Below are 288,358 nucleotides of genomic sequence, written 5' to 3' on the forward strand. Positions count from 1 at the left end.
GCTTAGTGGGTGTTTAGATGTATCTCCCTAATGTTTAGTTATTGTCTCAAACAGTGCTAGGCACCGGAATCACCCAGTTATCTTCTTAAATGCCAATTCCAGTTTAGTAGGTCTGGATGGGGCTTGAGAGTGTTCACTTCTAAGAAGTTTCCGGCGGGGGGAAGCACACTCTAAGTAGCAAAGGTCTAGGCTGAACCCCAGTAGGTTATTTGAAAAAACACATTTTTAAAGTCACATAGGAGGCATGCAAAATAATTCTTCCTTCCACAGAAATCAAAGGCGGCTTTTCTGCTGTAAAACATCCAACGGTTCACCAGAGTGCACCGGCCCTTGCTGGTGGTCACTGGCAATTCTGTCAGGATATGGAATGAAGGGGAGAAAAGGAAGGTAATGAATATGGTGGGTGGAGAAGACATGACAGATCCTCCCACAGTGACCAGAAGTAGTCTAGCCTCATGGTTTGGGGACTCACATTCTCTTAGACTTCAAATCCAGGCTCCCCCACTGATCAGCTGTGTGACCTTACACAAATTAATTCACCCTCTGCCATGACTCCTCATCCATAGATGGAGATAAAATTCCTCAGAGAGTACTCATAGGGAGTAAGAGGCAATATCAGAAAATACTGTTAATGCCATAGTGAGACCGTACTAAACTATAAGGAACACTAAGTAATGGTATCTTTAATTATTGGAGATAAAAAATATATCAGCCTGAGATGCAAAGGAAGCTCTCTAAACACCACAAATCTTAAGCAAACAACCTAAACATTTATTAATGTTACTAAAGGACAAATGGCCCCAAATAGAGCTTTAAATATACCTATTGGTTCATAAGGATTTGTATCTTAAATATTTGGGATTCCTTCCAAAGAAATCACATGTGTGTAATGGGGGACATTAGTAGGTGTTTGTTTTTTGACTCTAAAATACATATTGTCTTTGTTGTTTAAGGGTTGTATTAGATGGTGGATAGGCTTTGTAATATTTAGAAAAGCAATTAGAAGGCAGAAGGCTTATAGCTTCCAAAGGAAATATGTATTTTATGTCTAATTGTATTTCAGAATTAAAATATGGCCTTTGAAATCTTTTTGCTATTAAGTGGAAATTTATCATAGAATCACACTCGAAGTAAAAAGTTCAGTTAAATGTCATGTATCTGATGAGTACATACATTTTTATATTTTAACGGAGTGCTTTGGCACCGCGGAAGCAGTCTGAGAGGTGTCACGTACCGTGCCAATTATTCTTAATTGAAACTCTCTAGGTCTTCACCTTGATTTGATGCCCTTTGCTTCTTTATTATTCTCAGCTGTTACCTTATTCACCTTGTTCTTCACAAAGCTTTCCTTTCCACGGTGCTTCTGCTCCATGCTACGTGGATGTAGTAGAAAGAAGAAGGGGTCTTTGGTGCCAGAGAGACCTAGAAGCAAATCCAGGCTGGAGTTTGCCACCTGAGACCTGACCTTATGCGCTTTCTCCGAGATTTGGTTTCTTTGCTCATATTGATAACCCACTTTGCTGGATTATTGAGGATTAGAGATAATATGTGTTAAGTGTTTTCACAGAGGCTGTCCATAGAAAATAGGCAACGAGTATGAGCTTCATTATGATTTGTAAAGGAGGTATCAACTCATGTGCAATCCACTCTAAGAAGTCTTCCTAGAAGCCTGGAAGATGGAAGCGATTTTTACCTTTCTTAATACCCAGAGCTGCATTTTACTCGCACCGGGTTACTTTTATATGTGGCATTTTGGTTATTTATGTGTATGAATATCTGCACTATAAGAGATGAAATTTATAGAGCTAAGATTCGGGTTTCCACATTCCTCTCTGCAACATGCATTTAGCCAGGAGCTTGCGAATAACAGCCGCAATAATAAATGTTCAATGAATAGTTTTTTAATAGAGCAAAAACCATTTTCTGACAGAACTCATATCAAAACTGATATCTACCTGATTTTCCCTGATTCCCCCAACTCTTCAATGCCCCACAAAATTGAATTATATCAGACACCAAATGTTTCACAATATTTTCCCTCAAGTATGATTTATTGAACAATCATATGTAATAGGAAATACAGAGAATTACAGCAGAGTAAAAACACAAGAATTGTAGCTTGTCATGTTAAAAATGAAATAAAAGAGCTACTGGTTAAATAAAAAGGCATATGAGATTGTTAGATATATGTTGTGTAGCTGAGAATAAAAATGCAAAGCCGGACATGGGAGACAGAACTGCCGACTCACCCACCCTGGCTTCAGGGCGGACTCGGGCTACACTGGTGTGTGTGGAAGGGATGGGCACTGGGGACCTCCGCGCTGACTCCCGCCAGTTGGCACTAATTCGTCGCTGTCTTAGGGAGAGAGAAGGCAAGAAAGAAGGGAGATGAGAAGGAGAGAAGTAGAGAGGGGAGGGGGAGGAGGGAAAGGAAGGGAGATGAGGAAGAGAAAAAGCGCATCAACAGCGTGACAATTCTTCGGAAGAAGTGGTGCGTGTTTTCTCCACTCCCTCCAGAAATTCAGTCACGGTGCTTTATAAGTTAAATAACCTGGAAAATTAGGGGAGAGGCCATATACAGAAACTGATGAATCCATTATATTTCTCTCTCTCTCTCTTTTATTTTTTTTAGTAACAAAGTCTATAGGTCCTAAAGTATCAATAGGAACAAAGCGGACAAGTTTCCTATGACCCTTGAGAAGCAGTCTCAATTTACTTCCTTCTCCCTGGAGAGATTCTCTAGCTCTACTGAAAGACAACTGGCTCAAATAAGAACAAAAGTAATTACACTTCCCAGATAGTCAGATTCTATTTTAAATGCAGAATATTTAGCTGGTAAATAGCTATTTTTAAAAAGACATTGAAAGCAGTAGTTATAATTTCTTCATAAATAGAAATAAAAAGTCCATTGTTAAAAGACAAAAAGTCACCATGATGTACATATCTATAAATCTCCCCCAACACGCCATCATAGATCAATTTGTACTGCTTACGTTTAAAATACCAATTGCATTATAATGTCTATGATACAAATCAATTCTTTAGCTGAGTTCTACACAAGATTCAGGTGAACCAAAAACTAAGGACCTTATTCACAGAACATTTAAAAGCATTTTATACACAGTCTATGCACAAATATATCTTAAATTAGAACAATGCATACCTAATATGCATATAGAATATGGCTTACACATTAAAGGAGATCTAAGTTGTGGGTTCTAAAATCCCACCACTCAGACTTAAAAGCTTCTGATTTCATCAATTTTTAAAATATTGCTTAGCATTGTGGAACCCAAGAAAAAAGCAGGTGCAACAGAAAACTGATAGTATGGATGGATCCTCCTTCACTTTGTTCTTTAATTGATGGCTACTTTTGATTTTTTCCATCCCGTTTCTACCTTTCACAAAGATAGATTCATCTCAGAATCACTGAAGTGTTTGCACAGTGAAAAGTTACAGCCCCTAATTGTGCTTGACCTTTCTTGTCAGCTAATAACTAACAAAAGCTGTTCTTCAGTTTGGAGCAAAGGAAAGGCTCTGCACATGCTCAGGCAAAACATGACAAGCAAGCTGAGTTTCCAAGAGTTGCAGTCTGTTTCTGTGTAGTAAAATTAAAAAGTCAAGCCAAATAATATTATCTGTACAGAAAAGTGTGGGTTTCCATTTTCATAGATATTTTTCAATACACACACACACACACACACACTTCTTGTCACTGATCCTGGGCCTGTAATATATTTTGTTATGTCCTAGTGGGATCAACACCCCAGAAGGCAAATTCCATTCTCAGTTCTAACACCTGTCTCCAACAATGGCTGAAGGTTCTTGTCATCCTGGAGTGTAGGTGATATGTGATTTGCATTGTGATGATCCCCATATGGGTGACGTTTCGCGCTTTGGAACCACAGGGTGGTCCGCTGGTTTCAGGGATGGGTTTCACTGTGGTTTCCCAGCTTGAGAGTTACAATGGTCATCAGGTCGCAGAGCCAGGCTAAAGCTCCACTGTTGTCACAGGACTTCAACGACAGCTTCTGAACAGCCTGACCTCTCATGTTGCTTCCGTGTATTTAAAATAAGGACAATCTAAACAGCCTGTTCTTCAGAGCTGCAAAAAAATTGTTTTCCATATTTTTGCTTTGCTTTCCTTTTACTTAAAACCTTGCAATATTGGTAACTATAGAAGTCCGCATAAAACAATACAAGAAAGAAAATTTTTTAAATGCCTCATCTTTTGCCCATGTGTCGCAAGGTCACCCATGCTATAACTGGGTTCAGAGTGTTGAAAATTTTAAACTATCCACCTTTTGTCTTAAAAATTTCTCAGACTTGCTTGAAAAAGCTGGATCAAAACAATCAAAACATTTCCTCCAAGACTGTTTTTTGGAGGAAAGACAATGGCAGAAATACTGGCCAAAAACTCTGATGGCAATTTTGAATGTATTTGTTTGGCCGGAGGTACTAGCTCAGAATTTATGTTCTTCTCAGTATAAGTTCCTTCTAGGAGTCCATTAAAATGGCCTGATCCAGGTGTGTGCTGAAAAAGGAGAACATAACGTTGTGGAAAGTTGAGGATTTAGGATGTTTTAGTCCTGTTGTCATTATCCTGAAATAAAATCCAAATGAAAATGAAGGTCAAGTTTTAGTCATATACATGCATCAATTACTGTGTGGTAATGTCACATGGACTTTATACACCTTGTCAGAAATAAGGGATTTATCAGTGTATAATAGATAATTGGTTTTCTATCTTCTTAGAATTCCTCTTCTTCTTTCTTCTCTTTGTGTATATGTGTATGTGTGTGTATGTTTGTATATTTCAATTGCAGTAAAAATTTGGATCGTTTGGATCAGAGGTCACAAACTCAAGGAGCTATACAAGCCTAGAAGACCATATAAATGAGGTAAGTGGGCCTGTGTGAGTCACAAGGACTGTAGTGAACTCAAGAGCATTAAGTCCTGTTTAAAGATATTTAAAGCGATATTTTAAATCAATGTGGGCGTCAACCAAGCAAGTGCACAGACTAAATCCAGCCCACAAGCCATCACGCTTTGACGTCTTCTTGGACGGTACACTCAACACTAAAGAGCAGGCATTGGTAGGCATGGGGAACACTTCCCCCACCAGGGAGTACCAGGTCTGATCATCGTTTGCTCTTGGAGCACCGGAAATCTCTGGCATGTCCTTCAAGGAAGACAGTATAATAAATTATATTCCAGCCTCTTTTGAAATAATAAAGCAGCATGGCATTTTGTATCCAGTTCCAATCGCATTCACTCTAATTAGCAAAAACATTTTGAAAAAGTAATCAAAACAAAATAGTTCTGTGGACAGAAATGTCTTAGAAATAATAGTGAAGTTATACAGCAATGTGAAAAGTAGATTCAAAGGTTGATTTCTTGCCCTAAGTACAGTGTTGCACATTGATTGATGAGGTTTCATCACGGTGCATGTTGAATTAGACTTCAATGTTTCCTGAGAAAATATCCCATACTGGGGCCCACACACTGAGAATGAAGTAGGTAATGGCTCTCAGAGATATGGCCAGGCTGTCATAAAATCTATACTTGCCATGATGGAGGCCAGTGAAAGAATTAGCTAGAGGTCATAAAGGTGTGGTTAATACCTGGGAGCCTGTAGGCAAAATCTGACCTTCACATATATTTTGTTTGGTCCAAACAGGGTTTCAAAAAACTTTAAGCCAACATTAAAAATGGAAAGATTTTACATAAAAAAAATCTCTTAGCCAATGGAAACACCTGGAAACACTGGTCCCTAATTTGTACATGGTGAAAATTTGTTGGAGGCAAAGAGTGGCTGGCTGCCACCTTCAGCTCAGGTGTACTGTGTCCTTTCTGTTTCCGAGGCTGACCACTGCTCTCATCTCCCAGATACTGGGCCTGATTCACAGTTACCAATTGTCCCCACTCCTGTTGGTTTTCTACTTCCCCTATTTAAGAGATCTGCCTATCTCTTTTTTTTTTTTTAAAGATTTTATTTATTTATTTGACAGACAGAGAGAGAGCACAAGTAGGCAGAGAGGCAGGCAGAGGGAGAGGGAGAAGCAGGCTCTCCAAGGAGCAGGGAGCCCTGACGTGGGGCTCGATCCCAGGACTCTGGGATCATGACCTGAGCCGAAGGCAGCCGCTTAACCGACTGAGCCACCCAGGCGCCCCTGCCTATCTCTTGAAGGCACATAAATTTCACCTACTAAAGGCCATGATTTCTGGAAGACTGAGTGTGCACTGAAGGCAGAGCTTTCTCAAACTGAGAAGTAAACTACAGGATTTGGTTAGTGCTGATGGAAAGAAAAATTGTCTAACAGCCTGCTTGAGTTTGAACACCGCTATTTGAGTGGGTCTCAAATCCTTCCAGCTTCGGGGTCTTTTTAGTTGCAAAAAAGAAATAAGAGGCTTCATTAACTGCCAGTTGAATCCCACTGAAACCTTTTACTGATGAGATGCCAGAATTTTACAGATATATATGTTTTTTGCCTTAGACATCTTCATAGATTGGACAGTCATTTTTACCAATGTACTGGTGACCTGTGTTCCCTGCACACAGTTTTTGGAAAATGTTCCTAAGTATTCCAGTCTCATGTTGCAAATGCATAAGAAATGCTTCTTGTAGACTTTTTTCTTTTGAAGCTACATAATGTGCACTGGATTGATGGCATCCAGTAGGAAAGACTCTTGCTTAATTTTGATTAACTCTGTGTCCTAATGGTATTTATTTGACCAAAAAACAAAACAAAACAAGAAAAACCCCACACAACAAAACAAAAAAACAAAAACTTTTTGTACTGAAAACATTTATAAATACTCCACTGAATTTAGTTTTCCCTAAAATATATACCTGGAGGGTCCATCATATATCATCAGAACCTAAGAATTCCTCTGAAACAGCCGTGAGTTCCAAAGGTAATAAATTTATAGTCTGGGTGGAGGGTATGAAGGGAAATTGCTATAGCTAATATGGGACAATATATTAAAATTGTTAAATATAGACATACATGGGTTTTAATTGCTGCACAGCCACTCTGTTGGCTTGATTTCTACCCAAGCTTCATATGTAAAATAGGAATCACAATCACCAATTCTGAAATTGTTGAGAGGACTAAGTGAGATTAATACATGTAAGATGCTCACCACAGGGCCTGACACTTGAGAGTAGCCATTAATGAAACTACTGTTATCAATAAAAGACAGTCTTACAACCAACTCAAGAATACCGCGAGATATATCATCTTAAAAGCCAAACACAGTTTAACTCTTTTGTATCTAAAGCAACATGTGAGGAGCTACCAGTAACATTTAAAAGACTTTGTATATGGTCCCTTCAGCATTTTCTCTTGTCCCCACCATCACCCCAAAAGCAGGACTCATTATAACATGTGAGTTTTCTTTCTTACTTTTTAAGGAGACACCAAGACATCTCCACTATAAATATACATCCTTCCCTTCCAGTAGCTTGCCCTTCCCCTGTAGGCCCAAGACAACGGTTCTCAACTGTAGGGTACAGAAATACCACAGACAGGATTATTAAAAATTCCGATTTCCAAGGCTTCATTCCCAGAGTTAGTAATTTGGTGGATCGAGGGCAAGCCCTAGAAGCTGAATTTTTAAAAAGAGAACAACTGATGCAAACAAATGTCTATAGATTTTAGCAAACATTGATGTTTGTTTCATAATATGTACTTGCTTTGCTATTATCATCCAGTGTAAACATTTGTATTTCCTACATGAAGTAGAAAGAGAGATCAGGATTAAACCTCTCCACAGCCTACAGATTATTATTTTTAAAGGACTAAAATGTCTCACTAAGTATATTTTTTATTGATGAGCAAATTAAGCTCTTTGAAAAAGTAAATATGTAAGATTTTGCTTCAGAAAATAGGAGAGATTTTTTTTTAAAAGATTCCAGGAGGACAATGAAATGAGATAACTTTGTCTCTAATGATATTCTACAAACCATTCATTTCAGAAATTAGGTTTCTTGTCTAAAAAATAAAATTACCTCTCATGTTTAAACTCACAGAAGCCTTTAAGGTATTTCAAACCTATGAATGTGTATCCGCATGTTTTTCTTCAGTGTTTACTACATCTTCTGAGTTCTTATGAAGATCGGATTCACCTACAACACAAACAAACAAAAACAAAATAAGCCTGTGGAAAAAAACTAATAAGGTCAGGAACCTAAAGCAATTTAGTCACATGTTAAAGATTCAGTTTTACAATGGATTTTGTGGTACATTTCTCCAAAGGTACTAAATACTTTCTTTCCAGACTATGGATTTATAGAGTACAACAAGGCATCTTCTGGTGGTTGTATAACGTTGTGAAGTTGCAATTTATTCTGGTAATACAGAACTGAAATAGATGGGACATGTTTAAACATTTATTAAATCAAACATAAAAATTATGCATGCTTTTCTTGAATTTTGGGGGGGAGGACCAGAGGGAGAGGGAGAGAGAGAGGATCTTAAGCAGGCTCCAGGCCTAGCACAAGCCCGAGGTGGGGCTTGATTCTCACAAGCCTGAGATCACGACCTGAGCTGAAATCAAGAGTGGATGCTTACCCGACTGAGTCATTCAGGCACCCCTTTCTTGAATTTTCTAAAACAAGTTGTTTTAAACAAATGCTCTAATGATCAGTGTCTTTTACCACACACCCCTTAGTTGCTATGAATTTAAACAAAGGACTATTAAGAGAATAGTAATTTTTAAGATAAGACATAATCTGCCAAAACACACTAATGGAATTTATAATCCAAGAATCACTCATCTTGTATATGAACCTTGAAAAAAAAACATTAACGTGGAAAATGTGCCAACATTTCTAGAGAGGTTACTGAGAATCTATCAAAAATAAAAATATAAAGCAAAGTGTATAGATAAGAGAGTCTTATGTGAAAAAGAAAGTAAACAAAATTAGCAGAAATTGATTTTTGAGTCAGTTACTCAAAATACTTTGATATTTCAGGAATTAGTCATATATGATGGCATGCTCTTTCTGTTTGAAATTTGATCAAAAATATACTAAGAATTAAGGGCGTCTGGGTGGCACAGTCGGTAAACTGTCTTGCTCTTGGTTTCTGCTCAGGTCGTGATCTCAGGGTCGTGAGATCCAGCCCCAAGGGGCCTTCTGCACTCAGCAAGGAGTCTGCCTAAGATTCTCTCTCCCTCTCCCTCTCCCTCTGCCCCTCTCTGCTCCACTCACGCACTCTTTCTCCCTCTCTCTGTCGCTCAAAATATATATATATACGTGTGTGTGTGTGTGTGTAAATTAACAGTTAAGCTTTACACCAGTTATCTTTGAGATAATTTCTTTAACATATATTGTAAGCCTGTTGTCTCAGTTGCAACAGATTTTTTTATTGAGGTTATAAAATTAATATATAAATTTTATAGGGTGTTAGTACAAAGCAAAATTATTTTGTTTCCCGCTTTCTCTTTAAAATACATTCAAAGGGGAAAGTTATCTTCTATCCAGGATGAAATTTTCAGGTAGTATCATCACTTTTGCAATCATCTTTAGACAATAAAAATATTGTGTGATCCCATTAAGTTGCCAAAGTCTCAATTCTGATATTAGATACTCTGGTCACATATATTACACATCAATCTTAAAACAAAGATCATAGAAGATTCCTTTCCAACTTTGAGTTTGTGGCAGAGCCCAGAAATGGTGTATGGCTGGGGGATGGTTGATGTTTCTGTTTCACTCTCCTGCAACGGGCTGCCTTGACTCCTGAGCCGGAGCAAGGGAGAAAAAGGGCTGAGAGGAGAAGCCAAGCTCCTACCTGACCAGCACCGTGGTAAGACGGCTTCGTACTCGCTAGACCTGGCAGGTGTTTGGAGCTAATTCTCCTGTGAACACATTCACAGGCTCTTCAGGGACTTCTTGCCAGAGGCCATGGCTAAAGATGTCTCACCACCTTGCTATGTGCACGTGAAACTCGGGTTCCTGTACAGTGTTCACAGCCCCCGGGAATTCTATTATTGTATCTTTAGCTTCTGTCTGCTGAGGTCCCTTCATCCTTCCAAATATGGGTGGGCCACATTTGGTTCACACAAAACACTCATGAGGCAGTTGTTCCCATAAATTACGTGAGGGAAGACTGAAACTTACATAGCAGCCTCTCATATGGCTCATCTGTCACCAGCTACTCTTTTACATTTCACTTAAGAATTAGACTCCATTCCTAATATCCCTGAGGGTCCTGGTGCAGTTCTCTTCTCTTGATTTGAGCTAAAGAGGGAAGCATTTCTACACCTTTCCCAACAGCAGATAGCTCCTTAAAGAAAATCTTCTCACAAATCCTTTCAACCATTAACAACCTGCCCCTTTCATTTGTTTGAGTTGGGTAAGGATCATAAGCATCCCATAATTGGCTTTGAATCTTCTTTGAAATTCCTGTCTCACAGGATTTATTTCTGACATCTTAGACTTTTGGCTTAAACTTCTGATTTAATATTCTGTTACTTAGGACTAGATTAGAACAGAACAGAGTGAAAAGAATAGGCTGAACTAAAAGAGGAATATAACTAATTCACTGGTTCTTAAAATTTTTGAGAGAACCTTTTACAATGGGAAGAACACTAAGGATAAAGAACTCACCAGTAACAAAAGTGGATGAGAAACAAAATCATCAAGTGGGAATAATACAGCAATTACAATTTACAATCCTTGTTAAAATTAGTTCATATGTATTCTAACATGAACATATTGTTATATATTGGTTTATTACATCAGTAATGAGTGATCTGAGTAAGAAAGAATATAAATTAATGCATAAGAATGACAAATTTTATTATTATTAATAATATTAGCAGCAACAGCAAAAACAGTAAACATTTAGAGAATATTTACACTATGCTAAGTGCTTCATATATTTTATCATTTAATTCCCCCCCCCAACAATTTTTATTGCCCAAGGTCACATATCATCTAAGGAGAAGAGCTGGACCTTCAACCCCCGAGCCATGTACTTCACTACTAAACCAAAGAGTTTGGTCGCACAGTGCTAACACCCTGACCCAAAGGGACAAGTTTCCATTGGATTTGAAAGAGTAAAAGCATTCCTTGTTGCTTGGAGAGATACAATTGCAAAGTTTCAAGTTGAGAAGTGTAGAGTAAACATGTCATTTTTCTGACAAGCTACTAGGATTCAAAATTCAGTTCTTCAGAGAAGAATGAGTAGTTTGATAGTAAGAACTGTGAGAAGCATTTTCTAAGAAATAAAACTCTTTTTACTGCCACTCTGTGTAGTAAAACCTGCAGTAGGAGACGGCTAAGGACTCAGATACCAGGGTCACACAATCCTACACTCAGGAGGATTTCAAAGCAAAAGGCTACAAGAAGGAATCAAATGTTTTCTTGTTAATACCATGGAGGAGATATAATGATTTGTGACTCCAGGAGTAAACTGTTGAATTTAAAATTCAACATAAATATGTGACTGGGGTGAGTATCTATGCTTAAAAAAATCAAAAGCTGTGCATTAGTAAAAACCCTGTTATCATTTTTGTGTCAATGATTTCTGACTCTCCACCCTGCAATATCACAACCAATCATCCACTGTAGACATAAGGGATTTCAAACTGCACTGTTTTCCTTGCATATTCATCCACAACAAGAGCAATAAATTGTCTCTAACCTAGAGACGGCAAACATCACAAGTTTCCTAATTTTTAGTGTTTATGATCAAATTCTTCAGTAGAGAGAAGACTTTTTTTGTATGAGTTTCCATCTACAGAAGAAAGAGTCAGGAGAGTATGTCCCCTTTGATTTTGTTCTTCATTTTCCCCATGGAGACGAAAACTACTTACAATCTTCATGAAGCTGAATATATAATTGTTAGCAAGTAGTTACCTGCTGCAGAAAGCAGATTTGGTAAATACTGGTGGTATGCAGAGTCTAAAATTCTAGGAGTCTTTAGATGTTCCTAATAATAGAATGTAAATGTTGTTTGACAAATTTGTAGACTGGTTGAATTGGGGAAAACTAAACCCCAAACAAATAATTATTTCTTCCATCTTATTTAGCTTTAAGTCACAAATCTCAGAGGGCTTAGTTGGTAGTTATCTTGACTAAGGTTCAAAAATCAGCCAAAATAGAAGCTAGTTTCACATATCTAGCTATCCTTTAACCTGGATGAGAAGGGTTAGTGCTCTTTAAAAATGCCTTCCATGATATTTTTTTCCTCTCCTATGTACATCCTCCCATCTAACTTAGGCTGGCTGTGAGGAGAGGCTATTTGAAGGGATGTGTGGAGAGTGTCTCATCTACTTAGAGTTTTTAAAAGTTGTAGTGGAATAAATTGCTTCTCTTGGTCGTAATGCAAGTTGTTCCTATTACAGTATGCTTATAAATTGTAAATCCATGCTTTAAAATAAAAGCACTTTAAGCAATTAGTCACACAGCACTTTATTGATCTACAACATTTAGCCAGGATTGTGGGGAGTGATGCAATCTTTAATCTATCAAGACTCATATAACAGGATTACTCTCATGATGGAGGAGAATTTATTTAAAATAAATCATGGGTGCTCTATTATTTCTACATTACTAACATCAAAACTATTATCTCATTCTTGTTGAACTTCTTATTTGATGAGATTTCTATTTCTTACCAGTCTCTGGATTTTCTTTAATCAGCAGACTTGCTCAGCATGTTTTAAAGAAGCCTAGCCCAAGATGGAAGGGTGATTTGGGAACATAGGACCCTTCTGAATGAGTCCCATGAGTTAATATTATTGAATGGGTCTTTGTCCTGAATACCTCTTTATTTCCACGACAGTGTCCTGATACAAATCAAAATTAGTCAAGACTTCCAACATCACTCACTACCAGTTGTCTTGCTAAAGAATGAGCCTATGTTGGGCTTCAAAGAGGTTACGGAAATGAAGTTTCGACATTAGATTCTTGAAGATTTTCACCATTTCTTCTTGAAGGCTTATGTATTAAATCCTACCTGAAGAGATCCCTTGGATCATTTTTATTTACCTTCATTTTTTCATAATTTCTTCATAGAAATTAAATATATGAAAGAAAGGTCAAAGATTTCAGCTATGTCTTTTTTTCATGATTTCTGAGAATTCCCTACATTCCTATAGTTAACAAGGGAACATTATATTAGCCAAAGTATGAACAGAAGTCCCAGAAGGAGTAAAGTCAGAACTAAAGAGTTTGGACTGTATTTGGTCTAAATTTAGGCATACTTTAAGGGATAAAAGCTAAGACGGTAAAATATTCTTTTGGAAAGTAAGTGAATTGCTATAAACTAAGTTTGCTGGATTAGCTAAAATCTTTTCCTTTTGAGGGCACTTAGGTGTACAGAATACCCTTTTTAAAATTTGTTGTTGTTGTTGTTTTCCTAAAGGATTCTATGCCAAGAAAAAATAAAGGCAAGTATCTTAAGTGGCAGAATCCTTGACAGAAAGCATTTAGATAAAGGTTGTTCATTTTCAGCTCTACAAATTGGGCGGCTATATCCGTCATTCGGAATAAGCCACTTCCATTCCTTCACTCACTCCTGCAGAAAACTGGATGAACTTGAGAGATACTTTGAAGAGATACTTTCCAGGTAATTTTGATGGACTAATTAAGAATGGAAAGGTGATAGAAGAGTCAAGATCAATTTACAATACATCCACTCAATTGATGGAATTGATCCATTGCATATTTTCTCATGAAATATTCCATTGCTTTATCTCATATCAAAATTATTGTGATCAAGTAGTGTTCTTCTATAATATACTTCCTTAAGGAAGCCTTCTATGAGATCTCCATGTAGTTTGAAGGCACATATGTGAGCCCAGGAGAGAATAAGAATTACTGCAGAAAGCACTAAATTCTAAATTCTTCACATGTATTGACTCATCTAATCTTCACAACAGCTCTTGAGATAGACACAATTTTTACAATCCTCACTTTAAAAATCAGCAAACTGAAACAGAGAGATAAAATAACTTGCTCAATGTTACACAGCAAGTAAGTGATGGGACCAGGATTGAACAGATAGTCTAAGTCCAGAGTTCTAGGTCCTAACTCTACACTATGCAGCCTTCCTGGGTAAAGTTTATTTAATAGCTATGTTTTTTTCTTTCCTTAGTATGAGTTTATGCCTTATCTTTGAAATTAAATCTGACGGTAAATGATAGTTTTTTTTTTTTCCCTAAGGCAGAGACAGAGAATAAGAATAAATAAACTTCTTTGTGAAAATATGTTCTTTGGTATTAGACACAAAGCCAGTCTCAGCTAATTAATTATTGGGGTGTTTCTACTAGTCTACTACAATTAACCATTAAGTCAACTGTTAGGGAATCACAGTAAAGAAGGTATATAAGAGCAGCTCTTAAAAAGACAGGTTTTTCAGGGGGAAAATAACTTGGCTAAACTTATAAACTGAATTATATATTGGACAAGTCATTCTCAAATCCCACAAAAGAACAGTATATGGAGCCATTTTACTCCTGATGTTCACTTCTACTATAATAGAAATACCTTTTCAAGGATATCTGTCCCTTAAATTTTTATCAATCTTTTTTTTTTTTAGTGGCAGAGAACTATTACAGAATTTGTTCAGAAAAATGGTAGAATTGATGTAAAAGATAAAGTTTATGAAAGTCACATTACCTTTTTGATGTTTTAGAAAAGGGACCTCCAAAGTGAAAATATAAGCTTTATTGCAGAAATGACACAATAAGTGATTAGATGCTCAAAGAAAATTAATTGACACAACATATTATCCTAGTAAAGAGAAATGCTACAAAATGCCGTTTAGATATTTGAAAGCATAAAGATGCTGGCGTAGCCATAGCAGTTCAACCAGGTCAATTAAGGAATTTGTAGCTTTTGTGGTCAGTGATACCAATTGTGCAATCTGCAAAAATGGATTCCTTTTCTCTCATGGGGCCAGGCAGATTTCCAGCAAGTAGATTGAAATCTCCAAGTTTTTTGGTCAAACTAGAGCTGCCACCACGCATGAGGTTTTACTTAAGGAGGTTTACTGATCAGGAAAACTGAACACTTATATGAACTGGTTTTTGCTTTTGAAAAAAAGGGTACTTATTTAAAAAACCTTGAGACCATATTATTAAAAAGTTGTGAAAAACTAAATTATACTTGGCATTTGTAATTATCCATGTTTGTAGGAATTATGGTGGAAAAATTATGAAGGTAAATATAATTGATTTCTTTTTTTTTAAAGGTTTTATTTATTTGTCAGAGAGAGAGAGAGCACAAGCAGGGGGAGTGGCAGGCAGAGGGAAAGGGAGAGGCAGGCTCCCCTCTGAGCAAGAAGCTCAATGCGGGCTCGATCCCAGGACCCATCCCAGGCAGATGCTTAACCAACTGAGCCACCCAGATGTCCCAATTGATTTTTTTCTTAATTTTCAATATATTTTACTTTTGCTCCTAAAACCTTTTGTGATTTTTGTATTCATCAATAGTGGTCTTGAAATGATTTTTTTTTTCCTAATTCTACTTATTTTTTTCACCATTTGATTTGTTGCCTAAAAAGCCTGGATTCTCAGGAGCTCAATTCTAGTTGATTTCAAATAGAGTAGACACCCTCAGAATCAAATAAGAGGCTATCTTGCAGGATATTAATATTGTCTACTAGCAAATAGTATACAAGTATTAGGATGTAGGACCATATTCTATAAAGAAATAATATGGGATCTGTGACTTATTTTAAAAATAAAAATATAATCGTACTTCCTGTCCTTTTGCCTTTTTTCTAGTAATATATTTTGATAATCCTAACAAAATATCGAATTCTTTGTAGAGATACAGAGTTAGAGGACCAATGCTCTTAAATAGGTTATGACTTGACTTTTAGGTATGATTACATTCTATCATTCCTTAATCTACTGAGAAAGCATCAAGAAAATCATTAAACTTTTCTTTTGCGTGTCTCTCATAAGTTATAGTCATGCACAATATAATCCTACTTTTTATAATTCAATATAAATACCATAAGTAATTTCTTTAGGGGCACCTGTGTGGCTCAGTCAGTTAAGCGTCTGCCTTTGGCTCAGGTCATGCTCCCAGGGTCCTGGGATCGAGTCCCGCTTCGGGCTCCCTGCTCCACGGGAAGCCTGCTTCTCCCTCTCCCACTCCCCCTGCTTGTGCCCTCTCTCTCTGACAAATAAATAAATAAAACCTTTAAAAAAATAAGTAATTTCTTTAACTCATAAGCATTTGGTAAACTCATAAACATTATGGTAAAGTATAGGAGGACATTTTTGGCTGAATACGGGTTTCAGAGCAATTTTTAAATCATTGGAAGTTAAGTTTCTTCCCTTTACTATTCACAAGCCTTTACATTTAAATCTTTAGGAGAGTTATAGAAATATATTTTTAAGGAAAAGAATATTGGACACTGAAAAAATACACTGAAACACAGATACTGAAAATTTTACCATAGGAATTACTTACATTTATTCAATTGTATATAAATGTAGGATACACTGTGTATGAATCAATATATGTCTTAAGTTCTGAGTGACCCAACTAAAATGATGGTAAAGACAGAATGAGTTAAAATTGTTAAGTGTAACAATGAACTAGTGCTTGAGAAAGAAAAAAAAATGATTTGTAATACTCAATAAGGACCATCTGTTAGAGTGCCCTTGACCAAATAGAAAGAACAAGAGGCATGCCTAGGATGGAGAGGATCAGTGGAACCTTCTGGGAATAATTTCATATATCTGACTACATCCAACTATGGATACAATCTCAAAAGATAAATCAGCTTTACTTCCAAATTGAGTAAGGAGCACATCTTTCTACTTGTGTTGCTACCAGCACAGATCTCTGCTTGTCCTCATCCCAGCACCCGTGGAGAAACCATTTCTTCATCACTGAGCCAGCCCATAATCACTAGGGAATGCAAGCCTGCTCCTTCTGCCTTCTTTCCAACTTCTATTGTCCGTGTAAATACAACTGGGGAGTTCACACACTCGAACAGTATCACTTAAAATGCCCCCAAATTCTTTTTTTTAAGACTTTATTTATTTAGAGAGAGAGAAAGAGAGCGAGCGAGCAGTGGGGAGGAGCAGAAGGGTAGGGAGAGGGACAAGCAGACTCTGCGCTGAGCACGGAGCCCTACACAGGCTCAATCTCACGACCCCGAGATCACACCCGAGCCAAAACCAAGAGTCAGACGCTTAACCAACTGAGCCACCCGGTGCCCCAAAATGCCCCTAAATTCTGCTGCTGTTACAGTTCCTCCATCAGCAAACAGTTTGGGCAAGACTTCTGTAAGAAAATTTAGAAAATGTAAATAAACTAACCTGTCATAACTAACTTCTAGAAGATGATCCAGAAACTATCCAGAAGGTTACTGGCTTTGAATTTAGACAAACTAGGCACAAATCCCAGCCTTTTCAAAGACTAACTGTATGGATTTCAACAACTTAAATTCTCTGAGCTACAGTTTTATCAGACTGTAATTCTGACCTTGTGAGGTTTCTGTAATAAATGTTTGTGTAAATGATCCATGGGAAGATATATAAACGATGTAAAATTCCCTCCCAAATTCATAATTTTCAACTTTTTAAAATAATATCTATGGGATATAACACACCACTTGAAAGCTTATGGGATCAGTTGTGTTGAGACTAAACAGAAGTAGATTTGATGAAGCAATTATGCTGCTCTCTGAGGTAAGTTTTCAGAAGAAGTTGTTTTCTCTTTCTGGATTTACTACTACCATGATGCTGTTTTTTGTGTACTATATTAAACTGTTAAAAGGAATGAGCAAGATTCATTTGTAATATGTGTGCAAACCTGTGATTTGGGTAACTAACTCGCCCCCGCAGACCTCAGTTTTCACGTTGGTAAAATGGTGATAGTACCTAAATCATAGGGCTGTTTGGCTGATTAAATAGGAGAGAGACCATGACAGAACTCGGTATAGCCTGACAAGTAAATGTGTACTTAGTAGAAAAGGATTCTGCATTCTATTTAGCATTAAGACCAATAAGATTACAAACATCCACTTTCATACATACTGTAATACACAATACTGCATTTTAAGATATTTCAAATACGAATAACAATACATAAGGTTTAATTAGTGAACCTATCACAGTCTATTAAAATGTCGTGTTAATCATAATGTAAATTTGATCTTTTAAAAATATTTTAATACTTTCCCATCAGTTTTAATTATCTCCTTTATTTCTGGCGGGAAAATCTTTTAGTTTTGTGTTTTAATTTTTCAAGCAATGATACAAAACCTATTTTTTTAAATTTTCTTTTTCCTGTTGAGAAAATCTTTGAAGTTTTCTAGCAAGATATGATTTTAAATAATTCTGTTTGACTAAAATATTATTACATATTCAGTACATTTCAAATAAATTATAAAATGTGAAAAAATAAGCAAATATCTAACTTAGTAACTCTTATGATGATTTTCTGATTACAAAGATAGGTCATAGGTACAGTGATTAAGTTTTTTAAAAATGTCCTGATGATGATAGGAGATAAAGCTTTTTAGAGGGATTCTAACGAAGTTGAAAATAACTAACCAAATCATGAGCATTCCAGACACGCCTAAGCATGCGTGAAGAACTAGAGATGTCATTTTAGACCATTAATCAGGCTTTTGTTTTGTTCAATGGGTTAGATTTGAGGCCAGAGCTAAATTGTTCTGTACAACGGAGGGGATTTTAGTGGCCAAGAGGGGGAAGAGAGGAGTTGAGATTGTGAATCAAGAGGAATATGAGACTAAAAGGTTTTGGAGAAAGAATAGAGGTGAGTGATGACAAACAGATTTACATTTTGCTCGGAGGTTTATTGTTAAGACGACAAAGCTTCCAATGTCCTTGGAACTTGGAATTATTGGGGGACTATGACAAAGTCTTGAACCTAGGCCAATGTTTTAGCAGTGTGACACCCCGAAGTTCTAGTTAGAAATTCTGGTAACAATTGCCAGAAAAGAGTAGCACCAGAAGGAGAGAACAGTCTCAGAGAGCTGGTCCCTACTTCCTGCCCATGGCTTTGATCTTATTCTGCCCCCATCACCTCTGCTCAACAGTGCAACATCCAATCCACTACTTTCGTCCCCACCATTATTTTCCCTACCCCCCAGATTTCCACTGTCACACACTTCACCCCAGAGTTTTCAGAGGCTACAAAACTCCTGTGAACTCTTGCAGTGATTGCTCAAATTGCTCATCTAAGTAAAATTAGAGCAAGTGAGTAGGTTTTGGGTGTCTGAAAACAGAGCAAGTATAGATACTGTGCAAGAGAAGAGGCTTTTGGGGACCATCCCCCCATTTAGTTTTCCCTTTTTCCATTTATCAGCTTTTTATTTTCTCTTTTTAGATCTTTTTTTTTAAAGATTTTATTTATTTATTTGACAGAGAGACACAGCAAGAGAGGGAACACAAGCAGGGGGACTGGGAGAGGGAGAAGCAGGCTTCCCATGGAGCAGGGAGCCCGAAGCGGGGCTCGATCCCAGGACTCTGGGATCATGACCTGAGCTGAAGGCAGACGCTTAACGACTGAGCCACCAGGTGCCACTCTTTTTAGATCTTTTAGCTAACAAAAAATATATGGTACAACATAGTGGGTAATATTTCATTTATAGGGTCTCATCACTAAATTCAGACCTTCATAAAATGGAGTCAATTCTCCTCTACCCGATACTGACCAAGTTCTTATCTGGCCTTGAGCAGGAACCACTGGAGATCTAAAGTGGAATATTCCATTAGTTCTCTTCTTCAAAAATCCTATCGGCTTTTGTTTTGCACATAGTAGGCCTCTGTAAATATTTTTGTGGTGACCTCATTAGTAGTTCTCAACTTTTTGTCAGGTTCCACAGCTTTAATATCTGCGACACACTCAAATCACAATATCTCATAATATACAGTGGCTCTCGCTAGGTGAGAGATGGTACACACCTCCAAAGGGGAATGTTGGAATCTCCAGGAGACATGTGCAATTGGAAACATATCCTGAAAGTCCTCTCCATTCCCACTCGTACTCCAAACACTGCTTTTGGTAGGCCCCTTTTGAATGCACTTTTCTCTTCCCATTTTGAGAATGCAAGTCAGAATGTGATAAATACCCCAACTGGAGTCTGAATAAGACAGCTATGCTTACATAACTAAGGGATAGCTTCTTGGAAAAGGCAGTTTAGCAGAGTTTTGGAAGATAGGTAGGATTTTAAGCAGCAAAGTGGAGGAGGGGGCCCAAGAAGTGAATTCCATGAGGAAGAAAGAACAAGGATGAAAGTAGAGGGGCAGAAGGCAAATGTTCCAGAGAAGATATGTGACCTAAGACACAGATATTTTAAGGGATATAGTTACCAAGGTACATGCTGTTGTTTCCTGAGTACAGCTTGCCAGGGTGAAGCTGGCTCTGATTCTAATCTGTACTTGGCTTGTCTTGACCATAACTGATTAATTTCCTGTTCTCCCCCCTCCATGTCCTCTGCATTCATTTAAATGCACAAAAGTGTTCTATTTTGACCTACCTCTGTAAACTAGAGATAAGCCATATTGAACTTTTAAAAAATAAGATAGCCCAGAGGATGCTAATAGGCTGCCAGGGTTGAAAACTACTGAGTTCTGCCTTTATAATAAATGAACGAGTGAATGAATAAGCACATATTCACTGTTCCAACTGTATGCAAGCTCTCCTGGGGGTAAGTGACCTTGGTGAATACCACCTCTTAAAACTTCATAATTCTGTTCCATTATATCTGTTGTACTTCTGCTCTATTGTACTGATAATATAACATAGAATGTCAGCTAAAGAGATTAAATTGGAAATAAGAATAAACTAAATGCATAATATATAATTTAATTTACTAATAATTTGAAATATACAATTTAAAAATTACTAGTAAGATCTCATTTAAACTGTTGTGTTTTTGAACCATGATTAGAGAGAAAATGAGAGTGAGCTCTAGTTGTTTTGTTTTTCCTTTGTAAGATTTTATTTATTTGGGAGAGAGAGAGAGCATGAGCAGTGTAAGGGGCAGAGGGAGAGGGAGAGGGACAAGCAGACTCCCCACAGCACATGGAGCCGAAGCAGGGCTCATCCCAGGACCCCGGGATCATGACCTGAGCTTAAGTCAGCCGCTTAACTGACTGAGCCACCCAGATGCCCCCAGAATGAGCTCTAGTTTTTTATCTGAAAGACTTTGCTTCCCTCCATTTGATTAATTGTCCCTTCTGAAATCTAAACAGTATGCATCTATTTTCTCAAAAAGATGCTTAGAATTGAGTCCTGGGAGTTTAAAAGTTATAATTTTGTCTACATGATGAGTTTTGATTCATTAAAAAGATAACGGGAAGGAATAACAAACATTTTACAAATAAATATTGAAAAAACATAACCTTTTAAAGTAATTCAATACAAAGTAATATGGACAAGTTGTTGTTGAAAAACAATCTATTTTTATTGTCTCTAAGCAGCAGATGTAGAATTGTTAGGAGCACTGTTAGGGACTGATAGGGATTGCTGGCAAATAAGAAAAAAACAATGGGTCCAGAACCCTAATAGAGATCTACGGGATAAAAGCACAGAAATATACCACAGAGTGATGTAGGCATGTGGCAGGGAAAGTCCTGCTGTGTAGCTGGTTTGGGTGTAATGCTTAACGATCAGGTCTCAGAAGCATTAGGAGAAAAGGAGAATGAGAGATCAAGCAAAGGGGATGGTGAAGGTTTGGTGGCCTACAGTGGCTGAAACAGGGGGTCAAGTGTCAGAGGCAGGAGGTGGTAATAGCAAGAAGCAGATGGGGCAGGGTATGTCTAAAGAGATGAAAGGGAAAGAACAGAAGTCAAGCAAGGTGGTTATCCCAAGGTTAACATCACATTAGGAACTTCGATGGCATCTAAAAAAGAAGAAGAAAAGGAGGTTAAGAACCCTAAGTGGAATAGGCTTACTCTGCTTCAGTTAAAACACTTGAATGACAAGCTTCTGTTTGCTTCAAGCATGTAGCGTGGGGCCTTCAGCTAGACACTATGTTTTGTCACAGAGGAATAACAGAAGTTATATTATTTGTGCACCTGATTTATGGGCTAAGAAATGGATATATTATAAATATATTATTTAAAAAACCTAACTACTTAATATCCTTTTTAAATTTTTTTTTAGAAATCTGTTTTCTATCAAGATCCAAAAATTCCCTGATGAGACAGATAATAGCGACTTGCCTCATCATGGATAAAGCTCAGAAAACATGGCACTGAGTAGAAAGATATTCCTTAAAGAATGTATCCCACATGATACCATTTACACCAAAACATGCAAAACTAAACTATGTATTGTTTACAGTTACACAAATAGGAGTAACAGCTAAGAAACAAAAAAGAGAGAGAAATAATTATCATGAAATTGTTAAATCTAGTCATTCTTAAAAATAAAATTATAGAAAATTACAATTAAATATATTGTATTTAAAACAAAGGTGATAAATATCTAAAAATCTTTTCCTAATTATTTTGACCCATTTTTTCATTATCTAGGTCTTGAGGTTAATTATATCCACCAAATCTGTATGATGCAAATATCTTATGTGCGTATCTTTTCCCAGCTCCCATGGTCAGAGACTTCATACTGATAGCTTGAAACTGGACATGGTGGGAATATTTGCACCATGGATACATCAAACTTTGTGAATCAGGGCTTCATTTATTGTTTCACTGTTGTCTACAGTGGTGGAGATAATGATTTAAAAAACAGATTAAATTTAAAAGTGTTTCATGTCTATAACGGCTACATTGTAAATAGCACAGAAATTTGAAGAAATTTTTTTTCCAGTATTCAAAAACCATTATCCAATCAAATGACCAAGAAGTCATTTGCATTTTCAATGAACAAGTGAAGGTGACATACGCCTTCTATGTTTTCTAAGTTCTGACGTGTGTTTTTTATATTTCATCTTACTCCTTGATATAAATGAAAATATCGATCATATGTGAACAACTTACATTTGTCAGTTGCAACCATAAGTGGACCAAAGACACAGAGTCTGGCAAAAATCAGTGAAAGTATTCTGTGAAAACCAATTATCTACACAGAATTCACAACAAAGGCTACTGTATATTTTATTGTTACTTTTAAATTACGTGCTACACATCCTTTCTATCAGTAATAGTCACGATAAACCTGTATATATGTGTGTGTGTACACTTTTTTTGAGCCGGTTGTTAAACTTGTCAGCATGCTATTGTTTGTAGGCTGTGTTATTTACATATAGTACAAATATTTACAAATAGTACATATATGTTTTTATATGTTCTTTTGTGGTATATTTCACAATATATTTTTTAAAAAAACTAAAAAGTAAACAACTTAATTAGTCCTCTATAACTATTAAGAAAATTGAATCAGCAGATGAAAATTATCCCACAAAGAAAACAGTAGGCTTGCCTGGTTTTTGAAAGTAAATTCTGCCAAACATTCAATGCCAATTTAAGGCTCACAAACTCTCAAGAATTTAAAAACTCCGGACGCCTGGGTGGCTCAGTCGGTTAAGCATCTGCCTTTGGCTCAGGTCATGATCCCAGGGTCCTGGGAATGAACCCCAGATCAGGCTCCCGTCTCAGCAGGGAGTCTGCTTCTCTTTCTCCCTCTGCTGCTCCCTCTGCTTATGCTCTCTCTGTCTCTCTGTCTCTCTCAAATGAATAAATAAATTAAAAAATCTTAAAAAAAAAGAATTTAAAAACTCCAACTCATTTTCTGAGGCTAGTGTATCCTTAATACCAGAACTACAAGTATGAGAAAGGAAAATTGCAGGCTAATCTCATCATAAATATAGATTTTTTTTTTAAATCAGCAAAAGTAATACATAAATTTAAAGAAGTTAATACATCACAATTAGTTGGGCCTAATCAAGGAATATAAGGTGGTTCAACATTAGAAAACCTATTAATATAAATCATTATATGAACCAATCAAAAAAAATTATTGAACTATTTTAAGAGCCACAGAAAAGACAGTTGAGAAAACTAAATGTTCCCTGTAAAATGCATTTTCTCTGAAACCAATACTACACTATATGTTAACTAACTTGTATTTAAATTAAAAAAATAAAAAAATACATTTTCTTAACAAATTATTGATGGAAACATAACCTCATAAAGAGCAGATCAAACAAAATTAGGAAATACCACACTTAATGATGAAACATGAAACACCTTCCTTCTAAATTTAGAGACAAGCCAAATGCTATCACCGCTTCCATTTCAGATGATTCTGGATAAACTTGCTAATGGAGTTGATTCAAGAAAAACAATCATTAAAGGTATACATTTGGGAAATAAAAAAAACTGTCATTATTTGCAGAAGATCAGTATTCAAAAGCAAATTGTACTTCTATACACCAATGAGAAACAACCATTTGCAAAAATAACAAAAAATATAAAATACTGATGGGAAATCCAACAAGATATATTCAACATTTTGAAATAAATTATTATTAAGGATAAACAGTGATTACATGGTATATAATATGCTTAATGTGGTGCCAGCCATCTAACAAGTATATTTCCATCACCATTATTATTACTATGAAGTAAAAGTAAACTTTCTGAGAAACATGGAAGAAGACATATAAGATATATATGAATAGGAAGACTCGCCATCATAAAGATAATTCTCTCCAAATTGATATCAAAGTAATTCTAACCAAAATCTTAATTTGTTTTCCATTTTGGTGGATCTTACGAGCTACTAAAGAAAAAGTGGGTCTTAAAAATTTCAAATGAATGATACCATACTGAACACTCCGGAGCATTTATGTAGGAAATAAGCTCCCAAAAGAGACTAGAAAACACTTGTGTGTTTGACAATTTTAATGCATATTTTAAAATGTCAAGCTCGCCTTCACCTAGCACTAGGTTTCCTTCTGGTTCTAAACAGCTGTTACTGGTGCGCAATGGGCAAATCTTATGGCGCCTTGGTTCCCACGCTGCCTCCTTTCCTCACTTGTTACTTGCCTTTGAGCCCTAGTATTTTGGGGTTTGAATCAACATCAAATAAATCAGAAAGTTTAAGTACAATAAGAAACATACTGCTTTCCATTTCAGTCTGACACCCCCCCACCCCCAACACCCTGATTCCATTTTGGGACATAACTTGTTTTTTTCTCAAATACACATCTTCTTTGAGAAGACGGGAAAGAAAACAGCTCTGGGATTGATTTGTGGTTTTGTTCTGATCAAGGTGGACTTGGTGGATCTGGTTCAATTTGTAATTTTTGTGTCTAAACACAAACCAAACCATCAAGTGGCTTACGAAAGTAACTCCTTTGCCTCAGGGGAGAACCAATACTTATGTTTGTCATTTGGGGGCTAGCTCTAAAGAGACATGCTTCTTTAACAGTTCTAGGTATGAAGCTAAGTGTCTTCTAAAATCTACTGGTTAGTTTATAGGTTTAAAAAATTTCTCTATAAATGGCATCTTGCTATACTGAAGCTGCTTGTGTATTTTGCTCAATAGTATTTGTGTCTTCCATCCCTGTTGGGACTCACACCTAAAGTTCATTTATCTTTTTTTTTTTAAAGATTTTATTTATTTATTTGACAGAGAGAGAGAGCGAGAGCAGGAACACAAGCAGGGGGAGTGGGAGAGGAAGAAGCAGGCTTCCCGCCGAGCAGGGAGCCTGATGCGGGGCTCAATCCCAGGACTCCAGGATCATGACCTGAGCTGAAGGCAGACACTTAATGACTGAACCACCCGGGTGCCCCTAAAGTTCATTTATCTTAACAGTTGTGTGCTTTTCCATAATATGAATATACCACAGATTGTGAATCTATCTTGCTGTTGTTTTCAGTTTTTTTGCTCTCAAGAATAGTGCTAGAGTGAATGTTTTGTTCATGTCTTCTGATGCACATGAGCAAAAGGTAAGAACAGAAGGAATCTGTGATCCGTTTTTTGTTCTTTAAGATGTATGTATTTTAAAGAGAGAGAGAGAGTGTACAAGCAGAGAGAGGGCTGAGGAGAGGGAGATAGAGACTCCTCAAGCAGACTCCCCACTGAACTGAGCACGGAGCCTGACGTGGGGTTCAATCCCAGGGCCCTGAGATCATGATCTGAGCAGAAACCAAGAGTCAGCCACTCAACCAACTGAGCCACCCAGGTGTCCCAGGAATCTGTGAACTTTTTGCCCAGAGCTACTCCCAACCTCCCTGCCAACCCTGACTTGAGAATGGCAGCAGAAACCAGTTTTCCTGCTAGAGGTGGTAGGCTCAATTTGGAATAGGAGCAGAGGGCTAAAGACCCTGGTTTCTACAATGTAAAGCATGGGTTTAGTTTAGAAAAAATGGGGGGAAACTCACAGCTTTGCAAGCCTGAGGCTGCAGTCCAAGTTTGGGTAACTGGTAGATGAGCAGCATTTCACAGAAAAATCCTAGCAATTAGAGAGCCGTGGAAGGTCTGAGATAGCTCTCCACATATCTCCAGCTTGCTGAGGAGCTATGCATGCATGGAGGAGACCTTGAGAAAGTCTTCCTACACTAGCTTGATTTTTGAAAACGATGTTAAAAAGCAATACTCCTCATATTATCGGATTTCAAGGACATGTTTTAAATTTTAATTATTAAATATAAAGTCTGCATTTTAGAAGCTTTTAAAAATATCAGAGACAAAGTTTTATAAGGTTTTGTATTATTTTGTGGAAGGGTGAAGTTACTAACTTCATTGTTATCTACTATTGATTATGCATTTAAAATTTTCTAATTAATCATGAAAATGAAAGGAATAAAGAGTAAATATTTCAAACCATCAAGGAAATGAATTGCAATGGAAAAAAGAAACAACTCAAGCAGTAAAAATGAAGGCAAGAAAAGTGGGAAAATGGAAATAGTAGATTAAGCTTTAATTTTAATAATTTTTATCATGAATAGATACTGAATTTTCTGGAATGTTCTTTCTGTATCTCTTGAGATCTTAGATTTTTATCTTTTGATCCTTAATAAGGTAAGTTGCATTAACAGAATTTTTAAATGTAGAATCAAGGGGCGCCTGGGTGGCTCAGTTGTTAAGCGTCTGCCTTTGGCTCAGGTCATGATCTCAGGGTCCTGGGATTGAGCCCCGCATCAGGCTCCCTGCTCAGCAGGAGTCTGCTTCTCCCTCTCCCACTCCCCCTGCTTGTGTTCCCTCTCTCGCTGTGTCTCTCTCTGTCAAATAAATAAAAATCTTAAAAATAAATAAATAAATGTAGAATCAAATTTGCATTTCTAGTGTAAACCCAGTGTGGTAGTCAATTCAGTCTGCAAACCCAGAACTCCAGCAAAGGTAAGCAGATGCCCTCCAGAGAGATTCTATCTCCAAAGTTTCCTTATCTCTCTCAATTTCTGTTTGATCTTTATTTGGATAAGTTCTGAGGGTATCAGCTTTTCTCTCTCTTTCTGTCTTTCTTTCTTTCTTTTTCTTTCTTCCTTCTTTTTTTGTTGAAAGCAACATGCTTTTTAATATTTGTTATAAGCGAGGAGACAGGGAGATAGTTCTAGAAGCACTGTCTCTGTCAATTTCTTGTTAGCAATATTCCACCCCACATTTTTAGTTGTTTTTACCATGAGATATTTCTTTAAGTTTATCTAGTTCACCACTGCATTGGAAATAGAAACCAAACATGCAATGTTATAAATAAAATAAATCTGGCAGTAGTTGCTTTACTTAAAATGTGTGTACTCTACACAACTACCCCTTGGAAATGATATTATCAAAATGATCTATGGTTTTAATTTGCTAAAACCAGGCTGTCTGTATTCAAATCTTGGTTCTATCTTTTCCAATGATAGGACTCAGATATTATTCCTCAATTCCAGAAATGTACATTGAGAATTTTATATGCACCTAAAGTTTACTGTCCCTGTGCAACAAAATCTTCAAAAGAGCACAGTGCCAGAAAGTTTATTAGGAAGGGAGCACTTTTAGTCCCTAAGCCAATTCTGACAGAGTTTTCTTTCACCAGTTTATGACAAATAGGTTCCAGGTGATAGGTTGATGTTTGCGGTTTATCGTTGTTTCTTTTAGTTAAAACTTTCTTGGAAGAGAGAGTGTTTTGGTCAATTGGATTTTTGGGTTCATTGAAGATGAATACTTTTTTTCAAAAATTTTTGAAAGAGTATAATAGGAGGTGCTAGTGTGCAGTGGGAAAAACGTTGGGTAAAGAATCAGAATAGTTTTGACTCTAGTGCTTAGAAGCTGTGTGATCCTTTATACATGTGTATAAAGCAAGGGTAATCATTTCTAGTCAGGAAGGTTGTTGCAGGAGGAAATTGGATAATCCATGTAAAATGCCTGGCACACAGGAGGGATCTCAGGTCTTGCTTGCCTCTTCTCTGCCTTCCATCGCTGAAAATATATATATTTATTTGTTTTCCTTTCTGAATAAATACATTCAAAGTGGAGTTTAAGTATTCATTCATTCATTCATTCATTTATTCAAAACTATACTCATTAAATAATTTTAAAGCACCTACACTCTGCCAGGGACATGTTAGCTCTGAGAAAATGATGACAATAAGATACATATTGTTCCTGTTTTCAAAGAGCTTATGGGTTAGGGATTTATGTCTTATAGTGCTTCAGGGTCAATATCTTGAGTATAATTTGTCCCTAGAGAAGGGTAATTCCAGGCATCTGAAGTCTCCAGTTAGATGGGTTTGACAATATTTCAGTATTGCCACCTGGGTCTTGTGTTGTGTTATGTTCTTTATCGAGTGACAACAATGTATTACAAAGGCCCTCTGTAATGGCCAGGACTAGCTACATAATTGCAGGGCCCCATGCAAAATAAAAATGAGGCCCCTGGCTCAAAAATTTTTAAGAATTTCGAGATGATGATAGTAGAGGATTTAATTAAGCACAGGGCCATTCTGAGTAGGGGGGAGGGGGGCGTGTGACTATAGGACGTGGCCCTCGTCATGGCTGTATGGAGCTACCAAAGCCTGGGAAAAGATTTCTTTTCAACTAAGATCAGACTTATGGGAAAATGTGAGTTGCAGAGTCAGATGAAGACATGAGAATGGTATTTCTTTTATTTCTAATAGCAGAGGTGGAGGAAATAATGTGACTCACTAAGTAGTTATTTCATTAAATAAATATTTACTGAGTGCCTCTTATATGCTCAACACTGTGGTAGGAGCTGAGGATATACTGGAAAACACAACAGACCATGTCCTAACTTTTATGGACCATAGGCTACCCATGTGGAAAACAGAAAAAAGGAATAAGTAAATATCACTGATTATGGACTAGTGACACCACATCGAAGGCACTAGACTGGGCCCTCATCGGGAAAGACAGGTTGGAGGACGATACTTGTAGTGGTCAAGGAGGGCCTCCTTGTGCGGCTACCTACCATAAGGCTTTCAAGCACTGCATTTGGAGAGAAAGAGTCAATTCTAGCTCCTTCACTTACTAGTTATGGGATTTGGGGCAAAGTCACATAAGTGTCTTCTGCCTCGGTTTTCTTACGTAAATGAGAATAACAATAGTATATACCTTATAAGGTCCATGTGAAAATTAAATTAAGTGAGTTAATTAAGTGCTGTTTTTCAAGTTAAAGTTAAGCAACAGACTTCCCAGGCAAGGAGGAATCAGCCTTGCAGAGAGCTGTGGGGAGAATCTCTGGCTGAAGAAACAGTCATTGCAAAGGCTCTGGGGTATTTCAAGAACTTGCCAGAGACCTCTGTGCAGGGAGTAGAGCACGGGAGAGACACAGGGCTATGGACGGGAGCGTGATGGGGGGCAGGGGCCAGATTTGGAATTAGGAAGCTAATTTCCTGCACAAAAGATAATGACTGATACTAATTCACATACCTTGTAAACCAAATCGACTCATTTATTTGAATCAGAAAACATATCAGAAATAGCTGAAGCTAGCTTCCCAATTGTTTCCTTTAATGGCTGATTACGAATTATTTTTTTCCAACGCATGAGTAGACTGGTCACCAAAAGAAATAACTTAGGAACATTGAAAAAAACACACCCAAATCTCTGACACAGGGTGTTACATTCCTAATGCAACACAAAAGCCACTTGCAAAGCCTAAAACACAGGCTCCAAAGCACTTCTAGAAATGAACAGGAGGTCACTCTGCCACGTAAAGTTTTGTCACCATTTTATCGTCCCCTCCTTCATGTTCAGGTCACTGCCACCCACGGACACAGACTTTTGCAGCCCATGTGACATAAGCAGAGCAGAATTTCTACCAGATAAACCAACTTTGTTAGCGATAATCAAAAGTTGGCCAAATTTCAGATACCACCAAAGGCTTGTGTATTTCATCAAAGAAGAAATCTAGGGGGTGTGGGGAAAGAAAGCCAAAACCCTAGAGGAGGAGTTAAGAAAGAAGGAGGTGGCAGTTAGGCTTCATAAACAACTCTACCTTGTGCAGCTAACTCTTTCCACCTCTCTTTGTTCTGCTGGATGATGTCCACCAGGTTGTTTTTGAAGCTCTGTAGGTCTACGCTTGTCAGGGAGTAGTCTGGGGAATAGGTTCCGTCGTTCACGGTGCCTTTCATATTTGATCGTCTAAACAAATCAACGCTGCGAACACAAGAAAGGTGCTGAAGCTAATAGTCACAATGAAAAAAAAAAAAAAAGCCCCCAAAACACAAAGGTCAAGATATGAAATGAGGGAGCAAAGCCTGAAACACTTTACAAAACCAAACGCTGACCCAGAAAGGCAAGTGCTCAGGCCCGGTTTGGAGGGTGCGTCCGGGCTGCTCACGTCCCTCCTTTTCTCCTCTCAGGGAGAGGGCAGGGACTCTGGCTGGAAGTCCCTGGGTCGGTCAAGGACTCCCAGAGCAGCAGGTTGGAGCACTCTTGCATCTTGGGGTGGCTAGGCCTGATTAGAACAGTGGAAACTTGAGGTGAGCTGACTTAGCAGTGAATCCATTGGTGGACATAGCTGACTTAGCAGTGAATCCACTGGTGGACATCAATAAAGGGGCATCACGATTCTGGAGCTCTAAGTGGGGGCTCCCCCGAATCTTCCTCGGGTAGAACATTTCCTCAGTGTCCTCACTGGGGCCCCATGTAGAGAGTCTGTTGGTGTGCCACTAGCAAAAGTTGTGTGTTCGGACGGACAAGAATTTAAGCATGACTGGTTTCAACTGGAAGCTTTAAATAATATGCCTTAACAAATTTATTGATGAAAAGTGTTCAGCTTGAAATACTGTAAGTGATTGTATATATAATGGATGTTACTGTTACATGTTATACACACCTGTTGTACCCACATCAGCTACAAGCCTTCTTTTGGTATAGGATTCTCCCCAGATGTACAAGTGGGTTGTAATTGGTTTGTTTGTAAGCAAACTGACACAACTAGATATGTTAATATCCAAGGCATAACACATGCATTTGCATGAAAATTCAGATATTTTCAGTCTCCTGAGTATTGAATACTCTTGTGTTATACTCATTAGACACACTTTGCAGTGGGCATCAAGTGAATTTCAAAGGCAGATGCAATATCACACCTAGCCACTAGGTGGAAATACTACCTAATAATTCTTTTAAGAACGTCCTGTCCTGCTGTAAGAGATAATAAGATAATCTTAAGTAAAAGGTTATTAAACAACACAAAGATAAAAAAGGATGCAAAAAGGGAGAAAATATCAAACCTGCTCGCCCCATAGGAAGAAGTGTCTGTCTTTGAGGCTTCCTCTATAAGAGGAGTAATAATTTTCTCTGTTGAGTCTGTCAGAAGAGAAAATGTTGGCTCTACTATGAAATCAATGAAACCTACAAAAGCAAAAAAATATATATATTTATAAATTGAAACATTACAATTTCTTGAATTCTAAAATCTGTAATAATGAAGAGTTTGATGCACCTGATAGTAACTATCAGCTACAACACTGGTTCAGCTTACCCTGTGCAATTATTTTCAATCTAATAACAATCTTTTTTTTAAATTCTAATAACATAATCTTTAGAGATAGTTTAATAGCTCTATAAAATAATCTCCCAAGTAGTGGAAGTGATCCAATTTTAAGCCTGATAACTCGTGTATATTGGCTTTCCTATTTAATATTCAGTTTTATACTCTTGTTAACAATAAATTCAAATCTAACCAGAGTGAATATAATTTCCTCTCTCAGTAAGAGGGATCATTACTTTTCTGAAAGGTCTCCACTTGCTTTTCGAATTTATTACTAATCAACAAAAAATAATATCTAAGCTTCAAAGAAACGAAATAATTGAAGTTTTTTCTCAGGCCACAGGAAGGCAACCGCTTTTTCCCCCTTACTGTATCAGTCAGAGCTTTCTGCCAGTGTGTTAATATTTCAAATTGCTGTTTATTATTCTCTGGATGTAAAGTGTTAGTTCACAGCCTGTGGGTGTGTTCTGTCAAATCAGTGAAGAGAACAGTAACATCTCTGGGAGACAGCATTATTCCCACCACCTTGAGATGTCAGGATGAATAACAACTTTAAATGTAAAGTACTCATCAAGATAGAAAATGACACATAGAGAGGAGGGGGCACTGTCCTCTAGGGAGCCCTTCCCCCGTGGTGTTTAGGTGGAGGAGACAACCTATTGCGCACTCTGTACACACTTCAACACTAAAAGTCCCTGGAGAGATGTGCCCCTGGAAATCAAGTGCTTGTGGCCTCACACCTGGGAGCTATGAACGACCGTCCAAATATAAGAGGAAACTGGAGGGAGGCTTTTTAAGTGCTACTGTGCCCAGAAATATCCACATTTGAAGAATATCCCATCCATCAGATACAAATAATTCACATTTCAAGTAACTGGATTAGTAATAGTATACATTAGGGTGCCTTTTTTTTTAAGGGAGGGCGAGAGGGTGGGGGAGGGGCAGAGGGAGAGACAGAATCCCAAGCAGGCTCCACACCTGGTTGGAGCCCACAGGGGGCTCAGGGCTCAATCTCACAACCCTGAAATCACGCCCCCCCCCCCCCCCCCCCGGAAATCAGAGCCGGACATGTAAATGCGGCCCCTAAGGTGCAATTTTAATTCAAGAAAACTTCAATAGTTCTGTGTTTTAATTGATGCCTTCGACTCAAAGCAATGTTAATTGCCTACCGGTGTGCTACTTCCGTTCTGTCTGTGGTTTTAAATGCCTGGGATACGGAGCCTCGCAAATGATGTGTCACCTCCACTAACAGGATAGCAATTTATATTATTAGGGCAACAAGCCTCAGAAACTTCCCTTCTTTCCAGCTTGCCTGAGGAGGTTCTTACCCTGTCACATTCACACCTGCTAAACAATGGTAGGCACCTGTGTTATGGTAGCTAGAAAAATAGCTTTTGGAACTTGGATGGGAAGGGGCAAATGTCAGAGCAAGAAGCTTTCTGACAGTTGACTGCTGCTTTGTAGGACTTGGTACGGAAGCAGCTAGAGAGGTTAGGCGGGCATCCTTATGTTTATTAATCTTAACAGCGCAGTCATAAAGATGCTGGCTCTGGGAATAACCATTACAAATATTTGGACCATGCAGCATAGCAACAATATGTTTTAATAATGGGCTGAACTTGCTGGCTTATCTACTTATATCAAAAGAATTTTTTTCTGAAGGAATATAAGCTACTGTATTAAATATATATTGCAAACTTAGTGATAACACAGATATATTAATATTTTCATTACATTGTCCTACATACAAAGGATTGAATTACAGATTACAATCGTCAGCAACAAAACACAAAAAATGCTGTCTCTTACACAAGAAGAAAGTCCATTATTTGAAAAGGGGTTACAAGTCAAATAACAATTACATTTACTAATATGCTGATTGAACTACATTTTGTGAGAATTTTTCCAAAATTCTTATCATTCAGCACCATATACATCAGTCTGAAGATCAAATTTATTATGAATATGAAGTGAGGTTTTCATGGATGTTGCCCCTTTGAACAACATGGTTTATCCATTTGAAAACTGGCTCACACACACCCACCCTCCATAACCACCATTCCTGAGTAGTACCTATTTGTGACTGGGCCACCATCGTTGACTTCCGATCACAAAGTGGGGAAAATGGAAGTCCTAATTCAGCTTCTTTATCTCCCTGTGAAAGGAAAGCTCATTAGTACAGACTTGGGTTGGAGACGCTTAGATAATGAGCAGTCTAGATACAAAGTCTAAAAAAAGCCACATCTTTATTTTAATTGGCACTGTGTTTTTATTTATTTAATTTTTATAAAACCAAAGGTATAGTCCAAGTTGATGTAACTTTACTCAGTCTCCCTTTTGAGGACATATATGTTACTGAAGAAAAAAAAAATGAGCATTTTCAGCAAGTGGAGACTCTGCTTTGGCATTACAACCCCTTTACTATAAAGAGACAAATCTTTGCTCTTTGGAATTTTCAGCAGCTACCATAAAATAGTCATCTCTGTGTGTTATTTCACATTTAATTAACACTCAAGCTCGTGGATTTTTATGCTCTTTTTTCCCCCATGCCAAGTACATCACACAGATCTTCAAGTATCAAGACTTCATGATTGTACTGCTTTTTGAAATTAAAAGTATATTAACATTTTGAAACATCTTTCCATTTATTAATTGAATCTCCCACAGCAAATATTGAATTTTAATTGAATTCAATTTTAATTGAATCTCCCACAGCAAATATTGAAGAATATCTTCAACACTTTTACTTTCTGTGTGCATTATTTTATTTTAATATAGTCTCAGAAAATTGAAATGTCAATGATTTTTATTATTTGATCTTATCTATGGTAGGTTAATTGAGCACATATGTTAAAGAATTCCATTTATGTTTGGGTTCAACACCACAAGAACTAATTCAATTTTCATCTCCTAAAATGAAGGCTGCTCTGGGCAAAACGTTCTCTTCACAAGGTTTATCAAACATCAAACACAGGTTCTTTCCTTTGCATTCAAGGGGATATGCTTACAAAAGAAAGAGAAGCTACTTTACTTTCTTCTCTTCGCTTCAATTTTCTGGCTATTTGAAAGAATGCCTCGGACTCTATTTTTTCCTACGCTATAGTATCTTCATGGACTATACCGGCCTTGTGTAAGGCCACAATTTAGGACACACGGTCAGTTTCTGAAGTCAGAAGACAAAAGGGAAGGGCCTTCACTTTTGCATTGATGTGGAGCCCATGTAACAATGGTAACAACGGACCGCCTACTGGAGGAATTCTGAGTTCCCACTCACTCGGCGACCTTGAACACCTTTTCTCATGATCTTTACAAAATCATGTCAATATGTTTTATGGGCTTTACAATTTTTCATTGACAATGTTGCCTGGTGCACTTCCTCTAAACCATGCCTCTGATTATAAGGAGGAGAAAGTTTGAAATCAGAATTGTTTGACGAAAATCTAGATATGGTCACCAGAGAAGTAGGCAAAGTAGCTGCAAATGGGTATATTTTACTGTCATGACTTAGAGAAAATGGGGCGTAGAATTTCCATGACCTCCTTCAGCAGCCATGCTCCTTCCTTAGAGGATAATGACACCCATTCCATTTGGAATTAATATTTACATCCAGGGCAAGGAATTATTAGTGCCATCAGCCTTGGAGCTATAAAATACACACTTGGATCCCTGCTGTCCAATTGGTTCTCTCTGTTACTTTAGACATATCACAACCTTTGCTGAAATGAATTCTCATATGTTACCTCACTTGGTAATTGAGGTTAACTCATATTAGGAATAAAGATATCATAGTATCTACCTAGTAGGATTATCCTGAGGCTATCTAAGGTAATTTACATGAAGACTAGTATTCGGTAAACAGTCATTAATATTAGCAAATAAGAACCACACTTCTTCCAGGTAAAGAGGATTGAGAGTACACTATCCATGATGAGCACAAAGTATGGTACAGAAGTGTCGCATCACTTTATGGTACACCTGAAGCTAATATAACATTATATGTTCTAGAGGGGAGGGAGGTTGGGGGATGGGTTAGCCTGGTGATGCGTATTAAAGAGGGCATGTCCTGCATGGAGCACTGGGTGTTATACGCAAACAATGAATCATGGAACACTACATCGAAAACTAATGATGTGATGTATGGTGATTAACATAACATAATAAAAAAAAGACAAATAAATAAGAATCATACTTAATAATAGCAAAGATACAGAACTGTGAGATATTTATGATGTCTAATGCATATTTTGGATGGTGTTAAACCACAGGAAAAAAGATTGGTACTTAATTGAGCATGTGGCAGAGAAGCATTGGCTTCCCCCACACACACACCCTGTTTTCTAGCAGGGGATTGACCGACAGGAGTTCTACTTTTGAAAGATTGATTTGTCAGCAGTGTGGGGGATGACAAGAAGTGAACTGAAGATGACTCTTGGGCTTCACACCTGAATGAAGAGGAGTCTTTGGTACCACTAATAGAAGTAAGACAATATGAATGAGGGCTGGATTTGAAGACTATCATGGATTTGATTTTTAGCATATTGAGAATAAGGTACAAGAATAATATCATTGTTTATGTTAAACTATAAATAATAATATTGTTATTGTTAAAATAGAAATAAAGCTCCTCATGGACTTCATGGGAAATGCGATATTGGAGACACTTATCTGACCTATGAGGATATGACTGATTGGTTTTATTGATCGGGAGCTGCTGTCTGGTATTTTAATAGCTATATTTTTATACTATATAACAGAAGTTCTTTGATCTAAAAATGATAATTTGGGCCTGAAGAAGACACTGTGATGATTTATCTTCCATGAGCTAAATTTTATAGAATGCTAGATGGCAACATTTTCATATAGGACTTAGGCATTTGACAGATTTATGTAGGGTCCACCTTCCTATATTTGGAGTGAGAAATTTTATATTCTGTTTGCTTCTTGTATTCCACAATGGAATTGGGATATTAAATTTCCACTGCTAAAGCACATTGAAAGCTAAAGCACATTAATTATTTAATTTATTTATAAATATTTAAAGTGTTATCCTTTAGGGTGAATTAAGGCCATGAGTGCAAGATTAGTAGGGGGCCCTATAGCCAGACTCTGAGGGCACTATAAACAAAATAGGACAAGGCGGGGGTTACTACTAAATGAGAGGGAAAGATACGTAAAGAGAAAGTTGGATTCCCTGAGGATAAATTTGACAAACTTTGTAATTTTCCTTATAATATCCCTGAATAGGGAACATTTACTTTCCATCAAGATGAGATCAGGGGTCAAGGCAACAGACATTGTAAAAGTCAACTAGTTTTTCTTGGCGGATGTACTTTCATTTGAGGGCACTGCCTTCAGGAGGCCAAAAATGTACTTTCAAAAAAATCGGTAAAATACCGAATATACATATATTCTGGTACATTGATTTGTACAGTGGTTGGAGCCAAAAATATAGGGCCCTAAGGCACCAAACTCAATTAATTAATCAATGCCACTCAATTCTGTTTGTGGATCCCCGCATCCTTTCTTGGGGATGAGCCTGCAGGTGGGGAAGGGGAGAAAGTGACCCCAGCAACATGGAAACACCAGGCAGCCTGTGGTGCTCAAGCTCCTGCCTGTCTTCAGTTCCCCCGGAGGTTGCTGAGGTTTCTTCTCTGAAAGGCCACAACAAAGACCAATCATTATTTTTATATTTTCTTAACAGTGTGAGATGCTCTGATCACTGTCAACAGGATGTCAAATCCCATGACTTACTGGCACATTTCTTGTTTTTTGCATTTTATCCGAAGCCAAAGCAATTTCTATAGCTTTCGAGAACTGAAGAAGATAGAAAAGGGTGAAGTATAGAAATCCTGAGAAACCTTTTGCATTGAAACCTAAGTTTTAATCACAGAAGCCCTACCACCGATAAACATACAGGAAGCTCCTGACCACAGACCTGGAGGCCACTATAAGGCCAAGGATGAATTGGAGGGGCCACTAGTTCTATCTGGGAATTTAACTGAGGAGAAGGGGAAGAAGCAATAGTTTAGCCCTCCTGGCACAACCTACTTAAGGGATTTAGGCCACCTAATTATCTTCCTTCCTTCTAAAAACGGTCCTTCTAAATTCTAGAAAGCCACCAAAACTGTCTAAAAGTTTAATGATTATTATAGCTAACATATTCACTTTAAGCAAAATTTATGATGTGGTATAATTGTATTTTGTGAGTTATATTTTGTAGAACATTAGTACCCCTTGTATAATACTTGCATGCCTCTTAAAACTATGAGCTTTGGTTTTTACATTTTAAGTTATTATCCTGGCTCATAGCTAGGGTTCTTTATAGTGATGAATATTTCTTTGGTTGTGTCTGAATTTGTGATGCCAGATCCTTGGCTGGGAATGCACTAAGTACACTTTTATTAATGTGGGAAATAAAATCTATTTTGAGATAACACATTTTATACTACTTCTAGCAATGCTGAAGAACATAAGGGGCTTGATGGTATACAATTTAGAATAAATAATTACTTTGTCCTTCCCTCTCCAAAAAATTGCATTCCCAATTATTTGTTTGACAAGGTAATATGTATTGGTAAATGGAGATTTTACATAAATGTCCTTTTTTTTTAGTGTGTCACAAAACAACTAGTTGAAAAAGGGAAAAATTCACTTAGTTATTGGGTTCATATAGTATGAAGCATGAACAAATCTTTATTGGTAGTAACTTCTTATTATCTTGCCAACCTAATATGTCTGTTCAAAGAGAGAATAAAAAGCAAAAACCTGTCTTCCTGTACTAATGCCTTTTCCTTGGCCAGTCCCTGCATCTCTGATGTCTGTCTCATCACTCATAGTTGTAAAGAAGGGAGCATCTTCTGAATCCACACATTATAGTCAGAGGGCTAAGGCAACTGTGTTGAGCTGTGGGAACACTCGAGGAGAGGACATTAACTCTATTGATGAATATCACAATAGTGCTGTGAAACATGCTTTGGAGATGAGGACCTGCTTCATCATCTGTTGCTTATTAGAGACAGAAATAAGTTTCTCAAGGCTGCAAAATCTGGATACAATTCTGATCTTCTCAGGCTACAGTTTCTCATGGCTTTAGAAGGTACGCTTAAAGTAGCTACACCAACAGTTGGGGATGTTTAAAGGATGGTACAGATATCTTGGTCAACCTTGGTTTGTCTTCCAGAAATACATTGTGTTTTAAAAATTCTTAATATCTATTTAAGCCCTTTGTTAGATAAAATAAACTTAGTAGACAAATTAATAAGAAAGTGACTTAGAAGTCAACACATCCCAAAATTCCTCAGGATTTTCCTGAAACATTAAATCACACGTATGTATATATATGTATGTACATATATGTATATATGTACACATATATGTATATGTGTGTATTTATATGTGCACACACACACCTCCAAAGGGCTAAAATATGGGATATGACAAAGAACAAGAGTACTGCGGGATTCATTTAGTTACTTGAATGCATGGAAACATTTTAGCTGTTGGCATCAATGTCATATGTTAGCATAAGTCTCATAAAGATAAACTTGTTTTGCTTGTGAACATGTTTGTTGGTAGTACAAACTCGCTTGTTTTGACCTTCACCTGTTTTGCAATATATCTTTCTGAAGGGGATTTGAAAGTCACTTACTTTTAAAAGTCCAGAGACTAAGAAATATAAGATTCCATTATTAAAAGCTCAATTCCTAAATCAACTTATTATGATCTGAAAGGAATTTCATAGTTGAAGAGAAGAGGGAATGCTAGCAGAGACAATTTGATTTTATAATAGTCCATATTAACATGTATGCTTTACTCTCCTTTGAGCTGTAAGTATCTCATCTTAAGGTAATTCAAGAAAAGACTGTCATTTCTGAACATTCTGGGGTGATACAAATGCTTATCATTGCCCATCAAGAATCTTGTCAAACAAAACAAAACAAAACAAAAACCTGACACTTTCTTACTCTAACACAATCTGAAAAATGCAGATCATAAAAACATTCCAAATATTGATGCTATACCTATTCCAAGACTTGACCTTTTGTGTTGCATGCATATTAATCTCAATTTAGATATCTGAGTCACTGTTTATCAGGCACTGAGAATGACAGAATTGCTAAATAGCTTTACGGAACAGTTTCCCTCTACCCTGGATTTCAGATGTCAAAAATCACTGCGTGCTGGAAGCTTCATTATTACTATCAGTCACTTTTCTAGAAAACTCAAGAAGATAGTGAATTTCAAAAACATCTGGACTCAATTTCATTAAATTCATTATTCTCATGGTTCTGTAAGGCATTCTTTGGTTTGAAATCAATACAAGACAGGGATAATACAAGTCATGATACTGTTTAGATATCTAACAGTAATTTTCAAGAGTCTCTGGAATTTGAGGTGCCTGGGTGGCTCAGTTGTTAAGCGTCTGCCTTCGGCTCAGGTCATGATCCCAGGGTCCTGGGATCGAGCCCCACATCGGGCTCCCTGCTCAGCGAGAAGCCTGCTTCTCCCTCTCCCACTCCCCCTGCTTGTGTTCCCTCTCTTGCTGTGTCTCTCTCTGTCAAATAAATAAATAAAATCTATAAAATAAAAAGTCTCTGGAATTTATTAGAGACTTTTCTTAACACTGTTTTTTTTTTTTTTTAGAGTTCAAGTCATTGATGAAGCACCTTTATTCTGATATATTCTTTTTTAAGTCAAGGAAAAACTTACGTACAAATCTTAAAAACATAAATTATGAACACATTTATGTAATTAACAGTCAATTAATATATGAAACGTTTCCACTACCTCCAGAGATTCCCTTAACTTTTTCCAGTGAATCTCACCTCCTATAGGCACCCATCGTTCAGATTTCAATCACCAGAGATTAATTTTGCCAGTTTGGAGCTTCATATAAATGGAATCATACAGTATGTATTTTTTTGAGATTCATCCTTGTTTGTGTTATTAGTCCATTTTTTTAATTTTTGCGTGGTATTCCATTGTATGACTATACCATTTCTAGTATTGATGTAAATTGGACTATCATAAGTAATACTGTTATGACTACTCCACTTTTGGTGGGCATAAGCACCAGTTTTTCTGAGTTATACACCTGTGGGTGGACATGCTGGGTCATAGGGAATAGTAAGTTTCTCTTTAGTGATTGCTTACCAGTAGTTTTCAGATGGGTTGTAATGACCTATACTTCTACCTGTAATGCCTGGACTTGCAACTGGAGTCCAGTTGCTCCACAGCCTCAATAACACTTAATATTTTCAGTCCTTTTAATTTTAGCTCTTATGGTGAGGATGTAGAGGTATCGTGTCTGATCAAATTAGTCTGATTTTTTTTTTTTAATTACTGATTTGTAGGAGTTCCTTACGCAATCTGTGAACAAGCCCTTGGACAGATATTTGTAGTACAAATATTTTCTCTCACTCTATGGCTTGCCTTCATGGTATTTTTGGAAGAGAAGAAGCTTTAAAATTTGCTCTTGTCCACTTTGCCTATTTTTTTTCTTTTTTTAGGCAGTGCTTTTTGTGTCTTTTCTAAGAAATATTTGGCTACCCCCCAAATTAGAGACATATTCTCCTAAGTTTTCCTCTAGAACCTTTAGAGTCGTGTTTTATATTAAGGCTGGGGTCAATCCTGAGTTAATATTTATATAAGGGACAAGATTCCTTTTCTCTCCTATATTTAATAAGTATCATTCCCTTGCTATTTACAAACTTTCCTTTCTCCATTGAAATGTTTTGTTGCTTTTGTAGAAAATCAAATGACAAGATAAGTATGGGTTCACTGTTCTATTTTATTGGTCTACTTGCCTGTCTCCATGTTAATAACACACTGTCTTGATGACTCTAGCTTTCTACTAAGTCATGTGATAAGGAGGTATAAATTCTCCAACTTTCTCAGTCTTTTTCAAAATTGTTTTGGCCATTTTCAGATTCTTACATTTCCATGTTGATTTTAGGATCAGCTCTCTTTCAACTGCTACAAAGAAGTCTGTTACAATTTCTGATAAAGATTATGTTAAGTGTATTAATCAATTTTGGAAGAATTGACATCTTAACATGTTAATCCATTAATGTGGTATACCTTTCAATCTACATAGATAGGTCTTTAAAAATCTTCTCTCAACAATACCCTGTGGTTTTCAGTGCTTAGGTTTTATATGCATTTAATTAAATATATTCTCACTTTTTATTTTTATGCTATTATAAATCATATTGTATTGAAATTTTTATTTCCAAGTTGTTTGTTGCCAGCATACAGAACTACAATTGATCCTACAACTCTGTTAAACTTATTCATCAGTTCTAGTAGCTTTTTAGAGATTCCTTAAAATTTTCTTTGTAGAAGCTCATGTTTCTGCAAATAAAGACAGTTCTTTTTATTTCTATCCAATCTATACTTTATTTTCTTCTATTTATTTTAATGGCTAGAGCTTCAAATGCCATGTTGAAAAGAAGTGGTAAGAGCAGATATCTTGAACTTAGCATGAAAGTGTTCAATATTTCACCAGGAAGTATTATGAAAGCTATTGACACTTTTTACCATGTTGAGAGAGGTCCCCTATTTCTAGTTTGCAGAAGGTTTTTGTAATTAGTTTCTTTTGAATTTTGTCAAATGCCTTTTCTGCATCTATTGACATGATAGTAGGATTCTTTTTTCTCTTAGTATAGTAAATTACTTTAAATGATTTTTTAATATTAAATCAACTCAGGTCATAAAATATACTCTTTTACTATATTGCTGGATTGGATTTGCTAACATTTAAAGGAATTTTCCAACTAGGTTCATGACAGATATGGGTATGTAATTTTCTTTACTTGCAAAATCTTCATCAGGTTTTGTCAGGGTTATACTGATAATTTTCCCTCTCACTCTGTGTTAAAACTGGCATTATTTCGTTTTGAAAAGCTTGAGAGAACTCACCATCTCTCATCTGAATTGAGAACTGAAATGAGAATTGAGAACTGAAATGAGAATTAAGAATTGAAACCATCTAAGCCTGAATATTTCTTCATGGAAAGAGTTTAAATTATAAATTCAATGTTTAAAAATAAATACATGGATATACAAATTACAATTTTTTCTTGTGTTTGTTTTGGTAATTTATATCTTTCAAAGAATTTGACATTTCTTCTAAATTGTCAAATGTATTGGCATAAATTGTGCATAATATTCCTTATCCTTTTACTATGTGTAGGGTCCATAATGATAACTTCTTTTTTATTTATAATTTGTGGGGTTTTTCTCTTTTTAAACTTGCTAATAATTTTATTTTTTTTTCAAAGAACCAACTGCTTTCTTTGTTAATTTTTGCTATTGTTTGTCTTTGTCCTATTTCATTGATTTCTGCTTTTATATTTGTTACTTCCTTCATTCAGCTTTATATTTGTTACTTCCTTCAATCAACTTTATATTTGTTACTTTATTCAATCAACTAGGTTTAATTTTCCTAACTCTGGCTTATTTAGGTGGAAACACAGATGATTGATACATACTTTTGTTCTTTTCTAATATAAGCATTTAAAGCTAATAAAATTTCTTCTAAGCATTGCTTTAACTGCATCTGACAAAATTTCAAAAGTTGTGCTTTCAGGATCATTTAAAATATTTAAAAAATTTTTCTTAACCTGAACAAAGTCAGGTTGTTTTCTTATTTCTGTTGTTTTCATCTCTACTATGAGAAAGGTGTTCTTAAAGATCTCTAAGTTCTCTTTAGATTTACCATTTTCTAGTTAATATTTGGCTGAGTACATGAAATTATAATTTTTATTTGGCCATAGCACACAGTTGCCCTGTAGAACTGGATAGGTTTTAATATTTGTGGTGTTTTTTTGTTTTTTACCACACAATGTATTAAAATATGTTTAAACTATTTTTAGTATGAAAATACTTAAATTTGGAAGATGCTACTCAGTAAGTTTCTCTAGGACTATGCAATGCTATTTTTAAAGTGAAACCATAATCATTGACAATGGGAGACAGAAACCAGAGTCTTCCAAATATAGTAATATATTCAGCCTTCATGTCTTCAGAATAGGTAAAATGTCAATTGGCTATTCCTTATTGTATTCTTTATAATTAAACCATAACCATAAGTATAGTGCTTTCTTGAGTTCTTTGAGTCACTGCAACAAATTGTCAAACCTGAGGAGGGTCATGGGAACCCCTGAATTTATAACAAGTGGTCAGATGGGCTGGTGTCCTAGGGCCCCACTTGAGGTTGGCATCTTGAAGTAAAGCCATTCTTATGGAAAACTGAGCCTTTAACTTTGGGAACTGATGCTAACTCTGGGTGGTTAGCATCATATTTGTATTGTGGTACCTCAGGTGGAAGTAGAAATAGAACAGGGATACTATTTAAAAAAAAAAAAAGTATACTTGTGGTAGAGAGCACTGGCCATTCCCCATGTCCAAGCTTGCTTTTTCATATAACAATCTAGTTTTTACTTAGGCACATGTCCGCCCAGCAAAAAACTACATTTCTCAGCCTCCCTTGCCCAACAAGATGTATACAGCAGTGCTGTATATCCTCCCCTTTTGTATTTTATGATGAAAGATATTTGCTCTCTCTACTCTAGCATTTTACCTCTTAATAGCAGACAACAATGCTGATTTGTTTGTTTCTTTCTTTCCTAAGAGTAGCATCTGCGATCCAAGACTTGACTCTCTTTAAAACATATATTATACTGCATAGGATTATGAAATACATTTATCTGAAAGACTGATAAATTCTGCTTAAAGTCCCAAGGATGTGTTGTGGCCAGTTGATAATAGTAAGTCACAAGTCCTGGATTCTGCATTTAAAAAGGTGCACGTCAATACGCATAGTCACTATTTCCAAAAACATTTGCACATTTGTGAAGGAGGCACCTGCAGGAAAAACTCCTCCATCAAGGCCATGGTCCAGCGGTGGTGCAGTTGCCAGGATTTGGCTGGGTGGCTGATGTCTGCTGCATGGAGGATCAGGGACATAGTTTTGGCTTTGTCAATCCTGTCAAACCAAGGACATGTTCAAATTATCAGACCAAAGTAACCAATTACAGTCTTTTCTGAGTCTAAGCCCACGGACCTTCAACATGATGGAAGAAAATAACCTACCCTTCAGGCTGCTGCAAACTGCTTCTTATATTTTTAATTTGCTGGAAGTGACCTGACATGTCTGTAGACAAAACCATTTCAATCACTAGGTTCCGAAGATCCCTGTGGAGTCATCAAAAGAAAGGTTCATTTGGCCCTTGATGATTCTCAAGTAAAACATTTTCTTAAATATTACTAACTAAATTTTATTTTTCTTTATGGATATGAGCACGGAAGATGCTATTTTTTAAACATAAAAGCGCTCACAAACATTGACATTATTTCACCCTTTAACTCTTACGGCTTTAGGAAGTTGCCAGAAGAGTGATCTGTGAATGATGTTGTTTAACGTCACCCCTTAAAGAACTGGATGCTTCCCCCACGCACACCCACAACCCTCCCCTACTCATAATTCCTAAATACTGTTTTTCTATCTGAAAGGATCCTGACCAACTTAAAAACATAATTTTAAATGCAGTATTTGCTATTATTAAAACCACCACTATGTATTCAGGATCTATTTAGTCCAAACAGTGTGCTAGGTGCTTTTATATGAGGAGCTATTATCATTTCACACCAGAGGAAATTGAGTTTTGCCCAGTCACACAGGTAGCTGGTAGATGGCAGAGGCAAGATTCAACCCCAAGAGTTCCCACTCCTAAAGCTGACAGTTGGACCACTTCTTTCTATTCTAAGAACCTAGAGAAGCAAGATGCTAAAGTGAGTGGGGATTCTTCTTTTTGGCTTTTGGGACCCTGACTCTACAATATTGTAGACAGAGCTATTGGTATTATTGAAATTTTAATCAAATTTTAATTTGAGCTAAACACTGACCATATCACAAAACCTTTGCACGAATAACGCATTTTCACACTAAGTAGGAAATTGGTTATTTCAGCAAAGCCTTGCATGTTCTACAAGTCATTGCTTGCTCAGTACAGATACATAAAAAGGTCACTCACACTGGAAATCGTATTTTATTTTCATTCTGTGGCATGGCCAAGAGAGGCTAAATAAAAGGTGTGTGTTTACCTTTATAAGGTGAATTATAATCTCGTGTCAAAGGTTTTTAACCTAAAGTTTGTAGGATTGAATGATTTGTTTTTAAAACAACCACATATTAGAGATGCTTGCTGAAAATTATGGGTGCTCAATTCAACTGGATTTTTAGATGAGCATTGTGAGAAATCAATATTCTGATTACTATTGATGATATTGGATAGCTTGCTTAGAACACTTTTACCCAAGTATTAAAGGAATGGAAACTAAAAATAGTTAATAATTTTTTTAAAGATTTTATTTATTTATTTGAAAGAGAGAACACATGTGAGAGAACATTAGGGGTGAGAGGCAGAGGGAGGAGCAGATTCCCTGATGAGCAGGGAGCCTGATGAGGGGCTCCACAGATCCCCAGGACTCCGGGATCATGACCTGAGTGGAAGGTAGACACTTAACTGAATTAGCCACCCAGGCGCCCTTAAACTTATTCTTAATTACATTTTTTTCTCTGGAATTAGGAAGAGACCCATATTACAATAGCAACTGAACCAAAATACTTATTTTAACTAAGGAAAAATGAGACAAAAGTTTTATGAAATCTGTAAAATTTAGTACATTGTACTTCGTAAATAAGTGATTAGTAATGCTAGATATTATCAATAATCAACAAATAGTGTATCAATAAGCTAGGCAAAATAGTGCACAAGGGAAATGTTACTTTATTTATGAATCTTCCTTACCAAAATTTTTAAATTATTGCATTTATGGTTACTAAAGTTACTTTAAGAAATAAATAGATATGCAAACAGAAAACCTACAAATCTCTAAAAAGCTATTATATTTTAATTTGTGGTAACATGTTATCAACTTTATACTAGCAAATGTATCTTTTGTAGCTTTTTAGAAACAATGTTGGAGGGGCGCCTGGGTGGCTCAGTTGGTTAAGCGACTGCCTTCGGCTCAGGTCATGATCCTGGAGTCCCGGGATCGAGTCCCGGGATCGAGTCCCGCATCGGGCTCCCCGCTCGGCAGGGAGTCTGCTTCTCCCTCTGACCCTCCTCCCTCTCATGCTCTCTGTCTCTCATTCTCTCTCTCGCAAATAAATAAAATCTTAAAAAAAAAAAAAATTAAAAAAAAGAAACAATGTTGGATCTATTAAATTCTACAATCTATATGATATTATAGTATTTGTTAAAATAATTCTATAAAAATATTCAATTAGGATGATTCTGAGAAGTTACTGTACAGAAATTTATAAAATATTACAGGAATAAATTATTAGAATAATAAAGATGTTAAAGAACAAAAATGTAGTAGTAAAAAAATCACACTGAAATAGCAACAGAATCAACTTTGAGAAGGAAAATGTTAATTCACAGGAATAACTGTAAAAATTAATAATATAAATGTTACCTCTGGGAATAATAATCACTGATGAAAAATTAAATTAATACTCTAAATGTAAATAATCATCTTTATGATTACAAGAAATACCTCCAAACTTATCTCCCTACACCTACTTTTGCTCTTCTATTCTCCACACAGCCCAGCCGTCGTAGCTTTAAGATCCTTTTACAATTAGATGCTGGCCTTCTTAGCTGGAAACCCAACTGGGCTATTGTTTCTTGCAGAATAAAATGAAAGACCCGAACCAGTTTCCCAAAACAAAGTGCCTCCTTCCACGCACATTAGATTTGCTTCTATAGTTGCAAAAGTGAGCTGGTATTTTTTACACACCTTCAAAAATGGCCTTGAAAAACCAGAAAGCTTGAATATTTGGAAAAGTAACCATCAAAAATTAGGGCTTGTTTTAAATCTTGAATTAACCAATTATTCATTTACTCATTCATTTATTTTGAGGCAGTTCTTAATCCCAAGGCACTTCTTTTCTTTTACCTCAATTTAAAGAAAAATGGAAAAACCTTTGATATTTAAATGGAAAATTTTCAGCCCATTAACTAACTTTTAACAAAATCTTTGTTAAAGATAAGGCTTTTCTTTTTTTAAGTATAAGTAAGTCTCATTGACTAGTAGGGATCAGCAGACATATTTGCACTAAAAATTTCTATGTTTATCGGAAATTCATACTTAACTGGACATCCCTTATTTTTATTTGCTATATCTGGCAGCCCTATAGTTAAATGAAAGGCCTGATGATGACCAAAGGATCAAGAAGAATGAAAAGTTATGCTGAGTTGTAGGGGTACATCTTGTTATTTCTCTCTATGTGGCAACAAGTATCACTGATCTATGATTTTTTTCTTTTTAAGCAGATGGATGCCTTGGAGAAACAGGTAAGATTTCCCTCTGCATCTGCGTCATTTTAGTATATTGTATTTGTAATTTTTTTCCTCAAACAGTGAATTTTTTTTTATTTTTTAAAAAAGCTAAACTCCACATATAGAAAAGTAATATATGAAGGAATCCATATTACACTAAGATTCTGAATTTATTTAGGACCACAATTAAGCAGAGCTCCATTCCAGAGAGTACATCATTATGTATCCTGAAGTATGTGTTGTGTGGTGTGCAGTCTTGTGGACTGGCTATGATGTATACAGATGTGAAATTAGCCTGGAAAATAGCTCAACTCCAACCAGCAGAGCCTGGCTCCTGAACAACATCTTCTAGGTACTAATCCTTCTCAGAGTCATCCAGTCAAGGGGAATTTTTATAATATGAGTGAGGGATTGACTTTCTTCACTTTAAATCACATAATTTAACTTTTTCCTGAAATTAAATTTCCTCTGGGCTTCCTTTGAAACTCACCTCCAGTCATCTTTGGATAAATTTATCAAAACATTCATTTCTTCTTCTTGCATAAGTCGATAAGCTGCACTCACATGGTGATTCTCAAGGACAGAGCGATCATTATACAAAAGGGCAACATCTGACCTAAGAATTAAAAACAAAATGTCCAGGAGAGGATTTCTTTTAGACTTCATGGGTGTTTGCTAAATATACTCAAGTCACAAGATATCTCATCAATAAGAATTCTATAATCGAACATTTATGGAAGTACTTAGTTCCTTTTTTTTTTTAACCATATGATAGCTTTAAAAAAAATAGAGCAGTTGTAGGTTCACAGCAAAATTGAGCAGAAGGTACAGAGATTTGCCATATACCTCCTCACCCCAGACATGTAAAACCACCCCCTCATTATCAATATCGCCCACCAGAGTGGTACATTGGTTATAATTTATAGGTCTACATTGAACGTTATTATCACTCAAAATCCATAGTTTACATTAAGTTCACTCTTGGTGTTGCATATCCTACGCCTTTGGACAAATGTACAATGACATGGATCCACCATTATGGCATTACACTAGTCTTTTCACTGCCATAGAAATCCTCTGTGTTCGGTCTGTTCATCCCTCCCATGCCCATAACCCCTGGCAACCACTGATCTTTTTTATTTTCTCCATAGTTTTGGCTTTTGCAGAATATCATATACTTAAAATCATATAGTATGTAACCCTTTCAGACTGGCTTCTTGCACTTAGTAATATGCATGTAAGTTTCCTCCATGTCTTTTCATGGCTTGATAGCTCAATTCTTTTGAACACCAAGTAATATTTCATTGTCTGGATCTATCACAATTTATCCTTTCACCTACTGAAGGATTTCTCAGTTGCTTCCAAGTTTTGGCCATTATGAATAAAGCTGCTATAAATATCCATGTTCAGGTTTTTGTGTGGACATAATTTTTCAGCTCCTTTGGGTAAATACCAAGGAGTGTGATTGCTGGATTGTATTGGAAGACTATGTTCCATTTTTTGAGAAACTATCAACCTGTCTTCCTAAATGGCTGTACCATTTCGCATTCCCACTACAATGCATGAGAGGTCCAGTGGCTACGCATCCTCACCAACAAGTGGTGTCATCAGTGTTCCAGATTTTAGCCATTTTAATAGATGTGTAGTGGTATCTCATTGTTTTAATTTGCATTTTCCTGATGACATATGATGTGGAACACCTTTTCATATGCTAATTTTCCATCTGTGTATCTTCTTTGGTGAGGTGTCACATTTTTAAGTCAGGTCATTTATTATTGTGGAGTTTCAAGAATTTTTGTATATTTTGCCTAACAGTCCCTTATCAGATATATCCTTTGCAAATATTTTCCCCCACTTTGTGGATGGTCTAATTATCTTGATATTGTCTTTTACAGAGCATAAGTTTTTAATTTTAATTAAGTCCAGCTTATCAATTATTTTTTGTCAATTTTTCCTTTAGTGTTGTATCTAAAAAGTCATCACCACATTCAGGATCATTTGGTTTTCTCTTATGTTAACTTCTAGGAGTTTTACAGTTTTGCATTTTACATTTAGGTCTATCCATTTTGAGTTAGTTTTTGTGATGAGAATAAGGTCTGTGTCTAGATTTTTATTTTGCATGTTCAGTAGTTTCAGATCCATTTATTGAAGAGACTAGACTATCTTTGGCTTATTGCAGTGCCTTTGCTCCTTTATCAAATATCAGTTGACTATATTTTATGTGTGTCTATTTCTGGGATCTTTCTTCTGTTCCATTGATCTATTTGTCTATTCTTTTACCAACATCACACTATCTTTACTACTGTATCTTTATAGTGAGTCTTGAAGTTAGATAGTATCAATCCTCCAATTCTGTTCTTCTCTTTCAGTAATGTGTTGGCTGGCTATTCTGGGTCTTTTGCCTTCCCATATAAACTTTAAATCTGCTTGTCAACATCCACAAAATAATTTGCTGGAAGTTTGGGATTGCATTGAATCTACAGATCAAGTTGAGAAGAACTGACGTCTTGATAATACTGAGTCTTCCTACCATGAACATGGAATATCCCTACATTGAGTTAGTTCTTTGAATTCTGCATCAGATTTTTGTAGTTTTCCTGATATATATCTTATACATATTGTTAGGTTTATACCTAAATATTTCAATGTTTGATGCTAATGTAAATGATATTGTGATTTTAATTTCAAATTCCACTTGTTCATTACTGGCATATAGGAAAGTGAATTTTGTCTGCTAACCTTATGTTCTGCAAACTTACTATAATTGCTTATTGGTTCTAGGAATTTTTTTGTCAGTTCTTTTGGACTTTCTATATAGATTATCATGTAACTTGCTAACAAAGTTTTATGCTTTCCTTCCCAATCTCTATACATTTTGTTTCCTTTCATTGCCTTATTGCATTAACTAGTACTTCCACTATGATGTTAAAAAAAAAGGTGGTGAGAGAGAATATCCTTGCCTTGTTCCTGACCTTAGTGGGAAAGTTTCAAGGTTTTCACTGTTAAGTGTGAGGTTAGTTGTCAGTTTGTTGTAGATCTTCTTTATCAAGTAGAGAAAGGTCTCCTTTATTCCTAGTTTGTGGAGCATTTTTATCATGAATGTGCTGGATTTTGTCAAACACCTTTTCTGCATTTTGATATGATCATGTATTTTTCTTCTTTAACATGTTGATATGATGATTTCCTTAACTGATTTTTGAATGTTGAGCTTGGGAATAAATCCCATTTGGTCATAGTGCTTAGTTTCTTTTTAATTATCATAGTTTGAATATACTTATGCCTTTTCCTTACAATTTGTAATCCAGATACCTGTGAGATAATCTACATATGCCAAACAGAGAAAAAAAATTACCTGATATCCTCATTCAATCATTGAATGAATCAATCCCTCTGTTGATGAATCAACCCGTTCCAGATAGTTGATTGCCAACTATTTCTTATTCCCTTGGACTAAAATTACTTTGGATGGAGGGCAGAGGGGATGATGAAAATCACTTGCTCTATTTATGATTTTAGTTTTTTTCTCCCTTATAATGTTGTGATTCAATTTGAATGTTTAGATCCTGCAGCATTAAATTAAAAAACCCAAAATTTAAAAAGTGTGCTTTACCACCAATTTATAATGAACATTATATTTTAAAATGATGAATTCATCAAGGGAAGTTTTTGCTTTTCACCTGTCCATATTTTCACATCATTTGAGCAAATAAACTACTTCATACTGTAGCATTGTTTAACTTAGTATTCTAGAATAAAGTATGAGATATTCCAAGCATTCTCAGATCTGTATAATGGAGCCCTGGCTTCTTCCTCTGTCCTCTTAGGTTGCCAGATCATTTTGCAAATGTGGAATGGAAGCAGGACCACTATGTATAATGTATTAAAATGGTAAATCAACCCATATAAGTTGCCAAACTGGAGGCAACAAAAATAGCAAAAGTAAAGTCAAGTTAAAACCTGCGCAACTTTGCTTCCACTTGCTGCAATGCCCGGACTCTTCATTTTTCCTTCCTTGTGGTAGATATATACTCTGTCAGCACGAAAACTGCCTCACTAAGACTCACTGTTTTAGGCTTCTCAGTCAGTAGTACTGGTTATAGAACTGACTTTACCACTGAATGTTTACCAAAGAATAGGCAAGGATAAATGAAAGAACGAAAGAAACCTGGTTTTGGTTTTATCTTTTTGTAACCTATTTGAGTAACCTATTTGAGATCTGTATCTAATAATCTACTAAATAAACCAAGTTTTATTATTAATCCAACATAGGGGAAATGACCTATGAGGCAGCACAATTATCTTTTGTTTCTAGAATTGTCATAAAGGTGGAAAAACATATGTAGTTAGCTAATGGTACATAATTCCAAAATAGATTTCTTTGAATCTCAACCATGGCCTAAAAATTCTTTAGCCAATAATCATAACTCCGCATACAGAAAAGTACACCTGCAAACCTTGTTTAAGAAAGAACTGAATATATCTTGCCCAAGTATCTCCAAAAATTCACTCAGATCATGGGAAAAACTGACATGTAAATCACATATCATTTGTATCATATGGCCTCAAATCTAGCCATGGCAGTGTAATTACATGACATAACTCCAAGTATCACTGTCTTTTACTTTCAGCAGCAAGCAAAGATGTATCTTTGAACCAGATTTAATTGTAGCAATCTATTATGATTTTTCTCATAAATCCAATAAGATTCTGAGAATACAGCACCATCTTAATGTTTGAGATGGTCTTTGACTGCTAAGAAAAGAACAAAACTCTAAGCAACATTCAGTATCCATGGTAACATGTAGTTCGGTATTTTCACAAAAAAGAAATTATTTCCATTTATTTACACTTTCAAGGATTTCATGAATTATAATGTCTGTACTAAACTCAAATCTAGCATTGTACTACATTCTAAATTATTTTTTATTTTGCATTATCCAGTATATAGTTTTCCACATTAGAAAAGCATTCTAAATCCAAGTAACAATGAGTAATATAAAATACAGTAGAATTACTGAGACTTGTAACATAAGACATTATTTTTTCTTGGACAAAATGTAAAGGTGATAGGGTTTTAAAAGCACATTATATTGTTGCATTTGTGGTCATTACAACATTTTTGTTCATAGAATTTTCAAATTCTTGTATAATTAATCCTTTAAATTGATGCTGGTAGGCAATTTATAAGAAAATAAAAAAACTACTAGACCTTTTCTCCCCTTTATATGCAGTTTCTTAATGTAAAATTGGGGGGAAAAAATAGATTCTTCTTCCTCCCTGTCCTCTTTCTTTATTCCACCCTCTCCTCTTCCACCTCTTCTTTTTCTCCATTTCCTTCCCCTTCTCTGCAGTCCAAAGAATAAGGAAGTTAGGACTCTTCATCAGATGCAAATGGATGGTAAGGAGAAAGCTAGAAGTGATGGTCCGACACGGCTGCTGGAGAAGGTTGGTCCATTGCCTTTACTTTTCAAAGTAGAAACAAGAAGTGTTCATGGGTAACCAATCACTTGTTCCCTTCTCCAACTGCTAAAACTGTTGTCCTATACAGGGCACAGCTCAGTAACGAGCCGTCTTTTTTTTTTTTTTCTTTTTTTTTTAATTTTTTATTCTTATGTTAATCCCCATACATTACATCATTAGTTTTAGATGAAGTGTTCCATGATTCATTGTTTGTGCATAACACCCAGTGCTCCATGCAGAATGTGCCCTCCTCAATACCCACCACCAGGCTAACCCATTCTCCCACCCCCCTCCCCTCTAGAACCCTCAGTTTGTTTTTCAGAGTCCATCATCTCTCATGGTTCGTCTACCCCTCCGATTTCCCCCACTTCATTCTTCCCCTCCCGCTACCTTCTTCTTCTTCTTCTTTTTTTTTTCTTAACATATATTGCATTATTTGTTTCAGAGGTACAGATCTGAGATTCAACAGTCTTGCACAATTCACAGCACTTACCAGAACACATACCCTCCCCAGTGTCTATCACCCAGTCACCCCATCCCTCCCACCCCACCCCCCATTCCAGCAACCCTCAGTTTGTTTCCTGCAATTAAGAATTCCTCATATCAGTGAGATCATATGATACATGTCTTTCTCTGTTTGACTTATTTCACTCAACATAATACCCTCCAGTTCCATCCACGTCGTTGCAAATGGCAAGATCTCATTCCTTTTGATGGCTGCATAATATTCCATTGTATATATATACCACATCTTCTTTATCCATTCATCTGTCGACAGACATCTTGGCTCTTTCCACAGTTTGGTTATTGTGGACATTGCTGCTATAAACATTGGGGTGCACGTACCCCTTCGGATCCCTACTTTTGTATCTTTGGGGTAAATACCCAGTAGTGCAATTGCTGGATCATATGGTAACGAGCTGTCTTTAATTAAAATCTCACTCATTATGGATTCAGTGGATGTAGAAGAGTCTTTGACAAACAAAAATGATCTGCACGGTCTACATTTGCTTTGATGTTTGACACAACAATGGAACAGCTCCCTCTACTCTGCAAATGTGTAGGTTAATAACATCCTCTTGCACATGACCAGACCTCCAGGTCTGCCTTTTCCCTTCACAGTCTGTCAATCTCAGGGACTCTGGGGATAGACAGAATACTTTCCTCAATATTTCACTGTTGGAATTTCAACTCTTCCTCTGTCTCCATCAAGGGGGCACGTTATCTAAGCTCATCCTATTTCAGGCTATAGAAGACTGGAACTCACGTGCATCTGCCTTGGACATGGGGTCAGAGTTATATGAGTAGACTGGATTGGGATTGTCCCTCTTCTTGGCTTCTCAATTCTGCCACTGCCATCAGCCAGCCATGTGCACACAGATTGGTCATTTCACCTCTTGAGGTCTTTGTTTTCACTCCTTAGATTGAGTCCTTGACTAGATGATCCATAATGTGGCTCTCTGTCACTTTAGTCACTGAAAGCTCTAAAATGTCTAACCTTTTAATAAAATATTCCTATGATCTCCACATTAAAAAAATAATTTCCTATAGCTGCAAAATCAGTTGTTAGAAATATTGCCATTAAAAAGCAAATGAACAGACCACACAAAAATCTGCACATGAATGTTGATAGCCCTTTTATTCATAACCTTTATTCCAAAATTTGGAAGTAATCAAGATATCCTTCATAGGCAAATAAGGAAACAAACTCTGTCACATCCATAAAATGGAATATTGTTCACCAATGAAAATGAATGAGCTATCAAGCCATGAAAAGACATTGAGAAACCTTAAATGCATATTAAGTGAAAGAAACCAGTCTGAGAAGGCTTCATATCATACGATTTCAACTATATGACATTTTAGAAAAGGCAAAACTATAAGATATTAACAAGACCAGTGGTTGTCAGGTGTAAAGTAGGGAGGGAGGGAGGAATGAATAGGTGAAGCACAGGGGTTTTAGGGCAGTGAAACTATTGTGTAGGATACTATAATGGTGGATACATAGCATTATACACATTATACATTTGTAAAACCCATACAATGTGTAACACAAAGACTAAACTCTAATGTGTACTATGGGCTTTAGTTAATAATAATATATCAATAGTGGTTCATTATAACAAATATACCATACTGATGCAAGATTTAACAATGGGGAAACTGTGGGGGTGGGGAAATAGAATATATGGGAACTATGTACTTTCTGTCCAGTTTTTCTATAAATCTAAAACTGCTCTAAGAAATAAAGCCTATTAATTAAAAAAAGAAAAAAAAAACAAAAAATAGATTTAGATTTCCCTTAATAAGACTGGAGGGTTCTACAGTAGTTCCAGAGAAACATCAGTCTCTCAACTTCCACCTCTATCTCAAGCATCTCTGACAGGTGAAAGACTTAGAGAAATGTCAGGATCTTATGTATAGAAAGTTGGATCATGGTGGGTCCTAGATACATTCTGCCTCCCAGGCACTGAGATCTCTGTGCAACCGAAAAGAACACAGAGCACCTTTCTGTTATGAAATGAATGTCTCCCCAAAATTCATCTGTTGAAGTCCTTACCCCTTGTACCTTAGAATGTGACTGTATTTGGAGATAAGGCTTTTAAAGCAGTAATTAAAGTTAAATAAGGTTATAAGGGTGTGGCCTAATCCAATATGGCTAACGTTCTTATAAGAAGAAGAGATACAAGGAATGTGTACCCACAGTGAGAAGGTGGGCATCTGCAAATCAAGCAGAGAGGTTTCTGCAGAAACTAAACCTGCTGACACTTCTTGGGCTTCTAGACTTCAAAACTGTGAGAAAATTTCTGTTCTTTAAACCACCCAATCTGTGATTTTGTGATAACAGCCCTAGCAGGCAGATATATCTCCACTCTGGTATTTTGATTCTAATAACTGCCATTATTACCATCATTAAAAAATCTCATTTTCTAATTATTTTAAATATAGCACTTCACACTAAACAGGAAATAAGGTTTCTTTGATTTTTTTTCAAAAGCACAATTTTATTACTTTCAAATACATAATGATACTAAACTGTTGCCTTAAATAATATGTTGTGAGATTCATCTAAGGCAGTAGATGTCTGACGTGTGTGATAGTTCAAAGTATAAGTTCTGGGCAGAGAGAAATTATCTGACACATTTTTACATTCTTTAAATTGCTAAATACGTCACTAAATATTTATACAGTTTTCTTGATCAATAATTGATTGTAGCTTAAGGAATTTTGCTAAAGTCCATTAAAACGACTTACTAGACATCTTCACTGTTACTTTTAAATTTTCTTAAAAATAATATGTAGAAAAATAAATTTCAAGTTTTAAGTTAGAAAAGTTAGTACTTCTTTGTAACTTACCTTGTCTGAATATGAAAGTTGTTTGTGGTTCCTGTATGCTCGTAATCATGAATGGCAGCGGCAAAGACCATTGCTAAAATTTCCAGTTCAGTGAGCCAGTGCTAGTAAATTAAAGAAAGATACTATCATATTTAGAAAGCAGAGGCCATGTTGTATTTCTACAAAAGAGATTTTCATTGCACCCAGTATAAGTAATCATATAAATATATTAAATTATTTTTATTGATTTTAAGTACATTTTTCCTTCCTGTTTCACATTCGTTGATTGTGCATAATGGATGCTTCATGTGGTCAGTGATTGTTTCATGGCTTGTAAATTCAAAATACAGACATTATAATGTTCCTTGCCAATCAGAAAAGGAGTAATTTTCTATCATTTAAAAGATAAACCCTGTGTGGATTTTTGAATTCACAGACTTATGAATTTGGGCTTTCATGAAATCAATTACAGTTTAGTAATTTTTTTTAGTTTAGTAGTTTTTAACATAAGGACCTATACACCATTAAAACATCTTTAGCTCAACTTTTGTAGAAGACCCTACTATGAGGAAATTTTTCACCCAAGAGTTGAAAATATTCACTTTGCTCATTAGAGAACTGAACTTCACTTATATATTTTATATTAAGATTTGTAAGAGTTTCTAAGAATTTACCAAATTTGTTCTTCATAACACACATATCCTGACTGTGCAATTAAACTTAATAATAAAAGATAGAACAAGTGTTTTCATATAAAATCCAGAACACCTGCTTCATATACATTGATCTTTCTGTTATCAATTGGATGGTTTAACAAAATTTCTCTGCTATTGTAAGTCTACTCAGGTAATGTGGTAGTTTATTCATCACTGAAATTTTACATAACAGTTTTACTACACTATCCATTATGGTAACCACAGGGAACCACTTAAGTTGAAAAAAAATAAAATTAAGTAAAATTAAGTGACTTTTCCAGGCACAGAAGCCACATTAAAACTGCTCAGAAGTCACATGTGGCAAGTAGTTACGATATGGAACAGTGCAGATGCAAAGTGTTTCCATCATCACAGAAAGTTCTATTAGATAGAGGTGCAAGTAGGTGGTACTTGATGGTAGGAATGGAGGATCCCAATGATATGGAGCTTGCTCTTAGTAGTCTCATTCCACATACTTGAAACAATTAAATTGTACAAAGCAACAGAAAAATATAATGTAAACTACAGGCATACTTGATAAAAGGTCACAAAAAAAGATACAATTGAAGGGCAGATAGAATGTCTATTTGGTGGCAGTAATCTTGGAAGAAGGATGGACAAAAATAGTACCTAAATGCAATGTGAGGAACAGAGATATTCTAAGTAGAAAGAGCAAATGCAGAATGTTACTGTAGAAGGCCATATGGAAGTTAAATTGCCAATAGTACAACTGTGTTGGAGAGTCAAGTGGAATGAGAATGGGAAGAGAGTGCAGATTATGGGAAGAGTTGATAGACTACTTTGATTAGAGCTGATGAATCTGGATTTTGTATAAAATGCAAGAGGGAGCCATTGTAGGTCCATGAGTCAAAAACGAGAGGTGACAACTGTTGAATTTCATAATTGACAGAGGCATGATTGTATTAATCTTTGCTCCTCTTCACATAACCTATCATAGTAATTGGCACATAGTAGGAACTTAATATTTGTCTGCTGACTTGAATCCTACCAGGTTTGCATTAGGAGGAGGTAGTAAGGAGTAGTGGAAAGAGGCTATGGATAATCAGACAATTCTGGTTTCAAATCTTTGTTGACCCGGAGGCAAATAAGTTATTTACCCTCTCAGCCACAGTTCCCATGAAAATAGAATTAGTGGTCATTCCCTGTGGAATTTTAAGAGAAGGTTTTAAGTTAATGTATTCACTGTGCCTTTCACAAATCTTGTCATATAGTAAAATACAGGAAAAAATGTCATTTTACTGAACATATTACCTTAAATGAACTGTAGAAGGCATTGAGTCTAGAAAATAATAGTGAGCTAACATATCTTTAGTGATTGCAATTCAAGAATAAATGTCTCACAGCTGGATGACTGAAGCAGAAATGATTTTCAGAACCAATGGGAGTTAATATAACTAGCTATTTTGTGTTTATGGGTGCATTTAATTGTGAGTCATTAAAAGGAAGAATGGCTTCTATTATAGACTGAAGTGGGACTGAACCTTCAATGTCCCCAGTGAACTGTGGAATTAAACACCATGAGGGGCACCTGGGTGGCTCAGCTGGTTAAGCGACTGCCTTCGGCTCAGGCCATGATCCTGGAGTCCCGGGATTGAGTCCCGCATCGGGCTCCCGGCTCGGTGGGGAGCCTCCTTCTCCCTCTGACCCTCTCCCCTCTCATGCTGTTTCTCTCTCTCTCTCTCTCAAATAAATAAATAAATAAAATCTTAAAAAAAAAATAAATAAACACCATGAAATGAATAGCAATTGAAGTTAAACCAGGTTTTGTACCCCCAGAAACTCGTTGTTTTATTAAAAAAAAATGATCCTAGGAACAAGTCACCAATTTTCTTAAGTATATCCTATTTTTTCTAAAGATTTTATTTATTTATTTATTAGAGAGAGAGAGAGAGAGAGAGAGGGCACACATTGGGTGGAGGGGCAGAAGGAGAAGAGAATCTTAAGCAGACTCCTCGCTGAGTGTGGAGCCCAATGCAGGGCTTGATCTCCGGACACTGAGATCATGACCTGAGCCAAAACCAAGAGTTGGACACAGGTGCCCCTTATGTATTTCTTATTGATATATTTAAGATTAACAGATTTAACTCTGATTTTAAAAAAAGCAATATTTAATATCTACAATAATATAGAATATGAAACTGCAATTACAAAAAACACTAAATTAGGGCAGCAGAGATGGATTTTAATTATAGATGATCTCATAAGTATTTAAAATTATTTTCTTCCTAGTTGTCAAAATTAATTATACTTATTTCCTGTTTTTAGTCTCATTATTCTCCGCTTCCCATAAATAGTACTTCCTCCATGAATCCCTCTGATTTATTGCCACACTATGGCCCTAATAATTTAGTTTAAATTATAAAATAATTTAGGGGCACCTGGTGGCTCAGTCGTTAAGCTTCTGCCTTCGGCTCAGGTCACGATCCCAGGGTCCTGGGATCGAGCCCCGCATTGGGCTCCCTGCTCCGCGGGAAGCCTGCTTCTCCCTCTCCCACTCCCCCTGCTTATGCTCCATCTCTCACTGTGTCTCTCTCTGTCAAATAAATAAATAAAATCTTTTAAAAAATTATAAAATAGTTTGAAGAGAGTGAAATGTTGAACCCTCTCACCTAATTTAAAAGCACACCTATTTTGTATTAGTGAAAGTAGAATTTTGGGCTGAATTTTAGTTCCTTGGCTGTTCATTCATTTTACTACACTGGTGCCAAATGAGAATTCCAACTCAGAAAATGAATGATTGAATTCATGGATTTTGTAATTGTTTCATGGGAACATGCTAGAGAGAATGAGGCTGAGTCCTATCATTCCTCCCAACTAGCACAGTGGCCAGTACATAACCTACATGCTTCTGGTTGCTCAAGGGCAGACGTAAAGAGTTACAATGAGGAGTCATGAGCAGTGCAGACATTGTGCTTCCTCTAAACTGCAGTTTGCATTTTGCCCAGAGAAATGCTCAGGTAGACCAACTCTAAAATGAGCAGTCTCAAATCATCCTAGGGAGATGCTGACTGCCATCAATAGTTTTTATAATGATGTCAGAAAGAAAGGAGAAGGAACTAACATTTTAGCTAGACGGTCTCTTTTGATTTGTAGAATCATGCTGTTTTCCATTTATGAGGTAAATGTCTTTATCTTTACTTGGCAGACAACAAAGCTGACTCCTACAGAATTGGGTCAACCTACCAAAGGTTACATAGCTATCAAGTGGCAGAGCAGGAATTCAACCCAAAACCTGATTCCAAGGTTTCTGTTCCTTCCAGAGATCACAATATTCCTTCTATGGATGATGACAGCATTCGTTAACTTGAGGGAGGCAATATGCAGAATACATTTTTCCAAGGTTTCAGAAGCAGAATTTCTAGGTAGTTTAACTGGGTATATTGATGGGTAGAAGCTCTAAATAGAGCTTTAAGACTTGTGATGTAAATTTTCATATCTGAATTATTCAGTGTGTGTGTGTGAGAGAGAAAGTGTATATGTGTATATTAAGGTTGGGAGAATTTCAGGTCAGAAAATCACATTGACCTATTAGTTCCTGGTGTGTCTAAAACAGCATAATTAACAACTCTTTTAGCTAAATGATAGGGTTGGACACTTTTTTCTCCAGTCCTTTGAATAGGATAACACAGTTTGCTATAACTTATCCAGTATAGAAAGTGAGTGTTATAATAATGTTAATACATAATACACATAATATATAACAAAAATAAATTGACAATTATTATTGATATTAGGATGTGTGTTAATACCTATTATGTTTCAGGAACTAGGCTAGATGCTTTACATATATGATATCATTGACTCTTCACTGTCATCCTACATGGTGGTCAGTATTATTAACCACATATTAATGACAAGAAAACCAAGGTAGAGAGTGAGTGATCTAGGTCATGGTAGAGCAGGGTTTCAAACCCATGTCTTTTTTTTTTTTTTAAAGATTTTATTTATTTATTTGAGACAGAGAGAATGAGAGACAGAGAGCATGAGAGGGAGGAGGGTCAGAGGGAGAAGCAGACTCCCTGCCGAGCGGGGAGCCTGATGCGGGACTCGATTCCGGGACTCCAGGATCATGACCTGAGCCGAAGGCAGTCGCTTAACCAACTGAGCCACCCAGGTGCCCATCAAACCTATGTCTTGATTGCCTTGAAATCCTGCACTCTTTCTACTCTTCCAAACATTGTTGTCTGGGATGCCATTTGCAAGAACAGAATTTCCACATAGTTGGTAGAATAGAGACATAGTGGCATATTTTTTGTACATTGATTGGAGAAAAACTGAGTCATTCTGGAGTGTGGGAAGCTATTTCTGGGTGTGGTTAGGGGATTACAACTTCCAAAGGAAATAGACCTCACGTCATCTTTCTTTCTTCTACTCTTACTATTAGAACACATGGGCAGGAGCCCTTAAATGCAAGTGTTCTCTTACCAAGGCCCTTGGAAGATTTCAAATTCAGAGAGACACTTGGAGGTGGCATGGCAGCATTTGGTGAAGCAATTTGCTCTTTAGCAAATGGACTGAGCTACCACACACCCCTGTCACCTTGGCACAAGGCTACAAGTTAATTAAGCGTCAAAGGACAGAGACAGACAGAGGATGTACTAGCATCAGCTGTCCTCTGCAGTGTCTACTCCCAGGCTGAGGGTATTCCGCGTGACAGTAACAAACTGAAGGACAGTAGCTTCATCACAATCCCCTTCAGGCACTGGTCCTCAGAACATTTTGCAGGGGGCAGGCTGCATTAGTCACCTGACAGTTTGGGGCTACCACTGGAGTGCTCCAGAAATGTCTCACGGATAAGACCGTCCTGAAATGGCAGAGGATCAACGAAAGCACTAAAGCCAGTGACCTAGTCTTCCCCATATTAAATCCAAGGAATTTCACCTACATGAATATTTCTATAATACATTTTTGTTCTTTCAAAGAACCAACACATTCATCGGTGTGAAAATTAATACTCCCCTACCACTACTTTCGTCACCTAAAGAAAAGCTTGTTAAAACAACTTCCCTAAAGCCATCAAGCTGGCTGTGAAAGCTAGTTTTGGCAACATAGGCAATTAAGTCGTAATTCATTTTGCCTTTCCTCTTACCATCTATCATAAAATTTCTTATTACTTCCTGTAGTTTAAATGTATTTTCCTGATCTCAGACAACAATGACAGTCTTCCACTGGACTATTTTTGTAACGGCCAAACTAATCGATGAGTAAAGAGCCCACTGACACATTGTTGCTGAAGGATGAATAAATCAGAAATGAGTTCCCCAATGAAATCTGCTAAAGTAGAGTGAAGTTCTGTTTATGATTGGTAAGTTACAGACTATGTAATCTTTATTAATGTCAACTTTTTAGGAGTTGTGCCAGGCTGGGCCAGATTTCCCGTCTTCTGGAGAAGTTGGAATGGCTTGTTATATCCGGATACAAGTCCTCCTCACAAGCCTGAGGGAAAAGTCACACCGTGGATTTGAATTTCTCTATTTACCAATAACACGGCATCCTTCACCCCTTCCATGTCACCTTCAGAAGAGAGGTTCTGAAGCTGAAAAAGGAGACTTTTCTTTGGCTCCCTTTATACTGATAGCAAAAAAAATAAAAAATGTACTTAAGCAGAAACATATTTTTAAACGATGAAATTTTGGTTACCTCCCAGCATAAAATGGTATATATCTTCTCACTGCATTTCATAATTAAAGTAGATATTTGATTATACTGAAGTAGGCATTACTTTTCTGTTCCATTTTGTTCTGAAGAAACTTAATCACCTCAGTTTCCATTTCAGAGTATCACTTAAATATTTCATTTTTCGGTTAATTTTTTCAAAGCCACAGAATTCAGGAAAGAGGACATGTCACGCTTAAAATGAAAACCATCTCACTGTCAGATTCAAGACGAAGGCCTTAGAAAGGAAACAGCAAGCAGCTCTAACCAGGAAGATGTTGAAGTGACTTTTTCAAGGGTAACAGCATTTGCGGCTGTCAGGAGGCAAAGAGCTCAAGAAACAGCATGACCGTGAAGTCTTATTAAAGCAAAGGAACATTAAAAGAATTTCTGTGTGTGTGTGTGCACACATGCTAGAAACAATTATAAAAAAGGTTACGTATACTACTTTCTAAAAGCTTATAATATTTTAAAGCTATGTCTTTGCATGCTTGATTTTCTACTTATTATTGCTAACTTCTACTTCCTCCTTTTACATGTCAAATCAGACTCCTGGAAAGAAGAAAAAGTTTCAATCAAGGACCAAGGAAATCTAGCCATGACTGCATTTGATCTCAGCCAATGGGCACATTTATACCATAAGTCTGTGATGCCCATATATATACCTTACAATAGGAAAACACAAGCTATGAAGTTGACAACACATACAGTTCAGCCTTCTACAAGGTCACAAAGGGGTCATGCTACTGCCTCAGTTAAGGTTTTTGAGATTTCTGCCTCTCCCAAATAGGACTTAACTCCAAAGCAGGTTTTTTGTTTTTTTGTTTTTGTAATTTTTTGTAATTTCCTGGTAGAGTGCAGATTTCTATTGAATTGGTGGTGAGATTCCAAGAAAATCCTTTATTAAAAGCCTCTCTTTAAAGTAGAGCTCTCAGACATTAGCCATCATCAACTGTCAGCTTTGTGAGTGAACCACCATGGATATCTTGCCCAGTGATGTCCTCAGATGTCTTCAGCTATGGTTGTTAGCTAACTGTAAGCCCATCAGCGACCTCAAGTGAGAACCTGCTAGTTGGGATCCTTCTAACTACAGACCTTTGAGAGATATTGATAAGTTGTTGTTTTAAGCCACTAAGTTTTGGAACAGTTTTTTTGGAGCAAGAGATAATTGAAACATGGGTTGAGAGTGGGATCTGAGTCCAAGGCACTGATGGATGTGCAAACATTTTGGAGGCAAAGAAAGATGAAGAAGAAGAGTAAACAATTTATTCAATCATCATATGAGACACTATTGGACGAACCATAGAAAATGGATTGTATGTGTAGTAAACAGCACACTATAGTTTCTTGGGTGAAAAATAAAATTAATATGAACATTTTCTGTATATAATAAAGTTGAAGAATCATGTAACTGTTGTAAATTTTCAAGATCTTCAGGCCAACATACTGTGGCCCTAGGGACTTTGCATGGGACCAGTTTAGGAATAGTCTCTGGTGTGGACAGATGAGGTATTGAGGATCTCTGGGCCCCAAAGAGTATTAGTTACATAGATCTGAGTGCTAATGACCCAACAGAATAGGTGTGTGACTTCTGAAGTCAAAATAGGTAGGCAATGCATATTATGGGATTTGATGGAACATTCTACTTAAATGCAATTTATGGCACAGCTTCAGCAGAGGCTGACACATAAGGAATCAAGAAGGTACTAAGATTTGGGCATCTCATATGGCCTATACCCCTTTGAACCCACCTCAGTGTGGAATTTTTAGAAGAAAGAGTTGCTCCTTCTTTTCACTTTCCTAAACTCTGAGACATTACAGAAATTCCAGGCAGTGTCAGAATTCCTAACATCTACTTGTTGTTGTCCTGGGATTGCATTGCTGAATCATTTATTTACTTATTCATGGATTCATTTAGATGCAAAGAAGAGGAAAGAGAATTTGGAAAAATTCACATAAATAACTTCCAAAATCCCTATTAGGATTTAATTGTGATTATCAATGCAAGGAAAAGAGAAAAATCCACAGAAGTCAGCTTGGGAGAACATGATAATATGAGGGAAGAGCACTGTAACTAACTTTTATCCCAAGACTTTATCTAGGTCACTTTTTGTTTTTTTGGTGATTCCTAGGGGGAAAAATTATAAACAAAAATGTTCTGGAGTCCAAATTTTGGAAAATTTGCAGTGTATTTACATTTGCCTCTGGGTATTTTTTTTTCATGGAGTTAAAATATTTTTTGGAAAATGTATATTATGAATAACTCATTAACACTCAGAAATCCAAAAGATCATCACTTATAATACTCCTGTGGGCATTGAAGGGACAACAGCAATATGGGACAATGTCAGTGTAGGAGAAAGGAATTTAATGTTCCAAACTAACAAACTTAAGTTAGAAAAACTTTCTTACCATGATACCTGTATGAAGCATTATGTAATGCACAGTTTGAGTGACATCAGCTGCATGAATCAAATTGTGATAAGGATTTTTGTACTTGCTGTAACCAACTTCTAAACCTTCTGCAAAGGAAATTAGGCAAGAAACAGGAATCTGCAAAAAGTAATAATCATGATTATATTTTGACCAAAATAGTAGCACTAAATCAACATGAGCACAACAATGTTTGGGATAGGACACAATTGTGAGTCAGATGTGGGCAGTAGTTTTTTGAGGTTAAATGTAGACTGCTCTGAAAAACTATTTCATTAACCTGTTAGCTTTCAATCCTAAAACAGATTGTAATCCCCAGGTGTTTAACTAAGATGAAATAACAATCTTACCCATATTGTTGTCTTTAAATGTTTATATCTTCCAGAGTCAAGACAGAAGGCTAGTTCTTAAAAGGGTAAAATTCCAAATTACAATTGGTGATGTCTAGTTTTTCTATCTGTAATACAAGGGATTAAAATAAATGACCTTCCAGCACCTTCTAGCTCTAAAATTTCCATGATTCCATTGGTAATGATGAAAGGTACAGGTTGCAGAGTGCTTAGAAATCTAGGTCAAATCTGCTGCTTAAATGGCTCTAAAATGAAATTAATTAGAAGCCCTTTCATCTCAATTTAAGAAAAGCTGCCAAGAAAGGTTCATTCTGTGTTTTAGGAACACAGAAGATCATATTTTTAAAAAACATAGCTCCCAATCTCTACATGACTGGTCTGTGGGTAATTCAGGTGGATGCTCGTATCTTGTTGGAATGAGGCAACAATGGCCTCACGATGTCCATGTGGATATATGTCAGTGAGTTGTGGAAAATGGCTATATCATGTGGTGAACTCATCCGCCTAGTTCTGTGACCTGCCAACTAGAAACATTATAAAATGCATTGATTAATGACTCGATGTTCTGCATTTTCTTTCTTATTCAGATAACTAATTCTAAGAGCATTTCATTTTTGTTCCATGTTTCTGACCTTGAAACGATTGATAAGATCATATCTGGTAAACAGTTCATAAATCATAAACTTCAGACTGTGTTCTCCACTTGCTTCATTTAAGGCAAATACATCAAAAGACCATTTATCAACGTCCTGTAAAAAAAAAGGAGTAAATGCTTTAGATGGCAATATTATATAGTTGTTTCTTTCTATGAAAAATTCTTGGAGAGATCAGGCGTTGTAGATTTAGCAGGTCACATTTCAATTTAGAACATCAGACTATATTTTTTCCAGTGTCCTATATGACAGAGCCACTTAGTATCCATGGGTTCACAAAAGTGAAGCCATAATGCGTAATGTAAGTGCTAAAATCTTCCCCTTAATCCCAAAGTTATCAAACCTGATGTAATAAACCTGATAACACTATAATACTGATCTTATTCTCAATCTCTCTTCAAATTCATGCCATAAATCACTTGCCCAGAGTGGGCTTCAGTTTAAGGTAGAATTACAGGTTATGTGGGTGATGTCAATGGAGGGATAGGGGAAAGTAGCCCCAACTTCTCTTTCTACTTTCTACATGGCTTGAAATTCCACCATAAGAGTAATCCTTTGATTTAAAGCTTTGATATTTTATGTCTTCTTTTAAGTTGCAAACACCCTAGAAAGATAGAGTATATACCACCTTATTACTCACTCTAACCTTGGCTGATTCATTTATACTTTCCTCCAGGGACAGATGGAAAGGAAAAGGAAGTGAGTCTTTTGATTGAGGAGGAGGAGGAGGAAAGTAATTATAGCATTTCAGGCGATTCCTGAGGGAAGTGGCCAAGCCTATAGGGAAACACATACATACCCTTGGAAAAAATCCACTGACGGTGGGAGAGAAAGCAATGAGAGCTATGCCAAACCATTCCAGCTACCTCATGATTTTTGCTTTAGGTAATTCCAAGTTGAAAACTTGTCGAGGGGTTCACAAAATGGACTTATAACAAGTGATACCAGTCCTATACACTAAGGAGGTTTTCATGTAAAGTGGGAGCTCCAATACTAAATAAATCACTGAAATTTTAAAAATTTGAAGAAATACAACAGTCAGTTCTAATGATTATTAGAAACTCTTAGCAAATTGTGTGTTTACATACACACAGCAGGTTTAGTATTAAATAGGGCAACCTTAAAACTGTGTGTTAATTTTGAATTTGAGCTGGGATTATTTAGAACTTTATTCATTTAATACATTTTTACAGAGGCCAACAATCTGTACTATAACATGCTGAAACTAAACTGAGAATCTGATAAATAGTATTCAGTCTCCTTTAAAAATACTGCTTTTGAAAATAGTAATAGCAGCTTCAAATGCTATTTTTAAATACTTGAAAACACCACTAAGATATTTTTTGATTTGCTTGTATGCCTTTATTAAATTCCTTCCATTTGGCCATGATTTGATTCCCAAACACTTGCCTTATCTGTTTGTAAATTTAAAATCTCTGAAGGTTGTGTTAGAAGGCATTTTGCCATCAGTAAAGCTCGAATGAGGCCAAAATATCTTTTATCAAATTCCAAAGAATTAGTTCAGATTGTTAGAAGGCTGCTATTTATAGTTCCTTCTAGGGGTTTCCCGCTGAATAAAAGGTTAGTTTTCCACTTTGGGGGATTTTTATCAACAATGATGATTTACATTTATAAACTACTGCAGATGCTTCATTGAGAACAAACAAGACAAGAAGGTATCTCAGGAAGTACGAACTATTTAACTAAAAGTATTCTTTTTTTTTAAGATTTTTATTTATTTATTTGACAGAGAGAGAGAGAGACAGCAAGAGAGGGAACACAAGCAGGGGGAGTGGGAGAGGGAGAAGCAAGCTTCCCACGTAGCAGGGAGCCCGATGTGGGGCTCGATCCCAGGACCCTGGGATCATGACCTGAGCCGAAGGTAGACACCTAATGACTGAGCCACCCAGGCGCCCCTATTTAACTAAAAATATTCTTTACTGGTGATATTTCCTCCCTCAACCTGTTAGTTTATACATTTTTTTATACCATATTTTAGAAAAAGTGTTTACTTTCTCTCATACTAAAATATTGTGTTCGTTTCTAAGTAAAGGTTATTAAAAAAATAAAAATAAGTAATATCTTTGCTTACAGCTGATGAAATCAAAATCTCACAAGATCCAAGGAGTAATTAATATCTTATAATGTGACATTTCACTTATATACTTGTCTTTTTTTATAGCTTTAGAAACATAAATATAAAAAACTGTCCAAGAAAAACTACCTTTTTAAATTAATAAGATTAAAGTCTAATATGCAGCAGAGGAGAAAAAAAAAAACAAATGCAAAGGGGATGCGTAAAAGGAAATTAACAAAATAATATAATATAAATAGCAATATAAATTAAAACTAGAAAAGGAATTTAATAAACCCAAAATAAAGCAACTCAGGATATTCTGTTGCCAGTATCCTTTAAATTCTTGGGTGATACAGGAAAACCACCATGAAATTGTTAGAGGAGACAAACTTGAATTTCTCTACTCAAATTAAATGATAGAAAGAAATCAGGGATGTTGAATGATGAGCTTAGAATAGGAACAGTGCTCATGCATACACAGGCAGTGGAGACAAGTGAACCAAAAACTTTCACCACTTTAGAGTTTTGACTCGAGTTATTTCTAACATTTAATACTGCATTTGGGCCTCAGCCACAGAAAAAGCAGAGATAAGGGAGATGAATATCTTTTCTGCTTTCTTTCTTAATTTTATCTTTTTTTTTAAAAAAAGATTTTATTTATTTATTTGTAAGAGACAGAGAGAGAGAGAGGCAGAGGGAGAAGCAGGCTCCCTGCTGAGCAGGGAGCCTGATGTGGGACTCGATCCCAGGACCCTGGGATCATGACCTGAGCTGAAGGCAGACGCTTAACCATCTAAGCCACCCAGGCGCACTTAATTTTATCTTTTTATATGTTCTCAGACCTAAAATTCTAAAGAAATTTCTTTCATATAAGTTTTGTCCTGGAACATCTTTTTTTTTAGTGCATGCAACTTTCCCACAATATATACATAAGAAAATATGTATATTCTGACAAGTCCTGGTGCCATCTCAAAATTGAATTCAAGATCCACCTAAATAAAGCATGAAGAAGAAAAAAAAATCACATATGTGTGTGCACACACTTGCATATGCATTGACATAGTTTGTTAGTATAAATCAATCCTCATTTAAGTCTACAACGAGTCATGATTTGGAACACATGACATGTTGTAAATGGCTACAGTATTTTTTACGTACCAATACATAAGCTGCAGCAAAGACCTATTCTCATTTTCTCCCAGCCATTTTAAGAAGATTTTAAAAAAATGACTATATGAAAAATTTAAATAATTGAAATTATTTCACCTTTAATGTGACTATGACAGCTTCTGGATATACCAAACCAACCATGTGATAGGACTTTCTGTACATCCTGAAAAAGAAAAATAAGTATATATATAAGACTCATTTACTCAAAGTTTTCAACTATTTTTTAAATATAAGGGAAAAGATTACTTTTGGCATGTTCACCTTTTATCATTAATTACAGGCTTTCTTTGTGGCAACAATAATAAATATGGTCACCATTTATTGAGAATCTACAATGTGACAAATGTTAATGTGAATATGTCTACACACAAGCACCCTATTAAGTCAATATGATTGACATCTTTTTCTTTGCTTCATCCTATTAAAAGAGACTGTCCTTTGTATATGCAACAAAGCTTTCTGGCATGCCACCATATCAATGACAGAAGAATATTCTTGTTTTGCATCCATTAATATGCCAAAATTTTTGGTCTGGAAGCTGAATGCCATTAAAATATTTCCTTTATGGATTTCTTTCTTCTTCTTTTTTTTTATAAAATGGAAATTATAAGAGAGAATACGTAGTATCATCGGAATTTATACAGCTTCCTTTTTTTTAAAGTTAAAAATACTAGGGCAGACCATATTGACAAAAATTGCTGAAGTTTGTTCAAACTATCACTTAATAAAAATTAAGAAATCTTATGCAGAACAAAGTTATTTCAATTTTTATAATAGCACAAATAAAAGTATTTTTATTAATCAGTAATTTGCTGGATCTTCTGATGGGCAACCAAAATGACATACACCGGGGCACCTGGATGGCTCAGTCATTAAGCGTCTGCCTTCGGCTCAGGTCATGATCCCAGGGTCCTGGGGTCGAGCCCCGCATTGGGCTCCCTGCTTGGCGGGAAGCCTGCTTCTCCCTCTCCCAGTCCCCCTGCTTGTGTTCCCTCTCTCGCTGTCTCTCTGTCAAATAAATAAATAAAATCTTTAAAAAAAAAATGACATACACCAAAAAAATGAAACTCTTCCATTAGTTCATGTGACAAGAAAACCAATGTGATACCCCAATGTGTAAGAATAGCATAGACCTCTGTTCAGAACTGGAAGATACATGGTTCATTCCCCAACGTCCTGGGAAGAAAGAATTAACTATCAATCATGTCCCTTCATTTTCATATTGTTAGTCCATTGGCAAGTTACATTCCTAGACTATACTGTTGTAACTTCTCCCAAGATGCCTGAACAAAGTTATAATTTAATGATTATATCATTAATTTATATGAGGGAGGTCAATATAAGAAACAGTCATTTGGAAAATATTTTGCAATTTCATAAAGCCACTACAGAAGACACTAACTTTTTTTTAAGATTTTTAGAATTTATTTTAGAGAGAGAGAGAACACAAGCGGTAGAGGCAGAGGGAGAGGGAGAGAGAATCTCAAGCAGACGCCACATTGAGTGCTGAGCTTGATACAGGACTCGCTCTCACGACCCCGAGATCATGACCTGAGCCAAAACCAAGAGTCATACACTTAACTGACTGAGCCCCCCAGGCACCCCTGGACACTAACCTTTTTGATTCAATGTACCTTATGGATTAAAAATCCATAAGACCCATTACTTAGTGTCTATGTAAAATAATTCATGTTTCTCTCTCTCTTTCTTTTTAAAAATATTTATTTATTTATTTGAGAGAGAGAGGGTAGTGGGTAGAGGGAGAAGGAGGCAAGCAGCAATCCTCGCTGAGAAGGGAGCCTGATGCAGGGCTCCATCCCAGGACCCTGAGATCATGACCTGAGCTGAAGCCAAGAGATGGTCACTTAACCAACTGAGCCACCCTGGCGCCTCTCATGTTTCTCTTTTTAATCTTGACTTCTTGAAAGCTCAGAATTTAAAAATTTCATTTACGTATATCTTTAGCCTAGGCTTCATTGATAAAGTATCTCCTCATTTTATCACAGAGATCTTATTGCTTTATTTCACTATTTCCATTTAATGTTTATTTTAAATGACTCTAAATAATTTTTGACTGTGGGTAATTGGTTTTAATAAAAAATTATCCTTATTCTCTATCTCTCTTGGAAGATTTCAGAGCATTTTATAAATAAAAATACTTAATTACTCCATTGAGATAGGCATAATTATTGTGCTCTTGCAGGCAAGGAAATTAGTAATTGCACTATAACAGACCCAGAAAATAATTATTGTCAATAATGATATTTAGTGGGGCACCTGGGTGGCTCAGTTGGTTAAGCAACTGCCTTCGGCTCAGGTCATGATCCCAGGGTGCTAGGATCGAGCCCCACATCGGGCTCCCTGCTCGGCAGGAAGCTTGCTTCTCCCTCTCCCACTCCCCCTGCTTGTGTTCCCTCTCTCGCTGTCTCTGTCAAATAAATAAAATCTTAAAAAAAAAATAATAATGATATTTAGTTATTTTGTGGGGTTTTTGGAGACAACAGTCTTTTATATCTATTTTTCTAGTCATCATTACTAAAAAATGGAGGGACAGGGGAAATAAAAGGATAATGGTCTAGGAAAATAAGGTCAATAATCAGTAGTAAGAAATTAAAAAATTAAGTAACTTTCAATCCCTGTGACTTCATGGCACAGAAAAGCAGTAGGATGAAGCAAAGAGAAGACATGCTTTAAATCACAGACTAGCCACTCACTAACTATGTGACTTTTGGAAAGCTATTTAATGTCACTAATCTGTAAAATGAGGATAATTATAAGCTTTTTGTGAAGAGTAAATGATATAAATGTCTACCATAATATAATAAATGCTCAATACAAGAAAGCCATTATTATTATTAAGGTTACTCTTCTCACTACTCTGCAGCCAGCGCTGTTGCCTGCAATTCTTGGTTCTTTGGGGCTGCCAGGGCTCTGTGGGAACTCTGGTGCTGATCTCTTAGACCTGGAATACATTTGAGGAATGAACGTCAGTGTGCATTCTCATTACATGGAATGTAAAGCAAGACCAAGAAGATTATCCTTCTGAGGAAATGAAGGAACTTCCCCATTATCATCTTCTCATCCTATAATAAGGAATAGAATATTAGGACAAAAAAAAATGAAGATGACGGTTCAGAATCCGTGTGGGGGAGACCTTAACACATCTGCCTCACACTTGAGTAAATCGCTGATATATTACAAGCTGCTGAAAAAGAACAATGCATTTCCTGGGCTCCTGCAAGTGGTGAAAGTCCAACTGGAAATAGAGGGGATTCTTTTTGGAAGTTTTTACTAGAGTTGCAATGTATAATTCAAAAACTCAAAAAAACTCCACAAAAATGAAAAACTATCTTATTTCAGATACTGTGTTAGGTAAGAGACCAGTGGCGAACAAGAAAAAGACAGTTGTTGCTTTCGTGAGGCTTACTGAACAGTGAAGAGGGGCAATAAATTAAAAAGTACATGATTACAAGCAGCACTCAGTGCTGTGAGGTAAACGACTGGTCAGGGTAGACAAAGTGATGTACACTTACACAGTGCTAAGGGAAGGCATCTGGAAAGACAGGAAGGGCCAGCCAGGGGCAGGGCAGGGCAGGGCAGGGAAAATAATTTTTGGTAGAGGAAGTAATAGGATTATGGTCCCAAGGGGAGAAAGAGTTAGGAATGTGGGTTGAAATCAGAGCAATATAGATATTCACTCAAAAATGAAGGTAGCATTTGATGAGGCAAGAAGGTAAAAAGGTGCCGAATCCCGCAAAACCATGATACAGAAGTCGCCCTTAATACCAAGTGAAATGGAAAACCATCAGATGGTTTTAAGCTTAGGAGTGACAGGGCCTAATTTATATTTTAAAACGTCACTGTAAAATGACTTGTTTGGAGACGGCAGTTGAGGAAGTGGGGGGCCCAACTGGAAAGCTACTGTCGTATTTCTGATGGCAGGTGACAGAGCTGGGGGCTGGGGTTGCGGGAGGAGAGATGGGAAAGTGAGCAGATTCAAGGTATCTCTAGGTAATGAATTGCCAGGACCTGCAGAGGCACGGAGTCTTGGGGAGGGGAGACTTGAGAGAACACTCAGGAAAGCTTTCTAATTTTCAAAATTGAAGATGATCATCTTTGAAAATTCAAGATAAACATGTGCCCCTATTTTTATGCACCTCCTAATGGGGATACAAGAGTAATCAAAGAGATTTCATTTCCATATATTTGTAACTTACTGATTTCTTCAAGACTGCTTGCTAGTTTAGTTACCTTAAGTATATTTGCTATTTCTACAGGTCATTAAATAAAATATTTTATGTAGCATATGAAAAAATGAAAACTTAGCATATCAATATATTTTACAGAAATCTTAATCTTTTACTGGATGGAAATAGAAATTGACTCCCACAGTTTGCATCCTTTTTAGTTTGCCAAGTTCTACAATATTTTCCTGAAAAAGACAAAATACACATTCTTTCAGCAAATCACACATATTCTCTTTTATTGGTGATTCTCTCACTGACTTTCTGAACTACTATTGAGATATTTTCAATTTGGTGTTAATGAAAATCAATAACTGTCATACACTTTCCTAAGTTGTTTTTTTTAAAAATGGCAACATGGTTATGGATATTCTTTCTCTCCAGCCCTGCTTCCCTGTTGCAGACTTCTGGTCCCACCTGGCAGAGTTGAGACCAGTTTATGCACCTTATAAGGGGGTGTGGGTATCACCTCACCACACTAATCAAATTGCTTATTATGAGGATTCTTTTATCAAAGCCAATTAAATATAGTTAATAAATACTCGAAATAATTTAAATAATCACTGAGTGGTTATTATCGTGGATAGTAGAAGCACAAAACAAGAAACTTCAAGTTTTATGTGCTGTAGTTATATTTTTAAATGGCATCAAATATTTCTTGCAATGCATTCTCATTTACATTTTTAGAAATCCAAATGTGTTTCCTATTGTTCCTTTATCAGAGGAAAATTAAAGTATATAATGTTCATTAGAAATAATAGAGATCTCAGAAGATGAAAAATGATGTGGTCTCTCTTAAATTTAAGCACACTGACAAAAAAAACTCTCTTCCTCAATTTTATTAGTTTAGAAAATATTTCATCTTTTTATATATAATTTAATATAACGCAATTTTTTTTAATCTAAGCGATTTCTAGTAACTAGTTTTCAAAAATTGTCAGATGTAACGTGTTTATTTCAAGTATTTTCTTTAGTTTTAATTCTGGAACATCTTGTTTCCTAGACAGAAAAATAGGCTGTATTCTTAAAGGGCTAAACAAATAAAAAATTAGGCCACATTAACATGTATTTCACACGAGAAACTATGGTGATTCGATTTGGAGCATCTAGGGGTCATCAAGTATTCCTTGCTTCAGTGACAGAAATGTAAAAAGCTCTTCAAAAGCAGACATAAGGAGCTTTTCTCCCATGATGGAAAGAGGATGGTCTTTTTGCTTTAATGCAGAGAAAGGCCCGTTTGATTTTAGTATGTAGTACAGAACTTGTTTTATGAAATGTTACATTTTATGCAAATAAAATTAGTTGTGTAACACATGAACATGCTATAATTTTTTTAACAGTTACTCACAAAGGTACATTTGAGGGCATTGGCCATTCAAAATCTTTGCTTTTAGTCTTTCCTTTTTTAAAAAATATTTTATTTGCACATGTACGTGCATGAGAGAGAGAGAGAGAGAGAAAGAGAGAGAAAGGGAGAGAGAGAGCGTGCATAAGCAGGGGGGAAGGGCAGAGGGAGAAGGAGAAGCAGGCTCCCAACTGAGCAGGGAGCCTGACGTGGGGCTCTATCCCAGGACCCTGGAATCATGACCTGAGCCAAAGGCAGACGCTTAACCGCCTGAGTCACCCAGGCACCCTTGCTTTTAGTCTTTAGGTCAATTTATTATTTATTTATTTATTTAATTTTATTTATTTCTTTGACAGAGAGAGAGAGACCACAAGTAGGTAGAGCGGTAGACAGAGGGAAAAGCAGGCTCTCCGCTGAGCAGGGAGCCAGACAAGGGGCTCTATCCCAGGACCCTGAGATCATAACCTGAGCCGAAGGCAGACGCTTAACCAACTAAGCCACCCAGGCGCCCCAGTCTTTATGTCAATTTAAAAGAAATAAAAGTACTAAACCCAGGACAAAACATTTTTGTTAAGGCAAATTCACAACCAAGTTCTAAATTTGCTCATTCTGGGTATACTTATAATTGAAGTGTTCCTCAATAAGTAAAATGTTTGACTCATATAACTTTGATATGGTAAGTATATCTCCTGCCTTCCAAATTTTATCATCTTGAGATACTAACAATTTCACTTACCTTTCCACAAAAATTCCAGCTTGAACAGCATGCACAATGCTTCGAAATTTTGGTTTTTCCTCAGATTTCTTTTTCATCATCCCCATTTTCCTTGTGAAGGTGGACGCCAACCAGTCCCGTACTTCTGATGGGACCGAATCTGTCTGAATGTCACTGAGCTCATCTTCGGTATCCAGCAGTCTTCTACAAAAATTTATACAGATTAAACTTTAGGAAAAAGTGAAGAAAATCTGATAACAAAACAAACATTGCAATAGGATTGAAAATATAGCAAATCACTCTCTGATCATCCCTTAATACTAGCTACTTAAAAAAAAAAGAAAGGAAAAATGATTGGATTAACATTTGAAAAGCTCTGAATTTCTCAAATTGGTCGTCTTCTGAAGGCAAGCACTAACGGACTTGAGCTTTTGCAGCTTCCCAAACGTGATACCGTGATACCGGTCTGGAGATATCAGTTCATATACTATTCTGGTAATGAACAGAACTAAAATGGAGAAGAGAGTTCATACGCAGATGTCTGTTATTAAAGGAGGCAACTGGAGTGGAAAGAAAACGGAATAGAAGCTATCAAAGTCGTCTTACATTTACTAACCTTGCTTATACATAATACAGCTAGCACAGCCTGCTTGCATAAGGCCTCGAGTCCACAAAAGTCATTCACATGTGTTACCTGAGTGCTATCTCTAAATTTTAGAAAATAATTCATCAAGTACTCTAAAAGATATTCATTCTGAGATCAACATCACAGATTTAAAAAGTGAAGAAAAAAGATAAATATATTATTTTGGAAGCTCATTTTAGGTGACAGAGCCAGCGGAAGTGGGAGAGAGACACCCCGAGTTAAGTGCAGATGCTGTCTTGAGGGTGGAGACCAGGCGTGTCTAGAAGCGCGGGCGAGGAAATCAACTGCATGAGGGGGAGTGAACGGAAGTGAAACCACCGCAATGTCTTGTCCTCTAGAAGCTCCAGGTAGACAACACTGACTGAACTGAGGGGTGTAGAACCTGCCCTTAAGGCTGGTCAGCTCCAGTGATCCAGAACTTCCTAAAGGTGTGAGCAGGGAAGACAGTGTGAAAGGCTCCCCACAAATGACAAAACACTCTACAGAGCGATTGAGCTTTGCCTCCGGGAAGAACACGGGCCACCTTTGTCTGTCGCTTGACTTTGTTGTATCCGTGTCGGTGCACTGATAACTCAGAGCTATTTTTAGCGCACTTTAGTTTTGGCTTTGGGGTTCCATTCGCTTAGGTAAATCTCTTTGTACAGAGTGAAGCCCAGGGATCATAAGCTGATGGAAGGAAGACAGAATGATAGTGTGTGCTAAGGCCTCCAGGACAAGTCACACCATCTTGAGAGGGCAGGGACCAAGGAAAGGGCAAAAAAAGGTAGAAAGCCCACCCACAGCACCCAATGATGCCAGAAAGAGTCTCAAAAGGTAATGGGTATTAAAGAGGGCATGTATTGAATAGAGCATTGGGTGTTATATGCAAACAATGAATCATGGAACACTACATCAAAAAAATTAATTAATTAAAAAAAAACTAAAAAAAAAAAGGTTATATGATGACCTCTATGTGCTGCTCTTTTCTAGAAACATTCAGAGCACAGTCACTTGCCAATATTTACTTTTCATGGTATAACCACACAAATGAATTTATGAAATGACTTATGAGAAAATATATACATCTTAAGTGCTGGAGTTACAAAACTACAGGTATACGTATGAAGATAAAAGAGCCTTAAGTAACTGGAAGTTAATACTGATTAATACTTACTTTGTATCTTTTTTAATTTTCTTTTGGAACTTATGTTTGGGTGGTTTTGATTTATCCTTAATACACTGACATTGTAACCCCTGGCAAAATATTTTTTTTAGCATTTTGTCCATTTTAGCCTGTTTAGCCCATTTAGACCATGTAGTGTCTGAAAATTCAGGGCTTATACTATTTCCATTATTTCTTATCTAGTGATCAGATAAAACCACAGAACAGGACAGGTGGAATGGGAGTCATTGTGGTGTAATCCTGTGATGTCACCAAGCTCCAAGAATTCTCCTGCTGCCCTGTTTTATCAGCTACTCAAAGTAGAATGACAGACACATTGTAATGCAGGTCAATTGATTCTTTGAAAATTTGATGTTGATGACTTTAAGACTGTATGTCCTAAGCTCATAAATTATCCAAGACAGATCATCAACAAAATCAGCATACGGAAATGAGATATCAAATAGGGATATGAGACTTAAGAGTCTGGTAATATGGTTATTCTTCATCATGATGCATGATGTCATTCATTAAGAAGGAATGAACATATAATCTTGGAGAAAGAGTAATGTGAATTCATTTGTGGGTATAGGAATAAAGGAGTGTGTAAAGGGGAAAGCATGAGATATGTTATTCTATAACTAAAAGCAAATTTTGAAAAAGCAACAAATACCTCTTCAATGGTTAATTTTATATGTTAACCATGGCTAGGGTATAGTGCCCGTTATTTGGTCAAACATCAGTCTAAGTGTTGCTGTCAAGGTGTTTTTTTACATGTGATTGACATTTAAATCAGTAGACTTTGAGTAAAGCAGATTACCTTCCATAATGTGAGTGGGCTCATCCAATTAATTAAAGACCTTAAGAGGTAAAACAGAGATTCCCTTAAGAGGAAGTAATTCTGCCTTCAGACTGCTTTCAGACTAAAGATTGTTAACATTTACTCCTGGCAGAATTTCCAGCCAGTGTCAGCCTGTTCTGAAGATTTCCGTCTCACCAGCCCCCACAATCATGTGAACCAATTCCTTAAAATTAATTTCAATCTCTCTCTCTCTCTCTTTCTCTCATTCTCTCTTTCTAATAATATAAAGGCTAAGGAGATAGAATATTTCTATCATTCATGAACACTATGTGGTAACTACCTGCATGGATTATAAATCCGATAGATGACAAAGGCACAACTCTGCATTATATTAATATTCACTTAATAGAGAACATCACTTGTACTTCTGGTTTTGAAATATAAAAATCATTTGCAAGGGGGGCGCCTGGGTGGCTCAGTCGTTAAGCGTCTGCCTTCGGCTCAGGTCATGGTCCCAGGGTCCTGGGATCGAGTCCCGCATTGGGCTCCCTGCTCGGCAGGAAGCCTGCTTCTCGCTCTCCCACTCCCCCTGCTTGTGTTCCCTCTCTCGCTGTGTCTCTCTCTGTCAAGTAAATAAATAAAATCTTTTAAAAAAAAAATCATTTGCAAGGAACTAAAATGCCTTTTTAGCTATTATGGATCTAAACACCAAACTGTCTTTTCATGTATTAATAGCTCTTTTTTTATTGCTGAATCAGAATCCATTGTATGGATATACTAGTTTGTTTATACATTCAACCATGGTCATCTTGGTCGCTTCCAAGTTCTGACAACTACAAAAAAACTGTTATAAATAGTTGTATGCAGACTTTTCCAGTTCATTTGAGTAAATACCAAGGACCACAATGGTTGAATTGTATGGTAAGAGTATGTTTCGTTTTTTAAAGAAACTTCCAAACTGTCTCCCAAGGTGGCTTACTGTTCTGCATTCCTACCAGCAATGAATGAGACAAAGCCATCATCACCTCTCTCCTGGCCAACTGCAGTAGCTGCCCACTGGTCTCCCAGTTCTTGTCCTGACCCACTTTAGTCTCTCTTCTGCAGCCAGAATGCCTCTTTTAGAGTCAGACCTTGTCAATGCCTAATTCATAAAGTCCTACATAGCTCATCACAAGCGCTGTCTTTACCTTCATCTCTTAACTAGTTTCCCCTTATGCATTTTGTTCCAGCAACACTGACCTTACTGTGCTCAACCCTGCCAGGCTTGCTTCTGCTCTAGGGTCTTTGCACTTGCTATTTGCTTTGCTTAGACTCTCTTACCATATTTGAGAGGATCATTTTCTCACTGTATTCAGGTAAAGAGGGCTTCCCTGACCCCCCCCAACTCAACTAGTAAACACCTCTATTCTGTGTTTTTGTCCTACTATCGACTTCTTAGCACTTACCATTACTTGATATCATGTTGTATGTTTACTGGTTTGTTTATTCACTTTATGTTTCATACACTAAACTGTAAAGACCTTGAAAGCAAAGAGTTGGTCTGTTTTTTTTTTTTTTTTTTGAGCATTATTGTATCACCAGCACCTACAACAGTGCATGGCACAGAGTAGGAGATGAGCATGTATCTATTGAATGTTTAGAAAACATCTAGAGAGATTTCCACTAAACTATTATAAGTGATTACTTTTGAGGAGTAAAGTGAGGATGGGGATGGTAGAAGAAACTTTAATCTTTAGAGTCCTATATTATTTGATTGATAATCAGCAGCAGCATCCTGGGAGTGAATTCACTATTGTCAATCATCTCTTTTAGGATAATTTGCATTTGAATAACCCCTTTAAAATTTTTGAAGCAAATTATGGGGCAACATGTATATTTGGTGTGGGAAAGACATTAAACATTTGTTATGGCATTTTGAATTATAGGCACAGTAAAAAGAAATTTTAAAAATTGTATACACTGTGTGCATGCCTTTAGCCCAGGAAGTCAGTATTTCTGTTAAATACTCTTTTAGACTCATTTCTCAAGTAGAGTATAGTAAGACATTCCTAAGGAAGTTATAAATAAATTGTAGCAGATTCATTAAGATAATTATTTTTCAGTTTGGAGAAAAGAAACTTGAAAGACATGTGAATAAAACCTAAATATAAACAATTTTTTTAAAAAAACAACAGACCTAATGACATGTTATTTCTCCCCACTCCTCTCCGTCTCTCTCTTCTCCATTTTGTCCTCCCTTTCCCTGGCACCCGCCTTGTACTCTCTGTCTTCCTGCCTCTGAGCATCACAAGGACTCTTTGGGTTTCATTGGATCATGCTATCTAGCAAAACTATAGTATAATATGGAATAGTAATCCTGGGCTTTTGCTAGAGAATAATCATAAACAGTTTTCCTATATATCTATTTGAGACATGTGAAGATATCTGAATATTTAAGTAAGATTATGTCACAGAGAAAACATGTAAGACTACATTGTGCCCTCATTTCATTTTTGAAATAAATTTGTGCAAGTAGGTTGATCAAATGGGATCTCGAATACTATAATTAATTTTGCTTTCAGAATATCCAAGAGCTCAATTACTCTTCATCCTAATGTTATATGGTAGAGTAAGCATAATTGTTTACATCATGAGTGCTCTTAAAAAATAAAGACTTTGTGTTTAAGAATCTTACAACATGAAAACATAGTCATTGGTGCATTTTTCCTTAGGAATTCTTAAAATGCACTCTATAGAAAATAAATGATAAGGAGTATATGTGTAAAATGTTATCACTGTTGACCTCTTAGAAATGCTTCCTCTGTCTGATGTAACTTTTTCTTTCTTTCTTTCTTTCTTTCTTTCTTTCTTTCTTTCTTTCTTTCTTTCTTTCTTTCTTTCTTTCTTTCTTTCTTTCTTTCTTTCCTTTCTTTCTTTTTTTTTGAGTCCTAAGAGCGTCAATAAAGCAGAAAGTTAAGGATCCTTAAACATGAACTAAGGGTAGATGGGGGGCCAGGGAGCTGTGAAAACTGACCCTCCATCCAATCAGTGTCCAACTGACCCTTGGAAGTTATTTATATCCCAAATTTTCTCTTGAAATCAGATGACACAACTCCCAAAGGGCTTATTTTTTGAACTAGAAAATTTTCAGGGGAAGGGAATAAAGAAGGAGGTGGCCATGGAAGGAGAGGTCATGAGATTTTGACTTTTACAATTACATCAGTGAAAATATTTCTGTCCACAGTGGACTCTTGGAAAATGGTTACACCAGTGTACCCACACAGTTATTTCCAGGCAATTGGTGCCCACATTTGTACCTACTGAATGTTAAGATTCGAGTGCTAGACACAGTTAGAAACTGGCTGCTTAGGTTTGAAATTTTCTTTTCCCTGCTTTACTCTTCTTATAAAGGATACATTTCAATAAGCCACCAAGTCTTTCAGTTCTGCCCCTAATATTTGCTGGGCCCAGGGCAGGAGCACATTTTTCCCAAATACCATATAATTAAATAGTTTAAAGTTTTATATCAAATGAATGAATTATTAAATGTGCTCTATCCTCCTACCTTTTAAGAAGTTTCATAAAAGCCTGGCCTTACTGTGTAAGCAGGTGGACACTGCAGCCTCCCTCAATATTCTCATCAACCTGCCCAGCTTTGAAAGCAGCTGCTTCTTGGCTACTCTTTAGAGGTGGAGGGGTACCCATATCAACAGTGTTCTGGCCCACTCAGGAGGAAAGACCTAAGAAAGGAGCCCACTAAGACTTCGGAGCAGACTAGGAGACTTTTGGGCAGAGAATTCTGGGATCTCAGTGTCCAGAATATGGGACAGGAGCACAATGGGCAGGATAGGGAATTCTATAGTCCAAGTACCTAGATGAGGGAGAGGGGCATGTGTTTCAAGTTGTCCTTGGCTTGAAGACTTACCACCTCATGGGGAGGGTCACACCAGACATGAGCCATCGTTGAGCACTCTAAAATGAGGGGCAGTGTTCAGGGAAGCAGTTATACTGGCCCTGGGCTAAGGATAGTACTGAACTCATACATGGTAAATATCTTCCAAGTGAGCCCTCCAGGGATGGCTGGGGGATTAAGAGAAGTGGATCGTTTTGCAGTATGGATATTTGGGGGGGGGGGTAAGTGGTTCCCACATAGGTAAATCCATTAGTGTTATTTCTTTGATGAGCACATATCTATGATCTGAGCTGACTGCAGTCCCCCACCAAAAAGAAAACCAAAACCAAAACCAAACCAAACCAAACCAAAACCCTAAGAGCAATACTAAAGCTTCACTCAGACCTCAGTTATCTGAGGATAGATAGAGATGCTAATGCTAACTTTTTTACTTACTATGAATCAGGCTAGGAGCCACGCTTTACCTCATTTAATGCTCATAATACCATCATGAGGAAAATACAATTATTATCAGTACCCTTATTCTACTGATACAGACACCTTCAGTGATTTGCTCAGTCACACAACCGGGAGTGACCATGCCACTTTTGAACTCAAGTCTGATCTCAGAGTTTTAAGTTTTTAACTGCTCACTTACCCTTTACCTCAAATGCATGTTTTCTTACTAAGTACCCAGACTACCTTCACATTCAGGAGATACTAACATTATTTTCTATCCCATTTCTACCTCGAAATTTAGGGTTAAAAATAATTGATCTGAAAAAAAATCTTAAGAATTTGGCCCACCAGGGAATTTTTGGTTGGAGGAAGCTCAAATTTATTTTTCAAGACCGGTACATCAAATCATTCTCTCATAGAGAAATATATCTGGAATTTCAGGGTACTTTGAAGTACAATGAATTAAATGTCAGGATGAGAAAAGGTGATACATTCAAAATGCCATATTGACTTGTCAGTAACCTGCTTCCTGAGTGTGAGATACACTTGAATTAATTCTTCCAGGCTACCACCCAAGCTATTTATTTATTTGTTTATTTATTATTTATTTGTTTATTCCTTGTCTTGTTCCAAAAAGGACTTAAGATGGCAGGCTCATAAATTTATTTCAACAGTTTTTGTTGTTAATGTTGTTTTTGGCAGTTTTCTTTCCTTTTTCTGTCTATGCAATAACTTTGTTCTTTTGTTTTTATTAGTCCTTTTTTTTTTTTTTTTTTTTTTGTGAACTGTGAAAAGATGACCATTGCATCTGAGGGACTATTAAGACTGCACATTTGCCGGGGACAAGTTTGGGGAGACAAGTTAGTTATGCTGACCTTAGCTTAATTCTCAAGAGGCAAATCTTGGCTAAAACAAGACCAGCTAAGGAGAATGTTAAAGTTAGATGCCGTTTTCTTCAAGTTGAGGTCTAAGGACGGCTCTATGCCTCCTCCGTACCCACCCAAGGAAACAAAGAGTCCTAGGCACAGGAGGTTCCATCCCCTAGGACAGATGGAAGGGGCAAGGGGAATGCTGCAGGAGGAGTCTGAGAAGGAGTCAAGTTCCTCAGACAGTTGGGATTCAGCTTGTATTTTTGGAGTTAGTTGGGAGATGGAAATGGAGGGAACGGGTGAAGCAGAAAACTGCCTTAAGCCTGCCTGATGACTCTTGGCTTCCCACCAGAAAGTGCTCTTAGCTCAAAAATATCTTTGAAAACATGCCATTAGGCACAAAGCTTCACATTCCATTAATTACTAAATTTTTTGATTAATAACCATCCTCTGTGGTTAGGAGAACTGCCTCTGGAGTCAAACTCCTGGCTTCATTGCCTATTTGCTGTTGGTCTTGGGAAATGTGCTTCATCCTACCTGAGTCTCAGTTTCTTTTTCAGTAAAAGAGAAATGATAATAATTGTATCCCTAGTGGTGGGGTTGTGAGGACGGAATGGCTAAATGCACGGAAAGCACTTAGAAAAGTATCTGTCACAAAGAAAGTCCTCAAAGAACCCCAGTTATTTACACATCTACATGAGTTAGTCTCAGCAGATTTCTATTTCTGACATGAAGGGAAAGGAGGGTGTCCTCTCATGGGGATGGAAGTGTTTGAGACATTTTATGGGAAGAAGTTGGTTAAAGTGACTTTGGAGAGCCAAAGAACAATGTAAAGATTCTATGGATCATAAAGAAGTAGTGGGAGGAATCTCCAAAAATAACTTTTACCTACTTTAAAAATTTACCTAGTAAAATAGGCAAATTCATAGAGACAAAAAAATAGAACAGAGGTTTCCAGGGGTTGAGAGGAGGAGGAGAATGGGAGTTATTGTTTAATGGGTACAGAGTTTATTTTGGGATGATGAAAAAGTTCTGGAAGTAGAGAGCGGAGAGCACAACATTGCAAATGTACTTAATTCCACTGAATTGCACCTTTAAAACGGTTAAAATGGTAGCTTTTTTTTTTTTTTTAAGATTTTATTTATTTATTTGAGACAGAGAGAATGAGAGAGACAGAGAGCACATGAGAGAGGGGAGGGTCAGAGGGAGAAGCAGGCTCCCTGCCGAGCAGGGAGCCCGATGCGGGACTCGATCCAGGGACTCCAGGATCATGACCTGAGCCGAAGGCAGTCGCTTAACCAACTGAGCCACCCAGGCGCCCTAAAATGGTAGCTTTTATGTTATGTACATTTTATCACAACACCACAGTATCTACCTATATTGTCTTCCTGCCCTGTTTTCCAGGGAATAGATATGTTACCTTTTCTAATCAGAGAAGTGAGACATAAGAGAAGGGCATTCTGTTCTTCATCTAACTGTGCGTCTGTCTGAGGATTACTAAGAGTGTTAGGGTAGAGAAAAGGGTGGCCTGCAGGCCAGAAATGAAGCCTAGGGGCATATAGTTTCACAGATCTGGGAGAATTGACCACACCGCAAATCAAAGGACGGGCCTGCTTCCCCTGTGCCCTAGACTTGCTGCCCTGAGGCACCGCTCCTCTCCAGCACCTCTTATTGTGCTGGAATTTCCTGGTTGAAGGAGGCATTTCAGCACAAGACCATCTCACATACCACATGGGATAATATTTGGGCTACACTCTTAATAAGACCTTAGGATTCTAACCATTACATTTCTAACATTCATCTCTCTTTTCTGTAGCCTTATTTTGACATCCTCTAGCACAGTTCTCAAAGTGTGGTTCCTAGACCAGCAGGATCAGCAGCACCTGGGAACTTCAAGGCTCTGCTCCAACCAACTAAATGAGAAACTTTGGGGGTGGAGCCCAGCACTCTGTTTTAACAAGCACTCCAGGTGACTCTCAGGAATGCTGAAGGTTTGAGAACTGCTCTCATCCATTCACGGCTTGCCAATTAACTGAATATCTCTGTCAGAAAAACAAGATTCAGTTGTATTCTGTTACATGGACTTAGCACTGCTTATTTCCATAGGCCCATTATTTCACTGTCAGAGATGAAGAGTGTTGGGGAACTATCAGGAAAGCACTGGTGGGAGAATCTCCATAAAGGTATCTTAATGAATATTTTATATTGATGTTACAAATGAGAATTATCTGTATGTTACTTAATTGCAAAATAGAAAAGTCGGTTTCTCAACTGAGTTGGGGTGGAACATGGATACTTAGAAGAGCTGCAATATATCTGGAGGACAGGAGTGTGAAGGAAGACAAAAAATGTATTTCTTTCTAAACTTATGAGGCCAAAACACAACAAGAATGACAAGAGGGAGTGAACAAGAGCCAAACAGAATAGCAAAATAATTATCATCGTATATAGATTGTCCTTCATAAATATTTGTTGAATAAATGAATGGATGTATAAAAACATAGGCAGAGAATCTCTAGTCCTAGTGGTTGTTCAACAAAGTCATTTTTTTGTTTGTTTTGATGCATATGTTATATGTGTTAACATTTTCAGTCAGGCCCTGCTTCATGTGTGAAAAGATGATATCTGAAAATGTTTTTTAAAATATTTGCTGTTACCCTGTGGCCCTTTGTCCATATAGTCAGCCATGATTTCATTCACTGACTCAAGTTATATGTGAAACACAATTACTTAAAGGGAGAAAACTTCTGTTCCTGAACTTGACTTTTCAAAATCCAGATCCCATGGAAGGTGGGAAAGACCCAGGCAAAGACAACAGAAGAGTACACGAGTCAGAGCAGAGTTTCCATTCCTAGGACTGTGCACAGACGCCCTCGGTTAAACAAGAGGAGTCGAAAAGGAAGACAGAAGGGATCTTGAGAAGGGACCCTGAATCCTGCCTGACTTCTCCAAACTAAGAAAAACCCTGAGGGGAGTGACAACACACCCCAAATAAATTCCCAGGATCCTGGAATAGAAGATAGCTGGATACCCCACCCTACCTTCAGCCCCCACTTCCAAGTGGAATGGGAGGATAACAAGATCCCAGTGCAGAACTGGATGGTGTGTGTCAGGACAGACAGCCTCAAAAATGATGGTGACACAGAGCAGACTGACGGAGATGGAGATGAGAGAAAAGTGAGGAACAGTAGACAGAACCAAAATATACTTCGGAAGTAGGCTTGCTGATAAAATATGGCAAAGAATGAGGAAATAACTTGTATTTAATGAGGAAAGTCTTAAGTATCTGACTTTCTAGTACTTGACACTTGCCCAAGGACCACATATTGTTGTTTAGCTGTATCATGGAATCAATAGGTTTTATGGGCTACCTTGGAAACTGAATCAACCTATTACCTTGTTTTAAGGGAAAATAGAATGTGAATTCTAAGTAGCTAACTTAGAAATCAAACTTTTGTTTTAGGACTTCTTATTAGGGTAAAACGACTTCCCGGATGGATTAGAGATTAAGAATTTGAGCTTTGAAATAAGGCAGACCTATGTGGCTGTTAGGATGCTCTCAACAGCACGTGACATCAACCCTAACCTCAAGCAGCTTAAATAGGAGGGAGATTTACTATTTTCCTTAAGAAGAAAACTAAAGGTAGATTGACTCCATGAAGGGATTTTTAAAGTCAGCAGGTGAATAACATCAAGGACTCAGGTTTCTTCCATCTTTCTATACTATCACCTTTAATGTTATATTTAGCTTTATGCTTATGGCAAGATGGTTGTACCAATTTCAAACATCACACCCAGATACAGCAAAACCCAGATGCACAGGATTCCCATTTTATGGAGAGGAAAGCATTTGCGCACACCCCCATCAGTCTTCCTTTTATATTCCATTAGCCAGAATTGCATCGTGCATCCATATATAAACTCTTTGGTTAGGGAATCGGAGGCTAATTACTGGTTTAAATCAATTAGAATTTCACTCATTGTGACCCTGGGCCTGGGGTTGATCTTCCCTGAATCACTTGTCTTTGCAGAGGAGAGTGAATAATTGGAAAAAAAAAAATGGGTTCTGTTGACGAGGAAGAAGAGTTAATGTTGGATTTAAGTTTAAACTTGTCTCTGACAATAATTATATGATCCTGAGCAAGTCCATTTGCTTTCTTCATGCCTCAAGTTTCTTAACTTTATAGTGGAAATAATATAAATATCTAATTCATAGGATTTTTTGAGAATTATATACAATCATATATGCAAGATGCATAATATGTTGCCTTGGGTATAGTTAATTGTCAAACAATCTTAATTGTTATTAATATCTTTGTTAGGAAAGAACAATATTTAAATTTATATCTTTCTCCTTTTTTAATAATTTTATTTGTTTGAGACAGAGCACAAGTTGGGGTGGAAGGGCAGAGAGAGAGGGAGAAGCAAACTCGCCACTGAGCAGGGAGCCAGATGCGGGGCTCGATCCCAGGACCCTCAGATCATAACCTGAGCCGAAGGCAGACACTTAACCAACTGAGCCACCCAGGTGCTCCTAAATTTATATCTCTTTCAAATCTAGTAAATATTCATTTATATTTTTCTGACCCCAAATTTCACAAACAGTAAGATCTTATATAATACATGGAGCTTTTTCTTGTTAGTCATCTCTCAAAAGATCTGGTCAAATTTTTTTTTCCCTTTTCACTAGTCTGGCTGTTTTTGAAAGTTTATAGAAAGTAATATACCACAGATGGACAGAAAATATGAAAATCAAGCGAAATGTACTGCCACTTTTTCTAAGCCTGGTTTTCACACTCCATCCACAGGGTGAGAACAGCCTACAAACACAGCACTCCAAACAACCACCCCTCCCTACAACTCGCACCATAAAAATGGAGTTCATAAAAATCAGAATTTGCTTTTTAGTGATTCACCAAGCTCCAACAGTGTCTTAGCACATACCCTTCAAATTGATTTCCTCCGAGACTCCTCCAAATAAAAGCAATCTAAAATATACAAGAGCCGGTATCTATAAATGCTCCCTCACTAAGCCAATGATAAGCAGCTCCCTCCTGTCACCCTGATGGTGACCAGAGTAGGTTAGGCATGAGTAGGTCTTTACATGGGACTTTGCAACCATGGATAAAAACACAGGATTCCAGAACAGAAATGGACTGGAGACTTCATCTTCCATGTTAAAAAACCAATGACTAGGGAAAAAGGAAATCAAAAACTCTTGCCCAGAGGCTCATCCTTAGTAGGAGCAAAGCCTGGATAGGAGTTGTTCAACATCTCACACAAATCTTGATCCAGGTCCCTCGCATGTGGTACTAACATAAACATGTTAATTTTTACTCCAGAGAAGACAAAGTTGTTGTTGTTTAGCAAAGTACTCTCCTCCATTCTCAATTCTTTGGCATGTGATTTAAATAAAATTGATCTCTTACCTGCCTCATGAGATGTTTGACCGCCGCACTTAAATATCCAACTCCCCTGGACCCACTGTTTGAGGGATACACATACTACGTGACTAGAATCCATGAAACATAAAGGTTGTGTTTGTTGGAGCCTCTGGGTAAGAAACCCTTTCTCATTCCTGCTGGATTTGAAGGTGTGAGGCTATAAAGCTTGAGAATACTATTGCTGTCTTGCTACCACTCAAAGGATCAAAAGGAGGCCATTACAGGACGAGTGAAACACAGAAGTGGCTCCCTTGACATCATTTTTGCCCAGAGTTACCTATGCTTTTGTCAGCAATAGCCATCAATGTTTTGGCAGTGAGACTTTCTTGAAGGTGGTTTGGTTGGGCTTCCTGTCACTTATAATGAAAATAGTCATGAAAGGTGTTCATTAGTCCTACTCTTTTTTTTCCCTTCTTGCCTGCGCTGGCTCTAAATGTCCATGGAGTACACATGAGTCAGTGCCATCATGATGTGCAGGTTGTAGCGACTAATCACAAAGGGGTTGCTCTCCAATGTCACATTGAACCCTTAGTTTTATAGTCCATGGTCTATATTTTGGCCATAAGTATCGTAGTGCTTCATGCTGAACAAGTGAGTTTAAAATAAATAGTAACTGGGCGCCTCGGTGCCTCAGTCAGTTAAGTGTCTGCCTTCAGCTGGGGTTGTGATCCCAGGGTCCTGGAATTGAGTCCTGCATCGGGCTCCCTGCTCAGCGGGGAATCTGCTTCTCCCTTTTCCTCTGCCACTTCCCCTGCTGTGCACTCTCTCTCTCTCTCAAATAAAAAAATAAAATCTTTAAAAACATAAATAGTAGCTAAACTTTCTGATTTTGCAATGCTACTTACATTTTGCTCATTTGAAGGGCTTAGCTGTGCACTGTTAGCTCCATCTTTATCTATATATTCCAGTTGTGCTTGGCTATTTATCTCTTTTCCTAGGTAACTTCCTAAGGATAACTTCTCACCTAATCTTTCTATAAATATTATTTCTCTTTAACCCAAATATCATTTTCACTCTTTGTCTCCAGGCTAACGGAAGCCTTCCATTCTATAAAAAGTATAAAACAAACAAGTAAATGTCCCTACTAATAGATTGTTCTATTTTGGATTTTTCCTACACTAACAAATTCTTGAAAAATAATCTAATTTCTTCTTGAGTTGTTCCACATTAATTCTTCATACTACCATAATCTGGCCAGCTTTTCTACTGAAACTCCACTCAAAGGCAACAGGGATCTCCTAACTGCATTCAGTGGTTCTCCCTGTGGTATTTGATTTACCCTTTTCAGTAACCCAGCTCTCCACTGGCTTTTGGTGCTTCCTATCTTCAGATATGCCTCTTGCTTCTGGATCTAGTCTTCCTCTGTCTCCTTTCTGGTAGCTCCATGCCTAACTTTCAATGCCTGCCTTTCCCATATCTGTCCTTGACTACCCTCCCACTCCACACCTCTATCTGACATTTCATCCTGTCCCCTGACTTCGGTTAGTAAGGTTGCATGGTGACCCATATTGAGATGGAACTCCAAGAGCATTTGAAAGCTTAATGGTTAGAGGTGAGAAAAATGCACATTTGAAAAGTCAAAAAATAATTTGCTTTTTTTTTCTTCAGAGGCTTTATTTTACCTTCAGAGAAAGACTGCTCTTTTGTTATATGAAAAATCTTTTCAATTGGTCCATTAGCTACACAAAAGTAAGGTGAAGGCCCTACACTGACATATAGAAGATTGAGACAATGTGCCTGCAAGAGATGAACCACTCTGAACAGTAATGTACATAATTGTCCTCATTAGGAACACAGTTGCATTGCTGCAAATTTAGTGTCTAAATGTAGATTTAGACTGCATAGTCTTTGAACATAGTTGTTGATCCTTGAGATGAACGCACAATTTGACGTTAATTTTGATAGCCCCCTTCCTTTCTCTCAGCCTTGGAGCTTAAGGTCCTGAACTCAGAGTGGGAAAATATGCTGAAAGGCACTCCCATAGGTGATGATAAGCTGGCGTCTGGAAGATGGGCTTAGACTTTAGAGGATGCAGATAAATGCCTGGGAGGGGACCTCTACAGAAGGGGTTGCATTGTAGGTTTTGAGAGCATCCATCAGGAAGGGCTTAGAGCAGTTACAGCTGAGTCTAGCATCGGTCTGGGGAGCTGGAGGAAAGCATTGAGCTCACGCTGGGGAGTAGTACCCACCTTTGGATTGCTGGATTTGAGAGGAAAATAGGGGACCTGCAGAGGAACAATTCAGCAGTTTGAAGCCAGAGAGCTGGCTGCAGAGGAAAGTGACAACCAGGAAAGATGGGTAAAATAAGTAAACACTCACTGAGCATTCCCAAAAACTTTAGGATAGGGAACACTTTGAAATAGCAAAGGAATTCCAATTATAAAAATAAAGCATAAAAAAATCTGAGACCGCTGTGTTGCAATCCCCAAATTCACATTTCTGACACTATATTTCTGAACTCCAATGCTCATATATCTAGCATGTTCTAGACGTTTTTATTTTTTTTAAGATTTTATTTATTTATTTGCCAGAGAGAGAGAGCGAGAGAGGGCATGAGCAGGGAGAGCAGCAGGCAGAGGGAGAAGCAGGCTCCCTGCCCGATGCAAGACTCCATCTCAGGACCCTGGGATCATGACCTGAGCCAAAAGCAGCCGCTTAAACAACTGAGCCACCCAGGCGCCCCTCCAGACATTTTTAAAAAATTAAGTCCTTTTGTTAGAAGCCATGCATTTAAGAATGAGCACGGGGAGCTTTGCCAGAGAACAAAACTCATTAACTTTAAGGAATACCTGCAAGTCCAATCCTATCTAGTTTGGAATCTTAACTCTGTACAACTCTTACTCCCTGTTACTCCTTCTGATTATGACTGAGTGCAGCTCTTTAGTGTTTCCTCCTATAATCTGTCAGTGTGCTTGGGTTTCTCTCCCTAACTCAGAACCTATCTGTTTCTTACTTGCAACATTTGTCCTTATGCCTAGGTTTGTCTTCATAGCTCTTGAGCCAGTTCTAGACACCAGCTGTGTGCACAACTGTCCTCTTGATTCTGCTGACCATGTGTCTGTATTCACTTCAGGTGCTCAGTAACGATTTGTTTCATGAGTGAATATTTGTTGGTAAATCCCTGTACTCGATGATTTCAAGGGGCTTAGACTCTAAAGTGCTCCAAACTTCACTCACTTTCTACTAGAATAACTTCTGAAAATCCTGATTGACATAACTGCATTCTTGCTCAAATTAATCTCTCACAAAATGAAGGACCCTTAGACTTAGTAAGACACAGAAGTTAACTGAGAATGTTGTTATCAAGATGTGTATCCTATTAAGATTCCTTTCCATCAGTTTGGACTTTGCTTTCACTTCCAGGTAACTATAGCCCACCTGTCTTCATTTTTTTTTTTTTTTTCAGGATCAAAAACTACTTTCAGGAAATTATTTGATTCACTTGGAAGTATAAATTCTATATTTTAATATGATATATATCCTAGAGGTATCTGCATTTTTATTAGTAAGACAAAAGTAGTGGTTATTATTTAACTTTTACTCTGTCATTTAATCCTCAGATCAACCCTATGAGGCCAGCATTGTCATTATTCTTATTTTACAGATGATAAAGATAGGAAATAGAGAAGTTAAGTAATTTGTTTAAAGAAAGGAAGTATCAGAGGATCCAGGCTTTGAACAACCCATTCTTTCTGAATCAAGAGTCTGTGCTCTAACTATGGTAATCCTAAAACTTGGATTGGTTCACATTAACAAGATGAAGATATAAATTGTGTTATTAGGTGGTATTAGTAAACATAATATCCATCTCTGAAAGTATACCTCCCAGTCAGCTGCCTCCCCTCATGAATAGCAATTTATGAGGCTGAGGATGCAAGTTTGCCTGGCAATATCCCAATCTAAATAAGGACAATCGAACAGGTTTGTTTTTTTGTTTTTTGTTTTTTTTTTCCCTTAAGGCCACATGCTTCTGACTTACAACTCTGCAGCTTTGAAAAACAGTAGCCTCTAGGGACACTTTCAAAAGCAGAACTCATAAAATATTGGCATTTACATTTGAAAATGTCTTGTTAAAAAACCAACAAACAGTTGTATTCATAAGGAAATTATGTTATAATCCTTCAAAGAAGGTCAGAATTCAAATTCCGTCAGAAACTCCGTTTTTATTTTTCTCGCTTAAATCATCCTTCAAAAGAGATTTTTTTTGTTTTGATTTGTTTTCTTAACTGAAACCTGGCAGTCACTAAAGCTTAACAGGAAAAGGTGTGTGTGTGTGGGGGGGGGGTTTAAACCAATTAATAATTTGTTTTATCCTGCTTTATTATGTGTTGACCTTTTTCTGCAGTCCAGCCCAAGTTAAAAAAAAACAATGCCTCGCTGGAATACTCACTGAACCATTTTTTCCTTTTTTTTTTTTAAAGATTTTATTTATTTATTTGACAGAGAGAGCAGAAGCAGTGGGAGCAGCAGAGGGAGAGGGAGAGGGAGAAGCAGGTTCCCCGCTGAGCAGGGAGCCCAATGTGGGGCTCAATCCCAGGACCCTGGGATCATGACCTGAGCTGAAGGCAGACACTTAACCGACTGAGGGACCCAGGGGCCCCTAAACCATTTTTTTCTAGAAAGAGAATTTTCCATTAAAAACATCTCAGAATTCAGCAGGTTTTTTATATAAAGTTTAAAAGCACCTAAATGCTTCTTCATCTCTCTTCCTAAATCATCTGTTTTACTAATATTCCAAAGTCAAACTCTAATAATTGTATATGCATCTCAACAAAAACATTCTCAGTTTACTGCTGTGTCTTACTAAGTTCATTGGAAATCAAATCACATCAAGGATTATTGCTCTAAAATTTCTAGTTGATATTTTGATCATAAATCATGGCCTTAGTAGATTCATAAGAGATAATCTTAGGTCTAACCAGTGGCATTATGGTAAATGTTTAACCACAGGCTCTCCAGAAAAAACAAATCCTGATTTGTTGCATTTCCCAGTTTCCATGGTGTAAATAAATACTCCCACTGTAGCCAATTTCAAGCTACCAATGTGGCATCACTGAAGGCAGAGTTGGAAGTGATACAAACACAAGCCACACAACACTGGGTCTGACAACTCTGACAGCATGTGAGCTTTCATCAAAATTTCCAGGAAGTCTCCAAAGTTGCCAAAGTCAGATGTTACTGAAGAGATGCAGATGAGATGCTGGGGTAAGCTATGTAACCTTTCTGTCAGTGTATTTCCTCATATGTATGAGGTATGTAAAATGGTAATAATAAAGTTTCTAGGTCATGGGATTACTGTGATGGTTAAATGAAATAGTGCATTAAAATGCTTAAAAGAGTTCTTGGCACATAGCAGGCTATAATAAGAGGTTTTTAGTAATAAATGTTAGGTATTGTTTTTCTAGGATCTATAATTCCAACTGTCAGAATGTTTTACACATTGTCATCTTAATCTTTCAGAGGTCATTAAAAACCATCCTGAGACGATGCCAATTATAGAGAGAAGAATACTAAGAGAGAGAAGAGAAGCCATACCTTAGTTTCTGTCCCTAGTTTTGACAAAGCCTACATCTGTGACCATTGGCAAACCTGTTTACTTCTAAGAGCTTTGGTTCTCTTATTAGTAAAGTGCAGAAAGTAACACATAGGGTTGTGGGGAGACTAATATGAGCCCTTGGAAGATGATCCAAATGTGGGGCAGTATTATTAATCCAGTTTAAAAATCAAGATGCCATGGAGGCATGGAAGCCTTGAAATAAAATAGTGAAAAGGTTTGTGTCATTTGAGTAAACACTGGGAATGATGTAGTGTTAAGAGCTGGGATTTTTTTTTTTTTTTAAGAGAACACACACACACACATACACACACACACACCAGTTCTACTATGAAGCAGTTAAGCATTTTTTTCTTCCCACAAAAAAGCAATTTTCTAAAAGAGCAATTTTCAAATGAAAAGTAACCATACTTAGAAATGTAACATATGTGTAGACGAGTTAGGGATCATGGAGAACTAAGTTAACAACATATCCATAGAATCATAATTTTCTGGGAAACTTAATAAATATAGCATATAATAATCTATCAAATGAAAGACAAGATGTATTTAGAGAAACCAGATAGTTAACATTATGCCATTATGAACAAATTTTGTAAATCTCCAAGTAATTCCTTAAGATAAAATTTCTTTAGTTTTATAAATGAATACAAAAAATAAAATGTCAAGGACAGATTGAAGAAATCTTAAACACTCAATTTGTGAACATTCACTCAATTTGTGAACAATGAAGAGCATACGTGAAAATGAAGGAGCAAGGAAATTACAGAAACATCAGATTTTTTAAATTTACACTTTGGATCTCTGTTCACTTAGGAGAATTATATACATTATATATATTCAGTGAAAGTTAACCAGGAAAGCAATTCTGCATAAAGTTTATAATCTAAAAGTGTGCCTATGATTACCCCCCGCACACACACACACAATTTATGACTCTAAATCATGTTTTAACAGAAGAGTTCTGTTCTGGGGACAAAGAAAAAAATCACCATGCCTTTTTCTGTCTGTTATTAGTGAAAATTCTCATGGTCTGATATGAAAAAGGTCAGTACCTGATATAGGAAGATCTCCAAGTTTCCTTAGGGGAAGGAAAGCAACATGAAACACTATATATATATATAGTGTTCTAACTTCCATAAAAGGAGAAGAGAAAAATATGAAATAAAAATTTGTAATAAATCATTGGAAATAAACATAAGAAATTTATGAATTGGAAATATGAGTAGATTGGGATGGGATAAGGGTGGAGGCAAGACTTTCATAAGGCACCTTTTTACATTATCTTTATTTTTAAATCATGTGAATTTTAACCTGTGAAACAACAAGTGGGGTGTGTGTGTGTGTGTGTGTGTTTAAGCCCAGTACACATGGATATGTAAGAACTTCAGTCTCACATCTGGTTTAACAGTTCTCGCCTTTGCCAAGCTCAGGCCTGACTCATGCATGGATACCTGCAGAAGTGAAGGGGAATGATGGATGTCCGCACTCTCCATGTCCCATCATCTGTCCCACTCACTCTGCTGTTTCTCATCGTTCAACAATGTGGTGGGGGGGGTGGCAGAAATTACAGGAGTCAGAGGGTGTTACAAGACTGATGTGTTTGTTGTCATCTATGGGACAAATGCCCAAATGCTGGTTATCTTTCTCTTCTGGGGAGCTTTTGTGTATCCTTCAGAGAACTTGCTACAACCCTCTTGGATGTTATGTGTTCTCTGATATTTGGGCTGCATATTTATGATTTCTCCCTGGTTTGTTCAACAATCACCCCATGCAGCCAGACTCTTTTTCGTCTTCTGAAGTCAGTTTTCTTCCACTACTGGTCAATCCCTTCAAAAGACTTCTACTTCACTTGCCTCATGACTTTGAAAAGCTTAGTGCCTTTTCTGTGCTAAACTCTGGAGGGACATGTCTCTTCCTCCACAGTGTCCCTTTTACCTGTGAATTCAAGGTAGTCTGAATCAGCCTGCCACCTTTATCTCTGTTGAGATGACAATCAGGAACCAGTCTTAGTACACTCTAAACTCCAAGAGATAGTGGTCAAATCTCTTACAAACTCTCATATACTCCACTGAGCCTTCTAGTAGCATTAGGATTCTCAGGATGCCCTCTTGAGGTTCTGAGGTAAGTACCCTCTTAGAGGAAAAAAAGGGAAAATGAACAGTTCTCTCTTAAGGCCAAGGTTTCTTAACCTCCATTCTATTGACACTTGGGGCTGGATAACTCTTTGTTGTGGGGGATTTTCCTGTGCATTGTAGGATTTGTAGCAGTATCTCCAGCCTCTACCCATCACATTACAGTAGCACACTCCCACCAACCAAACCAAAATGTATCCAAATATTGCCAAATGACCTGGTCAACAGCCACAGCACCAGGCTTAGAACCCTCTTCAAATAAATCCGCATTTTGTTATCTCCTTACCACTCTGCTAAGTATGAGGCTAGGTGATAAGGTCTAGGTGATGACTGAATACACTTTTGGGACCGTCTCTTAGCAAGCCCTGCACAGAGATTCTGACAGGACATCTTATGAGAATGTGTGGACATGCGACATCCATTTTCTCAGCAGGAACTCTGGAATCTTGAGATAATAGGAAAATCCTTATATCAGTGAAAATCTATATAAGCCTACATCTGTCTCTGAGTTTACAAATCTGCACCTAAAGACAATGAGAGTAGGGAGAGAGGAGACTTTAGTTTGTTCATTTAGGACTTAATTGTTTAACTATTTTTTTTATGTTCACCTATTTGGATTAAAATGTGTATTTTTAAAGAAAGGATCACAGTCCAGTTAAATAGCTACATGAAGAAAAACTCTTTAAATTTTAATAAGATCTTTATTCCGGTTTCATGACTAAGATATGCTCAATTCATATTTGAGATAAGTGAAGGCCAAGAAAGAGGAAAAGATAAGAGAGGCAAAGAAGATAGAAGGGAAGGGAGGCGAAGAAGATAGAAGGGTAGGGAGGCTAAAACGCACCTTGTTTCATCAATGTAAACAGCTTCCAACACAGATGCTGCATATTCAATATTCTTCTTTAAGTCTACGATGTTAACATCACCTTTTTCCAGCTGCTTCACTAAGCATCTTAGTCTGTTTCAAAAAAGTAGTCAAAAAAGAGAAATAAGAGATTTATTATAACTATGTGGAAAATAGTCCAGTATTAAATACACAAATCAAGTTAAACCAGTAATATATCTTTCTAGCCCATCAAATAGAAATATTTTCAGGAATTTTTTTGATATAATTTAAGTTCAGTTTTTGTCACTTGAACAACTCTTGAAAATTATATTCACCTCTCAATAATATTAGGGTGGTAGATTGCTATTTTAGGTACTATATTTCAAGGATAGTCTTTCTGAAAATTCAAAACAATAGAAATATTTCCATAAAAGTATATTCCTGACACTAGAATTTATTCTATGGCTGTTCTCCTTCTTCAGATTTGGCACTAAAAATTATTTAAAGGGTACTATTTATATCACTACTGTAGCAATTATTCAGTATATAGCAATAAAGACAAAAAGAAAGGCAAAAGATCTGAGAAAATACAATTATGATGAGAAAAAAAATATATGTATGTATGCTTCTTGTTTTTACTGAAATGATTTTTCACCTGAGGCGAATTTGTACAATATTTTCTCTTCTTTTGCACATACAATGTTCCAACTTCCTGAGGAATTTTAAAGCATAGGGATCAATTAAGCCATGTCTGGATTCCTGACTCACAGAAACTGTGAGATAATTAATATTGTTGTTTCAAGACATTAAATTTGAGGATTAATTTTTTATGTAGCAATAGATATGGAGTGAGATAATATGAATACCAATACTTCTGTAAGTTCCTAACATTTTCAGAAACTTCTGTGCATTAATTATAAACCAAGTGTTTCTGAAGATATTACCCTATATGAGGCAGAAAAGGAAAACATATTCTTTACTCTCTACATATTATAGATAAACAATGTGAGGACTATTTATCCATTTTCCTATTAGGAGACGAAATTTAATTCCATTCCTGAACAAAGGTATTTTAGAGAGAATGGAGTGTATCTACTTTTAGGCACTGTCTTAGAGATAGCGTAGCAGATTTTCTGAAAATTTATTTTGGATGATTTCTAATACCAAGGCTAAGGGTTTAAAGATGAGTTAAAAATTTCAGCAAGAGTTTTGACAAATACTTTATTTCTCCATGGGAAAAAAGCCACACCTAGACTAAAACTTCTTCAGGAATCTACAATTATTTTTTGTGCCATACATTTTTGTAAGATAAAATATTAGCAGATAACAACAATGCAAAATAAAATCTATGTGTTAATTTAAAAAAGTCTATTCATACAGTCAGCAAAGTAAAACAAAACAAAGATAACAACTAAAACAGGTTACTGAGAAAGGAAAAATTAAGCCTGTCTGAATATGATGATAATGGAGTAACACATAGAGTGTTCTGAGATTTTTGTAATGCTTATTGACCCAAGCACATTATACTTAGTGAAATTGCCTTTTATGTGTGAGAGCAAAAGAAAGAGTCACAGCTCTGCAATGACTTAAACATATACCACTCATGTATCCTTCTTGTGAAAATTACTTGCTACAATGTGGTTGTATTTGGTGGTTGTATGAGGTACTTTTAAAAGCACTAAGTACTTCAGATGATTGGCTTCTCTTCTTCGGAATAAATAAACTCTTTTTTATTTGAATTCGCAATTTTCTCCACTAAAAAACTACATTTTTCAGGCTCTCTTGAAGCTAGTATAGTCATTCAACTGCTTTCCGGCCAAGGAGAGTAATAGGAGGTTGTTGAGCAAGAGTTTCAGAACAATGATTTTGAAGAGGGCTAACTCAGCTGGAAGGCATTCTCTTTTATCCTTGCCAGTTCCTTGCTGCCCAAATGTAGTGGAACTGTCTCAAGGTCCAGCAGCCATTTAGGATCATGAGGCCACCTGGCAATAGGAAGTTACCCACTAAGAATGGCAGAGAAAGAAGATGCCAGTGGCCTGAGTCCCATGCTGTCAATCTACCTGAATGAAGTCACCTACCTCTGAAATTATTTCATGAGAAGAAAAAAATGTTGTATTTAAGCTACTATTATTTTGAGACTTTTATGTGCAGCTGAACCCAATCCTAACTGATAAGTCAAATAAGAAATGACTCAAAATAAAGAACTCGAGAATGGCAAAATCATAGAAAATGAAAAGGGGATGTCCCTGGGAAGCTACCCATAGGTGCACTTCCTAAATCATGACAGCCTGCAGTTGTTCTCAGGGGTATCATCCCATCAGCAGATAAGACCCGATGAAACCAGTGACAAGGAACATGCTGTTTCACAGAGACATCTTGATGTGGTTTAAAAACAACAAAGGTTATGAATTTTTATATTTTATTATGGGTATAAACCTATAATCTAACACAAGAAATTGCTCTGAAAAAATACTCCAAAAATACTCCAAAAAGGTTTTACCACCTAATCAGAAAATCAAGTTAGATAAGGTTAAGTTAGATAAGGTTATAACTATAAAATCATAACCACCTCTACATCCCATATACACACACACACACACTCCAAAACTCACTATGTCAATCCAAAAAGACTGGAAGGAAATATAGATTTGGAGGTTACTGGGACTTCTTTCTCTTTTATCTCCTTTGCCTGTATGCACCAAATTTTCTCTACCGAGTGCAAAATTCTATTTACGGAAAATGAAAACTGTTGTATTGTAAACAGATTATTTATAATCAGAACAGCAGGTTAATGGAATAATTAATATAATTATTATTCCAATTGTGAACTTGCTTTTGTAGTCAACTTATGCATACAATAATCCCCAACAATCTTATTTAGGCTATTATTTCACTCTCTTTATAGATGATACAAGGTCAAACATCTTCGTGAATCATTTTCAAATGATCATAATTTCTAAATTAGTGGGTTCTAAGGTATTAAGGCTTTACTACATATATCTATACAAATTTTAATTTTTTTAAAAAAGGTAACTATATTTACCTAATACCTCAGCCATCCTGTGGGTTAATTCTCAGAACTAAAAAAGAAATCACAGTCATGTGCATAAAAAACAAGTTCTCTTAATTTAGTAAAATGTCTTTTTAATATTTATTTATTTATGTTTCTATTTATTTATTTATTTTGAGGAAGGGAGGGACAGGGGGAGGAGAGAGAATCTTAAGCAGGATCATGCCCAGCATGGAGCCCGACGTGGGGTTCACTCTCACGACTCTGAGATCATGACCTGAGCCGAAATCAAGAGTTGGTTCCTCAGCTGACTGAGCCACCGAGGCACCCCATGATTTGGTTTCTTTCATCAGAGTAGGGAAGCATAGTGAAAAACTGTGTTCTTAATGCAAGGTCTAGGTATGTTCTTCTTGTTCCCGAAGCTTAGGTTAAATAGATATATTAGATGTTCTAATCTGTGCAGCTTCCACTGATTGCTGGGTTGGAGACTCCACTGGCTACCCTGTTGGGTAGTAAAACAAGTTAACAGCTATTGTATCAAACATCATAGACCAGCTATTTATAAGCAGATGATATTGCCAAAAAAGTGTTAAAAATCCAAGTCAGTTAAATAAATATTTAGCATTTAGTACTATACCTGGGGCTATGAGATATATATATGAATACATGTAAGAATATATATGAATGCATATGTAAGGATACACACACACACACACACACATAATGCATGGGCACCTGGGTATACACCACAGTACCTGTCTTCAAGGTATTTGCAATCTCTGGGGATGGCATATATGCACTTAATATGGTCAAATGTTGAAATGCATACATTCCTCATTACTTTTTTTATACAACCCTAATTTCCAAGAAAACTGATTTAGTCATTGTTCCTCAAACATTCTCTCATCATCCTAAATTGAAGCTCTTCTCTCTTACTGAAACACCTCCATATCCCATCTTTAACTGTCTGAATCATGTTTAGTAACTAAGCATATCTGGGGTGCTGCCTATATCATGAGCCCTTTGAAGATTACCATCCATTGTGTTCTCTCACAACTTAGAAACAAAACCACACTTCATTTACTCCTCACTAACAAAACTGAAATTTCTCTGGCTTCCTTATAATTTCAATTTTGGGTACATGATGTTTTCCCAATTGGTTTTTCACCCAGTAAAAAAAATTATGAGGGACGCAAAGAAGCAGGAAAAATGGTCCATAATGAGGACAAAAATCAACCAGCCAAACTTGACCCAAATATGGCAAAGATGATAGAATTAGAAGGCAAGGATGTTAAAAGTCATTATTAAAACACAATAATATATACAGCATTATGCCAATAAATTCAACAATTCATAGAATGAACAATTTCCTTAAAAGACACATGCTACCAAATCTCAGAAAGAAATGGGTAAACTAAATTTGCAAAGATGTTAACATAAAGAAAACTTCAGGCCCAGATGGTTTTATTGGTGAATTATGTCAAAAATTTCGGGAAGTAAAAACACATATGCTCTGCAAACTTTTCCAGAAAAATCCTATGTCCTAATCCTATGTCATTCTGAGAGGTCAAAATTACCCTTATAACAAAACCAGATGAAAACATTAGAAGAAGAAGAAGGAAGAAGAGGAGGAGGAGGTGGAGGAAGAGGAGCAACATATCAATAAATATTCCTCATGAACATAAATGTAAAAATCCTTAATATTTTAGGAAATCAAACCCACAAATGTATAAAAGAATAGTATATCATAAAAAAGATTTATCCCAGGAATGCAGGGTTGTTATAAGATTGAAAAATTAATCAATGTAACATTATATTAAGAAACTAAATAAGAAAAGCCATATGATCATCTCAATAAATACTCAAAAAGCACTTGACAAAATCCAACATCAATTGCTCACTGAAACTCTTAGTATATTAGGAACAGAGAAGAGCTTCCTCACTTGATGGAGGTTATATAAAAATCTACAGCTAATGTCATTAGTAAAGTTAAATAACTGAATACTTTCCTCCAAACATCAGGAATAAGGAAGGGTCTACTCTTACCCCAGCTATTCATCACTGTACTGGATCTTATAGCCAATTCAATAAGGTAAGAATAAAAGGCATCCAAATTGGAAAAGAAGCAATAATACTATCTTTGTTCACAGGCAATATGATTCTCTAAGTAGAAAACCTGATAGAATATACCAAAAGGTTACTAAAAGTAATAAATGATTTTAACTAGTTTGCAATATAGAGAAACAGATAAAAAAGTCAGTATCTTTTCTATATGATAGTAATGGACAATTTGAAATTAAAATGAAAGGCAGTATCATTTAAAACATTACCAAAAAGGACTTAAGTCTGACAAAATAATATGGAAGCCCTATACACGAAAACTACAGAACATTGCTGAGAGGAATTAAAGTAGACCTAAATAAATGAGATGTATTGTGTTCATGGATTGAAAGACTCAATATTGTTAACACATAATTCCCCCCCAATTTAACTATAGATTCAATGCCATCTTAATAAATGTCCTAGCAGACTTTTTTTTTGTTGTGTATATTGACATGCTCATTCAAAACAAATGTACTGAAAAGAACAAGTTGGAGGACTTACACTATTTCAATACTTATAAGACTTTAAGACTTATTTTAATTTTTTTAAGATTTTATTTATTTGAGAGTGAGAGAACACAAGCAAGGAGGAGGGGCAGAGGGAGAGGGAGAAGCAGACTCCCCACTGAGCAGGGATCCTGACAAGGGGTTTGATCCCAGGACCTCAGAACCCGAGATTATGACCTGAGCTGAAGGCAGCCACTTAACTGAGTGAGCCACCCAGGTGCCCCTTCAAGACTTACTTTAAAGCTACAGTAATTAGCATTGTTAAAAATAACACAATATGGTACATTAGTAGCACCAGGATAGGTTGATAGATCAATGGAACAGAATATAGTCTAGAAAGATATCTACCAATATAGAGAATTGATTTTAGAAAAAGGAGCAAAGATAATTTAGTGGAAAAAGGATAGCCTTCACAATAAATGGTGCTGGATAAATAGAAATATCTATGTGTAAAAGGAAATTTGATCCATACATGTATTCACAGATCTAAATGTATATCCTAGAACTATAAACCTAGAAGAAAACATAGGAGAAAATTTTGTCATTTTGACTCAGCCAAAGGTGTCTTGTATACAGCACCTAAAGCACTACCTATGAAAAAATAGTAAGTTGAACTTCATCAATCTTAAGAACTTCTGTTCTTCAGAAACACTGTTAAAAAAAAAAAAAACGAAAAGAAAAGCCGTAGACTGGGAGAAAATATTTGCAAATCATGTATCTGATAAAGGATTCATATCCAAAACATAAAGATCTTGCAAAACTTAATAATAACAAGACAAACAATCCAATACAAAATTTGCAAATGATTTGAACAAACTCTTCACTAAAAAAATATATATTCATGGCAAATATGAAAATATGCTCAAAATTATTAATCATTAGGAAAAAATTCAAATTAAAACAAAAAATAATGAGATATAATTAAACACCTACTAGAATGGCCAAAAGTAAAATAACTGGTCATACCAAATATTGGCAAAGATATTAAGCAACTAAAACTACCATAAACTATTGTTGGGAATGTAAATAGGTACAATCATTCTGAAAACAGTTTCTTAAAAAGTTAAACATGTATCTACTTTATGAATCAGCCATTCTATTCTTTGGTGGAGAGAACAAGAAATATATGTCCTTTCAAAGACTTGTACACAAATGTTCATAGAAACTTTATTTGTAATAGCCCCAAACTGTAAACAACCCAAATGTTCATCAACAGTAAAGAGACAAACAAACTAGGCATATCCATCCAAAGAAGTTCTACTCAGCAATAAAAGAAATGAACTACTGACATGATAAATGCCAAATAATTATGCTGAGTGAAATGAGATATGTGCATACTGTATGATTCCATTTATACAAAATTGTAGAAAATGCAAATGAATATTATAGTGACAGGAAGCAGATCAGTGGTTGCCTGGGAATGGAGGAGGTGGGGATCGGGAAGGAAAGGGAGGGAAGGATTACAAAGGAGCTCAAGAAAGTTTTGAAATTAACAGAAATGTTAATTTTCTTAATTGTAGTCATGGTTTCATAGATGTCTACATATGTCAATATTTACCAAATTATAACTTAAAACTGAAATATGTAATCAGTAATTTGAGATAGAAAAAGGGCATATGCAAAATAGGTGCTTCTTACATATCTTCACTTTTCATCAATTTTATTAAAATACACTCCTAATGATCTTTTCCCAAAGAGAATGACATTAATCTTTGATAATTCATAAGACTTTTAATATCAGCCTGAATATTATGAACAGATTCTGATCTTCTTAGCTTTTTGGAGGAACTTCCTTACCTTCTAATGATCAGAACACTTAAAAGAAGACAGAAATGAAAATAAAAACACTATCTTTGAAAATGACTGATTGGCTTTGTGATTCAATAAGTAGTTACAGACTAGAAAAAATTCCTACCTTTGAACAAAGAATACTTAGCTATAGAAAATGATTATTTTTTTATTCAAATATAGAGCTGTAACTTTCTAAATGAAAAAATACTTAATATAGACTGGTGTAGTTTTCAGAATCAAGTACTTTAAATACTGTTAAGTTACCTTCTAAAATACTGCTACATGACCCAATCTTGCAGAAGGACCACCCACATAAATAAGAATATTACTCAATATATAAACAAATAATGCAATATATGTTAAGAAAAAAAAAAAAAAGAAGAAGATAGCAGGAGGGGAAGAATGAAGGGGGGAAATCGGAGGGGTAGACGAACCATGAGAGACCATGGACTCTGAAAAACAAACTGAGGGTTTTAGAGGGGAGGGGGGTGGGAGGATGGGTTAGCCTGGTGATGGGTATTAAAGAGGGCATGTTCTGCATGGAGCACTGGGTGTTATGCACAAACAATGAATCATGGAACACTACATCTAAAACTAATGATGTAATGTATGGGGATTAACATAACAATAAAAAATTTTTTTTAAAAAAGAATATTACTCAATATAAACTGGTGTAGTTTTCATAATCAACTACTTCAAATACTGTTAAGTTACCTTCTATGATACTGCTACATGACCCAATCTTGCAGAAGGACCACCCGCAGAACTAAGAATGTTCTCATATTGAAAAATCTTCCAGGGTGCCTGAGTGGCTCAGTCAGTTAAGCATCTGCCTTTGGCTCAGATCATGACCCGGGGTCCTGGGATCGAGTCCCGCATCAGGCTCCTTGCTCTGTGGGGATCCTGCTTCTCCCTCTCCTCCCCACTTGTGCTCTCTCTCACTATCTCTGTCTCTCTCTCTCAAATAAATAAATAAAATTTTTAAAAATCTTCTGTATCTATGCAAGTCTTTATTAATTCTAGGATATAAACTGTCTAGGACATCCCTAATGCTATAGAGCCTGAATAATAAATAAATTAATGCAATTTAAAAGAGATTGATAATTGTTAAATCCCTATCAACATCCCCATTTGTGACCTTATTGAAATACAAAAGTGAGAAAAATATGGTTCTAATAACACCATACTGAGAAGCATAAAAGGTAAAGCTAAAAGAATACCTATAGCAGATACTAACATTAACACTAAAAGATGGCCTTACACAGGAGTGCACAAAAACCCACAAAAAGGGACTGTCAATAAAGAAGCTACTATGTAGTTTTCAGTAAGTTCTGTTGCATCTGATTCCAACCTGATAAAAAATGATAATAAGAAGCCATTAAATAGTGAAATTCTCTTGTCTACTCCACAGGTCAGTGCTTAGGAAACTAAATCATAACCTCAGTCTAAGAAGCAAGGCTTATAAAGTATTTTTAAGACTTTTTCTTTCACCTAGGAAAATATTATAATTGTAAAGCTCCTGTTACCTTTATTTTATAAGATAAATGATTCCTAAAACAATTGGTATCATTAAAAACAATGGGAACAATTGTATGACAAATATTATTAACCTTTAAAATAAGTTTACATTCTACATTTAAAGGAGCAAAATAATCCAACTGAGGTGGAGAATATATGATGGAAAAGTATTCTTTTTTGGAAAAGTATTTTTTTTTAAGTACAAAGGAATATGTAATCTCTCTTCTCCCAAAATCACAATTTAGGTAAACTGTTTACCACTTTACCTCAAGTAAACTTTTTTTTAAGCATTTTATTCATTTATTTGAGAGAGAGAGGAGAGAGAGAGAGAGCATGAGCAGGGGGAGGAGCAGCCTTCCTGCTCAGCAGGGAGCCTGACATGGGGATCCATCCCAGGACCCCGAGATCACAACCGAGCCAAAGTCAGACGCTCAACCAACTGAGCCACCCAGGTACCCCTCAAGTAAACTTTTTATTACAGAAATGGGCATGCATAATTCCCCGCATGTGGAAGAATTCCTTATAAGTACAGAGACACAAACACTCAAATAATTAGAAATGCTTTCAAGATCAATTTTTTCCTACTTGAAGGCAAAAGAACAATAAGATCATATTGGCTCTATAGAGGGAACCAATCATTTGTGCCTTGCTACTTTACTTCTTGAAAATACTATGGACTGTGTGGATTTTTCAGGATTTTCTTTAAAGATCATATATTTAAGTAAATATGTATATTAAATATATATGTAAAACACATACATTTAAACACATATTTAAATCTATAAATATATTACACATTTGGTCTCATGGCTCTCCTGCACAGCTTGCTCACCCTTCAGTGAAGCTCAGCAGGTGAAAAGCACTACCTATGCAAGAGAGAGTCTAATCACTTCATAGAGCCACACTCTTTAATATTAGTGGCCTGTCAACAGTGAGCAAGCACGGAGGGAAAACCTCCAACATGAAAGACATAGACAAATATAAATAAAATTTTAAAAACTTGGGGAAAACAGAAAAAATACAAAGACCAAAGAAAAACATTTAAAAAAGAGAAAATAAGAGATTCCTCTGGGAAAAATAAGAGATTCATCCATGAAACAAGAATATAATGCTACTTTTAAAAAATGGAATAAATGGTATTGAAGAACCTCTTAGAAATGAATCCTAATGATTTACATAAAAGTGTCAAAGAAAGAGTAGAGAAAAAAGTCTAATATCCTATAGAGGAGAAAAGACAGCAAGAAGGATAATAGAATAATAAAGATAAGAAAATCAGAGGCCAGTTCAGGAGATCTGACATCCAGTGAACTAAAGTTCTAGACATCAAGGATATAGGAAATGATCAAAGAAAAAGTCAATTACCCAGAACTAAGAATCACCATTTTCAAAGGGCCCACCAGGGTCAGTTTCATGGGCGTGTGACCTGATAGTTACAAAGGACCTTGTGTTTAGAAGCACTCTTCATATAGTGCTCTGTTGTCATCCTCTTGAAATTCTTAATAATTTTTGAACAAGAAGCCCCACATTTTCATTTTGCACCAAGCCCTGTATGTTATGTAGCTGGTATGGGGTCAACCTAGAATTCTATACACAGCCAAACTTTCAATCAAATTTGAAGAAAGAATAAAGGCTTTTCAGATATTCAGTGACTCCCAAAATTTGACTTTCCATGTACTCTTTTTCAGGAAGCCACTGAGAAATGCATTTGACCAAAACAAAGACATAACATGAGTCTAATGCAGAGAGGTGAAGGGAAGTCTCTGAATAAGAGACATGCGACCATCCTAGAAATTAACTAGTCTAGATGAAGTAGGAAAGGATGTAGGAGGAAGTCTCTAGGGGAAGAAATGGAACTGATGAACAGTGGAACCGACAGGATGTTTGGAACTTTGTTTTGACAGATCAGTTGAGCATTCATAAAATTACAAAATACATATGAAAAATACAATAATTATGAAATCAAGGAGAAAGAAGTTATATAAGATAGGAAAGCCATTTGATTGACATTTTGATCGGCAAGTGAATAATATTTAGAAATCACACTGCTTACAAACACAAGTGACTTAAAAATGAAATAAGGTACAATATAACTTTTGAAAAGATGAGGGTAAGGAGCTAGTTAAATGAATGTATAAGAGCTATTTCCTCTATTACTAATATGGATGTCCACTGATAAATCTGAAATTGATATGATTTGGAAATATGCTGAAGGAAGAACTAAAAAGAGCTAAACCATTGAAATTATTTACTTTGGGAAAACTGGGGCTGCTGATTTTGATAATAATAAAAATAATTTTAGTGACATAAGCCCTATTAAAGTAGAATATTCAATATATTGCCAACAACACAAGTAACTTAACTTAGAAGTCAGGTCCTTTACTTGGTAGTTTTGGAATCACTGACCATGAAAAATTTAAATGACTGAAAAGTAGTAAGATGTCAAAATTCATCTTGAATTAAAAGCGAAGAAAGACTGAAAGGGTACAAAGCATTCCAATCATGAGTTGATGGTTAATGTTGAATTCCAGTTGTTCTAGGCTTTAAGACACATAGTGAAGCCAAGGGAAATAGAATTACACATGATAGACACCTGTTCCCATGTTCCATGCTCATGAACTAAACTAACAGAAAAAAGGCACTAATGTTTCAGATGTGAGGTAGACACACAAAGGGAAATACACATATATATGTGAAAAAGAGAAAGAGGGATATGGGGAAGTAGAATAAAGTATGAGAGCAGACTGAACTACAATGGATGAATTTATTACATATTGCATAGTTTTTGAAAAATCAGAGAAAGGTACATTGAGTAGTGCTACAAAAGTCAAATTAGAATGTGGTTGAGAGAGAATGAAGAGGTTGCACATGCCATGAGCACCATGAAACTGGGGTGCTCCTGAGACAATAAGCGACTGAAAACCAGCAAAGTCAGGTCTCTATCAGCTGAGCAAAGCAACCTCAACACCAATTCCACCAAAAATAACAAAGACATGTTTAAAAGTGGGCTTAGGACATTTACTCTTTTTTTTTTTTTTAAGATTATTTATTTATTTATTTGACAGAGACACAGCGAGAGAGGGAACACAAGCAGGGGGAGTGGGAGAGGGAGAAGCAGGCTTCCCGCGGAGCAGGGAGCCCGATGCGGGGCTCGATCCCAGGACCCTGGGATCATGACCTGAGCCGAAGGCAGACGCTTAACGACTGAGCCACCCAGGCGTCCCAAGGACATTTACTCTTAATTAATAGAGTACCACATAACAACAGGCAATCTCCTGACAGTATCTGTCATTGGCCAAATCTAGCCAGGTGCCCGTTTGCACAGGAACCCGGGCAATTCAGCTGTGATGATACAGAGCAGAGCAGGAACAAGGCAAGGAATAGACCTAAGGGCAAACAGGTCCTGAAACATAAGACATAGTCCCAGAAAGTATCAGAAATTTTTTCTGAGATTTGGAAATAAAACAGAAAGGTGGGTGGCCTGTCTTCTCTGTCATGTTAGGGCAAAGCTAACCAAGAATTATCTAGAGGAATGTATTTAGTTCTCCTCAGTTTTTGCTATTGATTAAAGAATTCAGATGTGGTGAAGCTACTTGTTCAGTGTACTTGCAGATTTTTGTCTGGTGGAAATGAAAAAAAAAATTTTTTTTTATCTGGTAGAATAGACAACCTGACAAGTTTAAGACCTCATTAGACGTTGGCTAGTTGTGCATCTGACTGAACAATCTTATTGTACATTGCCTATGTACACCTACCTTCTTAAATGCATTTTTAACCAGTTACAACTTCTTACTAATTCCTTCATGATTAGCGATTTAAACAAAAACTTGGTACGTATTCAATTTGTATTTGCATGTCATGATTTTACCTTTTTTAAAGTGTATTTTAAGAAAAGTACAACAAATATCTGTACAATTTATCCCAACTCGGCAAGCATAATAATAAGTAATGCCATTAACTTCAGAGAAGAATATAATAGATACACAAATAACAACCAGAAAATACTTCCTCCCTTCCTTTCTCCCTTCCCTTCCTTTCTAGTTCTTTTTTCCTTTCTTTCGGAAGTAATAAAGACATGCTCTCATGAGTTCCTAGAATGTAGATTTAAAAATCAACAAAAATTGGCCCTAAAAAAAGCAACTTGTTTGGGAAAGAGCACTTTCCTAGCAGATCCACACAGCAGTAGTGCCTTGCTCACTCCCTTGATTTATTTTTATTTTTATTTTTTTTCAATATAAGTGTTATATTAGCTTTAGTGCACAGTATAGTGATTCTACTTTTTTTGATGATTGAAAATACAGATCAAGCACTGAGTCTGTCCCAGGAGCCCATCTCAGTCTCACTGCACAATCACAGAAGAGTTTTTGACATATCTTTGCTTCTCTTATAAGTCCTTAGCTGCTCCTAATTGAGGCAAACAAGGCAAGTAATTCAGCAAGATGGATTTCTGATTTTTAAACATGGAATGGCATGCTAAACAATAAGAAAACTTCTTTTGGCCAATTTTTCTCCAGACTTATTTTCAGGGAATCCTCAGTGGTCTGGGTTTTCTTCCTACAGAATTGTTGGATGCTAGAGGGAAACCTCATATTACGTGCTTTTCTGCAAATTCCTCCAATTTGAGATAAATGCAATCCCATCTGTATTGAGATGCACTGCTACAGGGTTTCTGCAGGAATTCAACTGCCGCATAAGACAATAATGCAGAATGAAACACTATCAGGAGGCTCTTCACCTAGAATGGTTCACAAAATTAATTAGGGTCCTTATCCAACTTTCTTGAGTCCCAGCCATGACTTGGTTACAGTAAGTGCCTGGCAAGTACCAGCCTCAGTCACACTCTATTCAAAGTCAGTCAGTCCATAGCACTAGACAGACATCAGGCCCATCACATATTAACCATAACCATATGTGATCTGGCCAGGAGAACATGATGACTTTTTTTCTGGAAGATCAAGATTTCTTTATAAAGTATCTTTAATACAATGATTAAACAGGACAGTTTCTTGGGAGAATCTTCAATTGTTATCCCTTTCCTTTATCCCTACAAAGATTCCAACTCATATCAAAACAAGGGCTAATCTGGAAGTGGGCACAGTTGAAAATGTGTTTTAACATGCTTAAACAATTGAGTCAGATCAAGCCTAATTTCAAAGTTTCTAGTGGTTATGGCACAAACAACAATTTTCTGGGGCAGATGACCCAGGACATCAACTTGTGACAATGTTTTTCTAGATCTTTAAGCATAAATGCTAAACTCTCTTAAAGATTTCGAGTCCGTGTTTTGGTAGCCTTAGATAGAGAGAAGATTTACTATTAGAACTAAGTTTTCAAAGAAACAGTGATCAGGGGTGCCTGGGTGGCTCAGCTAGTTGTCTGACTCTTGATTTCTGCTCAGGTCCTGATCTCAGGGTCATGGCATCAGACTAGCATTGAGCTGTGTGCTCAGCTTGGAGTCTGCTTGGCCCTTTCCATCTGCTACTCCCCGCCCCCACTCACCACACTCTCTTTCTCCCCCTGCCTCTCAAATAAATAAATACAATATTTTTTTTAAAAAAAGAAGTGATCAGTAAAATTGACATTTTAGAACAGGCTCAGAAGTCAACACCTGCTTGACATTACAGAAAGAGTAGTCCCCACTTTGGTAAATTCAATCCTGTTCTCTATAGCAGTTCAGCAATGCTTAATTTTGGGGGTGGGGGAAGAGAAATCTGGTAGAATTGAAGAACCCAAGAAGGTTTGAAGTACTTTTTTTTAATTTTTAAAAGTGAGGCAAACAAGTTTAAATAGATTTGTACAGAGTGGTAAAAACTTGAGAATTAATGTAAAAGCTTAAAGTTGAAATTCCAAGGTTCAACATCATTTTTTTTTTACTTTTTCCAGCCCAAGCCCCTTATACTGGCAAATAATAGAGGCTTTTACAGTTTCTTAGAGACTCTCCATAAGTAATCTTCTATTAAACAATTATTAGGGTATAATGAAAATAGGGTAGGTAGGCAGAATCCTTAAAAAGTAGATTTTCATTTTTTAGCGTGGTTTTATTATATAAATTATATTTATTATTTATATTATCATAAAGGCAATGAATGTTCACTATAAATAGGCAGAGGATAAGCAGATTTTCAATAGTCTGTAGCAGGAGAAAAAAATACCATCCTATAATTCTTAGCCAGTACAACCTTAATCATTGTGATAGATGGAACTCACAAAGCATGCTACCACCATAGAACCAGAGGGCTCTCTAACATATATAATAAGGTAGAAAGGTTATTCTCTCTTTGCTTCCTTATTTATTTAAGGTCCATGCCCCTTTGGGCTTAACAGCTATGCCTGTTTTTCAGAATAATCTCACAGTACAGAAATTTCATCTGCCTTTTATGTTCCCAGAATTAGAAAGCAATAGCTAGATATCAAAGATCAAAGACCCATTTTTGCCCCGTCTTCTTTAGGGTTGGTTCCCTGGGGAGCCAATGATCAATCAAAACAGTGAAATTCTGGTTACTGGGAAGAGAAACCTTCTGGGTAGACTATATATTTATGAACCTGACTTTTTAAAAAACTTGCTTTTCTCTTCCTTCCATAGTGAATGCATTTTTAAAAATGATTCATTTATTTATTTGAGAGAGAGTGAGCATGAGCACACAGGTGGGGAGGGGCTGAGAAAGAGAGAAAGTGAATCTCAAGCAGACACCCCGCTGAGCGCAAAGCCCAATGCAAGGCTCTCGTCTCCCCACCCTAAGTTCATGACCTAAGCTTCAAGAGTCCAATGCTCAACGGACTGAGCCTCCCAGTTGCTCCCATAATGAATGCACTTGTAAGAGTATCAATCCTGGTTTCCTACCTCTATCTTTTTGGGCTTCAAATTTATAGCATCTATTTTATTTTTTATTATTTTTTAAAGATTTTATTTATTTATTTGACAGAGAGAGAGAGCACAGAAGCACAAGCAGGGGGAGCAGCAGGCAGAGGGAGAAGCAGGCTCCCTGCTGAGTAAGGAGCCCAATGGTGGGACTCAATCCCACGACTCTGGGATCATGACCCGAGCCAAAGGCAGATGCTTAACTGGCTGAGCTGCCCAGGCATCCAGCATCTAACTATTTTAAGAAGATTTTTGTAAGATCTAAAATGTAAAGTTTTTATTTTTTTCTTTCTTATTCTTTGGCCTTTACTTTTAAAACATTTTTGTCAGAGTAAATCATGCACAGATATATATAATCCTTTCATAAAAATTAGCAGTTTTTTTCACCCTCTCAGTCCCACTCTGTGTTCTGTTCACCAGGGACTATTTTGGTTGTTTCTTCTGGGATTTTTCTCCATATTTTTATTTATTTATTTATTTTTTAAAGATTTTATTTATTTATTTGAGAGAGAGAGAATGAGAGACAGAGAGCATGAGGGGGAGGAGGGTCAGAAGGCGAAGCAGACTCCCTGCCGAGCAGGGAGCCCGATGCGGGACTCGATCCTGGGACTCCAGGATCATGACCTGAGCCGAAGGCAGTCACTTAACCAACTGAGCCACCCAGGCGCCCTTTCTCCATATTTTTAAACAGGATATTTATTCTTTTATTTCTTGACTTATCAATATTGGATATTGCTTATTGGCTTCCTGTTACGGTAGATGAATACTTAGGTGTTTCATATTTCTGACTGACTGTTTTACATTACCCTAAGTTCCCAACACTATTCTATGCAACTCTTAACTTAATCAATAATCGATATTTACATTTTTATGATCATGTACACAATGCTCTGGAGACTTGTGTCTTATAGCTCTTAATCTTCTGCCTCAAATCTGGATGAGCTGCTCTCCAAATCTGAAACATAGCTATCATCCTAAGACTTGCCTTGGCTGCACTCATGGTATGGATTCCCTTTTCTGGATTCAGTGACTTCTTCTCTTCTGAATTCTCCTGTTTTACTGGAAAGAGCCCATTCTCCAGGAGTTTCTAAGAAAGTGTGCATGTGACATAAATCTTTGAATCTCTGAATGCTAAAAGTCTTTGTTCTTTCTTCCCATTTGATTGATAGTTTGACAGCATATTCCAGATTGAGAAGCACTTTCTCTCAAAATTTGAAAACTTGGTCTTTACTTCTTCTGCCAAGGAAAGACACATGCTTGGTCACTCTGTTCTCTTCTGACAGTTACTACTTCTTCTCCTATTTATATATTTCAAAATTTCATTAAAATATTCTATTCTCTAATACCTTCTCTTTTTTTCTCTTTAATGTTGTAGGTTTATACATTTTTACTCTGCTACTGTCATTTTAGGGAAGGTCTCAAGTTGGAAGGAAAGTAAATACATGTGACAATCCACCATCTTAATTAATCCAAAAGTAAGAATATTCTTTTCTTGCTGCCTAACTAAATTAGCAAAAAGAAGATAATAAAGTGTAGCTAAGATGAAAACTTCTTTTTGATGAAGTTCCTAAATAACTGAACAAAATAACAATAATGGAGCAGAAAATTTACAGGGATAGTACTAGAAACTCAGTCTCTTAATTTCTATGCAGTTCTATATGTTTTCCACTTCATTTCTCCCTCTAAAACCGTAAAGGCTCAAGGAGACATACTCTAAGGGAATCTGTGTACTCCAAAATGCGTGAGTCATTTTCATTTGCTAATTTTACCATCAATTTTCGGTCTTCATCAGTTACTATAGCATTTTTATTTTAAGATGTGATAGTCTCTCACCTCTGTGATGCTGGTTTTCCTACTGCAATTTGCTTCTCAAAGAAACTACTTAAAACAAGCCTGTGGAACAAATGGGCATGCAATCTTAAAATGATACCAATGAAGTAGGTAAGTAATGTCAAGAAACCCATCTGAATGCTAACCACATGGACTAGAAGACACAATCTGAGTTCTAGTAATCAAGTGTCCCATGAAAGAGCCAGATGCTGAGCAGATATTGCCGCTGCTGCTAAGAAAGGGAAAATGACCATGCGCCCTCAATACACATTATAGTCACCTTGTGTTTTACAGCCAGAGAACTGAAGAAATCAGTGGAGTGCGACCAATGTCAGTACATCCAAAAGATGAAGTTGTGAAAATGTTATTTTTTTGAGCTACCTCTCTCAGTGACTCCCTTAGACTGTTGTGCACTCAATCTGATTCAGCAAGTGAATACTGACTGAAAAGGCAAAATGGTTTTTTCATGCAGTGAATAAGCAAATGGTCAATTCAGCTTCTAATACTACAGCCAAATGATTTTGAGTTTAACATTAAATGTAGTTGGTAGAATTTAGAAAAATAAACCTTATACTAAAACGTAGAAGAAAAGAAATCAATGCATTATTGATATAATTTTGTATGTTTATTATTGACCACCTAAATTATTCCCCTAGTGCCTGTGACTTTCTGTCATCTGAACAGTGTCACGTTCAGTGCAGTGATGCTGTTACTGCAGACGGATGTTAGTGCCACTTAGTTCAATATTAAAATGAGAGTAGGCCATGGGCGCCTGGGTGGCTCAGTTGGTTAAGTGACTGCCTTCGGCTCAGGTCATGATCCTGGAGTCCCGGGATCAAGTCCCGCATCGGGCTCCCTGCTCAGCAGGGAGTCTGCTTCTCCCTCTGACCCTCCCCCCTCTCATGCTCTCTGTCTCTCATTCTCTCTGTCTCAAATAAATAAATAAAATCTTAAAAAAAAAAAAATGAGAGTAGGCCTGTCCAGTCAATTCTGGTGACTCAACTCATGCACCTCCATCACCAAAGATTATAGCCGTAATCTTAACCTCTCTGCCACCACTCCCATCATGGGTCGTCATCCCCTTCTTGTTCCTGAGTCCTCTGCTCTGATCACTCCCTGCTTGGTATCTAAGCCTTCCTCCATTACCTAACTCAACTCAGTCTTGGCTGTTCCTCTGCTCCTGGAGGAGACGGTCACTGTCGGGAGAAGTCACTGCACTCTTTTTTTTTTTTTTCTTAATTTTATTTTGTTATGTTAATCACCATACATTACATCATTAGTTTTTGATGTAGTGTTCCATGAATCATTCTTTGCGTATAACACCCAGTGTTCCATTCAATACGTGCCCTCCTTAATACCCATCACCAGGCTAACCCATCCCCCCACCCCCCTCCCCTCTAGAACCCTCAGTTTGGTTCTCAAAGAGTCCATAGTCTCTCATGGTTCATCTCCCCTTCCAATTCCCCCCGCCTTCATTTTTAAACAACTTTATTGAGACATTTTTGACATCTTTAAAGACTGTATAAAAATTGTATATATCTAAGGTGTACAGCTTAATGTTTTGATATATATATGCATTGTGAAAAGATCACCATAATTGAGCCAAATAACTTATCCATCACCTTTACATAGTTACCATGTGTATGGGGGGTTATTTTAAGATCTAATCTCTTAGCAAATTTTAGGTACATAATATGCCCTGACTTTAGCTATCAATCTTCTTTCCTAAGAAAAACTTTCTATGTGGATGTAATTCACTGCTTTGAACTAATTAAGTTCATAGGTGTCCTTGTTACTTTATAATCAGCTTGCAGCAATCTTAACTCAAGATTACAAAGCCTCAGCACAAAGGGTCCATTCCCACCAAATTTCAACTCTCAGTTCCACTGTACACAACACATTCAAGGATCCTAACACTGATGTCTTCTTACATTCATATCATATCTCACATCCTAACATTTCCTAATATTGAAGTTTGTATAATGTGTTGTGTATGTAGGTGTGTGTGTGTGTGTGTACATATATTTGTGGACACACAGTTCCAAAAATCAACATTAGTTTCCCACATATACCAAGAACTTAATTGGATTTATTGTACTTTATAAATAATTAATTTAATATATGAATATATGGTTTACATATGTATCTTTTGGCATAATAAATATCTTAGTCCTAAATTTACACTGACAGTTCCATTCATTTGATAAACTACTTAAGATCTATCTGAAGATCATAAATCTTATATAATCCACACAAAACCCCTTAAAAAATATTCTCAACTTAAAAATGAGTACACTGTGGCTTAGAGTTTTAACTAACCTGTCCACATCTATACAGTGGCAGAGTAGAAAAGGCATATCTAAACCATCTATATTTCTCAGAAATCCATTCTTTTCCCTTCTATAGCAAGCTGGTAATAAGACTGAAGTTATACTTAAATATTGATCAATGTCAATATATAATAGGAAGAAAATATTTTCTTCTTAAATCCTTGCAGTTTAAACTGTCAACTTGTGATGTAATCATTCCTAAGGATTAGCAAACCTAATAGAGAAGTAGAAAATACCAGACATCTGTTCTGTGTCCACATATGTACAGCCACGTAAGTCCTATCTTTAGTAGTAAATGGTCCCCTATATGGTATGATTACAGTGATTCTGATGGAATTAGTCAATCAGCAAATATTTCCAAGATAATACAACACACTGCTTAAACTGTTATCCTTTGAGGAGTCTACTTTATCAATATGAGAACATCATTTTAGTATGAAGTTTTATAAACACACACACACACACACACACACACACTCTTTATAAATCAGTGACAGCCTTCATTAAATGATAGATAATTCAAACTCTTAGATTTAAAAAAATGATAAAACAATATAAGGCTCTGTTTGGGCTTTTGATGTTACTTATTTCTGAACTTAAAAAAAAAAATCTTTTCAACTGTTAACTCAGAACAAATCATGAGTGATCATAAGTTTAACAAGGGAAGACACAGATTGAAGTTTTTCTGGAAGGAAACAAAAGACACATCCATCCAGGAGAAAAGAAATCATTTTTGGGAACTGAAGTCTTGACCCCAAAACAAAATGTACAATGGAGCATTACTATTACTTGGTTTTTTTTTTCTTTGACAAAAATCTAAAGATTATAAAGTGAAAGTCAGACAAGGGAGAAATTAGTGGTTAGCTAGAATTCCATGGCAACACACCCACACTTGTGAAAGCATCATCGTTCTTTAAAGATTGTACATTATCAAACCCCATCTTAACATCTTGTTTTAAGAATGATGCAAAATGTCAATGATACCTGAGACCTAATGTCACTTAGGATTACTGGGGCATTAGAAGCTCAAGGAGGTGGTTCTGTAATAGTAAAAATTCCTATGATCAAGTACCTGTCCTCCTTTTCACCCTCGTGCAGCTGAATTAGGTCCCAGCTTTCAAGCAGCTAGTGACCTGAGAGCCCTAATCTGTCCTATTGCAGGAAAGCATACAAGCCTGGGATTTCAAGGGACCGTAAGGTAAAGCGATGACTTGTGGAAGAACACAGGGATGTAACTACTGGCAAGAGGGGTTGAAGCCCCATGGAAGCCCATTGTCTATGATTTTAAATTCTAGTTTGAGGAGTCTGGGTCTTATACTACATGAGGGATTTTAGGAAATGGTCGTGACGAAAGCAGTTTTTGGCAGGTTTATTTGGCTTAATTCTTAGCTAGAGAGAATCTTAAATCCAAAATATTTATACTTATAAGTAAATAGCTGTATTAGAGGATTTTACTGACCAAGAGTTTAACTGACCAAGAGACTGAGAATTATAACACAAAATTAGAACATAAAATCAAATTGAACAAAGTCACAAACTTTAAGAATCATTGGCTAATTTGTCCTTTTTACTATCTTTGGTACAATGTATATAAAATATATTTTTAAGGGATATGAATATAAATGGAATTTCATTATAATGTTATTAGTGATCAGATATACAACAAATTGATGTTACTTTAAGGGGACATGTTGGCTAAAATTAATTAGAAGAAAAGAAAGAATTGGATTTCTCTCATCTACCTGGTCAACAGGAAATACAGATGAGCGGTGATTTTTTTAATAAAGACATAAAATTTGCTCTTCCTAGCTTTTTAATCATTCCTTTGTAGAAATCTCTCATCATCAATATATAAACATGTTGAATATTTTCCCATCCTGGACACAAAATAATTACTAACACTTATTAAGCATTTACATTGTGTCAGAAATTGTTTTAAGTGCTTTACATATATTAACTCATTTAATCTTAAATCAATTCTACAAAGTAATTTATATTTGTCTTGATTTTATAATGAGGAATCTGAGATACCAGGAGGTTAAGTAGCTTGCCCAAGGTCACACAACTACTAGTTAGTTTCTCAGGTAGCCATACAGTCTTAACTGTTATATTAATTACCATCCTATTCTCACTCCCTCCTAGCTACCATTGCCTTCCCTTTATTACCAAACTGTCTCCCAGAATAGTCACATTCTTGCCTCTGATTCAATCCTCAAGATCTGCCTTCTACCCCTCTACTATGGCACCTCTACCATACTTGTCTACACCATCATGACTTCTTTATGGCTACACCTAAGAATACTCTTTGGCCCTTATGCTTCTCAAACTTTCTGCAGCATGTTTCACTTCTGAACATCCTGGAATGTTCTCTTTCTTGTCTCCTCTAGCACCATCTCATCTTTGGTGTGCCAAAGTTGTTGTTATTTCTGAATTCTCCCTCTTTCTAAGTGTCCTTGTAGTACAATAGAGTATAACTCTCCCCTTCTAAAATTTCCCACATTAATGTTGACCTTGACCACGTGAGTTGCTTTGGCCAGTGGAATGTGGGTCTTGAAACAAGCAGTGGTCTTGAATGTATTTGTATATTTTGGTTTGGTCTCTTGGGTTCCTGTGATCCACAAAGAAAAGAACATACCCCAAGAAGTAGCTTACTAAGGAAAATGAGGAAATACAGGGGGCAGACCTGAATTTAACCTATAATTTATAGTCCTGCTGGGCTGATCCCAGATGAGTTCAGCATTAAACAACACACTTGCAAAACTATGAATGTGAAATCAAATATTTAAAAGCAAATGCTATAAACCACTGGGAAGTTAAAAGTTCAGCTCCACTACTTACGGGACTTTTTTAGTTAAGGCACTGCTAACCACTATAAGAGATGAAACTCTAAACCCAATAGTTTAACACAATCAAAGTTTATTTTCAACTCATAAAAAGGCCAAGTGGTGACTTCCCGGTTATTAAATGATTTAGGATTTAAATTCCTTCCTTCATATGATACCATTTTCAGTACATGGCTTCCATGATCACTGGACTCACTCTTATCAGTGGAGTAAGCCAGTGAAGTAGAAAAGAACACAGATTGTTGCATGTAGAAGGCTTTTTAGTTGAGAGATGGAAGTGGCTCATAACTTCCACTCATCTTACATTGAGAAGAAATCAGTGATACGGTCATATCTTACGTTAAGGAAGGCTGGGAGAGGCAATTCAACTGTGTGCCAAGAAGGAGAGGTAATGGGTATACCGAGCAGCTAGCCATGCGATCTTCCAGTTCCCTTACCGTTTTCTATGTTTCCAGTATTGGTTCTCCTACAATCCAATTCCTGGCAGCATCCAGAGGGGTATTTTTCTTAATCATAAATTGAATCACCTCACTCCTATGTTTAAATTCTCCAATGTCTTCCAGTAGTACTTTGACTAAAACCCAAACTCCTACCTTGGTTTACAGAGTTGTTTGTAATCTTGACCTTTCTTTACCTTTCTGAACTTGTCTCATGCCAATTTCTTTATCAGGTACTATGGTCTACTCAAATTAATTTACTTTCTGTTCCCAGACCATTTAAACACATTTCTTCCTAGTGTTAGTACCAGCTCTTCTCTTTTCCTAGAATATGCCTCTATAATCTTTACATGCTGGTAACTTCCTCCCACTAAGACCAGCTTAAATGACACCTTTTCAGAGAAGCCATCCCTGACAATTAAATCTAAAATAGTTACCGGTCACTTTCTAGCACATCAATGTATTTTAACGTTCTTCATAGAACTTATAATAATTTGATATGTTTCTTTCTGTCAAGTATCTACTTATTATGTCTGGATATCTATCTAACTCTTCACCTCTCTGTTCTGACAGTAATGTAAATAAGCAGAAATCCTTAGATGTTTTATTCACTACTGACCCCAATAATCTAGGACGCTAGCACTATTTGACACACTGTTAGTGTTCAGTAAATTTGACTCATTAATGAAGTGTGTTAAACTTTCTATGCACTGAACTAGGACTCCAATCAACTCTACTGAGCTGAAAAAGACAAAACAAGTTTGTTTCTTACATTAACATTACAAAAGGTACATGTGGATGCAAACCAGATTTACTAAGAAACCAACTGGTCGAATTATGCCTAAAGAACCACTTAGCTGACCAGCTTAATTGTGTCCTTTTCTCTTTCCAATGAGCCTAAAATCTAGAAGGAATGTCTAGGGGTAGAAAACTATGTTTTTCTCTACTTAGGACTTTTTTTTCCAAACACTTTTTTTTTTTTTACATGCAGTGAAACCACTAAATTTTTAAGTCTGGAACAAGATATCTTCTTCAATTTAATAAATTAAATTACTCTGCCTGTTTGTATCGGGAAATCTTAGTGCAAAGGTAGAACAAACTTATAATGTGATATTTAAAAGTTAAAAAACACAGTAGTACAGAGAAAGCCAAATTCTTGATACTTAAAACAATATGGGACATTTTTTATATTTTAAAAATTGTAATAATATAATTTAGTTTGGTTAACTGAATGTAAAATGGAGACTTCTAATTTTGTTTCCTCCCCAATTGGATGCTTGTAGCGATATAGATAAATAAAATCATAGCAATCAATAGTTGCTGAGAACTTTTGATGTGCCAGTCAGTGCATATGCATACTTTATAAGAATGAGCTTAAGAAATTGAGGTCTAATGAGGTTAAGTTACTTTCTTGAAATCAGAAAGCTATCACACTACACAGTACAAATATAATTTACAAATCACAATGTAATGGCTATGTCCTGGGCTACTGAAAGATTGCAGCCAATGTGCTTTGTCTGCTGACAATCATGCTATCTTAATTTTGAATACTAACATTTTACTAAGGCATTCTTTTATGTTTGCTGTACAACTATCATGCAGTACATCCTGCATGGATAGCATAGTAGATTCTGACACATCGACCCAGAATTACTTTCCTGGCCAGCAAGTCAACACATGTCCCAAGAGCTACCTATTGTGTTAGTCTCTGCATGAAACTACCCTGAGAGGGTAAATACACTTGGCTTTCAAGAAACTTGAAGTTTGAAACAGACAGCACTGATGTGGTATCAGTGCCAGACCTGTGATCTATATGGAAACTGTTAAATATTGCTTCTAGCATTTCTATGCTTCGACCACTGTGGTTGTTTCCCTTTCTTACTTTGCTACTTCATCACCCACCCACCCTCCAACACTATTCCTGCTTAAATACGGTAGACTATTAGAACTGGATGCTACATTGGAAGTTAGAAAATCATCAAGTTTCATAATTTCATGTATCATATGATCTCACTGATATGAGGAATTCTTAATCTCAGGAAACAAACTGAGGGTTGCTGGAGTGGTGGGGGTTGGGAGGGATGGGGTGGCTGGGTGATGGACATTGGGGAGGGTATGTGCTATGGTGAGTGCTGTGAATTGTGTAAGACTGTTGACTCACAGACCTGTACCTCTGAAACAAATAATACATTATATGTTAAAAAAAAGAAGAAGATAGTAGGAAGGGAAAAATGAAGGGGGGGAATCAGAGGGGGAGGTGAACCATGAGAGACTATGGACTCTGAGAAACAAACTAAGGGTTCTAGAGGGGAGGGGGTGGGGGATGGGTTAGCCCGGTGATGGGTATTAAGGAGGGTATGTACTGCATTGAGCACTGGGTGTTACACGCAATGAATCACGGAACACTACATCAAAAACTAATGATGTAATGGATGGTGATTAACATAACATAATAAAATAAAATAAATAATTTCAGGATTTTGAAGGATTTTTTTTTTTACAGTAATCTGGCTTAAGATATTTCTTCTGTCAATGAATCAAATTAGTTCAGAGAAGTTTGCCATGAGGGGCTGTGAAGGCTAGAATTCCAGCCACTGCTCCTAGATTCATGGTCTTTCTGTCATATCACACTTCGTCATCTTACTACTTTTAGTTACCTGTAATGGCTGGGGATTCCTTGAACAACGGTAACTCCAAAAGACTACTACGCTTGCTTCGTTCTCTGATTTTGCTCCTTTATTATTTTCCTCTCACCCTTTACAACACTAGTATTTACCTGACCTATTATCCTTATTCTTAATGCTCTTTGCTTAGATATTATAAAAGTAGAAAAATAAATCCTAATGCATTTATTAATGGTGGCCAAAGCCTGAAATACTTCTCTTTCTTAGCAAAAAATTGGTTTGTTTAAAAACATACCTTTTTTTAAATTTTATTATGTTATGTTAGTCACCATACATTACATCATTAGTTTTTGATGTAGTGTTCCATGATTCATTGTTTGCATATAACACCCAGTGCTCCATGCAGAACGTGCCCTCTTTAATACCCATCAGCAGGCTAACCCATCCCCCCACCCCCTCCCCTCTAGAACCCTCAGTTTGTTTCTCAGAGTCCATAGTCTCTCATGGTTTGTCTCCCCCTCCGATTTCCCCCCCTTCATTTCTCCCTTCCTACTATCTTCTTCTTTAAAAACATACCTTTTGAACTCTCCAATAATTGGGATTTGGGGGAATACAGCAGAACAAAAGGAAAGTTATTTTTCAGAGCCCTTTGAATCACTTGGGGCACTGAGCTAGCTTCACAAAGAAGGACACAGAGGCAAAGAAGCAGTGATAGTGTAACAGCCAGAACAAGCTAAATAAACATGTGAATAAATATTTAAACCAGGGGTAGACATCACTCCCTGTGTTTTAGTATTTATGTCTCTTCTCGAATCACAAACTACTCTTTGTTTAGTTTTCTCTTCTGGTTTCAAGAGAAAGCATATTTCAAGAGGAGACATTTTAACATTTAACAATAAAGACATTTTCTACAGTTACTTTTTCAATTTTAACAGTTCAACCTTCTTTTTTTACTTGATTTCCAGATCTGAAGTTTATTGTTGCCTTATGCCTAAGAAAGGCAAATGTACTTAATTCTAAAATTCTCATCTTCACTTCTGATTCTCTTATTATTTTTAATGTACATTAATGCCAAAATTTGAGGAAAAAAGGTATATAGAATATATATGTACTAGTATATGGATATGCAATCTGTGGATAATCATTTTTTTAATAAGTTGAGTAACCAGCATATTCAACATTAAAAACAAAATAAAATGTTTAATAATTTCTAAGTCTCTTGGTGGAAAGACTAGTTTAACTTATAGTCCAAAATTTAAAAAAAAAAAGTGTTCAGATAGATGTTTACTAATTTCCCCAAAGCTTAAGACTATTATCTAGCAACAGGAACTAGGGATAAAATTAGAAGAAAAGGGTAAACTCAGTAGTAACTTTAATTTAATCTTAAAACATGAAAAAAAAAAAAAAAACTATTCCAGATGAGTCTCTACCCTATATATAAAAAGTAAAGAGTCCAGACTCCCTGCATTCCTTGAGGATCCTTACCATGTCCTCCTCTTTGAGATTCTGTATTCCTATTGCTTCTATGACACTCACTGACTTCTCATTTTGCTCCAGTCTGGTCCCTCCTTACAGCCTTTTACTATTTCCTTTCTCATCTTGCTGCTTAAATGTTAGCATTGCCCATAGTTCTTTCCTTCCTTCTCTTCTCATTACAGTCTACATGCCCCCAAATTTTACTGCCACCTATATGCTGACAGCATAAATCTACATTTCCTGCCCCTCCTTAAGATTCCAACCAATATACAGCACTTCCTACTGTGTTCTCTATTTAGAGGTGCCCAGAAACTTCAACCTTCAAAACACTAATTTAGAGCTCACTAACCTTGCCCAAACCTGCTCTTTCCTCTGTACACTGTATTTTGATAATGCCACCACCACTCACTCAGTCCTGCAAACAAGAAATGTGGTTATTAAAGTCTAATCTTAGATTTCATGCTTAACACTAACCCATCAGACTCAGTCATTAAATGCCCCTGATTCTCCATCAAATCTCATATATTTAACCTTTATTCTTTTCTACAGCCATGACTTTAGTTCAGACACTGATCTTCTCTTGCTTGGACTGTCAGTTCAGTCTATCTACTGCTATGCCTATGTCTAGATCCTCCCGTCCTCCTGTCCTGCCTAGGCAATCCTTCATATACACTCCTATTAAGGTGATCTCAATAAGCCACACACTTAAACAAGGTAAAACTCTTCAGGATCCCTATTGCTTTCAGAAATTCAGAAAGGAAATTCCTCAGCATATCTATGCCTGGAAGACTCTGACAAATTACTAATCAACCTTCAAGAGTTAGATCAAATGTTTTCTCCTTTGTGAGATTCTTGACATAATGAAGCAGAATGAACCACCTCCTTCTGGTAGCATTCTTGCTTGAATGACGCATCTCTGTTTTTATATTTACCACACTGTAGTATGATTGTATGTTTAAATAAATGCACTGCCTCTGGATTTTAAGCTCTTTGAGGCCTTGGATTGTGGCTTTTTATCTTTGAGGAGACTGAGCATAACTGTTCAGCACAAAAATATACTAATTCATCAGGGAATACTGAGGAATAATAGAATTTGTTTAATTTGGAGCATGACCCAACACTGATGTAGAACATAAATTGGAAGGGGTAGAAAATGGTGACAGGGAAACAAGTAGGAAACTGGTTGTGATGTGCAAGCACAGAAGAAGTGAGAGTCCTAAATAAAGACAGTGCTGGGGGTCTGCAGAAAGGGCACTGCTAAATTTTGAAGGAAATGATTATTTGTCTAGTCATAGAATTTAAATTCTGACATTCAGAAGATTTTTTTTAAATCTCTTTAATCACACTTTTGTGTTCAGTTTGAAGGGCAAATATATGCATTGTGTTCTCCCTTCCCCAAATATTCTTTTGAATCACTGCTGTGCAAAGCAGATGCTCAGGAAGACGGACTGTGTTACTTGTAGTTTCAAAAAGGACATATTTCTTGGATTTCTAAAAATAAGACTAATAGTACATTATGATCTATGAAAAAGTATCAGTAATTTGGAAATAAGTATCTGTACAATAAAAGGGGGAGGTATTCGCTCTCTTTTAACATTCTCAAGTTATCGGATGCGCTTTGTGTATATACGTAGCTTTATAAACGTTATCTGTATAAACTTCTAAACTACCAGAAGCGCTTTCTCTACAAATGTTATTATCAAATAAGATTGCAGATATTTTGGAGAGCTTTTTCCTTGGTTACTTGTATTGGTCTGATTTTTATGCCTAAATTTTCAACAGTTGAACATCTGAAAACCTAGTGTCTGCAGATCTAATAGTTTTCTATGACATTTACAAACAAAGAATTATTTTCCTAGCTTTTTACTTTTTCTCTAAGTTTTCATATTTTTATTAATTTTTCATTAAGATTTTAACATTTTTAGTTCTAATTTCTGTTTAGGTTATCTGTGCCATAAAATTTTATAGTGATTTCTTTTTAAAATACATATTTCACAACAGTAAGAATACTCAATATTCATAGTATATTCTTATCTGAGTATAGAGTATATTCTCATCTACAGCTCTGTATTATTGAATAATAATTAAAAATGTGGCAGTTTTTTAAAAGATTTTATTTTATTTATTTGTCAGAGAGAGACTGAGCAAGCAGGGGCAGTGGCAGGCAGAGGGAGAAGCAGGCTCCCTGCTGGGCAAGGAGCCCGATACGGGGATGGGGGACTTGATCCCAGGACCCTGGGATTATGACCTGAGCTGAAAGCAGACGCTTAACTGACTGAGCTACCCAAGCATCCTTTTTTTTTTTTTAATGTGGCATTTTAAAAAAATTTTTTACAATGCAAGAAACACAAAAAAAGTAAGTAGAAACCACGTATACTCTCATTACATATATTAGAAGAACATAAAGAGGTAAAACTCTGTGTCTCTTCCAATTAGAAGCTTGATGTTTCTCATTCCAAATTTTTCCCCACAGTTATAACAATGTTCATACATACAAATATCCATGTATATAGCACAACTTTTTATTATAAAAGTGTTTATTGGAATTAAAGGAGACCAATCAAAATAATAGGTAAATTTATCCCCACTTTATATTTGAAGTCACGTATCTACTATCATGTGGTCATTAAGTGTTTCAGGGGTAGTGGAGCCCAAACCTTTTAAAGCTACATAAAGTGTTTTCTTCACCATTGTTTCTTAAATCTAGAGGGTCAGCAAAATCATCCGGAGAGTTTTTTCAATACGCAGATTTCCAGGTCCTGCCATGAACTACTGAATGTACGACTATGGCTTAGTTTCAGAGTTTTCAGTAAGTTCCCCAGTAGTTTCAATAGTTTTGTTACAGTCATCCAGATTGAGGATCAAAATGTCTACTTTTAAGGGAACTTAGCTTTTCAAATGTACCTCCTTTTAAAACTAGCTAAAAGCTATTTCTGAATGACATCTGTATGGAAAGAGAGAAGAAATGTGTGATTTAGTATTACTGAACAAGTATTATAAAAATGCCGAATCCTGGATGCTGCTAATGATTCCTTATAAGGAAAAGAAATTATAATTCTTCTGGTCACATTTATGCAATGTACTGGGCATTAGCAAGAAACCCACCAGGTCTAGTCATACAAATTTGTCTCACTAGTTAATTAACTTGGGAGATCAGATGAGACTTAAAACTCTCAGTTCACAACTAGTTGAATATTTCAAGCAGGGTAATGTTTTCAAGGTTTCCACTTCAGTACCAGTCAGAACACAGAAACTAAAAATATGTCCATGGTGAGCTGAAATAAAAGTATATGTGATGCATTAGAGTCCATGGAATTAGGCCAAAAACCACTAACTACAAGTAAACTGCCTTCACTTGAGCTTTGGGTTTGTTTTGAAATGCACACCCAAGCTCTCTGGGCTGCTGTGCCCAATCCCACCATGTAAATTTTCGCTGTCTTTCTCTTAGACTTACTACTCTCCCCTCCCTACTGTCATACCCATAGGGAGCTGGGGGTGAGGTCAAAGCACACATGTGCTTGCTTATCAATGAAGGTACACTGCAGAAAGGAAGCACCTTTGGTGTTGCAAGCATGTTGATATGTCAGCGTGTAGCATGGTTGCTCCTGAGGAAACCATCCTATAGTTCTCTGTCCTTTCCCTAAGGGCATAATAGTGTGTGGCCCACGACCTCTTGCCCAAAAGAAATGAGGCCAAATAGTCAAGAGGACACTCATCTTCAAGGAATACCTGGAATAATTGCGTTGGGAGGTTCTAAACTGTAACCTGCAAACCAGTGGGTGTGCTAAGATTTATATTCTGCCACAGCCTTAGTTAACTGTAAAGTAACTTTTGGCTGTCCTGGGGGTTACAAAAACTATTACTTATTGCACAAAGCTTCCACTGTCCTCTTTTGTTTATTTTATCTTTTCCATCAGGGGGAAAAAATCCTACTTATCCTCTTTCCTCTCTCTTTCGCCCACTCACATAAGAGCATTGTCTTTGCTCAGTAAACTCGATTTCTTGAGCTCAAGGAGAAAAGACGAGAGCTATTTTTCTTTTATCCTTGGGCTGAAAACAAAGAGATTTGCTCATTAAATTGGATTGGGAGTCATTTCTATATATGCCACCTTTATTTTTTTATATATGCCACCTTTAAGTATAAACTAGACAACATTCTTGGAGGATAAATGTGACACAGCTGAGTACAGGGTCCCAAACGGGAGTCAGAAAGCCCATGGTCTTGCTTCCATTCTACCGTGTATAGACTTGGATGTTAGGCCAATCACTTATAGCAGATGCTATCAGTGCCATCAGTGGCTTTACCACTTTAGTCCATGCCTCTCCCACTTCCAATACCCAGCACCTACATCTCTTTACCCGAGACTTTCTCTGGATGCCAGTGCCCACTCTGTGTCACACCTGGCACTGAAAGCCACCTCAATCAATACCTGACAACAGTAGTGGTCACTAGGATAATATCTTCTCTTTCTTCACCCCTTGCATGGCACACTCTGAATCATGTGTTCCACACTGTTTCCTGGAGTTCCCCACTAAGGTCCAGTTTCCCACACTGGTAATTTGCTTGATAACACATTCTTCCATATATTACTTCCCTATTTCCTTATTAATGTTTCCAGAGATCAGCTGGCCTGCTTTTGGGAGAGCATAAACAAAGATAATCTTTTGCTACATTAAAGAGCAAATATATAAGCCAGTGGAATTATACAAAAATCCAACCAGATGGCAAGAAGAATCCCAGATGTAACTGCAATGGTGATAATCCTTGATGTGCCCCAGCACAATTGCTAACTTACTTGTGAAGATCTGAGATAAAATATAGATAGAAGAATGTATTTATGCATACTGTTTGACAGCTATGGGGCCAATGGTAATTACAAGAGCTATGGAGCTGAATGGTTATTGTTAGTCCATTGTAGTGCCTAAAGAAAGAATGACAGTGTCACTTGAGCTTACTCTCACCTCAGGAGAAGGTATGAAGCCCCGAAATTCTTCATGGAGCATTTAAGTAGACATGTATCTCCTATAACTAGAAGAGTATGTTGTAAATTAAGCCTTATTGTTAAAAAGACTAAAACACAGAACTGGAAAGTCATTTATGCTAAAGTAAGGCCCTGTTAAGAAAAAAATGTGGGGGCACCTGGGTGACTCAGTTGGTTAAGCGACTGCCTTCGGCTCAGGTCATGATCCTGGAGTCCCGGGATCGAGTCCCGCATCGGGCTCCCTGCTCGGCAGAGAGTCTGCTTCTCCCTCTGACCCTCCTCCCTCTCATGCTCTCTGTCTCTCATTCTCTCTCTCTCAAATAAATAAATAAAGTCTTTAAAAAAAAAAAAGAAAAAATGTGATCATGGGATATGTGGTGGGGACATGTGGATGGAATGCACTGGTAACGCTGAACTCCCAAATTCATTTGAATCCTAACAGAGGTGTCTACTACCTCTAGTAGTAGGGCCAAGTCTCAGTATGTCTTGGTTAGAGAAGTATTGTCCCTTTTATAAAAGAGATTATTCACCAAAAGATCTGCAGGAGCTTGATATTATATACTAGCAAAAACTGGGACAACATGCCTAAGAATCAGTCTTGAGGATACTGAAATATAAGGAGTAGAAAATAAGGTTGGATACACATACACACACATCCCACACTCATAAAAAGATCAAGATCAGGTGAGCAGGAGGCTGATATTTACTGCTATATGGAAATTTAAAAGCTCTCAGCCAGTTTTCGGAGCAGAACCGGTTCAAGACCCAAAACCATCAATTAGGAAAGTTTGAGTCCACTTGTAGAAGGACCCTGCCACCCATAGCAAATACCATAAGTAGAAATTCCCCAATATTTCCCTCAAAATACTGGGGTATCTGTACAATGGGAAAAATCTTTTGAGGTGTGTTGGATACCAGGGGACCTAAAATACCATCATACACTGACTTTCTTAGGGTATACAGATGCCGGTTAATAAGCAGAATCCTTGCCCAAGCCTATCTCATACTGAATCCATTATGTTCATGGATCCATCCTATGATTATTTCCCAAGTCTTTGAATGTAGAATCTGGATAGATATACTTAGCAATAAGCAGAACACTGAACTGATTTCCAAATCTTTATAATAAGAACCATTATGGTAGAGAAGACCAAGTACAAGTCCTTAAAACTGCTTCATTCTTCTTGGCCAAGAATGCAAATCACATGTAATATGGCATCCTGAGTGGAATGGCAGAGATTAGTGCCACTGTCAAAAACTTAATGGTTCAGAGATGATCATCTCTAGCATATCCTCAACTAACTCATCATTCTTGTTTTGCAAAAATAGGCTAGATCATGGCAGATGACAGCCAACTGACCACAAACTTTTTAAAGTAATGTCTCCATTTTCATCTGCTGTGCTAAATGTGGCATTTTTTTCTGTAGCAGATTAACAAATCCTCTAATACATGGTATAAAACTACTGAACTGGCAAATGTTGTCATTTCAACACCCATCAGAAAGGAGGATCAGCAGTTCAGATTCATGTGGTTGGACATGGACATCTGTTCATGATCATGCTCTAGGACTGTTAGTTCTCCTGCTTTCTAATACAATATAATGTGGAGGGACCTGGATCATTTGGATATTCTGCAGAGCATTACACTGATTCACTATATTGATGACAGCATGCTACTCAAGCTTGAACGTAGCAAGTGATAAGGAAACCTATACTGTGACATGTCTGACAGGGAGTGGGAGACAAATTCTATAATGATTCAAGGATGTACCACATTGGTGAAGTTTGTAGGAGTCCAGTTGCCTGGCACATGCCAGAATATATGTTCCAAGGTAAAGAACAAGTCATTGTATTTTGCACCTCAAACACTAAGAAAAAACACAGAATTTAATAGCCTCTTTTGATTTTGAAGACATTTTGTTCATATCACATTTAGAAATGTTATATTTGGAATTAAGTCTAGTTTCAGGAAAGGTAGACTAGACTTCCATGTTGCACTGACACCTCTCTCCCAGCTCACACCTTTGGCCTCACAGGGGTTTCTGTATGGTGGAGCTGAAGAAATATCTGGGCATGGTTCATTGATAGGCCATTTCAATAAACTGTTGGGAGCTGAAAATGTCACACTAAATTCTCACTCAGTGATTGCCCTGAAAGTCAATAGTATGGGGAAATCCTTCCAGTGGGCAGGGCTTTGAGCATTGCATCTGACCATCAACCCTGTGAAGAGAGAGTTGGCCCAAGGTAAGGATATATATGGACTTCTAAGCGGTGCCAAATGACTTGACTCTATGGTTAGGGGTTTTAGAAAAAACACGATTAGAAGACTGGAAATAACAGTATTTAGAGAAGAACTAGTGGTGAGAATTATAGCAGTAGACACAAAGTATGTAGATCTTTGTTTCTTATATAAATGCCCTCTGTAGTAAAGACACTGAACTACCAAATGGGTAAAATTTCCTGGCTAGTGGATAAAGTTTATTTTTTCCACCAGCCCATGAGAGTAGAAGTTATTGTAGTACAGATGTAGGCTATGCATGTGCCTCTGTTGACTGACTGATTTGTCATAATAAAGACCAACCGTGATCACTTGATATGATACAATCCTTTAAGTAAACCAACCAGCCATTTGGCTGCAAGTTGGTAATATCTGACCCTTTCCTCCCCAGAAAGCGCAGTAATTTGTCATTACTAGGATTGATAATCATTGTGGGGATGGGTTTGCTTTTTCTGCCTTAGTATCTTATCCAGCGATACTATCCAGGCCTTATAGAATGGGAGATTTATCATTATGGAATCTTGTATAACATATTCTTAAATGAAAGGACCTATATTACAGCAAAGGAAAGGTGACTAAAATTACAACTATGAGATATCACTTATTTTGTAATATATTGCATGATCCCAAAACTGATGGCCTGATGAATGTTGGATTCATCTCATAAAGGCACAAATAAAACACAGGTTTGTGGATGATACTCTGTGAGATTGGGATCCTATCCATTAAATACCAGTGGCTATTATATGATGCTGTTTTTCTAATAGCTAGAATATATGACTCTGTAGATCTAGAAATAGTCCCTTTTATTATCTCTCCTAGTGGCCCTCTTGGGTTATTTGTGCTTTCCAAACTCAACTTTCAACTTTGCTGTATAAAAGCTACTGATTCCCAGAATGCAGGATGAAGGGGTGCTTTTACAAGACAGTGACTGTGTTATAATAAATTTATTTATTATAACTGCTGGCCAGATTTAGTCCATGGGCTGTAGTTTTCCAATCCCTGTGTGAAATTATTCCTATGTTTCCTTAATGGTCTAAAATTCTGTACTGTATGCCTCTATATTCAGGAAACATTTTGAAAAGTCATTCAAGTCACAAGAGATTAGCAATATTTTTATAAGGAGATTAGAAAGTTTATAAAGAGCATATAGCAATAAAAATTATTGCTAAGACTTTTATTTCAAACTTAGGTCTCTAATGGTGGAAACAATGTATTTAAAATAATTTAGACTATCTTTAGTAGTGAATTTAATTATTTTTGAACGTGTAGTATTAAGGCATTGACAATTATGTTGAAAACACAATTTGAAAAATAATATCCACTGGGGTAATTATTCTTTTTTTCAAATGGCAGGACTTGTTGACAATATTAGTCTGCACAAGCTTAATAATTCCCCCCTAAATCAAAATGAAATTACTTCCAGCTTAGAGTGTTCGGAAGAAATACTACATGTAACACATATAATAACTTAGAAGCACGAAAAGGTTGTTATAGCCTGGTGCTATAATTAAATCAGTTATGTAAGTAATGTAAGAGACAATGCTTGATTCCAATAAAGATAGATGTGGTTTATGCAAATCATTACTTTCAAATTGCTAAAAATAAATTAAATATTGAAGTGCCAAATAAAATACATTGCCACAAATCTTTAATAAAGAAGATGAAATGTATGTTCAAGGTACTGAGAATTTTAAAAAGCAAATCTCTGCATAATAAGCAACTGTAAATTAACAAAATCCCTATGTGTATCATTTTCCCTCCCCTTTAATTTTTATCCAGGCAGAATACTTAAAAGGATGAAATACAATGGAGCAATCTAGAAATTAACAGATATAGCTATGGAACAAATAAATAATTATAATAAAAAGTGAAATTTGCTCAAGTGCAGTTTTTAAAACCTTAAACCATACTGATAATGTAAATATGATTAATTGGTGGGGGAAGGAAACACATGGTCTTTGGAATGGCTGCCTCCTCCCTTCTTATATCCATAAGTTGTTCAACAGAAAATTTTCACTTTCATCCAATTATGTGTTTATGCATCATTTTTTTCCAGATATAGGATGGGTTACATTATAAAGAGTTAAAAGTATATGAATTCTTAATCTCAGGAAACAAACTGAGAGTTGCTGGAGTGGTGGGGGTGGGAGGGATGGGGTGGCTGGCTGATAGACATTGGGGAGGGTATGTGCTATGGTGAGCGCTGTGAATTGTGTAAGACTGATGAATCACAGACCTGTACCTCTGAAACAAATAATACATTATATGTTAAAAAAAAAAAAAAGAAGATAGTAGGAAGGGAGAAATGAAGGGGGGAAATCGGAGGGGGAGGCGAACCATGAGGGACTATGGACTCTGAGAAACAAACTGAGGGTTCTAGAGGGGAGGGGGGTGGGGGATGGGTTAGCCTGGTGATGGGTATTAAAGAGGGCACGTACTGAATGGAGCACTGGGTGTTATACGCAAACAATGAATCATGGAACGCTACATCAAAAACTAATGATGTAATGTATGGTGATTAACATAATAAAATTAAAAAATGTAAAATTAAAAAGTATATGAAACATCCCAAGTAATTTCCTATATTCATTTGGAGGCACAGTGTATGTTTTCTTTTTTTGTCTGTAGTTATAAGTAGTGTGTGTCCCACAAAACTCTACCGAATTTATTAAAATTCAACTTAGTGCTACAATTTATCCACAAAACCTACATACATGCTGTGGAAGTTGCCATTTTTGTTTTTCCTTTTTAAATTGAAAGTGTTCCCTTTATCCTCACTTCTTATTTCTACAATTTATCATATATGTCAGATAAACATCTCCTAGTAAGTTTATTAAGTAGGCATTAATTTTGTTTTTTTAAAAAAAAGTGATCACGAGGTTCACATGGGGAGAAAACAGAGGGTTTGCAAATTAATCAATAAGAGCTTCAAGTTTTCCTTCAATGTAAGAGTTGGATATGTTTTTATGTTTATTTAAAAGAATCATTTGCTATTAATTCTGAAAAAAGACAAGACTTCCTTTTATTTTCTATGACCATGTTTTCACTTCACATACTGTAAAATTAGGTAGAGAAAAATCAGTATTTTATGTTTATATTGAGATTTGTTGTGTACAGAATAACATTGGACATAATACCATTATTATAATTCCATAATTATGGGTAATCACAATGAAAAACAATTTATTGCTCTTCCACCAAGTGAAAACTGAAAACATTTCCATTTCTAGTAATGAAATGTGGGGTCTAAAAAGTAAAAAAAACCAAATATGTACCCAAAGTGATAGGAGAAAGATAGAGGGCCAGCTGTCTGATGATGAAATCACAATTATTCTCAAAGATTATGAAGCATCTCATTGGAAAAATGAGCAGTTGTTTGAAAGCTGAGAATTTATGAAGAAAAACTTATTTTGCCGACACATGCAATCAGGTAAAAATATGCAAGGAAATACAGTTGGGAAAAATAACAAAAGGTCAATTTTAAGAGTGCTGCTCACATAAAGATATGAAGAGGTGAAATATCTATATGTGATGGATGTGACTAGCTCAAGAATGGTGGGAAAATTTTTCTGTAACTCAATAAAATAGTTAAAATTGGATTCAAAGGCACTGAGGAGGTAATTTAAAAAGAAAAGAGGGAGAGAATGCCAATGCAATGAAGGAAATTGGTTTTAGAAGTGATCAGTTAACAGACAGCCCTTAGGAGGGAAGCAAGTTATCAGAGTAATTGAGGCAAGACACAGTGAACATACTAATGATAAAAGAAAAATATGGATAAGGCAAAATCAAAATCTGCAGAAAGAAACAAAACAAGAGTTAATTTCATTTTCTGAAATAATACTTTATCATTCTACCCTTCAACATTATTTGTGCACATTATTGTTAGTTTTATTAGCACAGATGGTAATACTATATCCTTCACCATGACACAGCAGGATTGCAAAGAAGAGAAGTGTTCTAGGAAGTCCTGTGGTTTCTGTTTTTTATAGTTAATAACTTATTAATATCTTCTCCTCAGAGAGGAACAAGACAGGCAAAGGAAATAACTATTCCTTCTGGGGGTATGGAGGCAATAATTAACAAATTTCAAAAGTCGTGGACAGACTTTGAATTTCCGGGAAAACTCATTGAGCAGGAAAACAAATTGCTTTGCAATTGCAAAAACTTCGAATTAATACAGAATATATCACATACTCAGTTAGTGCTTTGTAAACCTTGAAAGACCACTTCAGTGTATTATTTCTTTCCATCCTCAACATACCTTTGCGTGGTTGGCAAGTATCATCCTATTTTACAAAGACATCTTTGGCCAGTTGTTGCCCCAAAGACAACATAAATTCCTTAATCTTGGTACTCAATGTCCTTTTCTAGTTCCTCCCATATTCCCTTACAGCATTTACCAGCTTCCGACATCCAAACAGACTCCTCCACACTCTATGACTGCATATCTCACTTTTCCATGTCCATACCTGTGGCAAAGACACTACTATGTCCTTGCCAAACTCATTTCCTTTTCCTCCTGAGAACCCAGAGTTTTTGCTGATAAATGAGGCCATGTGACCATGTTCTGGCTAATAAAGTACTGGAAGAAATCATATATACAACTTCCATGCCTGTTTTCTAAAATCTCCCACTCAATCTGCCATGCAAGTGCTCTGTTTCCTTATCTTCCTTTTCCTGATACAGAGAATGTCGTGGAGGATTCCAAGGACATAGACTTCCTGGCACCTGGGTTTCTGCGTCACCCCTTGGAACACCTCCTGAATATTTAAGTATACTACCATATGAACAGGAAATACACCATCACTATGTTAAGCCACTAATATTTGGGGTTACTGTTATAGCAGTAAGTCTGCTTTATATTAAATTTTACTTGTCTTTTTACCTATTCAGATAGAAACTGTATTTTCCAACCAAGTTCAAGTTAACCTGCTCCAGGAAAACTTTTCTGACCACTTCAGTACTTCCTGATTTTCCCTATAATCCATCAGTTCTATTTATTGTTTAGTGTGTGTAACTTCATTTTTAAAAAGTCAGGTTTATTGATATATAACTTACATAATTTAAAAAATCTTCTTAGAAGTTCAGATCACTGAGTTTTAATAAATGCATATGGTCTTCTAACAACCACTACAATAAAGATCGAGATTATTTTCATTATCCCTAAGAGTTACATCATTGCCCTTTTCCATCAGTTTCCTCCCTACAAGTAGTCCTACAACCACTGATGTGTTTTTGGTCCCTATGGTTTTGCTTTCCTAAAATGTCATATAAACGGGTGCCTGGCTGGCTCAGTCAGTGGAGCATGCAACTCTTGATCTCAGGGTTGTGAGTTCAAGACCCACATTAGATAATATTCCCTTGTATGGTTGAACCACAATTTGTTTATTCATTCCTCAGCCAAGGAACATTCACCTACAAGTCTATGTATGGTTGTATGATTTCATTTTTCTCATATAAATGCCTAGCGATGGAATGGCTGGATTATTTATAGGTGTAAGTTTAAATTTTTAAGAAACTGCTAAACTTTTTTTTTTTCAAAGTGGTTGTACCATTTTGTATTCCAAACATTAGTGTATGAGTTCTGGCCTCAATAACATCACCAACACTTAAAATAGTCATTTCTTTTAATTTTAGCCATTTTAATAGTTGTATAGTGATATTGTGGTTTTAATTTGCATTTTGCTAATGATTAATGTTTCTACTGACATGAGTAATTTTTCATGTGCCTATTTTGCCATTCATAGATCTTCTTTGATGAAAATCAGTCTTCTTTGATTTTAATTGAGTTATTTTTTTCTTTTTTTAAATAGAGGATTGAGAGTTCTTTACATATATTCCAGATATGTCACTTTTCACACATATAATTTGCAACTATTTTCTCTCTGTTCATGGCATCTCTTCATTTTCTAATATTTTTCAAAAAGCAATTTTTTTTAGTGTTTTTTCATATTTTAAGATTTGATGATGTCCAATTTATCAATTTTTTTGTTTTGTGGATTGTACATTTTCTATCATATCTAAAAACTATTTGCCTAATTCAAGATCACGAAGCTTTTCTGCTATGATTTCTTCTAAGACATTTTATAGTTTTAGGTTTTGCATTTAGATCTATGGTTCATTTTGAATTACTTTTCCACATATGATGTGAGTTATTGGTAAGAGTTTATTTTCATATATAAATATCCAATCTTGGGGAACATCACTTGTTGAAAAGGCTATTATTTCTCCACTGAATTTGTACCTTTGTGATAAAAGTCAATTTTCCATAATGTATGTGTGGTCAATTTATGGACTCTATTCTAATCCATTTTTCTATTTTTCTACTTAATACCAATACCACATTGTTTTGATTACTGTAGCTTTTAATAATAAGTCCTATTATCAGGTAGTATTAATTTTCCAAATCTATTCTTTTGAAAAGTATTTTTGGCTATCAGTCCTTCACATTTCTGTATGAATTTTAGAATGAACTTTTTATGTTCTACAGAACAAGGCCTGCTAGAATTATTATGGAGGTTGTGCTGTATATATAGGACAATTTTGAGAGCACATGTAGGACGCTTTAGGGCCAGACAATTAACTATGGCACACAGTAGGGGGAGGAGTATTCATCCCACAGTTTCAAGGGCACTATCATGTAGTTTCAGCAGAGAGGGGTCTGGGAAATACAGTGTTGGTAGTACTAAGAGAGCAACTCCCAGCAAACATGGCACCATTTCTACTGGGGACACTGGCAATAGGGCCCTGGCAACGCTCTGCCTCGAAGCGACTTCATAAGCAGTAAAAATTGACCCAGCATTTAGGGACGAAAAATAGAAAGTTGTTTGTAAGCTCAGAGGAGACGTCCTGGTGTTTCCCAGCAGTGACTGAGTGGGTCTCTGAATGTAAGCTGGAGGACCTGTACTAAGGAGGTGCATCTAAGAGTCCATGACATAATGCCCAGATTATCAAGAAATAAAAATGCAATGTGAGATTATCCTAATTCATCCTCATGAAAAATAGGGTAACAGAAGACCCTCATATAAAAATGAAGTAATGTATGTGGTCAAACTTTGCAGAAAATGTAATGTTTTATAAAGTTGTAATTCATTATTTATATTGATGTATTAGTTTACATATATTTAAAATTATGCAAAGAGAGATCATATATTTTTGTCATTTGATTACATAAATGACAAGTAAGCAAACAGGAATTCTTATTTCTATTTTACAAAGGCGTGAGCTGAGATTCAAAGGGGATGAGTGATTTGCTGAAGACCACACATTTGATAAGTGGCCCAGACAAAATTTGGACTTTTGAAGTCTAATCTAAAATTCTTTCCATTCTACTAAGCTCATCTCATTAAGAATGGATTTGCAATGCCAATTTTATTAACAGCTAACAATATTTGTGACAAGATTTCTGGAGTCTTCACTTTTGGTTGGGAATTGAAAAGAACATATATGGAGAATCAGGAATACAGAGTTTCTTTTTAATTTTTATTTACTTTATTTTATTTTATTTTTTTATTATGTTCAATTAGCCAACATATAGGACATCATTAGTTTTTGGTGTAGTGTTCAATGATTCATTAGTTGTGTATATTTTTTAAAACTGTATTACAATAGGGCGCCTGGGTGGCTCAGTTGGTTAGGCGACTGCCTTCGGCTCAGGTCATGATCCTGGAGTCCCTGGATCGAGTCCCGCATCGGGCTCCCTGCTCGGCAGGGAGTCTGCTTCTCCCTCTGACCCTCCCCCCTCTCGTGTGCTCTCTCTCTCTCATTCTCTCTCTCAAATAAAAAAAAAACTGTATTACAATAAATTATTATATATTGTATATTTACTTTCAATAGGTATTATGTAAACTTCATACTCCAAATACATTAGGGCATTTCAAAGTTATGAGTTGGGTATTACTGTTTAAGATCAGAGGTAAAAACATGGTCATTTCCCTCATTTCTGATACATTTTGGCTTAATATTAAGTGAGGAAAATCTGCCAAATTGCTGTTGGATTGCAGCACTCGTTTTAAAAAGTGAAAAATTACTTATATCCTTTTGCAAGACATTAAGGATGGACATGTTTTCATTGTTCTTCCTCTGACCAGCCTGTGTTTAGGTTTAAAAGGCTTATGTTTTGGTTTTATCTTGCTTCCAAATAATAAATTTCTGGTTTGGAGTTTAGACAAGTTTGGTTATGCAATGCATCTTAATACCCACACTTAAACGTATTTCCAGGCTAACCAGATGTTAACACTCTCATGCATTTAAGCCTTATGACAATGATAGTGATATGTGGCTCCAGAGTTAAGTTTTAAATATTTATGCTTAATTTTTTAAGAAAACAGATCCTTTTTGAACATTTCTCACAAGCTTTTTTAAAAATAAGAGTATTATGTGTTAAAACAATAATTCATTGAGCTAAGACATTCTGAATAGTATCTTTCTCTCCACTCACAAGGCCAACATCATCCACAGAAAAGGACCATTAGTTCACAAGCCAATACATTAACAAATGTATATTGAATATCTACTATGTACTCAGTACTGTGCATGGTGTTGTAGATTGTAAAATGAAAGTTGCAGTTCTCATTCTCATAGACTAGAAGTGCAGACAGACAAGTGCTCTGATGATCACCATATGGGATGATTAATGCTGTGATAAAGCAAAGCGCAGAATGCTTTAAGAAAAAAAAAAAAAGTAGATCTTTCAATCCAAATGAGGTAGAGAGTTTCCTAAGGGGATCTTCAGGGGTTATCCTTGAAATAACTGAGGCTACAGTAGGAGTTAAGTGATGAATGGAATCCCAGGCATAAAGAACATCATGTGCAAAGGCTTGGAGGCAGGCAAGTCAGGAAGCCTGCAGTAAACTGCAAACCATTAGAGAGAAGGGATCTTGGGGCTTCTGCTGATGGTCCTGGAAAGGAGGCAGGGGCCATCTGCACACTGAGAAGTTTGGTATATCTTCAGAGGCTTGTGCAGGAGTCAGCAACCAACTTAAAGTAGGGAATACCACTCCTGCAGTATGGCAGTAGGATGGAGGATAAACCTAAGATGGGTGAGACTATGGCAGGGAAACTGACATTATTTTGTTACCCAGAAGACTTTATAAAGAGAGAAGGAAAGGATATTAAAGATGGAACCATGAAAATGACAATAGTTAAAGAACGGGCAAGAGAAAATGAACATTGTAAGGGGAGAGTGAAAAGAACCAGCAGCAAGGAAGCTCAGGGAGAAAACATCAAGAAAGGATGCATTAGAATAATTATAGCAGCAGTGTTTCTGAAGATTAGGTCTGGAAAGAAAATCCTGAAAATTACTGATTAAATTTGGTGACTGAGGAAATTGAGATCCTTAGTGAGACCACGTATAGTGAACAGATGGAAATCAAAAGCAGTTGCAAAGGGTGGAGGACAAGACTGGACAAAGGGAAGGTCAGGGCAGTGAATGTAGACCAAGAATTTTTATTGTGAAGGGAAGAGAGCCAGTGTGGTAACAAGGTGGAGACCTAAGAACAATTGAGGTTCTCTTGTAAGTTTTTAATCAATTATTGAGTATGCTTAAATGCTGGATGGGGGAAAAAGAAAGAGATTGGGGAAGCTAAAAAGAATAAGAGCAAGAGGGACAGGGATTAAAAAAAAACAGGTGGAGAGGTGGATATATTGAATTAACATTGTGCCAGGCACCTTAAATACTAAAACTTAAAAAAAAAAAACCTTAATGAATAGATATAATTGTCTAACTCTGTGTGTGGATATGATTATCCCCAGTTTATGGATCTATGAAGTAAGACTGAAAGAGTATAAATCAGATGCCCCAGGCTACACTACAAGCAGGGCTGGAATACAAATACAAGATTTCCCAACCACAATTCACATTTTCTTTTAATTACACCAAGTTTCCCCAAATTTGAAAACCTCCTCCTACCTTTTGACAAACACGAAAATCTCACCCCCACACTCTCGCTGATCTAATATGTCCCCTCAGTATAAATCATTATAATCTGGATACTTTCACTAGCCAAAAATTTTAATTCCTGTGCTTGTAATGTAGATCAAATTATATTTTTTTATTTCCAAATATAAAATTACAATGCCAACTGTGTTTTTCCAACCTACACACACACACACCCTACCTCAAGAGTCCCTTCCTGAAAACCACTACACTGCACCAAGCTCTCTCCTGGCCTTACCTGTCCTAATGTTGCTTCCTACAGAGAAATGATCCCTGCCATTTGCCACGTTTAGTATCCTCCACTTTGAAAGACTGACAATATTCTCTACATAAGTCTACATAATCAAGAAACAATTTTTTTTTTACAGAAAGCTTTGATCAGAGGTAAGAAGTTTCTTTCCCAGAAAATCAAATGCTACAGTAGTAGCGTGCTTATTTCACACTCTGCCTGGTGCTCTCATCTTGATGCCCTTATGGAAATTATGTGAATGAAAAGAACTTCACTCATAGGACCCAGGCTACCATCAGATACTCACTTCAATGTCATAGAGATTCCAGGGGGAAAGTAATATCTCTGTAGCAACATGATGATTCTCTGTGGTTTCTAAAATTTTGTAGAACACTAACAGTCCTAATTTTGTCTGAAGCCAATTCCTTCTATATGATATGGGCTTTTCTGTAGTCTCTTAATTTTTTTTTTAGTTTTTAAAAAAATTTTTTATTAACATATAATATATTATTTGTTTCAGGGGTACAGGTCTGTGATTCATCAGTCTTACATAATTCACAGTGCTCACCATAGCACATACCCTCCCCAATGTCCATCACCCATCTACCCCATCCCTCCCACCCCCCTTCACTCCAGCAACCCTCAGTTTGTTTCCTGAGATTAAGGGTCTCTTATGGTTTGTCTCCCTCTTTGTAGTCCCTTAATTTTTATAACCTTTAAGAAGGCTCTCCTCAGCCCACATTTACTTCAGTATGTCTTAGCACTGTCAGCATGAATTACTCATTACCCTATTTTCTTAGTCATTCCTCCCATGTATATACAAGTGTGTTAAGAACTGCCTTTAAGAATGAATATTTTCTTTTCACTCTATTACCCCCTCTTCATTTTGCCCTTCATGACTTTATTACCTGAAAGATCAAGGTTATTCTTCATCATGTATTGATTTTCTTGCTTTGGTAATTTTTGGTTTTGCCAAAAATAATAATAAAAAAATCCTTGAAATATGTCTCTTACTCCAGGACAAAATGATTCTTTTTTTGTTTCTGTAAGGGGATTTGCTGGCTCAAAATCTCAATAGAATTATATGGATTTAGGAGAAAAACTGGTAACAATCTTTATATAACTTAAACATATTCTATGAGATCATTATTGATATTATTAAACAAACACTATTATCTATGACATTGATGATAAAAGTCTTACTTGTCAAAGGAAATTATTTAAAAAGGTCCTACAATAAATTAATCCTAAATCCTAGTTTAACCCTTCTTTTCTGACCTTAAATTAATCAACAAATTTAAAAACGTTCACTATGGTCCTGCCCTTAATTTTGCATCTTAAGTCTACTCATATTTTGTGGTACTTGTATCTTTATTTACTCTTATACTTCTAAATCAAAGCTACTTTGCTTAAACAATTACCTTAAAATGCATTAAAAGGGTGATATTATATAGACTTCATTTACTCCCATGGTAACCAAGCTAAGGGATAATTTTTCCCAAGGAGATTTTCTGATGGCTCAAAGGGAAAATATGGAAGGTACACGTAAGTCCTCTTCTTTCTTCTCTTAGCTGAACCATCCATTCTGTACAGCTGTTCTTTAGAATCCACAGAATGACTTCAGCTTCTGCTGACAAGCACAGCAACCCACCAAGGAACGCAAAATGACACAGTTCCTCCAAAAATTGTCATGACAAAGTAGATAAATATGATGCACATTGTTTAATTGGCATGCAATGGGATTATTTTCTTCAGTGTTAGGCCTTAGGATTATGAACATATATTTAGTCTCTACTGGATTCTGAGGCTATGTCAAATCAAAAACCAGCTTTCAACTTTCAATTTTTTTTTCTACTATAGAAGAATATATGTGATGCTAGTGGTCTGCATTCTCTTGGTAGACCAAACAACTTTTAGGCTCAGCATTGCCTACACAGTGTCTTTTATTCACCAAGACCTGTAAAATAAGGGCCAGCTGGAAGAGACACAAGTTTTCTTGGATCATGGTGAGGACTGGACAAACATAGTAAATTGTTTAATTAACAAATATTCAAAGTCACAAATAAGGCTTTGTATAACACTAATGTTAGTGACCACGTAAGTTCAATATGGAAGCCTCCTGTCCATTTTCTTTGTTGTTGTATCCTGAGAGCCAGGCACATGCCAGGTTGGTTTAGTTGGCTGTCTGTGTCGGTATGGGTGTGGAGACCACAGCACATATGTACTCATGCAGGGAGTACCTACTGTAATATGCCAGACCCTTTGTGCCGGGACACAAGGTTTCTGCCTTCACACATGTCACATTGACCAGGAGGAATGTGGGAGAAAGAAACTTGAGAGAAACATACAACCTTGCATGGGTTTAATAAATATTTTAAATAACAATTATATTTTAAAACTGTTATTATAAATCCAACAAGAATACTATTTTCTGGAATTGAAGAAAAAGTTTTTAAAATTTATATTTATCTTTGTTACCTCAGTAAGTAGACATTAACCATAAGCAGGAATTTGCTTTGAATTTACTCTTTTTGGGACTCAATAAAACTAGCTTTTTAAAAAAATTAACATATTTTTAGTATCAAATCACCTTTCCTATGTTCTTAGCTAACTTCAATTGAACAATTTGCAAATGGGCTACTTATTACAAAAGACGGTGTTAAATATAAAGTTACACATATCATTTCATAGAGTATCTTGACAGTTTATAATAGCAGATTCGCTATTACTGATTTTGTGACAGCTTTGTCTCCATGGAATCTGCTCTTTAAGGTACTACCCTAAACCAAAAATATCGCACTTATATAAATGATTACATATCTGAAAACTATTTTGTTTTATATCACTAGCAGTTATACAATCCATAATAATTAAATACCAATTTATCTTAATGTTTACACATTCAATCTCTTGCAATAGGTTGTAGTAAAGTGCCTTGAGAAAAATTAATCTGGTTTTAATGAGAAGCAATAAATAGTATTTAGGGCAAATGACTATTAATGACTTCTGTATGACTATTAATCTAAAGCAGATAGATGTTTTGCATGTTGAATGAGATACAAAATCAAGATGGTCATTAAAAACAGCAGTAATGGCATTTTCCAGTAAGAACATTTACTGATACCCTCTGAGTGGATTCCAATTCATGAGATCACAGCCAGAATTGCCAAGCTCTCTTATAGTTCCAATTGGCATATTTCTCCACTTTTTGCTGAAAGGACATGGTGTCCCATTTTTAATAGTTCACTAGGTCTCCCAAAGGCAGTATGTTGGAGTGAGCCTGAAGATTTTAGTTACATATCAACATGTGGCTATAAAAATTACTTTTCCTTCCCAAATCACACACACACACACACACACACTTTTAAGAAAGTTAGTAAATGCATCAATTATTTTATTCATTCACACACAAAAAATGTTGAGTTCCTATTAGGTACCAAGCACTGTGCTAATAAATATGTCTCGGTGATTAAAAGAAGGAGAAAAAAATTTGGTCAGTGCCCAACTGTCTGGATCTACAATGAGAGAAAAAGCATAAAGAAGGGAGTCTTTATGACCTTGATAGTTGTTCTTTCATTTTAACTACATTCCTAAAAATCTGTTTTCTTCATTTATGAAATGAAGATGTTGGATTTTATAGTCATTTTACAAATTACTCCCCTAGGACCTGATTCTGGGAAGATTCTTTGGGGCTCCCTTGAAAAGCACCTCAAACTAAGAACTCTGCAAGGCCACCCTCTGCCCCTGATTTCTTTGATACAGCTCTCTAAACTGTATGGTTTACCTATTTGAGCTGCCAGTTAAATTTTTATTTGAAGGGAGTTTCAAGGCCAAGAACCAATTTGTAAGTCACTAGGCTAGATAGTCTTTTAAGTTTTCTTGCAGTTTCATCACTAAACGAGTCTAGGAAATGTTTTACTCTGGTTTTATAATTTTGAAGTAATTATTTTTAGAAGTGCACTGATCTGTCACTAATCATTGATAATAAAAGCTACCAAATTACATTGCACTTCGAATCCTTCCTTCCACTTACCAGCTGTGTGATCTTGGGCAAGTTTGTTCGTAAAAGTCAGTCTTCTCTTTTATAAAAGGAGATAAGAGTAGAATCTACATCACTAGGGTAGAATTCATTATTGTTTGGAAATTTCTTAATTTGGTATTGGGCACACAGTAAGTCACAGAATCAATTCCAGAGTCCATAGTTTCCTGGATGTTAGAAGCTGAATTCATTGCTCATGATGCAGGATCTCTGCTATACAACTAAAAAGTTATGTGATTCACCAATAGTTTTCATTTTCATATTGATGGAATTTTCCTTTCAGACACTCAATACTATATAAAGCTGAGTGCAAACATTTGTAGAACAGTTAAGTGAAACAGATAGGTGAAACTGTATTATTTTTTAATTATTCTTTTTATTTTAGAAAATAAATAATAAAGTAGATAAATTAAATGGCTTCTCAGAAATCAATAAATAACCAGCTTTAGACCCAGAAATCAAGCCAAAGATGACATTCCATGAAAATAATATCATAACTACATGAGTCAATAAAATATTATATTTAGATTCCACAAAATGAATTCTAGTTGAATGTCAGAGTTCTCAATATTCTGAATTTAGTATATAACACAGTCATTGTGACATTTTGTAAGGCCCACAAACAGTTGAGAGTCTTTCCTGATTTATTACAAAAATCAAGCAAATATTATTTTAACCTGATGAGTTTTAACAAACAAATCTAGAATAAACAGCTTTGTGAAAGCCTCGAGATCCATAAATAAGTTAAAGCAGTGGAAAATAAGGATGTTCTAAGAAGTTATATATAAGTAAAGGATAGGGAAATGTACCTAGTTTCTCTCTTTTTTGTGACCAGTTAAAAATACTAGTTTATTGTCAATGCTGGTTAATATATCTTATGATTCTATGCAGGAAAAAAAAAAAACAACTCCCATTTTTCCTCCCCAAATAAGAAATTAGCTATTTCTCTTTTTGGTAAAGATTCAGTCCCAAAAATTATAAAAAGAAGTTCTCTACTAGGGAAGCAATAACTAAAATAATGAGCATTTTTCTAAGAAGGAAGAGGGGGACAATTAGGATTGAATGCAGGCTGGAGCCAGGCCAAAAAAAAATTTTTTTTTTAATATTTTTACCTCTGTCCTAACATCTAGTAATTGGAGCTAAAAATTTCTTCCAGCTCTATGGAAGGGAAGAGGGAATTCTTTGGAAGATTTAACTGCCTCTCAGAGGAGCACAAGAAAAACACATCTTCAATGTGAGCACTGCATGTAGAGTACTTGCTTGGGAGATAGGTCCAACTGTCAACAGGGCCAGGAAACCCTCACGGACCACAAGGAGGATGATATTGCAAGTGTAGCAATTCAGGAGCTTTTGGAACAACCTATTTCTTCCAGAAGTGAGAGGCTATACCAATTTCCAGGGGCTTCTCTATCCTAATGGATTAGGCCAATATGTAGTCCCACCTCCTATGCAAGCTACAGGGCCTGGTATTAAAGTGATGCTCAGCAGATTTCTTGAGCAGCAAACAATTTTTTTAAGTGCAGCACAGATTTTCTTGGGGGCCCCAAGAGTGAATCAGAGACTCACTAGAGCCAGGAGAGAAGACATCCCTGTTTTGAGACATTGTAGGAAAAGTGGATGACAGTGCCATAAATATTAGTGGTGCTATTAATTTTTACCGTCCATTTTCTAGGCTAGTGCCTGGAAAAATTATTCATTAAAGATTATATGTTTCATTTCACTTGAACCTCATGATATCACTGTGGGGGAGATAGGATAAGAAATATTATTTCACTTTTGAGGAAATAACACTAAAAGTTCTATGTCTCAGTGGTTAAAAGACAGGGAACAGAATTTTTCAAACTATAATTCTTTCACCAGAATCTTAACCCCTTCACATTAAACTGCTAAAATTCCCATTTTGGGATCATGCGTATGAGATACTCTATGTATACAATTTTAGTCATATTTTCAAGTTATAATCATCCTAAACATGAAAATTATATGCATAAAATAATTTTAATGCCTAAATTTAGGGGACTTCAATATATAACAGCTTTATTGTTATAATTACATGTATGTGACAAAATTAAAAATAGATGGAAATCAGTGGGGTTCCTATGTAATCTTAAAAATTTAGACTTTCTACCCAATTTCCATGCATTTTAGACTTTCTATCTAATACCAAACATATTCTATTTTAGAGGTCAGATTTGTTATTGCCATTATTTGGCTTAAATTGTATGTTTTACCCCAAATCTAAAAGGAAACAAAATCATTGCTCTGTGGGTACCTGTTGCAGCAAGTGCGCTCACTCCACACTTACACTGTTTTGTGATATCTCTTGGTTCCTGTCTTTTTTTTTTTTTTTTTTTCAGCATGGGTGATTTTCCCTCTCCACCCTCTAGGTAATGTATGGTTGATTGCCCTTGATGCAAGACCAAGTCAGCTGAGATTAGTCACTCAGAAAAAATCAGTGTTGTCTTGGGCAATAGATTCAGCAAACATTTACAGGTTCAATATGTGCCAGTTGCTGTTTCACTGAGGTTATCACAACAAACTGAGGTAGGTACTATTACTCCTGCAACTCTGAAAGTTTTAAGGACTTGCTCAAGGTCATGGACCTAGTTATTGCTGGCATTCAAGCCAAGCTTTGGATTTCGAATGCATTTCTCTTTTTCCTATACCAACAACACATCCTGGCTAAAATCTCAGGGTATGAACGAACATTCGATAAGTCAACAGGAGCAAAAAGTGTAAAAAATGAAGGTCATGTTGCACAATCAGAAATTGGAAGGTAGGGGTGCCTGGGTGGCTCAGTCGTTAAGCGTCTGCCTTCGGCTCAGGTCATGATCCCAGGGTCCTGGGATCGAGCCCCGCATCAGGCTCCCTGCTCGGCAGGAAGCCTGCTTCTCCCTCTCACACTCCTCCTGCATGTGTTCCCTCTCTCGCTGTGTTTCTCTCTGTCAAATAAATAAATAAAATCTTAAAAAAAAAAAATTGGAAGGTAAAAATCTTGAATATGATAGTAACTGGCAAATCTAGAATCTTCAGTTAGTAATTAATTTAGTGATACATAGATGTTATGCTCACCTATAGCACCAACTGTGACTGAAAAGTCTATGTGTGCCCTTATCTTATATTATATACACAAACTAACTCCAAAATGGATCAAAGATCTAATGGAAGAGCTAATACTATGAATCTCTTAGAAGAAAACATAAATAAAAGCTCCATGACATTGGATTTGGCAATAATTTCTTAGATATGATACCCAAGTATAGGCAACAAAAGAAAAAATAGGAAAATTTGACTTTGTCAAAATTAAAATTTTTGTACTTTGAAGGATACTATCAACAGTGAAAAGGCAACTCATGGGAGTTGGGAGAAAAATTTGCAAATCTTATATCTGATAACGATTAATATCCAGAATATATAAAGAACTTCTACAACTCCACAGCAGCAATAAAAAACCCAAACAACCCAATTAAAAAATGGGCAAAGGTCTTGAATATACAACTCCCGAAAGAAGACATACAAATGGCCAATAACATATTAAAAGATACTCAACATCACTAATCATTAGGAAAATGCAAATCAAAACCGTGAGACATTAATAGATACCCTTTAAGATGATTAGTATTAAAAAAAAAAGAAAGAGAAAATACATGTTGGCAAGGGTATGGAGAAGTTGGGACCCTTGTGCTCTGCTGATGGGAATGTAAAATAGTGCAGTCACTAGGGAAGACAGTATGGCAATGCCTCAAAAAAATTAAACATAGAATTACCATATGACCCAGCAATTCTACATCTGGGTAAAAACCCAAAAGGATTGAAAGCAGGAACTCAAACAAATATCTGTATACCAGTATTATAGAATCATTATTCACAAGAGCTGAAAGGTAGAAGCAATCCAAATGTCCACTGATGAACAAAAGGATAAACAGAATGTGGCACATGCATACAATGGAATATTATTTAGCTTTAAAAGAAGAGAAAATCCAGTATATAATACAGCATGAATGAACCTTGAAAATGTTATGCTAAGTGACACAAACTAAATGCAAAAAGACAAATAGTATTATGATTCCACTTATAGGAGATACCTAGAATAGTCAAATTCATAGAGACAGAAAGTAGAAGAGTAGTTACCAGGGAATAAGTAATTGTTGCTCTGTGGGTACAGGGCTTAATTTGAGATGATACGAAATTTCTGTAAGTGGAATAGTAGTGATGGTTATGTAACAATTGAAATGTCATTAATGCCACGAAACTGTCCATGGTAAATGGTTAAAGTGGTAAAGTTTATGTTATGTATATTATACCACAATTTAAAAAATAATAATATCCCTGCCATTACATAAGAAAGGTGAGTAAGCAATCCTTTAAAAAAAAATAAGTATATGTGTAGATTGAGGTCAGAGATTAGAGGAAGGCACATACAACATACCTTTCTCTGAATACTGACAATGCAGTTTTTCCATTTATTCAACATTGAAAAGCACGTTAAGGTTTTCATCCACTTATTCATAAGATAAGCAAGTCATGGTTCCTTTGCTCAAAAAGTTTACAGACTATTTTGAATAAACATTATGTCACACACAAACCTGTGATGCCAAGTCAGTTTTCATCTCTCATTTATTCAACAAATAATTATTGAATGTCTAGCACATGCCAGGAATTACTCTAGGCTCTGAGGACACTGTGGTGTATTAAAGCTCCTGTTGTAATACAGCTGACATTGCTTTGAGCGGAGACAGACAATAAACAAATGAGTAAATATGTAATATTGGATGGTGATCAATTCTGGGGGAAAATAAAACAGTGTAAGGGGTAGATGGAGTAACTGGGTTGTTGGTAGCAGAGTGAGGGATATTTTAAAAAATGGCCAGTGACCTTTCAGAAAAAAGAATGATAAAGTGATGTTGCAGCAGAGAACTGAATGAAAGGAAAAGCAAACAATGTGGATTTATACAGAAGTATTCCAGGAAGAGGAAAGTTGAATTGTAAAAGCTCTGAGATAAGGATATTCTTGGGTGTTCAAAAAAGAGTATGAAGGTCAGTATAAATGGAGCAAAGGTTTTTGTTTGTTTGTTTGTTTGTTTTGTTTTGTTCTTTTAAAGAAATACTCCAAATTTTAAAGGTAGGGAGATGAGAAATAATCAACAAAGGTCATTGAGATGCAGTGTTGAATGAGATGGAGCAGAACCAAGTGAAGAAATTTCCTCAAGAAGGAGAGCACCTGGGTGGGCTCAGTCATTTAAGCATCTGCCTTCAGCTCAGGTCATCATGCCAGGGTCCTGCGTTGGAGTCCGCATCAGGCTCCCTGCTCAGAAGGGGGCCTGCTTCTCCCTCTCCCTCTGCCCCTCCCTCCTGCTCATTCATGTTCTCTCTCTCTCAAATAAGTAAATAAAAATAAAAATAAAATAAAATGATAAAAAGAATGAGGAGAACACTGGAGAGAAATGTGTGTTGAGGAAGGTTTTTATCTAAATGAAAAAAACAAAAGCATGTTTTCATGTTGAAAGCACTGATCCAATAGGACAAATTGATGTGGTAGAGAAAGGAAGCAATGGCTAAAGTCTTTGAGAAGGTAAGAAAGGATGTGATTTAATGCACAAGTAGAAGTGATGGGTGCAACAGGTGGGGCCCTCTACAGTTTTAGGCAGGAAAGCAGAATATGTAATGTGGGTGCAGTTAGGTGGGTAAATGCACCACAAATGTACATTTTCTTCTGATTTCTTTTATTTTCTCAGTGAAATAGAAAACAAAGTCACAAAGACTCCATCTGAGAGTGAGGGGACAGGTGATATGAGAGACAAAGGTGTGAAATTGTTTCTAGGGGTGTATTTGAGTCTAAAGCAGTAAGGAAACAGTATGGTTGAAGGCAACATATTCAGGGATTATTTGAGGTTTGTGGTCATGAATTTACACAGAATATACAGCATGGCTGTGTTTTTATTCAGCCACATTGCCCAGGTGGGGGTGCAAATAGTTTGAGAGTTGAATCGAACAATGTTGGGGTTTTGCCAGAAGAATGTAATGGAAACAATGATATTGGGAGTGTAAGGAAGGTCATTAATCCACAATGGATTATTGAATAAATGAGCTGTGTGGGGAGAGAAATAAGGACACAGTTCAGGGACAAGGGCGCAGTAAAAAGGTGATAGGATTAATGGATAGTAGGTCCCATTTGGATAAAGAATTTTTGGAGCTGGGACACTAGAGGGAATAAACCAGATAGATAGGAGACAGTAGTTAGACTGAAGTGCTAGAAACGGAGATTGTGGAAGAGGCACTATTCTTAGACCTCAACTATGACCACAGGAACAGGTGATTGAGCGAGTGGGAATAACAGAAGTGGATCAAAGAACTGAGATTCCAAAATTTTTTGTGGAATCACTATGAAATATGATTATAGTGACAGCCGGATTATAAACTCTTCAGGGACAGGAATCTCCCGAAATATTTGTACTTGTAGGCTGTTGGACTCACTGTTCATCTGTCTGAAGCATTTTCTCACCATAAATTCATAAAATTCAGCCTCTTATTGCTTCAAATTTCCCCTAAAATATCTCCTCATAAATAGGGCTTCCTACTCCCCAGCTACAATAGCACCACCACCCCTCTAGGGGCTACCCCCACCTTTTTACTCCAGTTTGGTTTTCCTCATACCACTTATCTCCACTGGGCATGTTTTCTATCCATTCATTTGCATGTTTATTATTTATTTTAGACAAAGTCTCCAATGCAAGTGCCATATGGACAGAAATTCTGCATTTAGTAGCAACTGTTGTTGTATTCCCAGCAATTAAAATGGTGTCTGATATACAGTAACCACTTAATAAATATGAATTGTTGAAAGAGTCTCAAATTATCACCAGTTATCTCTGGGGTAATAGCACTGAAGGAATTATTAAAGAGCAAATGATTTCAGAAGGGCTATTGGCCTATTTCTTTCCTTCCCATGTCTTATTTTATCATCACCTCTCCCCTTCTCCATCTCTCCCTGCTCTTCCTCTGATCCCTAAATGTTAGGGAGAAACACACTTAGATGTCCCCTCTCCACAAACCCATCTCTCAGCGCTGCTTTCTCTCTGGCTGCAGCCCCTTCACACGGAACTGGGAGGACATTCACTCTCTGCGCACCTCCCCCTCCTGCCCTCCCACCTCAAAATCTGCTGCAACCCCACTTCCACCACAACAGCTCTAGGAAGAAGTCCCTCAAAAGGTCAGTGATGACTTCATCCCCAAACAAAATGACATGGCTAGGCCTCAAAATACAAAAGTTAAGTTTGGGCTTGTCGGCTGGTTTCTTGGCTCCTCTAGCATCACTGTCAGTGCTACTCTAGCCCCTATCGATTTAACACTGTCCTTTTCACCCCTCAGTATCCAAGTCAGATGGCCGCTTCCCCGGCTGCACGGGGTCCCACTGTTGGTCATCCCACTCAGTGCGCTCTTCCTGGAGGTCCTATTTACTCCCAGGGCTTCCCTGGGGGCTGTATGTGGCTGATCTCCAGACTTCTGTTCTCCTTTGCCTCTTGAATTCATCGCCTTTTTACCTGCTTGCTTAACATCACTACTAAGAAGACTGTGACTTCTTTGTAGGCTATCTATTTATTTTGTATCCTCACTGCCCTCCTTTACAGATGAGCAGATGGAGGCACAGAGAGGCTTAGGAACTTAGCTGAGATCATACAGTTATGGAGCAGCCTATCAGAAGCATCACAGTTCAGGATTTGAACCTTGGGACTGGGTAAGTTACTTAACTGTTCTGTGCCTTGTTCTCTCATTTACAAAAGGGGATTAAAAAAAAAAATAGTCCCTTTGTAATGAACTACTGGGACTCCATCAAGATAAAAAGCTTTTGCACAGCAAAGGAAACAGTCAACAAAACCAAAAGACAACCGACAGAATGGGAGAAGATATTTGCAAATAACATATCAGATAAAGGGCTAGTATCCAAAATCTATAAAGAACTTATCAAACTCAACACCCAAAGAACAAATGATCCAATCAAGAAATGGGCAGAAGACATGAACAGACATTTTTCCAAAGAAGACATCCAAATGGCCAACAGACACATGAAAAACTACTCAACATCGCTCAGCATCAGGGAAATCCAAATCAAAACCTCAACGAGATACCACCTCACACCAGTCAGAATGGCTAAAATTAACAAGTCAGGAAACGACAGATGTTGGCGGGGATGCGGAGAAAGGGGAACCCTCCTCCACTGTTGGTGAAAATGCAAGCTGGTGCAGCCACTCTGGAAAACAGTGTGGAGGTTCCTCAAAAAGCTGAAAATAGAGCTACCCTATAACCCAGCAATTGCACTACTGGGTATTTACCCCAAAGATACAAATGTAGGGATCCAAAGGGGTATGTGCACCCCGATGTTTATAGCAGCAATGTCCACAATAGCCAAACTATGGAAAGATGTCCATCGACAGATGAATGGATAACGAAGATGTGGTGTATATATACAATAGAATATTATGCAGCCATCAAAAGGAATGAACTCTTGCCATTTGCAACAACATGGATGGAACTGGAGGGTATTATGCTGAGCGAAATAAGTCAATCAGAGAAAGACATGTACCATATGATCTCACTGATATGAGGAATTCTTAATCTCAGGAAACAAACTGAGGGTTGCTGGAGTGGTGGGGGTGAGAGGAATGGGGTGGCTGGGTTGATAGACATTGGGGAGGGTATGTGCTATGGTGAGCGCTGTGAATTGTGTAAGACTGATGAATCACAGACCTGTACCTCTGAAACAAATAATACATTATACGTTAAAAAAAAAAAAAGAAGAAAAAGAAGAAGATAGTCGGAAGGGAAAAATGAAGGGGGCAGTAATCAGAGGAAGAGATGAACCATGAGAAACTATGGACTCTGAGAAACAAACTGAGGGTTCTAGAGGGGAGGGGGGTGGGGGGATGTGTTAACCTGGTGATGGGTATTAAAGAGGGTATGTACTGAATGGAGCATTGGGTGTTATATGCAAACAGTGAATCATGGAACACTACATCAAAAACTAATGATGTAATGTATGGTGATTAACATAACATAATAAAATAAAAAAAATAGTCCCTTTGTCACAAGTTGGCTGCGAGAATTAAAATGAAATAAAAGTGTAAAGTACTTTAGAAGAGTACGTAGTAAATAGTAAATATATGTTAGGTGGTGTTTTCCTTACCTGGGGCCAGAGTCTGTTCCCTTTGCATTATATGCTATAGTGTAAGGAGCAAGACCTCCAAAGCAGGGAAAGATAGAAAGATTGTGAAATTCTACATGAAAAAAAAAATTCAAAAGAAAAAATACAGTAATACACTGTATGGAAAGAAAGAAAATCTACATGTTAAGAGTTTCACAGTTAATTTCACTGACATAGTATTTGAAATATATTTAGTTCATCACATCATAATACTGAGCTACATTAGATTTACCATCAAAATGGAAAAGTGTATATGGAATCTCTGACAGAATAATGAATAATTCTGTCATTTTCAAAGTCATAAAATTATTAATAACTTGAAGCTTTTGATAAATAACATGTCATTTTATCTCCTCAACTGTAAAAATTAGCTATTGGAGTCTAGAAATTAGCTTTCACCAGTGTTTTCACTTTTTAAAATAAGACAACAGGCCCAAAATAGAGTCTGTATGCTAAACCCCACATTACCAAACTGACACTTAATTACCGTTTCTGCCTCTCCCAGAAATGGAATCTTAAACCAGTCAATCAGGAATCACCTGATCAGCACTTGTAAAGTAGTCTCATAGACCCCCACCTGCCCTTAAGAGAAAGTGACTTTGCCACAACCAATCTGCTTTTTGCTGGTAGAACGTCCTCTGGAATTTAAGAGGTGAAGTAGAGCACAGAGTCTGGAGACCGGCCACATACAGCAACGGGGGAGGCCCTGAGAGTAAATGGGACCTCCAGGAAGTGCATACACTGAGTGAGATGACCAACAGTAGGATCCTACGGGGCAGGGGAAAGGGCCTTCCAACCTGGGTACTGATGAATGAAAAGCAGAGTATGGGAGAGAGTGATGCTAGAAGAGCCAAGAAACAAAAGCAAACAGAAGCTCATCAAAATGAGCTCCTGTTTTCCTTTCCCCAAACAATATGTTTTCATTCCTAATCTTAACAGGCCACCTATTCGAATAATTATTACAGGATAGAGTTTTGTCAAACTGACTAAATGCATTGTTGCTCCCTTTTAGGCAAAAAGCAGGATGATCCACTTCAGTGTGCTAAAGATACATACAGCTTTTTTTTTTTCCTTGAAGAAAATAAAGTGTGATAACCCATTATTGTCAGCAGTATCTATGGTAAAATATCAGACACTTGCCAAAGCCTTCCTCATCAATTTTGGTCCTCAAAGAGTTACCTGCCATTTGAAGTTCTAGAGCCTTTCTGTCTGTATCATATTTGAGGCTCAGTAATAATGTCTGTCCTTCTGGATCCTGCATTTTGTTATTGTCCTTCAACAGTACCTACACAATGTCAGCACATCTTGGACTGACTGAAGTATTCTAACACCATCATTTTAGAAGCAAGACTGCAGACAGGAGATAGTCATTCAAAGATATGACATCTGGATCTACTGAGTTCACCTTCTTTCGGTCTTGAATGGGGCAAGGGTAGAAGAGAGGGTACTGGAGCCAGAAACACCTGCTCTTGAACTCTGACTCTACCACTCAACGTTTAACACGGGGTTACATGGGCCTGTCAAGGTGTCAGTTTCCTCATCTGTAAAATAGGGGAAATACCACTCAGCTTATAAGCTTATAAGGAATTAAGGAAATGAGCACGTAAAATGCTTTTAATCAATGTTAGTTCACTTGAGCTAATATGAGAGAGTGCCTTTCTTGGTGATTTACCACTTAGAATAATAACTAGCATAAGCACCTACCCAATCAAAACCACCTTGCTCATCGCAGCAGTCCCTAGCACCATCCTAACTTTCTGCGAAGTGCATGGGTTTCTTTGTTACCAGGAGGCAAGGGTCTGAGATGACAGGCAGGTGAGTCATCTGTTTTTTCTTGCATGACTGCACCAATGGCAGTAAACAACATTTTAAAGGTAGCCAGACTGCATTTAATGCACTGTTTGAAACTCTTAACCTTGTTTTTATTTGATTCTTAGTGTCCTGCTGAAGAACATAAGTTTTCATTAAACTCTTTCTCATGGATTTGTGCTGGAGACATTATTATTCTCCATATGTCTATGGAAGAATAACTTTGCTTTAACCTCAAAGGCATATTTCCTTTTCTTTGAATCATTAGACAAAAGAAACCTTTATAGGATGTAGGAATGAGGCCTTCTTTGGTAAAACTAAAGGAGACACAAGAAACAGTTTTTTCCACTTGCCTAATAGATTGTGAAATCTTCCAGTGTAATTTGTATTTCTCAAAGAAGCACTTATCTTACCATGCTCCGTTTCATATTACTTTTCTATTTCTTAAGTCACCTGAGGAAATATTTAGTATAAATTAGATGTTTTTATCCATAAAATATCCTTGAATTTCCATTTTATAAATGAAAACATGGCAGTAAAAAAATCTAATCCTTAAAAAAACACTTTTAAAAGAGTGATCAAATTCAAACACAATCTAGATTCATTAAAATTAAATTTATTTATATGCAAACAATGAACCATGGAACACTACATCAAAAATGAATGATGTAATGTATGGTGATTAACATAATAATAATAAATAAATAATAAAATAAAATTGAGTTTATTTGATTTGAATAAGATGTTTTCATTAATAATACGTAATCGTGAATAATCATTAGAATGTAATTGTTTTGAAAAGTGACTCAATCCAATTTTCTGTGTCAAAACGCTCATATAAAAATACCCTCAAGTTCTACAACCTCTGTTCAGCCTTGGAGAATCTTGTGCATTTCTAGAGTTTGAACAATCAGAAATGATAAGGCAAGGGCTGATCCCTCTTTCAGGGAAAAGTAAATATTCTACTTCTATCTATGACAATGGTTCACAAAAGAGTTGAATCATAATCACTTGCAGAACTTTTTAAAAATATTAACGCTCTATGAGATTTTGACTGAGCCGGTCTACAACGTGTGGGTTTCATAACACATTTCACAATGCAATTATGCTTATGTTTTATGAAAGAAGGAAAGGTGCTTCATTCTCTAAAGTCCTAAACTGAATTTACTTGAGGTAGAGAGGGTGATAACCATATATTCATTATCCTACCTCATTGTAGAGATATAAACTTGCCACCAAGTAACCCTGATAAGGCAAGCTCCTATTTTTAGTTTGGGCATAGATCACTGAGATTATGCTATAAAATGCAACTTTTATTGAAGAACAATTTATGGGAGTTGTTGAATTATAATAAGGCCAAGGTAAATAGCAAAATGAAATATACACAGTCTGTAGGATTTACAGAACTGCCAAAAAAGTTGCAAAATAAGCAAATGGATGCTCTTAAGGCCATTTGTAACATATGCAACTTGTGTTTCCATTTGCTCTCAGACAAATTACATCAAATTTAAATGTTATTCTTCAGAAAGTCCGTTCAATAAAATGCCCCACCATAATTTCTGCATGGCTAATGTCTGCTCTCAACAATGAAGACCAGCTTGCTGTCAAAACTTTTAGAGAGGCTCCAAGTGGAATGAATTCTGATGAACAAAATTTCTGAAATCTATTTTGGTCCCCCAATCCCTGTTTTTCTTTTGACCATTAATCTAAGCCAAAAGCACCTTGTCTTATAAAAACTTACTTCATAAAATACCTCTTGTAAAACAGAAGAAAATGGAAATTTTGAAATTAGAAACAGAATACAAAAAAAGTAAAAGAAACAAAGAAAACAAGCAACTCCTTAACTAGATCTAGCATCTTTAGATGTTTAAGCAGAAAAAGTGGTTAAGGAAGTTTACCCTGAAAATTGTATGGTTATGTTATATACCATTAAAATAGCTAGATTGTCAGGGACAATAGCTAGCTTTTCTATGGCACTGATATTAAAACAGGAGGAAATTAACTAAAATCTGGGTACTAGAAATAACTTATTGATGATGAATATTTTCACATATCAAGTGGATTAATTGAAGAAAATTGTCTGCTTGTTTACTTCTACGTTAGATATCTTTTGGAATAACACAAAGATTATATTTCCTTGAAGCAGGAATAACACATAATAAAAAGTGGACTTCCCTTTAAGAAAAAGGGCAAAAACATATTCATGTTCTCCAGGGTTTTTTTGGTTTTTGTTTGTTTGTTTGTTTTCTGGGTTTTGGTTGTTTTTTTGTTTGTTTGTTTGTTTTATAAGAATCACAAGAGAAAATAATTTTTTAAATAAAGTTTTCAAAAGATAAAATTTCTCGGGGTGCCCGGGTGGCTTAGTCAGTTAGGCAGCCAACTCTGGATTTTGGCTTAGGTTGTGATCTCAGGGTCCTGGGATCAATCCTCGCCATTGTGCTCTGTGCTCAATAAGGAGTCTGATGAGGATTCTCTCTCTCTCCCTCTTCCTTTCCCCTCACTTCTGGGCTCTCTCTCTCTAAAATAAATAAATAAATCTTAAAAGATAAATTTTTTCTCTCCTGACACCCTAAAATACCTCTTAAATGTATACCAAATGTTACCATAAAAGGTTAACAAGTATCCAAAATGAGGTCAGTAACTCATTTTTCAATAAGAGCAGGCTCATCTCATACCCCCTGGTGTACAAATTATTAAATTTTTGAAATATAAGTACATATATTATCTGGTGAAACTATACCCCTATTTTATGTAATCTAATTCAAATTTCTAGCTATAAAAGATACAGAAATATATGTGGCTGTTACTCTTGCATATGTCCATCTTTTAATGACATCTTTGTAGATGTTGTCATTTCTATTTATCAGTGTGCACTCATGTGAGAACTCTACAATCTACCTTCTAGTTCCCCTCCCTGGAGATTCAGCAGCTCCAGAAACTCCATCCTGATCTAGTCAGATATTTCAATGTATGAGTATAAGATGTAGTTTTATCTTAGCCATTATGTAAACATAGCATAAGTCCTTACTTATAAAATTTCCTGTGTAATCACTGAATGAGCAACTCATAAGAGGAAAGTTTTAGTGTTTTACTGTGTTTATATGGGACATTTTCTTTGAAGAAACTCCAAATTTGGTATATTCTTTTCTTTAGTTTTCTGCTATATATTAGCAGAATTTGCTCCCAGTTGGTGCTGGGAATTGCTCACATTTGTTGATGAGAATTTGGTGTTTAATGTTTGCTTTATAGCTGTTAAATAAGCTTTTATGATTTGGCTGAGAACATTTCACTTCTTTCTTATTACACCTGACCAAACTTGGTAGCCAAATCAGGAACTTTTTTCAAAAATTCAGATGTGAAAAATGTCACTTGAACACTAAGTAGAATTATGCTTCATTTTCCTTTTAAAATACATGATAATCACCACCGAAATTGAATGATATGAAATAATTTAGTGTGGAACACACTTGCATTAGTATAAAATCAATAGACTCTTTAGTACTTATCACTAGAGACTCCAATGTGTTGTATTGAGGAGGCATTGAATGGAAAATAAGACAGTTTCCCTGTTCTTTAGAATTTTACACAGGATAAGGTGAGTATATATTATGTGTATGTGTACATGTAGGCATATGTTTATGTATATACACATGCAAATTTCACATTAAGAGTGAATGCAACTATTTTTTTTTTTATAATTAGACTATGGTACTGACACATTGTTTTATACACAAATAGACCCCAAATCCTCATTGGTTGATCACCTGGATGTTCTGTGTGAATCAATTCATCTATCTGGAGTGTGCATAGATCAATATACAATGTCATTGCCTGATACAGTCACAGGTATTGTCACAGCTCAGACTGTGTTATCTTTGTATTTTGATGGTTGTTTAACAGTAAAGTGGTAGCTCTAACTCCTGCCCATCCATTATAAACTAGAGTTAATACTTACCCTAATTATTCCCTGGCCAACTTCCAATCCTGACTGGTAGAAACAATTTCCTTAAATTATAATCTCTTTCAGTCTTAATTTTCAGCCTTACATCTAATCCAATCCAATCCAATCCAATCATTACAACCACCCAGCTCTCTTTGGCACCCAGATTGGTATTGAACTATCATGTAGCCAATGAACACTTCATGTTCATGGTATTTTCTTTATATTTCCATAATAGTTTGCAAGTATATTTTGATTTTGAATTATCAAGTAGACCTTAAACCTCACGGACCAGGACTGAAACATTTGACTTTCTATTTTCCATAGCAACTATTAGAATGTCCTACCCATTAAAGACACTTTATTTTTGAATGCATGATCATATATTGAGTGAATGGGAAGACAGTGGGGGAAGGAATTCAGAAGTGGGCTATGAAACTGCTGGTGGAGGAGTAAAAGCAGGACAGAAATCTCTCCTGGACCTAACATTTTGCTGTATACAGTAAACAGAATATAAACATTATAATAGGGAGTAAGGTTTTCTATATACTTAAACATTCTCTTTAGTATGTTAGTGAATAGAGCTATAACTGTGAATATAATAATGGCTATTCATCACTTCTTCTTTATATAATGGAGGACTGGGTAATTGAGAATTGTGCTTCTGAAGAGAATTTTAAAACCTTTCCAAAAATCAATATAGATATAATGAGATAGTAAAATATCTATGTCGATATATATATACATATGATCAAGATCCAGGAGAGAATGGGAATCTAGAAATGTGGGCTCATTTTCATAAAATACCCCTTTTTGGTGTGCCTGTATGGCTCAACCGGTTAAGTGTTTGACTCTTGATTTTGGCTCAGGTCAAGTTCTCAGGGTGGTGAGATTGAGCCCCACATCGGGCTCCATGCTGAGCATGGAGCCAGCTTAAGATACTCTCTCCACCTCTCCCCCTGCTCCTCCCCTGCCTGCATACTCTCTCTCTCTAAAATAAAATAAAAAATAAAATAAAATACCACTTTTATTCCAGAGGCTGATATGAAAAAGGTAGCTAAGAAGTTGAACTTCACATGGGTAAGTACACAAAAGTTTGAATTTAGGATCTATTATGGCTGAGGTCCTGCTAAGTCACTATGACCATCTTCACCAAATTTCGGCATGGATTCTGAAAGGGCTTCATTCTAGAAGTAACAATAGCAGAAATGTACCCAGCTTTGTAACAATAGCAGAACTGTACCCAGCTTTGAGTTATCTAGGTGGCCTAGATAAACTTGAACTATAAACTTATTTAAGGCAATTGCTAGAAATTCAGAAGCTTAGCAAACACAATTTAAAATACTTTTTGGAGGAAAATAAGATAAGCCTAAATCTCAAATTATTTCCAAATTAAATGTTCAAATTCTGCGTTTAGCAGATAATTCAACCAAAACACAAGGAGACAAGACCCCATGAGTGAAAACTAGCACAAATAACAAAAACAGAACCATATATACTCCAGATACTGGAATCAGCAAACAAACGCTATAAAACCAAGTAGATAAATACCAAATTGAAAATAACATCAGGAAGCTATAATACGTGACATGCGAGATTTTAAAAATTATTAAATGGAAATTCTAGAAGTGAAAAAAATACATTATTTATAATTAAGAAATCTATATGTTGGTTTAACAGCAGAATGGATGCTAACAAAGAGAGAATGAGTAAATTAGAAGTTAAATCAAAAGACTTTCCAGAATGAAGTAGAGAGAGACAAAAAGAGACAAAAGAGAAGAGACATAGAGAGCACAGTGTAAATATCTTAACATATTATATTTAGAGCCCAAGAAAGAGAAAAGGGAGAAAGAGAATGGGGTTAAAAATCATATTTGGGGATGTCATGATTTAGAGAATTAAAGAGATTCAAAGATTCAGGAAGAATGAAGAGTATCATGATAGTAAATATATGGATAAACCTAAGTGAACACTAACTGTATAAATAGTAAAACATCTGGTATGATTTATAGTATGTAGAATTAAAATATATTTAAAAAACAAATTAAAAAGGGAATAAATGAAGTTCAAGAAGTCTAATGCCTCGCATTTCTCAGAAGGCTAAAAGTATAAATTAACATTAGATTTTAATAAGTCAAGCATGAATGTTATAATTTCTAGGAAATCACTAAAAAGACTGGAAAGGGAATGTATATCTTTCAAACTAATACAAGGATTAAAAAAAAATGATAAATAATGCTGTGTTTAAAAGATGAATTAAGGGGCACCTGGGTGGCTCAGATGGTTAAGCGTCTGCCTTCGGCTCAGGTCATGATCCCAGGGTCCTGGGATCGAGCCTGCTTCTCCCTCACCCTCTACTGTTCCCCCAGCTTGACAGAGAGCAAATAAATAAATATTTATTGTCAAATAAATAAATAAAATCTGTCAAATAAATAAATAAAATCTTAAAAAAAAGACTTTCTTTCTTAAAAAAAATAAAAAATAAAAGATGAATTAAAGGAAACATAATAGGTAAAACAAAAAAAAAAAAGGCAAATTGTAGGTTGGCTGATTTAAACCAAAAATATATTAACAATTATACTAAATGTAAATAGACCAAGTAGACTAAAAATTAAATTCTCTTAAAAGAGATACATATAAAATATAAGCAAACAGAAAGATTAAAAATAAAATAATGGAAAGAGAACTGTCATGCAAATATTAACCAAGAAAAAACTGGTGTCACTAGATTAACATCAGACAAAATGAATTTAAAAGCAAAAATTACTGCTAGAGATATAGAGAATCACTACATAAATGTAGAAAATTCAATTCAGAATTTTTTTTAAATGTGTGCTCTTAATAGTATAACCTTAATATATATAAAACAAAGTAACAGAACTACAAACAGAAATAGACAAATCTACAATCATAGTGGGCTAGTTTGGAGGACCTCAGTAATTGAGAAAAAGTAGGAAATAAAAAGTAAATTCATTGAAGACCTGAACAAATCTTTTAACAAATTTGACCCAATGGGTATAGACCCTGCACTAAACTGCATCCAACACTGTACATAACAACTATAGAACACATATTCTTTTCAAGTTTATGGGAAGCATTTATGAAGTTGACAAAATACTGAATCATAAAGCAAATCTCAAAAAAATTTCAAAGACTTTAAAACATAGAGTGTAGGGTGCCTGGGTGGCTCAGTTGGTTAAGCGACTGCCTTCAGCTCAGGTCATGATCCTGGAGTCCCAGGATTGAGTCCCGCATCGGGCTCCCTGTTCAGCAGGGAGTCTGCTTCTCCCTCTGACCCTACCCTGTCTCATGCTCTATCTCATTCTCTCTCTCAAATAAATAAATAAAATCTTTAAAATAAATAAATAAATAAATAAAATAAAATAAAACATAGAGTGTGTTCCCTGTTCACAACATAATTATTACAGAAATCAACTAGAAAATCCCCCATATGCTTGGAAATTAAGAAATACATTTGTTATTGATCCATGGATCAAAGAAGATGTTATACAAGATATTTTTGAGCTGATTGATAAATCAAATACAACATATCAAAACAGTAGATGCAGATAAGACAAAACAGAGGAAAATGCATAGCATGAAATGTAGATATTAGGAAGGAAGAAAGATTAATAATTAATCAGGTAAGTATTCATTTTAAGAAATTAGAAAAAGAACAGCAAAGTAGCTATTGTTTTTCTCATATAGCTTATGGTTTGAAAGTGAAATTTTTAATACAGTAAACATCTTTATATGATCATAGCATGAGAAACAAAATCAGATAATATATCCTGGTTTATAAATTAATCTATTTAGTGCCTGTTGTGCAAGCTTATGGTTGGTATTCATTTGGCAAGTTTTTTTGGATGGAAACACAACACTATATCAATCAATCACTTTATGGTATATCTATAGTTTTTTAAATATGAAAGAGTTCTGAAGGTGTTCAGTATAATAACAGCATAGGCAGTAGACCTAATTACATGATCTTTTGAATTTTATCCTTTCAGAAACTAGTGCAGCATGTTTCTTATAATATATAAAACTAGAAAATATGTCATTACAATTGCCCCAACCTTTAAAAATTCTTACTCTTAAAAATTTTTACAGCCTAATTGACAGACTGGCATTTTACAAAGATTTACACCTTCAGACTATTGAAGTGTTTTTGTAATATACTTATCAAAATCATCATGATTAAATTGAGTATCAGAGTGGGAGAATTAGTATATTACCACTATGACTTCTCATTTTTAGGAATTAAAATATTAAATGTAATCTTTTACAAAAATACCCACAAACTATATTGAGTACTTCTCCTGAATTATATTACAACATGTAAGACATAGTAGTCATTTAATCAATGTTTTTGATCCTATCATTGAAATTTAACGAAAACCATTATTTACACCTTGCATCATACTATAAAAATATGCATATGAGGAAACTTTCAAATACGCAATAAAATATTTACAAAGAAAAAAGGGACAAAGCCTAAACAAAACAGAGAGATCAGCATACACAAACACATTCCATGCTTACTTGTACTATTCTTGGCAATGACTGCAAATTGGCTTCAATCTTCTTAGCTATTGTAACTTAATTATACATAATTTAATTGTCTCCAGACTGCACCACCCTGAATGTATAAATGAAATCACAGTCATACCTATGCCAACATTCTATATAGCTTTGCCCTCCACCTAAGGAGCTACCTAGAGCATTCTGAAGCTTCCTTGGGGCATTTCCTCCATCAGTATGTCTGGAAGCTGTAAATATATTATCTTCCCAATTCTGATAAGCACTGTGGTATTATTTCCTTCAGGCTCCCCACTGCAGCTCACTTGCTGTTGTTCTGGGCTCTTGACACTCACCTGGATGCCTTTTCTTCTTACACAGTAACTTCAATGGCCAAAATGTGGACAAAATTCTTTCCCTAATAAATCCTACAACACAACTGAGTTCAGGACTTAATACTAAATCAACCTCTACTAAAGATCAAAAAATAACTGAAACAAATTAGTAATTTACAACTAGCTACTTCATAAGGGAAACTGGTCTATATAGTGATAAAAGCATCCCCAAATCCATACCATTGTATATATAATCACTCAAAGAAACCTGTTGCTGCCTCTACTTCTTAAACACCTCTACTTCCTGCCATGGCCTCTGCTTTACAACGATGTGATCACGTTTGTGATTTTTCTCTGAACAAAGAAGTATTTGGCACCAAAGTTGTAATCACATCTTCACCTTTGCAAGATAAAAAACTACTCGCATGTCTAAAGTAATAGTGTTTGTAATTGTGTGTTGGGTTTTCTTTGTTTTTCTTTTCTTCTCTCTCTCTCACACACACACAAGATTTTAAAAACCTCAGGAGGACATGTATGTTATCCAGAGCCTCTGCAGCAAAAACCAGCTTGTTGCAAAGACAGGATACAGGAATGAGTACTTCATCCTGAAGTAATCATAGAAAACACATACAGGGGTGCCTGGGTGGCTCAGATGGCTAAGCGTCTGCCTTGGGCTCAAGTCATGATCCCAGGGTCCTGGGATTGAGCCCCATGTCGGGCTCCTGGCTCAGCGCGGAGCCTGCTTCTCCCTCTCCCTCTGCCTCTCTCCCTGCTCATGCTTTCTCTCTCTCTGTATCTCTGTGTCTCAAATGAATAAATAAAATCTTTGAAAAAAAAAAAAAAAGAAAACACTCTACATGCTTTATATCCGAATTTGGTGATCTCTGCCTTTTTCCCTTGGCTTTCTCTTAAGTGCTCTTGGGGTCAACCAGGGTATCCTTTATATGTTGATAGATCCCTGAATGTGGTTTTGGAGGTGGGAAGAAGTGACTGCTTTCAAAGAGTCATTACAATAGTCCTCCCCCACCCTTATCTGAGGAGAATACTTCCAAGACCCCCAGTGGGTGCCTGAAACCATGAATAGTACCAAACTGCACATATACTTTTTTCCCTATGCATACATACCTATGATAAAGTTCAATTTATAAAATAGGCACAGTAAGAGATTAACAACAATAGAATAGAATTATAATAATAGACAGAATAATTATAAAAATATACTGTAATAAAAGTTAAATAATCATGGTCTTTCTCAAAATATCTTCCTGTACTGTACTCACTTACCCCTCTTCTTGTGATGGTATGTGATGATAAAATGCCTACATGATGAGATGAAGTGAGGGGGAATGATGTAGGCACCGTGATGTAGCCTCAGGTTACTTTTGACCTGCTGACTATACATCAGGGGGATGATCATTTGCTTCCAGACTATGGTTGGCCATAGGTGACTGAAACTGTGGAAAGCAAAAATGTGGGCAAAGAGGGGACTACTGTGTTTAGGCTGATGACTAACACATTCATATCTTCAGCCCGGACCTCTCTGCTTCATCATCATCTCCACTTGGATATTTAATAGGCATCTCACACTTAATTTGTTCAAAAAATGAACTGCCAATATTTCCCCTTTCAGTTCTGATCCTTTCTCAGTTGTCCCCACCTCAGTTAACAGAGATGTCATTTTTCCAGATGCTCAGCCCACATAGCTTTAAGTATCTTTGGCTTTATCTTTCACTCACAACCCTATACCAAACCTAGCACCACCACTCTGAACACAATTTCTTGCCTATATTACACTGATAAATACTATCTATTGCTTTCTTTCTTCCCTTCCCATAAGTTTATTCTGAACAAGGCAACCAGAATGATCCTTTTTGAAAAAGTCAGCACTTGTCATTCCTCTGCCAAAAACCCTCCATGTCTCCCTTTCTCACTACAAATAAAAGCTGACCTCTTTAATGTGGCTTACAGGCTCTACATGATCTTGCTACTCCTTGGACACACAGGCATGCTTCTGTTTCAATTCTAAATGGTTGCTTTCTCTGCCTGGAATGCTCTCCCCCACATATCTGTGTGGCTTTATCCCCATCTGAAGTCTCAGCTCAAGCCTCTCTCAATACGACCACACTCACCACAGTTAAAGTCACCACCCACCCCAGCTCTCTCTTTTCACCTTATCTCCATCTTCTTTGTTTTATTTGGATGGAGTACTCCACCTTCTAATGTACTAAATTAATTTACTTATGCATCATGTTTATTATTTATCACTGTCTTCTGTAAACTAACCCTCTGCAAGGAGAAGGATATTTTTCTGCCTTGTTCAAGAGTCTAGAATAGTGTCTGACAAGCCCACAGCAGAAAATGAAAATATCTCTTAGAGGAATGAATGTGCTATCATCAGGTTTTTAGATCTATATGTCTTTTACAAAAGGATGACAAGCTAAGTCATCAAAGTTTGAATTTTCTAAAAACATCAGTATCTTTTGCATTTATTCATTTAGTTTAGTTTAGTTTAATCTAAAAAACTTAACTTTCTAAAATATGGTAGAACTAAAATTTCTATGAAAGGGTGAGTATATTTTACTATGGATACCAGATCAAAGAGGGTAAATTGGGGAATGAAATAGAGAAGGTAGAGAGAACAGTATTTATTGAATATCATGTCAGTAATTGTGTCAGAAATTTCATACTTTATTATGTTTTAATTTTTAAATCAAACATTTTACTTTTGAAAGTGTAATACATGTAATAGTACAATGTTCTAAAGGTGGAAAGTGGTATAGCATAAAGTCTCTCTCCCATCTGTGATACCTGGAAGGCACCCAGTTCCTCCACCTGGAGGGAAAGATTGTAACCATTTCTTCTAAAACCTTTTAGAGGTGATCAATGCACATACAAATGTATGCCTATTGATACATCTTTACACAACGGTAGTTCATCCCTGCCCTAAAAATGAGAAAATTAACTCAGAGTATTTAAATGGCCATCCCATGATCACTTGGAGAATAAATGGCAGAGCCTGCATCTGAGTGTGTCTTTTTGACCTTAATGCCCACACCAAGAAAAATCTCAAGTATTTCACCCCAAGACCTCTGAGAAAATTAACTTGTCCTCCATAGAAACATTTTTTCTTCATTGGGCAACTAGCTAAGAAGTAAACTATTAAGACCCTCTATTCTTTTCTGGGAAATTTTCTGAAGCCAAGTCTGAGATAAAGGTTTGTAAAGGCAGATCTGACTGTTAATGGTGACGTCTTCATCTATGTCAGAAAAAAAAAAGAAGGTAGCAAGAAGCTGAGTTTGCTTTTCCCTTCAGCCTAAATGTAAAAGCCATTAAAAATCAATGCTTGATTTAAATCTTGATAAAGAATTTTTAAAATTTATTTTTGTTTAAAAATATTTTGTTTAAAACTTCCGATATCCCTTTGATAAATAATTGGCCCTATCTCATGTTAATAATCCAAGGGGAAGGGAGGATGAACAGACACTACTAAAAAGAAAGCAGTTTCCCTCATTTTGACTATTAACCTAATTTAAAGTTGTAAACTCAGAAACTAATACTAAAACCTTTGGAGCCTGCAGTCTAATAGCTAATTTGTGCTGTGCTTCTGTTTAATTCATATATTCAGTTTCAATGTTAATGTATTAATGTATACCTCATACTATGCTGATGTAAAGCCAACTGGTATGTCTGTTATTTATTGGGGATCTACTACTTAGCTGTAAATCCAAATCTTTAAGAAAAATAATGTACCTGTTGAATTAAAGACTGCTTTTATATTCGTAGGCTTGAAGAAGCCAGTATGGGAAATGGCTATCCATTTCATTTTGCTAAAATTAGGTCTCCCCCATGATCTCCACTAATAACTTATTACTTCCTTTGCTTCTGATACAATCACAGATTGAAAACTTTGCTAACTGCAGCATGCATTCAGCCTTTGGAAAATTGTTTTTTATCCATCATGTAGTGAAACTCCCCAATACATACCAAGTGTCTAATTTAAGGCAGGTGCCATGTTAGAATACTGTACAATAAGAACAAATAGGGCATGTTCTCTATTCTCAAAGAGATTACAGTCTGGTGGGAAAGACAGGGATGCACATAAATAATTATAATGCAAAGCCATCAAAAAGAGATATAAACAAAGCACAATGAAAGCATAAAGGAGAGAATACTGATTTTAACAGAGAGGTTCAGAAATAGCTTCATGAAGGAGGGGCAAGAAAGCTGGAAATTAACAGATGTTTATGCTAGATGAGAGAAGAAGCATAAGTAAAAGGCATAGAGTTATGGTGATACATGGTCATCTTCAAAGGAAGCAAAAGTACTTCGATCGGGAAAAGACTGTTCATGCCAGCCACAGATGAAATGATACATTTAAGTTGTTTAGTACGCCTGGATATTTGAAGACATTATTGAATTCAAACTACCTCATACTATGCTGATGTAAAGCCAACTGGTATGTCTGTCATTTATTGGGGATCTACCACTTAGCTGTAAATCCAAATCTTTAAGAAAAATAATGTACCTGTTGAATTAAAAGACTGCTTTTATATTCATAGGCTTGAATAAGCCAGTATGGGAAAAAGCAGGAAGAGATCATTTCTCCATTCTATTAGTGTTGATAGAAATCTTCACGAACTCTGGCCACTTGTTAGACCTTTCTAGTAAGAAGGATCAAAGAGAAAAGGAGTAGACAGGGAAGGCGAATGAGGCCAATAAACATGTATAGACTACTTCAGTATTCTGTGGTCTCTGGCTTTGGAGGTATGCATTACTCATAGGAGTTGTCTCAGACCACCTAAAAGTAAGACCACAGGTTCCATAGAAGGGGGTTCCTCCTGTGTTTTCACATGGCTCAGGGGGAATTTTCTTCTCACATGGATTGGCTATTTTTTCCTCTCTTTGGCACATTTTACTGAGGTGTGTAGATCACATCTATCCAACTGACTCTTTGGACTCCACATTATCCTGTCCATTCCATTCTTTTCCATTTTTTTTTTTTTTAATCCAAAAAGCAGACCTTAGTTCCCCTTAGCTTTATGTCTAGCTATCCTCTCAGTTGTTGTCCTGGATCTCAAAATCTTACCTTGTGCCAGAGCTTTGGGTTACTACAGGCCTGGAAGTTTATTAAATCTTATTTTATATTTTAAGTTCAAATTGTTCTACACTTTTCCCTACTAAAACAGATTGAGCTCAATGATTCTGCCTGTGAATAGAGGAAAGAATTCAAGATAGAAAAGGCTGTGCAAAAGAGGTGGGATAGTTTAAATGCCTGTAAAAAGTGTTATTATAACACCAAAATAAACTAATCTGTTCTGATAAATGGTATATTAATAGGCATCTCCAATAAGGCGGTAGGTAGAATAAAATGTCATTGCTATGGTGATTTTAGTCTCAGGAGAATTGAAAATAACCCAAGTGAGTGTACAGACCAGACCTTTGACTGCTAAGTTTATTTAGTCAGAAAGCTCTTTGCTGTGGAGGCTAGGAGTAGTATTTCAATATACTAAAGTTCAGATTACAAAATGGAGCTCACTGAGAAAAAGGGTAGCCTCTGTGTGTGAACAATTTAATTTTCTAAAATATCACAAGTAAACAGGATAAACATAGAATATGTCTGAAAAAGACACACTTTCCATTTCTCTTTGCCAAAATCACATACTGGCCTCCAACTGAGCCAGTACAAGTCAGTAAAGTAATATGGTCATTGAGTCCATGGGATCTTAACTACAACAACAAGTTGAATGGAAAGCTTTTCAGTTACAGGCACTTATGCTTAGATTTCTGTCATGTTTTTTTATTGTTCTTGGTCAGAAACTAAGTTGGTAGAATTTTTAGTAGTGTTTATGACATTAAAAGGTACTTTAAATTTCTGCAAACCATTGATCTTCTGGTTAGGAAGATTAAGATTTGTCAAACTGCCTTCCTTTCCAAAGCCATAGACTTCTAGTCACAGTACTTAAACTGAAAATTAAAACACAAGCACAAATACACACACATAGACATTTCAAAAGAAAAGATATTTAAAGTCTCTGGAGGGTAACAGTAGGGGAATATTTTGTCATGTAAGATCATATAATGACAGGAGATTGGAATTTCAGACAAATTGCCTCATCCTAGAACTGCCTCAACTATCCAAAATGCTGAGAGAATGCTCAAACTAATGTTCAGCGCTAACAGAAAATATTTTTTAACCATTTTATGGAGGTTTGATAGACATATGAAAAGTTGTGCATACTTACTTCATACAATTTAATGAGTTTGGAGAAGTATATTTCTGTGAAACCATCACTGCTGCTTATGCCATAAACATACCCTTCACCTTTAAAAGTTTCCTCCTGCCTTCTCTATTTATTATTATTAGTTATTATTATTATTTTTGTGATAAGAACAATTAACATAAGATCTGCCCTCAGTAAATTTTTAAGTATACAATGCAGGCACTATGCTTTACAATAGATCTCTAGGACTTGTTCATCTTGCATAGCTGAAGCTTTGTATGAGAATAAAAAATCTTTCTTCTAGAATCAAGTTATAGCAGAAATTCCTTTTGATAGTTTTAGTTCATTGGGTTCCATCTAGTTACCAATTTTTATTTATTTTTTAAATTTTTTATTTTATTTTTTTAAAGATTTTATTTATTTGAGAGAGAGAGCATGAGAGAGAGAGAGAGAGAGAGAGAGAGAACCTGAGTGGGGGAGGGGCAGAGAGAGAAGCAGACTCCCCGCTGAGCAGGGAGCCGGATGCAAGACTCAATCCCAGACCCCGGGATCAAACCCTTAGAATATGAGGATTAAATTCACTTCACTTACTCATGTTTAGTGACATGCAATCATATATACAAATATATTTTGAGCTAAGAACTATTACAGAGGTATGAACAAGATTCCATTAAATGACCAAGATGGAGAGTATTAACTCTGGATGGGCATAGAAGACAAGGGGAAGTAAAATCTTTCTAGGCAAAGCATAGCAGCAGACATATGAGAGGTCATGATATAATCCTGAAAGCACACTAGGTTCAGGGTTACAGAGCTAAGGAAAGATGGAGAGAAATGACAGAAGACAAGATGAGAGGAATAGTCTGAGATCAGGTTGCAAGCAAACTATGGCATTGTAGAACAAATTAAGTAAACTGGATCTTATTCAATACACAATAGAGAGTCAACTGAAGCTTATAAGCATAGATTTAATATTATATTTGATTTTGAGGAAATTAACTTGTGATAGAAAGGAAGGTGAACTAATCCTAAGAGACTATTGACAAAGAACCCATATAGGAATCTGCTAATATTGTAGGGACAGATAATAAATTCACTAAATATTTTGTCATTGGACATATATTTTTCTATTATTTTCCATCCTTCATGGATTTGAAATTATTTGACAAATGACGGAAATGTAGAGAATATCAGTTACTTTAAATATTCTATAATTCTTATATTTTGTAGGAAATTGCATTTGACTGCTCCTCTCCAATTTAGCAAAGTTTATACAGTTTTCCCTGCTCCTATGAGGAAGGAAAACTTGAGGGTATTTAAAAACTGCCCCTAAGTCAATATTAACAACTAAGAAAAAAAAAAAAAAGGAAAAAATCAACCAGACTAAATCAACAGGAATGCATTCCTCTTTCACACCCATTTGTTACTTAATTATGAAAATATATTGCTTTAACCTCACCAAGGTTGGTTCTAACTCCTGAACTACACACCATAAAACAGCTCTTAAAATGCCACCCCTCCCAAGTCATTGCCAGTGGCTGTCTAGGGCAACATTTGTAGTAGTAATATATTTTGCCTCTTGTTACTCTTTACATTTTGAAAGTTTTGGTCAAAAACAATGTTTTTTTCTTCATCTACATAGCTTATAACTCTGCACAAAAAAGAAAATGAATTTCTTTGGTTATATCATTTCTTCCACTGAACTGCCCATTAACTGAATCAGGTCTTACTTTACACTAGCAGTGATTAAAAGAATACAGGATTTTTTATGCTTAGCGTATTTTTGTTGAATTTTTTATGGAGGTATAACATACAGAAAAGTGAACAAATGTTAAGTTGCAACTTGATAAACTTTCACAAATGAACATATTATTGGCACCAAGACCAAGAAAGACAAATAGAACATTATAAAGATCTCAGAAGTTCCATTTATGCCTTCTTTAAGTACTTACCCAACCCCTCCGACGAAGAGTAACCATTATCCTGACTTCTAATACCATAGGTTAGTCTTGCCTCTTTTTGAATTTATGTAAATGGAATTGTACTGTATGTACTTTTGTATATCTGACTTCTTTCATTCAGCATTATCTTTGTGAGATTCATTTACATAGTTTCTTGTAGATATAATCTGCTTCCACAATTTGGGGCATTTGTGTAGTTTTCAGCTTAGGGCTGCTTAGGTAGTGCTTCTACAAACATTCTTGTTCATGTCTTTAGATGAATATGCTCATGCATTTTTGGTATTTCCCTAGGAGTTGAGTTGCTGGGTTATAAAAAATGCTTATGTCCAGCTTTAATGGGCTAGCTGCTGTATATTTATTTGAGGATAAGGAAAAAGGGCTTCTCCAAAAAAAAAAAAATGACTACATATAGGGCTGGCTAATAATTTGCAGGACACAGTGCAAACTAAAAATACAGGGCTCTTTTTTTAAAAAGCAAGAAGTGTAGTTAGAGGTATAAGTATTTTTTCCCTCTTTTCTATGATCTTTCTCTTAACTTGGTATATAATTAGATTCTAAGCAAAAAAATTAATTGAAATTATTAGCATGGATTTTACCCTTTACATCTACGATATACAATGTCAGCATTAAATGCAAATACAAAAGCATTCAATTCATATGAAGAATCACCAGAACGGCATAATTCTTATTTCAGAGGGAACTTTGAACTGGCCAGGAAGAGCACAAGCCAGACTCAGGAAGGTTGGCAGAAGGAAGATAGAGCCCCCCAAGGCACAGAGCTGGCCAATGAGTCTATTTGGAGCACAGAATTTTCAGTGTTGCATGCAGACCTTTACAAGCAACCAGGAGACAACCCCATGGATAGGTCAGGTGCATGCTCAGGTCTGATGAATGACACGTTCTTTTTTCCACCAGCTGCTGGGCAGTCCATAAAGCCCACCATGGATGGGCTCTGGAGAAACTGAAGCAGGTATCTCCCCTTTCCACGAGCCCACTGCCGCAACCTACAGTCTACAGGTGACTCTCAAGTTTCTTTTAAAATGGGCAGTGTTGCCGCCAAACCATAGTGGGGACAAGTGCCACCAATCCTGCCCCGAGACTTTCCCAGGGCCAGACCCCAATCCTCCTCAACCCTATGCTCCTGTCCAGAACTCTGCCAGTGTTAGAGGCAGTGAGCTAAATTATCTCCCTTTTCTTTTAATCACACTCAGTGGACACAATGGGCTATCTACCTCCACTCTTCAGAAGGCAGCCGTGTCATGGGACAAGGCAGGGAGACAGAAAGGGAAGGTCAGGCAGGGTCTGGGCTCAGGCAACAAAAGAGTGGTGACCAGGAAGGTAGTGCCAGGTGTCATCATGAGTGAACTTAGGCTCCAAACTCCTGGCACGTAAAACGTTGTCCCACGGGGGCTCCACTTACAAAATAGGAGTTGAAAAGTACATTTTGTAAGGCTGTTATAATGGCATCAGCATGGCTTTAAGTCAAATGTGAGGCCCTTCTGAGCCCAGCACCATGGCCAGTCATACACAGAAATCACACACCATGAAGCCATCCTGAGAAACATACAAAAATGGCCACTGATCACAAGGGGATTCCTCTAAAAGAAAGTGGTAGGTCCCTTATGGTAGATCCCTTATATCTTCTTATACTTTTCAGCAACATTCGCAGTTATATTTTAATTATTTGAACATAGCTGAATTGTTATACACAAAAACAAAAGCATCTTCCATGAGAAAAAGATGTTGTAAAAGACAATCATCTAGAGAAAATGCAATGATAGTGAAAAGAAAGAGAAAGTTATCATGGCTTGACCAAAGAGAGACTAGGACAGGAACCTCTCTAAAAAGGAGAGAGCTGAAAAATAGCAAAAGCAAGCAAGCAAGGTGTCAGGTTCAAGGAGGTCAGCTAAGGTAATACGGAGCAGAAAAGTTCCAGAGCTCTTATAAGTCAAACATGTCCTTAGAAAGAAAACACACAACACATATTTGTGAACTAAAGTTCTAGAAGTCAGAGATTCAGCCAAAAGAAATATCTGAAAGTAAGATTGTGAGCTCTCAACTGAGGCCACTTGCAATATGACTGTTTATATTGCTTGATGACTGCAGGTAGGTGAAGTTAGACCGATGGATATTCTATAGCTACAGAGTTTTAAGACATTTAGGTGAAATCTGCCTCCACGACATACTAGGCCCCACCTAGGGGTGGGGCTAAGGGAGAATTTTTGAGAATATGTATCAACTGAAGTAAAATATTTGTGAAGGAAAACATATCATGGCAGAGTAAATAAATGGTAGCTATTATCACCAACAGGCCAGTCCGCCCTCAGAATGACATGCAGGGCCTAGAAAGCAGATTCTAATCCACTTGGGCATAGAATTCTGGCATTTCAGGTTTCTCAAATGTGGTCAAGAAGAGAGGAATACACAGATGCTAAGAAAACATTTCCAGCTGTCTCTGTGGACTCCTCAGCCAGTGAGGTGGGCATGGCCAGAGGAGAGCCAGAGCAGGGACCAGGGTAGAGGCCCCCAGTACTCAGCAAAGAGAGTACTGACCACCCAACCCCCACTACCACCAATATTACCCTCACCAGCCGCCTCACCCATCAGTCTTTATCCCTGCCCTATAACATTCTGATCCCTGATTTTCCTCATCCCAAGGAATGATTCTGGTTGTTATAACTCTGTAAGTTATGTAGCTTCTTTTTATCTTTATGAATTATGACAAATTCAAGGTTAGCTTATAGTGAAAGATGGCCATTTTGCTTTTCCTTGTTTCAGCTATATTAACAAAAAGCCACTGACAATAGAACATATTCTTCTTATGAAAATTTGAAGAAAAAAATGAATTTGAAATAGGCAGACTCTGTCTTCTAGGGACTCTAGAAACAATTTCATTAATCTCTGACGTCTTCTAGCACCACTTGAGCACTACAGATGATTTTGCCCTCTTAGTTCACTGCTTCTACAATTTAACCTACTGTTTCCAAAGTAGTCATCAAAATTTCCATTTTTTTCAATAGCTGTAAGTTCAGAGCAGTGCTTAAATCTTCTAAAATATTAATAATGGCCATAGTGAGGGGTAGTTTCTAGATGCTTGTTTTTCTCTCAATGTCTCAAAATGAAGAAATCCAATTTCCTAGAGAATAACTTTTAAAGTTGTTGGGTGATTGGCTGAATTTGGAAGATATCTTTTAGGACCTGATTATCAAGTGAGGAAAAATCAGTAACAGTTTAGAGTATAAAAACTAAAAAAAATAGTGGGTGTGAGATGAAAATATCTGACAAGGTGATATCAGAGAATAAATCATTTTACTTCAGAAGTCTGAAATGCTTTTCCATGCATGTCACAAACAAATCATTTCATTCAAGGTATGTCAAGAGTCAGTGTTGGCACCTTACACTGACATTGTATCATCAGTCACAGCAGTCTATTCTAGCTTTTGAAGGTAAAATCATCCCTGTTGTGTTGTGTGCATGTCAACTTATTGAAGGCAATGAATCTGAACCATAACTAGTTAATATTAATAATTTACTTGATGCTGATTTTCTAGGAAATAATCTGAATTAAGAAGGTGAGTTGATGCAGCCTCTCTGGAAAACAGTATGGAGGTTCCTCCAAAAGTTAAAAATAGAGCTGCCCTATGACCCAGCAATTGAACTACTAGGTATTTACCCAAAGGATACAAACATAGTGATTTGAAGGGGCATATGCACCCCAGTGTTTATAGCAGCAATGTCCACAATAGCCAAACTATGGAAAGAGCCCAAATGTCCATTGACAGATGAATGGATAAAGAAGATGTGGGGGGTATGTGTGTGTATACACATAATGGAATATTACTCAGCCATCAAAAAGAATGAAATCTTGCCATTTGCAATGACATGGATGGAACTAGAGGATATTATGCTAAGCGAAATAAGTCAGTCAGAGAAAGACAAATATCATATGATTTCACTCATATGTGGAATTTAAGAAACAAAACAGATGAACATAGTGAAAGAGAAGGAAAAATAAAATAAGATGAAATCAGAGAGGGAGACAAACCATAAAAGACTCTTAACTATAGGAAACAAACTGAAGGTTGCTGGAGGGGAGGAGGTGGGGGGATGGGGTAACTCAGTGATGGGCATTAAGGAGGGTACTTGATGTAATGAGCACTGGGTGTTATATGCAACTGATGAACTACTAAATTCTACCTCTGAAACTAATACACTGTATGTTAATTAAGTTGAATTTAAATAAAAAAATTAAAAAAAAGAAATGGAACTGGTAAGTACCTAGTTTGCCTCACATTCAGTGAGTCATATGCAAAAAAATACAAGAAATATGCATCCAAACCTACCTAAAATAGGGTTATGCATGTCAAAACATTGACAGTGTTATGTGATAGAATCCTCTGTGGATCTCTAGCATTCCTGCAAGACTGCAAGACCATGACTGCTTCTCCCCAAGGCCATATCTCCATTTGTGTTTGCAGTAAGCAACCTTCACAGTTGAGGTAATGTCTCCCTTTGGGACAAAGAACAGGCTTGCCTACTGCTAGCTATAAAAATGTGGATTCCCCAAGCTCAGTGTTCCTCAGGTGTGATGCAGTCAATGTGTCTGAGCCCATTTTGTATCGCCCCTATAGAACTTGGGAGCAGGCTAGTAGATGCACATGTGGATACTCATACTGCTTACAGGGCCCTGAGGAATACAGCATCTTGCTTCTGACCCAGGAACCTCATGTCTTCTGGTAGCATCTATGAGGCTAATTTATTAGCTTTTAAGAGGGTTAAATTTATTCCAAGACAAAGGGACTCAAATAGAAAATATTAAAACAAAATTAAAATGGAATACCCAAATAGTCTTACTTTACATTTCATTTCCAAGGAAAATAGAAAGAAGGAAATAGACTAGAGAAGGAAGAAAAGAAATTATTTTATAGACAGCAAGGCAAGAACATTCAACTGGCTATAAGGTAATGTTCCTTCCCCAAAAACAATGGTTAATTGTGAAAGTATTCTGCCCAATTGTCAGCTGGACTTAAAGGAGTTGCCTACAAGAGTTGTCTTGATAAATGACAGAAAGCATTTATTTTAGATAAAATTTTGTGAACAAAACACAGATGTGACAATCAGTTAAGCAGTGAATACATTTCATCCTGAGTCAAGGAAACCATTAGCCAACCTGCTTCCAGAGTGAGAACATTAAAATCACTTTTTTAAAAATCACAATTTAACCTAGTATATCTCAAATATGTGAGGCATACATAAATCAAAATTCAATACTTGAATAGTACATTTCACTTGAGCTGTACCTGAGAGTTCCAATGAGATAACTATAAAGTAGTGGTAGTTAAATATGAACATCTGAATAGACAAAAATGTACCTTGACAACTGCTACCCCAATTACATATGGAAAAGTCATATGTATTTTATAGCTGAAAGCTAAAAAACAAACACTAATGGTCATAGTAGACAAGCACATTGAATTCAAGTATGCTTTGATTTCATCTGTTTTCTAAAAATTAACCAATTAATTATTTAAACTGCCAGCATTCATCAATGGTAGCAGCTTAATTACATTTGCTAAATCCAGAATCCTTTGGTGTGAAATGCATATATGAAAATCAAATATACTCATGGAATGCCAATGCTGATTGTTCTACATCTGAACATATATGTTCTAATGCTTGCCTTTCTGTACTGAATTATAAATAAAAAATACAGTTGACTAACTTGCTAATGCACCTGGTTAAAAAAAAATATCTATACAAACCAAACACAGAGACCAATGGGAACAAGTAGAGGCCTTGCGCTTTAACTCACATGAATATTTAGTATGAGCCAATCTTTCTCATACACACAAGCAACATAATAAAGTGCAAATAAAATATATGTATGTCAATACTCAATTGCCAGTTATATCAGTAGCTGAATTACACTTAAATAAATATGGATACTCTTATCTTTAAAACTTAGCAGTTTATCCTCACCAACAGTTAAAAATGAATTAATTTCTGAATTTGTCTTGGTACTCATACTACAAGGAAGATAAGTTTAAGTATCTACGTATATTGTAAAACCACTTTGGGTTTTGTTTTGTTTTGTTTTGAAGTAGGCTCCATGCCCATGCCCAGCACGGGGCTTGAACTCAAGACTCTGAGATTAAGACCTGAGATGAGAGATGAATGAGATCAAGAGTCAGATGCTTAACTGACTAAGCCACCCAGGCATCCCCAGTATATATGTATATTGTAAAACTTCAGCCCAAAATTATTGTCATTTTAAAAGTAAATTTTATTCTGATATTTCTTGTTCTTACAAAATAAATCTAGCTTTGAAAATAAAATTGTAAAACAAAGAAACATATCAAAAAATATTTCAATCATTTCTGAATGACTGGATTTCATGTCTACATGGCTTTTTTTACAAGCATATACCATCATCCGAATTTTACATGTATCCATTAATACTAAAATCACTGCTATCAAATTCAAATTGCCTAAGGCATTTATTTCTTAAAACTCATTTCATGATAATTTTTTTAAAGGTTTTAATTAAGGTTGAGTTTGGCAGCAATGCCGTTTCTATGACAACTCATGATTTCAGCGTAGTTCCTTCAAAGCAGGATTCAAAGTGAACAATTCTAATTGAGGATACATTTAATGAAATTTTAGGCTTTTGATTTCAAAAAACTCTTCCTTTGAAATAAAAATGCAACATTTTCAAGTTGCTTCGAGTTGTAGAGATTTTGAAAGAAACTGAGTTTACCAACAATTTTATAACAGTTGTTCATATTCTAGGATAGGAAAGACTGAGTTGGGTAATAGCTAACATATGAGTTGCACAATTTGAAAACAGCTCAAGGTGAATTCGTTTGTAACAAGATTTTTAAACTACCCTGCTAAGTGTTGATATAAATACACAGTTGAACCATACGAAAATATTATATTTTACAAAATTGCTGGAATCCCAGAGATAAGAGAATTTAATAGTGCTTTGGTAGCACAATAAGCTACAGATTCAAAAACAAAAAGAATAGATTACATGCTTTGGGGATATATACTATGTTGAATACCTTTTTGTATCTGTTTGGAAATGAAAAATAATATCTTGAGAATTCTTAATACTAATTAAGAATCATTAATTTATTAATAATAAAATAGAAATTAACTTCCTATGATGTAATCATTTTCTGATAAATAGTTCTTATGAAATGATAGTTCAAAGAGCTACTGAGAGAGGTGAGAGAAAAAGCAAGGAGGAAAGTAAAAAAAAAAAAGAGAGAGAGAGAGAGAGACAATTGAGAAGAGGAAGACCAGAGAGGAGAAGAAAACTAGGTCTAAACACTTAGGTGACATCAATACTTTCTATCATCCCTGAAATCAGTTCATTGTTTCAAATCATCATAACATATATAGGGGAAAAGCTTAAAAAACAATATTACATGAATTATCACAAGTTCAGTAGCCTTTCTTTAGAACAGGAAATCAACCTACAATATTAAAAGACTAAGTTATATTGAATTATACTGCCAACAAGCTTTGGAGAGTTGCACAAAGTTTATTTCTTTGGCTGTTGGGATCATTATGATTCAAATAAGAATATCACTACTCCCTATATCAAATTAATAAAATAATTAACATTAATAACACCCTGGTGAAAGACTTATGAGAAATTTGGATGTTTGTACAAAATACATCATAATGTTTTCTGAAACTGAAATAATTCAAATTAAAAAGACAAAAGTACAAAATAATATTACTTTCAAATTCATACTAAACACTCAACTACCACTCAAGACACTTACTCCAAATAAAAGCTGCAGGAAGTTTCAACATGTTTCTATACTATCTGTGAACTTCTCAAAACATTGGCATTTGTAAAGATGATAAATGCTTAAGAAGACCACAGAGATCACTCTTTTCAATAGAGCCTCATAGTAATGCTTAACAAAGTCTAAACAAAAAAATATAATCCCTAATAGTAAGAATACATTATTACAGGGTCTTTTTTGTATCTTAGTTGCTAAATTGCTTTGGATGGAGTCTGGAAGAAACTAGCTTTATAACTCTGCTTTCTCTAAATAATGTTAGATTCCAGACTTGAGTTTAAATTGCTGCATTATGCATTTCTAAGAGACCTCCACTGAGTTAAGCACATGCATCAAAAAAATAACTTGACTGCTTCCAGTAGATCGTGAAAATACAGTATTAGATAGCCAAGCAGTTTGTCTCAAGGCAGCATTTGGCCCCACTGAGGCCTGAACTCTAGTATGATAGGTTAAGGGAGATGGAGGTGGGCCAAGCAGTGGTAGCCCTTCACCTGTGATTAGCACTGCTGCAGTTCTTACTTCTAGTAGGTGGACATTTATTGATTGCCTCTCAACCATTTCTTAGCCACCTTCCCTTTTCCTGACAATTGCATGAATTTCCCAGTTCTGTGTTTTGGGTGTACAAGATTCCACCCTTTCACATTCAGAGTTATCTTTTCAAGACAGATTCAATGATGTCACCTTTTCACGTAAATCCTTCAATGGCTTACTTAAGTGCTCATATGATCGTGAGAAGCTATAGACAGCCTGATCCCAACCTTCCTTTCCAGACTTATCTCCCTCAACTCTGACACATCCTCCCTTCAGGACACCTAACTGATCACCATTTCTTGAATCTGTATTCTCATGCCCCCAATCTTTTGCTCATGTGCTTTCATCTGCATGCTTTCTAAAATCTTAACATCCTTTCACATAACCTCCTGTTGGAGGTTGGAAGTTTGGTCTGACTCACCTAATCAGAATTATCTCCTCCTTGGTGTCACCCTGCCATGATGTTTTTTATCCCCCATCATCTCCATTTCCTAATCACCATGGTATTTTTTCATCTGGTATCATCTCTGTGCCTCCTCAAGCACTCTGTTCAGATATTTTATAACAGTATTCACTGCATTGTATTATAGTGTATCTGCATCTGTATTTTTTCATTTTCCTCATACACTGAGTTTCTTGGCAGCAGGGTTATTCAATTAAAAGCTAACATTTATTGGGGGCTTACTAAGTGCAAGGCATGATTCTAAGCACTTAACATGCATAAACCCCTTTGATCCTCATAAGAACCCGAGGAGGTTGGACTATTATCCCAGTGTTAAAAATAAGAAAACTAAAGCAGAGAACAGTAATTTCTTCAAGGTTTTGTTTCTTGCTATTGGAAGAGACTGTATGCATATTCAGACCCTCTGACTCCATAACCCTTGTTGCTAATCAATTCCTTACACAGCCTTTTCCCTCTATCCCTCCCTCCCTTCCTTCCTTCTTTCCTTTTTCTTTCTTTCTACTTCCCGCCTGCCTGCTTACCTTTTCAATGCCTATTATATTTCCTAACATGTAGCATGTTTCTTGAGCAAATTAATTAACATTGTCTGAACATGTATGAGTAAGTCTTAGGAAAAGGTAGGTACAGCGTCTTCCCAAACAAACTCTTAAAAAGTTTAATAAATCTAAGTTAAATTATACATAAACAATTCTGTTTCTTTAGTTTGAAACTGATGATAACCAGAATCCATTTGAAGCAAAATTTAAGTACACCCTTTCAGAGTACAATAATTCATTTAATTGATTTTTTTTAAAAAGGCAAAACAAAAATAATCACTTTAAAACACTAAAACATGTAATAAATAATGGCAATAAACCCCTCCATCCTACACTTGAAGGGTTTTATTGAGTGACTTTATAACGTAAAACTGCTTTTAGAGATGACAAATTTACAAGCTTTCAGCTGACACATCAATGATTAATGTAAATGACTTTTTCAGCTTGAAATCAGTTTCTAGGTCTAAGGATTCATATACCTAAGTGTATATCTCCACTAATACATTTCCCTCAGTTTGAAACATCATTTTTATGCATCAGAAAGATAATTGGTGTCACTTTAATTAAAGTATTTTTTTGTTTGTTTGATGTCCATGTCAGTATAATAATTGAGTAGTTAAAATCTGTATGGGATTGTATGTCATACACACACTTTATGCTGCTGAGAATAAAGCTCCCAGCAATCAAGAAAAGTAACAGGGAAAAGGTTACAGAAGGCATTTTCCCATGAGCTTTTATTCCCTGCATTCATAAACCTTCCTGTCTGAGGAAACTCAGATGGTCACGCACACCAAAAATTACCCAGCAAGGAAGGGTAGGCTTATCCTAAGATTGCCAAGCAATGACGTATTTATTTAGCTTTATTTCTTGAAGATAGTCCAATGATTTTATACAGTTCAAGCCCTGATTTTCTAAGTTCTATAGATTCTTTCAAAATGGAACTCAAATATCATGAAAGAAGTGCTACAGAAGTTTCAATGTAGCATTCCTCTTCCTCACAGTGATTATCATATAAAGCCTACACATTTTAAATGCATGACTCTGGGCTTTTTCTCCTTCCTGATTACATCTACTCCAGACACTGACTTTGACACTGTTTGGGAACATTCAACATAGATACCACTTCTGGAGAAGACATGATGAATTACTACAACATGTCCCAGTGCAAATTTGTTTGTGATTAATCTTAGATTTCATTATCTGACATGGAAGAATCATATTTTACATGTCTTAAAATATTAACTTCTTTATCATCAACTTTTAAATTTGTATAATCCCATCTATCATTCACAGAGAGTGAGGCAATAGGATCTGGCAGGTGTCCCAGTTTTATCTAACTTGGTTTGGAAGCTAACTACAGTACACTTTGTGAGGCACTGTGGGGGCAGCTGAAAGATCTCACTAGAACACTCTCTCAATTGCAAGACCAAACATAGGGATAGAAGAGCCCTTATTTTTATTGTTTGTCTCAGTATGAAGCAGCTTTTTTTCTAACTTAAGGTTGATTTAACCATTAGGTACAGCGGGCACAGTGCCTAGGGTCTATGCTATATTTAGAGACTCATGGAAATTTTCTAATTCTAATTTCCTTTAAAATGTGAAGAAAAAGTGAATAGTAATGCATATATCTTAATGAATCCAACCTAGGCTTATATTTTTCTTTGGTGAAAGGAGCCCAAGAAGGCAGAAGTGCTCGTAGCCCAAGAAAGTCATAATGCAGCCCTGATCTTAGCTGATCTTTTTGCTGTGTGGATTCTTGACAGGCTTTAACATATTACTGTGGTTCTCAGAGAAAGAGCCCTAGATTAATAAACAAGTCCTGGTTGCACAAGTTATGAGTTTTGTCAAGTGGACAAATCTTTTAACCTCCTCTACCCTCAATTTCTTTATCTATAAACAGGAGTAATAATATTAGCGGCTTATGTATTTGGCACTCTCCTAGTTTCAAGTATTAACTCATTTAGCGCTAGCACAATTTGGAAAAGGGTGGAACTAAATGAAGCAGGCACTATAATCACCATTATACACCTGCCTACGCTGAGGATCAGAGGGCTGACCTGAGTCCTCCACGTACCCACAATTAGTGAGTAGTAGAGCACAAATCTGAATCCAATCTGATTTGAACACCTATTCTCTTTCCAGAGTCACTGTGAGGATCAGTAGACAAAGGGAGTGATTTCTAAACACCTAAGCATCATTTAAATGTAAAGTAGTTAATTGCAAATGATAGCATTTCTTTTGCTAACATTTTTTCCCCAAGGCATTTTTTTGATTTCCATATGAGAGCTACATGTAGATTTTGTCATCTAGGTTTTATTCAAACTCATGAAATGGTAACATAAACCTAGTCTAATATGTGTGTATGTGTGTATAATATGTATTATTTTAGTAATACACATGTACATATTATGAGGAAATTGCTGGCCAATTATTAAATTCAAATTAAGTTTTAAATTGTTCAAAAGACAGTTGGAGTCTTTAAAAAAACAACTTCATTCAGTAGGAAACACAGCCACTTTAGAAGCAAAATGTAGACCACACTTTTCTCCATGTGGAAATTTTACTAGGGAAAAGGCAAGTAAAGCTCTAACTCAGAGAAGATAAGGGAACTAGAGTTCTTCCTCCTTTCATGGTTTGAGAAGGCCCATGCTTTTTCCCAAGTGCCAAATTCTCCAACTGAGGAGGGCAGTAGGGGCTAAGCCATCTCCTGGGTGAAAGGAACAGTTTCCATTGCAGGTCAGAAGAAATACCCTAGAATTAGTGGTGAAAAGGACATGGTTTAACATCTGTTGTCTCCTCATTTTATGTAAGAAAAAAACCGAGGCCAGGCTGGTGAGATGATTTGAGTAGATTTGTGGCAGAATCTGTTTGCTAGTCTAGTACTTCCCTCATAATAACATGGGAAGTATTAGTGGGAGGAACATGTATTCATTCTGCAAATCAAGCCAGAAGACCAAGGAGATGACAATTTAGAGACTTATCAGTAAATGGGGAAAGCCCATGATGCCTTTGTGTGGTGTGAACATGAGCAATCTTACTAAGAATTATTGGACACATAGTGTAGCATAGCCATCTCCCACCAAGACAGAAATAGGTGATAAATCATTAAACAATGACAAATAATTACAAGAATGAAAGTTGACCAACTCTCTGGGTTGCACAGGATTGAGAGGGCTCCCGAGACACAGGATTTTCAGTAGTAAGACTGAGAATGTCCCAGGAAAACCTGGACAAGATGCAAAGACATTGGGCACCTGGGTTACTCAGTTGGTTAAGTGGCTGCCTTAGGCTCAGGTCATGATCTCAGGGTCCTGGGATTGAGCCTGCATTGGGCTCTCTGCTTAGGGGGAGTCTGTTTCTCCCTCTCCTTCTGCCTCTCCCCCCAGCTTGTGTGCGCACGCTCTCTCTCTCTCTCTCAAATAAATTAAAAAAAAAATTTTTTTAATATTATAAAAAAGATGCAAAGACATTGTTTTTCTTTAAATTTTCAATGTACATTTTTTTCCTTTTATTTTCAAATTTGCCTGCTGAGAATGTGGTTGTTGATATTTAATAACCAACCATACAAATAAATGAACACACTCCTATACAGAACATAGAGAAGAAAACAAGATACAAATCCCTACCTCAAAGACGTTCTAATGGGGGAAGAGAGATAGATAATAAACACAATTAATAAATGTTATAAAATCCTAAGTGTTATTGAAAAAAAATAGAACAGAGAAAGAGAATTGATCAAAGGCAGCAACATTTTTTAGTAGGATGGTCAGGGAAGGACCTCACTAAGAAGGTGACATTTGAACATAGACTTGAGGGAGGTAAAAGAGTGAGCCACATGGATTATTGGGGAGAAGTGTGTTCCTGGCAGAAGCAACAACACATATGAGGACTCTAATTAGAGAGCAAGCTTTATGTGTTTGAAGAGGAATGAAGGAAAGTCCACTGTGGGCTGAGAGCAGGGTAGTAAGAGATGAAGCCTGACAGAAAATTCAGATTCTCCAAGCCTGTTTAACCACATCATGTGAGGTAGAGTAGGCAAAGTTGGACTGCTAAAGACATTTAAAATAACATTAACCACAGAACAGTTTTATCAGGAGGAATTAGGAACTAATGCCTCTAGAGACTAACAAGGCAATGGTCCCAGTAAAAGATGTTTGCCACAAACTACAGAAACAAGGTCTGAGAGGCTTAGAGCACTGATGAACACGTGCAGTAATTATATGATACATCTCCTAAGTTTTATAGATTAAGGAAAGACAGAGTCAGTACTTTCTATGTTTAAAAATAAACAGATAAATTACTTTGGAAAATATTCTATATAACATTAATAATGTCATTTTATATTTGCTTTGTATCTTAATAAGAGGCAACAGTGATATTAATTATATTAATATTAATAGAGAAAACTAACTCCATTTCACAAATACGTGTGAATTTCCTCAGTCTTGAATTCCATAACAGGGAGCCAAACTGGAGGAAAACATTTCTGATGTAACAAGTAAAGTGACTACAAAGTCAACACATATCTTCCAGAATTAAAGAGTAAGCCAAAAGATATTTTGCAGATGTATATGGTATTAGCCAGCATCTGGTCTGTGACCATGGTGGTATGAAGAGCTGGAAATACTACTGGACTATTCTGACGTGGGAAGATGTGATCCAATAGCCAGTAGCTCTCTAACGACTTGAGAGTCTCCTCCTCCACTTCCTACCCCACCCTCTTACAATTGGACAGCTGTCACGGACAATGGACTATTAATCAATCTACTCTTGCTTCTCTCCATTCCTCTTCCAAAGTTATCTTTCCAGCTACAAACATGATGATGCAATCATGCCAACTTCTTACTTCCAATTTTTCAGGCACTTTTCTTCAACTTCAGAATAAATCTTAATCTTCATTTTGTAGCATAAAAGCCACTCATGACCAGATCTGTCAAAGTCTCATTTCCTGATAATTCTCCACGTGGAATCTATATCTGTTTTTCCTTTTGTGCCCCCAGTAATGTTATTTCTTCTCTCTACAACTCAGGTGTTTCTTCTCCCCTCATCCCAATTATTTCCTCACTTCCATTAATTCTTTTTCAATATTCAACTCCTTTATGAGGCTTTCCTTTATAGTACCTCCCCTCCCTACTCCTCCTCTGTGTCTCCAAAGCAGACCCTTTAAAAGAGTTATCACACTGGATTTTAACAGATGTTTTACTTCTCTGTCTTCTCCACCAGCCTGAATTATTTGAGTATGGAAGCAGAGACTTATTCATCTTTGTATAACTAGCTCTTAGAACAGTGTCTGGCATCTAAGTGATACTTGTTAGAAAGATGGAAGAATTAATAGTTTGATGAATGAATAAATAGGGACTATCATTTTGGGTAACTTAATTTATTTAAACCATAGTTTTTCATCTATGGAGATATTTTTATGTTGCTATCATTCACTTTAAACATGAAATCTGATTTTCAGCAAATTTCAGCCATTAGCATTTGCATCAGGGGTAAATGCCTATGTTACAGGGTCTGAAATAATAGGCTCATATATTATCTGCAATTCCTACAGCAATTTTTTTCAACCCCTAACAATGTGGCAACTATGTATTTTGAAATTTCATTTATAATTATGGAATTACTAATCAAACCTAAATATTAAATAATAAAGTAACCTGATGCATCACTGATTTTCAGTTTCTTTTATTAGTAGCACTGGAAGACCTTGTCACAGAAGATCTCATACAGAATATGCAAAATTGTAAAAGTAGAAACCATAGCCAGGTTGAAGCTGAATTGAGGATACCCAGCCTTTACCCTTATTTTCCTCTCCTACTTCCCTCCTGTGGGTCTGTATTGTGTACTTGCTGTATTATTTAAGAGTATCCAATTCTGCTAAGTAAAAAACCAGAAACAAAATGTGGTGGATGAAACTCACAAGATGTATTAAGTATAGATGGTGAACAATTCAACTGGCTTCTAAAACATATGTAATATTCATAAGAAGTGTTAAGTATAATTAGAAAAAAATTATAAATAGAAATCAAATTAGTAACTTATAAGATATGGATATCTATCTCTCACAGAATAAATGAAATATATGATAAAAAATAAATGGAATAAATAGAAGTATCACTTAGAGATGGAAACAGATACAAAGACCAAATCACAAGATACAAATCATGTCACCTCCAGATTGAAAGATATATCATCACTAAGTCAGCTACCTATTTGTGACACACATCATGGTTCCATTTTGGTCCCATGTATGTTCTACCCCACATGTGCAGAGAAAAGGCAAAGCTATTCATCAGGTCAGTGAAAGTGAGAGCAACTGACCAGGTTCTGCCCTTAAACACCTCCAGTAAAACAAGAATGCATTGACTCCAGGTGCCTTCCTTCACTGAGTCTCCTTGTTCAATGTTACTTGTAACCACATCTTCAATAATAAAGGCCAATGTGGCAGAGAGAGGGAGAGGCAGGACATATAATGTAATGTAACACAGGATTCCAGTAGGATGGTCCTTCCACCCCTCTTGTATCCTATCGCAAGTATGTTAACCCATCTCCAGCTCTTTCTTCTTGCTTCTTGCTATGTGTTTTCATTTGGTTCAATAAACTATGTGAATCAAGCATCTTAGTATGGGTCTGTGGGTCTTCCTATCCCTTGATTCTTGGGAATGTGTGTCGGTTAATATGCTTGGAGGCTACCATTGCCTCAATGTAATTTCCCACATGAAAGGGGTCCCTGTGACTGTTACCTGTTTGGAAAACATGGTTATAATGCAGTCTTACAAATCAATTAATAGTAGTCTACTTTTGTAAGCCTTTCATTAATCTTAACTGTTATCAATCATGGTTTAATTTAACATGGCTTTTATAGCATTCCCAGACTATATTAGAACACTTTGTTTTTAAAAAATGTATTCTGAATTCTTTTCTAGGAATCTTATCCCTTACAGGAAATGCTAGTATAGAGCTCTGACATTTCATTACAGTTTGGCATCAAAATACATCCAACTTTCCTCTCAGTTTTCAAGGCTATCCCCCTGACTTATGTGCTTTGACATTCTATTAATGTCATATCCAATAAAAAGATATCTTAATTTTCACTCTTCCTAATGAAAAACTTTTAAGATTTTAAAATAAAACAATTTTTAGGTTTCTTTGCAAATATATAACATGCCTTTACAATACGATAAACATAAAATAGACTCCTAGAGTGTTGATGGACATTATATTAGTTTGAACTATATGAAATAGACATTTTTGTAAGTCTAAAACAGCCAGATATTGGTACTTTTATATAATTCAAACTAATAGTTCTAGTCCTCTAATGATTATCTAGTTTAGACACCCTGAAACAGTCAATAATTTTTCAGCATCTGATTGAGAACTTCTAATGTTTTAATTCCCTTGTAACACGATTTCTCTCATTTTGGAAAATTTTAACTTATGGAAAGTTCTTCCTAATTTTGAGTAAAAATCTGTATCACTATAACTTCAGTTTATGAGTAGGTGGTTATATTTTCTATCATGCAAGCCAGGACACTTTTGAAATAGGACACTCCTAGTAATTTTGGAGGGATAGCAGGTGTAACTTGAGATAATGCTGGGCACATACACAAGGACAACCATCCTATGTCTGAGTCACAATGAATATATATAATTCCTCATTTATAAGCTATCCTTTAAAATAACTGATGATTTCTATTATTGCTGTTAACTTTCATTTTCATGAAATTAAACATGACTCCATTTCCTTGGATCATTCCTCTGCTGGCATGACTTTGAACCCTATACATTTAACTAGCTTAGTGTAAATATCTTAAATATGTATTACAAAGGAAGAGGAATCAAATTAAACTGAATTCTAAGCCAAAGCTTCTCAATCACAAAATAGACAAGTTAGAGAACTAATACACGTCCCTAAATTAATCTTGCCTGTAAATCACTGGCTCCTTATTTGCTCCATCTTTCTTTTTTCCTCTTCAGCTTACATTTTTCTCCTTATTTCTCCCTTTCTCTTATTATCGTACTGGGCCAGCAATGACAGCATTAATATTGTTTAGACTTGCCTTTTTTCCTCAACATTAAAAATGTGCTGACCTGTCCTATAATCCTTTTGATTGAATATAGATACAAGTATCCACTTGCTAGCTTCTTGTGTAGAAATCTATTTCTCATTTTGTATTGTCCTCCGTGTAATTGAAAACAAACTAAGAGATGGAAAGAGTGCATGGAACTTATTACAGGGCTTTGTACCCAGTAGACACTCAATAAATCAGTGGTTCTCACCTCTGCTATTTACCATATTCTTCCTTGGTATGTAGCAAATGCTGAAGGATACGAAAGTGCCTGCAATGTGCAGGAATTTGACTCCAATGTACTAAGAGATGTTTGTGTGGTGCTAAACAGTTACATTAAATGACACAATGTTGAAAGGTGATGATGTGAATTCTTTGAAATTATGATTACTTTTATAGGAATAGACACTGTGAGAAGTTCCTCTACTATAGCAGTTTTTAAAAGTTAATTATTTTTTCTGTGTTTAGTGCTATTAATCCCTTCAAGGGTAGTTTGAGTGTTAAAGAGCTTACCTCAAACATGAAAAGTTTGAGACCCATTGTAATAAATGTTTATTTGAAGAATGCTGATTGACCAATACAAGTTTAACAAATGAGAAAAAAGAGAATGAAGGGTATGTTTCCTATGTTCCTTTCTGGGTGAGGTGACGTTTCTGTTAGTGCTGAATCTAAAACCATATTGATTTATAGCCAACACTTGCCTGTTGCCTCTCTTAAAATTTATCACATAACCTTAAAAATCCTAAACTAATTACCTCCATCTAAAAGAATTGTATCTCCCTTCCCACATTACTTTGATACTCCATTGTTCTTATTTTAAAAATGTATTAAATATTAACAGAATTTTTAAAATATGATGACAGTAGCAAATATGGACACAAAATTTTTTCGAAGTTCATTTCACATTAAGAGATACTTTAAGTATGAGAAGCCAATCTGTTTATGTCCAGCTTTATTTTGGGACATTATCTTTCCCTTTAATAGAACACCATTTCCTCAGACTCCATGGGTTACTATGGTATCCTGCTTATATTTGCTTCTGCTAATGTTCTTGAGTCCATTAATGTTCGATTGTGAAACTGTTTTGACTAGTAGACTTGGCAGTCATGGCCAGCGTGGGACAAAGAAAGCAGCTCCCTGAGCCATCAGAGTAGTACAGAAATAAACAGAGGAATGCATCGTTGTCACAAGCTCATGTTCAATCGTCACGGGCCTTATTACTTGACAAGATAACCATAAACCTGACAAAATGCCGCAAACAATAAAAGCGAGTTTCAAGGACTTGTTGAGCATCTTTCTTCAAATTATCACTGGTCACTATGGCAAAAAATAGCCTGTTTCTTTTGGTCAAAAATATTTAATGATTTATAAAATTTAGAAAATTTACAAAAAAATACACAATCCTCTTTCATTTGTTCTGGTGATTTGGAAATCACATGGAAAAGATGAAAAAAGTATATGCCAGCTGAGTGTAAATATTAAGGCTCTTTAAGGTAAAAGCCATCTCTTACTGATTTATTATTAATCCTTTTTACTATTTTGTCTCTTATGACTAAAATTGAATGTAAAATAATTTGCTCCTTTTTTCACAAGGGACTGATATACATATTACATGACACAATTAGCAAATTTGCTCACCATGGTTTCTGTAATCCTTTTATCTCCCTATATTTCTAGTTCAAATATGCGTTAAAATTTTAGAATCCGTACTAAACATTAGAAAGAACACATTAATAAATTTTAAATTCTCGTGGTGAGACACTATTTTCCCAACAAAATCAATGAGGTGGAAGTAAAGAATATTCCTTAATCCTGGGTACTTATCTTCTTGATAAGAGTCCTGACAAACTAATTTAGCAAAGCCAATTCAGGTGTGAAACTGCATGTGGTGGAGATAAGTAGCATTTATGGGTTAGTCAGGGGACTTTTAAAAATCCAGTTATTCTTTAATACCTTAAAAATTAATTTAAAAATAAAATTATACTTTGCCATGCACAAATGCCATAATACATAATAAAAAAGTTATATCTGATTTCTTCATAATTCAGTCTTACATCTGAAAGTGAACTTGGAAATATCTGTCTCACCATTTTTATTTCTTCCCCCTCTTTTTTTTTTTACTTTGTATTATGGAAATTTTAAAACACATTCAAAAGTAGAGCAGTCAGTATAATGAGCTCCCACGCACCCACCACTCAGCTTTAACAATTAACAGTTGCTAATCTTTCTCATCTATCTTCACCTCACTTATATTTACAAGAATATTTTAAAGCAAATCCCACACTTAATATCACTAGGGATATAATGATATGTGTCATTAGCAGGTAACACTTTTTTTTCTATAACATTTATGAATACTATTATCATATTTTACAATATTCGTAAGAATCCCTTAATATCACCAAATACTAGTTCATGTTCAAATTCTGTGATTTGCTCATACACACTTTTTTCAGTCTATTGTTTAAATCAAGAGCATCCCCTGCCACCACACCCACCCCCAAGAAGACCAGGCATTATCATATTTGGTTAATATGTCTATTAAGTCTCAGTTTCTGTTTCCCACTCCTTTTTATTCATGTCATTTATCCTATAAAATTCCCGCATTTCAGATTTGGCTGATTTTCTCCCTCTCACCCTTCTTATTACCTCTTTTTTACAGAAGACCATACTGGGCCTAAGAGATATTCAAAACTCATCTGTTGTTACAGGATGAGATAATAGAAGCGTAGGACTGGAAGTCAGGTTCTCTGCTGTTGAATCTACAGCCTTATAGTGTAGGAAAGAAAAAGAGTGAGAAGTTTGGAGATTGACAACCTGGACAAGTTCCATTTAGTAGCTGAGTGACCTTAGGCATGTTACCTAGATTCTCTGAACCACATTTTCCACATCTGAAAAATGAGGATGATAAATTCCTTCCTTGCCCATAAAATGTTTATTAAATGCTAGCTGCTTTTACATTATTATTTCAAGTTATATTTTTTGTCTCTTTGGAAAACACCAGGTTAGTTTTAAGCAAAAATAGTAGCATATTTTGGTTCCACTATAGGCCTAATGGCAAGGAGTTAGAATTGGAAGTTAGCGTTGTTTAATAGTCACTGAATTTTTTGAATATCAAATCAAGCACTTTAGTTCTCTCCCATCTTTCTATGCCAGATTTGATCCATCGTAAAAAGCCCAATTTATAGGATGTTTAGTGTTCCTCTCTAACTCGCATTCTGTCTCTACCCTAAGGTACACCCCCAAAAGTCATCTAGCAAGTGTGCATAACTCAGTGACACCATTTTCTCTTTTTACAACCCAGAACAGTGTACATCATTATTAAGTTAATCTTCTTGATGCACTATTTTTATACAGTAGATTCTTATCACACATGTTTAGTAATTGTTTCTTTTTTGTTAAAATCTATTCACATTTGGAGGACATAAAATTAAGTTCAGTTTATTTAAAATAGTATTGTCTAATTGATTAAAATGTAGCTACAGTAATAATATAAGGGAAGTGATCCCTTTCCAGTTTAATAAAGCATTTACTGGAAAAAGGGAGGGATGCCTTGAGGTGGCCACATCTTTACCAAGATTAACTAAAGTAGATTCCAGGTCTCTAGAATGTTATAAAAATAAAGGATGCAGAACATTCAATGGACTAGTCAGCAGTGGTAAATCCTGGAGCATGGTCAAGGAAAATGAGAGCAGGAGACTCAGAAACCAAACTTTGACCATCAGGTAATGCCTCAAGACTTTGGAGCACTTCCACTGATATAATAAGAACCAAGGTTAAAACTGCAGTGGCACGAAGAATTAATTAGGAACAATGAATATAAATTAAGTTTGTGTCAAATGATAGAGATAGGTTCACTACTTGACACGAAGATGAGTATGAAGGCAGCTTTGGAAAGAAATCTTTTCCTTTCAGATAAGAGGAAAAAAGAGTGGCTGGTTAATGAGATCAACTTTGAGATGGAGATGGGTGAAATTAATAGGGTCCATGCCTGATGGACTCTAATTTCTTGAAAATATAATTAAGGACAGTTGGTTGAGTTTTTTGAGGAAAGTTATAAAGATTTCCAGGAGTCGGTGAGTGAATGTGCATGAGACTGATTAGGAATCAAGAAGGGCTGACTGTGACTGGAAATTTTCTTTAAGGATGAAGGGTAATGGTATCAGGCAGTCTTTCTTGAGCATCACTCGGACCAGGAGCAAGCAAGGCATAAGCTGATGATCCAGCTGAAAGTAGACAAGGCAAGACCCAAAGAATGTGACAAGACTGCATTACTGGTAAGACCTGCTGTTAAAGAGATTAAAGAGGAACTCCAATCAAGGTAGGAAGAGAAAGCCACAAGTGAGCAACAATCTAAGAAGGACTATGATGAGGTAAGAGGCTATGGAAGGATGAGAAAAAGACTGTGGTCAGAAAGGACACTTTCAAAATTCAAGATCTTAGAGAAGGACCTTGGGAATGTGAGGCTGAAATAGTGAAGTCATTGGATTAGAGGAGGTTAAGTGTTAAATGGATTATCATTGAGGATACTAAAGTTATGATATTTCAGGTGCCTTCAGAGACCTTCCAACAAAGACCAAGAAAAGAAGAAAGAGAAAAACTGCAAAGAGAGGCCTTTTAAGGCTTCCCATGAGATGGAGAGGAGAGCGGGAATGACTCAAACAAGTTGAATTTACATGTCTAATAAATACAGGAGGAAAACCTCCCAGGGGTACAGGCTAGGCAGAAAGTGTTTGCCTATCCAAAGTAGCAGCTGGGTGGAATCACAACTTAATGTCACCTGACTCCAAAATCATTGAAAAACATTAGAGCAACAGTTCCCAAAAAAGATTATGGAAAAAGTGGTTATAAAATGTGCATTATAAACATTTATTAAATATAGATTTCTTCCATATTAAATTATTCTTTTAATACCTACAGGCATCAGTTCCTATTTAAGGTCAAGAACCTGCCAAATTTTGTTTTGTTAAGAGAAGAAAGCCAGAAGAAATTTCTCCAAGCAATATTTTATTTGAAATGTTATTTTTAAATATGGCCATCAGGTCTCCTGAAATGAAAACTTATTCTGACAAAAGCTTGTCATTAACCGGACTAAAGGAGATGAACAAAGGGAGAGGACTGCACAGAGACAAGATATCCACAGCTGCAAATAAAAATATGAACAAATTCTGCCCACTGTATCTCAGCAGACACCAATAAGTGTTTGAAATAGTGATGACAAAGGACTAAACAAGTAACATTGTTATAAGCCAGTATCATAGCAATTCCTTAAGCATAAAGGAGATACGACTTTCTGAATTACTGAGGAATCCAGGGCCAGGCAGGACAGAGGTGGGAGGCACACCCTCCACACCAGGGTCTGGCTCTGGAAAGTGAGAAGGTGCAATGTCTAAGAGGGTGCAATGCCACAGCCTCAGATCCAAATTCAGAAGCTCTTCATACTGGAGAACCAATCTGCGTAGTAGGTCAGAGCACAGAGAAATTCAAGAATGTGCTGAATACTCAGGAGCAAGGTAGACCAGACCAATGGTTATCACCTGGGGAGCATTCCCATAGGAAGAAAATGCTTAAACACCAACCTAAAGAAAAAGCCAAGACTCCATTTCCTGGACAGTAGAGAGACTGGACATGGCAGCTCAGAAGCAGAGATTTCCTAAGGACAGGGATTCAGAGTGGGGATAGTGTACAGGCCAGCAGTCAACTCATTAGAATGAAAGAAGACTTAGAAAAGGCCCAAATCCTGTGGAGTAGGACACGATGTAATGACAAGAAGGAATTGTTGAGGTTGGGCAACTTCATGACCTCACAGGACACCAGGTCTCACTTGTGGTAGCCAGTAAAGAAGACTAGAAGGAAAAAAAGCATCATGGGAACCCAGCTGATTTACTTGGATCATACATGCCGAATTTGAGTGTTCAGTATCAAACACTGCATTTTAGCAGTAATGGAATGGGAGCAATTACCACCCAACCTGCCTTTTTGGGGGACTGAGGGTGGCCTAATATGATATGAATACTATCAAGAGAGCAATTTCCAATGTTAACAAGGTGATGGAAGGAAAAGCCAAATGACAAGGAGTCAGTAAAGGAAGGAGGGAAGAAGAGAGCAACAGTGTAAATTACTTCTTCTATAATCTACTAGTAAAGCCACACTCCTTGTATAAGAACTCAAACAAACTTATCATTAGGTTATCATTTTTGGTCATGGTGGAATTATAAACACAAATTCCATGGGCAGTTCTAAAACTGTGGTAGAACTTGGTTTTAAGATGGTCCCTTGGATGAACCAGAATAAGAAGGCTATTTCATAGATTTTCCTTAAAGTGAAAACCACAGACCCTTGCAATATATGATAGCATTCCATCTGAGAAACACAGAAGTAAAGGAATGAAGAAAGGTAAAGAGTGGTACCTGGGGAATAGCAAAATTGAAAACTGGGTAGTTTTTTTTTCACACTTGAGCTTGTTTGAAGGCAGTGAAGAAGGAATTAAGAGAAAGACAAGTTTATAAATAGAGTTTATAAATGTAGGGAATATTTGGGGGAGAAAAATGACAAAAAAGCAAGAGAAAATACTAGTGGCACAGGAAAAGAAAACAGACTTTCACTTAATGACTGCATTGAGTTACCAAATCATGTGCTACTGCTTAAAGGTACTAAATAGATATGTAAAAGGACAGAAACTAATAAATATTAATGATCCTCCACCTTAATCATCCATTCAATCAATAAATATTTACTAAGCATTTGGGAAATGGTGGAGGAGAAATATTAACCAGAGTATAAATGTGTTCAAAAATTGAAAATTTATTTAGGTAGACAAATCCACATAAAAGATTAATGAGTAACTCCTTGTAGCATATACTTACTATTATTTTTTCCTATGTAATGTTTAAAAATTTGTATGTGCATTTATTCATGTATCAAATTAAAATAAACAACTCTTAAAGATTGATATGATAGGTTCTGTAATGAATATCAGCAAAACTACCTGGATATCCATATAGAAAAGGTAAACTATATCTTCTACCTCACATCACACAGAAAAGTTAATTTCAGGGTGAATCAAAGACCTATACACATAAATGATAAGATTATAAAGCTTACAGAAGAAAATGCAAAATGTAGGCAAAAATTTCTTGGGACACCAGAAGCACTAACCATTGGAGAAAAAATTGATAAAGTTAATCTCATCAAAATTAAACTTCTGTTCTTCAAAAGAGACCATTAAAAATTCCATTAGAAAATCATAAAGGCAAGTCACAAGCTAGAGAAAAATACTCATCAGACGTATATCTACAGAAGACTTACTTACAGAATATATAAAGAGCTCTACAAATCCATAATAAGCAGAAAACAACCCAATAAAAATGGACAAATATTTTATGAAATGTTTCACAAAGAAAGATACACAAATAGCCAATAAGCACATAAAAAGATATTCAACATAACTATAGTCATCAGGGAAATACAAATTAAATCTAATGAGTTACCACTTTGAACCTACTAGAACAGGATAAAATTTTCTTATCAAACGTTGATGAGAAAGTGAAGCAAGTAGAATTCTTCTACATTGCTGATGAAAGTAAAATTTTATTACTACTTTGGAAATTAACTTGACAGTTTTCATAAAGTTAAGTATACAACCTCTTTATGACCCAGCCATTCCACTCCTTGGTATTTATCTAAGAGAAATGAAAACATGTGTCCACAAAAAGATCTGTACAAGAATGTTCATAGTACCTTTATTCATAGTGTCCCCAAATGGAAATAACCCACACGTCCACAACAGAGAAGTTGATGAACAAATTGTGGTATTTTTATACAATGAAATAAAACTTAGAAATAATTTTTTTAAAGTAATCAAGTACTGATAAACAAAACAACATGGATGAACCTCAAAAGTATTATGTTGAGCTAAAATAGCCAGATACAAGAGTGCATAGCAAGTGATTCCACTTATATGAAGTTCTAAAACAGGGAAAACCAAGGTAAGGTAATGGAAATTAGAACAGAGTTTGCCTCTGGGTGATGGTGGGGTGGGGGGGTTCAAAATTGACTGAGAAAACTTTTTGAAGAGATGAAAATATTCAGTATTTTATTTGGAGTTATGATTATAAGTTATGATTATAAGTTCCACTGAACTAAATACTTACAATCTGAGTTTTATTATATATAAACTATGCCTCAATTAATAAAAATAACTGAAATTGGACTAAATGATTTCCAGGAGTCTTTTCCTATTCTAATATTTTTGTCAAGATTGCAATAATTTTCTAAGTATTAGCTTTGATAAAATAACTATTGAAGGAATGCTAGACATCATACTTGGAGCCATTTGCATGTTACTATTTTAAAGTTTAACATTATATAGCTCTTTAATGAGTTTCCAGTTGCAACTAATGAACTGTTCAAATAAAATGCCACCATATGTAACTCAGATGTCATTCATTGTATTATTCAAAGGTTCTCCATCTTTAAACCTTCCCACTTATCTTCTTCGGAATTACATTACTATGAAAATCCTGTTTTGTTGTTAAAACTCTACTATAAAATCTTTTTATTATATGGTATTTTCATATTTTTAAAGGTCATTGCTATTTTAGCATACCTTTATCTGCATCAGAACTGAGTAGTCTCTAATCTGAACATAGCATTTGCTTAGACTTTCAACATGTTCCACAAAGGCACACACAACAAGTTGAAAATCATTTTTGACAAAAAGCTTTAAATTTTGTTTTTGTAAATATTAGGCCATTACAAATGAGAATGGGGAAGAAATTGTTTTAAATCCAATTTATGACTACTCTCAAAATTTAAATAATAAACTCCATTTTTAGTAGCATAAAGAATGATTTTTGAAACCTACTTAATCTTTGAGATAAATCTCACGTGCTACATCAATACCAGTTTTTCTTAATTATCTTCCACTTAGCAATCTAAATTGAATGCGGTGAATTGCAACTCTTCCAAAAAAAAAAAAATTCATTCTAGAACTGCTTATATCCATTCTTCACATCAAATGACTTCACAACATAGAATAATGACATAATTACAATTTTCTAAAATGGTTTAATAAAGCAGTTACAAATGTCCTAGAATGTTAAAAGTCAGATATTAGATGCAATTCTTTCTCATTCTCTCTTCCATCTTGGCACAAATTACAAATGTTAGTTTTTTTCCAAGTGAAACTGTGTGAATATAAAGCTACTGAGAGAGATCATGAGAGCTCATGGCCCTTGCTGACATGAGCTCTACAGATCCTTTCCTTCAAGCTCAGAAACTACACAATCCCAGCTGTTGAAATGTCTGACAGAAATAAGGGCTTGGAAGAGTTCCATCTGGCTGAACTTTAACAACACAAACAGGAATAAAGCAATGCTCACAGGCAAGGATTTTGTAAAAGTAAATACTCCTGCAAATGGAGGAAATAAAAATGCATCATTCTGTAAAGGTTAAGTGGAAAGAAATGTACAGTAACATAATGTAAAATAAGAATTTAAGCATAAAGTGTTAACAGGGCTGTTCTTATTTTAAGATAAAGATGGTCATGTAATATTTATGAAATATCTTTTCTTTCCAAAAGTGGATATTTGTCAGGATCATCTTACTTGGTTGAAAGCACCAGGTGTGGATTGTGTCAGGATGAAGATCTTTTCTATTCTATTCACCCATGATAACCCAGAGACTTGAATGAGCACCTTACTTCCCAGCAACTCAGAAGCAAGCCTGGAGAGTCTGGATCACCATCATGACACACTTTGAAGCACTGCAGACAAGATCCACCAAAATCTTATCCTTTTTTTATTTCTTTTCTCTTCCTGCACCCCCTTGCTTTATGTTCTCCACTAGTACTTTGCTCTGTCATGCCTCTGCCTTTTTTCGTGTTCTCCCTGGTCCCCTCCCCAACAGCAATTCATCTTAAAAGACTCAGCTCTTCTTTAAACTTTCCAAGTGTGCTGTCTCCTGTCCAGGTAGAATAAACCATACCCTTTGCCCATTCTGATACATCTCCTTGTTCATTTTGAGAACAACGGCATGCATGCTAGGTTTCATATCTAATTTAAAAGTTATCTTAAACAGGATCATGTAAAGAGTCATTTTGAAAAAATTTTGAAATTTACATTTTAAGTAACTATCTTTTTTCTTCTTTTCTGTTTTTAATAATCATTTATAGATTTTTTTAATTGGGAAAATTATTTCTTCTTTTGGGGATAATTATGTCATTGATGGGAACTTATAAAATCCAACTCACAAGCTAATTAAAGAATTATGGTCATTGAATAAATCAACGATAATCTCACTGAGTAAACCTCAGCAGACCCATGACCAGTTATTTCAAGTGCACTGAAGATCACCTGAGAATGTACCAGTGTCCTAGAAGTAAAAAGTCAGACGCAGAGCATGCTGGTGTTAGACTAGAAAAGAATGCCTATCAATTCATAGTCAAGATTACTAGCCAGGAGTCATGGTTGTATTTGAATAAAAACAATGATTGCATTGAGAAGGAGTAATGAACTCAGAGGATTTAAGGATCTAAAGGTGATCATGAAAGGTGTATAAGTAATCATATTATATGATTAATTTGATGTGAATGTGATAGAGTGTCTTCATTAATCATGTGTAATTTTGTGGGTAGTTGGCTTTGTTTTGTTACATTTCGCAGAAGAAATAGAACTAATGGAGTTCTGGGGTGCCTGGGTGGCTCAGTCATTAAGCATCTGCCTTCAGCTCAGGTCATGATCCCAGGGTCCTGGGATTGAGCCCCGCATCAGGCTCCCTGCTCAGTGGGAAGCCTGCTTCTCCCTCTTCCACTCCCCCTGCTTGTGTTCCCTCTCTCATCTCTCTCTCTGTCAAATAAATAAATAAATAAAATCTTTTAAAAATAAAAAAAAATTTAAAAAAGAACTAATGGAGTTCTGATAAATTTTAGACACTCACAAGATTGTTTTTCATCTAGAATGTTGGGAGAAAATGAAATTTTCTTCACCTCCCACTCTATATCATCACGCTCTTGCCAACCTAGACACAAAACTTCTGAATTTGTTATTAGGGCATCTTATCAATTCAAAATGTGATTTTGAATGGTTGCCAGAGAGGTCAGTGAAGAGTCCCTTTATATGGTTCTTGGGATGGGGGCAATTGCTTTCTTAAAGGTCCTTAACTGAATGTGTCAGCATAAAGGCATGTGTTATACATAAAGTAGGAATTGCTCATAAGACCTGTATTAATTTTGTTCAATTTTGCTACCAAAGAATAACGTTTATGTATTTTTAATTTTTAACTTACTTTATTCTTGCTTAGAGATAACCATTGTTTCTGGACTACATGTTTTGGTTTTCTTTCCACTAGTACCTACTCATTATTTATTTCTGTAACAATTATTATTTACACTATTTCCACCTTTCGTAATGTTAAAAGTAGGTTTTAACAATAATCAAATATATATTTGTGGTACGCAGAATTCTAAGAATAATCTCCAATGATCATTATTCTTTTGTAACCTCCTTCCTTTGAGTATGAGCAGAACCTGTGAGTATGATGACATATCTGTGATTCCTGCTGTGCTTATGATATGTTACATGGAAAAGTTAACCTTAAAATAGGGAGATAATCCAGGTGTCTAAATCTAATCACACAAGTCCTTTAAAAGCAGAGGGTTTTCCTTGGATGGTGGCATATAAGAAAGGCAGAAGAGAAAGTCAGAGAAATTCAAAGCAAGAGAAAGATTTGATTCATCACTTGAAGATGGAGGGACCATGTGCAAGGATGAAGAACAGCACCTAGAAGCTGAAGAGTGGCTCCTGGCTAACAGCCATTGAGGAAACAGGAACTGTAGTCTCATAGCAAATAATAAAATTCTGCCAACATTAAGAGTAAACTTGGAAGTGTATTCTTTCCCAGAGCCTCTAAATGAGAGCCCTGCCTGGCCAACACCTTGATTTCACTCTTGTGATACTCTCAGCATAAAACCCAGGCTCGTGTGCTCAAATTTCTGACCTACAGAATTCTGAGCTAATAAATGGGTGTTGTTTTGAGCCACTGTTTGTGATAATTTGTTACTTAGCAAAGAAAATTAATACTGCCTCTAAAACCATGAAATACACAACCTTGCTTTACTATCTAGAAAAAAAAAGAGCTCTGTTTTAGGGATATTTTCTTTTTGCACAGAATATTTCAAAAACATGTTATTATTCATTGAACATCTATCTTTTCTGTTCTGGAACTCATACCATTATTCCTAGAAGATTTAAATGGACATTTCCTAAAATATGGACTACAACATCTTGCATAAGTTAATAATTTAAAGTCTGAAAATTAATGTTTTGTGAAAAAATGTTTTTAATAAAAGATTATATTTGATAAATTAAAAGTTTCCACAGCTTAATTACTGCAACTCCTAATCAAGATAATCATTAACTACTCTTCACCACCAACATAATAAAATTAAGAATCTATATCCGGACCCCTCATTCTGGTCCCAAATCTTCCCCCCACCTCATTTATGATTAATCCTCTTCTCAGATTCTCCTCATACTCTGAAAATCTCTTTGGTTTTATTTATTTATTTATTTATTTATTTATTTATTTATTTATTTATTTATTTTTTAAAGATTTTATTTATTTATTCATGAGAGACAGAGAGAGAGAGGCAGAGGGAGAAGCAGGCTCCCAAGGAGCAGGGAGCCCGATGCGGGACTCGATCCCAGGACCCTGAGATCATGACCTGAGCCGAAGGCAGACGCTTAACCATCTGAGCCACCCAGGCGCCCTCTCTTTGGTTTTGTCTTCGTGGTTTTCTCACATGGTCTTTCTAATATTCCTTTCATCCATACCTGGACTCCTTTTTCTTCCTCTCTTCCTATCTAATTTCCACCCATCTTTCTTTTTTTCTTTTTCAACTTTATTAAAATGATTTACAAATATAATTGTATATATTTAAAGTATAGAACATTATGATTTACATACATATACATTGTGCAATGATTCCCGAGATCAAGATAATTAACACCACCAGATCTCACATAGCTAACTTTTGTGTGTGTGTGTGATGAGAATGTTTAAGATCTACTCTCAGCAACTTTCAAGTATACAATACCATATTATTAACTAATGTCACCATGTTGTATATTAGATCCACAGAAGTTATCCTTCTAATAACTGAATGTTTGTGCCATTTGGACAACATCTCTCTGGATATGTATCCATTGAAGGACATTTAGGTTATTTCCATATCTTGGGTATTGTGAATAATGCTGCAATAAACATGGGAGTGAAATTATCCCTTTAAGATATTGATTTCATTTCCCTCAGATACATCCAGGAGTCAGATCACTAGATCATATGGTAGTTTTATTTTTAGTATTTTGAGAAACCACTATGCTATTTTCCATAATAGCTATACAAATTTATATTTCCATCAATAGTGAGGGTTCCCTTTTCTCCCTTTTGACATTTGTTATCTCTTGTCTTTTTAATACTAGACATCCTAACAGGTATGAGGTGATATCACATTGGGGTTTTGATTTGCATTTCCCTGAGGACTAGTGATGCTGAGCACCAATTTCATGTACCTATTGGTCATTTGTATGGAACCACAAAAGACCCTGGATAGCCAAGCAGTCTTGGGAAAAAAGAACAAACCTGGAGGCATCACATTCCCTGATTTCAAACTATTTACAAAGTTATAGTAATCAAAACATATGGTAAGGGCATAAAAACAGGTACATAGATCAGTGGAACAGAATAAAAGGCCCAGAAATAAACCTACGCATATACAGTCAACTGATCTTTGACAAGAGTCCCAAGAATATACAATAGGAAAAGAATAGTCTTTCCAACAAATGGTATTGGGAAAACTCAATATCTACATGCAAAAGAATAAAATTGGATCCTTATACTATACACAAAAATCAACTCAAATGGATTAAAAACTTAATGTAAGACTTAACATTATAAAACTCCTGGAAGAAAATACAGGGGAAAAACTCTTTGACATTGATCTTGGCAATGATTTCTTGAATATGACACACAAAATAGAGTCAACAAAAGAAAAAAACAAACAATTGGGAGTACATCAAACTAAAAAGCTTCTTCAGAGCAAAGAAAACAATCAACAAAATGAAAAAGCAGCCTAAGAAATGGGAGAAAATATTTGCAAACCACATAATATCCAGAAGAATTAATAACCAAAATATTAAAGAACTCAAAGGCAAGTACTTCTATTTACAAATGGACAAAAGATCTGAATAAAAATTTTTTCACCCATCTTTCAAGACATGAAGTCCTTCCTGATACTCTTCTCCTGCCCTCAAGATCTCTTACTTTTCTGAATTCTTCAGTACTTCTTGTTTGTGCCAGTTATCTTGCCATCATATTTATTTCTATCATCTCAAATGCCATCTTGAACTATTATTTAACTCATATTATCTCTCTGTGGACTGTAGACTCATTGAGGGCAGAGATTATATCATAAAAATAGAAATGATTAGTATTTGACGGTTTATTTGAATTTTTTACAAATACAAAGAAACTTTAAAAATAATTAGAAGTTATGTCTAATAAAACACAAAGGAGAAGTAAATGAAATCACATTTTAGCCATGACTGGAGGAAAAAGAACCCAAAGTTTATATCATTTAAAGAGTCTGTGTTTCTTTATAGCATAATTTATGTGAACAACTTTTTAAAAGTTTCTCAAGAAAGAGCAAATATTTAAATTATTTCATTGCACTGAATCTAAAACAACATCAGCATAAGACACACTATTATTTTTTTTATACCACTAAAAAGAAACAAAAATTGCCATTTAATCTATAACAAAATGCTTTTCAGCACTTTGGCATTTATTTATCAGTCCAGGTGATTTGTCAACTACTCTTACCTCTGGTTGTATTGCCTAGGAAATGAGAAGTAATGTTTGTTTATACGTCTAAGGAACAGCATAACACAGCTTTATCTACTTGTGACTATCCCCCTGTCGAGTTCTCTACACATTTTATTACTGCTTTGCAAGAAAACAGATACCAAAGGTCACTTATTCCATAATAAATGTTTGCTCCAATGTCAAATATAGGCCCCACTGCTTTATTTTTGTGCCTTTGTGCGTGCACAATTACTTTTCGTTTCAATGTCATCTCCAGTATGATATTTTTAGGACATTTTGAGGAGCAGCAAAGTCAACACGTGTAGTAAGAATAATTCACCTAACACAACTGAGATGATGATAAAATGAGCAGAAGTGGAAAAATTTATAAATGGGCTGCAATTATGTCAAATAAAATTGCTGGTTTTGTAGGTAAAAAATTATTCATACAGTAATTTCAACAGTAATTTCATATTGTTTAACCTAGTATGTCATGATTGCCATTTCCCCAAAAGGCATTGTAAGACCCCATTTAAAAAACAAAGTCTGATTTCAGGGACATTGCAATATGGGGGGAAAATGCATGAATCAGAAAATAAATGTATTTTTCAATAAATTCTTTCCCAGAAAAAAATGTTAAATATAATTTTAAGAATTATTAGTGTTAGTGTCAGACATAAGAGAAAATTTCTGGGATAAGAAACCAGATTAGGATTTTGACATTTGCAACAACATGAATAGAGCAGAGAGTATAATGCTAAGCTAAACAAGTCAGTCAGAGAAACACAAATACAATATGATTTCACTCATACATGGAATTTAAGAAACAAAACAAATGAGCAAAGGGAAAAAGAGAGAGAGAGAAAGAGAAACCAAGAAACAGACTCTTAACTATAGAGAACAAGCTCATGGTTACCAGAGGGAAGAGGGGGGGATGGGTGAAATAGGTGAATGGGGATTAAAGAGTACACTTATCATGATGAAAAAATGTAATTTAATTTAAAAGATAAAGAAACCAGATTAGGAAAACTTTATCACAAACTATTTCAAAAATCAATGGGAAAAAATATTCTCTACCCATGTACCAACACTCCAGTGTCTTTTTGTCTTTTTCTTTTCATCATTTCATATGATACAATGTCTAGTATTGGAGTGACATGTACAAGTCTTATTATCTCTTCTATGAGATAGTAAATTCTTTGAGATCAGGGATGAGTTTTTGGTCATCTCTGTATCTTCTTCCTCAGCTAACATGGTTCCTTAAACAGAAAAGGTGATCAGTACCTACTTGATTTGAATGAATGGGTGCTAGGTTTGAAAATGTCAAAGGAGCAGGATATAGATTCTGCACTTACAACTTGGAGATAAAACCAACTTGCATAGGACAAAAACTATTAAATTCTGTGTATAGTAAGATTTCAGAAAATAAAAAAAAACATTATTTCCGAAGAGGTTTACATGAAAAGCATGGAATTTCAACTGAGCTTAGAAAGGTTGGAAGTGGTTTAAATAGATGAGGCAAAAAGGAAAAACTGTATTTGACACTGAAAAAATAAGAAAGACAAATGGAACTGTAAAAAAAATAAAAATTAGAAATTGAATTGGATGAAGTTAGTGAGGAAATTCCTATTCTACTCTTGTAAAACAGTTTATATTTAAAATGTGCTGTTTTGATTTATGACCACTTAAAAGGAAGAAAGATGTTTAATATTCACTGTCATTACTGAAAATGGACATATCATGTAAACAGTCAACCATAACTATACAGCTCTGATCTCTTCTGGCACTTAACTCCTATTGACACAAAAAAACACGGAGTTCAGCATTGTGAATGTAGCACTACCAAACAGGCTTCAGACTAATTATACTGTTTTTATACTATAATGGCCCCATGTTAAATCATTAACATTGAGTCTTTGCTGCCCACTATTCCATTAAAAGCACTTTTACAAGTATGGAGGTCTAGTTCTTTGGCAGAGTTGAATTAAGATTCTTTACAAAAATAGTATATTGCTTTATTTTCAACATCCTGGACTGAAATGTACAGAGATGATTACAGTAATTTATGATCACTATCCATAGAGCCTTCAGGAATGCCTGAATAGATGTGGGCTACAAGTAAATACTTATGTCTAAGGTCGGTCTTATTACTTTTAGTGAAAAGGAATATATTGTTATCTCAAATCTTGCTAGTTTTTCATTACTACCTTATTATAGTTAATTCATACAAATAATTTGTATCCTATACATATTTTGCATATAGAAATCTTAACTTCTTTTTCAAAGTTTGGATTTCAACATAAAGTACTATTAACTATGTAATTGTGGATAAATTAATAAGCTGTCCTAAGCTTTAGTTTACCTATTTATAAAACAGGGTGAATAATACCTATTGACCCATCCTATTGAATTACTGACTTATTCTCTTGACCATCAGTGACTAAGTAGTTTCAAATTGGAAAATAACCCTAAGGTTTTCAACATTATGGCATAGTTTTCTCTTGGAAAAAATTTTATCATTCAGTCTACTCTATAAGTGGTAGATTTTGAAGGACTATTCTTTATTACCTATTTCTCAGTATTTTTTAAAAAACTCATTGTTTTTTCTTCACTGACTTTTACAGTTTCTTACAAACTCACATTCAATTAAGTGGGCTTTTTTTTGGTGTGAAATTCTATGAATTTTGGCATATGCATAGATTTATATATCATCACTCACCATCACACTCAGAATACAGAAGTGTCCCATGAACAAAACTATTCCCTTATGTTGCCCTTTTGAGTCAAATTTCCCAACTCCTAAACACCAGAACTACTGATATGCTCTCAATTTTATAAATTTTTAATAATGAAATTAATACATGCTTATTCTAAAGAGTTAAATATATACATACATTAGTATATACATTTAAAAGCTAGTATGCTCCCATTCCTCTTGTTAATTTCATACCTTTAAGCTAATCAGCATTAATACTATGATATATATCATTCTACAACTTTCTCAATGCCCAATTTTAAAAGCATTTATACATATATTTAAACTTATAAAGCCCCATTCCTTTTTCTTTTTATTGAAATCATTCCAATACAGGCTTTACAGCTTACTTTTTCAATATTAATAAATTTGGGGAATACTTTCAGATTAATACAGAAATCTATTTCATTCTTTTTAATAGTTGCTGAATATTCCATAGTTTGATCATATGATACACAATAGTTAGTAATAATTGATTTTTACCTTTAATTCCTTGTCATTGAACACCTTTGTATCAGGCTATTTGTGCTTTTCCCATGACTAAATGAAGATTGTGTCCTTGACATACAGCAGATACTGAGCAAACTAAATTAAATTTTTTCTTTTTTCTTTCCCAAGCATTGTCTCAAGTTAGCAACCTCTCTGACATGGTGGCAATAGATTTGCACATTTTAGAATATACTTCTACAAAGTGAGAAACATTTGCTCCATTTATATTATAATTTCTACACAAACCCTTTAGGAATAATGCTCCAAGATGATGTGCCTTTGTTTAAGACAGCAAAAAGAGTTTTCAGCACACAAATATGTTTGTTACCTCCCTCCTGTTTATAGCTTTGTTCACAGGAGTCTCTTAATGTCTCTTTAGATGCTGTAGCCCTAATTAGCCCTCCAGATGACTCTCAACGGCAACCCTGAGGGCAGTTTTCCAATTAAGCCACTAAAGGACTAAGTATAACAATGTCTTTATTCAAAAGAATCATTTTCTTATGGCAAGAGGAGAAAGTGAAATTATATTTTGAGTTTAATACAATGGAGGGAAGGACATGTTAGGGAAAAGTTTAAGAAATTGAGGTCAAACAGCAAGCAAGAGAAGGACCACTTGCTGGAGTAAATAATGATGGGCACTATCTTAGTTGACCTGCTCTAAACCTGTCACAAAGTTCTTTTTCTTTCTCTCCTCTGCTTTTTCACAAAGCTTAGTAGACAATACCACCTTTACCAAAAATGTCAGAGCATCTGTGACCTTCCAGTCCAGTGCAAAACATTAATAACTTCTGCCAGAGGGGAGTTATTATTCCATCAGTGTTCACTTTTTGCTATAAGTCCTTACTTATAAATCATAAATGTACATTTTTAAAAACTGCGTAAAAATAAATTCAAAATGGGTTAAAGACCTAAAGTGAGACATGAAACCATAAAAATCCTAGAAGAGATCACAGGCAGTAATGTCTCTGACATTGACCGTAACAACATTTTTCTAGATATGCCTCCTGAGGGAAGGGAAATAAAAGCAAAAATAAATTATTGGGATTACATCAAAATAAAAAGCTTCTGCACAATGAGGCAAATAAACAGCAAAACTCAAAAGCAATCTACTGAGTAGGAGAAGATATTTGCAAATGCCATCTCTGATAAAGGATTAGTATCCAAAATATTTAAAGAGCTTACACAACTCAACACCCAAAAAACAAATAATCCAATTAAAAATGGGCAGAAGATGTGAACAGACATTTCTCCAAAAAAGACATCCAGTTAACCAATAGACACATGAAAAGATGCTCAACATCACACATCATCAAGGAAATGCAAATCAAAACCTCAATGAGGTATCACTTTACAGCTGTCAGAATGGCTCTAATCAACAACACAAGAAACAGCAAGTGTTTTAGAGGTTGTGGAGAAAAAGGAACCATCCTATGCTGTTGGTAGGAATGCAAATTGGTGCAGCCACTGTGGAAAACAGTATGGAAGTTCCTCAAAAGTTTAAAAATAGAACTACCCTATGATCCAGTAATCGTACTGCTGGGTGTCTGCCCCCAAAATATAAAAACACTAATTCAAAGGGGAAAAAGAGAGAGAGCGAGAGAGAGAACACACTCTTAACTATAGAGAACAAACTGATGGTTACCAGAAGGGAGGTGGATGGGGGGATGGGTGAAATAGGTGATAGGGATTAAGGAGTACACTTGTGATGAGCACCGGGTGATATATGGAATTGTTGAATCACTTTTTATATTGTATACTTGAAACTAGTATAACACTGTATGTTAACTATATTAGAATTAAAATTAAAAATGAAATAAAAATAAAAACTAAAAAACCTATATATCTTCCAAGACCTTTGTCCACAGAGTGAGACAAAGGATAGTTTTAATTCTGGGTGTCACATGTCAATAATAACAATGTTTTTTTTAAATCCATATTCTACAAGAGTAAAAGTATGCTCTGAAAACGGCCTTGGTAAATATAAAATAAGCCAAAAAGAAGTTTCATGCTGCAGATAGACAAGTAGTTCATCCAAGCCCCAAATCTGATAGCTCCGCCTTTTTCTGTCTTGGAGAACTTTTGCCTAATGGCCCAAGAGAAAAGCAGAAGGGAAATCACTGTGAGAAATGTATGAAATTTTTTATATTCCATAGACCAAGTTTCAAGAGAGATGACTCATTCATTAGCTCACAAAAGGATATCCCTAGAAAATCCTTCTAGATCAAAAAGGAGAAATTCAACTTTTTCTCTCACCTGACAACTCAATTTTTTTTTTGAACAGTTCACTTTATAATGAATTTTTCAGGTTCCTCATATCCAGAAAAAGAATTCAAATATAGGATGGAACACACATCACTTTTGATTGCTGTTGTTCAGTTTGACTTAAAATCATCAGCCTTTTGAGAGGGTCTTAATTAAATTAAATATCAACCAATCATTAATAAAATTATAATTAATAATTTGTCAAGTTACATATTAGACAAAAAAGTTAGTGCCTTTGCTTTTTGACCTTTCATTTGGCAGTTTCAGACCAGGAACATGGACATGGTGGATGAGGGAGACCTGAGGTGGAGCAGAGATGTGTCAAGATGAGGTGCTGACTGAGAGGTAACAGTTAGATATTCCTGGAAGGTATCAGGAAGACAGAATGAGAGCACTGAAAGGGGAGCAATCCCACCAGCGGCAAAGACTTGTTGAGTAGAAGTGATTCCAGAAAAAAGTAATGAGAAAGAAACAGGGAGTGAGATGATAAAATCAAGCCTGACCAATGTCAGAAACTGCCATTAAAGAGGCAAGCCGACAGAAACTAGGACCAGAACATTTTGAAACCAGGAAAACTTTTAAAAGGATATGAATTGCTTCAAAGTCATTTCAGCCCAGTCATTACAGGTAGAAATAGATGAAATCCATGAAGTCTCATCTATGCATAAGTTCTAATGAACTTTTCCCAAGTGAAGGGTTAGAGATGAAGATAAAATCTAACATGCCACTATTTAAATATGGTCCAGGAGGAAAAGCATCAACAGCAGCACTCCAAAGCTCCTTGGTAGCGGGGTACCCTGCATCTCACCCCAGACCCCTGGTTCAGAGTCTGCATTTCAACAGCATCTCCAGGTGTATTGTATGCAAATTGCCACTAAAAAGCTCAACTCCCTTTCTCTCCACCTATCTTGCTCCTATCCTCCTCCAGGGTGCAAATATTTTCTACCTCTTTCATGAAGCCTTTCTTGACTCTTCCACTCAGTCATTAGTGGAAGTCATTACTCAGTAAATTCACAGTGTTCTTGCAGTATCCCTTATTGGCAAAGACACACATACTAATTGGTGATGCTTCTCATCTTGATATCTTGTATTATCTTGATATCTTGATATCTTGTATTATCTTGAGGATTTAGATAGGTTTTAGACTAACTTTAGGAGACAGCATATTCATGCTGATTGAGAATGGTTTCTTTATATAGTGTCTGGATTCTATGCGATTCATTCCTAAGACTAATATAATAGAACTAAAGCCTCACTGAAGCCTGTAAATCTGTCTGCAAATGCAGTTAAGGCATTCATTAAAATATATGAAATTGTGCACAGTTCACAGCCAGACAGCTTAACTAAAACATGAAGAACATTTGATACAAAAAAATCTGTTTCAATTTGTAAATTCAAGTGTTTTTTTAATGTTGTGTGTGTAATTGATTTGTAGCTAGAAACATGTAAAAACTTAAAAACTTCTCTAACTTACCTTAACATAGTATCTACACTATCTTGAGAAAAATGAAAGATTTATTATTCTTGGTATTATAAGAGCCTGGCCACATAGTCTTTTACTACCATAAATCAACACTATTTACATAATGAAATGAAGCTGGATAACAGGTATTAGAACATTGTATAAAACAATGCTATGTACTGTTAGCCTTTAAATTCTTCTTCTAGATTCTATATGAGTCGCCCCCACCAGAAGTATCAATTAAGAGAAATAAAATTAAGGGATTGAATAGTATCAAACATCTAATATGTTTCCTAAGTCTAAAATATAATAAATCTGATTATATACCACAATTTCAAAAACCATTCAATTACTCAACTACTCATTCCTATTTTAGACATAAGATTACAATACCATTTGCACTTTCCTTTTCATGACTGTTTCTCCACAGGCAAAAACTTGACATTAGCATTTTATAATGAAATCTAATTAACTTAGGAAATTTAAATTTAGGGGATAAAAATTGATGACTGGTGTTTAATTCAAATCCAGAAAATGTAGTTACTACAATTAACAGAGTATTTAAATTACACGATTGAATTTGAAAAGAAAGTGAGAAAATGAAGAAAAAATGATCTGGCAATTCGATTACTTTTTACTGGTTAATCCTGGAAGACACTCTCCTTCATACGTTGTGTTTACTTTCAGAAAGGGTGAATTTCTGCACCAGAAACTTCTGGACCAACGTCTAAGTGAACCACTAGGAAGTCACTCCGTGACTTTGCTTTTTACTAAGATAGGCAAATAAAAACTTGAATTGTAAGTGATTCTTGGGAGCTACAGATATTTCCTCCAGTCCAATACACAATGATTTTTAAATTGTCTATCTAATCTGTTTTGGTTATAGTGTAACATGTGTAGGCAGGAATAGCATTCTCCTGTTGTTGGTCTGTTTTGGCTTCTGAATACCAATACATGTTCCCTTTATCTCATCTCCCATAGATACTTTTTTTTTTTTTTTAAAGATTTTATTTATTTATTTGAGAGAGAGAGAATGAGAGAGAGCACATGAGAGGGGGGAGGGTCAGAGGGAGAAGCAGACTCCCTGCCGAGCAGGGAGCCCGATGCGGGACTCGATCCAGGGACTCCAGGATCATGACCTGAGCCGAAGGCAGTCGCTTAACCAACTGAGCCACCCAGGCGCCCCTCCCATAGATACTTTATAGTAACATTCTGCCCTCTGCTCATCACTACCTCTGCTTTTGGATAAATTACTCACCCCTCAGGTAGTTGATGGTAAAGTACTAAATTAAGTATCTATAATTAGAGAAAAAGCTAGGAAAAGGTGCATATTTGCTTTTGATTTGGCCTCACTTTTCTCCTCTGTGACTCTAGAGATCACAGTGTGGTGATCTTGGATCCCCTCCCCAGTACTGTGCTGGAGTCAACCCCTGCCAGGTCTTGAGGGCTCATTGTGCTCATGGCTTTCCAACTCCAAGTCCATGGTGGAAATATTTATACCAGGGAAATTGGTCAATTTTACAAATCAGGGCTTTTTAATTTCTTTTCATAGTGGTAGTTTACCAGCACACCACTACTTCTAGCTCTCTTTAAGAAAATAAATGAAGTCCCATCAGTATCAAGCAGCGGGGAAGTTTGAATTTCATTCATCACATAATAAAGGGGCATTATAAGAAGTTTAGGTGAGTGGGCAGGGACAGACAAGTCAAGAGAAAATGAATTGTTTAGTCTCACAATGTTTATTAATGGAAATAACAGAAGACTGGTTGTCAAGATCTAGTTTGGGGCATAAGTCAGTACTGATTGTTGCCTTATTGGCCAACCCCTCCCCTATCCCCCAAATCATAGATATATAACAGTAGGAAAGTGTACCACAGAATTGTTCTTTCAGAGTTGCTTACTAACCACTTTTGAAATCATTATCACAATAACAATAAAAGCACTCCCTTAACTTGATTATTTGTTCACTAGGAATTTTGAAAAGGCAAATATGGCAATCCAGGCTTACTTTCAAAATAAAATCCAAATTCCTAGTTAACTTTTATCAATTGTATATAACAACTTCTCAATTCAGTGCTTTTTAGCTATGGGCAGCCTTTTCACCAAAAACGTTAATCATAAAGTAGGAGGTGTTCTAGACAAAATGCAGAGGTTGGACTTCACCACTTACCATGTAACCCCACGACTCTGTACTTTGATAACTGTCTCATTTGAAATATGTGTAGGAATAATAATAAATGCTGCCCCTTCCTCAGGACTTGTGTCAGATTTAAATTTAAAACAACAGAAGAAGAATGTATAGAAATATCCTAGGTACTTAGGTTTATTATTTCTGTAGAAGCCCAAACTAAAAATGTGAGAGGGGACCATTGTTTTTACCAAATAAGCAGGCAATAAAGAGAGTCTACTATGGGTCAACAATATCCAAATGACAACAGACTGAATCACACAAAACTGATGTACACTTGCTCATAGTCAATGCACACCACAGCCATGTTGGGGGACGGCAACAACATGACTGAGAAAAGAGATTTAAAAGTATATAAATATATATGTGGGTAGATAGATAGATGATAGATAGATAGATAGATAGATAGATAGATAGATAGATAGATAGATAGATAAAATTCACTGGTACGGTCCTTCCCTAGAATAAAATGAAGAGTACACATGAAGTGAAACATGTAAATGAATTGTTACTCTTCTACTGATCCAGTATCATTGATATAAAGAACAAAAGAAGATGTAGCTGATATTGAAAGGGAGCCTATTTGCTGCTTGACCCTGCACAATGCTAGGGTCAGTGAGACCTTATATTTCATGAGCCTAAGTTCTAGATAGGATTTTGTCAAGTGGTCCTGACATAAACTTAGCTTGTAGGAAACCGTGAATATGCCTCTCAGTGATTTGATTCCTTTCTCCCACTATGTTTTTTATTCCATTTTCATCATTTTCTGGCTTTCACTTATTTTTGTCAAAAGCTACAGGCACCAAATCCTTGTGTCCTAAAATTAAACAAAACAAAACAAAACAAAACAAAAAATTAGCCTACAAATATGTACTCCTCAAATGGAAAGATTTATGGACCCATATGAAGTCAAGTTAATTTTATCAAAAAAATTTAAATTTCTATATGATCATGATAGCTGTCATTTATCAAATGTTTAGACTACTTTGAGCACTGTTAAGTACTTTCTATATGTTATCTCATTTTACTGTCACTTCAACCCGATATGGTACGACTATTATTATCCTCATTTTATATGAAAAAACAAAAAGTCAAACTGGGCCTGAAATTCCAAAATCTTTTACAGAGTATTTTTAGGGGATCAGGCTTTAAACATCCAGAAGTTCACTGTATTTATTTAGTAGTTTTCATCTTTCAGCCAAAACCTAAAGGAGTAGTTTTGATTCGCAATTTATTTTTAGGTTCTTAGACTCACAGTAAAAATGTAGATTTCCAGCAATGCTAGCAGACCAAACATGGCTTATTTTAAGCTGTTGTTTATTATTCATTTATCATGTGTCTTTTCATTCAATAAGCATGTGTTATCAACTGCTATGCTCAGAACTCTGGCGGAGACAAAGAAATAAAAAGCTATTTCCCACAATCATCCAAGAAGAATTTTTAAAATAACCCTGAGTTTTAGCCAGTGGCATACATAGCATGTTGGACACACAGAGTGGATCATTTTTTTAACACTTCTCTCATACATATGAAAAAAAATTATTTTCAGATATAATCATTCAATGAGACAAATAATAATAACGGCCAGAAAGGAAATTAGACAGTAAACGTTTTCTCTAGCTGAACTTGGGCTGGTATGCCCACATAAAAATATAAATAATAAAATAAGCATTAGAGATATTTCTGAAAATTGAAAAGGCAATGGATTAATTTTTTAATTAATGTATTTTCTTTGTGTAAAGGAATAAACGTATATCTACATGGTGTTCTGTTGAAGTAATCAATAATATTACATTTTTTGTTTTGAGCTTTAAGGTCTGCATATTTTTCAATGATGCTTCCAAAATTGATCTTCAATAGCCAGATTTGTTAATCTATTTTCACTCAGAGTAACTCAAAGGGCACTTTGAAATGTTTCCTTCACAGTGAAGCAAGAGATATAAAAATGCATTGAAAAAAAATATCAAAGGTAAGTTTGGCAGAGATTTATGGAATCCTTATTTCACAATGAAGTGCTATTCATATCATTGTTTCTTTGGGTTGATTCTAATAGCCTTCAAATGCAACTGCAGTTGAAAAATTGCCACTAAAATGTCTTCACTAGAGAAGTCAGCATAAATTGATACTGTATCTGGTAAACTTTCCCAAAGCTTATAATTGTTCAGGATCATTTGTGTCTGATTTGAATGCAGTTTTTGCTTCCTTCAATATATTTTAAACAGAATATTTGAAGAAAATGATATCATGGTGACCAAAAAACAGAACTTGGCCTCTTGGCTGACTGCTTACTCTTGAAACAAATATAAGTAGCTGAGTCTGCACGTGCCAGGAGACTACTGGATAACTGGAGATTCCCCCAAAATATCTTTCTTATAGAATACATTTATTAAAGAATAAGTAATATATATGTATATATATTATATATGTATACACACAGAACATACTGTATATACTGTATGTATATATATATATAATAATACATTTGTGTATATATATATACACAATATTGTGTATATACAGTAATACAATATAATAGAAGTTAAGCCAGCCTAGGGCACTTGAGAAGTATTTTATCACTGATACTGTTTAGAATTGTTGGCACATGGTGATAATAAAAAGCAGACTGACTTTTAATTGGTTATTACTGCTTTTTAATTCTCTGTAGAAAATGTCAGCCTATTACTGCCTGCATCCCAGGAGAACGACCCCATTGCCCCAAACTTGGCATTGCCACTGGTTTGAGCCAATGGAATTTAGTTAATCAATTTACATAAAAAGAACTATTGTTTTAAAGTACTTCTCAATAAAAAAAACAGTAGCTACCCAAATCCTCCCCCCATCTTTTATTCCCCCATGCTATTACTCCCAGCTATTTGAGAAAATACATTGTACTTAAATGTTGCATGGATTTTGTAGTTTGGCAGATGTGAGCTTGAATCTTAGCTCTGCTACTTACTAGCTCCATCCTGGATACTGGTCAGTTGCTGTTCTGCAACTCTGTGTTGACTTCCTCCATTCTTCCCTAATTCTCCTCTCTCCTCCTAACACAGGCCATTTCTCTTGTTTCTTTCTTTAGCCTTCTTCCCTTATCTTTGTACCTTCTCTTTCTTGAAATCTTTATTGATTATCTAACCTTTTTCTCTTTCTTCAACTAGCACCTTTCTTGGGGGTTCTGGGTGGCTCAGTCGGTTGAGCATCTGCCTTCGGCTCAGGTCATGATCCCGGGATCCTGGGATCGAGTTCCGCATCAGGCTCCCTGCTCAGTGGGGAGTCTGCTTCTCTCTCTACCCTTCCCTCCTGCTCATGCTTTCTCCCTCTCTCTCAAATAAATAAATAAAATCTTTAAAAAAACACAAAATCTAGCACTTTTCTTAAAGTGTCTCCTAAATCTGGCTCCAGGTTCACTCCTCGATTATAAATAATTTGCTAGAAATTTTCACCTGGATGGAGTAATGACTTCAATGATTAATCTCAAATATTGGGTTCAAGCTTAATTAGATAATCAGTAAGACAAGCCGAGAGTCTCTTTAAAAGAATTCCCTGGCATTATTCATTCATTGGGCAAATACTTATCATGCACCTTTTGTGTACTAGTCACTGGCACTAGAGATGCGACCTGTGCAAACTCAATCCCAATTCTGTAGACCCAGAGCCTACATTCCAGGGTGGCAAGTCCAGGGCAGAGTTAGGAGGCCACAGGGCTTGAACCTCATGAAACCCCATCCGTTCTGCCAGCTCACATGGTGCTGCCTGCCTGCCAGGCCCACAGGGTATGAAATGGCTTCAGTGATATCATCATCCTGGAATATCTGGAGGAACTGAAATTCATGGCTTTTTACACCAAAGACAATGAGGTGACTAACGTGGCCCACATGAACTACAATCCCATTGTGTCCAAGATGGCTGAGGTGTTGGCCTCGGCTACACTACCCAGAAGCAGGAGATGGAGACTGCTGACAGTCTCACAGGGAAGGGATCCTGAGCTCACATTCAGCAGACTTCTAGCAAACATGCGGGGACACCTGGAACAGAGGCCAAGCCTGAGGGCAGATGCCAACCTCGAATTTTCCAGGATCCCTCAGGGCAAAACTTGAGCCTTTCCAGTGCTTTCCTTTTACTGCCTGGCTCTGCTCCAGAGAAGGGTCTCTGGAGTCTGTGTCTGGGTCTCTATCTCTTCCATTCCAGTGGAAGAGACAGACCAAAGCAAATGATAAATGTAAGTATATAACTATAAACTGTGATAAATATTTCAAACGGAAGTTACAGGTGCTATGAAATAACCATGTTCTCATTTCTTGATAGGTCTATGGAAGCATCTTTTTTATCCTTCCATTCATGACAACAGAATTAATGGGAGGATCGCTAGGTATACCATATGGGTAGGGGAAGTCAAGATCTCTTTATATTGATGAGCCTCCAAACTTCCTGATCTCATTTAACTGCAGTGGTCAGAATTATCAAAATTATATGTGCCATACGGCCTACCAGTAAAAATAGTAATATAAATTAAATATGGTGTCTCTTCATGATACTTTTGAATCAGATCGTTAAATAGCCAAAACACAGTCAATAATAAGAATAATAATTTTCATTATAAAGAGCTCAAAATAACAAATATGTTTTTTCTGCTTTCTCCATTTTCAGAGTAGATATTCCATAAGATATCTCTTAATGAATGGGTTCTAAATTTATAAAAATAAATTTGTGAAAAAAAATCAAAATTTTATAATGAACAATTAATTAATTTACTATCTTAAAATGTCTCCACAGTTTGAAACTGTTAATAAACCTTTATTAGAGTGTTATTTACTTTAAAGAAATCCTGTATCTTTTTTTTTTTTAATAGAGAGAGAGAGAGCACAAGTGGGGAGGGGCAAAGGGAGAGGGAGAGAGAGAATTTTAAGCAGGTTCCATGCTGAGTTTGGAGCCCAATGCAGGACTTGATCTCACTACCCTGAGATTATGACCTGAGCCAAAATCAAGAGTCAGATGCTCAACTGACTGAGCCACCCACATGCCCCAAAGAAAGCCTGTATCTTTACATGAATTGTTTTCCAACTATAACAATAATGATTAGCAACGTAAATATGAATGTGGGAATACTCTCTAATGAATATGTAAGAATTGTAATACAATGAATACATGGCTATATAATAGAATAACATAGCTGGGTTCACATAGCCTGTGTCATTCTGTGTAAAGCATTTCCATTTCTCAAACTCTATTTCATAAGGGTAATATAATCACTTTCCTTAACAATGTAGAATAATAAAACTTGCAAGATATGTGCTAAACACAGAGAATTTAAAAATTAAATGTACACTCATCAACTACTAATCGTTTTCTGCATTTATTTATTTATTTGACAATCATCAATAAGTTCATGCTAAGAAGGGAAGATAGGATATCCACTAAATAATAAATGATCATATCAATTTCTGGCAAATATGCTCAGAAATACAGAATTACATAAAATAAACAAACAACAACAAAACAACCAAAAAATCTATTACCACTAAAGTCCAAGAGAAGAGAAGCTTATTTTCACTGAATGAACCAGGGAACACTTCATAAAGACAGTAGTAGCATTTGAATTAGGACTTGAAGCATGAACAAAAACAGACAGGAAGTTTAAATAGGAGATGGAGGGAAAGCATTGAAGCAGAGGAAGCAGAATGGACATATGTTCAGGAAGGGAAGCATGTGACAGGTCCTAGAAGACAATGAGGCACCCAGAATGAATGTAACATGGGATTTGTGAAAGGAGGAAGGTGGTGAGGTAAATGGAAAGTAGGTATAAAGTGTTTCAAATGACAGAAGAGTCAATATTTCACTTAGTTGAAAATGATGGGTCATTGCAAAATATGGAAGAAGGGAGTGACATACCCATGACAAAGCTCTAAAGACGAATCTAATGACTAGAAACAAGGAACTGTGAAAGGAGGGCTGGAGATTAGAAGATTAATCTGAAAAATATAAAATTTTAGATTGAAAGGGGAAAAGGTTTTAAAGTGAAGAGGCACAAAGAAGAGAGAAATAAGTAATTTTTAAAAAAACAGAACAGAAACAATTTGATACTCATTTTGTTGTAGAAGACAGTAAGCTAAAGAGGCATCAAAAATAACAGATTTCAAGCTGAAATGACAAGGGGAGTAGAAGTACACGGAAACATTTTATGCTTTCTTTGGTAGGCTATCAACAAACAGCCTAGGCTGTTCATCTAAGCAATATTTCTCAAACAGTTTACCGGAGACTTTGATATGTTTATAAATATTCAACACAAAGAGGGTTTCACTGTCAATTTAGGACACACTAAATATCGTATCTTCCTCTTAAATATTTACATTTAACATAAACATAATAAAGTTCCAGGAAATTGTGTAGTAGTAGTGTGTGTGTGTGTGTGTGTGTGTGTAAAACTATTAAATCTCATGGGGCACTAATGCTACAAGGGACAAAGCTTAGAGATGAGCATACATATTCCCCTGAACTTACTCTTATAGAGGAAGTAGGTGTTATAATAAATCTCTTTGGGATGAATCAATATCAGGTATCAGGAAGTCATTCAGGTATACATGTCTAAAAGACGGGAAGAGAGGTAAATTGTCACTTAGAATAGAGTTGAGATCTGCAAATATAAATGTAGAAGTCACCTAACAGAGAAGATAGTTGAGATTATGGGAAGAGGTGGTTTTGCAAGGGACTAGAAAAGTTAATGAGAGGATGTGGAAGCTGCAGACAGTCTACATTTTAAAGTCTAATAAATGGAAGGGAGGGAGATTGAAGTGTAACTTGACAGAGTAAAAAGCCTAAGGGAAAATTATTTTAGAATGAGCATCTCCAAGTTAATAAGTTATATAGAGATATTACCTAAGCATTCTGATCTAAGACAAGTCTTAAATATGCAATTCTAAACCATTCCTTTGGCATCCCAATCTTTAAGGGAAAATACAGAACCAAAAAGTCTGGAAGTCATAAGACCAGTGTCAGTTCAGATTTGAACTCATAGCTCTAGGTGGCCTTAAATGTTCTAATGTTTACAGTTGTAGGTAGAACTCCTTAGGATAACACGCTAATTGGCATGGCCATTAGGTTTTCTGAGAATATGGTCAGTTGTCCTCACAAAGGTAATGCTAAACACTCTGCTGTCTGTCAGGAGAGGAGGGAGAAAGAAGAGAGCAGGGAGGGGGAAGGAGCAACAATCATATTTTTATCTAGGTATCTATCGGAAATTTAAACTAAAAAACTAGATGCAAGCTAGGGTCCTTTACCAGCACAATATTGACATAGCCTCCACAAAATAGATAAATGAGGCTACATTGCCAACTGGGCTAATAAAAGAGGGGGAAACAATGTGTTGTTAGGTAAAAAGAAGGATAAAGCAAAACAGATTATCCAGATTTTACATACTGATCAAAATTATTTAACTTTAGCAGCTCAACTTCCACATAGATTTGTCTAAAAGCTGGTATACAGAATTAATAAGAACTTTTATATAAAATTTAGGTCAATGGTCATTTGGTACAACTGTTTGGCTCCTCAGAATGTAGTCAGAAAGTGTTTTCCATTTTTTAAATAAGTAAAGATCAAGAAAGAATGGATCTACTTTAGAAATGGAATGTATTTTAAATAAGTTGTCTTTGCCACCTTGTACCACAAATACATTATATATATATATACACATATATATATACACACATATATATATACGCATATATATATATATACACACATATATATATATTCTTTAGTAAAGACTTTTTAAATATTTGGTTCTTGAGAGGGAGAAAATAGCCTTGTTAAAGTTATTGTATTATTCTGCCTAACAATATGTAGGATTTACTTTCCCTTTAGAAGATAGATTCTTAGGGGGTGCCTGGGTGGCTCAGTCGTTAAGCATCTGCCTTCAGCTCAGGTCATGATCCCAGGGTCCTGGGATTGAGCCCTACATCAGGCTCCCTGCTCCCCGGGAAGCCTGCTTCTCCTTCTCCCACTCCCCCTGCTTGTGTTCCCTCTCTCACTGTGTCTCTCTGTCAAATAAATAAATAAAATCTTAAAAAAAAAAGATTCTTAGTATATTTCAGAAAAAAATCACAATAAAGTAAAATATTTTAAAATAAAACATGGAAGTTTTATGGCACTCTAGAATGGTCTAAAGTACATTAAAATAAAATACCATCTAATTGGAAATTTCAGGCATTTTGAGTATGAGAAAATTTACAGAAAGCAATGCCTAAAAAAGAAAGATTGATAGGATGGCTATGGTCAAATCATATTTTATTCATGTCTATTAATGAAATCATAATGAAGTTATAATGAAATCTAGTTCTAGTCTTGCACAACCTAGAAGCCACATCCTTCAGTACCTAAAAGGGTCTTTGTATTGCTTACAAAAATGTTTATACTACGGTAGCAACAAATCTCTTCTGTATAGAAACACTTTCAAAGCAAATGCCTGAACTTTATCTTTCTTTCCCCTCCTCTCTTTACTCCTTCTGGAGTAAAGTATTTCATGTCCTAAAATTCCTGGTAAGTACCTCATATGTGACGTGTCAAATCTGTGTGTTTGTATGGTCATCACAGTAAATCATATGAGCCAGAGAACACATGATAATGTACTCTTGCTCATTGTTTTTTTCTTGCTCCACCTTTGGCACAGAAAATTTTCATGAATATAATGACTATTAAATAATTCTGAGTGGCTCAAAGTAATTTTTTAAGATGATTTTTAGTCATTTCCTTGGCTAATGAGAATGGGCTATGCCTCAAGGAAAGATTGTATGGTCAGCCTGGCATACACAATTAAGGTCCCCTAACACTATCTATTATGATGATACAATCTGTAATGTCAAGTCACACTCAATCTGTTTGTTCTTAATATCAGTACTCTTCGGAATTCTTAATTGTAGGAAACAAACTGAGGGTTGCTGGAGTGGGGGGTGGGGTGGGAGGGATGGGGTAACTGGGTGATAGACACTGGGGAGGGTATGTGCTCTGGTAAGCGCTGTGAATTGTGCAAGACTGTTGAATCTCAGATCTGTACCTCTGAAACAAATAATGCAATATATGTTAAGAAAAAAAAAAGAAGAAGAAGAAGGTAGCAGGAGGGGAAGAATGAAGTGGGGGAAATCGGAGGGGTAGATGAACCATGAGAGACGATGGACTCTGAAAAACAAACTGAGGGTTCTAGAGGGGAGGGGGGTGGGAGGATGGGTTAGCCTGGTGGTGGGTATTGAGGAGGGCACATTCTGCATGGAGCACTGGGTGTTATGCACAATGAATCATGGAACACTTCATTTAAAACTAATGATCTAATGTATGGGGATTAACATAAGAATAAAAAAAAAATATCAGTACTCTTCAATGTTTCCCCATCTAGCTGGTTGTGACCCCTTGAGCTTCAGTTTCTTCACCTATAAGATGGAGATCTACATAGTTTCCTTTCTACCTCATAAAGATAGTGTGTAAACGAATAGTATAAAAGACGTTAAAAAATGTTTTTCAAAACTCTTGTTATGGGATTCTACACAAGCATAAGCCATCATTATTCAAAATGGTATTATTTACAGATTTTGTATCATCTGCATTTTGCTAAATGTGAATTCAAAAGCAATGCTTAAAAAAAAACTCTCTTCAGGAAGAAATGAGGAAAAAGACATAAGAGCTAGGTAAAATGCTGCCAAACTTGTGTGTACATGATACCTGGGCGTGATAATCCACAGATAACTCCCATCTGTTATTTCTTAATTTACCTCAGCTGTTTCAATAATGTGATATTGTTCATTTCTCAATCTTTCCAAAATATTTCTTCTTCCTTTTTTTTAAACTCACACCATTGCAGTTATGTAACAGAACATTAACTATTCTCTCAACTAGGCAACTTTGTTTGCCTAGATTCTCTAAGAGTAGATGGAAAATATTAACTATGGAGAAATTTCTTGGGGTCAGACTATCTTCTAGGTAACATAACTAAGAAAAGAAGTAAGGGAAGAAAAAAGACTAGCTGAAGTAAAGTGAATCTCAGAAAAATGAAGGAGGTATATTTTGGGAAAATTTAGAGAAACAGAAATGTGTACCTTGGAACATGAATTGCTGGAGCTTTTAATAAGCATTATATATCAATAGAATATATTTGGGGAAATACCGGAGTCAAGAAACTTAAGTTTTGCTGCAAAAAATCTAATATGCCTTATAAATTTCTAAGAGGACAGTATGACAGGCATTATTTCCCAAACTTATTTGATGCTTTTGTTCAGAGTATCTCAGGGGAAGGTGTTCTATGATGAAATAGCTTTTGGAAATACTGAGCTCAGGAGTTTAGGAGTTCAGCTCATCAGATTTGTCAGTTTTAGCAATGAGCCAGATGGGTGGCAGCACATATTCACAAAATAAATGCAGTATGGCTCTTGACTTCCTAGCCCTAACCACTTAAAGCCATGCATCCCTCCCCATGGTCAGCTTTATGCTGGCTAATCAGGAATTCTCCCTATGCCCAAAACTCTCTGAAACACTTTACCCACTTTTGTATTCCCATGCCTCTACTCAAGTCATACAACCTTCTTGATAACGCTTATCTTCTTTTTCCACTTGCCTATCAAAATCGAAGGAACTTCAGTGTTCAACCTTAAATGTTTCTCCCTCTCTGTCACTGTATTTCATATGTGCTTCACTTTAGGACAGTGTTTCTCAAACTTGGCTGCACATTAGAGGTACCTAAAGGGTTTTAAAAAACACTGATTCATGGGCTTCACCCAGGAGATACATAGGTCTGAGATACAATCTGGGTGTTTGAATTTGAAAATTCCCCAGTGATTGTTAAGATACAGGCAACATTGAAAACCATTGATTTGGAATTCATGGCGGTTCTTCTCTGTACTTTATAAACCTACATTCTAAAAAAGGGTTTAAGGTTCTTAGAGGAGAAACAACCCCCTTCATTTTCATAGGTCCCTTATACCCATAGACATTTTCAAATGAAAAACTAAAAGAAAAGGGGCTCCTGGGTGGCGAAGTTGGTTAAGCATCTGACTCTTGGTTTCAGCTCAGGTCATGATCTCAGAGTCTTGAGATCAAGCCCCAGGTCAGGCTCCACACTGAGCACAGAGTCTGCTTGGATTTCTCTCTTCCGCTCCCTCTGCCCCACCACCTCCCGTGCTCTCTCTCTCTCTCTCTCAAATAAATAAAAAATAAATCTTAAAAAAACTAAAAGAAAAATGTGGTTTATATTTACAATAATGATACTAATCTTATAAAAATGTTTTCCCCACTACTCTGTTCTTCCATTCCTATTCATGTACATTATATCAAGTGGTTCCCAAATCTAGCTATGAATTAACATAAACTGGGGAGCATGTGGAAATACATATATCAAAGCTTTCTACTCCCAGACCTACCAAAGCAGAATATCTGAAATTAGAGTTTCAGAAGCTTGTTTTGTTTTTGTTCTGTCTTGTTTTGTAAACTGCAATTCTAATGTCAATAGTCAACAGATTCGTTTTGTGAATCACTGATTTAAAAGAGGAATTATGTAATTTGGCTTTTATGAAAACATTTACTCATTATAATGGTGTTCAGAAGGGTTCAGTAATAGAAAATAATACCATAAATCTATACTATAAAGAATAAATAATTTTTAAAAGATAACAATCACGGGGTGCCTGGGTGGCTCAGACATTGAGCGTCTGCCTTTGGCTCGGGTCATGATCCCCGGGTCCTGGGATCGAGCCCCGCAGCAGGCTCCCTACTTCTCAGGGGGCCTACTTCTCCCTATCCCACTCCCCCTGCTTGTGTTTCCTCTCTTGCTGTGTCTCTGTCAAATAAATTTTTTTTTTTAAATCTTTAAAAGATAACAATCACAAATTCCTAGAGAATACACATTATGGATAGATTCATATATGGTTCAAATGCATAAGGAAGCATTATTTTATTTCAGTAATTACAAGGCCTCCTTTCCATGTCATAGTTTTAGTGAAAATTGGAATTGAATTGCCCAAAATTAATTATATTCAGTTTGTATTAAAATAATGAGTTGTCTCAAGACTGTTAGCAAGACACTTGGTAAAAATCAATCCTCCAAAAGAAACTGAGAAAATGTGGGCCATTGTATGGGCTTAATAGCTCATGTTTTAAGAAATTAGTGAAACTTCTTTAATGGTTAACGTTTTAAAACTTTTTTAACCAGGAATCTCAGGCACACTGTAACTCTGGAGTCAGGTGAGCAATATTTGACTCATCAGTCACATGAGAGTCAATAGGACTTTACTCTTTTGTTAATATATATATTTTTTCCTATCCTCACTGGTCTCTCAGATTTCAACAACATGAAATAAAAATTCAAATTATATGCTATCTCTTCAACTGGCTGAATGAAGATGGACTATAGATGGAATAAAGGAAAAAAGAATCAGAAAAAGCATAAGAGTTTTCAGAGAGCATTAATTGCATTAATTGACTCAATTATATGTGCTTCCCTTTAGTAATATTCTCCCACACAAACTCTGGGTTTGGCCATGTGACTTTTTGGTTTTTCCAATTGGGACAGAAGCAACTTGCCTCAATTCAGACTCAATCAGAGCCTTGAAAAAAAAAGTGTGAGTTTCTGCTTCCTCAGTGGATTCCTGCTACTACCATGAGAAAATATCCAGGTTAGCCCACTGGAAGGATATGAGAGACACATGGAAGAAACTCAAGTCATGTATCCACGGTCCTCCTCAATGAGCCAGTTCACAGCAAACCTATGATCTGGCCACAGATGCATAAGAAAGCCCATTGGGATCACAGAAGCAGTCAGCTGATCTATAGACTCATGCTGTTTTAAGCCACTGTGTTTTAGGGAGATTTATAAACAGCAATAACTGGAAGGCTGTCCTGTGAAAGAGAGTTTGGATCCTTCACATTCCAGCTCTGCTAAGAGAGAAAAAAAGTTTGCATTGACTGAAAGACAGATTTCCATTTAAGAAAGTAATTTCTAACAAGTCATGACTGTTCAAAGGGGGAATAAGCTATAGGCATTGAATTTGCTGATTCTGGAATAGTTCAAGTTGGGGCTAACAGGAATGCATTTTATTCATTTGACAAATATATGTTTCTTCATATTTTCCTTTAATGCTAAAAAATTATATACAGATTATCGGTACAAGTGCACTGTAGAGTTTGGTTTTCTCATTCATAACTAGTAGTGGAAACAAGAACCAAGTACCCATCCCTCTAGCAATCCTCTGTGATATGGCTGCCAGAATTTTTAGCCAAGACTTACTGGCCATCATTCCCCCTGCAAATGGATTACCATTATGTAGACCTAACTAAACAAATTATTCACCCTATCATTCATTCATTTCAAGGGTCGCCAGCTAGGAGTCTGTAGATGGATTTTGTTTAGTCTTTCACGGTTTTGTTTTTTTAATAAAGATTTATTTATTTATTTGAGAGAGAGAGAGCACAAGCACATGTGTGCACGAGCAGGGGGAGGGGCAGAGGGACAAAATCTTTCAAGCAGACTCCCCACTGGCTGAGTGTGGAGCCGTTTTGGGCCTCTTGGGCTCCATCCCATGACTCATGAGATCACAACCTGAGCCAAAACCAAGAGTCGAATGCCCAGCCAACTGAGCCACCCAGGTGCCCCAGTCTTTCACTGTTTTTAAAAATGTGAAACTAAATGGTTTCATTTCCCATCTACCATAGCTCCCACCACCTCCTATTTCACACATTTACAATACTGACTTAGTCTCCTTTTGAAGATTATGTAGGTGCTTACTCGTGACACACGTTCCACCAAAAGGTATGGGGAATACAAAGATGAATTTAATATTGATTCTAGCCTCAGAAATCTTAAAAACTTTTTAGGAGGGTTGATCCTCTTACTCAAGTAATTATAATAGGATGAAGTGATATGTGCAGTAAAAGAAATCTAGATAAAATGATACGGGATCTCAGAGTTAGAAAAAATTAGATGCAGCTGAACCGAGCAGGACATGCTTAATTAGCAGGCACAGAAATTTGCAAGAGTCTCTTCTTTCTATTTCATGTTGCTCCACAAAGACATCACCACTGGAATAGCTATAAGAATTTGGAATCACTTTAGGTGTGATATCTAACAAACAGGTGGTCCCAGATTATCACCATGTCCCTACTTTCATCCAAATTTTAATTTAACGGTATTATTTAAAAATGACTTTGACCTAGTGGGATTTTCCTTTTCTTCCTCAATTAGGACTCAAAAATTGCCACGTTTATATTATTAAAGATACAAACATGCTGTTTATCATCACATTGGTCTCTAAACAATTTGTTCCAAACTCTTTGATCTTTGAAAATGTCATATTAAATATTAATATTTTTAAACCTTAAGTGGTGATTTTCATAATAAAGGCCCCTGACAGTCAATGCCTATAAACAACTGGTTAATAAATATATAATTAATATTTAAATACCCATTTTAACAAACAACTCCTCTAAAAATAACATCCAAGATGCTAAAGGCTGCAGTGACCAAAACACTAAAAATGGTCACCAATTTGACACAGAATTAGTGTTTCTACATAAAAACAAAACAAAACCAAAAACACATGGCTTTAATGGAGCAGGCTTGGGATGTTATGAAGATAGCAAATCTGAAAGTTTTATCTTCTGTTCTTCAAATGCACTGTGACTGCCCCATTCACTTCCAGCAGTTCCAATTCAGGAAATGTTGGATGTCCAAGAGGCCTTAATCAAATACATAAATAAATGGAAGCTTTCCCATGAGAACTATCAAAATTATGTCATGTCCAGTCATAGAACTGAAGAGATACAGTTTATAAATACTGCAGACCTCTTTAAACTTATTCAATCTCTACAAACCTATAGGTCACCTTAATCTTATTCTTTTTCATTGCTTTTAACCTCAACACTCTATGTAATAGACTGATTATTCCAAATATAAAAATTTCCAGATGGTATAAAACCATTAAATTATCCAGTAGGTCATTTTACCTGCATAATCTTGATTTTCCTCATTTCAAACATTACAAAAGCCATTTCTAAATCATGCCAATGTCCAAGATAAACACAATTATCACCAAGCTTCTCTAGCTTAGAAAACAAGATTTGTGTAGCTCCTGAGAGAAAGAGACATTTTTTCTGTGTTTTAATCTATTCTCTGTTCCTGGATCTATACCCAAAATTATTAATTATGGATCTACTACTTCTTTAAGGAATTATATGTCTGTAAATGATTAAAAATACACTAAGATCTTAATAAACAGCAGTTCTTAATATTAATACCTACTGCTGCTACTGCTGCTGGTGATGGTAAGTTTATTGAAAAATAGCTTAAATTTGCTTGACTGGGGATGAAATAATACCAGCAGGAGTAAATTACTTGCTGCCTGACTTTAAAGTGTATGACAAATTATGGGGCTTATCTCTTTGTGATGACCACGTAAAAATTAGAGCTACTTTTATCACAGCTGGAAAAATAAAAGGCACAGTTCTGTCTGATAACTTTTGCAAGATAAACATTACCCTATGTCTTACATTCTTAGGTGTTTGCTGTTTTGCTTTGATCTTTGTAGTCTATTTTATTTTATTTTTTTAAAGATTTTATTTATTTATCTGTCAGAGAGAGAGAGAACAAGCAGGGGGAGTGGGAGAGGGAGAAGCAGGCTCCCCGCTGAGCCAGGAGCCCGATGCGGGGCTCGATCCCAGGACCCTGGGACCATGACCTGAGCCGAAGGCAGATGTTTACCCGACTGAGCCACCCAGGTGTCCCTTTGTAGTCCATTTTAAAGAGCAATTTGAGTCTGTTCCTTGCCTTATAAGTCATATAATGACCTTTGACCAGCAGCAAAAACATCCTGACCTAAACAATGAAAAACTAATTTTTAATAAATATCGGTTATAAAATGTCATTGTTCTTCTATTAACTAACATTGTGCCTGACAGCATCATAAATGTTAAATTCATTTCACTGTGTCTATTTTTCCAGAAGTATTTTTCACTTTCATAGCAAGGGGAGAATAACTTAAACATAATTTTTTTTCTATTAATTAACTGTCACATAAAAGTCATCATTTATAAAAAACAAAACAAAACAAAACAAAAAACCAACTATGGGGCGCCTGGGTGGCTCAGTCATTAAAAATCTGCCCTTGGCTAGGGTCATGATCCTGGGGTTCTGGGATCGAGCCTCATGTCAGGCTCCCTGCTCAGCGGGAAGCCTGCTTCTCCCTCTCCCACTCCCCCTGTTTGTGTTCCCTCTCTCACCCTCTCTCTGTCAGATGAATAAATAAAATCTTAAAAAAAAAAAAAACTATGAAACTAAATTTCCAGTATTTAACTATGTATCTATTGCAGGAAAATTCATTTTTTTCTCTTTTTTTTAGAAAACAAATTCACAATCACTTTGTCTTAGAACCAAAAACCCTTAGAACATTTTCATAAATATAGAATTTTACTATATTTTGGATTCCAAAATATAATAAAACTACACAGAGCTTTCTCCTGTGAGGAAATTCATTGCGTAAAAAAGGTATTTTACATATACTACTTCATCAGCTCACACTTAATTATTTTCTACGTAATTACTTTTCACTCTGATGACTTGTACTAAATATATTCCTGTCTAAAATATGTGCTTCTGGTGAGAGGCAGGTGTTAAAAAGAGGATTAAATCACAGAATATCACACATACTTAAATATTTACAAGACAAAAATATCAATGTCCATCCATGTATTATAATTTCTTTAAATTTTGAAGTGACTTTATATTTTATATGTGTTCAGGTTTTTTGTTATTCCCAAAACACTGAAGGAAATGGGTTTGAAATATCTGAATAACTGAATATGATCCAGACATTTTACCTAGAAAACTACCATAAATCAGCAGTCAGTCAGGTGTCCCACCTTATGAACATGTAAAAATCGGAAAAGCAGCACAGCCCTTGCATACTAGCAACTTCTGGTGTAGCTATAACACTGATGTTCATACACTGAGCTTAAATGTGGAAATAAATAAAAATGATTACACTCCAAAAGGTGTATGATTTTAAAAATGTAACAATATTTTATGCTATTCTTCTATAAAATGCGGTATTTTTTTAAAGATTTTATTTATTTATCTGTCACACCCTTGAAAGATCACACCCTTGAAATTAGAAATCAGATGCAGCAATAGGTTACTAACCATGCCCATTAGGTCCACAAAGAAAATTAGGATCTGTCTGTCTTTTCCTGTGCTTTCTTATTTCATCCTCCTGCTTTCCCCATCTCCATGTGAAGAGAGTATGCCTGCCAAAAGCACACTCAGAATTCCTCTGCTAACAGATACTTGTAAAAATAAGACTTTTGAAAAGGCATAAAGAGAAGAAACAGCATGTTCTAAATGCTGTGAAGATCTCAACATGATTTTCATTAGTCTGAGGTCCTGGCAGCAATCTGACTTGCACTTTAATGTCTCAGATCCTGGATGCATAGACCAGTTCTCAAATCTACGGCTGATGAACAACTATTGGCATGATTTCTTTTGTGGCTTTTTAGTGTTACTTCTAATGGAAAGCCACCACAAAAATAACTTATCCATTTTGAACACAGAAGAGGTTCAATAGGCTGCTGGCGTCAAAGAGCACAAAATAAGGCTTAACATGTGAGGAAAGTTTCAATTTATTTTTTTAGTTTTTTTCCTTACCTACTCCTAGAAAGAATTTGAAGCAACAAATGGAAAACAATGCACATATAATAGAATTTGATAAAATATCAAATCAAATAGGAAGAGTTGATAATAACAGAAACCCAGACTTAAACTTCATGGCAATGAAATTCAGATAAGAATTATTTCCACTGATGTACTTTTATTAGGAGAAACAGATTTTTCTTGACATCAAAGTTGAATGTTTATTTATCCCATGGGCATATAGAAAGTTTGTTAAGCAATATGAATATGCAATAAGATGGAAGTGTCTTCAGCAACTGTCTTACTGAAGTTATATAAAGGTAATTCATTTGAAATGGATTATAAATTGAAGAATCTATTTATACAAAGAGATCAATTATGATTACCAGAGATAAAACTCTGTGGTAACACAGAAAAAGAGGTATTTATTTATTTATTTATTTATTTATTTTAAAGATTTTTATTTATTTGACCGAGAGAGACACAGCGAGAGAGGGAACACAAGCAAGGGGAGTGGGAGAGGGAGAAGCAGGCTCTCCACTGAGCAGAGAGCCCGACGCGGGGCTCGATCCCAGGACCCCAAGATCATGACCTGAGCTGAAGGCAGACACTTAATGACTGAGCCACCCAGGCGCCTTGAAAAAGAGGTTTTTAAAAGCCTAAAAAACTGTTTCTTTTTTGGGGGGAGGTCTTTCATGTCAAGTGTTTATTCACATCTTGTATTTTAAGGTTCCATGTAATTTTATTTTCTATGTGCTGAGGGACAAACTTAGTGTTTCTTTTTTAAGATTTATTATTTATTTGTCAGAGAGAGAGAGAGAGCACAAGCAGGGGAATAGCAGGGAGAGGGAGAAGCAGGCTCCCCTTTGAGCAAGGAGCCCGATATGGGACTCGATCCCAGGACCTCATGACCTGAGCCAAAGGCAGACGCTTAACCGACGGAGCCACCCAGGTGTCCCCAAACTTAGTGTTGTTGATTTAAAACACATTAATATATCTTTTGTGATAGTGTTTCCTTCCTGGAAAATTATAAAACCTAAAGAATTTCTCTTGAGTAAAGGGAGAATCATCATTTTTATATACAATTCTGAGCTGCAGGAATGTCTACAGGCAAAAACCTCAAAGTAGGTTTGTGATGCACCATTTCTATATTCTCAGGGCTGAATAGTCAATCTCACTGATCCCAAGTTCCACCTAACATGCATAATAGAGATCATATAAACTCCCACCTTGGCCATAAAAACAAAAACAAAAACAAAAAACCTTTGCCTTTGCCTTTCCTCACAGACCTGGTGTGAAAATATATACCTAAAAATTCCACAAAAGACTTTTAAAACATAGATTTGCTAACCTATGTTAGATGATTCAGGAATCACCATTGTAGGAGACACAGACATTCTTAGAGGCAGAATCTAAAGAATATGTAAGATTTCTCAGATTCTTCCTGATATCATATCCAGCCATGGAATTTCAACATCCACTGTCTACTCTAAAGCCTCTCAACTAACTTTTTATACTTGATGGGTGACTTTTCTTGTCTGAAATGTAGGGAGATTATGCTAATTAAAAATCGATGTCTATTCAGTTTCAAAAATTAAAAAAATCTGGCTTATCTCTCTCAATTCACGTAGGTGTCAGAATTAGTCATCATTGAAATCTGTCTCATTATAATTTCCCAGGACATTGTCACCTCCTCTTTGGCACCCATCATCTGTCTGTGCCATAGTTATCTAGGTATATACTAGATGATATGTCATGTGAAGGCAGACACGGTTTGTTTTTCTTTATCATGTCAGACCGCCCCAGTGCAGTAGTCCAGATTCTGGACATTTATAATCAATCAGAGAGGCCAGGTGAATTGAATTAAAGCTCTTGGTTCAGTTGCAGGAGAAAGTAGTCTGTATGTAAAAACTTGAATGGTGTCAGTATGTCAGATATTTCCCCCAAAATCCCAGACTGATCCTCTCTTAATGACTAAAATTTTAAGTGAATTATTTATAAACAGTCAAAATATTATTTTCACAAAATTTCTGTTAAACTTGTGACTAACACATACAAAACAGTCTAGCACTGATTTTTTACCAAGTAGATTGAGTATGCAAATCCCTTAGGAAGTAGGGTGTGAATAAGCACATACTGAGAAGGAAAGTCTGGTACATGGGTCTCTGAACAGAAAGGCAGGCTTGAGAAAGAGTGTCTCAGTGTGAGAGGTGGACAATCCAGTAATAGCCCAAGAAGACAAGGAACCAGAGAAAGGAAACCAAAAAAGAAGATGAAGTGGAGCATCGGATAAGGGCATAAGATGCCAAAAGCAATCTTAAAGCACTTCCCAACATGCCCAAAAGTACAACTAGTTATCAGAAAGTCAATGCTGTGTTTTACCGAAATATAGCCCAACACTTTCTCTGAGGAATTATGTCTAGTCATTTGAATGCTTTATTAAGATACTCTCTACCTCCCTTTCCCTCACAACAATCATATCCTGATAAAAGCAAAGCCATCTATCAATGTGCCAACTGACCCATTAATCCCAACCCCACATCTGGTCTTAACCTGTTTTCAGTCAGGGACCATTTGTACACTTGCTTGAAACAGTTGCCTGAGTGAAAGTATGTCCTCTTTGGCAGCTATGTTTTCTCTTCTAGGTCACCAGGATCATGAAGTAAATCATTTGAATTTACCAAATTGTATTCTAATTATTTGGGCAAAAATCTCAATTACTTTATATGAAAAAGAACAGAAGCATGGATGAGTTGCAATTTCCCTGTGAGTGGCACCTTAGCATACAATTCATCAGGACGGGATATGGATTCGCCATAAACCAGTGGAAAAGGACCACTTGCTTCAATCGCCAACAGCTTCCCCATGGGGTAACATACTAAAGATACTGGCCAAGTGGATCTGATTTTATCCAACACAATCTTGGCTTCTTGAATTGCCACAGGTTCCCTCTTCTAATGGTGCCTCACTGGGGTTCAGTTTGGAATCATCTGTGCTACTGTCATATCTTTTTGAAGTCACACATGCACTTGGGAGAAAACAGAAATTAATTACATAGGAATTATGGCAGGTGAATACACATTCGGGGGTCATTTTGGATTTTTGGTTATTTATTGCTGACACTGCATAAAATATAGACACAGATTATGATATTAAATCCACATGTATAGGGCGCCTGGGTGGCTCAGTTGGTTAAGCGACTGCCTTCGGCTCAGGTCATGATCCTGGAGTCCCGGGATCGAGTCCCACATCGGGCTCCCTGCTCGGCAGGGAGTCTGCTTCTCCCTCTGACCCTCCCCCCTCTCATGTGCTCTCTCTCTCTCTCAGTCTCTCTGTCTCAAATAAATAAATAAAAAAAAAAAAAAATCTTTAAATCCACATGTATAGATTTAAATACGATTTTTTTAAAGATTTATTTATTTGAGAGAGAGAGCACAAGTGGGGTGGCAGTGGGGGGGGGGACAGAGGGAGAGGTACAAGTAGGCTCCCCGCTGAGCAGGCAGAGCTCAATCCCAGGACCCTGGGATCTTGACCTGAGCCAAAGGCAGACGCTTAACCGAATGATCCACCCAGGCGTCCCAATATGATTTATTTTTAAGAAGGCTGTAAAACAGATTTGAGCTAGCATTTTGTTCTAAGCATTACAAAAGTATATTGTTGCTACTAATAATACTGTAACAAGGCTTAATCAATACATAAAACATATGCCTTGAGGCCCACTCTTATTCATTATGTGACAACCACAGAATGCCAGGAATTCCATCCATAAACTTCTATTATCCTATAGTTAATTCTAAATCAACAACCAGTGACTGCAACTTGACTTTAATGTCTAGTTTTGCTAGCATGTAGTATCTCCGCTTTGTTTAGGATATTATCTGCGGGAAAGCACAAAATTAATATATAATTAGCTTCTTTTTTTAAGATCTTCTGTCTTAAAAGGCAGAAACTGTGTTGATTTTCTAGCCTCTTTAAAGGTCTAAATTCCTAATTCTGAATTCTAAACTACATAAGTAACTAAAGAATCAAGGGTTAAAGAGTCAATGAAAAAATTCCTGTTCTCAAGAGAAAGAGTGAGCCCCCCCCCCCAAATAAAACCTTAACTCAATCTATTATACTGTATCTACATTTTTTCGGGCCACAGATTTCACCACAATGTAAAATTTTTCCTGTTGTCCTTCTGTTTCCTAAACTGCAGGAAGATACTCCTGAACTAGCTGTAAATATATATACCTTAGTATATAGCCATCAAATTCACATTTGTCTTCCCACACACTACTGCAAAAAGGTATAGCATTTGCTGTGCTGAAACACTATCTCTGAGTGTAATCAGTTGAAATAACCAAGCACAGTATTTCCAATTTAGAGGGCTGTGCAACCATTGGAAACAGCGAGGGATTGCATAATGTTTTAGAAGTTTTTCCAACGCTATGTCATTCATGTGCCTGAAGAGCTAATTTGCTTTTAAAATATATTTTGAGGAGTTGATAAGAGCTTGTGCACAGCTTCAGAAAACAGAAAATAAAAGGACTCCTCAGGTATGCATGAAGTTAAACTTTAGACACACTCTATTGCTTTGCTGGAGCTTAGTGCCAGAATTTCCAAGTTAAGGATAAGGGAAAGAAATTATTTTTCCTGATAGCCCTGGAGCCAACTGGGATGTAGCATTACTTACCTAAAGATGGGTCTTTGGAGATGTTTCTTCCTGATTGTGACATGGTCATCCATTTAAAGGTGAAAGTTTAACTTCTTCCTGGAAACAACTCCAGAAATCCAGGGAGAGAATGTGGAAGCTTATCCTGGTCTATTGTGCTGCAAGGAGCCCAGAAGGAAAAAGTACTTTCCTCTTTCTCTTTTTGGGTGCTGGGAGAAAACTTCCCTGCTCTCTGCCAGCTAAGCAGTGTGTCCATAGAGGCCACATAAGACAGGCACGTTGGGGCACTCCCCCACAGAGCAGGGTGTGCAGAAACCACCACCAGTCACGGTGATCCAGGCAAGAGAAGTGCACAGGACCCTCGGAAACAGAACAAGACGAACAGAAAACTTCCTACCCTAGTGGCACCCAGGTAGGAGCTCCCTGAGCTCTTGGAGCCATGAGAGCACTCCTTCTACATGCTGGTCAAGCTCCGAAAAGCTAAGTCCCTCCCTGTCTTTAAAACAGCCTGTTCTGAGGCTCAACTTTTTTCTTCAAAATAAAAGTTGTACAGCTGGTTCAGCAGTCCCATGTGAGTACCCTCTGAAAGTTTGTTCTGTTAAAATAGGAACTGTATACAAATTAATGAAGGAAGATGGGCTCAGGCTGCATGGCTGGCTCTGCTTCAAAAGATTATAATTATTTTATAATATTGCTTTTATCCACACTGGATGGAGTGTGGAGACCACTCATGATTTTTGGCACTCATAACCCAGTAACCTACACTTGGCTAAAGCCAAAGATATCATTTCAACTGATAGAAGCCCATGTGAAGCTGGCCGGAGCTACAAAAGTTAGAAAAACAAAAATTGCTCAATTCTATCAGCGACATTGTGCCCAGATGTCTGTACCCAGAGTGACTTTCCAACTAAGTGGAGACACCGCAAAAAAGATATGAAAACACATATACACACTTCTTTTTTCAAGTCCCCAAAACTCCCTTGGAACATAAGGTGTTTACACTATATGATCAAATTTGAATTTCAAAAATAAAAAGATAGAAATGTAGGTATTAGAGGGAAGTTGTAAACAGTTGAAAATAAATGACATTAAAAACTGTTTTACTTGGAAGACTCAGACTCACACTGCAGGAACTCTAGTTCTAGTTACAGATAAGATGAACCCTCACATTTTAATATAATGTATTTTGGAGACAGACATTCCTATATCTGAATCACTAACAAAATTCCTACTCAATCAATAGTGTCATGAGATTCCAGGCCAGAAGTTTGGTATGTAATAAAATAAACCATCTCAAAGCATGATTAAAATGTTTTGAAAATATACGTGTGATAAAGGCAGGGGAAATTGAGAAACACTCATGCCTTTAGTTGAATGATCAAATAAGGGTCAAATGACACAGAGGAGGATATGACCTATATGGTTGCAATCTGTATTTCTTAGCACTCTCCAAATACTTCCACAGGAGCAAGAGTACATTTTTATTTCCCTCTCAGAGGAAAGACAAAGAAGAAGAGAATTACAAAGAAATCACTGATTATATCAAGCACAGTTCTAATCCATACTTTTTTTTTTTTCATTTTCCTAATGACATCATTCTGAGACAGGATTGAACTAAAAATAATAAATGGGTTCTAATCCTAGTTCTATCATGAAAATGCTGGGCCACTGTTGGAAAAATTCTTGACCTATCTGAGCCCCAGTTTTTGTATTTATAAAATGAGGTTATGACATTCATTGAATTCTATGTTCTTTTCCAACTTTAATGGTACCATCGTGCTATTTCTAAATAGGATTAATTTGCTTCTTGCTAAGGAACTAGCATAGAAGTTATGATGCCTAATATTCCAGAAATACACATTTATTATGTAAAGCTGTAAGTAAAAAGTCATAAATAAAAAGATAATTTCATTTGTATGTATCTCTGTAAATATTATATATTCATTTAATGACATCTAAATCAGTGTTCTCTTCACCATCACTAAGCATCCAATCATAAATTGACATGAGTGGGCAATACTGCAGTTAAATCTGGAGACCATTTATATGCAAACTGATATGCAGACCTTTGGAATAAATGCATTATTATAACCATATGCTTTGGCTTTCTTTGTATAAGAAGGTACATAAGAAACAACATGCTGGTCTACGGCCATACCACCCTGAACGCGCCCGATCTCGTCTGATCTCGGAAGCTAAGCAGGGTCGGGCCTGGTTAGTACTTGGATGGGAGAAATAACATGCTGCACGGGTCTTCTGGAAGGATTTTTGCATTTATGGGTGGCAGTCAACTGATGGATCAACTTATGGGTGGAGTAAACTCATGGTTTATCTATATTACTATTAATTTATCGTAAATACTCCTGAGGGACAACCCAAGAGAATAATAAGCTCATCAACTTTTAAAAATTAACTTTTATTTTGTTGACTTTTGAATTAGAAAGGTGAGAGGATTTCTTCACTTACAGGATAGAAGGAACACAACACAAATACTAAACTTCTAGCCAAGGTACAGCTCCAATGACAAGCCAAATATAAAATCTAACTTGAGGCTCAAAGGCTTGATTATCAACTGCAGAATCTGAAAGTTGTTAAATTAATTATAGGAAAATAATATTTTTGCTTTGCATTAAGTTTATATTCCTTTTGCTCTTTATTATTTAAGGTAGAAAGCTTAGATTCCCATATATATCAAGCACCATATTTAAACCCAATCTTAGAACCTGAAAAGCCATAAGAAAATACCAGGAAGTTAAATATTCACCTGGCACAAAGAAAAATATGTATTTCTTAAATGTTTTTGTAAACTTTTTATCAATGAGCATTTAAATTTAACATTGGGAAGAAAAGTTTGCTTTATTAAGTTATTCAACTTTAATGTGGTATTCAATAAGATAAAAGGACTCCACTATTGTTGCTTAAATAACAAAAATATATTCCTTAAATTAACACAATTGTACTGTGTAAAATGCTAAAATTTATTGTATAAATAACCAGGCCAACTCTCCTATAAAATAAACTAAATACAATTTATTATGAATAGTTTTTTTCCTGGGAGTAGGGATCGGAAATGGTGTTTATATTTTTCCTATTATGGTAAACTCTCTTTCAGTATGACCTTGCCTAACACTTTCAGGAGCACTCCCTGCTCTCACACGTGGTTTCTCTCTCTCTCTCTCTCTCTCTCTCACACACACACACACACACACACACACACACACACACACACACTCCTTCCCTCATCCAGCACTGTTAGAGACTGTCAAACAGGTGCTTAATAAATATTCCTTAAATTAATTTGTTAAAATGTTCAGGTGAAACACATCAATGTATCCTACATAAGTCATGGTGTATGACAAAAAAACAAAGATCAGCTCCATGACTTTCCCAATCAAGTGAATACTAAGTGTGTCATGGTATTTTGTTTCAAGCATCTTGGAAAATAGGTAAGCTTTACTTTCTCTTATTTTGTTTTTTTCCATTGTTCTACTCTGTTCTATGGCTCTGCTTGTTATATGTAAGTGCCAAAAAGCATGCAGTGGTAGAAAAATCATGTAATATTAATGACAACCCAAGAACTGATTATGAATTTATCTATAGGTTATCATTTTACCTCTTAAGTCTGGCCAAATATCAGCCTGAGGCAAAGTGTATTTTTTTTTTCCACACAGTTTAATTAAACACAATGTCACAAGTTATGTATTTAAGTGAGTTTTAGATTAAGTGGAGAAGTTTAGTGCTAGTCCTGTGTGTGATATACCTGATCTTCAGTTCAGTAGTTCTCAATCTTATTTTTTTGACACACTATACATGAAAGATAAAATGTATATATGATACTCTTCCAGAAAAGTGCCTAAATTTTGATAAAACCAAGAAAAGTAAAATGCAGGCACTGCCATAATTTTCATTTGATGTGTAAATACTGCATCAGTAAAGTGGAACACCACTTGGTCAACTCTACCATGAGATAAATAGAAGGGTGTAAACTATTCCTAATGTACCAACCAAAACTCTGCCCCTTTACCACTAGACAAAAAAACTATTGTGTATAAGTGTGCAAGACTGGCATCATAGAGATAACTCTAAATCTAATGTATCCTTTCAAGGTAAGTCATTTGTAACCTTCAGCATTTCATCCATATTTTATAACAAATTTCCTGCTACATGTTTCACAACTGATTGCAAAGCTAGTTCACAGGTGGTACAGCTGGGATTAGAATTCAGATGTCTCATTCTTGAACCTAAGGTTTTACCCTTACTGAGTAGGTTGTCACCTTGGTGGGGACTCTGCCACTGAGGTTGCTTGGGTTCTTTCTGGGCTATATTTCACATTCTGTGGAGCAATAGAAAGATTAACTAACCACTCTAATGAGTATCTATTCTCCTAATCCTCTACCCTACTGAACTATCATTGCATTGCCCATCGTGTTCCCAATACTTGTAAGAGCCAGCCCTAGAGAGGACCTCCTGATATCAAAGTGAAATAATCAATGAATATGTTCTCCTAAGATTCAAGTGGAAGCAGTGTTCTATTTAAAGAGCCCTGGACTGATGTCAAGGCACATATATTTACATCCCAGCTCTAGTGGCGATTTTCTCAACTCCCAGCATGTCTGTTTCCTTAGCAATCAAACTAAGAAGTTGGGCCTCATGGGGCGCCTGGGTGGCTCAGTCGGTTAAGTGTCTGCCTATGGCTCAGGTCAGGGTCCTGGGGTCAGGCTTCCTGCTCAGCAGGGAGCCCGCTTCTCCCTCTCCCTCTGCCTGCTGCTCCCCCTGCTTGTGCTCTCTCTCTCTGTCAAATAAATAATTTTTTAAAAAAAATAATATATATATTAAAAAAAAGTCGGCCTCATGACCTTGAAGATCCTTTCCAGCTCCAAATTTTTGTGACTCTATGACTGACCCTGTGATAACATGTCAAGTTATTTAAACTTGGTGTCCAAACAAGAATAAGCTCTGTAGTTATTTTTAGCTTTTCTTAACCACAATGAGGCTATGCATACCACCAGAATACTTTTCATCCCCATTGTTGTGGGTTTAAAAATATAACTCACGGCTATTCAAATGTGAAAATAAATTGTACTATCCCTGGTTTTTCTAATTAAGCTCTTTTCTTTTTTTCTAGAGCTTCACTTGGGCACTTCCGTCACTGGACTGTAAACTATAGGAAGACAGGGATTAGTGTCTGTTGTATTCCTAGTGCATGGTATGTAAGAGACATTCAAAGGCTGTTTATTGAATGAATGAACAAAGTGCCTATTAGTGCTATCTCATCATCTTTTTGTCTATTCTTTTTCTAAAAACTTAGTCACATCTGGTAAATGTTCAGACTTTCATATTTCCTCCAACCCACTGTTTTCCTTCAAGGAGGCATCTGACCTTATAAGGAGGTAGGTTTCTAAGATCCTGTAGTGTCAGAAATAAAGGTGGCCTCAAACCCAAACCTGCAAGTCCCTGCACTCCTTTGTTTTCTCTGGTCTCTGCAATCATGTTCCTTGTCTGTCCGGTCACTTGGCTCCCTGAAGACATCTACTGCAGAAGTCTATGGCTGTTTTGTTCAGTGGGCTCAGTCTGGGAACTATGGTCATCCTTTTCTCCTTAAGCTCAATCTCAGCCTTCACGGGTGGTACAGGACCCTCAAGTGTACATTACATCCTTCATCTGGATCTCTGCTGAGGTTCTTAACCCTTGGTTTCTGTGTAGGATTCCCTGACCCCTTACTATGGGGATGGCAGGCTCATGGCTGATAAACTTCCCAACTCAGCAGGAATTTCTGAGCCCTCTATCCTACACAGGCACTGAGGAAGGCTTGGGACTGGACATGCCGTACCACCATTTTTATTCTGTTGTAGCTAAACTCACTAAGTCACTGAGAAAATCCTCTGCTGTAAGCTTTCACTCTAAGCTTTCATGCTCCCCACTGTAAGCTTAATGGATAAATGTGTGTGTTCTGACTGCTTCACTGACTGTCCATTCCCCTTACTCTGTCCCTCCCCTTGGGCCTCCCTATTCCCTGAGAACAACAATTACAAGTGGAGTCTGAAACAAGACTGATGAATCGCAGGCCTGTACCTGCACAACCAATAATACATTGTATGTTAATTAATTGAATGTGAATAAAAAATGTTAAAAAAAAAAAAAGTGGAGCCTGAAGATGTGACTGAATTGTCCTAATCTCATGATAAAATTTTAGCGAATGAACAGTTGCTTCTTTTTCTTTTTTTTTTTTTAGCAGTTGCTTCTTATGGATGAGCAAAGAAAGCAGCTTCTTGAGATAGAATCTATTCCTGGTGAAGATGCTGTGCAAATTGTTGAAATGACAACAAAGGATTTTAAATATTAGGTAACTTAGATGATAAAGCAGTGACAGAGTTGGAGAAGACTGACTCCAATTTTGAAAGAAGTTCTACTGTGGATAAAATGCTATCAAACAGCATTGCATGCTACAGAGAAATCACTTGCAAAAGGAAGACTCAATCAATGCAGCAACTTCACTGTTGTCCTGTTTTAAGAAACTGCCACAGCTACCCCAAACTTTAGCTAAACTACCCCATGTACTCAGTCAGAAGCCATCAATACTGAGGCAAGACCCTCCATCAGCAAAACTACTATTACTCTGTTAAGAAAACCACAGGCCCAGGATGGAGTCACTTATTCTAGGCCGAGTCATCAAAACAGGGTTTAATACCTAATCTAATTACAGCTTCAACCTCCCCCAGAAATGTAGTTTTAACAGGTTAGTCAGAAACTGTCTTATCAGCACAAAGGAGGTAATCTGTCACCTGGGCCTTCTCCATGCCCCAAAGAAAGATGAGTAATCTGCAGGATGAGAACCCCTGCTCTTTCCCCTAAGGGAAAGTGACCTTGCCTGAAACAATCCTTTCTTTTCTTTTGCTAATAACTTCTTTGCCCCACCCTCCTTCCTACAAGAACCTTCCTTTTTTTTTTTTTATTAGTTTCCAAGGTAGAATTTAGTGATTCATCAGTTGCATATAACACCCAGTGCTCATTATATCATGTGTCCTCCCTAATGCCCATCACCCAGTTATCCAAAATCTATAAAGAATTTATCAAACTCAACACCCAAAAACCTTTCATTTTGTACAACTCCTCGGAGCCCCCCTGTACTTGCTTGATGGGATGCTGCCCCATTCATGAATCTCTTAATAAAGCGAATTGGATCCTCAAATTTACTCGGTTAAATTTTGTTTCTTAACTACTTGCTGAAAGCTTAGATGATGGTTAGCATTTTTTAGCAATAAAGTATTTTTTATTTATTTTTTTCTATTTTTTAAAAAATATTTTGTTTATTTATTTGACAGAGAGAGAGAGCGCGCAAGCGAGCACAAGCAGAGGGAGCATCAGGCTCCCAGGACCCTGGGATCATGACCTGAGCCAAAGGTAGATGCTTAACCAACTGAGCCACTCAGGTGCCCTAAATATAAATGGATTATGCACTGGGAAACCAAAAAATTCATTTGACTTGCTTTAATGCAATATTTACTTTATTGCAGTATTCTGGAACAGAACCTGAAATATCTCCAAGGTATGCTTATATTAAAGTCTGGCTTCTTATTTGTTTTTACTTTCATCTGTGATAATGATAATCCCACACCCCACACGGCATGGTGACTCTGGCTAACTCGGAGAAGGTAAGATCATATTTATTAAGTGGAAGAGAGATAAGCACATTATTCCCATCATTTTATGCAGCTTTCTTATTCATTTCAGTGGGTGCATAGTAAGTAAATTATACCACAATCTTAACACTACCCTCACCTATCTATCCCCTATCTCATTTGCTCTTTGCAAATGAGACTGTTTCATTCCTCACTAGCCACGCCGGTGTTTTATTCCTTGAACACTCCACACTCTTTCAGACTCTTTCGCATATACTGTTTCCAAGGTCTAAAATTCTATTCCTTCTGCCCACTGCTCAGATTTCAGCTGCAGTTTCACCTCCGCAAGGTGACTCCTCTGACAGCCCCATCTGAATTCATATACCTACAATACTGTCTTTGTTCCCCTATTAGCAAGCTTCATAATCTGTTTGTGTCATGTTAATGATTTATTCACACAAATTCATCTGTTTAGTGAATGAATAAACCCACTCTTCAGGATGCAGTAACTGAGGGAAAAATCAGAACATCTAACTGTTCCTGACTACCTTAAACATAAACCTAGTCAAGTTATACAAAAATAAAATATATGTCTATGAAGGGGAGCAAAATACACCACTCCAAAATATATCTCTTTGGCATATTGGTTATCTTAAGCTGGTTATTTTAAAGAAACAGAAGACCCTGGTGAAGCTCAGAAGAAAACTGAGTAAAAGTTACCTATAAGAAACAGTTACATTTATTAGGGAAATCTCAATTTCTAAGGTTGTTTCCCCGGTTGTACTAGGAAGAGGAAGATATCTAAATCTCTAGAAACTATTATCAATGGAGAAAGCTTGGACTTAAATCTGCATAATAGCCTTACTTTTGTTTCCTGTGCTTTTCCTGGAAGCCTCCCATAACTGACTTGCCACCCCCAACATCTGTCTTTAGCTGAAAATGGTATTTAACTTGATGGCTTTGGACATTTGGGAGTTACTCAGTTTTTCGGGGTCTCTCCCGTGTATCCATGTTACTAAATTTTGTTTACTTTTCTCCCGTCAATCTGTCTTATATCAATTTAATTTAATTATTAGACCAGCCAAAGAACCTAGAAGCAAAGAAGAGAAAATCTTTCCACCTCTACATCTGCAAGAACCTAAAAGTAGACTCTTCCTGATCTCTTGCAATGCTTCCTAACTTTCTCTAATACTTATATATGTGTTTCATCTTGAAATATTTGTCATTACACTTCTTCAAATGAGGAACATATCTGAGAATAAATGCACGGAATATTAAATTGACAATGCAACTGATTAATCACTTTGGAAATGGTTTTCAATTTGACCAAAAATGTTTTCTACCTTAGGGGGACTCTACCCCATTAATAGTTTTAAACTAGATGCTCCTTACTTGTAAGTCAGAATTCATTTATTGGCCACTCATTCAATAATAAAATACATCAGAATTGTTATTTTCTTCAATGAATTAATAAGGAAGACCAGGTATATAGCTTCAAGGAGCAAGGACAAACTGTTCCCCGATTTGGCTGACTCTTTGGCCAGGTATCAGAGCTGAGCCTTTCTACTTCACAGAGTAGGAGAAATTCCTCTTTGTCACTTAAGTGTGGAAGCAGGTCAGCTAAAGTTTGATTGGCTCCAATTAGCATTCCCACAAGTCCTGACAGCCTTAGTGCTGGCTGTAGGACAACTTCTTTTAAATGAGTGGGACATTCTGTGAAGACATCAACAACAACAACAAAGGAAATCATTTAAAGCAGAATCTCATCACCAAACACCCACCCACAGCTCACTGTGTAATCAAGCAACAAATAAATTCACTGTAAAAGTAAATGACTTTTACATAGTGGGTAGTTAAATAAACATTATAAAAAGAGACCTCCTTAATATAAAATTCCCTTTGTGTCAGAGGACTAAGAAAGAGAGGGTGGAACCGGGGCTTGAATGATCAATAGATATTTAGTAAGCAGCTAAGATGAAGGGCAAGCAAAGTATTTCATCAGCCATAAGCACTAGGCAACAACAGTTGATTTGGAGGACGCATCGTGGCCGAAGCAGGGTGCTGTGGTTCCTGCCATGGTAGTCTGCAGAATTCAAGAGGCTCACACCATCACATATGAGTGGAGCTGTAATGAGGAAAATAATCGATGTGATATCACAATTTAAAAGCATGTGATTCTGAAGTTTCCATTACTCCCCAAACATGCCAAAAATGTTCTTATCTGCAGTTCTTCAGGCAGTGGAAAGCTGTCCAAAGGTACTTGCACGCTGAGACATGTTCAGTTTTTCTGCAGTTCTGAAACCCATCACTAAATCATTAACTTAGCTTCAGGACTGAGTCATCATTACCAGCTTTCCTCCGTATTTTAAGTTTGGTTTCAACGCGACTTTAGATTCAATTAGTAGTTTGTTTTGTTTTGTTTTGTTTTAAGTTTGTCTTAAGGTTCCAGTAATGCCTATGAATAAAAATGCCGAACTACCACCAAGAAGGAATTGAATCAGTGTCAGTAAATGGAAAATTCCTAAATGTTAACCTATTGACTCTCCAAGCTTTTAGAGTTAGACAGCAATAGAGATAATCATGACTCACACCGACTTTGAATAGAAGCAGCCACTCAATTTGCCAAGATTTTAATAGTATATGTGGTAGGTTCTGTAAAAATAACTTAAATGTATAGAAATAGGTCACTGCCCATTTTACCTTTCTAAAACAAAAATGAGTTCTCAGAGAGAATAAATACGGACCACATATATTTGTACCCTCACATCCATTCACTCCTCAAAAAACTCATTCCAGCTTCAGCTTTTTGCTTCACTTCTACTCACTTTCCCCCACATCATATTCATTGGAATGATCCATCCTAGCAAATCTCATCTCTGGAATTGCTATCTTATTTCTCATATCAATATATTATTCCTATCAATTGTCCTGTGACATAATATATTTGTATATTCATTTAATTAATTTCTAAATTTAAATTCCATACAGGGTTTAAACTAGTCAGTGAACATTTTCCCAAGCCTGACACTAGATGCGTTATCAAAGCCCAATACCTGACAGAATACTGGAAATCAAGTCTGTTTTAGAAATTCTGCATCTTTTTAAAAAAAACTTATGAACTTCATTTTGCTATATGGTCCCTCAAAATGGCAATCTTCGCTCATCTGCTTTTTTCTCCACCTGGCACAATGGAAAGCATGGGAGCACGGGAGTTGACATGACAGTCATTTACTATGTGTTAGGCACAGTACTTTTCTATACACTATTTCAGTTAATTCTACATAACACACCTAGAAGATAGATTCTCTTATTTTCAAGTCACACCCAAGGAAACTAGAGTTAAGAAAAGTTACATAATTTGCCGAATGCTGCACATCTTATATGTTACAGTATTAAGATTTGAATCCAGTTCTACCTGATGCCAGCATCTTTGTTCTTACTCAACCCTGCCTCTCAACGATCATATTCTTAATTTTAATAGTAGCCTTAAAGAAAAAGGTATCTTGGCTGACCTATCTTAAAAATATAATTCTTTAATCATTTTAATGAGGCTGAACCCTAGCAGCAATTCAGACTTGATTTCAGAGACACATTATCTTGGTTTGGGTCATTTTTACAATATAAACCTCACATATGCATGGATCAGTGTACCAAAAAAAAAAAAAAAAACCCAGAAGATTAAAGATGGAGTTTAAATTTTAGCATTTCTTTGATGTATAATCTTCACTGAACAAAAGTGGATAAACAAAACATTTAGTCAAAACATCACTGAGAAACCCCAGGAAAAAAGCAAGTCAGAGTAAACACATAAATGAAGTTGTGGTTCCATCCCCAGCATACAGAATGGCTCTCCAATACTGAGGTGTGTGTAATGAAGTTCTCTCTAAAATCATGCTCTTAGCAACTGAATCTTATATCATAAAAAAATTAATTCATTAATTAAAATTCTCTACCCTCTTTCAAAATCACATTATTAGATACTTCACCTTCACAAAAAAAAAAAAAAAAAAAAAAAAAAAGCTGATGGGCTCCATTTGTATACTTGTAAAGCTCAGAATTGCCAATGAGATTACTTAGACCCTATATTCCACTACAAAGATAGTATGAATCACTGCTGCCATTTACTAAACATATATTATGTACCAAGCCCTGCTGAGTGCTCTACAAACCCTATTACACTGAATTCTCCTGGGATAGGAATTAGTATCCCTATTTTAGAGATACTATTGTACAAACGGGACTGGCAAAGCAAGGATTTGAGCCAAGACTGCTCTCCTCCCTAGTTCATGCATTACCTACTAGTACCTCCCCCTGAATGGGGCCATCTAATATGATTTGCTTTGATTCCCTTTCTGTGCTCTTCACAACCATTTTGCATTTTTATCCTCACTCTCTTCTTCTGCTCCTGTTGCATTAGCAATTTTTTTTCCCGATGATGAGTTCCAAGTACCATTATTGATTCTAACGTTCTTAAAATTGTAGGAATTCTGTACTCACTTTTCTGGATTTTTCTGCAAATATTGAACTTTGCTGCTGCTTTGAATGAACACATTGTTTCAGTATAGAAGTCCATGGACACTGATTTTTTTTTTTTTGCTTTGAATTTACACATTGTTTCAGTATAGAAGCCCATGGACATTTTTTTTTTTACCTTGAGTTAATGAGTTATTTGTTATAAATAGAAGAGTAGGCTCCTAGAATCTGCAAGGACCTTCAAGATCAAGTTGTTCACCCTCCCAACGATGGCAGAATTTCTCTTGCTTTTCGTTTCAGAGAGGGCTTACTCCCAAGTGCCCCTGAGATAGAGGAAGTGAATATGCTGTTCTCTTGATTTTCATTCCCAAGAACTTTACAACATAAGAATTTCATCTTGTTCAATGTTACTTATATTTAAAGATAAAGGCTTTTCTCATACTAACTTTTTTACCTTGTATACAATCAAAGGAACAACCATCTGTCCCAACAATGAAGGGAAAACTAGCTGTGTTGGGCTTACTGAGGCGCAGTATTTGGTTTCCAAAGTAGCAACTAAATGGGTAAATTTTTATTTTAGGTCAATTTTTGCTTTAAGTCCCACCTTTAAAAATAACACAGCATAAGGTTGCCTGGGTGGCTCAGCTGGTTAAGTGTCTGCCTCATGACTCAAGTCATGATCCTGGGGTCCTGGGATTGAGCCCCACATTGGGCTCCCTGCTCAGCCAAGGAGTTTGCTTATCCCTCTCCCCCAACTTGTGCATGCTCGCTCACTGTCTCTCTCTCAAATAAATAAACAAAAATCTAAAATACTACTACTACTACTACTACTACTACTACTACTACTACTACTACTAAATAACATGGCTTAACTTCACTGGCCAATGTGACAAAGATTTACCAGGTGTTAGGAGAACAATGATTACTAAAACACAGACATTGTCCTCAAGGAGCTCAAGTTTAAAAGGAAAAAAATAATCACTTTAGTAAAGGTAATTCTAAAACAATTCAGTGAGTGGATTCATAAAATAAATAAAAGACACAAAAGCAGCTCAGAAGGGAGAGAAAGGAAGACTCATAGAGGAAATTATTCTGTTTTAGCAAGGGTTAGCCAGCGATTAGAAATTCACCAGGTCAGAATTGTTTACTAGAAAGACAAAATGGAGAAAGCCAAGTAAATGCAAGGTGGAAAATAATAAAGAAGCATGAAATACCATTATATTCAGGACCTGGTAGTTATCTTGGTATGAGTGAGGATAAAAGTATGAGGGGAAGTGGCAGGAGATAAAGTTGGAAAATTAGACAGAGGACAAATCATACGTGCCATATGGGGAGCTTAGACTATATCCAATAGGCAATGAGTAGCCACTGATGGGCTACAGTCAGGGAAAATGGTACCTTCAGTTTTGTTATTTTAGAATATCTCACTGATTAAAATGTGGGAAATATTTTTGAAAAGAACATGTCTGAGTGCAGGGATATCAGTAAATAGTATATTAGAGTCTTGGTGAAAGATGATAGTGGTATGAAGTAAGGCAAAGGCATTCAATGGAAAAGAGAGACTCTAAGATATTAACAGGGAATAAAGCATAGGGCTTGGTGAATAATTGGGTATACTGAATGAGAAAGTAAAGGATTCTAAGGCAGTATTTTCATTTCTGGTTTGTTATTTGAGTGGATGGTATAGGAAGACTCAGATCATAAAAAGAATAATGATGAAATACAAAGAAAGAAGTAGGATCAGAGTTTATTGGTGGGACACAGTGAGTTGCAACACCAAGGGATGGCCCAAGTGAAGATGTTTCAGGGGCAACTAGATATTGAAATTATGGAAGGATGTAAGGAGTCAGTTACAGAGATAAAGTGTATATAGATGGAAGCTGGAGGTATTGCTACATAAATATAAAACGGTGAATGTGGATGGTATTGCTCAGAGATATCATGTAGGTTAGAGGAGTAAAGGCCCAAGAATAAAACCCTGGCAACTGAAGGGATGGGCAGGGAAGAGTATCCAGGTGATGTCAGAAAAACTGGAAAGTCAGGAAGGAAAGTTTTTCCTACAAGACAAGTGGAAGGGGCGTCAAGTGGAAGAAAGGTATTACTGGTACCAAATGTGCAAAGCAATTAAGAGAAGAACACAAATGTTTTCATTACAGTTGGTAATAAGAAAGCCACTTGTGGCTTTAATGAAACAATATCTGTGCTGGAACAACCATAAATTCAGTAAGACAAAAGCTCTGAAAGCAAGACAATCATGGAAAAGTTGGGGGATTTTTCTAACTAGGTATGCCAAACTTACTTCAATTAATGCTGCCTATGGGAATAAATATGAAAAAAAGATATGAGCTAACTTTACAAATATCTGGCATTAAGAAAGAAGAAATAGGACCATCTGTTTACATGACAACAGTTTGTTTCAAGAAGTGTTTTTAGGTTTCTCTTTTTTCTACTTCAGTGCCTTGATTTAAAATTTCCAAGGAATGTTTTCTTTTCGGAGGACATGTGTAGTAACTCAACAAGAGATATGAATCCAAGAAAAGATCAGGACAAAGTTGTCCTGTGTCTTCAGCTTGACACTCACTTGAATAATCTCTGTGTGTGTGTGGTTATTTTATAGGAAGAGTGACACAGCTGGCTCTTGGCATATTATTTAAGTAACCACAGTCTGTCTCCTAGGGCTCTTTATCTTTCAGGATTCACTTCCAGGATCCCAGTGCTCCCATTTTGATTTCTGGATGTTTAAGTCTTGAACTACAGCAACCAACGTTGAATCAACGTTCTATGTATTTTCCTCTCATCTCGATTTCTATAAAAACTTAACTGTGTTCTGTGTTTTGCTCCTTCAAATGTGAGCCAGATAACCTAACAAAAAAACCGTATCTGCTGATGTGTTAGCAGATGATAAAAACCTGCCTGCTATCACATTTCAGAACATAATTATTAAAAACTGTAAAGTTAAGTAATTATGGTAAATTGACTGGATGCTATTCAGTTACAGGTCCCTTTTAAATCATACCATATAGTCAGCTACCTATTCTTCCTAATTATATGGAGGCATATATTCACATTCAATTCTAGTAAATGCCTATTTGTGTCTTCATTCATGAGAAAGAAATAATACATGCTCTACCTATTTTCTGTATCATTTAAAAAATAATTCAAATAAAAATAGTACTCTTTTGGGAAATGAATTAATAGTATCTAAAATTTAAGATTTACCTCAATATGACACAATTTGATTTTTCCAAATTTCTCAAATTACCTATTATCCCAACACTATATCTTTAAAATATCCTTTACTTTCCTCTTTAGTTTAAAATGCCACTGTTGGGGCGCCTGGGTGGCTCAGTTGGTTAAGCGACTGCCTTCGGCTCAGGTCATGATCCTGGAGTCCCGGGATCGAGTCCCACATCGGGCTCCCTGCTTAGCAGGGAGTCTGCTTCTCCCTCTGACCCTCCCCCCTCTTGTGCTCTCTCTCTCAAATAAATAAATAAAATCTTAAAAAATAATAATAAAAAATAAAATGCCACTGTTATCATATGTACATTTAATTTTCATGTTTATTTGGCTTGGTCTCTTTCCTATTGTGTTGATTTTTCTGTACAAATACCACAGTGGTTTAGTTATTGTATCTTTTGGTATACTAAAACTTTGGGTAATGTTTAAACAGCCTTCCCTCAGTTTTTTCTCCTCCAAATTAAATTTTTTCAATACTAATGCATATTTATTCTTTGGCAAAAATTTATTTTTTACACAATCATTTTGTCAAATGTAAAAGGTCCTATGGTCTTGAGCAAAGGATTATTAGGGATAACAAGAGCCAGATTTCTCATGATTGGAGAGGGAATTCCACCTATGAAAAAGGGTAAGACTAGAATATATCTTTTGGTTTTGCATAGGAGTTGGAGGTACTGATATAAGCTAAAGATAATGTGTATACTATATATAATTCTAGCTATGTCCATTGAGAAGACTGAGAAGCAATGAAACACCAATAGTAATTAGGACACCAAGCACCCAAATTTTGGTTTTTGTATGACACTCAGAACTAAAAAAAAAAAAAATTGGGATTCCTTATAAAATAGGCTGAATCCAGGATTGAGGAGGGAGAGTGTAAGATGAACCTATACTCTTATGATAGAAAGTAAGGAAGCATTCAAAGAATGATGGTGACATATCAAAAAAACACAGCCTGAAGAGGCTCCATTGGTCAAATGTGGGACAATTTGAGCATCAAATTAAGTAATGATGACAATGTATTGTTACCCATTGAATAAAATAAAAATCACTGAATCATTATTGATATAAAAAATTGACTGAATAAATTGGGAAGAAAGCTCTGCCTTAGAGTAAAATACCAACTTATAAACACCAAAGGAATGATGGAGCTATAAAATCAATGAATATTAAAACAGTGGGTAAAAGTGTAATGAAAAAGAGACAGGATACTGATAGGGATTGCATTGAATCCAGATGACTTTAGGTAGTACGGACGTTTTAAAAATAAGTCTTCCAGTCATTAAACATAGGATATCCTTCTATTGATTTGTGTCTTATTTATTTATTTATTTTCTTTCATCAGTGGCTTGAGGTTTTAAGAATCCCCATGACATTTTTCACAGAAATAGAAAAAACAATCCTAAAATCCATGCTGAACCACAAAGACCTCAAATAGCCAAAACAATTTTGAGAAAGAAGAACAAAGCTGAGGATATCACACTTCTTGATTACAAAATATCTTACAAAGCTACAGTAATCAAAACAGTATGGTACTGACGTAAAGACAGACATGCAGCTCCATGGAACAAACTAGAAGGTCCAAATATAAGTCTACACATATACAGTCAACTGTTCTCTGACAGGGTTGCCAAGAATACACAATGGAAAAGGACAGTCTTCAACAAATGATGTCGGGAAACTGAGTATCTATATGCAAAAGAAAGAAATTAGATCCTCATCTTACACTATACAGAAAAATCAATTCAAAATGGATTAAAACTTAACTGACCATGAAAGACCTAAAACTGTAAAACTCCTAGAAGAAAATATAGGGAAAAAACTCTTTGACACTGTTCTTGGCAATGATTTATTGCATATGACACCAAGAGTAGAGGCAGCCAAACAAAAAATAAACAATTGGTACTCCATCAAACTAACAAGCTTCTTCACCAAAAAACAACCAACAAAATGAAAAGGTAACGAAGGAATGAGAGAAAACATTTGCAAACCATTATCTGATAAGGGATTAATCTCCAAAATATATAAATTCTTTTAACTCAATAGCAAAAAAGAAGTAGCCCAATTAAAAAAGTGAATAGGAGCATGGCAGGGGGTGGGGAGCTGTGCAATCAGTTGAGCGTCCAACTCTTGATCTCAGCTCAGGTCTTGATCTCAGGGTCGTGAGTTTGAGCCCCGCATTGGGCTCCGTGCTGGGCATGGACCCAACTTTAAAAAAAAAAAAAAGAATAGACATTTCTCCAAAGACAAACAAATAGTCAATAGGTATATAAAAGGGTACTCAATATCACTAATCATTAGGGAAATGTAAATCAAATTCACAATGACATATTACCTCATACCTGTAAGGATGGCTATCATCAAAAAAAAACAGAAGATAACAAGTATTGGCAAGGATGTAAAGAAACTGGAATCCTTATGCACTGTTGGTAGGTATAATATAAAATGGTCCAGCCACTATGGACAACTGTATGGAGGATCTAAAAATTAAAACTAGAACCACCATATGATTCAATAATCTCACTTCTGGGTACATATCCAAAAGAACTGAAATCAGAATCTTGAAGCAATATCTGCACCCCTGTGTTCATGGCAGCATTATTCACAATAGCAAAGACATGGAAACAACCTAAATGTCCACCAATGGATGAATGGATGAAAAAAAATGTGGTAAATATACAATGGAATACCATTCAGCCTTTAAAAAGAGGGAAATTCTGCCATATGTAACAACATGGATAAACCTGGAGATGTTATGCTAAATGAAATAAGCCAGCCATAGGGCAAATACTGTGCAATTCCACTTAACATGAAGTATCTAAAATAGTCAAACTCATAGAATCAGAGAGTATAATGGTGGTTGTCAGGGACTGGAGGGAGAGGGTAATGGAGAGTAGTTTTCAGTGAGTATAAAGTTTCAGTTATGCAAGTTAAATAAGTTTTAGTTTTGCAAAATGAATGCTGCAAAATATTATAATTACAGTTAACAATACTGGATTGTGCACTTAAAAGTTTTGTTAAGAGAATGGATCTCATATTAAATATTCTTATCAATACACACACACAAACAGGGACAGGAAAAAACTTGTGAAGGTGATAGGTACGTTCATTACCTTGATGGTTTCATGGGTGTCTGCATATGTCCAAATTCATCAAATTTTATATATTAAATATGTACAGTCTTTTGCATATAAATTGCACCTCAATACATTTTTTTTAAAGGAAGAAACAGGATATTTATACAGTCTCAAAGTGTCTTTCTACAAATCACTTATTAATTTAAACATAAAAGCTAAGCACTTTACTGTTACTTCATCCATATTAAGACAAACCAGCAGCATGTTTCTCCTGATACTCTATTTATGTCCTATTCCTGTATGAATGGCTTAAATATTAAATATTAAATATTAAATCTTCATGATACCATTATTCAGAGGCAAGGTAGAAAGTTTTGGAGGATAACATCCACGTATTGTTTATGTTCATAGTGATTTAAAGACAAAATAATCAGTAATAAATAAAATGAGTAATCTACAACCCTGAATGAGTTTTAAGCTCAACCATAATGTTTTCCCTTCAGAGAAGTTTCTCTCAACTATTCAAGTAGAAATAATCTTCCAACTCTTGGGTGCCTGGGTGGCTCAGTTGGTTAAAGCGACTGCCTTCAGCTCAGGTCATGATCCTGGAGTCCCGGGATCGAGTCCCGCATCGGGCTCCCTGCTCAGCGGGGGGTCTGCTTCTCCCTCTAACCCTCTTCCCTCTCATGCTCTCTGTCTCTCATTCTCTCTCTCTCAAATAAATAAAATCTTTAAAAAAAAAAATAATAATCTTCCAACTCTTAACTCACATACCATTGTTTCTCTAACTTTCAAGGGACATATAAAACCCATTTTGGATAATAATTATTTATACATAAATTATCTGTGACAATGGACTAAATAAAGCTCTTTAAAGGTAGAATCCTCATTTACTTAAAATCTTTCAGTGGTTCCCAGATGCCCTCAAGTTAAACTCTTTAAAATTATATTATTATATTGAATTAAATTAAAATTATATTATAAACATGATATCATGGGGGCACCTGGGTGGCTTCAGTCGTTAAGCGTCTGCCTTCGGCTCAGGTCATGATCCCAGGGTCCTGGGATTGAGCCCCGCATCGGGCTCCCTGCTCTACGGGAAGCCTGCTTCTCCCTCTCCCACTCCCCCTGCTTGTGTTCCCTCTCTCGCTGTGTCTCTCCCTGTCAAATAATAAATAAAAATCTTTAATAAAAAAAACAAAACATGATATCATGTTAAATTTCATATATCATATATATTATGTACTCTAGCTATGTCTCTCAAAATCCCCCTACTCACTCATGGACATAAACATAAATACATTCCAGGCTTCAGGTATACTTGATTATTTTTTTTATTATTTATTTATTTATTTTTAAAGATTTTATTTATTTATTTGACAGAGAGATAGAGAGCACAAGTAGGCAGAGTGGCAGGCAGAGGGAGAGGGAGAAGCAGGCTCTCCACTGAGCAGGGAGCCAGACGTGGGGCTCGATCCCAGGACCCCAGGATCATGACCTGAGCTGAAGGCAGCCGCTTAACCGACTGAGCCACCCATGGGCCCCAGCTATACTTGATTATTTTCAGTTCACTTAGATCATTATTTTCTTTCTCCAGAAATTTATAGTTTCTGAGTGCTTCAGCCTAGAATACACTTCCTTCAAATTCTCCCCCCAGCTATTTCTTGCTTACTATTCAGTCCTCAGGGTGGGTAAGTCTTGCTTCTGGAAGACTTCTTTGGAAACCAAGTCTGAAACAGATGTCTCTTATCTAGCTGTTGAACTTCCTTACTTCCACTGCTAAGGCATCTACAGCATAATTACAATAATTCTTTTACTTCTTTTGGTCCACCATTAATTACAGTTTTTTTTGTGCTATTGTGTTAAGGAAATAACTCATCTTTGTATTCCACACATTTCTTTAATATTACCATGCATAGAGTAGGTTGGCAATGATTAAATGCATATCTATATGGCACTTTTGCAAAATGCTACCTATGGATTTTGAGTTTGGGGAGAATCTATTTCCTCCTTCTGCCCACTGAGAAAGCCTGCAAGCAATGACAGTTCAGTTGAAATGAGCATACCTAGTACGAAGATCTTGGCTTCTATATACCATTCTCTACTTAAAGGAATTTATCTAATCTATCTACCATGTATTCGTGCATACATATGTAATTATATAACTAATTTTTTCCTAGAGAATGTTTTCAGTACTTAACACTCTTAGTCTCTTTCTTGAATAAAACAAGGAAAAAAGAGTGGAAAAGATACCTAACCCTTTGGGGTTTAGTATACTAAAACAGTCCTGAGATACACAAGTTAAAGTTGGCATACTTTGGATCTGGGCCAAAAAACTGTTTTTATTGGCTGTGGAAAATGGAATTTTAGACTATGTTGGGCCATACTATAATTGTGTTTGGAAATGCATAATGTGATGGTTAAGCATTCAGTGAGATTAAATGACTATGCATGCTGGAAAGTGATTGTGTTTTTTTTCAGCACTTAAGGCTAATGCAGACAAATAACAATGGAGTTTAATTTAGGACCATTTACTGAAGATATGGAAGATACAGATATTTGCAAAAGACAATGAGAAAATATAAAGAATCTTACTTCTAAATATAAATATTAAGATCTCAACAGGGTTCACAGAATGGGCTAAAGTCAGCTTTTTATTGGTATAAAAATAACAGTAAAACAAATCACTTAAATAGTTTATGCCTTGAGCTATCTCCTCAAAACAAACATTCCATTTCCCATCTGACAAAGAATCAAATGACATTGTTTTGCTTCTAAACAAGATTATTTTTTCTAGGATCCATGAATGTTGGTGATTCCCTTCAGATGAAACCTATAAATATTGTTTTAGGAAGCTGATCTGGGAGTTTAAAGAAAAATATTTTATGACAGTAAGAATCAAATTAGCTTCAATATGAAAGGTATACAAAAGAGGGAAATCTATAGCACAGGAATATATTTCAACCCTGTAGGCAATATTAAGATCCTAAATATTGTATAGCTTTTAAAACCATTACTTAGATCAGTTTCTGCCTAGGGCAATAACAAATTTAAACATTTCCTGTTTCATTCCTGCCCAGTATTGTTGTTTTTTCCATTATTGCAGCTCAAAAATACTTGGGCTGTTTTAAAGATTAGTGTGTTGGCATAAAACTGCACATGCCTTTTAAGAGTATTTTCTTTAACCCTCAATCATGAGTTAGTATTTTAAAATTCAATATGGTCAAGGGCCTTTAGCATCAAAACAAAATTTCATGGAACCTTATTAGGCAATTAGTTATGATAGAAATGATAGCATGCTGGGACATGAATATTCAATATTTATCACTATTTAAAATGCTAATATTCAAGATAAAAGTACAAGTATGTTTTTCCATTCGTTTCAATTTAAACAGTAGTTATGGTATCATGTTTACATCATCTCAGCTTTTATTATTATATAAATATCTTAAATATGTTAGCCAGAATAAATTAATTAAAAAGTAAAATAGTTAACAATGATTTCTCAGAAATATTTTGTGGTATCTTAACATGCTTATTAAGTGAAAGGCATGTGTAGTCATTAACCCTGCCTAGAAGAAGACGGGGACCATCCTGCTCTGTGAAACAGCATACGAGTGAAGTGAAAACTCACAAGATTCAATTCACATAGGACAAAGATAAATTTATCTGAGCCATGGATCGATCACACTAAGGCATGCTGTTTAGCACAAATGAGATCAAGTCAGAGGGTGGAGGGAAATGTTATTGCCATTAAGCATTTATGAAATTAAGTACAGTTTCCTGTCTGGGTCAGGTGTGGTTACTACAACATACTTCAACTGAGACTAATAATTCTCTGTCTGAAACGTCAGACTGAAGAACTGACAACAGATGTCCATTTGCTGCAATACACAGAAAGTCCTCTTTGCTAATGGAAGTGTACACCACAAGCAGAGAGGAAGAGAAGATACATGCTGAAGACCATCACCACATAAATGTCCTCATACTTCCCAAAGGATAGTAACTTGTGCAGGCTTGAAGACTAAAGGATCGATTCTATGAGGCACCCAAACCTACCCTGTAAGGTTCAGCTCAAAGGCCATCTGTTCAATGATGTTTTCCCTGGTGCCCAATACTCTCTGAAAAACCACAGATCTTACCTGTATTTTCTTATGGCATGACTCACTATCTACTATGAATTATAGTTCTTATGGTCATGATATCTTCCCTAGGAGGCTTTTGTGGATTGTAGATAAGTGATTGATGAATGGATGGATGAATAAATGAACAAATATCAAAAAATCAACCTTTGAATCACTTCTAAACTGCTTAGACAACCTTGTGCTTCAGATCTTTGTCCATATTCTATTATAAAGATGTTTGCTAATGAGCATTGACATTGGAAATTTTTGATATTATGGAGCTAGAATATAAGCTTGTCTTGGAGCTCTGGCTTTATCTCCTTGACTATGAAGCTCTTGTTCGATGGCCCTGGGTGTCACTGCTGTTTTCCAAGATCCCAGGAATACCATATGACCTAAAGTTGCATTTTAGCATTTCAGCACTACAGTAAGAACTCAGTGAGTCTTCTAATTATGCAAAGCTTTTGCTTTCCTAACATTTCAAGCTCCTAACACTCATCTTGGCACATTGGGTATGCCCAGCAACTTTTGATTTTCTTCCTTCCTTTCTTATTTTAAACCATTTGAACCATGTTGGAACATATGTTTCAAATAAAAATTTTAAAACTACATGAATTCCTTAATTCTATCATTTAGATTGTTTTTATTTCTCAAAGAAAAAATTTAGAGTTACCTTCAAATTATTCTTTTCAACTTAGGAGTTTCCCTTATTGAAGTCTGATTTATAGGTACCCCGAAACTCCACAATTGTTAAGCACATGTGACTTTTTAAGACCCAGCAAAAATTATGGACCATTCTGCTGTGAAAATTATAAAGAATCTCAGATATTTAGAACTGAAAGAAAAAACTTCAAAGGCATTCCAAAACAGCTCTCTGTTCTTTTCACATAACGTCCAAAAAAACTATCACCCACTGCTAATGACTGTGCATGCCAGCCAATTTTCATTTACCACAAATGTATTCACTTACAGTTCCTTTCAACAGAGCCTAAGTCTAATTTAGTGTGGTTTAATGGCTGAAGTCGAAATGACTTTTTTACTTGGAGGCAGTTTGCGCTACAGAGTTGTCATAATCTACTCTGATTCCATTCAATGGCAGGTACAAACATGAATTATGGTGGTAGTGTGGTAAGTTACTTCAGAGATCATCTAGGTCAGACCCTGTATTTTCCTCTGGGGAAACTGAGGCCACAAAACAGAATAAGCAGTATCCTTTCCCTCTAATCCACAAATCTGAAGTTAATTTTTCTCTGTATTTTTAAGGATACTTTAAAATTTAAAATAAATAACTATTGGAAGTTGATAGATTGTACTATCTACAGGAACACAACACACACATACACACACATACGTGCGCCAGGAATTCTTCAAGATCTTAGGATTGTCAGACCTTATAATGAGCCTGTGAATAAAAAGTATCACTCAGTGACAACATACCCAAATGTGGAAGTGTCCCTGCCAAATGTGTAGGCTGAGCCAGGAAAAATATACCCCACCCCCAAAAAAAGCAAATGAAAGTTCATCAACTTAGCTTTACCATACACACACACAAAGTGAAACCTTGATGAAAAATGCATTCAATACCATTAATAGTGAAGACAATAGGAAGAAAAAAAAAAGCCAAAAACACCTCCTTTCTCTCATTTACCTCTACTCGACTGACTCCTTAGGCAAAGGAGGGTCTTCAAGGTTTAAATATTGCCAACAGCAATATTTAATTGAAAAAAGAAAGTGTCCCTGTTCCATTTTTATTCCATCCAGGTTTGTTTTCCACATTTGCTTAGGGGGACTCAACACTCACTCTGAAATCTTCATCTTTATTACTAAGCAGAATCATAAACCACAAGTATTCATAAAATCTGATGTGAAAAAGACCTGGGTTTGAATATTGGTTTTGCCACTTACTAGCTATTTGACCTTGGATAATTTTCTTATCTCTATGCTTCAGTTTTCATATGTATAAAATAGACTTGAGAATAATAACTCCTTTAGAGGACTGTCCTAATATAGTGGAATCATAGTAGATACTGACATCTCTACAGTATATGTAGCATTTAAGTTTTTTAAAAATGTTTACATTTCAGCCATTAAATCACACTAAAGTAAACCAATTGAGATAATCCATGTAAAGCGTTTATAATATTAATTCCCAAATAAAGCACCTTACTAAAGTTATTTTTACCTCACAGGGCTGTTGTCAAGATTAAATAAGATAATATAAATACATAAATTTCTGAGCACAGTACCTGGCACATAATAAGACCTCAATAAATACCAGCTTTTTCAATAGCATCCTCATTACTATCATTGGCATTACCTTTAATTACTCCTACTGCCAACTGCCTTCTCTTTGCCCCCCCCATCAAAGGAAATATGAGCATCCTTAAGCAAACATCGTATCTTCAAAAGATTGTGGCACTTACAAAAATTTAGTAACTAGAGAAAATGATGGAATGGACAAATGGAAAAAAATAGCAGAACTGGGGGCATAAAGTGACAAACTGAATCAGAAATTTTCCAGTTGGAGAAACAAGCTAGGAAATCTTCCTTGAGTGGAATTCAGGACTGGCCAATTTATGGCTCCACCTCAGTTCGTGTGCCTCTATTAGGAGCCAAAAACAGAGCATTTACCCACGGAACTGAATTTATTGGCTCATGGCAGGAAACAATATACCAATGACATCAAGTTAGCTCTCAAAAATTTTGTTAAATAAAACAAACAACATAGCACTAGGGAGATGAAAATCCCCTATAGTTTGATTAAATCAAGAACTGGTTAAGATCAATTCAGGCTCATTCCTTTTAATGTTATTGTTTTGTTTTTCAAATTTCCAAGGAGACTTGCTTTGGAAATTATAATTTATTCATCAGGGAGATGTTACATTAACATTACAGTATGTGAACCCATAGCTTTTCACTGTGAAAAAAAAAAGCAAAGCACAAAAAATAAAAATTGCTTACAATTGTAAATACGTATGCATCTTAACTATAAAAGGGGGAAAATAGATATCTGTGGCTGGTACTGTTTCATGTCCCAGTTTCTGAAAACAATAGAGAATGTCAGAAGTATAAGAATTACCATATGTGAGTGCTTTTGCTCTTACAAATTTAATTTACAAATAACTTATGCCTGTATTCTGTAATTCCCATTGAAGTTAATAAAGGTTGGGACCCTAATCACATTCACATGACCAATGTTATAGAAATATGTGCTTGAAAGATATTTTTCTCTTTATAAAAAAATATTTTAAATATAGAAATATATAGAAATATATTAGCATATAGATAGAAATATGTATGTGCAAAGGCATAAATACACACTCTTCCCAAATATATTTTTGTTATGAACTGGCACCATCAGAGAATACTGTCCCTTATTTGTTTAAATAACTGAGGCTTGATTCCTTAAACCTTTTAAAAATGTTTAACCATTAAAAAAAAAAAATCATTCTGAAATGTATTGTGCACTTCTGACCTTATAAAACTAATCATCAATCAGTGGGGATTTTGTTCTTTCCAGCCATGATCAGGGACTGAGGTTACCTGTCAATGTGAACTCAGTGTACAGCCTTTCCTCTGGTTTCTTAAACTCTTGATGGTACAAAGAACACAGAAAGAGATCAAGGATAACCTGAAGATGCTCAGAGTTGTGAGTTGCTGTTGTCTCCACTGCTCCCTCAAAAGTGCCTTTCTTTTTTACCACATGCACAATATTTATTCTCTCCTGACCTCTTCCTTGCTTTATCTTCCTTACTACTTATACACTGTATTGCTTTCCTTCAAGTATTTCTCCTTTCTATCACTCAACACTCAGTGCCAACTATGAGCTAAAACCTCTCCTGGGCACAAATTACATAGCAGTAAACAATACAGACACATTCAGTCCTAACAAAGATTAAATTCCTGCCTCTTTTGCATATGTTTTTGGAGCTGTTGTTTTTGTTTTTTTTTTTTTTAATAATTCTCCAGTTAATTTCTAGCAAGTGTGATTCTAAAAATGTGATCACTTCCATTTAAAAATTTTGTTATTATTTGTATTGGGCAAAGTAAAATTTAGGCTCCATTAGTTTTAAGCCAAAATTCTCATACATTTCTCTATTGATAAGGAAACACTCATCTATGAAACATCAATTTCAGCAAATAAACACAACCTAGGAATACATGATTTTGAGATATTTATATTTTTAAAAAAATAGTTACAACAAATAGCTTGAATGAAAACTTCAGGAGGATGCTGTGGGCCGTATCTTGAGATAATGTGAAGTAATACTGATACAATGGAAGACAGACAAGATCATCAATCAAGTATGAAAAGGCTTTTTGGAATCAAAGACTTTGGGCCTAATCCCCAGTCAGAGACAAGCTTCCCAAGAAGGCTTTCAACAGTTAAAAATAGGAATATTTTTGGGCGCCTGGGTGGCTCAGTTGGTTAAGTGACTGCCTTCGGCTCAGGTCATGATCCTGGAGTCCCGGGATCAAGTCCCACATCGGGCTCCCTGCTCAGCAGGGGGTCTGCTTCTCCCTCTGCCCTCTTCCTTCTCGTGCTCTGTGTCTCTCATTCTCTCTCTCTCAAATAAATAAATAAAATCTTTAAAAAAAATAGGAATATTTTTATTCACTTGTTTAGTCAACCAAATTTTATTATTATACATTATATTTCATATAATGTATATGCGTACATTATATTATACTATTGTACAACAGGTATAAAGTAAGAATTGTAAGAATAAAGAAGCATATGAGGGGATAGAGTGATGGGGTGGTATTTTATATCTGGTACTAATTTAATCTTCACAATTGCACTCTGAAGCAAATAAAGAAGGTTCCTTTGAGTCTTACATTAAAATGAGAAAACTAAGGCTCAGAGAGAATAACAGGAAGTAACAGATCCAGGACTAAGTCTTAGAATTCCCAACTCAGTCTTGTACTCATTTTATTATCCCATCTGACTCTGATTCTGAGAAATTATGCTTATTTGAAGAGCTTTTCTTAAGAAAGCAAAATGTGGGGGAAGCCAGAACTGAAGTGTAGGCGAGCACTTTTTAAAAACACTAGAAAGCAAAAACAACATCATGAATTTGCACTAATTAAAATGATGCTAAGTGCTCTCATTGCACGGACAAGTGGGCCAGCCCACTTTTCTATTCAGTAATGGTCCAATGTCTGAGCTATCATATTCTAAAGATCACTCTTTAAGCTTGATATCTTCCCTCTTTTTCTGTCTTTATACAACCTAGTAAAAAAAGCACTTTATATAAATATAAATACATTTGCAAACTGTTCCTTGAACTCATGAAATCTTTTGTTGTTAATACATTTGGTTTTTCACAATTTTTATTCATCCCTAAAATGAACAATACATATACCTATCATTTGCTATTAAATTATTTTTCCCAACTTTACTGAGGTGTAGTTGACAAATAAAATTGTAAGGCATTTAAAGTTTGCAATGTAATGATTTGATATATGCATATATTATGAAAGCATTCCTCCTATCAAGTCAGTTAGCACATCTATCACCTCAAATGTTTACCTTTTGGTGGGGGGGGTAAAAACATTTAAGTTGTCCTCTCTTAGAAAATTTCAGTTATAATGTACAGTGTTATTTACTATAGTCACCATGTTATACGTTAGATTTCCCAGACCTTATTCACCATATAACTGAAAAATTGCATCCTTTTACCAACCTCTCCCTATTTTTCCCTCCCTCCCCCAACCCCCAGGTCCTGGAAACCATTTTTCTACTCTATTTTCTAGGAGTTTGATTTTTTTTTTAAATTCTGCAAATAAGTGATACCATGCAGTATTTGTCTTTTGCTATCTGACTTATTTCACTTATATTTGCTATTAAATTAACCCCAATAGACATGTGGAGGTTCCCTATGTAAATTCTCAATATATAGTTAATGAGAGTTTGATACCACAAAACCAAGGACAGAAATCCTAATACAATATTAAATCCTTAACCTCTTAAGAAAAGAGTTCAAAGATCCTCTGTAAGCTAAGCTCTCAGAGAAGGGAATGTTATAATCATTCCCCCTTAAAAAGGCTCTCCCCAGAGACATTAGAAGGAAGATAGATGATGAAAATTTCCTTCAGTACTGATGGTATGCTTTAAAGGTCTCTCCCCTTCCTATTCTACCAAATCACATTTTGTGTTTTGTCTTGTATTGCCTGTAAACACAGGCAATACAAAACATAGGTCAAACTTGATCAGAAAAAGGAATTTACTGGAAATATACTAGGTAGCTGGACTCACCCTACAACTTATCTCTCTACCTGATACCTTATCAAAAACTCCACATTTTAAGGTAGGTCAAGAACATCCATTTGGATCATTCTGGGTCCCTAAAGAAATGATAGCTTTCAGGGAGAAGAGAGAGGGAATGTCTGGCCACCTTTGGCTTCCATAATGGGAGATACAACTCTTTTACCAACATTCTGTTGGAAATTCTACAAAAGGGGTTGGATAAAGGCAGAAAAATAAAAACTTTTTAAAGCCTAGCCAATACCTATTGTATCATATATCTTTTTCTCAAAACTCTGAGCTTCTAGAGAACAATAATCATCCCCATTGTTCCTAGCACCATATCAGGCACAAAACATGCTCAATAAATACTTGGTCTCAGCACACTATTCAACTTTAAACCCTTTAAGGTCAAAGAGCTTATCTCTTAGTCACCTCATTCTCCATTCACTGACAAGTGCCAAGTCATCTACTGTTCATCCTTCTTCCTGACTCTTATTATTTAGTGGATGACCACATCCATTGACACTATCTTCCTTTAACATTTTTCCTGCTCATTCTAATCCATCTTCCCACCTACCACCAGAGTGATTTTCTAAAATAAAAATCTGCCTAAAATCCATCATAAATAGCTACTGACTACTTTATAAGGATTGCCTGTGTTGAAGAAGATATCTAAGAGGATATCTCACACCTTCATATTTTAACTCACAGCTCTTCCTTCCCACAATCCCAACAGCCTCTCCTGTGACAGGTGCACATTCATCTCCTGAGACAGTTTAAACTTCACTTTCTTAATGTGTATGCGTACATTATATTATACTATTGTACAACAGGTATAAAGTAAGAATTTATACCCAGCCCCACCCAGCCCCATCTTCCATTCAAGAACAGTAACCCCTGAGCTCATAGAATTTTGAAACCTGTAGTAGTCAATTAACCAAAAATACTGGTTAAAGTATGAAAACATTAAACAGTAATTAACAACTTTTTAACTTAACTTAAAGTTTATGAAAATGCATTCATTGGTCAATCAGTTGATGTAGAAACCAAGCTTTTTTTTCTTTGCATAGGTATCTGCTGATTTGAGGAGCTTCAATTCACCTTTCTAGAATTAACCATACCCAAAATGTGTCTCTGTGATTTCGTTTTAGTGTCTTTGAAATGGAATGAGAATTTAAGACCTCCGCAAAGCAAACTAAGCTCAAAAATCTTACTGGTTTTGTTTAGTTTTCTTCCAAACTCTTGTTCTTGTCTTGTTCATTTTAAATTAGATACCTTTTTTTATAGGACTTACTTTTCATGAGGCTTTTCAAAATATTAAACTTAGTTTTTGTATCTGTAACTTTCTTTTCATACTCATATTTTATTAGTTTATTTAATATTTAATTAACTTATATAATTACTATATAAAATTACAACCTCCTTAAACAAGTTTGGGAAGGATCACAGCAGATTCCTGGCAAGCATACTGTTTAACTGGTGGGAACAGAGGGCATTGAATATACCAAAGATTAGCCTATTAGCTATGAGGGTTGGGTCATAGGCACCCTGTGTGTTGCAGAGAACAAAACTGAGCTCAGCCGACTTAAAGAAAAACAGGAAATGTGTAGGACCAGAAAATGAAGATTCAGTGCTGGTACTTCCTTCAGCTGTGATTTGATGCAGTTTGAAACAATGTCATCAAGATTTGGTTTCTGTGTGTCTCAGCTGTGCTTTTCTCTGTGAGTAAGCTTCATCTTCATGGTGGATCCCTTTTCCCCTTGCCCCACTGTTTGTCCAATGTTGGGAATAAGATCAACTCCATCAACCAATGATAATGGAGGAGGGCTGCCTTTCAAAAGAAATTTGGGTCTGTTATTAAAAGAAAGAGACCAGGTTCTGACTGGCATCCTCAAACCCAAAGTCTTGGGATTTAGCATTCTACCAGGCTTAGGCTTGACTGTGGAGTGACAGTTGACAGGAAGTGCCCTCAGCTAGACTTAACCTAATCAATCTGTGCAGGAGGAGGAGAAAGGAGGGAAGCAGGGCATAGCTCCTGCCTTTTAGGATTAGCACTTCTGCCAAATTTTCCCAGACACTGACTAATCTTTGAAGGGAGGAGAAGGGAAAACAGGCAGGGAGTTGCAGAGGCAGTAGTGTAGTGGAGAGGGGGGCAAACATTTCCCCTCCCCAGCACAAAATTTTTGGATTATTTTTCTCTGATTTTTTTTCAATTAAAAATTAAAATATCAACACTTTAAAATATATTTTCTTTATTTGTTGAGATTTTAAAATAGAACAATAGATTATCATGTTTTTCTTTAAGACCTTATTTTTTGGAGCAATTTCAAATTCAATAAGTAAAATTTAGAAGAAGGCCCAGAGATTTCCCAAATATTCTCTGCACATACACAGCTTTCTCCATTATCAGTATCCCCCACCAGAGTGGGTCATTTTCTTATAATTGATGAACCATAGTTTACATTAAGGTTCATTCTTGTTGTTGTCCATTCTATGGATTTGGACAAATGTATAATGTATATCCATCATTAAGGTCTCAGAGTATTTTCACTGCCCCAAAATCCTCTGTTCTCTGCCTACTCATCCCTCCCTCTCAGCCCCTAACAACCGTGGATCTTTTTACTGTTTCCATAGTTTTACCTTTTCTAGAATGCTATATAATTGGAATCATACAGTATATAGCCTTTCAGACAGGTTTCTTTCATTTAGTAATATGCATATGAAATTCCTCCATGCCTTTTCATGGCTTGATAGCTCATATCTTTTTAGGGGTGAATAATATTTCATTATATGGATGTACCACAGTTTATTTACCCATTCAAGGATTTTTCCACAATATACTTAATATTTAGGAGCTTCAAATAAGTTGTTAAATATATTGTTCCTGTAACTAATTTTCTGCATCTTATGAATACAATAACCCAAATATAAGAATCTCAATATCTCTAAAAATATTCATTAAAAAAAAAAACAAATTACTATAAAACTAACCTATATCTCATCCCTATGAATCCTATAGCAGTCACAGCACACACAGACACACACACACACACAATACTATGCACATTTTATCCCTTGGCCTTTAACCTTTAGATATAAGAAGCAAATCTACTCTGATTTAACTCCTTTATGTGAAGGAAGAGGATATTTAGGTTGCATTGTATTCAACAAGAAAAGAAGCCACCTGTTGGCATTTTGATAGCCTTAAATAACACTGGTTACCATAAGAAAGGGGTTGTAGAAGACATACTTTTATTTTCTTCTGGCAAGGAGAAGCAGGAACAATTCAAGAATCTTCCCACTCACATACTGCTCTATATAAGGAAGAAAAAATACATTTCATAAGGCAAAAATTTTGTTTTGTTACTATTAAAGAAGATGTAAAAGATAATGTCCTAGTCCCTAAAGAGTTCAAATAATATGCAAAATATGAACAATCTATTAAAAATTCATAGTTAATTTTCAAAATCACAGACAAGCACAAGCTGAAGAAAAGCAAGAAAGGCAAAGGCATGAAATTCACACTTCAGATTCACTCAGGACTGCCAAGGAACACTTCAGAGAGCTCATGGTAACTGAGCTATCTCCTGGCAAGAAACCCTTGGCAAGGACACCAAGCTAGTGATGACGAGGAAAGAACTGCTTCTATGCCAGCCCAACCTCTCACTTTATCTGTTTGGTATGTGAATAGGAGTTCAGAGCCATGCTGATGGTTCAGCTGGCTCTACCAAGCTCTCTTCTCCATCCTAATCTGTCTACCTGCACCATACAACACCAACTATCCAGAATTCGCAAGACTTGTTAGGTTTTCTTTACGCTTCTGGGATCATGGAGACCAGAAGAAATTCTCACCTCTCTGAACTTTGAGTGGTCATTCCAAAACTAAAGTTATAAAACTAAGTTTTATATTTGATTTTACAGAGAAAGGCTCTCATGTTAGAAATGCACCATTAGAGAACTTAACATTTTCTTGAATGAAAAGAAAAAAATGAAGACGATGAGCCTCTACTTGAAACAGTTTAAGAAAAGTTCTAAGCCTTAAGATTGTATTTATTAGAAGACTTATAGGGTTTTCTTTGAACAGAAAGAATCTAAGAAGTTCTGGAGAAAGAGAGTTGGGAGTAGGGAGAGAGTTGTGACAAATCATTTAGTTATTGTAAAGCCACTTGATCTTGTAAATCTATTAAATACTTCAGGATATTTTTTGAGGGTGCTCAACTTCCCTTTTAATCAAATAGCAAAGATGCTTATAAAAGTGAGTACTCTTATTTTCCACTGATATGACTTCCTTCTAGTCATAGTCAGTTATTAAAGAAACAACAAATTTCAGTTCAAAAGATGCACAATGTTCAGAACAACTAGGTAGGATATGAAGCAAAAGGAACCAATTATTTTTAAAGCCAAACTTCAAAAAAGTTTAATGATCCAGAAATACCATATTCAGAATCACTCTTCACATTCAGAGTATAACAAGTTTTTACTTGTAAAAATGATACTTAAAAAGAAAATAATGTAAAGACCAAACTTTATTGTTACCTCCAAAAATACCAAGCTCTTCTCAGTTTTTCTAGTTTGTTATTGTCTTTTGAATCTTCATACAGGTAGACAAAGAGTCAAGAGCTGAAATGGCATCCTGAATGTAAAGGAAAAGCTATTTGCTTTCATATCCTAGCTTCTTATAAAAGGTTAATTTATTTTGTGGAAGCTATAAGGTTAAGCCCATTCTCCTGTATCCAATTTTGTGAATCAGTTAAATTCTAATTCTTTAACACCTCAAGTAATATCTCTCAGTAGGGCCTTTTTGGCCACCTTATGTAAAGCAGACCCACCAACTTACTTCTTATTCCATAGGAATTTCCTATTCCATTCTTTATTTCCTTTAAGTCACTTACCATTTTATGGAATTATCCTGCTTACTTACTTGCTAGCTTTTTAATACTTGTCTTCACCACCCAGAAAGAAGGCACTGTTTTACATAGATCCTTCTGCCTTCACCTATGTATTCCTCTTGCTAAGCATAAAGACTGCTACATGAAGAACACTCAAAAAATGTGTTGACTGAATATTTAATTAAAGAGTGAGACTGAAAGATTATTAAACAAAAGTAGTAAATGTGTATACTTTTTTTCTACCTCTTATTTTTGTTTCATTTTTCTTAGAGAATTATCTTGGGTTGCTTAATTTAGCATGACCTCAGTTTCTTTGTTTATTTGGATTAATTTAAGACAATGATAAAGAATAAATGGTGATAGCTACAGGAAGGGATACCTTTGGTTCATAAAGATTCCACTAATAATAATTATCAGGAATTTAGCCTCATCAGATATTTCAAACTTAGCCTAAAGTTTATTCATCAAATCCTAGCAGAGTGACCAGTTTTGCATTTAGCCAAATATACTGTAAATGTCTATATCTAAGAATGCTTGCATCTTTCCCTTCCAAATATACATGCTATAGAATTAGAATTTGAGTAAAGTATATTTTGATTAAAACATTTAAAGCAGTGTGTCAAAAACTTTTGATAGCTTATATGATACATTGAGAAGCTATGTAATTCTTAACAATTCACAGGAATTACAAGTATTTTTTTAAAGTTGAAAAATAGATTCTCTTCAGTTTAGAAAGCATTTCCTTCATTCTATCTTTTGTCAGTATGATGGTTGGGAATAGCATCACCTAAATTACTTCATGAACATTAACCTTAAAACCAGTGTTATGAAATTTAAAATAATAACTTTTATCCTCATTAAACACAAGTACATATATTCTGGTTTCATGTTTACTGAATGGTGTTATCCATAGACAAACACAGAAGCTATTCCTAACTATTCCCAAAATCAAGACTATTACATTCTTTTTAAAAAACAAATTTGCAGGGGTGCCTGGGTGGCACAGTCAGTTAAGTGTACTATTCTTGATTTGGCTCAGGTCACTATCTCAGGGTTGTGAGATAGAGCCGTGCCAGGCTTTGTGCTCAGTGGGGTGTCTGCTTGAGATTTTCTCCTTCCCCCTCCTCCTCTGTCACTCCCCACCCTGTCTCTCACACTCTCTCTAAAAAAAATAAACATTTAAAAATAAATAAATAAATAAATGAATGAATGAATGAATAAATAAATAAATTTGTGGAATCAGCATTTTTTCAATGGCCCTAATAAAATCTTGGCATACGCATTTTGATAGTGAGATCATATTCATTCATTAAATAAATGGTTCATTCTTATGTCTCCAGTGTCTAGAACAATGCCTAGAAAAAGTATATGACAAAAATAATTTGTATAAATAAATAAAAGTAACATAAATATCTATTGTACTAAACATAATATGATAAGGTTTATGGTTATCTAGAGAAAGAATTTCAAGGTGTTGCCCAAACCTTATTTCTTTTGTATACTGCCAATTCCTTCTTCCCATGGTCTTGAAATGTGTTGTCACTGTTTTCTTCATAGTAGCTTTAAATTAGTACCTTTCTGTTTGTTCTACAACCTCTGACCTGACCTGTCTCCTCAGGGATACCTCAGCCTCTTACTTTTTATACCTGTCACAGTTTCATCTTCTTCCCTTCTACTTAAAGATGTCAGGTTTATCTTCCTTAGACCACATTTTCTTCTCAAGAGTTATCTTCCTAGGAACCTGAATCCCTATTCCTTTCCAGATAAAATCCAAATCCTTCAGACTAAGAAAAATTCTAGATCTGAGTTCTTATTTCCATTTTCTCCTAAGTAAAGTGTTTGACACTGATAATTTATGCCACTTCTCTAGACTTCAGAAATTAAAAATCAGATCAGCCTTACAAGAGTGAAAGCACAAAAGTGGAAATCTACCAGGTGTGTTGGTAAAATAATCAGTGAACCATCTTGATTCACGTGAGAGGTGAGGATGAAAATATAACAAAATGGGAAGCTGTAAACTTGGAAAAATGAGAAAGAAGAAGGCCTAAAATGTTAGAGAGTTATGTATTTTGATTTATAAAACAGTAGGAAGTCACTGAATATTTTTGAGGAAGAGTTAAGTGTTATTCATCACTCAATTTTCAGGAAGGGGTTCTTGAATAAAGCATTTGAAAAGTACACACAATTCGTTCATGGTACAGGAGGTAAAATGTTTGGTTAGAGTTGTAAATCAACTCAATTTATGAGTTGTAAATCAATTAAATTTTAAATTTAATTTTGTTATGTAATCAATTTATGTACTGTGATTTATTTATTATTTATTCAGAGTTGTAAATCTAACTTCAAAATGGAATTGGAGAAAGAAAAAAGGTGGAGACACAATTAGATAAAGGTTTTCACATTGGGCCTCGTATGCACAGGTCTCAGCAGCCCTGCTATGAATCTGCAAAATTGTTTAGAATCAAGAAGCTGATCTTGCCACTCATTTGAATGTTGTAGATCCTCCATAAGGTTTTATAGCTTTCTCTCTGTCATAAATCGAAGTACTATTCTTCCTCCTAACTAGTTTCTTCTTTCTGCTCATGGGAATCCTTATTCTTGAACCATGGTTTTTGTGAATAGAACCCTAAAAAAAAAAAAAACCTAACTCTGTGCTGGACAGAAGGGACAAAAGAAGAGGAGTTCTCAGGGTTTGTCTACTGAGCTGTTAGGCTCACCAGGCTAAAAGGGCAGCTAGAGATTAAACCATGTGCATACCTCATATCTCGGGAGGGATAGAGGTGAAAGAAAATAAAGGGAGGAAGGAAGAGTAAAGGATGGAGGGAGGATAAAAGGAAAGTTACCAATATCAAGGATGAAAGAGAGGATCTCAATAAAGATTCTACAAATATTAAAAAGATAATGGGGGGACACCTGGGTGGCTCAGTTGGTTGAGCGACTGCCTTCGGCTCAGGTCATAATCTTGGAGTCCCAGGACTGAGTCCCCAGTCAGGCTCCCTGCTCAGTGGGGAGTCTGCTTCTCCCTCTGACCCTACCCCCTCTTGTGCACTCTCTCTCTCACTCTCTCTCAAATAAATAAATAAAATCTTTAAAAAAAAAAGATAATAGGGGAATTGCAAAATAATAAGGGGGGATATTGTGAACAACTTTGTGTCCATAAATTTGGCAACCTAAGTGAAAGAGGGAAATGCCTTTAAAAAAAAAAGAATAAAAGAAAAAACATTTTTTTTAAATTGCACAGCTAATGTTAATAAACTGAATTTGTAGATAAAAACCTCCCCCAAAAGATAACTCTGAATCTAGATGACATTAGTGGTGAATTCTATCAAACATTTAAGGAAAAAAATAGTAGCTATCCTTCACAAACTTCAGAGAAAAAACTTCACAATTTATTTTATTAAGACAAAATTACTTTGATTCTAAAACCAAGCAAAGATAATACAAGAAAAGAGAACTGTAGACCAGTATCTCTGATGAACATAGACACAAAAATTATTTTAAAATATTATCAAATCAAATTGAGCATTATGTATAAACAGATAATACATAATAACCAAGAGATGTTTATCCCAAGAATGCAAAGTTGATTTAATATCTGAAAACCAGTCAGCATAATTCATCATTTAATTTAATAAAGGGAGAAAAGCATATAATTATTTTAGTACATATAGTGAAAGCATTTCACAAAATTGACCATTTCATGATTAAAAGCTCCCAGAAAACTAGAACTAAAAAGGAATGTCCTTAACCCAACTAAGAGTTCCTATGAAAAACTCCAGCTAACATTAAACTCAGTAATAAAAGGCTCAGTGCTTCCTAGATAAGATTAGGGAAAAGGATTTGTCCTCTCACTAATATATTTAATATTGTACTTTAAATCCAAACCAGTGCAATAAGGTAAGAAAAAAAAAGTATACAGAATGGACAAGAAGTAAAAATGTTTTTATTATAGACAATATGATAGTATATGTAGAAAATCCCAAGAAATCCATAAGAAAGTTATGAAAACTAATAAGTGAATTCAGGCAGGTTTGCAATAACTAAGATCATTATTAAAAAATCAAGTGTATTTCAACTTTTTAGGAATAAAAATGGGAAATGAAATTTAGAAAAATCTGCATTCACAAAAGCATAAAAAACATATACCAAAAATTTTTAATGAAAAGCATTGTAAGATTTTACACTAAAAATTACAAAATAATACTAAAAAAATTAAGCTAGACATAAAGAAATGGAGAGATACACCATTCTTCTCAAAACTGTTAAGATGCCAATTCTCTTCAAATTAATCTCTAGATTTAATGTAGTCCTAATCGTAACCCTAACTTGGACTTTTAAAGCAAAGTAACAATATAAGTTAAACATTTATATCAAAATTCCCAGGATTAGAATAGCTAAAGCAATCTGGAAAAAAGAGAATAAAATTGTAGTATTTAGACTACCTGCTTTCAAATTTTAATATAAAGCTACAATAATTAAGACAGTGATATCTATCCTTGGCATAAGGATATGTAGGTCAATGGAACAGAATAGAAACTTCAGAGACAAACTCATACTTCAATCGATTTTGGCAAAGTTACCAAGATAATTTAATAGGAAAATGACAGTCTTTTCAGGAAAGGGTGATGGAAAAACTTACTATATGGTGGGAAAATTAATACCAACCATTACCTCACATCACACACAAGAAAGTCAGCTCTGAGTAATTGTTCCTAAATATATAGCTAAAGCTATTAAACTTCTATTTAAAAAATAAGATAAAATTTTTGTGATATTGGGTGAGTCCCAAAGCACAAACTGTAAAAGAAAACAATTGGTAGGAGTGTCTGGGTGGCTCAGTTGGTTAAGCATCTGCCTTCGGCTCCGGGCATGACCCCAGGGTCCTGGAATTGAGCCCTGCATTGGGCTTCCTGCTCAGCGGGAAGCCTGCTTCTCCTTCTTCTGCCATTCCACTTCCAACATGCCCTCCCCCGCACTGCCCCGTACTCTCTTTCAAATAAATAAAGAAAATCTTTAAAAAAAGAAAGAAAACAATTGGTAGAATAGATTTCATCAAGATCGAAAATTGTTCTTTAAAAGACCATTAATAAAACAAAAAGCTAGCCACAACAGCAAAAAATTTTGTTCTGCAATCCACATACCCAACTAAGGGCTTGTATCCAGACTATATAAAGAATTCTTACAATTCAGTAATAATAAAAAAAGTCAAAATTAGACAAAATATTTAAACAGGCCCTTCACAAAAGAAAATATATGAATGGCTAATGAGCATAGGAAAAGATTCTGAATGATCACTAGTCATTACGAAAACATAAATTAAAACCACAATATGATACTACTATATACCCACCAGAATGGTTAAAATTAAAATGATTGAAAATAACAAGTATAGTAAAAATATGGAGCAAGTGGAATTCTCATATATTGCTGGTAGAAATACAAAATAATACGGCCACTTTGGAAAGCTATATGTCAGTATCTTATAAAGTTGAATAAATACTAACCATGTGACCTAGTAATTTTACTCTTAGGGTTTTTTTTTTTTTTTTTTTTTTTTTAAGATTTTACTCATTTATTTGACAGAGAGAGAGACAGCGAGAGAGGGAACACAAGCAGGGGGAGTGGGAGAGGGAGAAGTAGGGGGAGTGGGAGAGGGAGAAGCAGGCTTCCCGCCGAGCGGGGAGCCCGATGTGGGGCTCAACCCCAGGACCCTGGGATCACAACCTGAGCTGAAGGCAGACGCTTAACAACTGAGCCACCCAGGCGCCCCTACTCCTAGGTTTTTACTCAAGGAAAACAAAGATGTGTCCACATACAAGCTGTCTGTAAATGTCATAGACATTTAGCTATTATTCAGAATAGCTAAAAAGTGGAAGCAATCCAAATGTCTATCAACTTGATAAGAAAAGTTTATTATATCCAATCATGACATACTACACAGCAATAAAAAAGAATCAAATATGAATACACACAACGACATGGATGAATTTTAAAGACATTTACTAAGTAAAATAAATCAAACTAGCAGACTATGTACTGCCTAATTCCATTTATATAAGGTTCTAGAAAATGCAAAACTATAAGGACCGAAAGCAGATCTGATTTTGCCTGTGGCTAGTGGTGGAGAGAGAACAGGTCTGTTTGCCCCTGGTCAAGTACAACCAGACACAAGGACATTTTTTAAGTTGAGAGAACTATTGTACATCTTTATGTCATGGTGATTTTATAATGGAAGACAATTACAAACAAACTATACACTTAAAATTGATGGATTTTATTATAGGTAAGTGAAACAAGAGAGGAAAAAGTCTATACTAAGGCAAACATCGCTATATTGTGTCACAGGTCCTAATCATGGCCTCCCTTCTCCACAAGGAAGTACCATATATACATACCAGGAATAAAAATGCAGGTACCCCCCCTCCATCCTCTACACAATTTAAATGTGTCTTGCAAGACCCTTCCCAGACCTCACCCACTTATACCTTTTTTTCTTTCAAAGATTCTGAATCTGAGGACTGTGTCATGGTAATAATTTTCTCAATATGAAATTTTCCATGTTCAGTTCAACTCAATTCTCCAAATATTAATGGAACAGTTACTTTCTGTCAGGGGTTATTATAGGAATAGCTGTTTAACAATTAACAAGAAAATTGTCCTTCTTTGGGGGAACTTTAGAGTTTAGTGAAAGAGGAAAATAAGAAATTTCAATAAAGATGTGATAAGTACTGTGCTCTCGGTAAGTCCACAGTGCTGTAGAAGCCACAGTGGAGGTGCTCCAAACCCAGCGTTGCAGTCCAGAAAGCCTCTAGAGAGTTGGATTCATGTTAATGATACCTGACGGATGAGGAGTCAGCTGAGTGAAGAGAGGATGGCTGCAAGGGACGGTACACACTGTCCACAGAACTGCAAGCAGGAAATATAAATGGATATATTCATGCAGTGGAGAGAGTCTCTACTGTGTTATCTCCCTATTGTGTTATCAAGCACTTAGAATAAAAAGTTTTGTACATGGCATATTAGGCTCAATCTGGTGGGAGATGACATTTGACTTCACATTTTTACAGAGATACTATGACTATTTTGATACAGCAATTTGTTTTTCATGAGTTACCTTGTCTGATTCCTAAGTGATTTTTGTTCTTGAGTGCTGCATGTAGGTGGAATAACATTTCAGTTAAAATTATATACACTTATCTAAAAAACAGAAGGTAGGCAAATGACAATCTTCACCATTTAGTGAACTAAATTTTCTAAGTTGTTTCATGGAAATCAACTTGCTTTACAGACCAATACATTTAGATTTAGAGCAGAAATATTCTCTAAAACCACCAGCTGTAATCCATAGTCATGTGGTTTAGAACAATTATAAAAATTATAATGAAGAAGTACATTTCAACAATTATTCATTGAATAAAAGAGATAACATGCCACAAAGGTAATACATGTCAGGCAGATGAAAAAACATGAGCAAGAAATTCTTCCTAAGCCTTCCTAAATGACCTCATCTAGTCCCACAACCATTAGAAGTCCCCAGAACTCTTTTAATTCCACAGTACAATTATTGGCTATTATCACAGGAAGCCCAATTAAAATAAAACAAAACAAAGAGCTCCCTTTAATCTGAATCGTGACTTTTCAAATCTGGGCTAAAATGAGACCAGCCTTTGAGTATAGGATGTAAAGTAAAGTGAAACTCTCCAAAGTGTTTTTTCCCCAAGATATGCCAACCTAATTCTTCATACATATTAAGATGTTATGTACTCCTCACTACTAGGTTGTACTGTACTCTGAGAAAAGAATTTTTTAGGTTGCCATTTGCTTCTTTTTTAAGAACACTATTTTTGTTGAATTTTTTTTCAACAGGAAAGAAATTATCACACTGTTCAGTGTTCCAACTCTTTAGTGAATATCAATAAGAAAGTCAATGGCTTAGCAATGTGATTGCATAAAGAGCTTCATGAGACACTCTTCTCAAACTTCCTTATCTTAAAATCTATTTAAGAACTGAGAAAGACTTCATTAATATAAAAACCTACCTTTAGTATCCAGATCTATAAACTTCCTCAATACAAACAATTAATGCATTTATATTGTGTACCTATTTTGTGTGAAGTGATAAATAAGCATATAGACATATATTTATTTGGATCTAGGTATTTTACTATCATGAAAATTTTATTCTTTCACTTTGGTTAGGATAGGCTCTTTTCTGAATGGGGGAAAACTGTCTTTGTAAATATTTCTATCAAAGGAAAGGACCAATAGGAATGTTTCACATAAAGTACACAGCAAGGTAACCTATTCAATTCTCTAAAGGACTGAGGAGTAAATTTACTGAAGGAGCCAAATGTTGCCCTAGATGTGGTAGAGCATGTTTGAATCTTGATTCCATTCATAATTAGCCATATGATCTTAAGCAAGCTGCTTAACTCTCTGAATTCTGGCCTTTTTACCTGTAAAACGTACATCCCTCTTTTCAGGGATCTTATGAAAATTTAGCGAGACTATTATGAAGCAAAAAGTAGTTGCTTAGTTAGGTTAGTTCTCTTGGTGGCATTAGAAGGATGTATAAAGTTACCACTTTTCCTCAATAAGATAGAAAATGGAAAATATAGAATAAGAGAACAATTACATATACATATACCATAATGAGATTCCTTGGTTTGCTTGTTATTTTTTAAAAAAATGGAAGAGGAGGACCAGGAATTGCCTAAAGTGATGCTATCATATCTTATTTATATGAAGACAGCATGGAATTCCAAGAGAAAAATAAAAGACAGTGATATGGACAACTGGGTTCAGGCAATCAGAAGTAAAGATTCCCTCATAAAGAGGAAGATAAATACCTCTGCAATTTCTCCCATGTCCAACTGGAAATGGATAATCTCTGATAGAAAAGAGTCAGTATTGCTGGACATCATTCTGGAGTACTCTTGGAACAGCACTTTTATAGGTAGTTCTTTGTGATTGCCCTTGGATGGCTTCTTCTCCAGCCTCAAGGACTTGTCTATGGCTTCTTAAAAAGGAAACTGAAAGCTTGGACTCTTTAAGAAGCCAAAAAACGGGTGCCTGGATGGCTCAGTCAGTAGAGCATGAGACTCTTGATCTTGGGGTTGTGAGTTTGAACCCCACACTGGGTGTGGAGATTACTTAAAAATGAAATCTTTAAAAAAAAAAAAAATGAAGCCAAATGAGAAGACAGAACCTTCTCCTACTTCAGTAAGCGTGACAACAATAGGTTCCAGGAATGGAATGACTTAGACATTAGCAATGTCAAGATGAGACCCCAGAAAAAAGATCAAGATCAGCAGCAATGAATGCAGATGGAGGCCATCAGGTGGCAGAGCACTGATTAGTACCATGATCAAGACAAGACAAGGAAGGAGAAGTGAACTAACAGTAAATGAGTCTCCACCCTTCTTCTGCTCCATCGCACTCCCAAACAGACCTGATGTTTTATAAAGAGTATCTCACTGAAGAGAAGGAATGTATAGAATGAGATGGGATTTGTAATCCAAGCAACTCCAAAGGGCTGGAAATTGGGGTCCGACTATATTGTTTTATCATTTCCATTATTACTTTGATATTTTGTATTACCAAAACGTCCTAGGAAAGCTAAAGTTACATTTTTTTGACTGAAATTATTTTACATCATTTAGAAAAAAAAAAATACTGGCCATTCACTCTTCCATCATTATACAAGTACCACAAAATGCTTTTCAAACACACTAGATCTTTTTCTTAACTCTCTTGCCTTTAATGAAGTTAAGGTACAATTCCATTTTATCTAACTTACTAAAAGTGTTTTATGAGCTTCCTCAGACTATATATTAAGAAAAGAGCATTATGAATGGAAGTAGGGCTTTTTTTAATCCTTAAATGTTTGCTTCCTAAAATGTTATATAATAATATTTCTGTTAATTCAGTTTCACCCTTCAGATAACACGTAAAAGTACTGAAGAGGTACGATGCTCTACCTCTTGGTACATTTAAGTTTACAGAAAAAAAACAGTTTTCACCAGGCTGGTGATGGGTATTAAAGAGGGCATGTACTGAATGGAGGACTGGGTGTTATATGCAAACAATGAATCATGGAACACTACATCAAAAACTAATGATGTAATGTATGGTGAATAACAAAACATAATTAAAAAAAAAACAGCTTTCTTATTTTGTCATCAAAAGAACACAGTAAAAGTTAAATTTCATCCATGAGCTCAAAAGAAACACTAATATTGAAAGGGCTACTTTAATATTGTCTTTTCTTTTTTTTTTTAATTTTATTTATTTATTTGTCAGAGAGAGAGAGAGGGAAAGCACAAGTAGGGGAAGCAGCAGGGAGAGGGAGAAGCAGGCTCCCCACTGAGCAAGGAGCCTGATGCGGGACTCAATCTCAGGACCCTGGGATCATGACCTGAGCTGAAGACAGATGCTTAATAGACTAAGCCACCCAGGTGTCCCACAAATTTTCTTTTAAAGGCAAAATATTGGACAATAAATGTGTAAATTCTATACCCACAGATTGATGAACTACTAATTAGCATTAATTGTATTTGTTACAATTAGTATTACCCATTTTAAGGCTGAATTCATAAGGCCCACATTATTTTGATTAACATACAGCACATTGCTATGCTGACTGGGGCATTTTATTTAATTGAGTTTCAAAATTCACCCTCATTTAATAAAATTAATTCAGAATAATACAAGATAGCAAAGGTGAAATCAAATATCAGAATTGAATAGCTTATATTTTTCTAATTTTCAGTGATCTAATTATTTCAAAAGAGACCTGGGCCAATTTACCAAAAGAATGAAGATATAGAACCAGAATATTTTAACATGAAAATGTCAATAATAAAAGTGATCAAGAAGTAGTAATTACATAGGGAAGTTTCAATTCTTAATATGGCCAAAGCTTTGTGAACAAAACATAGCTCTAAGCTTCCAGCTGAGGTAAAGAGGGAGATATTATGAATTATACACAACTCATTTCATCTCATAAAAGGAGATACATATTTAAATTCTGTTAGGAATTTGTCACATGGGTTATTATATAAGGACAGCAAAGAACAAAATAAACAGCATAATAATTCAAAGGCATGCATCTATTTCCATCACTTTAAAAGAACATCAATAAAAAGCCAATCATAGAATGTTGAGGTTCTGTAGTAGTAATTGCACTGCAGGGTACTTCAAAATAATTCATATGTGTAGCTTTCTGATAATCTGACACATGCTGATAACTGAGGATAAAAAATGTAGAGTGGTTAGCATTTCTTTGATTATAATTTTTATAATGTCAACTAGTATTTATTGATTATAACAGCTGACATTAATTGACTACTGGGCACCAGTTACAGTGTCAGCTGCTTTAAATATGTGATAATTTAATTCTCATAAAATCCATTTCCTCCAGACAGTTGAAGAAATTGAGACTTAGAGGGGTCAAGGGATGTACTCTGAGTCACAGTAAATAGTGAAAATGAGATATGAATCCTGATGTTTTTCATTTCAAAGACAATTCCTTCAACCCCCACATCATCCTGCCTCCCCATTTGGTAATTACCACATTCTAGAAGACAGTGCACAAGGCTGAACATTAACTGACACTTGTTCAAAACTTTATTTGCATTTTCATTTATGTAGTTTCATTTCACAAAACTTCTCCTAGAAGTAGAGAGCACTATTATAGTAATGTCCATTTTACAGATAAGAAAATCAAAGCCAAATAAAGCCCAAGGTTGAATATTTACTCTAAATTGAGTAAAGACTTATTCAAGACTTGGAAATCCAAAGCCCTTCCATGCTTTTGACAGAAGCTGTATGGCATAGTTCAAACTCCAGTCACAAAAAAATCATTCGGGCAATGTATGTGTCCTCTGTGGAGAACTGGAGGGTCTCTCTTCTCTAAGTACCAGGTGCACAGAAGGAAAAGATGAGGTTTTGTTGCAGAAGCCATGGAGCCTGACTCATATTCTTGCCATGACAAAGGACAGCTTCCCTTCAACATGGAGGAGACCTAAAGAATGTCTGCAGGCAGTGTTGAAATTAATCTCAAAAAAAAAAAAAAAACCTGTTCAAACCAATATAAGTTGAAGCATAAAAATGATCCATTTCTAAATTTCTGTTTCCTTTGACCAGAAGTCTGAAAATACACAAACAACTCTAAAGAGAAATTTCTTTGTTGGTCTGTATTTCTACAATTAACAAAACATCAATGGAATTTTATAAATTCTGACAATCTTGTTCAATTCATCTATGAAACAAATATCCATTGGGTACTACTATGAATCAAGCACTGGGTTGATTACTCCTGTTTCAGGAAAAAATAAGTTCTTTCTAATTATGACAGATTGGCAGTGGATGCCTGGAGCACTGTGTGGATCATGTCCAGCCTCAGTGGGAAACGGTGCTATGACAGATTAATAATGTCTGATATGTGATGAGAAGGAGAAAATTTATGTGTGTGCCATTTCAGGGGCATTCCTATGTGTCCTGTTACTCCCCTGAGTCACTTATCTCCGCAAATTCCTTTTTGTCAAAACCAAGTTAAAATGGGAAAATCACAACACAGGTCCAAATATGCTACCTGGACTCATTATGTCTGGATATAATTGCTAATGCATTTGTCCCACTGCTTGGAAAAATTTGTGTAATTCCTTGGCCTTTTCTTAGTTTGGAAAAGTTGGCCTTTTCCTATTTAACTTCTCATGTCTTGGTTCCCTTTTGGAGACTAATGCACTAAACACGTCACATCTCTCCTCATACAAGAAATAAAGGGGACATGAATTTAGCTTACCACTTTTCGAAAGTTACTGGCCCCTGGTCTGGCCTTTGCCAACTTGACTACCACATTTTCTTGTTCAAACTCAAATTACAATGTCACAATATCTGATAAATGTCTCGTTTCCTGTTGTATTATTTTATAACAGAGAATATGTACTATCTTACTCCAAAACACAGTGGATTTGATTGATGATGCTTCCTTTAAGTTACTGAATCCACACATATATATTACTTCCTACTGGTCCCATTTAGTTAGAAATGAGGATAAAGAATGAAAACCTTAAATACTTCAAACTCAAAAAGATGTCAATGTTAATTCTAGTAAAGGATAATCTTTTCAGATCACGTTTATAGGATAGTCTATATAGGAAGTGTTAGAATTTTCTTAGACAAACTCAAAGCATGAAAAGTGAACTTCATTTCTATAAAAATTAGCAATTGTAGGCAATCTTAAGGATACATGAAAGCATTATTTCTGTCTTTACATTTACTCCCACTTGAATGTTCATCCAAAAGATAGTTATGTTGACAGCTTACCATGCTAGCAATCATAACAATTCTTAGATAAATTTGGGTTTTACAAGTTATATTGAAATGTGAAAGCTCTATTTCAACCTCTAATTGACAGAATCATTAGTGTCAAGTTTGCAGATGTAATTTTACCCTTTTCTTCAAAAAAGGAGCAACAGGGAAAGGACAGATGGATGGAAGGAAGGAAGGTAGGAAGGCAGGCAGGACATATGATTGATTTAGACCTAGCCTCAAAGAATGAAACTGTGTTAATGTGCAGACTCGCACAACACTAAAGACTCAAAAGAGTACAAACAAAAGATAAACATACGTTGCATTTCAGTTTTTATTATACTTTGCATTTTTAATAAATATTCATTGCACAAAGTATAAATCATGTATGCTAGAAATATTGTTGTGATATATATAATATTTTGCATCACTATTTCTTGTTTGTCCTTATTTCATTATCAGAGGTCCTTGTAATAGGCTTTTATCACAGAAGTCCTTTGATTCCTTTATATACATAGGGAAGAAAGGCAATGTAACCTTCTACAGATAATTAGCATGTTGTCTAAATATGAATTCTGTCCTTTGTCATTGGTAAGATGGTTAAAATGATTCTACCACATCTGTTTCATGCAGAGAATATAACTTCTTAAAAATCATGGTATAAATTATTTTCCCCTTCAGTTACAAGGAACTGTTGCAATTAAACATTCAGCATTATTATGCTGAAGAATAATAATTAGAAAATAATAAGAGACATTTACCAGTTTGACCATCAATAGCATTTACATGTATGACAGCTAAGGCAAGGAAAAGTTTATCAAAAAACTAATAATTTTCCACCAAAGAGAATCCAATATCACATTCCTCCCCCCAACAATGGCAAAAATCTACTATTACGTGTGTGGTCAAGCAATACTCATTCTATTTAATACATAAGACAGGTCCCAGCTGCTGGAAGCTGCACATGGTGATTCAAGTCCACAGCTGTGAACAAAAGCAAAAGACCTATTAGAGATGTCCACTTCCATGTAGGGCTTCCTGAAAAAGAGCCATTTAGCAGAACCAGAAATACTCGTGCGTGTGCATGTCTCCTAATATAAAAAGATGGTTGATGGGAAGAAGGAGGTCACATTTTAGGGAAGGCTGTATTCCTGGAGAGGATATGACTTTTTTTCCTTCCCTGCTACAGCCATCACCTGTGCTTCACAGTAACTTGGGGACACTTTGTCTGTCCTGTCCTTTCCCCAAGGTTCAACACCAGAGCATCTGATGCCAGGAAAGAAGATGGGGTGAGCCTTTGCTTAAATAGAGAAAGTCATTCCTTCTAACTTTTGCACTTGGAGTTGAGGGAGGGATGAAAAGAGTTTTAAATTGAATATAAGGCTGATAATTTTAAATATACAGGATCGCATCTTAAAAAAGCAAAAAATATTAATTTAATCACCAAAGTGATTGAAAGGTTTTGAAATGAAGTATTTGAAATATTTTGTGAAGGGGCCACTACCTTGTGTGAAAAAGAGGTGTTTAATAATATCATCAGAGGTAATAATAGAACAAAATTTTTTGTTTAGAACTCAAGAAATACATGTCCCTTTATTACTAAAATTATAATAATAAATAAATAATATTATGACCTCTCATACATTTATACATATATGTACATCTATTCCATTTAGACTTTTTCCACTAGAATATCAGATCCATGAAAGCCAAAATTCGTGTGTCTACTGCTTTAAATGGCTTTTTGTGTGTGTTACTGTTTATATTCTCAGCATCTAGTGCAGTATGTGGCTTGTAGTAGGTACTCAGTAAATATCTATTGAATTAACTTGATAAATAAATATAACCACCATGTATCAAATGTTCAGTAATTGTCAAAGTAGTGTTTTAAGTGCTTGTCATATGCTGTTTTATTTATTGCTTGTAAAAAACACTGTTATCATTAGCCCCACTTAATAGATGAGGAAACTAAGACCAGGGATATACTATCTTTTCTTGGTCACTCAGCTCTCTGAAAAGGTAGCGTGATTCACACCCAGGTCCATCTGATCCTAAAGTCAATCCTCTTACCCACCAAATGGATGCCTCCTACCAGTAGTATGAGACTTTTTCATTCTGATTCACCCTCACTTACCAGAGCACACACTGGGGCCATGTGCTACCTGTTCTGCAGGGGCAAGATCTAAAAAAATAGAGAAGGGATTGGACTAATAAGCAATGTGAGTGGTTTTCTGTGACTTCTCCCATATACTCACATCTCCTGCATTCCAGGATCCCCCTCAGTCACTAGCTATTCCCATAATCTGTGGTCCTTGCTTTGAGTCAGGCCCTTCAGAAGGATGAAAACTTCCATACCATAAATTCCTCTGCATTTCTCCGTGATGATCAAAGCAGCTTTTAACCGTTTTGAGTTAGTGGAAATTCTTTCCTTTTTTTATAGTTAGAATGAAATATTTTCAGCATTTGGAAGGTGTTTTTCTTTCCTTTTTTTCCAATTCAGCATTTAGAAGGTTTCTTTTTTATCTAGTTCATTTTAGATTTGAGAGTCAAATATTAGAGCTATAAAAACAAAATAGACTCCATCAGGATGCTAGTGAGCTCTTCATGAATGGAGGTATTTAAGCAAAAGTTGGATGACAGAGATGCTCAATTAGGCATTCCTATCTCAGCTATAGAACTGGAAATGTATGATCTTTCTATCCTGAGGGCCCCTAAAATCTAAGAAACAGTCTCTGTCT

At 36.0% G+C, this 288,358-nt stretch overlaps 1 protein-coding gene and 1 long non-coding RNA gene across 4 annotated transcripts; one reads left to right on the forward strand and one right to left on the reverse strand.

Annotated features, from left to right (window-relative positions):
- Positions 1 to 2,032: 2,032 nt before the first annotated feature.
- PDE1A (phosphodiesterase 1A) lies at positions 2,033 to 239,118 on the reverse strand. Of its 3 annotated transcripts, XM_045868406.1 has the most exons (15): positions 238,659 to 239,118; positions 98,143 to 98,256; positions 76,399 to 76,581; positions 70,170 to 70,236; positions 66,806 to 66,922; positions 65,803 to 65,943; positions 57,041 to 57,141; positions 48,714 to 48,839; positions 44,967 to 45,068; positions 44,739 to 44,859; positions 33,945 to 34,026; positions 31,612 to 31,732; positions 30,369 to 30,529; positions 8,015 to 8,131; positions 2,033 to 4,603 (listed from the first exon to the last, which is right to left on the reverse strand). In XM_045868406.1, the coding sequence occupies exons 1-14, from the start codon at positions 238,709 to 238,711 to the stop codon at positions 8,058 to 8,060; spliced, it is 1,563 nt and encodes a 520-aa protein (XP_045724362.1). In that variant the 5' UTR covers positions 238,712 to 239,118; the 3' UTR covers positions 2,033 to 4,603; positions 8,015 to 8,057. The 3 variants fall into 3 exon arrangements, with proteins under 3 accessions (XP_045724362.1, XP_045724363.2, XP_054362083.2); XM_045868407.2 differs by lacking the exon at positions 238,659 to 239,118 and having other exon boundaries at positions 8,034 to 8,131; XM_054506108.2 differs by lacking the exons at positions 2,033 to 4,603; positions 8,015 to 8,131; positions 238,659 to 239,118 and adding an exon at positions 21,069 to 21,860.
- On the forward strand, positions 149,268 to 204,287 carry LOC135363900 (uncharacterized). Its single transcript, XR_010410239.1, has 3 exons — positions 149,268 to 154,651; positions 162,901 to 162,944; positions 201,902 to 204,287. It is a non-coding gene; the product is annotated as an uncharacterized LOC135363900 (long non-coding RNA).
- Positions 239,119 to 288,358: the final 49,240 nt, after the last annotated feature.

The sequence above is a fragment of the Mirounga angustirostris genome, unplaced genomic scaffold (assembly GCF_029215605.1).
Source record: "Mirounga angustirostris isolate CCGP_5_RB_7025 unplaced genomic scaffold, mMirAng1.0.hap1 SCAF_3, whole genome shotgun sequence".
Classification (NCBI taxonomy): domain Eukaryota; kingdom Metazoa; phylum Chordata; class Mammalia; order Carnivora; family Phocidae; genus Mirounga; species Mirounga angustirostris.

Coding starts and splice junctions, on each gene's coding strand:
- PDE1A (XM_045868406.1), bottom strand. CDS start 238,711: ATGGATGACCATGTCACAATCAGGAAGAAACATCTCCAAAGACCCATC. Junction 98,257..238,658: donor CTCCAAAGACCCATCTTTAG/GTAAGTAATGCT, acceptor TTTTTGAAACAG/ACTAAGATGCTTAGTGAAGC. Junction 45,069..48,713: donor TTATCCAAAGATGACTGGAG/GTGAGTTTCAAA, acceptor ATGACTCCACAG/GGATCTTCGGAACCTAGTGA.